Source organism: Aricia agestis, chromosome 2 (assembly GCF_905147365.1).
Source record: "Aricia agestis chromosome 2, ilAriAges1.1, whole genome shotgun sequence".
Lineage (NCBI taxonomy): Eukaryota > Metazoa > Arthropoda > Insecta > Lepidoptera > Lycaenidae > Aricia > Aricia agestis.
This window is the reverse complement of record NC_056407.1, coordinates 11,165,430-11,453,787: the sequence shown is the minus strand read 5'-3', so window position 1 is coordinate 11,453,787 and position 288,358 is coordinate 11,165,430. Positions and strand designations below refer to the sequence as shown.

Genomic DNA, 288,358 nt, shown 5'->3' with positions numbered 1-288,358 from the left:
TTATTTCAGATAACATTCGATATTTAATATTTTGGAAGCCTTACACGATATTTTTGGTATTAATATTTTGTGGCACCACAAAACCATTTAAGTATCACGAGTAACAAATAACCTTTGACAAATTCAGTGCGAGATTTTATGCGGCATAAAAATTGTGTGCCTTGGTATAAAATTAAAACCTGACGTGTCATACATTATAGAGTGTGGATTCTCAAGAAAATTATGCACAGGAACACAAGGTGCGTAAAGTTGGTAGAATTTCCTGAGCATAATCATCAACTTGAAGCGGTCACCTGGCGGAATGAGGTCAGTGGGCACCTAGTGGGTTACAGTTACAGGTTAGTAGTTAATGGTTGGCTCAACATAATGTTATCCATGAATTGTACCAGTAACTGTTTTAGTAGTTCCAAATCTAATCCAATTGTAAAGAGGAAAATTTTGTTTGTTTGAATCAAATAACACCACTGCACCGATTTTGATGATATTTGGCATTCAAGACTATAATAGGAGACCCCGAAGAAGGCCATAGGATACCACACGTTTAGCCACTGAGCCACATACGTCTTAGCTTTTTCTAAAGCTTTAAATCATATAGGATTATTTATTAGATGAGCAAAAGATCGATGATGAAAAACATTCAATTATCTCACCGATAACACGGCTGGCTTCTAATCCTAGCAATTTACGAGGTAATTACTTTTTGTGGGAGGACCCATAAAAGACCGATAGCAACGACACACGACAACATGCTCAAAGATATATTCCTCCAATCTCTACCTTCTTTAAACTACATTGGCGAAGAAATTGTGTTATTCAAAGTATTTTTACTTCGTTCAGAGATAGAAAAAAGTATTTATTACAGTGGTGAAAGTGGCCCCAAAAGATATTGTCTGCATGTTTATTTTCAAAATCTAAGAGGGAAAGGAAACGACAGGATCGGTGCTACACAAAAACCCAAACAGTAAAATAAAAAATCTATGAGTGTCTTATCAAAATATCGAACATAAAAAAATGTTCAAAGACAAAAAACCTCTCGTTTAACTTTTTATCTCAGAGGGGATGTTATTTTAGGTTTAAAAGATCCACGTATACTTTTACGGTAAATAACCCACGGAAAGTTAAATTGTTCTGTCACAGATCCGGACCGTAATAAAATATTTACGTACATTTTACACGCATTATGAGAACCGTTCATAACGTAGCTATATTTTACGGCGAAACTTAATATATTTTCGGGCCGCGATGTGATGTATGCGCACACGTGATGTCCTGACCTTAATAAATAATTGGGCAAGTTGTAAAAAGTAACACAATGTTATGAAACAAACTTTTTGATTGCTTTTACGCGACGTGTTATGAAGAAATGAACGTGCGTGCGCCGTGTAAATGATTTCCGGTGTCGTATACATTGTGGGGTTTGGAAAACGTTCAGGCTTCAGCTACTATAATGACTTATGACGTACAAACAATAATATTATGTTCTCACCTCCGGGCGGAAAATGTCAACTTTCTTCCCGCTGCGCTTACCGATGTTGCCGTTTTCCGCCTCCGTCGATGAGAAAAATAGTATACGCACCATGGGCAGTAAATAAGAAAGCCTCAGATCACATGTTTGTTGCGATGAGGCGGAAAATGGCAACATCGGCAAGCGCAGCGGGAAGAAAGTTGACGTTTTCCGCCCGGAGGTGAGAAAAAATAATTTTAACCACCGATAAACAAGAGGGGTCTTATATTAAGTTTGTCGTATCTGTCCGTTGCCTGTCTGTCAGTGTGTGGCTCCTTCCATGGCATAATAATAATATAATAGCTCCCACACCGGTTTCGGTGACGGTGGCCGGTTTCATTGAAACCAGGCTAGCTACGCAGGAGTAATTTAAAAGTGCCCAAGTGTATGCGCAGGACACAAGAGCACTCTCTATTCCTTTACTCTCATAACCCAGTGGGACGGAAGACCGACACGACCGGCGAGAGATCAGGCGCAGGACCGACTTTTTACATGCCCATCCGACGCATGGATCATCTTACTTGTCAGACAATCAGGTGATTAGCCTGCATTGTCCTAACCAAACTTGGAAATAACATTTTTCGAACGCGGGAATCAAACCCACGACCTCCGAGTCAAGAGCCGCGCTCTATACCACTAGACCACGGAGGCGTTCCGTGGCATAGTAGCCAAACGGGAGGTTGAGCTATTTTTAGGGTTCCGTGTCCAAAGGTAAAAACGGGACCCTATTACTGAGACTTCGATGTCTGTCCGTCTGTCTGTCTTTCTGTCTCCAAGCTATAACTCAAGAACCGCTATAGCAGCTAGACTTCTGAAATTTTCACAGATAATATATTTCTGGTGCCGTTATAACAACAACTGAAAACAAAATAAAATTAATATTCAAGGGGGGCTCCCATACAACATACGTTATTTATTTTGTCTTTTTGGCTCGTAATCCATAATGGCAACATAATATAGACACTTAAAATTTTCACAAACTCCTCAGTTATATGTGCATACTTTAATAATTAATTATAATATTAAAATAAAATTAAAAAATGATAGTTGGGGAGGGGAAGAGGGGATATCGGGAGTATTTCGGGAGTGGTGGGTTAATTTTTTTTTTACATTGAAATGTCATCGGATCTGTCAGATTAAGATATATTATGTTTAGTATTTCCCAAAGAAGCTTCCATATAAAGCACTGACGATTCAAAGGTTTGGTAAGCCTGTAGGTACATTTTAAAATATAAAAAAGTAAAGCTTCATATTTTCCTAACTAAGCTTCGCAGATATTTTATTTTGCACTAAACTAAATGATTTAGTCCTTACTGTTTAATATAATTATTATTATATCTTTAAACGAGCAATTCTTGTATATATATATATATATATATATATATATATATATATATATATATATATATATATATATATATATATATATATATATATATATATATATATAAGCAATTCTTGTATATATTTAACGACACAACAACAGCTAAAGCTTTTTCAGTAGATGGCATTGTTAAGTAACACGAAGTCAATGAGTGTTTGCTATACCGAGCAAAGCTCGGTCATCCAGGTACTAACTGACTTAAATAAGCAATTTTCTGAATATATCTCCTTTTTAAAACTTAAAAATGGCTGCAGTTTCTGAACCCACCACTAAAATAAAAACGCTCTTATTATTTTTTAATCATTTTTATCTAATGTACAAAACCTACTAAGTCTCCATGACGCTCGAGTGACTACAAAAATAGCTCCCTCCCCTCCTCTACTATGAGGGAGGCTCCCATACAAAAAACACAATTTGTGGCTAACTTTTGCGCTATAACGGTACGGAACCTTTCGTGCGCGAGTCCGACTAGCACTTGGCCGATTTTTACTCGTTAATTCGAACATTTTCTACGGTATAAGAGGGCTTTAAACAACATCAGATAAACCAATTATCTCGATATTAGAAAACTAAGTGCGTTTAAATGTAGCTCACGATATAAAAGGACAAAAGATAGCATTAACACAATAACGAAATACTTCTAAACTAACTCGAGAGTCGAGACTAAAGTTTTATTCCTTTGTCTTGGAATTGTTGACGATGTTAACAGCAATGCAATCGGTCGTTTCGACTTCACTATAAAGTTTGAGCCAGCGCTGTATTGTCCAACTGGAACGAGTACAGACAATAGAAATGACTAATCTTCTTATTAGCAACGGATACCATCAGAGTAAGAAGAAAAAAGATTAATGATTTTTTTTAGTCTAGACTCTAGAGAATAAAATAAGTTAAAATTAATAAATTTAAAAACGTTCCCTTAAAAGTCAAAACTCTAATATCAAGAATCATTATTATTTTTAACAAAAAATTTAAACCGACTTTCCAAGGTAAAAATAATAATATGAACTAAAAAGTATTAAATAACTCTTACTGTATAATAGTGCCTTTTTCAGAATTCGTCTAAATCTCAACTATTTCTGTACATACTACAGTCTTCATTATTTGAAGTCGGTACCAGCTAATTTTATCGGGAGTTTAGTTAATGTCAGAATATCTGAAGCTTTTGGGAAGTGGTACCGACTTCAAAGTAATGAAGACTGTAGTATGTACAGAAATAGTTGAGATTTAGACGAATTCTGAAAAAGGCACTATTATACAGTAAGAGTTATTTAATACTTTTTAGTTCATATTATTATTTTTACCTTGGAAGTCGGTTTAAATTTTTTGTTAAAAATAATAATTTCACTCTTTTTAGTTATCTACAAGATAAGGCTTTATGCGTACGAATGTTAATTATTCACATTATGTTACTGTAAGCGAACTTGTGGTAAATGCTTGCAGTTATCTAAGCGATGCTGCAATTTAAAAACGTTTATCTTTAAAGGTTCAGGAGTTCTGTTCAGTGCCTTTGGACCAAGAGACACCTTCGTATGAACTTTCTCTTATTTGTAACATATGTTTAAGTTACTAGAAACAACATTTTAACCACTATGAGTCTTTTGATAAATTTCAAGGATTTCCCTCGATTCCCTCGATTGCTCATAAATCCCATCATCAGCTCACCACTTTCGTAATTATTATACAAAATCAAGATTATATCCTATACAACAACACAAGAATTTTGAAAATTGGTCCACAAACAGCGAAATAATCATCAAAAACATCTGCTTCGATGCAAAATATGACGAAAAGCATCAATAATTGGGTCATAATGTGATGACCCATGGCACAATTATGATTTTGATGATAATGATCAATTAAATTGATGTATTGGCTTATGCTTTCAGTTTTTTAAACAACGCCGAAATTCCTGAACCTGTATGTATAAGGATTCAAAAGTTCTGTTGGGTACCTACGGATCCAGGGTATAACCTGGTGCGAAATCTTACTTTTTGGTAGCATTTACCTCGAATGCTTCAGAAAAAATTGAAATCACTATATGTTTCCATACAAATTTCAAGTAGTCCCCTCGATTTCTCCAGGATCCCATCATCAGATCACCTTTTTTCACTGACAAATTAGTCCACAAAAAATAGCCTATAATCCTTCACGTGGTCTACTTCTTATCTTTGCCAAATAACAGAAAAATTGCTCCAGTATTTCGTGAGATTTTCAAATAATTTCCCCCGTTTTTTCCACATTTTTTTTTCTATTTCTCCGCTGCTATTAGTTTTAGTGTGATAAAATATAGCCTATAGCCTTTCTCGAAAAATGGGCTATCTAACACTGAAAGAATTTTTCAAATCGGACCAGTAGTTCCTGAGGTTAGCGCGTTCAAATAAGCCCTTTCAAATAATTTCCCCCATTTTTTCCACATTTGCCACTATTTCTTCGCTCCCATTATTCTTAGCGTCATAAAATATAGCTTTTAGCCTTTCTAGATAAATGGTCTATCTAACACTGTAAGAATTTTTCAAATCGGACCAGTAGTTCCTGAGATCGGCGCGTTCAAATAAGCCATTTCAAATAATTTCTCCCGTTTTTTCCACACTTTCCTCTATTTCTTCGCTCTTATTAGTCCTAGTGCAATAAAATTTAGCCTATAGCCTTTCTCGATAAATGGGCTAGCTAACACTGAAAGAATTTTTCAAATCAGACCAGTAGTTCCTGAGATTAGCGTGTTCAAACAAACAAACAAACAAACTAACAAACTCTTCCGCTTTATAATATTAGTATAGATGTTGAAATAGTTAATATATAAAAGCAAAGCAGCACTAAACGAGCTGATGGTGTTCATCTATAATTGCTAAGAACAGACAGACAGACACGTCAAACTTTGTTAGTTTGACATGTCTGTCTTTTCAACCTCTTGTTTGCCGAGCGTTAAGTAGATATTTTTGTGGTTGATAGATTATGTCTTGTAACTTTAATTTTCAGTATTTTATAATTAAAAATAATCCTAAGCGTAAAAAATAATATTTTAAGTTAACGAAGCGAGTTTTATTTTAATAGCTAAGTTTTGCTTTTCCTCTTTCTCTACGAATATTAAAAACTAAGAACGAGTAACTGTGTCAAAAAAATTGTCCACGAGTCTAGAATATATAACCCGACTACATGCATACTTTATGCATGTATAGAGTGTTAGTGTTTCGTTGCTATTGCCATATTTTAGTGTTCAAAAAGGAACCAAATTCAAAACGGTTGAAGTATGGGAGTTACGTTTCCTTAGTTTTTAGGGTTACGTACCCAAAAGGGCAAAAACGGGACCCTATTAATGAGACTTCGATGTCTGTCCGTGTGTCTGTCTGTCTTCAGGCTGTTACTCAGTAACCACTATAGCTAGACTTCTAAAAATTTTTTACATTTTTAAAAATGAACAGTGCAACAACAACACTCAAAGCAAGTATGTTTAAGTTGGTACACATTGCCCCGGTAACGCAGGGGACTCCATTAAACCGCTCATTCTATTTGCACTAAGGAACTGCGCCAAAACAGCAGAGCACATTCAGAAACCAAAGTGTCCCAGATACTGGCTTTAAAATGGCCACTGACATAAATAAAAGATCTTATCATTATTGAGCGCGGTCGCAGCGAAGTGCCGTCTTAGCTATTTGTCATTCATTTTACTGTTGTTTAAAATAAGCTTTAATTTTAGGTTATGTTGCATTTTCGTTACTTGGAAATTATTTTATTTTAACAATGTTATGGACTTGATGTCGCTTAAGTTTATAATTTTGAAAAGTACCGTAGATATCGAGCACAAGTAATTTTTTCATGATACTGAATATACTGAATGCATGATTGTGTAAAATATTATTTTACACAATATGTGCAATATTATAAATAAAATACTTAGTAATAAGTATTTGTAAAATATTATTTTACAAATCCGTTGTATAAAACATATAAGTATTGTTACAGTACATGGTATACGGACACGTGGTGCCATCTAGCGACAAACCAGCGAAACTTACCGAGGGAGCACAGGCAACATAAATCCCCTACTCAATACTAGATGGCATGAGGTGCGCAAGTACATACTCGAACCTTCTAGGAAAGTCCAACATTTTGTTTACGTGTTTAGTTGAGTACTTTTATTGTGGTACATGCTCGAGCCTCCTAGAAAGTTCCCACGGTTGTTTACTTGTTTACGTGAATCGGGAACTTTCTGGAATTCGTCTCGCCATATAAAAAGCCGCGGGCAGGCCCGGCAGTTCAGTTCGATCTGAGCGATCTTCGAGGCGACAACAAGTGATCAATGAATCACTTGTTGTCGCCTCAATGAATGAAAAAACCTGCGACTTGGCTACGACCTAGGACAGTGTTAGTGCTTAGTGATTGGACCTAGTGATTAGTGTTTGGACTTAGTGCTAAGTGTTGTGACCTAGTGTTTAGTGCAGTGTTAATAAAGTCTCCAAGAGAGTCACCAGGTCTTTCTCTCCGAATCCTCGAACCCTAGCACGTAACAGTATTGTACATCACTTTTAATGAACAAATTTATTTTGTGAAATAAATTCCACATGAAAATATAAGTATTTTCTGTCTTATTTAATTGAATTTTAAAAGAAAAAACATGAGCAAACGGGAAATGTGTTTTATCATCGTGAAATTTAATATTCCTTGTTTAAGGTTAATTATCCACTTTTATATTCTGAAACGCAAAAAATTCAATTAATATACTTCTGAAAATACTCTACGGGCTTTAAATTAAGGCAACTGGTTTTTAATTTGTATGCGGTGTGCCGCACAAATTTGGTTTATGCATTTAACAATGCGTATGCGGGTCGTTTAAAAAGGAATTATATTTTCGAATTCCGAACGTTCCGAGTCTTGTCGAAAAAATGCGTGTACGGTCTTTTCGCTAACTCAGTGGTCTATAGGGAATACAATCTCGTTCTCGCGAGATCTCGGCCTTTTCTAGCGAGATTGATCTCGGACGAAAAAAAGGCGAGATCTCGCGAGTTTGACGAGATTTCACTTGAGCATAAAAACGTCTTATTCGAAGCGCGGACTGACACGGACGGAGTTGCGATCACGGAGTAAAAACAAAGAGGAGCTGGCCTAAGCAACTGTGCACTGTGATTTTCTTCTAGGTCCTGCATTTTGAATTCTCGTTGTTTTGTTAGTTACAAAAGAACTGTTTTATTACTAAAAGTTTTGTGTTTGATAGTGTGCGCTTTTATAATTCTGGACGTCACGACGAAAAAAACCCATAGTCGATTAAAATAATTTATGTACAGCAAAGTAGAGCATAAATAGTAGATTGAAAATATGCAATTCACTTTTTTCTAAACCTTAACTGAAACCGATAATTTGAAAAAATAAATCTGAAATACACAGTATGGTATCTACTTCGAATCAACTAGTTATTTCCTTTGTTTTTGTGATTTTTCTCGTGAAAGCGATGTTGATAGACAATAATGTACAATTAAATAGAAAAAAATCGGCCAAGTGCGAGTCGGACTCGCGCACGAAGGGTTCCGTACCGTTATAGAGCGAAAGTAGGGAAAAATTGTTTTTTGTATAGAAGCCTATTATTTATTTTATTTTAATTTTGCGAAGCTCCAAAATAATTACTTTAAATATTATGCTTATGAATTATGCATAACCCAATACAACATTTTTTTCACTTTTTTATACCTGATCTACTTTTTTCTATTTTTAATAAAAATTCTCTGTAAGCTCTCGCAGAGCTTTCGTGTACACGTGACGGCAAAAACGAATAGCTGCATGTGTTTCCTTTTGTTAATTGGTTGTGTAACCGTGTATCCTTAATTAAATATTCTCACTTTATGAGGAGTAAAAGCACATATTACTTACAAAAATATGCATTATGTTTTTCATATTATAAACAACCTTAAAATCGTTAAATTACATAATTATTAGTACTGTGAACAAAATTTGCATTTTTATGTTCGCACACACTTCATCCACAACGACTGCAGAGGTAGTAGAACAAAATACCTACACCATTTTGTTCAACTACATCTGCAATCGTTGCCGTCACTTCCATTGTGTTGATTGAAATGTTTTGATTACTTCAAGCCAAGCACGCAAACTCAGGTCGAGCAGTTGTCGATTGGCCATACAAAACGTGAATAACGTTAGGCTCTTGGCTATATATCACGAAACATACTGCGCGGTCTTCTGTTATTTTTCATAGAGACTTCGTAACCCACAAAAGTGCTGCGCTGCCTTATACAGAAAGATCAATTGCACCGCAGGCGGATGAAAAGTTTTCCTACAGTCAGTAAGTCTGATGTGGTAAGTTTTATTCTCGCTCTATTTTCCTTCCGACATATTTATTTGCGATATATTTTTATTTTGTGTCATATTTCGCCATTTTAACGAAAATGTATGATGAATCGGACCTAATGGTCAATTAACGCAACAATATTATGGGTCAGTTTTCACCGAAAGGAGAAAAGGCGATGTGTGGCTTGGCTATAAAAAAGTGAGATATCAGAACATGGTGCAATGCCGCTTGTCATTTCGATTTAGACGAGAATTATGACGTGACGAGATGGATTATTATCATCTCGTCTCGTAAGTGCGCTTTCTCACTACGTCCGATCCGAATCCGATATTCACGAATGACAGAGAGAAGTGAGAAATCCGAAGCCGAACTCGTAGACTGATCGGAGTTGGATTGAGTTATAAGAAGCCGGAGGTTGGAGTCGGCTCGGACGTAGTGTGAAAATGGTGTGAATTGACCCATTGTCTTTTCAGTACTTACTCAGTCCTCTGAGTTTGTTGATATTGTTGTGTAACTACTTGTTTGGTGTCTGTATAATATTATGTTGAAATAAACTATGTCTTGTAAAATATTCTAGTTAAAATGTATCAGTGTAATATTCTTTGGTACAACATGAAGCCCGTGTTAAGATTGTTAATGTTTGGCGATAGGAGATCCCGGCGGGATATGAGAGCGTTTTCCGAACGACAATGTTGCCGTTTACTGTAATATACTTTAACATAATATTATTTTGTGTAAAATGTTAATATTGAAAACAATATTGAAACGAAACTACCTTTAGCGGAGGCCGGAGAGGAAGCTAAGATAAAGCTTATATAATATTATGTACAGCCTACAGTTATAGAGTTTACAAAATTAAGCATTCATTATAAAGTGCTCAATTTTAATTAAGAACGTTTAATGTCTACATGAACGTTGTGCCTTTGTATGAAGATAACTTACTTCCCCTCCTTTTACTATGAAAGTACTGTCTGGCCACTGTCTCGCTACCTCTACTCGTTAGTTAGGTAACAAGGCCCTAGGCCTAAGCGATGCGTTATAATTCTGTCAAATCTTATTGGCAAATTTTTAAGGTTCCGTACCCAAAGTGTAAGAACGGGACTTTATTACTGAGACTATTCTATTTTTAATATTACTGAGATTGATTATGTATTTCTTATATTTATGGAGAGATCTGGGGTTTACTTTTTATTTCATGTATTTATGTGCAAAGATGATAATAAAAGTTAATTTATGTAATAAAACCTCTTTTATTTTATTTCAAGTAAGGAAATCAAGATAAATTCTAGGTACCCTAGATTAAAATTCTTATATTAGATTCAAATCGTTGCTCTGACAAACATGTTGAAAGAAAATGTGAAATATAGCTTATTCTAATTATAATAGTAATTGTAGCAATACATAAATATTATTAGAATCGTAGAAAATCAAGTTTTAGTTAAACCTAACGGCTCGAAACCCGCGTCTGTCGCGGTGCCGCCGGGCGGTATGACAGATATCAAGATGACGTCAGATTTTAATCGACAGAGTAGAGGCTAACGAGTAGAGGTAGCGAGACAGTGGCCAGACAGTACTTTCATAGTAAAAGGAGGGGAAGTAAGTTATCTTCATACAAAGGCACCGCGGGCGGCTTGTATGTGTGCGCCATAGTATCAATGCGTCGCTACGTACGGCACACAACAAAATCTCGGCGGTACCTGCCTCTAAAACTCGCCGAGATTTTGTTGTGTGCCGTACGTGGCGACGCATTGATACTATGGCGCACACAATATACAAGTTGCGCGCGGTGCCTTTGTATGAAGATAACTTACTTCCCCTTCTTTTACTATGGCCAAACAAAATATAGTCTGCTTGCCCTGTCTCGCTACTGCCTTGCCAGTTACCACTCTACTCGGTAGGTGTAATCGGACCATTATTGATATTTTATTAAAAATACGGACTTGCTCAGAAACGCATCATGTTTTCCGTGGCCTTTTAAAAGGCTCAGTTATTTTGTAATCTTCCTGGTTTTTTTTTTCTTTCTATATGACGGACACCGCGACAGAGATTCTGCACGGCTCGATGAACACGGATTTAAAAGTGTTTCAAAACGTTCAACAGATTAAAATATAAAAGCAAAAACTTAAGCACTGATTACGAGGTTTTTAAAGGTAAGGTTTTATTACTTACGAGTTAGAAAAAAAATATTTTTAGCCGACTTCCAAAAAGGAGCAGGTTATAATATGTTCGGCTGTGGATATTTTTTTTGTATGTTCAACGATTACTCTGCCGTTTGTGAACCGATTTTCAAAATGTTTGTTTTGTTATATTAGGTTTTACTCCAATTTAGTCCCATTTTCACAAAAGTGGTGATCTGATGATGGGATTCATGAGTAATCGAAGGAACTCCTCAAAATTTATATCGAAATATATAGCGATTTTGGTTTTATGAGAAGTATCCTAAGAATATGCTACCAAAACGCAACATTTTGCACCAAGGTATACTATGGTTCCGAAGATACTAAGAGAACTCCGGATACCTTATGGATACAAGCATAGAGGAATAAATATATTATGTATGTCTCGGATACAAGTTTGGAGGCTTAGACGCTGTTTTAAGAACTGAAAGCATATGCTACTATGCAAATTACATTCATCATCATCATCATCATCATTACTACGTCAGGGTCACCAATGTCACAACCCACATGGTTGTATAATCAGATTTGTGAGTGTGACTGTTAACAAATGTTGAGTTCCTTGGAATTAATTTTCCAAACGCATTTTCTAAGTCCAAATTAGAATTCCAACTCTATTTCAAGATTTCATTCAAAATATAGAATAATTTGATATTTCACAACAGATAAGATTTTACGGGTAGACGAGTTCATTTCTAATATAATAGCGTCGATATTAAGTGGAGAATGGCAGCAATAAAACGCTTTGTTTACGCGTCGACATCTGCCCGTGATCGGTAGAAGCAATTTCGCGGCAATCGATGAAGACAATGAAGCTACAATCCGAACAAGATAAGTAGACAATTATTTAAGTACAACTTTGTTTAAATCAAACCACAGACTATAAAAATACAAACTGTAAAATCGGTTTCACTACTACAAGGATACAATGAGCACTTTACTAGGAAGTGTGCCTATGTTTTGCACAATATGTTCTTTCACTTACATTGATTTTTTTGCACACTGTACGGACTACAGTATTACGTTTTGTAGTCGTGAAATTAAATAGACAACTTATGTCTTATACATATTGCAGTTCTATACCCTACCATAGTTAATCCGCACACATAGAGGCTCGCAAGTGGCACCCTTATGTTATGTTCCTACATAACAACATTTTTACGGCCTTCCACAAAAGATTTAAACATCTATTGAACAGTTGTTTTGAGACCATTATGTACTGATTTTTTTTCTAATCAACTGTTCAGCAGGTGTTTAAATATTTTGTAGTAAGACCGTTAATTTTTAATTTCTTTGATATTTCCTTATGCCAAAATATACCTATTTGAGAAAGTATTGTTATAGACTAACAAATAGGAACATAAACTAAACGACGGTAATAAAAGTATCCCAAATGAACGTTTGAAACATCTACATACGTCTGTGATATGAATGAAGTTAATTTATGTAACGGAAGGTTCCTTTATTAATCCTGCAGATTATCCTCGACGGGCATTGTGTGATGCTATTAAGCTCTGGAGCAAGTCTACATTGTCTTTATGAACAATCTTATCTTCATTTTCGTACTAGTTTTTGTCGGAGGAGTCTTATTAAAACAAATGTCTTACATAGTTTTTTAGGTAAAGTGTTTTATAAACATTACGAATAAATAACATACGAAGTTATGAATATCTAATGAAGTATCTAACCGATACTACATGGTGTGGAAAAATTTGCGGTACATTTAAGGCTGGAAGACTCGGCTAAGAATTCGGCTAAACCTCAACAGCTATTTCTGTATTCAATCTTCATCATTTTGAAGTCGGTACAAGATAGCTGAATCTTTAGTTCTCTGACAGAATATTTGAAACTTTTGGAACTGGCACCGACTTCAAAATTATGAAGATTGAGTACAGAAATAGTTAATGTTTAGCCGAATTCGGAAAAAGGCACTATTAGATAGGAAAAATTATTTAATACTTTTTAGTTCATATTATAAGGATGTTATTATTGTTTTTACCTTGGAAGTCGGTTTTAATTTTACTCTTTTTAGTTACCTACCAACCATCGCGTAAGAAAATACTTCAACCCCTTAATATTATCTTAATCTTGGTAAATGTTTACAAACCTACCTGAATTTATTTGACAAACTACTACAAAAGAAAGTCGACGGAGCCCCGCTACGCGGGGCTCCTATATCTGGGTGTTGTGGTCTAAGTTCCAACCTAACCTAACCTACTTTTGGACTTTCTAGATTGTGTTTGTTTTTGTTTTGGCGGGGGGCTGCGCCCCCCCTTCGGTATCCGTGGCTGAGTAGTTAAGTAAGACCCACTCATCACAGCCTTGAGATGCCTGAAAAATACTTCGTAAACATCAGAAAACAGATGATCTTATCTGAAGATAACGAAAATCTCGAATGCGAATTTCTTCTAAACGGAGAGTTTACTGGCGGTGGAAACGGTAAGTAGGAGTTTTTCTCACCCAAAACAATGCTCCTTAACCCATGTCACCAACATTTAATTGACGTAGGTTCCTAAACCTTAGCCAAATTTTTCTAAGTATTTTCGCCATACTAACAAGGGTCACATTTCGGCCTGTCTTTCGACAGGGGTCGATTTTTGAGAAAAGTTTATCTGAGCTTTTTTGCTCCCCTTGGCGCCCCCTATCGATTGCTATATTCAAAAAGGGTGGTTATAAGAGGTTAAAATTTGGACGAAAAAATTTTCTAAGTATTTTTTTCCATAGTGTCCCGTTTCCTTCAGTACAACCCAAATGTGTGCCTTACGCTCGAGTAAAGGTTGAATTTGTTACTTATGTTCAATTTTGTGGTACTTGAAATATTATGTATTTTGAAACAACATTAAGTATATTTTTTTATATTAAAATCGCTTTGAAATATACCAAATAAATAAGGATATAACGTGATGACTGATGATATTTTATGGTGATGTGTGTATACTGTATCCATATACAACCATGTGAGTTGTGGCATGACATGGTAGTGATGATGATGATGATGATGAATGTAATTTGCATAGTAGCATATGCTTTCAGTTCTTAAAACAACGCCATAACCCCCAAACTTGTATCTATAAGGAATCCGGAGTTCTCTTAGTATCTTCGGAGCCATAGTATACCTTGGTGCAAAATCTTGCGTTTTGGTAGTATATGCTTAGGATGCTTCTATATATAAAACCAAAATCATCATATGTTTCCATATAAATTTTGAGGAGTTCCCTCGATTACTCATGGATCCCATCATCAGATCACCACTTTTGTGAAAATGGGACCAAATTGGAGTGAAACCTAATACAACAAAACAAAAATTTTGAAAATCGGTTCACAAACGGCGGAGTAGTGGTCGACCATACAAAAAAAAAATTGCTGTTCTGTGTATATATTATTACTAGCTGTTGCCCGCGACTTCGTCCGCGTTAACATAGTTATACTTAATAACAAAGATGGATAGTTTTCCCCTTTTTGTGGTTCCTTATACAAAGGGTAAAAACGGGACCCTATTTAAGCAAACGTCAAACGCAAACGTCAATAAACTTTCATGTTTCTAATTTAAGAAATGACGGAATTTCACCCCCTTGGGGGTAGAATTACCAGAAACGCATAAATACGTATCCATTCATTTTTAAGCAGTAGCACAAAAATAAAGTTTCATGTTTCTAACTCAAGAAATGACGGACTTTCATTCAGACTTTCAACCCCTTTTTCACCCCCTTCGGGGTAAAATTTTAAAAATTCCTTCCTTAGTGGGTATCTACTTAATAAAACAACCCTACCTACCAAAATTCATGACTGTAACTTTAACAGTTTTTGCTCAGCGATGATGAATCAGTCAGTCAGGACTCAGGACATGTAATTTTATAAGTATATAGACTAGCTGTTGCCCGCGACTTCGTCCGCGTGGACTTTAGTTTATAGCGCGCGGTGTCAACAAAATTTGTGTCAAATTTAAAAACTTTTTAAAACCCTGGTAAGTGGTACCCCTCTTAGGACCGCGCTACACCGGATTGGCAGCGCTGAAAGTGCTCGCCTCGCCGCTGCCATTCCGGTGTAGCGCGGCCCTTAATTAATCAAAATACCCAAAAACAGCTGTGCAGTGTGCACATAATCTATACTAATATTATAAATGCGAAAGTATCTCTGTCAGTCTCGCTTTCACGCCAAACGCCAAAACTACCGAACCGATTGTAATGAAATTTTGTATACAGATAGTCTAAAGCCTGAGAAAGGACATAGGCTACTTTTTTACTGGAAAAAGGGTTGTCAGGGGGTGAAAATGCGTAAATTTGTTCAAATTCCAAAATCCAAAAATTCATAATAGATGGCGCCGTGCGTCTTCTACATCGCGCTGACGCTTGCTCAAAGGTCTTTCTATAAGAGGTGGTATCATCTTACATTTAAGTTTCGATTTTTTTCGATTGTTATATCTATTCTACGGTATTAAATAACTCAGTACTTTATCTGTGCAGTGACGTAACCTTAAACCTATCAATGATAAATAGTTTATGGGTAAAGTTGTGTAATTGGGGGGCTAAATAAGCTTTAAAATTTGGCATAAAATACAAAGTTTAATATAAAAAAATGAAATACTTATTGTGTGCACACTGCACAGCTGTATTGATTTAAGGGGTACCCCTTAAATCAATACAGATTTTTTTATAAAAGCCTTTGACACCAATTTTGTTGACATCGCGCTTTACTAATCAAACTAATAATTATGATTAGTTCTATGTTACAATGAAGTAAAAAATAAAACGCCATCTGTTGAATCGTATTAGAACTAAAATGTTCATTGCATCGATATATTTTTTTATAATATTATACATAAAATATATTTAAGTAAAAAATAAAACGCCTTTTGTTTTCATATATTAGAATTGAAATGTTGATTGCATTGACATATTTTCTGGATGGAATATAGGCCAACACGCCGGTACACTTGAACTCCTTAATTTTAGAGCGCCTTCTGTTGTCAACTTGTCACATATATTAGAAATGCAGAAGGAGTTCTATAAGATAAGATAGATTGATTATTATTATACCAAGTGATAATATTATTAAACATAATATTCTAACGTATTAAAAACTATAAACAAAAACATAATAACTAATAAGTATGATTAGTTCTATGTTACAATGAAGTAAAAAATAAAACGCCATCTGTTGAATCGTATTAGAACTAAAATGTTCATTGCATCGATATATTTCTGGATTTTTATAATATTATACATAAAATATGTTTAAGATTTTTGAAATTTTATTTTAATACACATCCAAGACCCAGGAACATTGAAAACTTTTTGTTCCGCCTGCGGGACTCGAACCCAGGACCCCCGGGATGAGCGCTGGCCACGCGCAATGTAAATTCATTTTCATCGATATTTTCATGAAATATGATATTTTCCCACATCAAAATGTAGCCTATGTCCTTTCTCAGACTCTAGAATAACTGTGTACAAAATTTCATTGCAATAGGTTCAGTAGTTTTGGCGTGAAAGCGAGACAGACAGACAGACAGAGATACTTTCGCATTTATAATATTAGTATGGATCACACCAATCGAAAATATGTTTAGTGAAATATTACATAATCCATATCCATGCGAAAGTGTGTCTGTCTATCTATCTGTCTGTCCGTCTGTCTGTCTGTCTGTTACCTACCTCTTCAGTCTTCACCCCCAAACCGCTGCGCGCTGAACCGATTTTGCTGAAATTTGGTATGAAGATTGAAGTCCCAAGAAACGATATAGGATACTTTTTATACACTTTTTAGGGTTCCGTAGCCAAATGGCAAAAAACGGAACCCTTATACATTCGTCATGTCTGTCTATCTGTCTGTCTGTTACCTACCTCTTCACCCCCAAACCGCTGCGCGCTGAACCGATTTTGCTGAAATTTGGCATGAAGATTGAGTCCCGGGAAAAGACATAGGATACTATTTATCCTGGAAAAATGTACAGTTCCCGCGCGATAAACGAATTTTGGCACAACGGAGTTGCGGGCGTCATCTAGTATTATTATGCTTCCAAAACTTTTGCCATCTCCATTATGTAATAATAAAAATGTTTACGCAGCAGAATCCTCTGTCTTCAATGCCCTGTGACGTTTTCATTTTGCCAGACTTTATGCCCGTTTTCACCAACAACACCTCAAATTTAGGTGTCCCTTAAGTCAATATAAGGGGCACCTAACGTCAGTTTTGTTTCAATAATTTAGGGGATGAATTGACTACCCCGTAACTCTTAGGTGACGTATAGCACTACATAGTATAAAACAAAGTCGCTTTTTCTGTCCATATGTCGCTTTGTTCCCTCTAATTGCGGTTTTCTTTAATAGATAGAGTGATTAAAGAGGAAGGTTTGTGATAAATATGAAGATATTTATGGGAGTTCGCTATTTTACAAGTAAAATATCATACGGCCATTCGATAACATATTCATTGTCAAGGCAACCGTCATCTAACGTCGTCGTCGTTGCCACATACGTCATCTAAGTGTTACGGGCTTGGCAATTATAATGGTTTAGGTGTTACTTAAGAGTCCGTATACGAAATTTTGCCGAAATTTTGAAGAAATAATCTATATAGATAAAATTCTATCCAATTCGAGAAAAAAGGAAAAAAAAACAAATTGTGCCAAAAAACACGATTCAAATCAACCTAAATCTCACATTATATTACTCGCCGCAAGGCTAATGTGAGATTTAGGTTTTTTTGAATCGTGTTTTTGGGGCACAATTTGTTTTTTTTTTCGTTTTTTCTCGAATTGGATAGAATTTTATCTATATAGATTATTTCTGTCGTTTTCTTTTTATGAATTACAGCTCCAAGTTGCCGAAATTAACAGCAATTCTTTGCCCATTTTCTCTAAAATTTTGCCGAGTTACATATTTTTTTACTCAACTATTTCATATTAAAGTGGTAAAAAGTAATTCCAACATTGTATAAACGACTTTCTCAACAGTACATTGTATTTTTTTCATACCGTTAAGACGTCAATACAATCCATAAACAGGTGATATTCTAAACCTTTTACAGCAAAAATCACAAAACTGTCGCGGGTTTGAGTTGGATTATTTAAAAATACTTAAAAATAAAACAAAAATCTAGCTCCAACATTAGATTAAAATTGAAATGATCTTACATGTTGTGTATTAAAACTTATAGAAATATTGTATTTTAACTGTTAAATTACGTCTGTTAATCAGCGAAATCGGCAAAATTTCGTATACGGACTCTTAAACGTCGGTGAAAACAAAACTTGCGTTAGGTGCCCTTCATATTAGCTTAAAGGACACCTAAATTTTAGGTGTCGTTGGTGAAAACGGGCATAACACTAAAAGACTATGTTAATAGTTCACTCTGTAAATATTTTTAGTATGGTAAAACTTACTCCCAGGAGCTTTAAATGGATGGTCCTCATAAATGATAGTCCTTCCAATTTACGTTTATTGAACTATTTAGTAGCAAAAATCCCACCTTTATATTCTACTTAGTTTCTTTATGTAAATATTTTCCGCATAGTCATAGAGATCCCTTGGGAAATTTATTACAATGTATAAGACCTCAAAACTTAATGACTTCGTTACAATGTTTTTTACGACTCCATTTTTACACTGACTAGCAAAAAGTTAAGTAGAACACCTTAAAACCAACTTAAAACTACATATTATAAATTAATAATTTGCGAATAAGACATTATTTTCTACAAGATTTTAGCCTTCTCTAAAGCAGTATGTATTTTACTAATTATATTTTTAAGCATCAATGCACTACGATTAAAATTTACTTATAATAATAATTTTAATCACACTATATTTCACACATGTTATTATGGTCACATACTATTATGGTCTTCGTTAACAATAATAATCTATTATATTAGGTAATATAGGTAGTAAAAGAAAACTAGAGAGCGCCCAATGGTCGAAATTTGACCTTAGTTTCAACGACATTAGGACTACTACCTTTATTTTGCAAAAAAAATTGACTTTATCATATATTTTTCAACTCTTGTCTCTGGGACTCAGCTGATCTCAGACTGGCCGTGTAAGCATTGTCTAATATCTAGGTTAGATTCTGATAAGTAGCAATTTTTGAGAGCAGATTTTAAAAAAATATCCTTGATCATTGGATGTTTGTCAACAGACTTCAACCTTAAATTTTTCCTTTTACCATCGAAACGTTGAAAGTTGTATAAATATGAGAATTTTCTTTATTTCTGCAACGAATTCACCTATTTTGAAGCGGGTTTCGACGAAATGAAAAATCATGGTCCCGTACACGTTGACAGCCTTTCATGGTTATTAATACATCCGTGGATATGCAATCATCTTACCTGGAAACATTTTATCCCGGTATTTGAACCTTTGCTACGTACCTTTACGTGATACGTCAAGTTTTTTTTTTATGTGAGGAAATTCCCTATTAACCCTTAACTGGTATTGGGGGTCAAAAGTTACCCCAGGCGTTCGAATTTTCTATGATATCTGTACTATTTAAACATGTACACTCTTCTGATTCTGTGTAATCTCGTTACGTCGGGTAGTGCGGCGGATGACGAACGTACGTGGCTCTACTGTTGCTGAAAGCGGAGTAACATACAGTGCTGGGGTCAGAAATTACCCCCGATACCAGAAGTGTATGTTTTTTTTTTTCACGGTACCTTGTAATGATTTTTAATAATTTTTTGATATATCGGGAATTTATACCAAAATTAGCTTTTATGAAATAATTACTCGAAATCTAATTCAGAAACCACCCAGAAAACTATTAAGTATAACAGTCTGCAACGTGAAATAGTTTACGATCGTAAAGAGAGAAGTCAGGTGTTCTAGCAAACTAATTACAAGGTACAGTTTCGGATTCTTAAAATTCTAGAAGCAAAGAAAAGCATCGAGTAAAGCAAGTGCTCATTATTGTAATGTAAAGAAAATTTTGCCAAAATTACATACAAAATAGTAAAATTTTGCGAGTAGTTTTTGGTTTCTAGATTTGCTCTGTCATTTTTTTTATTTTTAGTCGATATTAAAAGCAATCCTGTTGTTGGCAATGTTTATACATAATATTAATATTAAGATTGCTGCCATAGACATAATGATTGCTGCAAAGTTAAAAAAAAAAAGTGTTAAATGTCAAAGTTGTGTATCCGATGAGATTAAAATTCTTCTTCCTTCCGGTCTGTTCATAAAATGGTGGTGTGCGCTAAAACGTGGAATTGTAACAATCCTTATAAATAAAAGACTAGTGAGTTTTCTAAGTGCTGCTTTTCATTTATAATAACTTCAGGTTATGGGCCCAGACACGCATAAGTACTAGTTATAGGATTGACTGGAAAAGGGCAAAACCACAATGGAAGGAAATAACAACAGCGTCAACGTGATCAAGTTGGAAGGAGCCAAAAATTGGAATATATGGAAATTCCAAACAACAGTTCAGTTGAGGGGCCATGGATGGTTAAACATTGTGGAAGGAAAACAAGTAAAGCCCGAAGTAGCAAGTGAGATTCCCGCATGGGAAGCCAAAGATGCCAAGGCGCAAACGTTGCTGGTTACACGGATGTCGGAAGAGGCAATGCTACATATTATCACATGTACAAGTTCTGCGGAGATGTGGAGAAAACTTCACAGCGTGTACGAACAGAAAACTGAGACTAGTGTGCACATCATACAGCAAAGATTTTTCCAATACAAGTTTGAAAAGGGCATAGATATGTCTGTTTTCTTGTCTAAGATTCAAGAATTACAAAACCAGTTGAAACAGATGGGAGAAGAAATTTCCGATAGATTTGTTATTACAAAAGTTTTAATGAAATGAAATGAAATGAAATAGTTTATTAAATCAAGTTACATAGACTCATTTGTTAGTAATGTCCTTGCCCGATGAATATAAGCATTTCGTTTCAGCTTGGGAGTCTGCGCCTGACGACAAGCAAACTTTCGATAATCTGGTGGCCAGACTTCTAGTTGAAGAAGAGAGAGTAAGGGGGAAGAATGAAGAAGCTCAGCAAACATCATCTTCTGCATTTTTTGTGAAAAATAAGAAAACGATAAAATGTTTCAAGTGTGGGGAAACTGGACATTTCCAGAGCGATTGTAAAGCTGTAAACAAAAGTAACCATGAAGGAAACGCAAGTAGTAACAACAGCTGTTTTTATTGTGGAAAATTTGGACATTTCAAATCTCAGTGTCGTTTTAAAAGGTCAAAGGACAGTAAGAAAATGAGTAATGCTTTTGTGGTATGTAACTCAGTGGACCAGAAATATGAAAAATCAAAGTGGCTAGTTGATTCGGGGGCTAGCGAGCACATGTGCCGTGATCGTTCGTTGTTTACAACATTTTCGAGTGTTACGAAAAAATCTGTAATTGTGGGAAATGGCGCCGTAATTAGTGTCTTAGGATCTGGACAGGTGGCGGTGCAGGTCAAGAACGGAACGAAATGGATTGACACAACCATAGACCACGTATTATTCGTTCCTGAGCTAAAGTCAAATTTATTTTCTGTCAACCGCGCTGCTGACCGCGGATATGTCATGATGACAGATGACAATATTTGCCGCTTTTACAAGAATAATATTGTTTGTGCTACTGCAAATAGACTCGGTAACTCTTATTACATGGAGTTTCGTTTTAAAAGTGAGCATGTGAACGTAGCCAAAGCAGTGGAGAACGACTTAAATGAATGGCACAAGAGGTTGGCACATCAAAATTTCTCTTATGTGAAAGATATTTTGAGAAACAACGACATTGAGGTTAGACAAACAACTAACCCAGTTTGTGAAAGTTGTCTGGTTGGAAAAATGCATAGATTGCCATTCAATAGAAGTGAGTACAAGAGTACCAGGACATGTGAATTAATTCATGTGGATACCTGCGGCCCAATGGAAGAACCGTCGATTGGTGGATCAAGATATTTTGTATTACTAAAGGATGATTATTCAAACTTCAGGACTGTGCATTTTGTACAATCAAAAGATAAAATAAAATATGTAATTGAAGATTTTATAAATAAGGCAGAAGTAAGTACTAGAAACAAGGTAAAAATCCTTAGAAGTGATAATGGCCTAGAGTTTGTAAACAATCATGTAAAGGAAACATTGAAAAGACGTGGAATTACACATCAGACTACAGTAGCATATACTCCAGAACAAAATGGAAAGGCAGAAAGAGAAAATAGAACATTAGTGGAAGCAGCTAGGACAATGATACATGACAAAAAATTGCCGAAGAAGCTATGGGCTGAAGCGATAAATACAGCGGTCTTCGTGTTGAACAGGACGGGAAAGAGTCATGAAGATGGGCGATCTCCATTTGAGGTATGGACTGGAAAAACATACAACATTAATGGATTAAGAGCCTTTGGTACAGAAGTATATGTACACATTCCGAAGGAAAAGAGGAGAAAATGGGATCCTAAAGGAGAGAAGGGATTAATGGTGGGGTATGACGAGGATGTGAAAGGATACCGTGTTTATTATCCTGAAAAGAATATGGTAGAAACAAAACGGGACATTGTATTCATACAGCAGGAAGACGAGTTAAAACCTCAAGAGAAGACGAGTGAAAGTCAAGCTGTACTCTCATTAGACCTTGAAGACGAGACTGTGCAAGAGAATAGTCCTGAGACAGATATAGATGAGATACAAACTATTAACCCTAATGAAACTATTGACCCTAACGAAATAGAAACAACCCACACAAGTAGTTCAACTCTGGAAGATAACTCGGACAGTGACAGTGATTATTTGCCTTGCAGTGACGAAGAACGCCTCTTGAAAGATGTTATTCCACCTACAGCAGAGAGGAGTAAGCGTGAACGGAAACAAATACATTTCTACAAGTGTAATAATGTTCAGCTGGACCAAAGTGAGTGTGAACCTATTACCTATAGTGATGCGATGAGCCGAAGTGATGCCGGTAAGTGGAATGCAGCTATTGCCAGGGAACTTAAGACTCTTAATGATAATAACACATGGGAATTTTGTGAATTGCCTGTAAACGCAAAGCCTATAAGTAGCAAATGGGTTTTCAAGATAAAAATTGTAAATAATGTTAAACAATATAAAGCTCGGCTTGTTGCTAGGGGGTTTGAGCAACAAGACATAATCAACTTAAGGGATATTTATGCTCCAGTTGCTAAGTTAGCAACATTTAGGTTATTTGTAATAATTGCAACTAAATATAACTTACCCATTTATCAAATGGATGTCACAGGGGCTTTTCTTTATGGTGATATAAAAGAAAATGTGTATGTAACTTTGCCAGAAGGGGCTTATTCAGGAGAAAATAATATTGTGAAGTTAAATAAATCTCTGTATGGTTTAAAAAGTTCACCTAAGTCCTGGAATATTAAATTTAATAATGTAATAACCCGAGAAGGTTTTATAAGGTCTAAATGTGATCCATGCTTGTATGCAAAGTATAGTGGTATTGATAAAATATTTGTGTTGATATATGTAGACGATTTGTTGATTTTTGGAACTAATGAAAATGAGGTCATTAACTTAAAAGCAATATTAAAGAAAGAATTTCAAATTAAAGATTTAGGGTTAATTTCGGACTTTTTAGGAATAAGTGTGAAACAAAATTTAGAAAAGGGTATAACAACATTATCACAAAGAAATTACTTAGAAAATGTACTAAAACGATTTAATATGGAAAATTGTAAGCCCATGTTGACACCTTTGGATATCAACTTTAACACTAAGATATTTGATGAAAATGCTAAGTGTGATAAAGACATTGAAGAAATTTGTAGGCAAAATTATTGGCTGCCTAATGTATGCCGTCTCAGGCACTAGGCCTGACCTGTGTTTTGCAGTCTCTTTACTCAGTAGATATCAGAAATATGCTAATAGTGCATTACTAAGTGCTCTTAAGAGAGTACTCCGCTATGTAAAATATACTTTAGACTATAAAATAGTTTATATGTGTAATGATAGTGCATTGCAGGGTTATTGTGATGCAGACTGGGGAGGTGATTCTAGCGATAGGAAGTCCACATCTGGCTATTTGTTTACTTATGCAAATTGTTTGATTATGTGGTGTTCAAAGAAGCAATCTTCTGTAAGCTTGTCCTCTACTGAAGCAGAATATGTTTCTATTAGTATGGCCGCAAGCGAAGCATGCTGGATTATAAATTTGTTACATGATCTGGATATTCAAAATATTAGCCCAGTTAAGTTGTACTGTGACAATCAGGCAGCTATTTTAAGTGCAAGTACAGACTCAGTTAAACGTCTTAAACATGTAGATATTAGATATCACTATGTTAAAGATTTAATTAAGAATAATAAAATTGATATTCAGTACATAAGTACCAGGGAGCAACTGGCAGATATGCTTACAAAACCATTAAGTAAGGATTTATTAAATAAGTTCCTAGTACAGTGCAATGTTAAATTGTAAGCTAAAAGATAAACATGTTTTGGGTAGTAAAGGGTTTGTTAGTTATTAGATAATATAATTTGTATTAGTTTGTTTATTATGCATAAACATTGAGAAGGGGTGTTGTTGGCAATGTTTATACATAATATTAATATTAAGATTGCTGCAAAGTTAAAAAAAAAAGTGTTAAATGTCAAAGTTGTGTATCCGATGAGATTAAAATTCTTCTTCCTTCCGGTCTGTTCATAAAAATGGTGGTGTGCGCTAAAACGTGGAATTGTAACAATCCTTATAAATAAAAGACTAGTGAGTTTTCTAAGTGCTGCTTTTCATTTATAATAACTTCAAATCCATGTGTTTTATTATTTCTATTATATAAGAAAACTGTATAAAAAAAGAAATATACGATATGTTTATGTTTTGATATTATTAAGGGCTCCTAAAGTAACAGTCGTCTAAGTATCATCGAAAATTTTGATCTTTTTTTATATAAGGAAAAAAATATTATTCATTAATGTTATTGGTATTAAAAGGTAAAATTTATTTAGGTTAAAAGATTTATTTTAGTATACAAAACTAATTAATTTGAAGAAAAGCTGTTTTGATACATTTTTTACGTTTTATTGGAGTGGGGTCACTTTTTACCCCCGATACCAGATACGTTGCCTTTTTTAGCGAAACCAGCTAAGGGTTAAAGGATCAGAAAATACTTATAAGGAAAGAAGACATATTATTATTATTTTATCGTGATTATAGATTTATTTCTCAACAGCTGTTTATGAGTTAACCTAAATGTTGGAAAATTATAGATTTTGTGTATTTCGGCTCCAAATTAAGTAACATTTCTAGTATGTTATGAGTTTTGCTATACTAAAATGTAAGGCACAGACATATTTATTGTGCCTGTCGCCTGATGATACCCCAAACTTTTCTACACCGCACGCAAGCTTTGAGGAATTCAAAAATTGTAGTCAAGGGGAGTGACCTATTTGGGGGAGAAGGAACTCAATAGATAACTAGATGTTTGTAACGTAGTTCCAACCATCTTCAATAATAAATTCATGAGTAAAGGAGTGATGTAGTTTAGGTGCGTTCCCTTGATTTTTGTTGCTTGGTTTTTATGATGAAATCCCGTAATAAATGTAGGTTAAAAAATACAGAGTACACAGTAATTAATAAGCCTCACAGTCCCTCAATGACCATTAATTTACGCGGAAGACTTCTATTTGCGTAGGTGCTCTCGCAGTGGCCATTGCTAAGAAAGTAAACAGTCCTAAAACAACAAAAAGTACCTAAATAACTTTATTTACTCGTCGGAATGAAACTCACAGTTCGGCATCTGAAGTTTGAACTCAGGTGTCCTATGGGTATCGTATGCTCCCGACTTATGGTTAAAACTTTGTACGGATCGGAAAAACTTTATTTTACAACCGTAGTGTGTAATGAACAAACTATGCATAAAATTATTACCGCTGGGATTGGCTCCTATCCTATCGTGTTAGGTATAAGATAAATTTTAAGCATTAAATTATCTTCGATATAACGTTTTATTGCTTAATTAAGGGAGAGGTAGGCAAGGGCGTCGCCAGGGGGGGGCAGGGAGGGGCAGCTGCCCCCCCCTAGAGACTCTAAAAAACGTTGCCAAATATAATGCAAAAGCAACGACCATTATAATATTAAAATCTGGTAATAGATGTAAGGCTCGTAGTACAAGTGAAAAGTTTCATGTGCTGTCGACTTTACCTACAATTCATACCTACTTTTCTCATTTATAAAGAGTGAGTAAAGTATGAATTGTAGACTGTAGTAGGTAAAGTCAACTTGCCCCACCCTGCGCCATCGGCTGGCGACGCCCTTGGAGGTAGGTTCTCTCAATAAACCAACGCTAAAATGCAATCATCAATTATTTCTATGAGAATACTAACGAAAGGACTATATTATAATGGAGTGAAAAATGTCTTATTTTAGCTGGTGATGTCGTCATTTCATCTCACTTAGTTGCGTAATCGAGGAAAGTGATGGCATAGTAAAAGGAGGGGAAGTAAGTTATCTTCATACAAAGGCACCGCGCGCGGCTTGTATGTGTGCGCCATAGTATCAATGCGTCGCGCGTCGCCACGTACGGCACACAACAAAATCTCGGCCAGTTTTACGGCAGGTACCGCCGAGATTTAGTTGTGTGCCGTACGTGGCGACGCATTGATACTATGGCGCACACATACAAGCCGCGCGCGGTGTTTTTGTATGAAGATAACTTACTTCCCCTCCTTTTACTATGGCGATGGCATGGAATTTAGAAGGCACTGACTACTAAGTACCAGTTGCATCTATCACTATTCCTGCAAAAAGTCGTCATACTATGAAAGTGCTAGTAGCTGTTTGAAGGAAGCAACATATTTTCTCAACATCTTTTGCGACCCAAATCCGGGTTGTTGCTGTTAGCGTTGTAAGAATATAAGGTCGCAAACATAATAATATTCAAAATCAAGTTGCAAAGTCCTTATCACCTATCATTGACTTGTTTAGTAGGTACAAAATTTTAATTTAAAACGCATGATAGGTAAATATGTTCGCCAGATCCATAACGTATGTACTATATATTAATACTTTAGGTCAGTGTTTCCCGATCTATGGTCCGCAGACCCCTGGCGGTCCAGGAGTGTACGTATGGGGGTCCGCGGTGTCGTCTCTGGACCATATACATATTCAGATTTTTTGCTGTTTATTTTATTAAGGGCGTCCCTTAATCTGTACATGATTTCGTAGGGGTCCGTGGCAGAAAAAGGTTAGGAAACACAGCTTTAGGTCATTAGTCAAAAAGGTTAAGAACCGCTGCTAAAGAATACATCATACATCGTAATATACTGTAAGCTAGATGGTCATATTGCCTAGCAACACTATTTCCTTGTTTCCCTACACCTAGTTGATTCATAGGGTCAACAACATTGTTTTATTCTATTGCCATGTCCTCTGTGTATACAGGAAATGTAGATGAGTATGCGGTTTGTGAAGATCGGTATGTGAGAAAGGTCGGTGGGCGGTGACATACATAATATTATAGATATAAGGTAGACTGGGAGTCCTTCAAATTAATTAAGACTGTAGTATGTACAGAAATAGTTGAGATTTAGACGAATTCTGAAAAAGGCACTTTTATAGAGTAAGAGCTATTTAATACTTTTTAGTTCATATTATTATTGATTTTACCTTGGAAGTCGGTTTAAATTTTTTGTTAAAAATAATAATTTCACTCTTTTTAGTTACACGATAAGGCTTTATGCGTAAATAACCACTACGATTGTAACTATTCACATTATGTTAATGTAAGGGAAATTGTGGTAAATGCTTGCAGTTATCTAAGCGATGCTGCAATTTAAAAACTTTTATCTTTAAAGGTTCAGGAGTTCTGTTCAGTGCCTTTGAACCAAGAGACACCTTCGTATGAACTTTCTCTTATTCGTTACATATGTTTAAGTTACTAGAAACAACATTTTAACCACTATGAGTCTTTGATAAATTTCAAGAATTTCCATCGATTGCTCATAGATCCCATCATCAGCTCACCACTTTCGTAATTATTATACAAAATTAAGATTATACCCTATACAACAACACAACAATTTTTTAAATCGGTCCACAAACAGCGAAATAATCATCAAAAACATGTGCTTTGATGCAAAATATCACGAAAAGCATCAATAATTGGGTCATAATGTGAAGGCACCCATGGCATAATTATGATTTTAATGATGATGATCAAATAAATTAATGTGTTGGCTTGTTGTTTAAACAAGTTGTTTAAACAACGCCGAAATCCTCGAACTTGTATCTATAAGGATTCAAAAGTTCTGTTGCATGAAAAACCTGGTGCGAAAACTTACTTTTTGGTAGCATTTACCTCGAATGCTTCAGAAAAAATTGAAATCACTATATGTTTTCATGCAAATTTCAAGGATCCTGGAGGAATCGAGGGGACTCCCTCGATTCCTCCAGGATCCCATCATCACATCACCACTTTTGTGAACATGGTACCAAATTCGAGTTAAACCCTATACAACACAAAAAGAATTTTGAAAATCGAATCATAAACGGCTGAGTTATCGTTGAACATGCAAAAAATAAAAGATACATACAGCCGAGCGTATAACCTCCACCTTTTTGGAAGTCGGTAAAAAAGATTTGCTCTTTCAGCGCTGCTACTTTCACAGTTAACTTTCACAACTCTATGTTTAAAATCACAGGCACATACACACCCTAAAGTCTGATACACTTCGGAATGTGGAACGCTGTAAAAATCGCAGTTAAAACAGAGCGCTGGTTCTTGTAGTTTAAAATTAGTGTCATTAAAAAGCATATAAAAATGTTCGCAGAATCAAGTACATAATTATATTACCACAATTATTATATTAGTATTATCTTTCATGCGTAATATGATTTCCCAAAGGTTGACGAAACAACTAATAATTTCTATATTCTGTCTGAATCTGAATAAATTTAACATAAATTATTTAACGGCACTGCGAAATATTTATTGTAGGTATATGTTACGCTCAAATACCGAAAACGCTCAGTGAGCAAAAAATGGCTCACAACGCGTTGTGGGAATAGTGAAACGGCAACGACGCGTTCTGGTAATTACAGAAATACCACAAACCGAAATTCGTGTCGTGGCTGACGCACTCTGGTTTCAATGAAACTAGGCCAGTTACGCAGGGGTAATTTTATAGTGTCCAAGTGTGTGCGCAATACACAAGAGCACGTTACGCAGGAGTAGTTTTATAGTGCCCAAGTGTGTGCGCAATACACAAGAGCACTCTGGTTTCAATTAAACCAGGCCAGTTTCGCAGGAGTAATTTTATATAATTTTATATACGCGAAATTCGCGTCGTGGCCGTTTCACTATGACCACAACGCGTTGTGAGCCATTTTTTCGCTCACTGAGCGTTTTCGGTCTTTGAGCGTAACATAATATATTTTGATCATCAAAATAATATTCCTAAATAAGAAAACATCCAACCATGCGTCTGCTTTTTGTCCCTTGATTGCTAAATAAAAGAAATCTACCTACCTGCAGTGTTTAGTACCAACTGCAGGTAAACTGTCGGTTAGGTTATAATGACCAACATTTTTGCAGCACGCTATGGGGTAATTACATTTGATTAAGTACTAGGTCTGTTTCTAGAATTACGCAGTTTTATATTACGCAGGTACTAAAACAAAATTTATGTTATATTTATACTAATAAATTGTTTTATCTTAGTAAATACTAATTTTGGAAAAAAATCATTGACAATAATTTTAAAAAATCGGCCAAGTGCGAGTTGGACTCGCGCACGCAGGGCACCCTTTTTCCCAACCCCAACTTCACCCACACCCACCGCCCACGGCCTGCCAGCACGCAGATTATCAGAAAGGGCTGTTTAGGGAAGTAGCAAACGGATTTTTAATACAGCTGAACCTACATTTTTTTTTCTTTTTTTTCCCACCCCACTACTCCCACACCCACCGCCCACGGCCAGCATTTATGCAGATTATCAGAAAAGGTTGTTCAGGGAAGTAGCTAACGAAGTTTTAACACAGCTGAAGCTACATGACTGATTTGGTCGTCAGCTCTCCGTCGATACCACTGATAGATCTACATTACTACTCAATAGTCAATACTCTGAATAGATCTGAACTCCTCTGCCGCGAGCGCACCCCCGACCCCGCCTTGGTAGCAGCGCCCACTTCGAAACGAGCGTAAATCGCAATATTTCGCCATAACTTCTAAACCGATTCCGAGCCGATTCCGAGATTCCAATTATATATTTATATACAAGAATTGCTCGTTTAAAGATATAAGATAAGATTTTTTATTATTATTTTCCTCTATGATCGAAATACTGTTGGTCTTGGGCGTACCGAGGGGGGTCGCAGGGGGGGGGCAGCTGCCCCCCCCCCCCCCCCCCCAGGATCATGTTGACGTCCCTACTTAGTATATTATCTAGTACTTTTATCTATAAAAATCTATAATTAAGAAAACGATTTTTTGCCATTTGTTTGCAATACAATATTTTTACAACTAAAAATTATAAATTTTTAATCTTTATAAACACCTAGCTTATAAAAAATCTGATTTGCCCCTCCTTGGCCCAGAACCTGGGTAATTTGCCCCCCCTGTCCCAGAACCTGGGTATTTTGCCCCGCCCTGGCCCAGAACCTGGGTACGCCCACGCTGTTGGTTGTCATGTCATTGTCAGTTGTCGTTCTGACATGTAGACAGTGATGCCAGATTCCCAATTACCCCAAATTTGTTTTTTTAGGTATATTGTAAGTTATTTATTAAAATATATTTTTATTAGTAAGGTATGTCGTATACTACGAGTACCAGCTGTCGTATACTCGTACATTCGTCCCGCAATGACCCATTGAGATTTTCCATTAACGATCTACAATATATTCAATTAAAAACTTAATTACAATGAGATCTGACAAACATTGGACTTCATTAAAATCTGATTGTGACATAATATAAAGTATATTATTTTACAGCACTATAATATTATCCGTTATAGGGTTCTGTAATCAACAAAACTTGGTTGATTACTGAACCCTAAAAAGGAACCCTGTCAAGCTGCTTTTTTGTATATTGATAGGTTAATATTTATATAATTTAAGCGTAATATTGTCCTACAAGTAGGATAAATGGATAATCCATATTTTAGGACCATCAAGTCAAAGTATGAAATCCCTTCTATTTCTGTTAGCTACCACTTTCAAGATTTCTCGCAGATAAAAATGTTGTTCGTCTTAACAAAATGAAGCCACTTACAAAAAATTAGCTTGATAGTAATAAAAAAATTGTTCTAGGGCTCCCGTAATCTTATATCTTTAAACGAGCAATTCTTGTGTATATATATACTAGCTGTGCCCCGCGGTGTTACCCGCGGTTTAAGTGATATATCATAAAATACTATGAAAAGTACCAATAATAGGGTCAAAACGGGACGACACATGGTTCTATGACGGCTTATGGTAGTGATGATGATTAAGATAAAAGTAATCTGCATAGTAGCATATGCTTTCCGCTTCTAAAACAACGTCGAAACTCCCAAACTTGTATCTATAAAGAATCACGAGTTCTCTCAGCACCTTCCGAACCATGGTATACATTGGTGCAAAATCTTACTTGTTGGTAGCATATGCTTAGAATACTGCTCACGAAACCGAAGTCACCACATATTTCCATATAAATTTTGAGGAGTTCCATCGATTACTTATGGATCTCTTCATCAGGTCACCACTTTTATGAATATGGTACCAAATTGGAATGATATAACCTATACACCAAAAGGAAAATTTTGAAAATCGATCACAAACGGCGGAGTAATCGTTGAAGATAAAAAAATGAACATAACACCTCCCCCATTTCGAAAGTCGGTTAAAATTGTAGCCTATGTGTTATTCTGATGTATAAGCTACATTATTGCAAAGTTTCATTAAAATCCGTTCGGTAGTTTTTGCGTGAAAGAGTAACAAACATCCATACATCCAAACATCCATACATCCAAACATCCATACATCCAAACATCCATACATCCAAACAAACTTTCGCCTTTATAATATTAGTAGGAAGTAGGAAGGAAGGATATTAGTAGGATTAGTAGGAAGGATAATTGGAATTTCGGAATCGGCTCCAACGATTTTCATGAAATTTAGTAAGTATATAGGGGGTTTCGGGGGCGATAAATCGATCTAGCTAGGAATCATTTTTAGAAAATGTCATTTTATTCGTGTTTTATCGAATACCGAGCAAAGCTCGGTATTCGATAAAACACGAATTTAAACAGGAAGATTTAAACGTATTTAAAAAGTAGGCCGAATATTAGGTTAAATGATTTACAGAATTGCTTGAGGTAGATGATAAATGATAATATTTTGCAATATAAGTACATTGAGTTTTGTAAAATTTGAATTGTATTTAGTAAGGGAATCAAAAAATAACTTAAAATAATATTTATTTATAATGGAACTGTGTACCTTTTAAGAATACGTCTTACTTCCTCGTCTGTTTTAACAATGCCAAATTTTAAATTTCTTCGTAAGCACACTTTACAAAATACTGTCTTAATTTTTTGTTTACAACAAATAAAATACAACGTATATTTTGTCTACAAACAATTCAAAATTAAATTTCATACGTTACGCTATTTAAACCAGTTTAGCGTCATTATCTAAAAGGCTCTGTCCAGCCTTGAAACCGGCTTCTAAAGCGTTATTTTCCACTGTATCGATCGTCCTTCAATGGACCCTTCAATCTAAAATAAACCAGTTCAATACCATAGTGGAGCTAAACAATACTTGGTACTACTAATATATATTCTGTGACAATACTTAGAAGGCTGGGATTTTTATTGACGTCATATTCAAGGTTTTGATTCCCCACAGCTCATTCCAAGAAAGCGAAGCGACAAAAAATGCTATATTTCCGATGCTTATTTAATATTTATCCTAATGATACTTAGAATCTAATGGCACACCAGATAATGGTTATAAATGTAAATGGGATATCCTGAGAGGCCTATTGTTGAACTAAAAAATATAATTAAGACAAAAGTTGTAGTGAAAGAAACGATAGAACAATACAAAGTTATTATTAACTATATTAAGGCTTCCATCTATCCGGTTAATCATCTCCAGAGTTCAATAACATTGTATCTAGAATCTCAGTTACCATGCGAGAAGGCAAACGATAAGCAAAATAATATTGATCACAATCTACTAGCAAAAAGTACGGTAACAGTTATGTTTAACATATTACGAGTATATCCGTTATCTTTATTTTTTGTTACTATAGTTGAACTTGAGTTAAATGATCTTCATGGTCTATAATCTTGATTGATTGAAACAACAGAAGACAAAAAATTCTTCTGGTTGTTAATTGAGCTTATAATGTAGATTATTTTGACACTGCATCAGCTTAAAAATTCAGATATGAAAATATACAGACAAACATTCGCATTTATGTGAGTAACGATTCAAGTTAAATGATTAAACGTTAATTATTATAACGCGGAAACATACCGAGCTATTTTCTACTCCGAAGCATTCGAAGCTACATGTTGGCATAGTTAATCGAAATAAAAATCTTGTTTTTTGTTTTCCATATTTTATAATAATTGGCCACAGCTTGAAGTTCGCGCAAAAAAGGTTAGATGATCAAACCGCTAGTCGATGTTATTCATAGCACTAGAGATCGTCCAATAGCACAGAATATTATATTATATTAATAGTACCAACCAATAGTCGAAATTCGACCTTAAATTTAACTACATATCTTCTTTTGGCTCCCCATTTTTAAACGGGGAGCCAAATAGTCAATACTTTAGTATTGACTATTTCAGTTTGGCAAATTTTAATCTCTTTCACCATATAAACTATAACTGTGCAAAATTTCATTCACCTACGTTTCCGAATTTTTCGTCAAAAGGGATCCAAAGTTTTTCGCTCGCGTATTAATACAATATACTAGAGATCGTCCAATGGTCGAAATTCGACCTTAGTTTCAACAGGTCTTTGGTTTCAGTGACATTAGGACTATCTTATTATTTTTTTCAACTCTTGCCTCTGGGACTCAGCTGATCTCAGACTGGCCGTGTAAGCATTGTCTAATAGTATGTAAGATTTAAAAAAAACTATTATCCATTTTCAATTTGTCAACAGACTTCAACCATAAATAAAAGAGTATTTAATTCGTATGTATAGGCTTGTCACTCAAAAATCTGTCATCTTTCCTAGTGTGTGTGTTGTCGTGTGTGTAATGTTTTATATTTTGTTGCAAAAATGTATGAAGCATAATTTTAAAATTATATAAGCTCGATACACTCCTTCACTATAATATATAAACTACTAGCTGTGCCCCGCGGTGTTACCCGCGGTTTAAGTGATATATCATAAAAGACTATGAAAATTACCAATAATAAGGTCAAAACGGGACCACACATGGTTCTATAACGGTTTGTGGTAGTGATGATGATTAAGATGAAGGTAATTTGCATAGTAGCATATGCTTTCCCCTCTTAAAACAACGTCAAAACTCCCAAACTTGTATCTATAAAGAGTCAGGAGTTCTCTCAGCACCTTCCGAACCATGGTATATCTTGGTGCTAAGTCTTACTTGTTGGTAGCATATGCTTAGAATACTGCTCACGAAACCGAAGTCACCACATATTTCCATATAAATTTTGAGGAGTTCCCTCGATTACTTATGGATCTCTTCATCAGGTCACCACTTTTATGAATATGGTACCAAATTGGAATGATTACCTATACACCAAAAGAAAATTTTTGAAAATCGGTTCACAAACGGCGGAGTAATCGTTGAAGATAAAAAAACGAACATAACACCTCCTCCATTTCGAAAGTCGGTTAAAATTGTAGCCTATGTGTTATTCTGATGTATAAGCTATATTATTGTAAAGTTTCATTAAAATCCGTTCAGTAGTTTTTGCATGGAAGAGTAACAAATATCCATACATCCACACATCCATACATCCACACATCCATGCATCCACACATCCATACATCCACACATCCATACATCCAAACAAACTTTCGCCTTTATAATATTAGTAGGACTAGAAGGATAACCGTGCAAAATTTAATTCACCTACGTTTCCCCATTTTTCGTCAAAAGGGATACAAAGTTTTTGGCTCGCGTATTAGTATATACAGTGTGTAACAAAAAAAAGTGATAATACTTTAGGGTGTGTACGTGGTCCTTGTAGAGAGTTCACTGTGAAAGTAGCAGCGCTGAAAGACCAAACATTTTTTTCACTTTTGTATGGGCGTACAAAAGTGAAAAAAAATTTTGGTCTTTCAGCGCTGCTACTTTCACAGTGAACTCTCTACAAGGAACACGTACACACCCTAAAGTATTATCACTTATTTTTGTTACATCCTGTAGATATAGGTAGATACTTAGTGAAAATTATTTGACAGTCATCAAGTTGAATTATTGTAGCCTTGTAGGGATCGCACCAAGTCGCCGGAGCCAAACTTGTTCACACTCAAAAAAAAGAGAGAGAGAGAGACAGAGAGAGAAACACGCGCTACCGCACGGCTTACAACTACAGCATTTTTGCTCTAGTTGTAACTTGTAATATACCGAGATACCTACACTTTTGTGTTGTGTCGTTACAACTTTTTACGTCTAGCCTCCTTTCGCAACGCGCGATAAGGAACTTCGTTCGTTCGGCTCAAGATCAGTGCTATTGAAGTACCGCCAAGTTTTAGTGTCCACTGTCCAGTTATTTTATCTTTTCGGATACAACGAGTCTTACATAATATATCCGCTGTAGGAGTCCAGAATCCCCCGCAAAATTCGGAATACTTATAAAAAATAGAAAATCGGAATATAAAAAAAAGTAATAGAAAAATAGCATTTCACTGCGAAACAAACGGGCATCAACTGTAATCTGTAGTGTTTTGGATCCGTAATAATAATAATTGTCTCATGCACTTATGTTATGTATGACAGTGATGTTGAGGGATGTTAGGAAGGGATGTTAGGTCATGGTGGTGTGCGCTGGTGCGCCGATTCTATGCGGAATTACTCAAATCCTGGGGATTATATTGTGGCAATGAATTACTAACAGTGCATAATTTGGTGTGAACTTTCCTGTAGTCCATCTGCGTCAGGAGGAATTAAATAATATAGTCAATAAACTCGTACATAGATATAAACATTTAATACGCCTAGCCTTGGCGTCATTGGTCATTATGTTGATTTTTAGGGTTCCGTACCCCTTATCCTGTTTGTCTGTCTGTCTCCAGACTGTATCTCAAGAACCGCTACAGCTAGACTTCTGAAATTTTCACAGATTATGTGCCGCCGCTATAACAACAAAATATGCTGAAAATAAAATAAAATATATTATTACATTTAATTTATTATATTCCCACACAACAAACGAGATTTTTTGGCCTTTTTGGCTCGTAATCTAATAGAAACCTTCTAATAGATCTATACTTTAATAATTAATAATAAAACTAAAAAATATATAAATATTTAATAATTACTATAAATAATTACTTATTACTTAAATATATAAATATTTACTCCCATACCAAAGAAACAAAATTTTCGGCCTATTTTCGCTCAGCTCTGAAATGGTACGGAATCGCTTATTTCTTTATTGATGATATCACTCTTCTTAATTATTAGACTATCACGGACATTTACAAATCTAACCTTTTTAGATTTCTCTTTGAATATTTTATATTAACACTTTTCCTTATATGAATTGTTTATTTTATGTTATTAATTTTAAAATTGCCGCACTCTCGTTTCCTCGCCCGTATCCCGATTCCCGAAGCGTCCAGCGACAGTCAAATGCAGTCCACAACGGACAAACTCAGCGCTCGCGAACAATGGCTTTGATTGGAAATAGTACCGACTGGAGTGGGCCCAGTAGTACAAAAAATTTGTTCGACGGCGAAAACAAAAGAAAATTGTCGAATAGATAAAAAAATAAACCTGAGTTCATTTTTTATCTATTCGACACATTTGAATGCGTTGTCGCGTTCTGCACACAATTTTGTCGCGAAAAAATATAAATAAAATACGCAATTCCGATTTCGCCGTGCGAATAGCAATAAGAACTATGCGGATCTTTTTAGAATTCGCAGTTTAAAATTGCAACATGTAACATAAGTATTACATAAACCATAAAGTAAAAGTCTCCAATATTATAGATAATATAGCAGTCTAGAGATCAAGAATTATTGATTATTATACAAACTAGCCTTTGCTGACTTTCATCCCCTATTTGAACCCCTTGGGGTTGGAATTTATCAAAATCCTTTCTTAGCGGATGCCTACGTCATAACATCTACCTGCATACCAAATTTCAGCCCAATCCGTCCAGTGGTTTGGGCTGTACGTTGATAGATCACTATGTCAATCAGTCAGTCAGTCACCTTTGAGTAACTAGATAAGTATTTAATCTAATATTTTTTATAGTATTTTTAAAGCAAATTTTATAGTCTTAGAAAAATTAAAATGTTGACTTAAAACATATACTTATTTAAAAAAAACACAGAAATGGATCTAGTCTATATCCATTTCTGTGAAAAAAATACATTTTTGTTCTCATTTGTGTACCCGGAAAGCAAGTACGTAGGTTATTGAGGTAGGTTAGGTCGAAAAAATTTTACCGTAGCGCGTAGGTACTAGGTACTTATTTCAAATAAACACGCAGCTTGATTAAAAAAAATAACCTTGTTATTAAAATAGTTTAATAACCTTTTGAAGTGTTTTTGTATTGGAATTTTTAGCTGAGTACTTGTAATAAAAACATTTATTAATTACAGAAATTTACCAGTGGAAATATTTGTCGGCTTTTTTAATAAATATTTTTATTTTTATTATTTTGCCTATGTTGTGATTAACTAAATATTGATTAACATAATATTATTACTTTGAAATGTATAATGTAAATCCTACTTTTAATATACTTAATCGAAATATCGGTCAAATAAATATGCCTACAGGATACGAAAACAAAACATCTAATACCTTAAGGATTATGTAAAAAAAATATCGTGATCGTACTCTAATAAGTATTAAGACGTAACTATTCGGATTAAATTCTCATAATACACTACATTTTAAAAAACATTATGTGTTATTGGAGTTTTAATTTGCTGACGAAAATCATTGATCTAAAGTCTAAACAAACTAGCAAAATGTACAATACGTTATTATTAGTGTACTCGTATAGTCAATAAAATTATACATCTCATCTACTCTACCTACTGCATTTATACATTCGAGTTCGCTATTCGCCTCGTCATTCGACGTTGATTCGACGAAACATTCGTATACGAATGCTGTCGCGAACTACCGTTCACACATTCGTGGGGTGATTCATTTTGATATTCGCACACGAACATGGAGGACGTGTTCATATTATCATAGCAATGTTGAATGAAAAATATGAAATTTATTATAGCGATATTTTGGGTTCCATTAGAGCTCTTCCTTTTTGTAAAATTCTAGGAATTCTAAAATTCACCTTTCACTCCACTCCATTTTTATTACATAATAATAATAATAATACTAAAATATACTAATAATAATATTTATTAAAAACCAAAATATATCTTATATCTTTAAACGAGCAATTCTTGTGTATATATATATACATATAATTGGAATCTCGGAATCGGCTCCAACGATTTTCATGAAATTTAGTATGTAGGGGGTTTCGGGGGCGATAAATCGATCTGGCTAGGAATTCTTTTTAGAAAATGTCATTTTATTCATGTTTTTACCGAGCAAAGCTCGGTCAAATATCTAGTTTCCTTATTATATTAGCCAAACTGCATAGTAGTTTGTCGGCGGGCTACGCACTCATAAATGCGAAACTAATAAATATAATACTTATTATACCTTAACAACAAAATATAATCTTTTTGTATGTGTTATATCTTAAATTATGACTTATAAGTTTACACAATGATAACTTACTAATGCCACGTATGTGGCATTAGTAAGAAAAGAAACGAGTGTAATCACTAATAACATTGTACTAACGTTATAATAATAATAACATGATAACATAATATATAGAATATATAAATTAAGTAAGCCTATTTTTATATAGAATATAAAAATAGGCTTATTTTCAGTACAGTGTACTTAAGTCAAATATGTATGTTCAGCTATGTACACGTCCTGTAGGGTCGGACGCTAGCTGTCAACTGAATGCAGACGAATGTGTAAACAGTAAGTTCGTATTCGCTATTCGTGCCCTTTGATTCGCGCCCGAAAAACCGCTCGCAACGCGAATGCCACGAATAGCGAGGCGAAGTGCGAGGCGAATAGCGAGCGCACTGTTTACACATTCGTGTTCGCCATTCGCCTCGTGATTTGCCTCGCTATTCGTGCGAATGTATAAATGCGGTATAACTGGATATAGAATTAGCAACCCTACTTTCGAGTGTCTATGTATCTCGTATTAAAGTAATATTTATCGTTATGCCTAATATGTAAATTAATGCTTTAATGCTAGTGCATAAATACAGCAACAAAATAAATCTTAAAAATTTCCGCTACTTATATGAAACGATTAATATTAGCATAATTATTTATTAAAAAATATAATCCGCCCGGAGGTATTTTACGTAAATTAATTTTGTGCGAGTGGGTTAGTCTGCCAGTGTCGTTCGAGTGTTTCGCGCGTCACCGGCGCCCGCGCTGTGATAAATGTATAAATTTAGTTCGATTTAGTTCGAGTGTTTTAAAGTTTTTTTTATTGTAAATCATGGCCAATGTACCGCTAGTTCGCCGGGTCAACGGATTCGAAGCTACAGATTCCATTACCTCCAGCCACAAGGACAGCAATCGGTGGTCCGTGGCAGCACTGGAGAGGGCTGGATCCACCCTAAAAGCTCTGAACCGGTTGGCCATAAGACCCCCCGTGCATGTCGGCTTCGAAGACGTCGGGTTCACCGTTAACTCGGGAAAAAGTAAGTACTTAACATTATTCAAATACCGATATCAATTTTGCACAATTGTATTGCAATATGGACGAATATTTAATTCTTTCGAAATTGGACCTCTAAAATGTCAAGAACTTCTAAACAAATACACATAACAGGATATTGTTATTAGTTTCATGGTCTGAAATGTAATCTATATTTCCATTTTTAGCAATTGCGCATAAATATGAGGTAGAAAGGCTGGTATCTACCCACTTTTTAACCGACTTCCAAAAACGAGGAGGTTATACGTCCGGCTGTGGATATATATATTTTTTTATGTATGTTCAACGATTACTCCGCCGTTTGTGAACCGATTTTAAAAATTTTTGTTTTGTTGTATAGGGTATTACTTCAATTTGGTACCATGTTCAGAAAAGTGGTGATCTGATGATGGGATCCATGAGTAATCGAGGGAACTGCTCAAAATTCAAATGGAATCATATGATTTTTTTTCTAAATTGATAGTGATGTTATTATTTAATTATTTAAATATCTAATAAATTATTAAAATTTATTCTTAAAATTTTTAAGAATAAATTTTATCTTTTTATCTGAACCTTTCTATCTGAACCTATTAGATGTATGATTGTGATTTTGTCTTTCTATCTGAACCTAGATACTTTTGTTTTTTAAAATTGGCGTTAGGGTAGACGCCAATTTAAAAAAAAACAAGTATCTAGGTTCAGATAGTCGAAAAATTATTGAGATTAAAATTAAAATAACTTAAATATAAAAAAGAAAGCTTAGAAATGTTTTTAAAGTTACCTATCTACGCATTTGATTTTTTTATTTTATGTCTGTATTTTTTGTTATATTTAACCGTACATTCCTAACAAATTTATAGTAAAAAACTATCATAATATTATGTTAGCACATCAATCTTTCGAATCAGGTAGATTTTTAGTTTGCTTTTCTGAAAAATATTTTCTACTTTTAAAAAAAAAATACTTAGTATGTTTTATTGAAAAAGCAAGTTTTTCAAAGATCTTAATTTCAAAACAAAAAAGTAGATTAAGTAACTATAAAACTAGTAAAATTCATAAAAACAACGATTACCTCTCGAGTAACCTCAAACATTAGTGAAAATGTGTTATGCGAAATTAAACGCTCATTTCGTTTTTAATTACGGCAAATTATTATTCTTATAAAAAAATAAAAATGTAATTATAGTTGCATTATTAAAAAAAACAATTATGAGCCTATGTTACATTACAATATAAAAACAATTATGTTAAGCGTAAAGTGAATTTGGAAACCGCTAGTGGTCAGAAAGTTAAATAATATGGCGTACATCGCGGGGGCCAGGCTGAATGAGAAAACTTTGTTCATTAGTTTAAGGATTGCGAAGGTGCTCGTACTCATGAGAAGAGTAATTCTTCGACATAATTGTCAGTATGTATTTCAGAATAAAAGTGAAAGAAAAATAGCTAGGGTTAAAGCTGATAAAAAAAACGTTTTTAAGAGCTCACCTGACTCTAAAAATCAAACATCGTCCTTCTCTCTTCACACTCACGCCCGTCTTTCATATGCCAGGTGAAAAAGGACGGCGCGGATTCATCGCTGAGTTAGTTTTACTTGAATAAAAGACGAACTATAATGATTATGAAAAAAGTGTTTTGAGCAAATTTAGGTTTTATCAATACCTTTTTAGATATTAAAAAATATTAAAGAAAAGACAGCAAACTTCGAAGATCCAAGCAAAAATGTGTCTAAAACAAGGTTTTTTGTAAAAAAGAAACTATCGAGCATTTTTTGAGTAATCGTGTTTTCGTCTTGAGCATATTTAATCTTCATGAACTGAAGTTACTTGTGTCAAAAAAACAGTTTTCTAGACCTTACAGATTTTGAGATCTAGGTTAAAGTATGTAGTCAAGTTAGGGTCATATGGGCTCTTAATTTTAGTGGTGGGTTCAGAAACTGCAGCCATTTTAAAGTTTTGAAAAAGAAAATATATTTAGGAAATTGCTTATTTATGTCAGATATAAATATATATTTTTAGACAACAAGGACTAAAATTTTTAATGGCCCCTATCTGGGACCTCTGGGATATTTTAAAATATAAAAAAAATAAAGCTTCATATTTTTGTAACTAAAATAAAATATCTGCGAAGCTTAGTTAGAAAAATATGAAGCTTTATTTTTTTATATTTTAAAATGTTTACTTAACCTTTGAATCGTCAGTGCTTTATATGGAAGCTTCTTTGGGGTATACTAAGCATACCCTATCCTAATCAGACTGATCCGATGACATTTCAATATAAAAAAAATTAACCCACCACGTGAGAAATCTGATTTCTACACCCTGATAACTTGACACATGTTGGAAGTCAACACAAGCTTAAACTGACGCGCTCGAGCTGCTCCCGAAATCCCCTCTTCCCCTCCCCAACTAATATGAATAGCGTAGTTTTATGCTCGTATTGTAGAAGCCTTAGTTATAACTTAATTAGCTTCATGCGTGTTGCCTTATCTCGGACCTTTTTTTGGTAAGGAGTGTCCTGGATTTTTGAAAAGGCCGTATAGGTCGCGGCCTAGGGGCGGCAGCGTCCTCGGTGGGCGGCAGCGACCTGACTCCTGGGCGGGCGGCAGATTTCGTACATGGGACGGCGAAAATAAAATGACCTACACTTATAAAAATATAAATCCGGCAAGAAGAGGAAATGCATTAGTCATACCCCCACCGCCCCGGGGGAGGGCAGCAGGGGTATGTCGGACTCCCACCAGCTCGGTGCACCGGAGGTTTTCCCCCTTGCCATTCTTCTTGTCCTGGACCTGGGCACTATCAAGCTCTGGTAGCTAGCTAAGTACTGTACCGCCAAATCTCTTACCTAGCTACATTTTCAAAAATACAAGATGGTTCACCCCGGTTGTTCATTTTGGAGTCGCTTCATTCATTGAACACCTTCGGCAGTAATATTTCAGTTTTCACTAATGTTACAGATTTACAGACGAGTGGTGTCATAGTAACATGTGCTAAAATCTAAATGAAGGAGGAAAATTATCGTAAAATTTATAAATCTCTGCTATCGAATAACGATTTTTCAATAATTTTCATTACAGAATTCATTTCCGCAAATAGGGATGATGACAAGGTCAAAGATTAGCGAATTTTGTTAATAAAATAAAGAAATCACGGTAAAAAATAAGTGTTCCCTAAATTTCAGCTCGATAGCATTTGTATTTTTTTTTTGTTATGCGCCTTCAAAGTTGGATAATCAAGTCGATTTTTTTTTTCAATTATATTTCTTAATATTTGTATACCATTCGATAACTTATGCAATTAAAAGCAACTTTTGTTACAAAACCACTTTCATAAACGCAATATTTAATATACCTATCGAACAAAATTCTCTCCCAATGCATACAAACTACGAAAGAGTGACGTCATTTCGTAGCACTTTGTATGGAGCGTTTCGGGCAGGTCTATTTTATGAGATGTTTGAATTGTCATATCTTGGTGAATTTTTAAGCTATCGGAGTCATTATTTCAGCGATGTTTCTATTTTTTAAGGGTCATTCAATTACCAATAAGAAAAAAAAATAGTCATCAAGCCTATTGTTAGTTAGTGCCTCGGCCAAAGTTTGCTCAGCGGGCGATACAGGTCGTATTTTCAATTTGAAATTTAAATCCGAACATCAGTAGGTAGTGGGTACTTTTATAACAAATAAACTACGAATAACTTATAATATTTAAATCGATTATGTCTTGTCACAGTGATGACTCGTATTTTAATATTTACAATCACATACTTACTTAATATAACTTATTTTTTTATAACATGCGTATTAATAAATTATTTACTTGATACGCATGTTATAAAAATAAACTTTTCTTTAAATATTATATTAATTTATTTTTGTAACAAAATTTACATTGGAACGTAACAGTCTATTGAACACCGACCAATTGTAATACATTAGGTAGTCAAGATTACCAATTTAGATAAGATTCATTTTTAACCCCCGACGCAATAAATAATGAAATAAAATTAATCTCAAAGTACATGTTTTTATTATTCGTAGACCTTATTTAATTACTAACTTAACCTAACTAATTAAACTCGCGCCACACGCCGGAAAAGAATAAATATAATTAGTACCTGGATGACCGAGCTTTGCTCGGTTAATTAGCAAACACTCATTGACTCGTGTTACTTAATAACGCCATCTGCTGGTCGTTAAAACAATTAGTTGCTAACAAAATACTATTATTATTTGCCAATAGATGTCAGGAAGAGTCATATTTTTCAGTTAATCGATTATCGATAAAACACGAATAAAAAGACATTTTCTGAAAATGATTCCTAGCTAGATCGAGTTATCGCCCCCGAAACCCCCTATATACTAAATTTCATGAAAATCGTTGAGCCGATTCCGAGGTTACAATTATATATATTTACAAGAATTGCTCGTTTAAAGATATAAGAGAAATTAGGAGCGGTCTCCAACGCGAAGTATTTTTTAGGTTCCATGGTCAACAAGGAACCCTTATAGTTTCGGTCTGTCCGTCCATCTGTCTGTCCGCTTTTTTTCTCAGATACTATAGGGCCTACAAAGCCATGAATGCACATATTATCTAATGATGCTGACAAAATGGTATATAAAATCTTTAAAAATAATATGGTAGGTACTTACCTCCTCTACACATCAAGCGGGGGTGAATTTTTCTTTCGCGACCTTTTAGGTTATTGTTGGATTAGATAGCCCAGTGTCCCCACCTTCTACGCTGGTAGAAGGGGGGGACACTGGACACTGAGGACACTCATATTTCCATCAAAATATGAAAAAAAATGCGGGAGTAAGAAATATGCTGAATTTAAAATGAAAACTATCACGGCTAAGAAGACTTTAAATAAGTTATTGAGTAATAGTCTATTTTTATTATTATTATGCAAGAATGCCGCTAATAGACTGGATAAAGAGGATTCCTGGTCCTCTTTATATCACGAGCTTAAACCCAGTAGTAGTAATGAGCCAAACATTTTCTCAAATATTAAAATTAACAACTCTTACACTTGCAGTTTAGAGGAAACGGCGAAGGCATATCTAAACGTTCTCATCCCAGACGACGAGCCCTCCTTGGATGATGAACACCATCGCGGCATTAGGAGTAGAATGTTAGACCGAATTCATACACCGGTCGCAGATTTACTAACCCCGGAGGAGTTTATTAAAATAGTAAACCTTTTGCCTATAAAAAAATCTGCGGGCGAGGATAAAATATCGAATATTATGATAAAGCAAGCGTGTTTAGCGGCCAATTCATCGATTCTATATGTTTACAACAGATGTATCGCAGAAGGTATATTTCCAAAAATTTGGAGTTCCGGTTGCATAAAATTAATACCTAAAGCGTGACGCGGCGTTAGAAGTAAGAAAATTAGTTAATTTGTCGGAAACTAAATACGTGGTCGCCATTTCATTAGATATTTCCAGGGCCTTCGACCATGCCTGGTGGCCGATGGTGCTATTAAAACTAAAAAATCGAGGGTGTTACTGCAATATTTATTCAATAATACATTCTTACTTTTCTAACGTCTAGGACATTGTACACATGTCAAAGATTTAACGTGCGGCTGCCCTCAAGGATCGGTAATTTCGCCTAAATTATGGAACATCGGATTCGACGATTTGTTAAGTCTTCCACTTCCACCGCTTTGTATACTAGTTGGTTACGCCGATGACGGGTTTCTTATCGTTCAAGCAAACTCGCGTTCCGAAATTGAGTCTAAAGCCAACAGTAGTCTTAATTTAATATCTGACTGGGGTAAGCGTAATCGTCTGAAATTCGCCGCGCAAAAAACTTACCAAATTCTTTTAAAAGGTTCCCTTATATCTTCCCCTAGCATTAAACTTGACAATATTAACGTTAAACGCAAACAGTCACTCTGTTATCTTGGTCTTTACTTAGAAAATAAATTTACATTTTTAGAGCATATAATTCAAACCGGTGAGAAAGCGAAACGCAACTTTTACTCCTTTACCAAAATATCTACGTCGACATGGGGCCTCTCATTCAAAACCCTAAAATTAATTTACACTGCTACTTACCTTGGTAGCATTTGCTACGGGGCCCCCGTGTGGGCCGACAGAGCAACTATCGGCGTGGCTCGTCGCAAGTTGCTACAAAGCCAACGTCTTGCTCTTATATTCTTGTGCAAAGCTTACAGAACCACAAGCACCGAAGCCTTGCCCGGGTTAGCCGGGGTTTTACCCGTTGACCTTGAGATTCAGCGTCGTGCGACAATGTACTATCATAACAAAAACATTGACAACCCGTTCTTTTCAAGCGCTCGCGATAGAAATAAAATAACAAGATTGTTTGAACCTTTAGAAAACTCTTTGCAAAGCCTAATCTCCGAATGGCAGACGACTTGGGACTGTTCCACCAAAGGGCGACATCTTTATAATTTTTTCCCTAATATTAGTGAACGACTATCCAATCATTGGATGGATATTAATCACTGCGTTTCTCAATTCCTGACCGGTCATGGAAATATTAAGGCCAAACTCTACGGATTTAATCTGGTAACCCATGTGCGAGTGCTCGACCGAAGGCAACATGTTTGAACAAACAGCTCATCATGTTCTCTGGGAGTGCAGTCTCTGGCAGGACAAAAGAACTACAATGCTAAACAACCTACTCTGCACATCTGGTGTCGCATACTACCGTGATCTCGTGGACAGCGCTAGGAACTTCCGTGCCTTCAAGCGTTTTTGTCACAATTACTATTGGCAACAGTCTAACACAATAAATTAATTTAGCTCTAGCGTAGTAGTCACTATTATTATTAACGTTTATTCCCGTGGTGCTTCTCCCCTTCAGTTATTTGACTTTCGGTCACTGCAACTTTGTGCTGTCTCCCGCTTTATATTGGGGAGGGAATCTGGATTTCTTCCTACTCCTCCTATTTTCTTCTGATTAATTTCGTTGCGGGTCCTAAGACAGCTTTAGCATGTCCCTCGGGCTCCCTGAGATCATATCAAAGGGTTTTCGTGGTTGGATACCGCTGTCGATCCTGGCGACACAGGAGATACAGTGGTGGGAATGTGTGGTGGGCCAAAGCCCGATTTATTATTATTATTATAAATATTCACATTATTATGGACTACTACGGAACCCTATAATGGGTGTAGCCTGAGACGCACTTGGACGTTTTTTTTAATAATAATTACTTTTAGGTAGTTACTTTAGGAATTTATTTTATATTATTATTTTTTTACTTTTTAAAGGGAAGTTGAGATTTTTGTGTCTCTAAATTTTTGATTTAATGTATTCTTATTTTCAAATATTAAATAATTCATTGTCTTTATTCAGTTACCTTAAAGAATAACCTTAATAATTTATTCATCGTTTTACATAGCCTAGGTCATAACCTATTTGAGACCAAATAAATGAATACTAAATGTCAAGAAACTTAGAATTTGGCCGTAAAATAGTTTTAAAATCGTATCAGACACTTAAAGCCTGCAGTAGGCTTATTAATTATTTATATATTTTTACGTTATTTACACGCTTATTAATTATTTATCCCCTTCATTCTACAGAGATCCTTTTTGACCGACTTTCTTCGCTCCTATCAGTCTTAGCGTGATAAAATATAGCCATAGCCTTTCTATATAAATGGGCTATCTAACACTGAAAGATTTTTTTAAATCGGAGTTCGGACTAGTAGTTCCTGAGATTAGCGCGTTCAAATAAGCCCTTTCAAATAATTTTCCCCATTTTTTTTTCACACTTTCCTCTATTTCTTCGCTCCTCTAGTCTTAGCGTGATAAAATATAGCATATAGACTTCCTAAATAATGAGCTAACATTGAAAATTTTTCATGAAAATCGTTGGAGCCGATTCCGAGATTCCAATTATATATATATATATATATATATATATATATATATATATATATATATATATAAATATTGCTCGTTTAAAGATATAAGATTATAGACGTGGGCGTGGTCGTTAGAGTAGTTGAAGGTCCTGTCTAAGAAAAATTGCTCTATTAGAGTATAAACAGACTTTATGGGACTCGTAAAATTATTGCACTGCGATATTCTGTATTTATTGTCAGATTGCTCAGTCGTGGCAACTTTGGCCATACAATTTTCGAATGCCAGGCTATATTCATAACGTAAGGCAGCAAGTGAAGCAAGTCAAGCAACAAAAGCTGGTGATGCCTAGGTCTATACATCCACAGTTTACGTCCCGTTCACAATGTGGCAACACAATCAACCTCAAAACTTGATAGTTCTGACGTGCATTCATACAGGTTACATACCTGTTTTACATAAATTATACCTTAGTCTTGCCCGAATATAATTTATACTCCGCTTTATAAATTATAATATAAAGCCGGAGATGTCTCAGTGTAAAACTAATCATATGCATTCATAGAATACGTTAGTATAATTGCCAATTGTATACGACGTCACCCAGCAACACCGTCACAACATCCATATTATACAGCTTAGTTTATGATTTACGGTCTCTTAAGATTGTTAATAATATGTGAAATCAATGAATGCACTATGATCAATATCTTACAAAGTTTATTGCGAAAACATTTTAAACATGTCCGTACGAATGATTCGCATACTCGTAGGGCTGCGAATGAAAAACATGCTTGTGGTAGGTAACTGAGATAGCATTTAAATAAGATTTTTTTAAATAGTAGCAGCAACCATTATAATATAACTAGCGTCGTCTAGCTACTACCGATTACAGCTTTGTTACAGACAAACGATCGGACAGTCCGATAGACAGAAAAGAATTGTTACTGAGTTGTCTGGTCCCTTTCTATCCTTCGAGTACAAAACCCTAAAACTGTTTATGTTACCGTTATCCTTTTGTTACAGTTCGAAGAACTTGGTGTTATACAAAGATGTTATATTCGACTGAACGGCCGAAGGGTCATTGCTGGACTGCAACGAAACAACAGTGATTCAGATGACAGAGTGTCCTTTGTCGTACGCTTTCTTGCTAAATTCCATTGGTAATTTCCAAAGGGCACTAAGACATTGCCCGTCCTGAGGCCAAAGCCAAAGTCCCTTTCGTTAAAAACGATGACCAAATTCGTTATCAAAATGTATGGGATTTGACATTAGTATTTTGATAACGAATTTCGTTATCGTTTTTAACGAAAGATACTTTGTCTAAGGGGGCTGTGTATTGATGACAATATAACATGCAATTTTATGTATGACTTGAAATCTCCAAGTCTTCCCGAAATAAAACAGACGGACACCATAGTCTGTTGGTTTAAAGAAAATGATAATTTTTGTCGAGGGTTTTTTTCTTCTGACCCAATTATCTTCAAAATTTTTCTTCAACCCTGAAATAAAAACATTATTTCAGGCATACCTAGAACGATGTGACAACTTGATAGTTATCTGCTTACACTATGTTATGCTTAAATTATTATTATTATTACAATAGGACTTAACACTATGAGGAGTCTGTAAAAGCTAGATGATAACCAGTGTTGCAAGTCCCATTACCACATTACCCAGTTTTTCCTACTAAAGGAAACCCACATCAACTTATTGCAAAGTCCAAAACAATGACCTCCTTACTAATAAACGCAAAAAGCTTTGAATAGTTACACAGTGTTTTGTTCCTGTCACACAAGTGACATTTTTACATTACATTAGATTGAAGAAGACAAAACACTGTATAACTATTCAAAGCTTATACAGCGTTTATTAGTAAGGGGGTAAGAGTTTTAAACATCGTGTATAAACATTACTACTTATTCTCTTTCCGATCGTATCAATTTTGCAAACAATGATTTATTTACTGATACTAGAGATCGCCCAATGGTCGAAATTCGACTTTACTACTTACATTAGGACTACTACTATTTTGTAAAAAATATTGACTTCATCGTAATTTTTTTCAATTCTTGTCTCTGGGACTCAGCTGATTTCAGACTGGCCGTTTAAGCATTGTCTAATAGTATCTAAAATTAAATAAAAAAAAAACAATAATCCATTTTCAATTAGTCAACTTGTTGTCAACAGACTTCAACCATAAATAAGAGTATAATTCGTATGTATAGGCTTGTCACTCAAAAATCGGTCATTTTTCCTAGTAGTAGTGTCGTAGTGTGTGTAACGTTTTATTTGTTAAAAATATATATGATAAAAGCATAATTTTAAAATAATATTAGCTCGATGCACTCCTTCACCATATAAACTATAACTGTGCGAAATTTCATGCACCTACGTTTCCCCATTTTTCGTAAAAAGGGTTACAAACTTTTTCTCTCACGTATTAATATATAGATTGTCTTACTAAATAATATATAAATACCTACATATTCAACATTGACACAGAATGCAAACATGTTTTGCCTTACGCCAATCAAGGCGAAATGAATGGTTTAGGGCTTCAATACAACACGGAAGGAACCAAAGATGGCTGGGTCGCTGCGGCCTGCGTACCTCCGGAACTAACGCTCGTATATCATATTCTTGCCAATATCGGTTTGGCATGAAATGTATCTTATGAATGCCAAATTCAAGGATTTCTTGGCATTTTTATATTTTACGAAACCGCGTTGGCGTTGGTGAGTTCGAATATTGCTTTGTAAACAAAAGCAGCGAAAGCGTGCACCTACGACCTCCGAGGGCGCCCTCTAAAATTAAACTGGTCCACGGAACATCGGGTAACTTTCAAATAGGTACCGAAAAAAACGTTCCACCGATTTCCAGAATAAAATGATGACATTGACATTACTGTTCACGTGGTTCTATACTTATGATTTCCTTCCCGTAGCGATTAACCTCCAAAACCACTTGGCTGATTTAGTTTGGTCAGGGATTTACAGGAAGTTTGAGTTATAGTAATGATTGACGGTCGAGAAGTCTTTAGCTTTTAAAAATTAAAACTTATTTTTACATGTAATAGCTAATGAGATATCAGATACGTAAGCTATTTGAGAAAAAACACAGTTAGTAAATACATATATATATACAGGATACAGGATCTCGCCTGGCCATTCTGCATGCATATATATATATATATATATATATATATATATATATATATATATATATATATATATATATATATACAAGGTGTAACAAAAATAAGTGTTAATACTTTAGGGTGTGTACGTATTCCTTGTAGAGAGTTCACTGTGAAAGTAGCAGCGCTGAAAGACGAAAAAATTTTTTCACTTTTGTATGGGCAAGCGCCCGAGCGTCACGAGATTCCCCATACAAAGTGAAAAAAAATTTTGGTCTTTCAGCGCTGCTATTTTCACGGTGAACTCTGTACAAGAAGCACGTACACACCCTAAAGTATTATCACTTATTTTTGTTACACCCTGTATATATATATATGCATGCAGAATGGCCAGGCGAGATCCTGTATAAATTATAATCCTATCGATTCACTTTTCTACAGCGAAACTATTTCAAGGTTGGCAGCACCGTCTAAGGCTCCAAAGGCGAGTCATTATCACGAACCGGTATCAACGATCGTGTACGTTGAACCTGACCAGTATTCATTAACTTCTCATTATATTGTTCGAAAAAAAAACACGTCCTATATAAAAAGTCAAAACAAATAAGCATCGTGGCATGTTTTTGACTAATTATAATTGTTTCTCGCCTCTATTCACAAATTAATGGGGCTTATTTCCTTATCCGTGGTACACTTTACATAAGTGCCTACATTCTACATTCCAAACGTCATCAAAACAATAACATTTTTCCTCATCATAAGGATTAAGGTAGTGTGTCAATTTTCTGACTTTTTTCCGTTCCACATGTCACGTGACCGTATTATGATTCATGCTCGAATAGTTATTTTAAATCCGGAACCTAATTGGTTAGTCATTGATTAGATGTCAATAATATTAAGTATAATATTATCTAGTACACAAATCTTGTAAATAACGTACTTAATAAAAAAATCTTATTTTAATTATACATAGATTTAATAAAACCGCCCAAGAAGGGTTCCGCAGCAGCAATAATGTTTATTTTTATGTAATTAAGAGGTTTTTGATTTTTTTTCATATTTGAGTTGATTTAATGAAGGTTAACAACTCATGACGTATAAAAAAAAACTACTGGCTAGATCTCGTTCGAACCAATTTTCGTTGGTAGTTTTTGTAGTAATGTACATCATATATTTCAGTACTATCTAGTACTGAAATAAATACCTACAGTCGCGCGCGGCTTCGCCCGCGTAAATTAGGAATTTTACGGAAACCGTACATTTTCCCATATAAAAAATAGATTATGTCCCTACTCACTTCACTTGGTCTACTCTACATATGTGCCAAATATTGCCATAAAAATTGCTCTAGTAGTTCGTAATTTCTAATATTTTCCCACATTTACCTTAATTTCCTCGGTCGTATAAGTCTTAGCGTGATAATATTATATAAAGCCTATAGTCTTACTCGATAAATGAGCTATCTAACACTGAAATAAGTTTTTAAATAGTACGACCTGTAGTTCCTGAGATTAACGCGTTCAAGCAAACATACTCTTCAGGTTAATAATATTAGGGGTATAATTTTTTTTTAAATAACGCTTGATAACCATGGGACGATGCATAGTATAATATGGTAGTGGTGATGATGATGATGAATGTAATTTGCATAGTAGCATATGCTTTCCGTTCTTAAAACAACGCTGAAACTCCCAAACTTGTATCTATAAAGAATCAGGACTTCTCTCAGCACCTTCCGAACCACGGTATACCAGATAAACCAGCGTGAAACAGCGCTTGCGCTGTGTTTCGCCGAGTGAGTGAGTTTACCGGAGGCCCAATCCCCTACCCTATTCCCTTCCCTGTCCTCCCCTATTCCCTTCCCTTCCCTCTCCTATTACCCTATTCCCTCTTAAAAGGCCGGCAACGCACTTGCAGCTCTTCTGATGCTGCTAGTGTCCATGGGCGACGGAAGTTGCTTTCCATCAGGTGACCCGTTTGCTCGTTTGCCCCCCTACTTCATAAAAAAAAGGTATACCTCGGTGCAAAATCTTCCGAAGTCACCACATGTTTCCTTATAAATTTTGAGGAGTTCCATCGATTACTTATTGATCCTTCATCAGATCACCACTTTTGTGAATATTGCGAAATTGGGATGATACCCTACATACCAAAAGAAAAATTTTGAAAATCGGTTGACAAACAGCGGAGTAATCGTTGAACATAAGAAAACGAACATAACACCTCCCCCATTTTGAAAGTGGGTTAAAATTGTAGCCTATGTGTTATTCTGATGTATAAGCTATGTTATTGTAAAGTTTCATTCAAATCCGTTCAGTAGTTTTTGAGTGAAAGAGTAACAAACATCCATACATCCATACATCCAAACAAACTTTCGCCTTTATAATATTAGTTTCAGTAAGTATATAGGGCAACCGGCCAAGTTACACTACTGAATGACAGTAGGTATTAGTGTGTCAGTACTCAGTACCATGCCATGAGCCTGATACACTAATATACATATTATATTCTGTGCTGATACTAATAAAAGTCCTTACACAGTACACACTGAATGAAAGTAGGTAGATAGTAGTTTAACTGAGACTTAAATATTCACATAATTTAACTCGCGAAATATCTACAATTATTGCATCAATAAGTATTTAGCATGTTTGTGTTAATCACTTAAAACTTGTGAACTGTAAGACGTTAGATGTAAGTAAAATGTAAAAATATTATAAGTTAAATAAAAATTAAAATTAAATAAAAAAGTTAAATTACGTTGAAGAAAATAAATTTTTGCATCCCTGCAGGGATGGGTTCAATGAACAGAGGTGAAGGAAGTCCGGTGTTGCTAGATGACACAACCGGAAGACGCGGACGTCCTGACGTAGGCTGGATTGCTTATGTTTTTTGCATAAAGTAATATACCTAGCGGAATAGAGCAACAATCTCGAGCTGTCAAACGTAACCAAAATTGGTTTTCATCTGTGTGAAAAATATGTGTACGTATACACTTACACAAGCATGATTGAACATGAATTCTATGACATTAAATTGTCAGCGTGCGGCACGTGCCGACTGGACGTCAAAAAAAGAAAGCTGCTGTCATGTATCACACGTCTCTTTTTACCACGCAGTGTTACTCATAGTGACATCTCTCTGGCTCAGGCCTTTGTTTCTCTATTCCGCTAGGTATATTCACTTTATGTTTTTTTGCCCGTTAAAAAAGTAATAACCGTGTATGGTTATTCTAAATCGCGGAATCGCGTACAAGCAAGAATCTAGTAATTGGCACAATTCTATTGTAATTTGTAATATTATATAAGTATATTTTGTTTGGGTTGTAGGGTGTAGACGTTACTAAAATGCTAGTACGGGAGCCCGAGAACAATTTTTTTGTGATTACTAATTTTTTGTGAGTAGCTACATTTTTATAAGACGAACAACATTTTTATTTTTGAAAAATCTCGAGAGTGGTAGCTAATAGAGATAGAAAGGATTTCATACTTCGACTGTTTTATGGATTGTTTAAGTAGGTCAAGGTTACTCTTAAAATATATAACTATTAACCTACCAATATACAAAAAATCAGCTGGTTAGGGTTCCGTTTTAGGGTACAGTAGTCAACCAAGTTTTGTCAATAACAGAACCCTAAAACGGAACCCTAACCAGCTGATTTTAGGGTTCCGTACCCAAAGGGTAAAAACCTATTACTAAGACTTCGTTGTCTGTCCGTCTGTCTGTCTCCAGACTGTATCTCAAAAACCGCTATAGCTAGACTTCTGAAAGTTTCACAGATTGTGTATATCTGTTGCTGCTATAAAAACAAATACTGAAAACAAATAAAATTAATATTTACGGTGGGCTCACAACAAACGTGATTTTTTCGGCCTTTTTCGCTCTAGTATATTAATAATAGCAAGAGATAGGGACTTGAATTTTTCACACATTCTTTTGTTATATATGTTTACTTTTATATTAATTAATAATAATAAAATAAAATTTAAATTTAAGGGGGGCTCCCATACAAAAAACACAATTTTTAGCCTATTTTTGCTTTGTATCGGTACGGAACCCTTCGTGCGCGAATCCGACTCGCACTTGGCCGATTTTTTGTATATTGGTAGGCTAATAGTTATATAATTTAAGAGTAACCTTCTCCTACAAATAAAACAATCCATATTTTAGGACCATCAAGTCAAAGTATAAAATCCTTTCTATCTCTGTTAGCTACCACTTTCGAGATTTTTCGAAAATAAAAATGTTGTTTGTCGTATCAAAATGTAGAGCTACTCACAAAAATTTGCTTGTTAGTCACAAAAAAAATATTCTAGGGCTCCCATACTATACCAGTACATAATGTATTGTATAATTCGATGACGCAAACAAGTGACAATAGAAATTTAAATATCCTGTCATTCCTATGTTATTGAGTTGTTACTTGTTATGGAAATTAAGTGGCCACATTGCCAATGTTTTGCAACTTGCATTGGACCATCGAAGAAGGCAGTTGACGGACCTACGTCATTTGTTCAGACTTTGACAATTTAATGGTTTTGATCTGTAGGCTGGGCTTGACATAACGCGACCAACGACGACGACGGTGTTATTCCCTAGCCCCGGCTGTTTACACACACGCCGCGGCGGCGGCGGCGCCGCTTCAAGCTAATACTAATAGGAGCGCAGAAATAAAGAAAAGTGTGGAAAAAACAGGGGGAAATTATTTAAAAGGGCTTATTTGAACGCGCTAATCTCAAGTGCTACTGGTCCGATTTGAAAAATTCTTTCAGTGTTAGATAGCCCATTTGAGAATGCTATAGACTATATTTTATCACGCTTAGACTAATAAGAGCGAACAAAATAGAGGAAAGTGTGGAAAAAACGGAGGAAATTATTTATTTTTTGTTATTTGGCACACATGAAGGATAGACCACGTGAAAGGACATAGGTTTCTTTTTTTTTGCGGAAAAATGTACGGTTTCCGTAACATTCCTAACTTACGTGAGCGAAGCCGCGCGGAACATTATTATAAACCTGAAGAGTTTGTTTGTTTGAACGCACTAATCTCAGGAACTACTGGTCCGATTTTAAAAAATATTTCAGTGTTAGATAGCTCGTTTATCGAGTAAGGCTATGAACATAGACCAAAAACTTCGTCCAATCGATCTTTTGAACGTAAAATCGTTTGCGATATTGCTACACAGGTACAATTTGTCGTTCGATTTTAACATCGTTGAGATAAATCGTTACGATAATTGTCCCGTGTATGGCCTTTTCCATTATTGATTACGAGCAACACGACCAAGAAAATGGGTCGTTCCCGTTTCATACAGCGTTGCCAGACGTCCCGATTTTGGCGGGACGTCCCGATTTTTTCATCAAAATTAAATGTCCCGCGCGGGACAGGCTCAGTCCCGCTTTTCGGGGAAAGCCCGAACGTACGTGCAGCGTGCTGATAAAGAAAGGAGCGTAATGAAGATAAGAGTGTGGGAGGTAGAGGGGTGGATTTTCTTTGGCTACTTTTGTTACAATACGTAAACGTTATTTAACGCAAATAAAATGATAAAAATTCAAAAAAACTTAGTACTTACTGTTTTTGAATTGCCTGTTTCATACCGTGATGCTTGGAATGGTATGAAACGGCCAATTCTTTTTCGGTATGGGTGGATTCGTACCACGAATTCTATTAAATGTTTTTACTTTTTAGTCTAATCACTTATTTATACTGGCGTATAGAAAAGTGGTAACAAGAAGAAATAAGAAAATATTTTTACTTACCACTATTGACGCATGCACCCCACGCTTTTCTTAAATATTTTTTTTATTCACACTATTAATTTATATTTATTGAAATTTTTAACACTTCTTAATTGTTTTTATTAAAATTTATTTTAAATTTTTTAGTTTGCTTTTCTATAAAAAGCGTGTTTTTAGTTTTTTAAACAATTATTTATTTATAATAGCCTTCAAATTATGAGTTTATAAGGCTCTAAATACGACAAATTACAGAATCTCCGTAGGGGAAGGCCCTTTGGAAGCAGCTGCTAATGTATCTAACTATCATAATAATATTAAGCACCAAACACATCATTAAAATTTGTTATGAGTCAACATGTTTGATCTGTGTACCGCGCCCAGTACAGGCAATAAAGAGGTACAATAATTTTTTAATTTGGCTTTTAAACTACACACAAACTTTTCCATTGTGATACTAATTAAATTATAATTATCTATCTATCTATAAATGGACGCTGTTAAGATTTGAGTATCATCCCACAAAAAATATGTTTTGAGTTACGAATGCAGTTGTGTTCTTTACATAATTTTGGAACAAGACCGCATTCATAACTCAACAAAAAAATGTTTGTGGTTAACAGACATAATATGCTAAGCAGCGACCAAAATTTCATGATAGATGACATTAAATATTCCCAGTTAATCATGAGTCATGACTCATGGCCAATAAAGTCGCCTATATTTTTCCACTGATCACATTAGTCCCGGATAGATGAGTCCTGTGTTCGACAGATCCAGGATATCCCTACGTATACAGTTGAAGGCAAACCGCAGGTGGTTTTAATATCTAGACACGCGGTAGCGTATCAATCCAAGTTCAAGTATAACAGAACTGGCGAGCAGCACCGTGTGTCATATTACACGAACAAGGTAGGTAGGGAAGGGAAGGGAAGGGAATAGTTGAGGGTAGGGAAGGGAATAGGGTAGGGGCTAGGGGATTGGGCCTCCGGTAAACTCACTCACTCGGCGAAACACAGCGCAAGCGCTGTTTCACGCCGGTTTTCTGTGAGAACGTAGTAGTTATCCGGTCGAGCCGGCCCATTCGTGCCGAAGCACGGCTCTCCCACGTTTTAATGCTGTATTTCATATATATTTTTGGCTAGTTTTTATCAGAATTAAAATTTTCAAAAACTCTATGAAATTACTGATGTAATGAAAACTGGCCAAGTTAGATCTATCTACTTTAATATCTCACATTATTTTTTAATAACAGTAATTGTTACAGATATTAAATAAAGCAAAGAAATAGAGTCTATTATTTGTTCATAATGTTATTTGGTTCCTTTAATACATGAGCTGTGGTTATGAAATTTAGAGTATATAATTATATATGTATCTCGCAGGTCCTATTATAATATATATAATATCCATTCTTTTTACGGCGAAGGCCATACCCAAGAATAATATTTGTATTGAACTTGGCTCTTCTTTTTTACATTTATGTTTTTGGTGGGATTTTATATTCTTGGCACAAATAAAGTACATATAAACATATTATCATTTTATGTGGAACAAGAATTAGGGTACCTATGTAGTAGATTTTAATTGATCCGCGTTTGAGACCTTGGATTAATAATTATATATTTATGGGTACGATCTGAATTTTTGTTACGCAATTATGTTTTTCTTAGTTCTCAAATAAATAATTATAATATCGTTTTTGTAAACGTTTATTAGGTCTGGCCGTATTTTATTATAATTATTATGTTCCGCTGTATTACCCTAAATCTGTAGGTGTGGCGAATAACCTTAAATTTAGGTTATAAAATATTATATTATATTTGAGGATGCTTTATCTTAAGACTTTGGGTGTTCAACTTCTTAAGATGCTGCTCTTTAATCGCAAAATTAGAGAATTTTTAAAGTTTCCAATAAATTGATAGTTCTCTAAAACCTCCAGTTCTTACCCCCATAAAGAGATATATATCTGCTGATAGCTGCTTAAAGAGACATTGCTGCTGAGTGCTGACCCTATAGAGTCTGTAATTTTGAGTGGGGACTCAAACGTACTTCACTCCTGTAGACACTCAGTATTCGGACTTAACAATAATTTTGATGCGGTCACAATAATAATTATTGCATAATATTTTATAATTATCCTGACATGACAGTTAAATTTATAAAAAAATATAACATTAATTGGTATAATTAACATTTAGATTGAATACTTGGGTCGGGTCTATTTCCTTTTCCTGTTATTTTAAATATCTTAGGGTCCACTCTTGCTTGCAGACTTAAGGCACCACACATAACTAATAATAAGTACAAGATATTATAACGATACTTTTAAACATGATATCTTTGTTACTATAGGTCTACCAGGATCTGATGGCAAAAAGTAATAAAAGAACTTGAATCTAGCAATATCGTGGTAATTGGAATAAAACATTTTGATTTTTGATCATTTGTTTTCCTTATAGCGGCTAATTCTGTGTGTGAAACATGCTAATAAAAAAAAATATCCAATGATCAAGGGTATTTTTTGAAAATCCGCCATCCAAATTGGCTATCAGGTCCTGGTAGACCTATAATTGCTAACTAGATACCATCAAGGAAATTAATTCCCAGGCAGTTGACAGATCACAGATCTATGTCGTTTGGTCGGCTTAATATGTCAATTCAATGTCAGCTGTGATCGGTTGGATGCATGAAGGTATAAGGTAAGGAAGGTAAGGTAAGGCTATTGGAGGGAGCCATATATTTTGGCAGTTGATAATGTTACTCTTTCTTACTAACGATGCTGTAAGTTAAGTGAAAGAGGAAGCTCATATCGGTGTGTAAACGTCAAAAGCCTGTCAATGATATTCTATGTTACTAAGTATTTTAGAAACTCATTGAAGCCTGTAATGTTATGTCCGACCCAGTAGAACATAACAAAGGAATCGGTCTGCATATTTCATGTTTTAAAAGTGCTAATAAAAGTGCTTAGTGAACGTTAAATGCAATATCTTATTGGGTTTTGTGGTTCCGCTAAATATTAAACCATAAAAACGGCCAAGGAATGCCTCAAACACGTGGATTTAACATAACATACGTAAGTTTTCAACAACGTTTTTTGGGCTTATCAATCGGTATTTTTTGTAAGTTAAAAAGAAAATGTATAAGTTTAATAATCGCTTAATCATGCTGTTTATGCCATTAGTGATAAAAATGTCACGTCAAGTAATAATTTGGCTACAAATATAGCATAGATTTTTACGTGTCCTTTAGGGATGCACCTTGGTTGAAGTATAAATTTATATCGATAAAAATATTGTCATGGAGTAAATGTTTTTTTTTTTCAGGATTTGAAAATGCTTCAAAATAGACGACGAACAGAAATATTTAGACGCAAGTTTCATGCAAGTTTTTAATCCCTTAAGAAGGCATCACAATATTGGGATTATCATTTCAAACGTAAGTATGAAACAATGATTTTATTGAAATAAAAAAGTTCTAACGGAGAGTAAAATGATCAACAGCTCTTACACCTCCCCCCTGTAAGTAGTCAAATCGTTACTTGGATTTACTTTTTGATTTTTTTTTTTAAATAAATACCAGACACAATAGATATTCAGTTGTTATGCGGCACCTGGGTTCCGCTTGGGGTTTGATGGGTTAAGTATGGAAACCTTACATAAAGCATATTGCCCCGTATACAATATTATAATATGTATATATTTTATAGTATTAAGTACATTTAATGTCACTAAACCAACTATTTTTTTAGGTTTTTGGAATACTTCTAAAGAAAAGTTCAATATGATGGTGATGAATGACGAAGAGACCTAAAATGAAGATATTATTATTTTTAAATTTAGATTATAACCGAGTAATCTGATGGTGAGATGGAGTGAGGAGGGATGGTTTAAGTGAGGAAAATCCCCCTTATCACTACCACCCTCAGGATACCCCCCCTGTTGTCAACTGTTTTCAGTATAATTCTCGAGGCATACTAAGGTTAGCTAAAGTTTATATTTTTATAATATGGATTTAAGTATTCAATACTCGTATGTACTCGCAGTCATTAATTGTGGATCAACCCGCATTTTTTAAGTTATGGATGCAATTTTAAATGATCTAAAGAACATGACTGCATTCATATCGCAATACGTAATTTTTTGTAGCATGATACACAAATGCAGTCATTAAACAGAGTCCAATAATTATAAAGCAGACAACCTTCCCCGTAATCCATATTAAAAAAAAAATATATCCACAGCCGAATATATAACCTCCTCGTTTTTTGGAAGTCGGTTAAAAATTGCTAAAAATTTCATATTTTTTCATTTCAATTTTGACATGTCCAAATTTTGTAATGTGCAAAAAATGGAATAAATACTTTTTGAATATTGATACTAATAAACAAATTATTTTTAGTTTTAAGAAATGCTCCTAGAGAAGAGGTCAATGTGATGATGATGACAATTGGGAACCTATATGGAAGTTAATATTATATTTACTTCAAAAGCTGCGACTAAGAACATATTCAATAAAACCTTATGTTTTAATATTTTTTATTTTCATTTAATTTCTAATTTTTAATATCTGTGTACTGTGTAATATTATACAATGTGTCCTAACACCGGTGTCCGATCCTTACATGTTATGATGTATGGCATATTTTATTGACTGAAAGATCGGACACTGGTATTGGGACAGTGGACACATTATATTATTATGTGTCCCGTCACGAGTATCCAATGCTTTAACGTCGTTATTTCTTCGATAATACATAATATTTGTTATTTTACAAAATTGTTGTTTAATAGTAATTAAGTATAATATAGTATTTTTGTTCTTCTGTTGTTTTCTTATAAAAACTGTTGATTTTATTGATATTACTCTCCGGACAAGCCTTCGTGGCTTATGGAGTATACATATTATGTATATTTTAAACAATTTGTGTAATTATATACTTAAATATTTTATTTATATAAAAGTATTTTTATTTTTCATATACTTTTGAACATGCGGGTCGAATTGATAACCTCCTTTTTTTGATGTCCTAAAAAACTAAAACGTGATAATAATCTATAAAATAAAATTATGGTCGACTATTGGTCGATAGCTGTAGGCTAATTTTATATTTTTATCGATTACGCCCATCCCTACACGCACACTATGGCAATTGCACACAGGCATAAAATAACCACGCGCTGGCGAGCTAAGAATCTATCTACCTATATCCTTAATCTATGGTTGGATGAGTTTGACTCAACGCGACCAGAGTAGACAGAATTATAGAGTATGCCGACTTAGAACTGATGTTGAAATTTTTAAATTTGACGTATTATGACGAAAATCGTCGCTAGGGTTGTTAACTTGTTACCTACAATTCGTAGGTAACAAGTTAACAACCCTAGCGACGTCTATCGAATATGTCATAGTAAAACTATGACATATTCGATGGACGTGTTCCTCTTTGGTCGTATTGTTGTTTCATGTTTGTGTTTTGACTTTTGGCACATGCGATTAAAATTGTCAGAATCCAATTTTGAAAACTTTATTTTAAATATTTAAAAATAAATTATATTATATTCAGCCAGCGCGAGGCACATTCCGTTCATAATCCTAGTGAAACCCGACGAATTTGACAGATATTGAAACCTGTCCGTCTCTTTGTAGTCGAACTACTGGTCTTTATGTCTATTATGACGCGACCAAATATATAATATATAATATAGAAACGTCAAAAATCAAACCAAGGGGGAAATAGAAAAAAAATGGATGTTATTCGTTTCACCGATCCGCGGGTCCCCAATTTCCGGCGGGCCTATTTGTGATATTGACTATCTGCGGCAATTTTCTCGTATGACTTGTATGTGACTGTATCTTGTTGAATTACATTCTTCACAACACATTTGTGTGGGCGTAATACAATTTGTTACGAGAAACAAAGTTATAAATATCATTGTAAATGGTTTTCGTTTACGTTTCGGTATTTTTCGTGATAATTATTCCGTAATATATCAAGAGTGCCGGCTTTTAGAGGATTTCATGAGGTGCATAATATGTTCATATTATTTTGATGGGTGCTCCAGCCCCAGAGGAGAGTCTAGGGCTGGAGAAAAAAAATCCTTCTCAGGGAGCCGGGCGCCTCTGAAAAAAATTATAATCTACCCTTTACTATCTAATAAAGAGAAAAAGTGTGTTTGCATTGTATAGGCTGCAAATTACTGGACCATCATGACTAGTCCCTTAGTATTGACGTCTGTCAACGTCACTGTCATCTATGACTGGAGTACACATAGATAAAGTATTTTAGTATAGATGTAGTCTTAGCCCGTCATCGCGTGGCCATTTTGTGCTTATTTTCCTACAAGTAGTGTGCGTTTATTTTCTTGAATATTTCTATTTGTCGATTATTTCGAAGCACATTATGATACAGGAAAGAAAGTCAATTAGTTCATGATATCGATTAACTATAGTTCAAGTGATGAAAATCCATAAACACACGTAAAAATCTATGCAATTTTTATAGCCAAATTATTAATTGATGTGACATTTTTAGCACTATGGCCTTACATGGCACGAATAAGGGATTAATAATCTTATAAATTATCTTTTTAGCTTACAAAAATACCGATTCAAAAGCCCAAAAAACGTTGTTCAAAACTTACGTATTTAATGTTAAATCCACGTGTTTGAGGCATTCTTTGACAATTCTTATGGTTTATTATTTAGCGGAACCACAAAACTCAACAATATCTAGCATTAAATGTTCACTAAAAACCTTTATTAACACTTTTATTACATGAAATCTGCAGACCGACTCCTTTGTTATGTCCTAGTAAGTAGGACATAACATTTCACGCTTTTGTCGCTTATACACCGATATAAGGCTCTCTCCAGTCTATAGTACCTCAATGGGAGTACACGACACACGCCGCATTCCATTTGATGTTAAAAACGATCAAAACGCTCAAAATAGGAGGCATTTTGAGCGTTCCATTTGATGTTAAAAACGATCAAAAGATCGTTTTTAACATCAAATGGAACGCAGGAAATATGTATTAAGTTATTTACCACTAATTGATGCCCGCAACTCCGTCGAAACAGTACATTTTTCCGAGATAAGAACAATCTTATGTCATTACCGTGGACTCGAAAGAATCTCCATACCCAGCAAAATCGGTTTAGCGGTTTAGGTAGCGTGAAGAGGTAACATACAGGCAGACAGACACACTTTCACATTTATATTAGTAGGTATGGAGGAATCCAGTACGCTACAAAATAAAATTATAATCGCAAAAAATATATTATGATTACTATACTGCAAGAAATAATTATGTTTCTATGCAACTTCTGCGCTGACAGAGCCGCTCGCAATAAGCTGATAAACTTTGAAATACATAGCATAGCATTTATTAGCAAGGCGTTGCTTATCATAATTTTAAAAATAAACACATTGTTGCTAAACTTATGAGTATCACTAGAATTTATGAAAATTACACCTAAAATGTTAACTTCGCACTCCAACGACCTAGAACAAAGTTTATTCCGAAACTAAAATTTCCTATACAAATATAGAAATGAGTGAATGAAGTGGATATATAATATATTTCAAAACTGTCGTTTTTAGGGTTCTGTAGTCAACAAGGAACCCTTATAGTTTCGGTCTAGGTCCGTCCGTCTGTCTGTCTGCGGTTTTACTTAGAGACTATAGGGTCTACAAAGCCGTAATTCGACAACAATGCACATAATATTAATTATACTGACAAAATGGTATAAGACGACGTATAAAATCTTAAAAAAAATTATGGTACTGCCTCTACACATCAAGCGGGGATGATTTTTTTTCACGTCCACCCCACCGTGTGGTGTGTCGCTGGATTTATTTTTTTAATATTACGAGTATTCACAGATCATTTTCCGATTTAGTGTGTGTTAGTGTGCATATTATTATGGGCAACTACGGAACCATGGCCCCCGATAAGCACTTGGCGGGTTTTTTTTTTTTGCTTAAATGGAGGCTTTTGGACCGGGAAAATAATTTTAAACAAAAAAATGTAGATTTTTATTTCTATGTAGATTAGCCAGATGATCTAGTGGGTAAGTTACAAGGTGTGCTCAAATTAGAAAGGAAAAATAAGCAATTGCTCTTATGTTGTAAAACGTTAGTTACCCACTTCTTCTCTATCACTCATGTCTTCAAATATTTATTACGAATTTACGACAACGCTATCCTCAAAGCAACGGGTTATAATTAACAATGGTTTTATGGATATTGCGGTTATTTGCAATTATACTCGATTAGACCCGCGAACATAAAACGAGAGCTTGGCATGCTTAGGCATTCCGGATACCGAAAAATTTCAAGTTCATCTAACTTATACAGGATGTAACAAAAGTAAGTAATAATACTTTGAGGTGTGTACCTGTTTCTTGTAGAGAGGTAGAGAGTGCATTGTGAAAATAGCTGTGTTGAAAGACATTTTTTTTTTCACTTTTGTATGAGCAAGGGCCCGAGCGTTACAACTTTCTCCATACAAGAGTGAAAAAAAAATGGTCTTTCAGCGCTGCTACTTTCACAGTGGGCACTCTGCAAGGAACACGTACACACCCTAAGGTATCCCTTAATAGTTTTGTTATACCCTGTCAACTATATATTCTGTGACCCTGTATAGAATATAACGAATTAATTCCAACGAATTTTAAATTTAAACATAACTTTGCAGAAACACATAGGTATAATAAAATCGGTTTATTGCTTCCAAAGAAATAATAATTAATTAATCATTTATCATACCAGCATCCTACTATTGTAAATCTTCATTGTTGCCTATGATATCGATCTTTATACTGGTAGACTGTCCCATAATTCATTCGATATATAGAAGGCACCATTAAAAGGTTAAGTAGGCACTTTATTATTCTACGTAGGTATAAAATAGGTAAATTTTACCGCTAATCTGCGCGAATTTATTTAGTGATCTACGTGAAAAAATATTATTTTACTTAAGGATCTAGTTGTCCTGTAAACCCCTCATTACACGTTTGGCCGCACTTACTTCAATTTTTTTTTTATAGGTTTGACCATGTTGAGTAGAAGTCATACATTTCTCATGAATACCTGTATTTATCATACCGTACCGTACTTACCGTATATTACAGGTAAAATATAGTTTTAATGTTTATTATTAAAAATAAAATAAATTATTTTCGTATTCAATAAAGAAACCGGCTATTGAGTTAACCAAGCTTTAACCGAATGTGCTGAATTTAAAAAACGATGAGTTTTGTTTCAATAAAGGCACGCTATGAATAAAATATGAATTTATTTTATCGGCTATTTTCATTGAAACAATTGAAACAATATTTGTCCGGGAGCACACGTGAATATGTGATTTTTTAAATATTGATACAAATGATAATAAACTAAATTTCGATTTCATTCATAGAGAATTGGGCTCGTTTAGCTAGTGCAGCAGGTTTATATTCTTTTTATTTTCAGAAGGAAAAGAAGTTTATTGTAATGCACGAGTTCGGCACCTCCGGTTGGCATGCGATTCTGGCCGGAAAGTTAGCCTGTTCGTATGTGGGGACTTTCGACTTCAATGTTTATACGAGAAATGCTCTGACATCAAAATCTATACTAATATTATAAATGCGAAAGTATCTCTGTCTGTCTGTCTGTCTCGCTTTCACGCCAAAACTACCGAACCGATTGTAATTAAATTTTGTATACAGATAGTCTAAAGCCTGAGAAAGGACATAGGCTACTTTTTTACTGGGAAAAAGGGTTGTAAGGGGGTGAAAATACGAAAATTTGTTCAAATTAAGTTAGTTCCAAAAAATCATACTAGATGGCGCCGTGCGTCTCTTACATCGCGCTAACGCTTGCCCAACATCTTTCTATAAGAGGTGGTATCATCACACATTTGAGTTCCGATTTTTTCGATTGTTATTTCTTTTTTACGTTATTTAATAAGTCAATACTTTTACTTTATATTAAGTATATACAGTGACGTAACCTTAAACCTATCAATGATAAATAGTTTATGGGCAAGGTTGTGTAATTGGGGGGCTAAATAAGCTTTAATATTTGGCATAAAATATAAGTTTAATTTTTAAAAAATAAATATTATGTGCACACTGCACAGCTGTTTTGATTTAAGGGGTACCAGGGTTTTTTTTATAAAAGCTTTTGACACCAATTTTGTTGACATCGCGCGCTATAAACTGAAGTCCACGCGGACGAGGTCGCGGGCAACAGCTAGTACATAATATGTCTAATTAGAAGTAAGAAGTAACTTTGTCGTAACTACCATCTACTTTCATAGTTAACACTATATCAGCTAATAGATATTAAATACACAGAAGTATACATTTATGTTGCACATTGTATATAGTCTAAAAATCCACATTCCGTATACAATATACATAGACCAATTCTTAAATAAATCCTCCGTCTCGCCGACATAAACAAAGTGGTGGCTTCGTGAATCGAATGCCGTTGGCTGACAAATTCGTCGCTGTCAGTCGCAGCCGCCCGCCCAATCCCTTCCGCCCTAACGTATGCGGGTCCATAACAAGAAATTATTCTGCCTACCTGACCTATTAACAAAAACTACCCGCAAATTAATATGGGAGTATTTGTTTTTGTAATACTAATTAATAAAAATTATGTACAAGAATGTCGTTTGCTTAAGTAATTATCCTTGTTAATCATGTGGTCGTTGAAACCACTTACAGTTTACAGAAGCATGTTGGTTAAAAGCTAAGTTAAAAGTCAAAGCTTAATTTAACTGCAATGCTGAAAAATAACAAAGAAAACACAACAGGTACTATTTTTATGAGCAAAAATATCCATAAACACCTCCTGGATTTAAATCTGTGGAATGAACGTGATAATTTATGGTACACTAAATAACACTTTTCAGACGTCATTAAAAAGAGATTACCGAAGTGGGCCATTCACAATGAAATAGTACAAACATAATTATAAGAGAGTACAATTTATCTGTCTCTAGATTACAATTTTCAGTATCTAGTAATTTACAGTAGCAGCCCTTCGTATTTACTGCTCCGAGCACAGTTGTAACAAATTGTTATTTTAAATGGGTGTCTTCAAACTCTAACTTGCGAAGGACTTACTTGCTTTTAATTAATACGTCGTAAGGACTTTGTGTAAAACTAGTTGACGCCTGCAACTCCGTTGCCCCAAAATTCGTCTATCACGCGGGAACCGTACATTTATCCGGGATAAAAAGTATCCTATGTCATTTCCCGAGACTTAACAAATTTCAGCAAAATCAATTAGCAGTTTGAGCGTTAAGACGTAAGAGTTAACAGACAGACAGACAGACACGCTTTCGCATTTAAAATAATTTTATTATTATATAAGTATGGATTACTATGCAATGTTACATATTATTAAGTGATCTTGACTTTCCATTTCTGCACTGAAGCCATTTTCATTACACTATTGATAGCAATGTTTAAGTAGCTAAGACCCAATTTCACCAACGACTGTTAAAGTTAATGCTCGAATTAGTATCACGTTACCTCTTTCGCTTTTCATATGAATGAAAGAGAAGACATGATGTTTTAACAAGCTGTTAACACTAACAGACATTGGTGAAATTGGGCCTAAACCAATCTCTCGCGAGCCAAAATTGTGATCAAATTAGGTACACTAGAGATCGCTCAATGGTCGAAATTCGAGTTTACTTGCAACGACATTAGGACTACTAAGTACCTATTTGTAAAAAAAATATTGACTTCATCATAATTTTTTCAATTCTTGTCTCTGGGACCCAGCTGATCTCAGACTGGCCGTTTAAGCATTGTCTTATAGTATTTAAAATTAAATAAAAAAACAATAATCCATTTTCAATTTGACAACTTGTTGTCATCAGACTTCAACCATAAATAAAAGAGTGTAATTCGTAATGTATAGGCTTGTGACTCAAAAATCTGTAATCTTTTTTAGTAGTAGTGTCATAGTGTGTGTAACGTTTTATTTGTTAAAAATATATATCTATATATTAATACGTGAGAGAAAAACTTTGTAACCCTTTTTACGAAAAATTGGGAAGCGTTGGTCCATGAAGTTTCGCACAGTTATATACGACAGTATATAACTGTGCGAATCGGATAAGTTTATGGTTATAGTTTATATGGTGAAGGAGTGCATCGAGCTAATATTATTTTAAAATTATGCTTTTAGCATATATATTTTTAACAAATAAACGTTACACACACTACGACACTACTACTAGGAAAAATGACAGATTTTTGAGTGACAAGCCTATACATACGAACATAGACATAATATATAAGGTTTATGCATACGAATTATACTTTTTAATTTATGGTTGAAGTCTGTTGACAACAAGTTGACAAATTGAAAATGGGTTATTGTTTTTTTTATTTAATTTTAGATACTATTGGACAATGCTTAAACGGCCAGTCTAAGATCAGCTTAGTCCCAGAGACAAGAATTGAAAAAACTATGATGAAGTCAATATTTTTTACAAAATATAGGTAGTAGTCCTAATGTCGTTTTTTTTTTTTTTTTTTTTATAAAATAAGGGGGCAAACGAGCAAACGGGTCACCTGATGGAAAGCAACTTCCGTCGCCCATGGACACTCGCAGCATCAGAAGAGCTGCAGGTGCGTTGCCGGCCTTTTAAGTGGGAATAGGTTAATAGGTAAGGGGAGAGTAGGGATGGGAAGGGAAGGGAATAGGGGAGGGTAGGGAAGGGAATAGGGTAGGGGATTGGGCCTCCGGTAAACTCACTCACTCGGCGAAACACAGCGCAAGCGCTGTTTCACGCCGGTTTTCTGTGAGGACGTGGTATTTCTCCGGTCGAGCCGGCCCATTCGTGCCGAAGCATGGCTCTCCCACGTCAAAAATCTGTCGTTGCAAGTAAGGTCGAATTTCGACCATTGGGCGATCTCTAGTTATGATAAAAGCATAATTTTAAAATAATATTGGCTCGATGCACTCCTTCTCCACATAAACTATAACTGTTTTTCGTAAAACGGGTTACAAAGTTTTTCTCTCGCGTTTTAATATATATAATTAAATTGAATTTGTAACCTGATCTTTGCATAATATAAACGATAATTATATCAATAAAGCAAGTTTCGCGTGACCCATAGATTTTATTTGTAGTTTCTCATGATATCAACATTATTAATTATAGCTTCCTTGTTAAAACTTGTGATTCGTAAGTACTTCTTAATGTTCTAATGTGGTAAAATATTAATGAGCAAACATTTGAAATCTTAGTTTTTCGGCTTTGATTTTGCAATCTTAAAATGATTATTCTGCAAAAAATTTATTAGTTTGATGATATAAGCAAATGTATTATCCGTTTTAATAGCTCTCGTAAATCAATTAATAAAACATTATTATTTTTGAAATAAAACTATTGAAGTTGCTGATTTGAAAACAAAGTTTTTTAGTATGTAAGACATAATTTATAATTAAAAGATGGATCATAAAGTTCTGTCAGTAGTAAAAATAATTAAGTAACTACTCGTAATTAAAAAGATTTTTAATGACGGTATTCCATGAATTCTAAGCACTAATTGTTAAATAAACGGGGTATTAAGTAGGTACTTCATCTTATTTAAAATATTATAAAAAATCTGATAGTAAAAAAAAAACAAATAAAAAATTAAAATACATTTTTGGTAAACTCCGGATCCATTCATAAAGACATTGGATTAAACATTGAGAGCCCTTTTTACCACTTCCTGATAAAGTGCCGGATAGGCTATCCACAACTTCCACAACTTTTTTGTCAGATTTCCCATACTCTATCCGTTAATTTAAGTGGTGAATAACCTATCCGGCACTCATCAGAAAGTGGTGAAACAGCCCCTGAATCTCTTCCAATATTGTGCTATCACACCATAATCGTATTTTTTCCGCAAAAACTTACTATCCTTTGACCTTTCCTGGGACTCAAAGTATCTGCATACCAAATTTAATCAAAATCGGATCAGCGGTTTAAGCGTGAAGAGGTAACAGACGAACAGAGAGAGACTTACTTTTACAATTATTATTAGTAATTAAGTATGATTCTACAAACACTTCATGTAAAATGTTGCCAAGACGACCACATAAGGGTTGCCCTGTGAATAAAATATCATCTTATGTAGAGCCAAACATCTGAATCAACATTCTACACGGTCTAACTCTACTGACCCTAACTTTAACAAATTTCACAACATATCAGTTAATAATATGTATGGCTTCGCCGTTTCGCTACTGTCGTGGAGGTGATTTGAATATTTAGTTTCTGGTCTAAAATAAGTAACGAAACAGTCAAGCCATACTTATTTTACTGATATGTAGAATATTTGTTGAAGTTAGGGTCGGTAGAGTTAGGCCGTGTAGATTCAGAAACTTGGCTCTACATGAAATCTGATCTTTTTCTTAGAGCAAACCTTATGTGGTCGTCTTGGCAACATTTTACATGAAATGTTTTTGGTGGGATTTAAAAGTTATTTTTGTAAGTTGGTTCTTGTAAGTACTTATCAATTTAGGTTTTTTAGTTAATGTCTACAGTCTCGTGTAAACTTTTATTATTTTATGATTATTCACAAAATTGGTGAAAGTCTCATATAAACTTCCACCTTTTTTAGGGGATGGGGGGCGAAAGTTATAAGTTTATGATTTTTTTTTTTGTTGGTTGTATATACTAAACTTAGATTAATTACGAAATTTCAGCTTTCTAGCACTTCAGGAAGTAGCCAAACATTTTGATGGTCATCAGTGTGTCAGATATCGGTGTATTTTAGATATCAATAAAATCGAATGTATTTATTAGAGCTATTCGATTGAGACTTTGTACGTTTAATAAGACATCATATCCTGAGAATATGAAATATCTGGCATATCGAAAATCAACTCTATGAGGGTTCAAAAAAAACGACGAAACACTTCGAGGAAAGGTAGGTAGTACCCTTCGCTTGCGCTTCGCTTGGCCCGTCTTGGCGAGGACACGACCGTGCCCCCAGATATTAGGTATATAACATAATTAGAAGGGTAATAGAGCCCTCCATGCAAAGTTTTCTTTTTATTGAGATCTAAACGTATTAAAACGGAATGTAATGGTATGTGTATTGTGTAGAGTGTGTAGGTTGAGTAAACTAATTAATATTCAATGGACGAATTTACATTTGTATAATAATATTAATGTAAATATTATTTCCTTTACATATAAGCACGTGTAAATATCAGGTTTAAGAAACGCTTAGGATTTTTCTCTAATTTTCAGAGTTCCGTCGCTGATAAGAACGGCATAAGTTCACTGTCTCTACGTCTTTTTTTAATAAGTTGCAAGCAAATGATTCGTTTATGGATCTAAAAACGCGGTAGCGTCTCAAGTTAAGTTCAAGTATATTAATAATAGCTCCCACACCGGTTTCGGTGACGGTGGCCGGTTTCATTGAAACCAGGCCAGCTACGCAGGAGTAATTTTTATAGTGACCAAGTGTGTGCGCAGTACACAAGAGCACTCTCTATTCCTTTACTCTGATAATCCAGTGGGACGGACGACCGACACGACTGGCGAGAGATCAGGCGCAGGACCGACTTTTTACATGCCCATCCGACGCATGGATCATCTTACTTGTCAGACAATCAGGTGATCAGCCTGCATTGTCCTAACCAAACTTGGAAATAACATGTTTCCAACGCGGGAATCGAACCCACGACCTCCGAGTCAAGAGCCGCGCTCTATACCACTAGACCACGGAGGCGTTAATTATATTAACGCCTCCGTGGTCTAATTCAAGTATATTAATACATATATCTACCATACTAAAGCAATCGAAACTTCGTTGTCTTCAAATCGAAATAATTACGATCTTCTGATAACTTTTGAATAAAAACGTTGTGAAATTCCTCGAATAATGTACATTATTTATATTATTTAGTATTTACAAGACATTTGAACATTAGTAATGTCCACAGAGTATAAGAGTGTAAATGAGCTATCAATATCAACAGTACAGCGGTACAGTGCAGTGGTACTGTGGACAGCACAGCGGTACAGTGCAGTGGTACTGTGGTGCCAAATCTATAGTTGCTAGAAGGTGCTAATCTTAAAAACTACAGTTTGGATGTAAATGGAACGTCTGTCAACAAACTGTATCATAATAGCCAGAAACGAAAATTTTTACAGACATCTTTTATAAAATAAGTAGGGGGAAACAAAATAATATAAGTTTCTCTAATTTACATCAAAAGTTATTTAGGCCGTTTTGTGCGGAACCCTTCATGCGAGACTCACCATAGCCTGTCTTTTGTCGATAGCGTGTATTGTATGGATACGAAAATAGCAAAATAATATATGAGCATAATATAATATTCTCCATCGTTTAATATGTAGTACAGCAAACATAATATCTTAATAATTGCATTTTGAATACCACGGAGCTCCTAAAAACGTTTGTATATGCAAATTTGTTTTGTATTTCTGTCATTACCTCTAGTCTCTACAAAGGTACTATCATATTACAAACGATAACAATTAACTTGTTATTAGTTATTTAATTGCTAAATCAGTGGTACCCAACCAATTTTTCGTGCAGGCCACAAACATGTTTTGTTCTTGGTGTCTCGAGCCGCAACAAAAATTTTTAGGTTTCAAAAATTACGTTTCTTCAAAATTAATGACTTTACACTATTTAGCCGGTGGGCGTGAATTTCAAAATCGTTTGACATCACAAGGGCCTCAAATAAAGTCCCGGCGGGCCGCAGGTTGGGGATAGCTTTGCTAAATAATATAATATCATAGTAATTAACAAAAAAACCTCGCCATCATCAACAATTAATTACGGTTGGCATTGGTGGAAACAATGAGACTCTCGGCTCTATGAAGAAGGTCGTTTGAGAGCACTTTGCTATGAGAATAAAAACTATTTTGTTGTACATGAATTGTACGAAAACGTACATGTGTTTTCCTTGGGTGCTTCTAGAATTGAATTCAAATACACATTTGAGCCTCACGATGAAGAATATAGTTTCCAAGCTTGCAATTCAGGATGATTGTCTGACAAAATGATCCATGTACGTCGGATCACGGATGGTCATGTGTAAATTTATCCTGCACCTGGTCTTGCCAGTCGTTTTGATCATCCTTTCCACTGAACTAAAGTAAAAGGAAGAATACGGCTAACGACTATGTAGTATACAGAAATCGAAAAATTTTATACACACTAGAGTAATCTATACATCTTATACATCTTACATATATTATATTATAAATATAAAATTGGAGTGTCTGTTTGTAATATTGAAAGAACCGTTTTTTACTAAATGCATATTATGAATGTATATAGGGTACAGACACCAAAACAACATTTTTTACAATTTATGTCTCTATGTCTGTCTGTCTGTCTGTTTGTTCCGACTAATCTCTGAAATGGCCGGAGCGATTTTGACGGGACTTTTTTAGGCACATAGCTGATGTAGTAAGGAATAACTTAGGCTACTTTTTAACCGACTTCCCAAAAGGAGGAGAATATATTATTTCACTTTTTTTATAAATGAACCTTAAAAAGGGTTTTTTTTATCTTTTTTATTAATATCTTTGCTATCACATTTTACTGACGCGGACGAAGTCGCGGGCAACAGCTAGTAACTAATATAAATTCTTCTGTCCGAGTGTACAGTATAGCTATACACACTAGAGTACTAATAACTCTAGTGTGTATACTACTTGGGTGCACACTCGGGCACAATAGAATCGCTTCTGCTGGTTCAATGAAACCGGCCACCGTCACTGAATCTGATACGGGATATAATAAATTATTAAATATTACATTTTTCATTACAGATGAGCGTGAGATCCTGCACAAGGTGTCGGGGGAGTTCCGGTCTGGCGAGCTGGCCTGCATCATCGGCCCGTCCGGCGCCGGCAAGTCCACCCTGCTCAACATATTAAGCGGCTACATGTAGGTTTCTTTGATTCATTAACTTCCAAAAAGGTGGAGGTTCTATATTATATTTTTTTATCTAAATGCAAAGAAAGCTAGCCCAGCTATGATTATAAGCACAAAACTAAAAAAATAATATAGACACTTTAATTTAGTCGAGTTAATGTTTTTCTTACATTTAGATCAAAAGGAATTGAAATTACGAGCAAAAAAGGCCAAAAAAATCACTTTTCTTGTATGGGAGCCCCCCTTAGATATTAACTTTATTTTACTTTTTACCGACTTCCAAAAAGGAGGAGGTTATACGTTCGGCTGTATGTATTTTTTTTTTGTATGTTCAACGATAACTCAGCCATTTGTGATCTGATTTTCAAAATTCTTTTTGTGTTGTATAGGGTTTAACTCAAATTTGGTACCATGTTCACAAAAGTGGTGATCTGATGATGGGATCCTGGAGGAATCGAGGGGACTCCTTGAAATTTGTATGGAAACATATAGTGATTTCAATTTTTTCTGAAGCACTCGAGGTAAATGCTACCAAAAAGTAAGATTTCGCACCAGGTTATACCCTGGATCCGAAGGTACCCAACAGAACTTTTGAATCCTTATAGATACAGGTTCGGGGATTTCGGCGTTGTTTAAACAACTGGAAACATAAGCCTACACATAAATTTATTTGATCATCATCATCAAAATCATAATTATGACATGGGTCATCACATTATGACCCAATTATTGATGCTTTTCGTGATATTTTGCATCGAAGCAGATGTTTTTGATGATTATTTCGCTGTTTGTAGACCGATTTTCAAAATACTTGTGTTGTTGTATAGGATATAATCTTGATTTTGTATAATAATTACGAAAGTGGTGAGCTGATGATGGGATCTATGAGCAATCGAGGGAAATCCTTGAAATTTATCAAAAGACACATAGTGGTTAAAATCTTGTTTCTAGTAACTTAAACATATGTTACGAATCAGAGAAAGTTCATACGAAGGTGTCACTTGGTCTAAAGGCACTGAACCGAACTCCTGAACCTTTAAAGATAAACGTTTTTAAATTGCAGCATCGCTTAGATAACTGCAAGCATTTACCACAATTTCGCGTACAGTAACATAATGTGAATAGTTAACATTCGTACGCATAAAGCCTTATCTTGTAGATAACTAAAAAGAGTGAAATTATTATCATTTTAACAAAAAATGAAAACCGACTTCCAAGGTAAAAACAATAATAATATGAACTAAAAAGTATTATATAACTCTTACTCTATAATAGTGCCTTTTTCAGAATTCGTCTAAATCTCAACTATTTCTGTACATACATGTCTTCATTACTTTGAAGTAATAATAGTATTTGTTGTTATAGCGGCAACAGACATACACAATCTGTGAAATTTTCAGAAGTCTAGCTATAGCGGTTCTTGAGATTCAGCCTGATGACATACAGACGGACAGACGGATAGACGTCGAAGTCTTAGTAATAGGGTCCCGTTTTTACCCTTTAGGTACGGAACCCTAAAAAGATATTGAATAGATCAAGTCGATGTCACGCATAGATTGTACCTGCGACTTTAACCCGTAGCACTTCGTAGCATTCGCTACGAAGTGCATCCAAGATGTTCTTGCATCCATCATTATGTTATGACTTAAGCCCATTCCAATTTTTAAACTTAATAATAAAATGGTTTACAAACAATTTAAATCGATTAATACAAAAAATTGAACATATTGTCAATATTTTTATTACTTTAATTAGTTTTCACACTTTTAGGTAAGCACCTATACATAAAGCATCTACGTATAATTACAAGGTTCTAAATTAGTTTTATAATGATCATGAGATGATGTCTATTAATGATGAGAACACTTAAAGCTACAACAATAACAGTGATCAAAGTATAAAACCTGCTTAATTATAAACAAAAACCAGTTCGTATTAATTTGTAGGTAGGCCTACGCAGTACACAGCTAAGTTTTGTTTTCATTTCAAGATAATTGAAGTCGTTGAATATTTAAGCACAACAGTTACACAGTCTACTAAACATTTACACAAATATTGTTTAGTAATCTCGTTATAGTTAAATAACATGTGTTATTAAAGCACGTAGAAAAACTTTTAGACAAAAATGGTAGTGAAATGTAACATGATAAATACATCATATTATTATTGCTTGCTAAGCTGAAAAACGTCCTCTTTTTAGCTACTAGGTTATTTTAGTCTCGCTCTATCATTTATGAAATTTGAAATACTCTATATAATATGACATCATAGAATATCTATAATAATTAAACATAAAAATAACCTAAATTTTGACCCTAAGCCATACTATTAGGTATAATGAAAAGAAAAATCGGTCCCACATTGGTCCACCTCTATTAATAATAAAAATTATAATGGGAGATTCCAAATTGATAAAATGACTCATTTTAATCTGCATTGTAACGTCCTGCGACTTTCCAATAAAAAATGACCTAAAGCTGCGCATCCACCGGGTCGGAATCGGAGCGTACGGTGCGGACGAAGCGTCGTCATTTCTAATTTGTCAGGCGCAGATATGTAGTGCACGCAGGTCGCAGAACCATAGAAATCAATACAATACAACAAATCCGTCCGCTGCGTACGCTCCGATTCTGATCCGGTGGACGCGCACCTTAAAGGTAATTATATTATGTTTTCCAGAACACAAAACATCTGCGGCAAGATCACAATAAACGGGCAAGCCCGAAATATGAAGATATTCAAGAAGTTAAGCTGTTACATACAGCAGGACGACGTGCTGCAGCAGTGGCTGACTGTCAGCGAGTCTATGAAGGTGGCAGCCGACCTCAAACTTGGCCAGGAGCTCGGCAGTACCGAGAAGGAATTAATAGTAGGTATTATAATTGAGTTATATTATAACCCATTGCAATTTCGCGCCAAACGCTCTGTGACATTGACAGGTTAATTTTTTATGAGGATCAGAGAGTGCTAGTTGTGATCTCATAGAGCCGTACTCGGAGACATTTAATAATATCTATAATGGACGCTTCACACCACGTCAGTCTGGCCCCGTGCTAAGTACCTGAAGAACTTGTGTTACAGGTATGAGCCATGAGGTACCAGACAACGGAAATATATTTAATACTTTTATACTATACATATATTTAAGATTTTTATTATATGATATATTTAATACAAATCCATAACCCAGGAACTTTTGAAAACTATTTGTTCTGTCGGCGGGATTCGAACCCGCGACCCCCGGCTTGAGCTACCAACAACCAACTGAGCCACAGAGGTCGTCTATATAAATAAATCAATCATCATGTTGATTTATGTAAACAATCATCGGTATGTCATTCTTGTAATAACATACTAAATACACGATACGAAGTAGTAATTATTAAAGGACGAGCAATAAATAATAGAATTTAAGTGTTTCCACTGATAGCTATAATTTATAATGGTTTATAATAATAGCAGTAAAAAACCGATCGTACGATTAACCTTTCGTAGCATCCAAACGGGTGGACCGATTTTGATCTAGTTTTTTTTGTTTGAAAGCTGACATGATCGAGAGTGTTCTTAGCTATAATTCATCATCATCAGCCTCCTTAGTGCTGGACAATCAGGGTTATCTGGTTCATGAAAGGCCGTTAGCAACTTGTAGTCGTTTGATGGGTTTTATATTTCATTCTAGTTCGTGACATTTGTGAATAAACAATAAGCGTATTACGTATACACATAATAATGGAAAGTTGACCTGGTGCTACAGCATCACCTGGTAATGAATAGGATAGTTAATGGAATCAGGCGTTACTTTGCGGAAATCCATAGTTTAAATTTAGTTTGTTATTATTTTTAGCAATAGAAAAGAAGATTTTTAGAAGATAGAAAACAACTTCCACCTTTAGGTAAATGAGTGTACACATACGCGTACGAGCTGTACGCATAGGCATGCGAACAGCACCTCCCTCCTCCCACACTGCCTATGCGTACACTCGCATGCAAGAACTTGCAAACACCACCACCACACAAGCAATAATGTTGGCAAATCCGTGCAAGGCCCCTCACCACCATGCAGGTTGAGGTTTTCAACTTGCATGGTGGTAAACACGTAAACAAACATTGGACCTTTCTAGAAAGTTCGAGTATGTACTTGCGCACCTCATGCCATCTAGTATTGAGTAGGGGATTTATGTTGCCTGTGCTCCCTCGGTAAGTTTCGCTGGTTTGTCGCTAGATGGCACCACGTGTCCGTATACCATGTACCGTAACAATAGGAATTATTCTGCACTTTAACCAACACAAGTTTAAAAAGTATGAAATAAAATTAAATTAAGAAATTAAAAAAAACCCCCGCCAAACAACTTTAAAAGTAATGAAATAATGAAATAATGTTTACTGCCTTTAAGTTCAAATAATTCCTAACTTGTGTAAATTTATATTTTAGTCCATAATTGTTATCAAGGTGTGTCGGGGGACCGCTAATGTAAATGTTTAATTTCATATAACATTATAGTTTAAGGATCAATTCACAGCGAACTGAATCGAGATAATCAGCGACTTGGCGGTTGTAGGTTGCAGTTTACTTGGCGGTCCCCCGACACACCGTGACAACAATTATGGACTAAAATATTACTTTACACAAGTTAGGAATTATTTGAACTAAAAGGCAGTAAACATTATTTCATTATTTCATTACTTTTTAAAGTTGTTTGGCGGGGTTTTTTTTAAATTTCTTAATTTAATATTAAAGAAATTTTGTCTATCTTTCCGGATCAGAGACAACATAAAAATCTAGTAACTGAACATTCTATAGGCCCCGCGTTCCATTTAGCGTTAAAAACGATCAAAGCGCTCAAAATATTACAGAGGCATTTAAGCGTTTTGATCGTTTTTAACGCTAAATGGAACACGGGGAGGAAGTCAGCAAAGACTTCCTCCAATTTCAGTTTCAGTTCTGACATGATAGTTTCTTTTTTTATTTTTTATTAAGTAAACAGCGCCGAAACCCCCAAACTTGTATCTATAAGGAATCCGGAGTTCTCTTAGTATCTTCGGAACCATAGTATACCTCGTTGCGAAATCTTGCGTTTTGGTAGCATATGCTTAGGATGCTTCTCATAAAACCAAAATCACTATATGTTTCCATATAAGTTTCGAAAACCCTCGATTACTCATGGTTCCCATCATCAGGTCACCACTTTTGTCAAAATGGGACCAAATTGAAGTGAAACCTAATACAACAAAACAAAAATTTCGAAAATCGGTTCACAAACGGCGGAGCAATCGTTGAACATACAAAAAAAAATTAAAAATATATATATATATCCACAGTCGCATATATAACCTCCTCGTTTTTTGGAAGTCGGTTAAAAATGCACTGCCATGGATAAACGTAATTCCACATATTTACGCGACACGTTACGGCCAAATATTTTAAGCTAAGGCTGTTCCACACGTATCACATCAACATCACAACCACACCACGTGGTCGGGCGTAAACTTATTGAACATGAATAGGACTATTCACGTCATCTACCACATTTTGCAGTCGTTACCAACCGCGTGTGCTATATTACAGATGACCACATTTTGTCAAAACGGTGTCGTGTGTTTGTGGTACGTGTGAGTCAAGCTTTAGTCGCACTACGCTGTAGTGGAGCTACGCAACACGAAGTATCAGTACTATGGAACGTAAAATGTCGCATCGCTCCACTGCAGATAGTATCGCCTAGTGCGGTCTCACCTTAACCTAGCAAAATTGTTCTGTACCCTCAAAACATTCTTTAAAGATGATGCTAAAAGACTGTATATAAATATTATGGTGGTGAGAGTCCCGAGGCATCATCTGCTAGCCTTCGAGGAGGCAGAGTTCTGGCCGACTTGAGTCGTCTACAGGAGGTTCCGAGGACGACTTCCAAACACGTCGCGCCCCACGTCGCAGACAATACGTGTTTAGTGTTAGTTATAGTACAAATGTATCTATGTTAGTCTGTCAGGTATTTACGATATGTCTCAAGATGCCTGAATTAAGTAAATAAATTATGTTGTTCTCTTAATTCCAGGTGGAAGAGATCCTCCAGACGCTGGGTCTGTATGATCACCGGGACACCATGACGCAGAGCCTATCGGGGGGGCAGCTGAAGCGGCTGGCCATCGCGCTCGAGCTAGTCAACAACCCCCCCGTAGTCTTTCTCGATGAACCTACCACGTATGTATGACCAACTAATAGAATAACTCGCTCAAAACTTAAAGCTAGTTGAAACTTATACGTGGGAGAGCCATGCTTCGGCACGAATGGGCCGGCTCGACCGGATAAATACCACGTTCTCACAGAAAACCGGCGTGAAACAGCGCTTGCGCTGTGTTTCGCCGAGTGAGTGAGTTTACCGGAGGCCCAATCCCCTAACCCCTACCCTATTTCCTTCCCTACCCTCAACTATTCCCTTCCCTTCCCTTCCCTACCCTCCCCTATTACCCTATTCCCTCTTAAAAGGTCGGCAACGCACTTGCAGCTCTTTTGATGCTGCGAGTGTCCATGGGCGACGGAAGTTGCTTTCCATCAGGTGACCCGTTTGCTCGTATTTCATAAAAAAAAAATAAAAAAAAATGGCTAGATAATCAGTACCCAGTTTCTAATGTATGCTTTTATTAGCTCGGGCTGTATCTTCGATCAAATATATTTTGGCTGTATGTATGTAACGGAATCTTTGAGCACGATTTTCACATATCTCCAGTAGTCGAATTAATTCGAAACTTTGCAAGCCTATTAAGAGCCAATGACAATCCAATAACTTATTTTTTTAAAGTAAGTACCTACTTACTTAAGTATAAAAAAAGGCTTGATTTTTTTTTTACAATCATTATTTTACAGGAAATTACCTTTTCGACAGTGTTGCTGATTGGATAATATATTTTGACGTTAACAAATAAAAGTCAATAAAAAAAGCATGAGAAACTGGACATAAGTCAGAAAACGATACAATTACTGTCCTGAAGAAAATTATCATATTCGTAGAGCTACGGCCTACGGCTATGTAGCGGCGTGCTACGCCATCCCTTTAATTTTTTTACACCGTACATTTTTTGCGTTATATTATGCTGTGGCTGGCCATACTTATTATTATTAATATTGCTAAACTCCACTCGGGCTAACTTGTCGCTAGCGGTCATTGACTCCCTGTCAAAAACTTGTCATTTTCCATATAAACCGCGATTGACAATGAAGAGTCAGATATTGTCAATCGTGGTTTTATATGGAAAATGACAAGTTTTTGACAGGGAGTCAATGACCGCTAGCGACAAGTTAGCCCGAGTGGAGTATAGTTCTCATTATATTCACGCAAACGATTTTGTTTCTTTAATAATAATAGCACGGTCTATGGAACTTATAATAGTTTATGTTCGGTTTCTTTGAAGATTTTCTGTGATTTTAAATGTTTAAAATAAACTTGATTTGGGTCACACCTTAGGTATTTTTACTCCTACCTGTACCTATATTAAACGTTATTCAAGACCTTAAAAACAGATACCTTAGACAGAATTAGTTTGCTGCGAATTAGGGAGAGCGAGCCCACGAACTCAGTTTGCAGTCCAATTAAAATGTCAAACAGAAAATGCTCAACTGTGCTTATTTATCAAAGTAATTAATATTTCAAAGTGGAAAAAGATTTCCCAGAATTAACACTTCGCAATCAAATAAGCAATTCAATGATTCGTTCGATTGAGAGCAAATTATTTACCAAACATTAATCATGATATTGTCTTTTCTATTTTGGAACCCTTTTTACAAAAAATGCATGTAGGAGCATAATTTCGCACCACAGTTGTAGTTTATAATAAACGGGGAGCCAGAAGAAGAAGATAATTAAATTTAAGGTCGAATTTCGACCATTGGGCGATCTCTAGTACCATTAATTACACCACATTAAAATTTCTAGTAACTTTTTATCTTATTCTTTCACGCTTACAAACTTTTTTAAAGCTTGTTTCCTTTATCCCACAGCCCACTGGTGAGCAAAGGCTTCTCCTAAACTTTTGGGCATTTAAATAATCTAGACGCTATTTCAATTGTTTTTTAATTTTCTAACCTTAACCTAATTACCTAACTTATCGTTGTACACCTACGAATAATAAAAACTATTATTATTCGTAGTTGTACACCCATCTACAAAACAAATCATACAAACGTCTGTATTTGCTGAGTAAGACAATAATTTAGGCATGTAAAACCTAAATCTAGGAGCACTGTAAAAGTAAAAGCACTATGGGATTAACAAGACTTTCACAATACAAACGAATCGGCTTAATCACCGAACCCTGCGAATAACAGTAAGCAATCAAACGGTCGCTCGTAAAACCAGGTCGTGTTTGGAAAATTAAAATGGATGTACTAGTAATTGTAGGACTAGATATCCTTTGAGTCTAATAGAGGGTAGGCTCTGTCTGTACAGATATTTCACCAGCTTAAAATTTCAAAAAACTCGGGTACACGGTTTTAATTTTTCATACTCGAAAAACTGGGTTTTGATATTTGGAACATGGTTTCAATGATCTAATAGTGTCGTGTTAAGGCGAGGATAAACCCCAATTTGTTATTCCGTGACTCCCGGTTTACCTAGTTCCAATATAATAACGAAGTGTTAAAAAATATGAGATATCTTTATATCTCATATTTTTTAACACTTCGTTATAAGCACAATATTCAAAATACCTTAAACCATAAACATTTTAATAAAACGTAATACTTTGGCTGTAATTAATTTACAAACTCACCTCCGATAAAAATCTATTTCATCGAAATACAAGTATTAACTAGGATAATTATACATTTTATTTGAATAAATTGTTCGTAAATCTATATTAAAATCTCTTTAACTGAACAATTTTGTTTCTGTTTATTTCCAAAGATATTTAAAAAAAAACATGAAAAATAGACAAGATCCGCTTTATGCAAGAACAGTTTTATGCTAAGCTAAAATGAATCTTATTACGATGCGTATACGCTTGGTCTTTGGTTGTGTGCAATGTTATCGTTTTGGATTGAGATTAATCCCCGCCTTAACTGTAAGCACATGGGCGTACCCAGGTTCTGGGCCAGAAGGGGGGGGGGGGGGGGGCAAATTACCCAGGTTCTGGTGCCAGAGGGGGGCAAATCACCCAGGTTCTGGGCCAGGGGGAGCAAATCAGATTTTTCATAAGCTAGGTGTTAATAAAAAATTAATAATTTTTAGTTTCAAAAAATATTGTATTGCAAACAAATGGCAAAAATTCGTTCTTAATTTTTAATTTTTATAGATAAAATTACTAGATATTAAACTTAGTAGGGACGTCATCATGATGCAGGGGGGGGCAGCTGCCCCTGCATCATGTTGACCCCCTGCCCGCCAAATATCAAAATTTGGCAGGAAGGTTTAATTGCACCCTGTATTACTACTTTAAAAACGAATTGACACGAATAATCTTATACATAAAATTCTCGTGTCACAATGTTAGTCGCCGTACTCCTCCGAAACGGCTTTACTGATTTTAACCAAATGTTATATAATATACATATTCATTGGGTCTGAGAAGCGGCTACTGGGTACTTTTTATAATATATAATATATAAGTGCATTTGTTTAATAATAGTAAATTATTACAACTCGAGACTGACGGCGATCATTGTTTGTGCGACGGGATAGCGATGGACGTTGCCATGGTGACATACTTATTAAGTCACATCAATAAAATAATACGGGCGAAATACTTGGCTTTAGCTACCAAGCAGTGCATTTTGCTCTCCTTAAAAATAAACCACCAGTTACCTACTTTCCTAAAACAATTAATGTTTTACACATCTGTATTTTAATAGTTGTAAAGAACTGTAGCTATAATTATTAATGACTAGCTGTTGCCCGCGACTTCGTCCGCGTGGACTTTAGTTTATAGCGCGCGGTGTCAACAAAATTTGTGTCAAATTTAAAACTTTTTAAAACCCTGGTAACTGGTACCCCTCTTAGGGCCGCACTACACCGGAATGGCAGCGCTGAAAGTGCTCGCCTCGCCGCTGCCATTCCGGTGTAGCGCGGCCCTTAATTAATCAAAATACCCAAAAATAGCTGTGCAGTGTGCACATAATCTATACTAATATTATAAATGCGAAAGTATCTCTGTCTGTCTGTCTGTCTGTCAGTCTCGCTTTCACGCCAAACGCCAAAACTACCGAACCGATTGTAATGAAATTTTGTATACAGATAGTCTAAAGCCTGAGAAAGGATATAGGCTACTTTTTTACTGGAAAAAAGGGTTGTAAGGGGGTGAAAATGCGTAAATTTGTTCAAATTAAGTTAGTTCCAAAAAATCATAATAGATGGCGCCGTGCGTCTCCTACATCGTGCTGACGCTTGCTCAAACCTCTTCTATAAGAGGTGGTATTATCTTACATCCGAGTTTGGATTTTATTCGATTGTTATTTCTTTATTACGATTTATGTTATTAAATATTAAATAACTCAGTACTTTTTCTATGCAGTGACGTAACCTTAAACCTATCAATGATAAATAGTTTATGGGTAAAGTTGTGTAATTACACAACTTTTTAAAGCATTTGGCATAAAAAAAATTGGCATAAAATATAAAGTTTAATATAAAAAAATGAAATACTTATTGTGTGCACACTGCACAGCTGTATTGATTTAAGAGGATACAACAGCGGCTAGAGAAATGAAAAAAAAGTACGTGTAATATCTATAGCTGTCTCCCTTACCTCAAGCCTATACCGCAGAACGCGATAGAGACAACTGCAGAAAATCCAGAAAATCAACGATTCGTTGTCCCCTGATTCCTTCTCCAAAACTTAACCGATTTAAGTACTTTTTTCATTAAAGATTAAAAAAAGGCTTGAGCTGTGTTCCTATGTTTTGCTTTTTTTGTATAATCTAGCCAAATCTGTTTTCTGGACGTTTGAACACAGTGGAAAATCTGGCCATTTTTTTGGGTTTTTGAACGTTCATATCTTATTTAATAATTAAATTATGAAAAAAAAGAAAACATAGGGACATTGTATTAGTGGCCGTAGATATTCAGGAAAAAAATTATAACTCTACTAGCATTATCCAGGGAGGAAACAGGGGACAACGTTTGTATGGAAAAAAGGGCGGTGTGGAATCCTCTTAAGGGGTACCAGGGTTTTTTTATAAAAGCTTTTGACACCAATTTTGTTGACATCGCGCTTTATAAACTGAAGTCCACGCGGACGAAGTCGTGGGCAACAGCTAGTAACTAATAAGTATGATTAGTTCTATGTTACAATAAAGTAAAAAATAAAACGCCGTCTGTTGAATCGTATTAGAACTAAAATGTTCATTGCATCGATATATTTCTGGATTTTTTATAATATTATACATAAAATATATTTAAGTAAAAATAAAACGCCATCTGTTTTCATATATTAGACTTAAAATGTTGATTGCATTGTTATATTTTCTGGATGGAATATAGGCCAACACGGTACACTTGAACTCCTTTATTTTAGAGCGCCTTCTGTTGTCAACTTGTCACATAATATATTAGAAATGCAGTAGGAGTTCTATAAGATAGATTGATTATTATTATACCAAGTGATAATATTATTAAACATAATATTCTAACGTATTAAAAACTATAAACAAAAACATAATAACTAATAAGTATGATTAGTTATGTTAAAATCTGTTGAATCGTATTAGAACTAAAATGTTCATTGCATCGATGTATTTCTGGATTTTTATAATATTATACATAAAATATATTTAAGATTTTTGAAATTTTATTTTAATACACATCCAAGACCCAGGAACATTGAAAACTTTTTGTTCCGCCTGCGGGACTCGAACCCAGGACCCCCGGGATGAGCGCTGGCGACGCGCAATGCGAATTCATTTTCATCGATATTTTCATGGAAATAAGATATTTTCCCACATCAAAATGTAGCCTATGTCCTTTCTCAGACTCTAGAATAACTGTGTACAAAATTTCATTGCAATCGGTTCAGTAGTTTTGGCGTGAAAGCGAGACAGACAGACAGACAGAGATACTTTCGCATTTATAATATTAGTATGGATTAAGGATACCCAGTTCTTTTTAATAACTAGATGACTCCCGCAACTCGGTTGCTCTAAAATTTGTTAATTGCGTGGGAACCGTACATTTTTCTGGGATAAAAAGTATTCTATGTCCTTTCCCGGGATTCAAAATATCTCCGTACCAAATTTCAGCAAAATCGGTTTAGTGGTTAGGGCGTGAAGAGGTAACAGATAGACAGTTATATAGACACACTTTCGTATTTTTTTAAAATGAAATAAGGAAGCAAACGAGCAAACGGGTCACCTGATGGAAAGCAACTTCCGTCGCCCATGGACACTCGCAGCTTCAGGAGAGCTGCAGGTGCGTTGCCGGCCTTTTAAGAGGGAATAGGGGAGGGTAGGGATGGGAAGGGAAGGGAATAGGGGAGGGTAGGGAAGGAAATAGGGAAGGGGATTGGGCCTGCAGTAAACTCACTCACTCGGCGAAACACAGCGCAAGCGCTGTTTCACGCCGGTTTTCTGTAAGAACAAGGTATTTATCCGGTCGAGCCGGCCCATTCGTGTCGAAGCGTGGCTCTCCCACGTATAAAATGTATAATATTAAGTTTGGAAGGATTACAATTATCATTACAATTAATGATATTATTTAAATTATCCTTGGTGCGAAAAACAATACAAAGATAGCAAAAAAAGGATATGGGCGCAGAGCCCATAGACAGCCCTAAATTAAAAAAAAATATTAAGTTTGGATTATTCACTTATATTTGTTTCTTTCAGTGGTCTCGATGTAGTATCAGTGCGGCAGATGGCAGTACTTCTGCGACTACTGTCCCGGCAAGGGAGAACCATCGTGTGCACCATCCACCAGCCCTCGGCAACGCTGTTCTCACTGTTTGACCGAGTGTACATCCTCGCTCAAGGACTCTGCTGTTACCAGGTAAAGAATATGATTCTATGGTAATAGAGCTTTTATTACGATGATATAAAGACGATAATAAAATCTCCGAATTGTTTGAACACAAATGTTTTCTTATGGCAAATGCTAAGAACTTGATTTGTTGATTCGTTAAACAGGTTCAAATATTTGGGCAAAAATTAACTTTTTACACAGAAATTACATAACAATGACGGGATTATGAATTTTCGAAGAGATGTGAATCACCTGCTAAACATACATTGGTGATGAAATTAAATACGCTGGTACTAAAAGTTATTTATTATTTTCGAAAGAATTACTTACATTAACCTTTCGATAGTATTGGTAGTAGTAAGGATGAGATTAATATAATATAACAAGGTTATATTATATTAACCTCCTCCTTTTTGCAAGTCGGTTAAAAATATAAAGTACACGGACGTAGCTACACATGTGCTACGTTCAATGAAAGTAAAATCTTCGAAATACATAATGTCTTTGAAATTAACGTTCTCTTGTGAATAGAGCTATACTTACAAAACCTGTTATACATCTAATAAGTGCGTCTACAGAATAATATACAAGTTTTGATATTTTTCCCTACAGATATTCCGTTACAAGTTATATAGAGAATATGTCGACTTAACGATACTTAGCTTAAATCTATACTAATATTATAAAGCGGAAGAGTTTGATTATTTTCTTGTTTGAACGCGCTAATCTCAGGAACTACCAGTCCGATTTTAAAAATTCTTTCAGTGTTAGATAGCCCATTTAACGGGGAAGGCTATAAGCTTTTTTATCACGCTAAGACTATTGGGAGCTAAAAATAGAGGAAAATGCGAAAAAACGGGGGAAATTATTTGAAAGGGCTTATCTCACGAACTACTTGAGCATTTTTTCTGTTATGTGGCACAGATAAGAAGTAGACCACGTGAAGGATCATAGGCTACTTTTTGTGGACTAATTTGTCTGTGAAATATCTAATTTACGCGGGCGCAGCCGCGCGGAACGTCTAGTACGTAATATACAGGGAATAAAAAAACAAAGTGATAATGCTTTTGTGTGTATATGAGACCGCTGCATAGAGTTCACTGTGAAAGTAGCAGCGCTGAAAGAGTAATTTAAAAAAATAAATTATTATTGTATAGGCAAATTCATGATACTGGGGCGCAAACAATACTGGGGCCCATACAAATCACAAAAAATAATCATTCTTTCAACGCTGCTACTTTCACAGTGAACTCCATATAAAAGACATAAGTACATATCCTAATTCCTGAAGTATTAAGTACCTCTTTGTTTTGTTACAATAATGATCCTGTATGTTTTGGGTTCCGTACCCAAAGAGACCCGGGACGAGACGGGACCCTATTATTGAGACTTCGATGTCTGTCCGTCTGTTCTTGTGTCTTCTTGCCTGTGAAATAATCATTCTTTCAACGCTGCTACTTTCACAGTGAACTCCATATAAAAGACATATGTACATATCCTAATTCCTTAAGTATTAAGTGTCTCTTTGTTTTGTTACATCCTGTATAGATCACACAAAATCAAAGTACCATTTCATTATGATTTAACGGTTCCTAGCAACGGAAGGTAAAATCCAGATTGTAGGAAAATAATTGGCTACGTTTGTGAAGTGAATTTCCTTTGATTTCCCATCACGTCCAGTCCTTTGTTAATTCAAATCTATGTTGCGCGAAAGCAAAATAATCGCTTTGATCTTCCGAACCTATTTTAAGTTACATCTGCACGTTAGGCGCAAGAACAAATTATTATCGAATCAACTTCAGTTCAATTTTAATATCGATTTATTAGCTGGTAGGCTTTCTATTCCTCTCTATTTTATATATATTTCATTTCTTAATATTTTTTAAGAAATCGACTTCAAGATCAATATTATCTCCTACTACTATAATTGACTATAATAATTATTATTGATGGTTGTACAAGAATACGCATGGGCGTACCCAGGTTCTGGTGCCAGGGGGGGGCAAATCACCCAGGTTCTGGGCCAGGGGGGGGGGGGGGGGGCAAATCAGATTTTTCATAAGCTAGGTGTTTATAAGAATAAAAATTTTATAATTTTTAGTTGTAAGAATATTGTATTGCAAACAAATGGCAAAAATTCGTTCTTAATTTTTATAGATAAAAGTACTAGATAATATACTTAGTAGGAACGTCAACATGATCCAGGGGGGGGCTGCTGCTCCCCCCCTCTGCCCCCCCCCCCCCTTCCCCCCTCGGTACGATCATGAGAATACGTGATATTATTATAATCTGTAAATACAACGTTAAAAGTTAATAGTTTTTCCTTCTCTTGTAAAACAAGCACCTAGAAGGTATTGGCACTTCAACGACTACTTATATTATAATATTATGTACTATCAGAGAAGTTGATTCCTAGACAGATGGCGGACCTAAGTCATTTGGTCGCAGTCAAACCCATCTGACCGATCACAGCTAACATTGAATTGACATAAGCCGACCACATGACGTAGGTCCCTCGACACCTATAGAAACTCTACATATTATCTAAGTACAGTACGCCTAGCACGAACAATTGTAAGTTTCGTATCGCAAGCGTATCGAGTTGTCGATACGAAAACGTTAGACAACTTAAGTTGGAAGCACGAAGCACTTTCGAAATAGTATCGACACCTCGACACGATAACGTTAGTGACGTCACACCAACGTAAATATGAGTGAGCGAAATAGAACGAATGGTCGTAAAATTGAATAAACATTTCATTCATAAAACTAGATACGTATTTAATCAATTAAAAACTTTGTGATTTTAGGGCACTTAAAACATAAACGCTGTTCAAATTATGACGCAATATGACGAAACTGCAGTACAAGTTAATATTATATTCATAAAGATAAATGGTATTTATAAATACAATTTTTCTTTTAATGAAATAAGGGGTCAAACGAGCAAACGGGTGACAATATGATGGAAAGCAACTACCGTCACCGATGGACACTCGCAGCATCAGAAGAGCTGCAGGTGCGTTGCCGGCCTTTTAAGAGGGAATATGGTAATAGGGGAGGATAGGGAAGGGAATAGGGGAGGATAGGGAAGGGAATAGGGGAGGGTAGGGAAGGAAATAGGGGAAGGTAGGGAAGGGAAAAGGGCTTCCGGTAAACTCACTCACTCGGCGAAACACAGCGCAAGCGCTGTTTCACATCGGTTTTCTGTGAGCCCGTGGTATTTCTCCGGTCGAGCCAGCCCATTCGTGCCGAAGCATGGCTCTCCCACGTCACAAATTTATTACTAACACGGTGTTTGGTGAGACTGTATTCCTAAACGAAAGACGCGAAGCACTTGACATTTTTGGTAACTCGAAGCTCATTCAAGGTTAAATTTGTTTTGAAGTGAACTTGTGTTGTGAATGTGGTGTGAAAGTTTTGGAATTATATAATTAACTTCTAAAACATTCTGCTGAAATTACACATTTCAGCAGAATGTTTTAGAAGTTAATTATATAATTCCAAAACTTTCACACCACATTCACAACACAAGTTCACTTCAAAACAAATTTAACCTTTAACCAGCCACCCGCAATACACCATTATGGTAGAATTTATGGAAAATGATTTACATTTAATTTCATATTTTATTGTTTTAAGAATATTATAATATAAATTTTAATAATCTTTCAATAGGATATTTCGAACATATTTCTGTAAAGTTTTAAATTTTGGAGAGATAGTGTACCAAAATGCATCACTCACCTTGTTTCTCTTTGTACATTTCCACTTTCAACAATCAATCGCGCCGCAAGATAATAGTACAATGTACTACGTCGTGGGGTGCTCCGTCCTAATCTAAGCATTTTCTCACCAAATAAATCAACACAATCACTTAAATTACTATTTTATTCTCTAAATTTACTCTGACGAAAGTTTTCTCACTGAAATTTTTAAAGTGAATAAACATTCGTGAAACTCGCAAGCCAGCCTTCGACAATTACGATACTATACGTCATTTTATGCCTTCGTGCTAGCTATCTTCATACAAACGGCTCAAGTTACGTTGCGTATTCGATACGATGACGATACGAAACTTACGTCTAAGTGTTCGTGCTCTGGAAATTAGTTTCATTTACGCACACCAGAGCCGCTGTTCAAGTTTTCATACAAAATGCTTACGTTAACGATACGAATGTTTTTTCGATAGTAGTTCGTGCTTACCCTACAGGTATGTATGTTCAGATGTATCTGATTATTACTTCCGCACGCTTAGACCTCTTAATTCAAATTCATAATATTTAGTGGGAAAACTGTTGTATCCCAAAAAGGGTATTTTGTTATAATTATTGTAGTGTTTTAAATGTCAGGGCAACAAAATTTCGGATATCATCCATGTACCTACTAATTAGAAAGAGGAAAATTGTGTTTGTTTGCATCAAATAAGATATAACAATAATAATAATAATAATATCTTTATTTATACCCAAAAATAGAAGTTACATAAGAAGCCTCTGACCCCTGCACTAGTGTTGACTGTATTGCAGAGGCCAGTGCAAAACTACTGGGCTGATTTAAATGTGATGTAGCATAGACGTAGAGTAGACCCCGGGGATATTTTTTATGGTTCCGCAGTCAACAAGGAACCCTTACAGTTTCGGTCTGTCCGTCTGTCTGTCTGTCCGTCCATCAGTCTGTCTGTACGCCGTTTTGCTCAGAGACTTATAGGACCTACAAAGCTGTAATTCGGCATCAATGCACATATTATAATTATGCCGACAAAATGGTGGTTATAATATACCTATATTATAAGATCCTTAAAAAAAATTATCGTTAGAATCCAGTGTACCAGCTAAACGGTTGCTTCCGGAAATATAAAAATTTCAAGGGGGAGGAAATATGCTAAATTTAAAAGGAAAAGCTAAGAAGATTAACTAAAAATATGTGTTCGGAGAAGTATAAAGGAACATTTCGTTCAAATTCCATTAAACGTAACTGAGTAAAACACTTTATAAAATTTGTACATTCATTGACCATTAAAAAAATATCAAAAACTAGAGGTATAACTACGGAACCCTATATTGCGCATGGCCCGCCAGGTACTTGGCCGGTTTTATCTACATATCTCGCTTCTGATTACCTTTTACCGTAGGAAAATGTACGACTACCACGGGCAGGGCACGGGAATAAATAAAAAATTTGTATCGTTCCAGGGAACATCCTCAATGCTTCTACCGTTTCTGACAGAAGCGAGGATTACCTTTTACCGTAGGAAAATGTACGACTACCACGGGCAGGGCACGGGAATAAATAAAAAATTTGTATCGTTCCAGGGAACATCCTCAATGCTTCTACCGTTTCTGACAGAAGCGAGGTACATCTGTCCAAAGACTCACAACCCAGCTGACTTTGTGCTGGAGACTCTGAGCAGCGTGCCGGAAGCACGGAGACAACTGTCAGAATTATGCCACAACGGAAAGATACATAAGTATCAGGAACCCACAATGATGCCGTACAAAAAGTAAGTATACCTCCCCCCCCCCCCCCCCTTTAGGTGTGACATACTTTATGGATGACCCCTAACCCCTTGGTATACAACATTTTTATCATCATAATCATCAGATATCGCCCGTAATTGTATACCTCTCGCAAAAGAAGAACAGCTATCACCTGCCCTTAGCTTACGTATCCTCTACTGAAGGCTAAAATATTGGTATACTGCAACGCTCGTCACACACGGCTACGATGCTATAATATTTTATCTGAAAATTAAAATCCTTTAATAATACAATGTGTCCCGACACCGGTGTCCGATCCTTTAATGTTTTTTTCGGCAAATTGGCCCTCAAATTTTATCTCTCTCTCACGGTTGTAAAATGGAAGCCATTTTAGTTTTTCTCGGGCTTTCACACTAATCTGACCAGTACTTCTCATGTAAATTTCCTATGAAGATAAAATAGGTCTCATTTCATAGCTAAACTTGTGGACTACACTTACACAGGCAATATGATATAAATTTCGTGGAATTAAACATAGAAAAACCAAAGTTTAAGAAAAAAAAAGGGTATTTTTTAATTAATGGCTTTTTGTGAAAAATCTAGCACACTAAACTGGTTCTTTTTTATTTTAAAAAGATAGAGGAGGTTTTTATCTTAAATAAATTCTTTACTTGAATGCTCTAAGTCAGATAGTTTAGAATTTATAACGATTTTCCTATGAAGTATAGGTCAGATTAGTATTATTATTTTTAACAAAAAATTAAAACCGACTTCCAAGGTAAAAACAATAATAATGTCTGAATATTATAATATAAACTAAAAAGTATTAAATAATTTTTACTATCTTATTAGATAGTAAAAAGGCACTATTGTGCCTTTTTCCGAATTCGGCTAAACCTCAACTATTTCTGTACTCAATCTTCATCATTTTGAAGTCGGTGCCAGTTCCAAAAGTTTAAAATGTTCGTTGGTAGTTTTAATATATTAGTATTAAAATTGGTTTGAACGAAATCTAGCAAGTAGTTTTTTTTATACGTCATAAATGGTAAACCTTAAATTAACTTTCATTAAATCAATTGAAACATTAAAATAAATCAAAAACCTTTTAATTTCATAAAACATAACATAACCTTATTGTCGCTGCGGAACCCTTTATGGGCGAGTCCAACTCGCACTTGGCCGGTCTTTGAGAAAAGTTTATCTGAGCTTTTTTGCTCCCCTTGGCTATTGGTATATTCAAAAAGTTATAAGAGGTTAAAATTTTAACGAAAAATTTCTTTTTTCCATAGTGCCCCGTTTCCTTCAGTCCAACCCAAATGTGTGCCTTACGCTCTGGAGTAAAGGTTGAATTTGTTACTTATGTTCAATTTTGTGGTACTTGAACTTGGTTTTTTTGTATTAAAATCGCTTTGAAATGTACCAAATAAATAAGGACATAACGTGATGACTGATGATATTTTATGGTGTTGTGTGTATATTGTATCCATATACAACCATGTGAGTTGTGACATTGGTGACCCTGACATGGTAGTGATGATGATGATGATGATGATGATGATGATGAATGTAATTTGCATAGTAGCATATGCATTCAGTTCTTAAAACAACGCCTAAACCCCCTAACTTGTATCTATAAGGAATCCGGAGTTCTCTTAGTATCTTCGGAACCATAGTATACCTTGGTGCAAAATCTTGCGTTTTGGTAGTATATGCTTAGGATGCTTCTCATAAAACCAAAATCACCATATGTTTCCATATATATTTTGAGGAGTTCCCTCGATTACTCATGGATTCCATCATCAGATCACCACTTTTGTGAAAATGGGACCAAATTGGAGTGAAACCTAATATAACAAAACAAAAATTTTGAAAATCGGTTCACAATCGGCGGAGTAGTGGTCGAACATACAAAAATAAAAAAATATAAAAAATATCCACAGCCGAATATATAACCTCCTCGTTTTTTGGAAGTCGGTTAAAAAGAGGCAACATGATACATAACCTAGGGCTAACTTTAACCGATATCTGTGCAAGCGGCTTTTGACTTGGCTGATTGAAAGTTTCCCCAACGAAAAAATAAAACTTTACTTCAAAGGATAAAAACGGGACCCTATTACTAAGACTTCGATGTCTCAGTCTGTCCGTCTGTCCGTCTGTATGTCTCCAGGCTGTAACTCAAGAACGGTAATAGCTAGAGTGTTGAAATTTTCACAGATTGTGTATATCTGTTCTCGCTATAACAATATTACTAAAAATAAAATAAAATAAATATTTAAGGGGTTTGTTGTAGGGGGGCTCCCCTACAACAAACGTGATTTTTTTGGCCTTCTTTGCTCTAAGTATATCACAGGGCCCCCGCTACCATATGTGCAATGTGTGCAATGCACACGGGCGCCAAATCGCCATCTTTAGGGGCGCCGAAACCAAGGACCCAAAAAATTTGCCTAAAGGGGCGCCAAAATCCTTTTTTTGCACACAGGCGCCAGTAGCCCTCACGGGGGCCCTGTGTATATCAATATAAGCAACAGGTAAGTACTTGAATTTTTCACACAATTCTTAGTTTTACGTGTACTTTAATATTTAATAATAATATTAATTTTATACGTGGGAGAGCCATGCTTCGGCACGAATGGGCTGGCTCGACCGGAGAAATACCACGTTCTCACAGAAAACCGATGTGAAACAGCGCTTGCGCTGTGTTTCGCCGAGTGAGTGAGTTTACCGGAGGCCCAATCCCCTACCCTATTCCCTTCCCTGTCCTCCCCTATTCCCTTCCCTTCCCTTCTCTATTACCCTATTCCCTCTTAAAAGGCCGGCAACGCACTTGCAGCTCTTCTGATAGTGCGAGTGTCCATGGGCGACGGATGTTGCTTTCCATCAGCTGACCCGTTTGCTCGTTTGTCCCCTTATTTCATTAAAAAAAAAATTAAGAGGGGCTCCCATACAAAAAACACAAATTTTGGCCTAATTTTGCTATATAATGGTACGGAACCCTTCGTGCGCGAGTCCAACTCACACTTGACCGACTATTTACTATTCAAGGGAATAATTAATAATATAATTAATTTTAACTTTTTGTTTGTCCTATTACAGATCTTCAAAAATACACTCGGATGCCATACAAATATTCCCCGGTACAGAAAAAGATCCACTACTCAAAATGGAGTACCCCACGACTTTTCTTTTTCAGTTTTATATTTTAATCAAACGAATGGTCACACAAAGTAAAAGAGAGTCAGTAAGTATAACTATTTCTTCTGCGACAAATTACCCTGACCTGTATTTACTCTTAGACTGGGTTGCACCAGAGGCGTGGGTAAAGTTAAAGTTAAAGTTATGGTTATAGTTAAGGTAAATTTAATTTTAACTTTATCCTTAACTTTGCCCGGAGAAATTGACAGATGACAGCTGATCCAACAAGGTTATACATGCGCGTGGGCGGGGACGCTGCTGGTAAAGGAGAACTGTCAAAAATTGCGGCTTTTGTATGATGACAGCGTTAGTTCCTTTTTTCGCCACATGCATTTAAAACCTTGTCGAGCTCTATGGTTATAGTTAAATATGGCGTCTTGATAGCGTCCATTTTTAACTTTACCCAAAGATTTGACATTTTGCACAGTAGTCAAAGTTAAAGTTACAGTTAAAGTTAAAGTTAGTTGGTGCAATCCAGTCTAAGACTGGGTTGCACCAGAGGCGTGGGTAAAGTTAATGTTAAATATGGCGTCCAAACACCCCATATTGTCATACGACATCTGTCAATTTTTTCGGTTATAGTTAAGGTTAAAGTTAAAGTTAGTTGGTGCAATCCAGTCTTACTGTAGGTATTATATTTAAAAGATATGTACCTATTATAATTATAGTTCTTCCAAGGTACAGGTTTTATACCCATCTTAATAAAACAAAACATCGCCCATAAAAAAGGGATTGTAATTAAACCTCGTCGTAATGGCTTTTTTTCGTTTATCATTTGGAAGGTCTGAGAATAGGTTATATGTAAACCACAAAACATGTATATTATATCGTATACGTATGACCAATGACCTATAATAAATTATGAATTAGTAAGAACATTTGCTGAGTAAGCTAGTTATTAACGATGAATATAATTTTCAGCTGAAACTATGGCTGCAGTTGTTACACCACTCCCTGGGCGCCCTCGTGGTTGGAAGCATTTTCTTCGGCTTGGGGAATGATGCCAAGAGTCCCATGGTCAACATTAAGTTTTGTCTGTGCTGCCAAGTCTTCTTCATGTTCACATACGCTATGATTCCAATTTTATTATGTAAGCTCACAATCAATATCTACAGAGTGTAACAAAACTAAGCGATAATACTTAAGGGTGTGTATGTGCTCCTTGTATAAAGTTCACTGTGAAAGTAGCAGCGCTGAAAGTAACATTTTTTTTAAGTTTTGTATAGGCAAATCCCTGACGCTAGAGCGCTTGCCCATGCAAATCACACAAAAAAGTGAAGTGTGAACTCTATACAGGGGACACGTACGTCGTACACACCCTAAAGTATTATCACTTAGTTTTGTTACAGCCTGTATAAATGCAAGCCTTTACATCCGCTTAATTTTTCTATCCTAAATGCAATTTTTTTTTCAGTTCCAACAGAGGTAGAGGTACTGAAGCGAGAGTATTTTAACCACTGGTACAGTTTCAAAGCGTACTATGCGGCCAGAACTCTAAATACTGTACCAACTACGGTACGTAACAGTTTTATTATCTGTTTTGTATCAATATCCGAAATCCATCTTGAGTCAAGCGCCTGTCTTTTCGTCCACAAGTCCTTGCTATTGGTTGCCGCCCCGCCAGCCCCAGTCTTACCGCTTCCTACCTCTTCCACCAACGGTCTCACTTTAGAGGGGTTTCAGAATTTGTTCATCATTATAGCGTCGTTTTTCACGCCGTTTACAAGTTTAATACTTGCTATATTTAATATTTAAATTTAAATAATTAAATAAATTTTAATTTAAATTTAATTAAATAATTGCCTCTCCGTTAAAATCGTGGAAGATCAAGAATTGCATAATAGTAATGGTGAAATAGTGGATGGTGCAATTGACGTTAATAATTCTCGAAAACGTGTTCGTTCGTGTTAATTGGTAATGCAATGTTACCGTACCAAAACCTCCACGAATATGACAGAGCAAATTCAAGATATGTTAGAATTGGGGGTCCTGGAACGAGCAGATCACAGCCCCAGCTACCTTTCGACGTTCTTTTTGGTTCCGAAGCCGGACGGAACATTTCGTCCAATCTTCAACCTGAAGAGGTTGAACCAATTTGTAGAAATAAAACCGTTCCAACTTTTCAACCATTTCCGGGTCCCAACGTTCCTTCAGCACTTAGATTGGATGGTGAAATTAGACTTGAGTCAGGCCTATTTTCACGTACCTGTGCTACAAACGCACCGTTGTTTTCTAAGAATGAACTATCATCCAGATTCTCATCAAAATCAACTGTTGCAAATGACGTGCTTACCTTTCGGCCTTTCTTCGGCGCCCAGAACATTTGCCACAATTACCAACTGGGTGGCCGAATATTTAAGGACCCATGGAATACGATGTGTGACACAAAACGCAACGCAAAGCCCTTATCCGAGATGAAGTGCCTATCGCTACGCAGGGTACTTCAACGACAACTCAGAACGAAAAAATGGTCTCTCAAACAGTATCAATCGCTAATGGGGAGACTCAATTTCGCAACATTCCTTACTCGAAGGGGCCGTCTTCATTGTCGAACGATACAATACTGCAGTCGCCAGCTATCCAAAGAGCACCCTTATCGCCTGGTGAGTATTCCACAACACGTTCGCCAGGAAATGCTTTGGTGGACCGAAGCATTGGGGGGATCCATGCCAATACACATGACTGGAACAACACATCTACTGACCACGGACGCATCCGATATCGGTTGGGGAGCACAGATAGACGACACGATAATAACAGGTACGTGGACAGAGCAACAGCAATCCTGGCACGTAAATCAAAAAGAAATGTTTGCAGTTTACGGGGCAATCGTACACGAACAGCTTTATATACGAAATGCCCAGATTCTTCTGCAAACCGACAATCGGACAGTAGTCTCGTATATAAACAAGGAGGGAGGAACAAAATCGAAAAAGCTCCTGAAACAAAACCCAACAACTGTTGACGCTCCTGGACAATCTGAATGTGCATTTAGTAGCTCAGTACTTTCCCAGCAGATTCAATTGCAAAGTGGACGCTCTATCTCGACAGAAAGTTTGTCCCGAATGGCACCTGACAGCAACTGCAACCGAGCCGATATTCCAAATGTGGGGCACACGAGAGATAGATCTTTTTGCGTCCAAAACGGCGCATGTCGTAGAGAAGTATGTGTCGATTGACGTTTTGGATGAGGACGCCCACCGTCTCAATGGCAGTACAAATGGATCTTTCCTCCACCGAGTCTGATCCCCAGGGTACTGCAACACCTGAACCAGGCCCAGGGTCAGTACATACTGATTGCCCCGAGGTGGGACAAAGTGTTTTGGCAGGCCGATGTTCGCCACCGTGCTCTTCGGCCTCCATACACGATTCCGGACTTACCACACGTTCTCCTGGACACGACGACGGGAACTCACCCTCCACAAGTCAAAGACCTGCAGCTGGAGGCTTGGCTAATTTTGGGTGGCAAGAAATGTTGACCGACTGGACGGAAGAGGAACAGAAACTGCTCATGTCAAGTTGGCGAGCATCAACAATTAAAACATACAGACCAGCGTGGGACAGATGGAAAAAGTGGTGTGAGTCGAATTCTATTAACCTTAAATATCCAAATGCTGATCAAGTTGCACGTTACCTTGCCCATTTACATTGTGACATAGGTCTCTCATATAAAACTATTTTAGTCCATAAATCGGTTATCTCTACATTTACGCATTTAACGTCTCACCTTGATCTTCTGATTTCTTTATTAAACATAATATACTAAAAGCTATATCAGTAGCTCGAGAAACTCCCTCTAAACCTCCAATATGGAATCCAAGACAATTGATAGTCCATATAGGTGTATATAATTTAGATGAAAATAATTTATATCAAGTGTCACGGCATACAGCTACACTTTTACTGCTGGCTTCTGGCCGTAGAGTTCACGACCTTACTTTGCTGCGAGTGGACAATCAAAGATTGATTGACGAAGGTAATACAATGATTTTATGGCCAGTATTTGGTTCTAAAACTGATCATTATAATTATAGACAGGATGGAAAATAAAAGCTCATCCCATTAAAAGGTTAAATATTTTATTTTGGATAAAACGGTTGATTGAGTTAGGTGCAGATCGAAGGAATAATATAACCCACTTATTTATTACCGCCAGAGGTGATGTTAAACCTGCCTCGACAGTTCTAGAGAATTGGGTTAAGTCTCTGCTGTCTGAAGCTGGAATTCAGGCCACCCCTGGCTCTGTAAGGTCGGCTGTGGCTTCCCTTAATTTTGTGGAACAATTCCCTATAGATCAAATTCATAAAACTGGTAATTGGAGATGTGCTCACACTTTTAAAAATTATTACCAAAAGGAAATAATTGATTATAATAATGCAAATCAGTCAGTTTCATTATCTAATTATTTTGATCCTGTAAATTAAATTGATTAAATATAATATAATTGTTATTGTGGCGGTACCCACAATTCGCCTAACATTCCTGAATCGCGCTATCGAAGTTTCGGAGAACGGCAAGATATATACAGCTTCTGAAATGACGTCAGTGGGCTTCGGCCTGACCGAATATGCTATCTCGCTCGGTCGGAAGATCTTCCTTTTCGGCCGCCACGAACAACGTTAAATTGGTGACCACCGACAAGAACACGCATCCTTCTGGACATTAATCATCGTCAACACTCCCCGCCCCTCCGCACCACGTCAGCAGACATCAAGCATAACCGGGTCGCCTCGACCATAAGCCGCGTTAGGCTTCCGCGCCGGTCGAACCCGTGTCTGGCTTGAACGGGGCAGCCATAGGCTACAACGACCGGTCAACAAGCAGAGCACGGGGTCCCTCTCCTGGTCATTGCACGCGTAGCTTCGGCCCACACCTGACAACACAAGCGCATCGAAAGAATACCACAGGTCTTCGGGGGGGAGTGATGTGGCGGTACCCACAATTCGCCTAACATTCCTGAATCGCGCTATCGAAGTTTCGGAGAACGGCAAGATATATACAACTTCTGAAATGACGTCAGTGGGCTTCGGCCTGACCGAATATGCTATCTCGCTCGGTCGGAAGATCTTCCTTTTCGGCCGCCACGAACAACGTTAAATTATATTGTATTATTTACTTGTGTAATAGTAATAAAATTAATATTTCGTGATATTTTTGGGGTTTCTCTATAATCCTAAATTATTCATTTCTATCCTAATTCCTAACACATTATAGCGTCTGTAGCTTACAGCATACAACACCAGGTGATAACAGACAAATCACTCAAGATGGATTCCGGATATTGATACAAAACAGATAATAGAGAGTTTTACCAGAAAATAAAACTTACCTATTATCTTTTCATCAATATCCGGAATCCAGGTAATGGCTACCTGGTGCATCATGAGTTTTATAATGATGAACAAATTCTGAAACCCCTCTAAAGTGAGACCGTTGGTGGGAGAGGTAGGAAGCGGTAAGAGTGGGGCTGGTGGGGAGGCAACCAATAGCAAGGACTTGTGGACGAAAAGACAGGCGCTTGACTCAAGATGGATTCCGGATATTGATGAAAAGATAATAGGTAAGTTTTATTTTCTGGTGAAACTCTCTATTATTTGGTTCTTTCAGGACCACTCACACACACATTCATACAGAATGGTTGTACCAGATAACCGAATGGATCCACCTTTACAAGTCATAATAATATGTGATATGAGTTATGACGCAGTTAATTACGCTTTTAATAATTGGTGACAATGTAATTTTGTCGAGTAAGTGGAGTTACTACCGAGAGCCAAAAAATCTATTCTAATATTATAAATGCGAAAGTATCTCTGTCTGTCTGTCTGTCTCGCTTTCATGCCAAAACTACGGAACCGATTGTAATGAAATTTTGTATACAGATAGTCTAAAGCCTGAGAAAGGACATAGGCTACTTTTTTACTGGAAAAAAGGGTTGTAAGGGGGTGAAAATGCGTAAATTTGTTCAAATTAAGTTAGTTCCAAAAATTCATCATAGATGGCGCCGTGCGTCTCCTACATCGTGCTGACGCTTGCTCAAACCTCTTTCTATAAGATGTGGTATTATCTTACATCCGAGTTTGGATTTTATTCGATTGTTATTTCTTTATTACGTTATTAAATATTAAATAACTCAGTACTTTTTCTATGCAGTGACGTAACCTTAAACCTATCAATGATAAATAGTTTATGGGTAAAGTTGTGTAATTGGGGGCTAAATAAGCTTTATAATTTGGCATAAAATATAAAGTTTAATTTAAAAAAATAATTAAATATTGTGTGCACACTGCACAGCTGTTTTGATTTAAGGGGTTACCAGGGTTTTTTTTTATAAAAAGCTTTTGACACCAATTTTGTTGACATCGCGCGCTATAAACTGAAGTCCACGCGGACGAAGTCGCGGGCAACAACTAGTATATTATAATTATTATAGTCGGACGTCGGTAGATGTTGATTTTAGGACCAAATACGAGCAGCTCAAGACTTCTTCCAGTAACGAGTGTACCTAATTCCTTACCATGCGAATCATTTGCTTCAAGAAATGTTTGCTTCTATCTGATCGCTTGATTGTTGCCTGACTTTAGCAAAACCGAAAGAAAAGGTAATGTTTTTAGTAGTCTATGGATGCAAATATGAGCCCTCGTAAGTCGTACAGCCTAAATACTGTGACAATTTTAACAGAAAAGGTGTCCATAGATAGGAATAGGTACTGCCTGACTTAGGCTATATAGGCCCGTGTACTCGTAACACGAGACCACCTTTTTACCAAAAAAGTGGAAAAAATTGGTTGTGTTGATTGTTATTGTTCTCTATTACAGTTGTTCTTCACGACGCTGTTCACGACAGTTGCTTACTTCATGGCGGGACAGCCCACGGACTGGGTCCGCTTCGTGCTGTTCACCACATGTGGCTTCCTCACCGCCATCTGCTCTGAATCCATCGGACTGTTGATAGGAGCTCTCTGCAATGAAAGAGTAAGTCACTGAGTAGTTCAAAATGCACCATCAGAGATATTTATCAGGTAGATGGTGGATCTAAGTTATTTGGTCAAATGTCAATTACAGTCGTGGCCTGTCGCGGTCGGCTGGACTTTACACGATGCTTGACTAGCCCGGCCAACAATGTACATGAACCAATTTCTCTCGTAGTACCTATCTACCTGTTATTGAAAAACATGAGCCTACTGTAATATCAATAGCAACCTGTACCTGTAGGCAAACTTTGCAGTTTTGGAACAGTGTATAATGTCTTCTCGAGTCTTCAGTCTATAACAGCCTTTCCCAAAGTGGGCGATAACACCCCCTTTGTGGTCGCTGAAGGTCTGAAGGGGGGCGGTGTGGGACCCAGAAAAAATGGGGGCGTTGTGTAAAGGCATAGGGGGTGATTTATTACATCAGGATGCATTTTAAATTGAAACAATGAGGGCGCTAGAGTATAATTTGTTCTTAAAGTGGGCGGTAGACAAAATTAATATGGGAACCTCTGGTCCGAACCTCTGGTCTATAACGTAGTAGCGTTAATTATAACGGCAGTATTTTCTGAATTTAATGCTAACGATTACGTCTTTATTTCAGAATGGCGCCATCCTGGGTCCATCGGCTGTAGCACCCCTGCTGGCTTTGGCCTGCTACGGCTTCGGCTTCGGCGAGCACATCGAGCCCCTCATGCGATACCTCATGAACACCTCCTTCGTGCGCTACAGCCTGTCCGGCCAATGCCTGGCCTTATTCCACAACCGAGCACCGTTGTCCTGCAGTGGCGACATCTGTATTTACTCCGATCCAAAGATTTTCTTACGCGATCTAGGCATGATCGAAGACATCTACTGGCAGCAGGCTCTAGCGGTCATTCTGTTTATATTCCTGTTCAGAATCATGGGCTTCCTAGCTCTCAAATTCAAACTCTTCGCGGGCTTTAATAGCGAAACGATGGTTTATATTAGCAAGTTGGTGAAACGTCGTAATACGAAGTAAAAGTACCTGATTTGATAGAGTTAAAGATATTAAAAGATTTATTTGTGATCTTGTACTATTATATATTCTGTGGTGATAGCTAATTTCCAGTCTAAGCCCGGGCGCGCACTAGCGGCCAAGCCGCGGCGGCCAAGCCGCGGCGGCCATCGAGATAGATACCTTCGTATGAAACCGCCATAAACGACGCGCACCTGGCCGCAACGGCCAACGCGACCTGCGGCCACACCATACTTTCGATGGCCGTCGCGGCCTGGCCGCTAGTGCGCGCCCGGGGTTAAAGGCGACATTTCGATTGTAACAATCGCTTGAAAGATTATAAAGTAGCTGGGCCCGTATAGGTAAATAGTCAGTAGGTACTCAAGATGCATCTCGGTCTCAAGACACGGTTCTGGCTCTGTGATTGGTTGGCTGTCAAAATTTGGACCTATCACAGAGCCGAACCAGAGTACACAGAATGATAGCCAACCGTGTCTTGAGGTTGCATCTTAAGTACTGACTATTTATACGGGCCGTGTAGCTAAGATGAGGGTTGTCTCTCAAGAGGGAATAACGTTATCTTCAAAATCATTACAAAATTTACCAAGCACGCGACCTTGCACTCATTATATCTGTAATAATTTTATTCCCTTTTGTTCGGAAGCACGTCAAAAAAGTCAATGAATTTAGGAAATTACCTACGGGGAGTCATCAACAGACAGACCTTTATTGGTAGATACTCATTTGTTATATGAATTTACGATAGGTACCTACCCGTTTTAGCTCAAAATACAATATTTTGCTTTAAAAATAAGTTAAGAAATCGAGTAGGCAGTAAGGTCCCATTTAAGCATTGGAATAGGTGAAGTTGCTATTAGGTTCCTTTGCTACTTGGCATAATAATACTTATTATGTATAATGGCGGCTCTCGACATATGGCGGCTCTCGACATAGGCGAACGCGTTGGCCAACGCGTCTGCAGACGCGTTGGCCCAATGTGTAGAACGGGCGTTCGCGCGTTGGCCAACGTCTAAATACCTACGGCCAACGCGCGAACGCCCGTTCTACACATTGGGCCAACGCGTCTGCAGACGCGTTGGCCAACGCGTTCGCCTATGTCGAGAGCCGCCAATAGGCGAACGCGTTGGCCAACGCGTCTGCAGACGCGTTGGCCAACGCGTCTGCAGACGCGTTGGCCCAATGTGTAGAACAGGCGTTCGCGCGTTGGCCAACGTCTAAATACCTACGGCCAACGCGCGAACGCCCGTTCTACACATTGGGCCAACGCGTCTGCAGACGTGTTGGCCAACGCGTTCGCCTATGTCGAGAGCCGCCATTAGTCGAGAGCCGCCATTACATTAATACTTAGGGCCGATCTACACCGGAATGGCAGAGGCGAGGCAAGCAGTATCAGTGTCATAATATGATTTTAAACTTTATCTTCATTATTGTATTAATACGTAGTGTCGCTTGAGAAATCTACGGCCGCCCGTGGACGCTCGTGGCCTCTGGCGATACTATGTATTACAAAAATGAAGAAAAAGTTTAAAATCATATGACACTGAAACTGCTCGCCTCGCCTCTGCCATTCCGGTGTGTTTTGAGCCTTAGGTAGATCACCTGCAGAGTACGGTCTGCAGAGCGATTAAAATTTAAAACATTTTGTCTAAATTTTAAAATATCACAAACAGTAGGTACTTAAGTATACTTAGTCTATTGATTACTTAGATATTGTCGTATACCTTTGAGGACCTACATTTAACGTAACTTATAGAAAAAAAAGATGTACTTACTACTAGTAAGGTAGAGATACTTACGTGATCTAAAATGTTTTTAAATAAGTACTTACATAATACGATATTTTTTAATAAAGCAGCAGGACTGCTATTTTAATTTAGAGAGTATTAATTTGTAGTACTTACGTGGAATAATAAGAAAAGTGCAATAATTAAGTTATGGTTATGTTATCAGATAAGGTTATGGATATGTTGGAAAAGCTTTAGTCGGAAAATCTTGCCTCATGCTAGACTATACTTTTAGGCTAAGCTAAAAGAACTTATTTAATTCAATAGGTACAAGTTAATATTTTTAATGCGAGACAAGTATTTTATATTATCCTAAAAATATATTACGATTATAATTGTTATTTTTATGTTAAAATCTTGTATTAAAAAGATTTTATACAAATAAGGTTTTTTTCCTGAAGTCCAAGCATCATGTTTTTGCCTAGACCTATAGCATATTCATTTCTATAATTTTTCTATTAATATTTAAGTACTTCGCTATGAAAATATGGATGCGCGCACATTCGCTCTTCGACGGTTTCATATTTTCTTAGCAGAAAATTATACTTAAATAAATATGAGAAATTATAAATAGAACAATAAAGATGAATATGCTTTGTCGAAAAACATGAATCGCTTCTATACTGCCCCGGTGTGAGTTGAGACTAACATTAATAACACCAATAATATTATAGATCTCATGCCTATACACACAATATACACATAAGCTATACACACAATATGACACATCACACAGTAGATAAGAAATCATGAAAGATAATAAACTACCGTTGTTATCACTAATCAGTGTTACACAACATTTTTATTTAGATAATTTATCAATAAACCACACATTACTATGTTATGTAAAACTTGATTTGAAAATTGAAACTAATAATTGTACTTAGGAAAAATCTAGAACATCAGTATCCAGTAATACTGTTAAAGTAATGAAAAATAAAATAATCAATTTAAATACACAAATATAAGTTTTAATAGTGTAAATAAAAATAAAAAATAGTGCTTGAGATATAAATGCCGTTCACATGTGTTCACTAACAATTATCATAAGTTATAACATTTGTTCTAGCATACTTTCATGAGACAATAATCTTTACAACATGAAAATTTTATTGCCAATAATATCAACAAAAGTTTTCTATATTACAAATCTATACAAAAGTAGTTAGTTATAATTTAACCAGTTAATCTTTGCATACACTGATGGCATCTTGCTTTTCCTCAACCAGCTCCTTAGCTGTAATATCAAGTTTTTCACGAGCAAAATCGGTAATGGTCAAACCTTGTACAATCTTCCATTTTCCATTGCTGATCGTTACGGGGAATGAGAATACAATATCTTGAGGTGTACCATACGAGCCATCAGAAATTACTCCCATGCTAACCCAACGGTCCCCTGTTCCCAAGAACCAATCTCTCATATGATCAGAAGCGGCTTTGGCAGCAGATAGAGCAGATGACATTTTTCTGGCAGCAATAACAGCAGCTCCACGTTTTTGTACTGTGCTAACGAAGGTTGTTTTCAAAAATTCCTCATCATTAATAGCAGCAGGCACTGAGTGTTCAGCACCACCTTTCTTTACTTTAGCATTGGACGCATCTGGGAATTGGGTTGAGGAGTGATTACCCCAGATGACTACATTCTTGACATCCTGAACAGGTACACCGAGTTTAGCAGCCAATTGAGATTGAGCACGATTTTGGTCCAGACGAGTCATAGCAGTGAAGTTCTCTTTGGGAATTGATGGAGCATATTTAGAGCAGATGTAAGCATTAGTATTTGCCGGGTTTCCAACGACTAAGACCTTAACATCCTTGCGTGCAACTTTGTCGAGTGCTTCACCCTGTTCTTTGAAGATGCGTACATTAGCTGACAGCAAATCCTTCCTCTCCATACCCTCTCTCCTGGGCATGGCCCCAACCAAAAACGCCGCAGCGACATCTTTGAAAGCTTCCAGAGGACTAGCTGTTGGTAATACTCCAGCAAGTAGGGGAAGAGCGCAGTCAGCCAGTTCCATTACAACACCCTCGAGCACACCCATCATGGGGGCAATATCGAGGAGGTGAAGGTAAACCGGTTGGTCCGGACCGAAAACAGTCCCAGATGCGATTTGATACAATAAGGAGTAGGCTATTTGGCCAGCAGCTCCCGTTACGACAACTTTGATTGGAGCAGCCTAAAATGTAAAAGAAAGGTACAATTACTGTATTTGCATAATATTTTACATAAATATTCATGATCCGGTTGAGATTTTTTTAAAAAGGTCAAATCAATGTCAATGTGATGATTGCAACTCACCATTTTAGTAGGGTCTCACTGGCTTATCGTTTCGGGCTGAATACAAGTCTAAATACAAGATTGTGTGCGGTCTTAATTATTGAAGACACGCTGCTAATTTGGATAAGTTGCAATAACGTGGAATAAAGTTTAAACTTTAGAAGCCGCTGCCCGCTCGTAAAAAAAACTAAGTGACGGTTGTGACAAGTTAACTAATGACGACTGACAACTGACATCTGTGACAAGTGAGTCTTGACATATGACAATTTTTTTTTTATTATGGCACTTCGGCTATTTAACCATGGCCACTGTCGAGTATTATTATGAATATTATGGCGAGAAAGCAATATTATTCTCTAATACAATTTTGTCAGGTCTAGAGTCTAGTCAAAGTCTAAGTAAAAGTCAATACAGTCAAGAAGTCAAGTCGGTCGATTCAGTAAAGTGGTAAACGCTTTACTGAAACTTTCGATGGAGTTTTGGAGGGAACACAAAATAGCACGTTTTTAGATATTGCATCACTTTCCTACACTTGTGCACGATAACGAATATAGTAATGGTTAATATACTACCAATATTACACATTAAAAACCCAACTGTTAACACAATTTTAGGAAAATAATACAAAAACAACATCACTTTTTCACATTTCCGGCAAAACTCCAAGTGACAGACTATAAAAAAGATGTCATTTTTAATAGTCTACCTAGACTAGAGAAGAATCTTCAATCTTACAAACATTATTTAAAAAAAATACGTTGAAAAGTAATTTTATTAAATTTTCAATGTCATTTTTCTAAACTCTAAAATAAAAAATCTAGTAAAACTTAAAAGTCAAAATCAATATCTTAATATATATATTTCTTGTGTGCGTGTGTATGTGACTGAACTCCTCCTAAACGACTGGACCAATTTTGATGAAATTTTTTGTGTGTGTTCGTGGAGATTCGAGAATGGTTTAGATTTACAGTTTGGTCTACTGGAAAATGTTTTTTCAATTAATTTCTTATTTATAAGGAGTTGTTGATTTTGGAATGTTTTACATTAGATCCGGATGGACGTTGCCATGGTGACATAATTATTTAGTCACTGCAATAATAATATGGGCGAAATACTTTATATGGCAAAACAACGTTTGCCGGAACAGCTAGTAATATATAAAACTCAAAGGTGACTGACTGACTGATTGATATAGTGATCTATCAACGCACAGCCCAAACCACTGGACGGATCGGGCTGAAATTTGGCATGCAGGTAGATGTTATGGCGGATGCCTAATCCGCTAAGAAAGGATTTTGATAAATTCCAACCCCAAGGGGTTCAAATAGGGGATGAAAGTTTGTACTTATATAATAATACTTCTTAACGCGAGCGAAGCCGCGGGCAAAAGCTCGTAAATCATAAGTCCGTAATTCGTTATCCTGTGTTAATTTATTATTAACACGTTCGCTGCGTTGTGAGGCATTTATACCCCATACGCGTACTATCGCCCAATGGGGAGACAATTTGCTGCAATTTCCCTCTGGTGGGGAGCTCATATTTCATAAAGTACTAAGTGTATGAATGAAACAAATATATAGATGTGATGACCTACTTAATTAAACTGTTTACAATTTACTAATAAAAATATGATGAGGCGGAAAGACTACACACCGCACTGAAACAATAAAATTACTTTTCTGTGGGTATGCGTGGTGTATCTGCCTCATGAGGGTATGAGGTGTTCCCGCCCCTCACCGCACTATCGAATTAGGTCAGTGTTTACATATTAGGCACAGTGTTGCGCTATGCTTGCGCATGAATTAATTAATTATTGTTATACTAGCTGTTGCCCGCGACTTCGTCCGCGTGGACTTCAGTTTATAGCGCGCGATGTCAACAAAATTGGTGTCAAAAGCTTTTATAAAAAAACCCTGGTACCCCTTAAATCAATACAGCTGTGCAGTGTGCACACAATAAGTATTCATTTTTGTATATTAAACTTTATATTTTATGCCAAATTTTAAAGCTTATTTAGCCCCCCAATTACACAACTTTACCCATAAACTATTTATCATTGATAGGTTTAGCCCCAATTTCACCAACGTCTGTTAGTGTTAACTGCTTGTTAAAATGGCCTGTCTTCTCTTTCATTCATATGAAAAACGAAACAGCTAACGTGATACTAATTCGAACATTAACTTTAACAGTCGTTGGTGAAATTTGGTCTTAAGGCTACGTCACTGCCTGCACAGATAAAGTACTAAGTTATTTAATACCGTAGAATAGATATAACAATCGAAAAAAATCGAGACTTAAATGTAAAATGATACCACCTCTTATAGAAAGACTTTTGAACAAGCGTCAGCGCGATGTAGAAGACGCACGGCGCCATCTATTATGATTTTTTTAACAAATTTACGACCCTTACAACCATTTTTGCCAGTAAAAAAGTAGCCTATGTCCTTTCTCAGGCTTTAGACTATCTGTATACAAAATTTCATTACAATCGGTTCGGTAGTTTTGGCGTTTGGCGTGAAAGCGAGACTGACAGACAGACAGACAGAGATACTTTCGCATTTATAATATTAGTATAGATTATGTGCACACTGCACAGCTGTTTTTGGGTATTTTGATTAATTAAGGGCCGCGCTACACCGGAATGGCAGCGGCGAGGCGAGCACTTTCAGCGCTGCCATTCCGGTGTAGCGCGCTGCGCGGCCCTAAGAGGGGTACCACTTACCAGGGTTTTAAAAAGTTTTTAAATTTGACACAAATTTTGTTGACACCGCGCGCTATAAACTAAAGTCCACGCGGACGAAGTCGCGGGCAACAGCTAATTATGAATAAAAACAATAATATATAATAAAGTAGGTATAATTAGTTCTGTTACAATAATGAAGTAAAAAAAAATAAAGCGCCATCTGTTTTCATTTATTAGAATTAAAATGTTGATTGCATTGATATATTTTTTGGATGGAATATAGGCCAACATGGTACACTCGAACTCCTTAGAAATGCAGTAGGAGTTCTATAAGATAAAATAGATTGATTATTATTATAGCAAGTGATAATATTATTAAACATAATATTCTAACGTATTAAAAACTATAAACAAAAACATAACAACTAATAAGTATGATTAGTTCTATGTTACAATGAAGTAAAAAATAAAACGCCATCTGTTGAATCGTATTAGAACTAAAATGTTCATTGCATCGATATATTTCTGTATTTTTTATAATATTATACGTAAAATATATTTAAGATTTTTGAAATATTATTTTAATACACATCCAAGACCCAGGAACATTGAAAGCTTTTTGTTCCGCCTGCGGGACTCGAACCCAGGACCCCCGGGATGAGCGCTGGCCACGCGCAATGCGAATTCATTTTCATCGATATTTTCATGGAAATAAGATATTTTCCCACACCAAAATGTAGCCTATGTCCTTTCTCAGACTCTAGAATAACTGTGTACAAAATTTCATTGCAATCGGTTCAGTAGTTTTGGCGTGAAAGCGAGACAGACAGACAGACAGACAGAGATACTTTCGCATTTATAATATTAGTATAGATATTCCTGGATTTTTTATAATATACGTAAAATATATTTAAGATTTTTGAAATATTATTTTATTACACATCCAAGACCCAGGAACATTAAAAACTTTTTGTTCCGCCTGCGGGACTCGAACCCAGGACCCCCGGGATGAGCGCTGGCCACGCGCAATGCGAATTAATTTTCATCGATATTTTAATGGAAATAAGATATTTTCCCACATCAAAATGTAGCCTATGTCCTTTCTCAGACTCTAGAATAACTGTACAAAATTTTATTGCAATCGGTTCAGTAGTTCTGGCGTGAAAGCGAGACAGACAGACAGACAGAGATACTTTCGCATTTATAATATTAGTATAGATTAATACAGTGTGTAACAAAAATAAGTGATAATACTTCAGGGTGTGTACTTGTTCCTTGTAGAAAGTTCACTGTGAAAGTAGCAGCGCTGAAATACCGATTTTTTTTTCACTTCTGTATGGGGAAACTCGTGACGCTCGGGCCCTTGCCCATACAAAAGTGAAAAATATTTTTCGTCTTTCAGAGCTGCTACTTTCACAGTGATTTCTCTACAAGGAACACGTACACACCCTAAAGTATTATCACTTATTTTTGTTACACACTGTATCTGGCATCTCACCGGGCTTGTAGGTATCTAAAACGATAGTTCATTACGACCTCTGTGGCTCTGTGGGTGGGCTGTCTGTAGCTCAAGCCGGGGGACATGGGTTCGAATCCCGCCGACGGAACAAAAAAGTTTTCAAAGTTCCTGGGTCATGGATGTCAGGATGTGTATCACATAATAAAAATCTTCAATACAATATGTATGGTATAAAAAGTATTAAACATATTTCCGTTGTCTGGTACCCGTAACACAAGTCCTTCAGGTACTTACCGCGGGGCCAGACTGACGTGGTGTGAAGCGTCCATTGATATTATTATTATTAGTATTATTATTATGACACTATTTCTACTTAAAAAAATATTTGATTTTGCTTTGTTTTCACTGGAAAACTGATATTATGAACGGATTGTCTTTTTAATACTGGTTTTGGATAACAAAAAAGCTACAAACTGACATTTTAGATCAATCGTTGAGCCTATGTGGTCGCTGGGCCTATCTTATTTATTTTAATTATGGACGTAACTAATATTTTGCTTTTTAAATTTTACTAAGCTATTGCATAGCTTTTATCACAGGCTTTGAGCGCGGTGACTGAGTTAAGAAATTCTCAGTAATGTACGTGTACAATTTTCAAATGGACTCCGATTTGCAACGGATATATAATAATCATAATAATTAACCTTCACTTACGTGCGTTATGAGGTTTATGAGGTTTTTTCAACCCCACAAATATTTTCTTCATTTTCTCAGCTATCTGTTATCAGATCCCGGGGCGAACGTAAATTTAGATTAAGTCACTCTTTAGACTTATAATCATACGAGCTTTTGCCCGCGGCTTCGCTCGGCAAGAAGTATGATTATATACAAACTTTTATCCCCTATTTGAAACCCTTGGGGTTGGAATTTATCAAAATCCTTTCTTAGCCTGCCTGCGTCATAACATCTACCTGCATGCCAAATTTCAGCCCGATCCGTCCAGTGGTTTGGGCTGTGCGTTGATAGATCACTATGTCAATCAGTCAGTCAGTCACCTTTGAGTTTTATATACATATATAGATATCTGAGGGCACGGCAGTGCCCCCTCCAAGTCGAACAAAAAAGCGGCACGGCCGTACTATCCTTTTCTCGAACCAATTCGGGCTCTTTTTGACCCCCTATAACTTCATTGTGGATAAGCCAACAAGCCTTAATTTTCAGTTGCTAAACAAGCATTGTATAAACACGGTATATTTAAAATTTTATTCGATTTGCACCAGTAATTTAAGAACTGTAACTTGTTAAAGTTTCTTAATTTTGTCACTGACTGACTGACTGACCGATCACCAAAAGTCTAAGGCACTTCTAGCAGACATAGAACCTTCAAGTTTAGAATATAATTAGTGTTTAGTGTCTAAATCAAGGAAAAATTCAAATATTTCAAAATTTCTGTCCAGTTTTCTAGATATACTAACTTCGTAAATAACTTTGTAATCCTATATAAATGTATAGGATTACAAAGTTACATTTGCGGTTTGTCAATCATTGTACCCGTACCATCAATATCTCCGGTTTATCGTCGGTAGAGAGATAATATCTAGCTAGTGTTTAGGGTCTTAATTAAGGTAAAACCTAATAAAGATTGCATAATTACAGTCCAGTTTTCTTCTTCTTTCTCTAACTTCGTGAATAACTTTGTAATCCCATACCTATACAATATACATGTATAAGATTACAAAGTTACATTAATTGAAATTTATGAATCATTGTACCGGTACTATCGATATTTCCGGACGTATATTCGAAGGAGTAATAGTTGTAGATAGGTATATCTATATATTATAAGAAGCACTAGCTTATGCCCGCGGGTTTGCTCGCGTGGAAAAAAAATAGCGTAAAAAAACGAATATTCTTGTAAACCTCCTTTGGAAACCTGACGTTTTTCCAAGACCAACTAATTCTTCGTCAAAAATCAAGTCGATTGGTTGCTTCGCTAGGCCGTGAAGGATGGACATTCAAACAACTGTGCGGTGCCCAATGATCATAGTCGACAGTGTTGCCAGACGGCCAACTCGGTTTCTCCCCAAGTGTTCTCCGAAATCCCCCCAAAATTCGGGATTTCAAGAAAAATCCCCCCACAAATTATAAAAGAAAAATTTTGTACATTATGAATGGGAATTTCACAAATGGATACGATGAATGTACAATATTTCTGCAATAGCGTCCAATCTTAATAGAATCAGCATCTTCGCGAGCTCCTTGATCATTTTTATGGTTCCGTAAGTCGTAACTAAAGGGTAAAAACGGGCCCATAGTACTTAGATTTCGCCGTCTGTTCCCAGATTTTTTCCTCCAACAATCCCCCCAAAAAATTGTTCCCCCCAATTTTCCCCCATCACCTAAAAAAACCCCCAAATTTGGGGGGATTCCCCCCAATCTGGCATCACTGATAGTCGAGCGGGAATTCTCCCTCTACCTGCTCGATGATGGCACCAAGGTTGACAGAGCTACCAACATTCAGGAAAGAAAAGGAGGTAAAATCTGCGGAAACGGAAGTGCCTATCTCAATTAATAAGCTTCAAATAACGGTCAAGTGTTTAATACGTAAGTTATTATCATAACAATATTAAAAATCTTTTACGTTTTAAATAAATAAATCGACTTGGACATCGCATGAAAACACAATGTATCTTACAATTTAAAAACATAATTATTATATTATTAGATTGTTTAGTCTATTGCGCTCCATGCGATCCAATCCAAGTTGATCTATTTATTTAAAACGTAAAAGATTTATAATATTGATATTATAATAACTTACGTTATAACTTGAGACAGAAGGTCCTCTAGGTAGGGACTGAATAAATTAACCGACTTGGTATTGCATGGATCTCATAAACTTTTACGGTATAAAAATTGAGTTGCGAGACTTGGTTTTTTTACAGGATGTTTTTGATGGGACAAATGTTAACCGATAAAGTATATAAATTGGCTTTAGTATATTATTATATAGAGATAAGCCTCTTAACGCACCACTGAAAATATACACTCTGAGGTTTTTATGCCCCATAACGCACATTTCGTTAGGTATACCATATTTACTTTCACAGCGAACGTGTTAATAATCCGGGAGTTGACAGTATGTTTAAAATTTTAAAATAATAATTATTAAATTTTATAGATTTATTGATAAAAACTCTAAAACAATATAAATAACGAAAAAATAATTATTGATTTATTTTATTTTACATTTAAAAAAATGGATTTATTAACTGTAAATCACGTGATTGGAAACGCTAATCTGAAGCAGTGACGTCATCGTTCAGTGTCAAACAAAATAGACAGTTGTTAGGTTAAACAATTACTTACTTTTGCTCTGTTACGCTTGTTTTGTTTCATGAACGATGACGTCACACATCACGTGACCATAATGCCGCGTTTTTGTGACATATTTTGAATTCAGTATTTAAAATAATTTTTTACTCATTCTAGGGCATAATAATGAATAAAATATTATTTTACAGGTAAACAACTGAAGCGCTTAAAACTATTTTTAAAAAGTTGTCAACTCCCGGATGCAATATGCATGGCCATTGGCCCGCACAGATTACTAGTACCTATATATTGTTGGCCCGTCACCCGTCATGGGCCGTGTACAGTGCATGTTATAGGCTATAATACTTTATCTATGGGCTGTAGCGCCTATAGCCTATTTACACAATATTTACATAAAAAGATGATGAAGAAGTTCTTTGGTGACATAACAACTAACCTCAAAAAATTCTTCTGCTGAATTCTGGATTTCTTAAAGGGAACTGTGATTTAGGTTTGTGAAATAATTAGGTTAAAAAAGAGCAATTGAGTTCATGCATATTTTACATTAACAAATTTGCAAAATGTCATCGTTATTACGATCAACAAAGTTCGTTCGATACTTTACTGGTGCGGCAAGAACCCTTATTTTGAGTTCTTCCAAGACTGCTGAAGCCAATTTACTATTAAATTCAAAAGCTGTTACAGCAGCTAATAAGTAAGTCTGATTCAATTTTATACTGTGAATTCATGTATTGAGTGTTTCAATCCAATTTTGTTTTTGTTGGTTATATGAATTTACATTTATCTCTTCAGTATATTGTTATATTGTTATGTATTATGTCTAATCTTATTTTGTGTCTTTTTAAGTGTACTCTTGCGAGATTATGCAACCAATAAGAAGGAATCTCTTGAGCCTTTACTACAAAAAATAGACTCGGAAGTTAAAAGATTTGGACGGATTACAAAACGGGACATTGATGAAGTATTTGACGAAATCAGATCTAAAAATGATATTACAAGTTCCCAATCACTCCTCGTTATCAGATGCTGTGGTAATTATAATTCAGTATCATATTATAATTCAACTGTGTTATATATTATTAAAAAAATGTTGATAAAATAGGTCTGGATAAATAAAAATAGAAACTACTTACCTACTTATAGGCAAAGGTTAACAAATTGAATGGTATGTTATAGGTGAGCTTGTACCTGAAGAATTGCCTGAACAAAGAACTTTACTGGTGCAAAAGATATGGAATGTTCTTAATGAAAGGGGTGTTCCTATGGATGTATCTCATTACAATGCACTGTTGAGAGTTTATCTTGAAAATGAGCATGCCTTTTCTCCTGCACAGTTTTTAGAAGAGATGGAAAAGAAGGGTCTACAGCCTAACCGGTATGTATTTCTGCTAATTAATTTTATATACTCTAGATATTATATTTGTTGTAAGACTTATTTGTTGGTTTCTACTTATACAGGGTGTAAAAACACAAAGTGATGATACTTAAGGGTAACTTGTACATAAGCTTACTGTAAAATAGCAGCACTGAAAGAGTCACTTTTGATTTGCTAAATGTTTATTAATATTACTTGCATTTCCTGTCATAAAATATATGAAAAACAATAAAGGAAACCAGATGTTTCATGATTTCATCTACTTGTCTCTTATTCAGCACTGGTGTAATTAGATGTTAATGTGTACCTATTGCAAATTTTTGTCACAGAGTCACATACCAAAGATTAATGTGGCGCTACTGTCAAGAAGGAGATGTAGAGGGAGCCACAAAAGTCCTTGAGAAGATGAGAGAACTGAATATGCCTGTCTCCGAACCAGTGCTGAATGCTTTGGTTATGGGCCATGCTTTCCATGGTGATACGGATGGAGCTAAGGCGGTGTTGGAGACAATGGCAGGAGCTGGTTTGTCACCTTCAAACAGAACCTATGGACTGTTAGCGTGTGGCTATGCCAAGAAGGGGGACATTGATGGGGTTGAAAATGTATTGGCAATGGCAAAAGAAAAAGACATCCTGCTGACAGACAGAGTGAGTACTAAACAACCCAAAGGGAAAAAACAGGACCCTATTACTGAGACTTCAATCTCTGTCCCTCTGTCTATCTGTCTCGAGACTGTAACTTAAGAACCGCTATAGCTAAACTTCTGTCACAGATTATGTATTTCTGGTGCCGCTATATCAACAAATACTTAAAACAAAAGTTAATATTAAAATTTAGGAGGGGCTCCCATACAACAAACATTATATTTTTGGTCCTTTTGGCTCGTAAATCAGCATTGCCAAATGTCCCGATTTTGGCGGGACGTCCCAATTTTTTCAACAAAATTCCCACTTTTCGGTAAAAGCCCAAATGTATGTGCAGCGTGCTGAGAAAGAAAATTATGTTATTAACAGTAATGAATGGGTTTTCTATGTGCATGAGAAATAGGTACTTACTTCAGGAAAATTATAGCAAATTATATAATTAAAAGACCTTATTATAATCAATTGTTTTATTATTATAATAATTATTATATGTAATTTTTTCAATTCACAGGATCTATTGGACATTATTGAGCATCTGGCTTTAGGAGGCCATGAAGAAAAAATGGAAAGAATATTCCCACATTTACACAAAACCCTTGGCTACAATCAAGAAGTGTGTATTCTTGTCTACAAGCTTCTCAACAATGGTCTTGAATCAGCTGCTAGAAAAGTTGTTCAAACAATGGCAAAAGTTGGCAACACTGAAGATACAATGTTTAAAGGAGCCTTTTATGTCAAGCATCTAGTAAAATTGAATATACCGGTAGACAAAATTATACAGTCTTGCAGGGAACTACAGAGTGAAGGCATAATTCCGTCAGCGATTTACATAGCTACTGAAGCTTCTTTACAACTAGGAAAATCAGAGTTGGCTCTAAAGCTTTTCAAGGAATTCCAGAAAGATGGATATGAAATAAGACAGCACTATTATTGGCCTCTCTTAGCCCAGAAGGGTAAAGAAAGAGATGAAGAAGGACTTTTGGAAATTGTTAGGACCATGTGCTATGAAAACTTGATACCAACGGGAGAAGCTATCAGAGATTATATATTACCGCCTCTACTTAAAAAAGACACACCCCAGAATGTTCTTCTTAAACTTCAAATCACAAATGTACCTATCATACATGCTGCAAGAAATGTAGTGGTGGAATCACTGGAAAGGGGTGAAATACAAGAAGCTGCAAATATAGCCCTACAATATCGACCGAGGGGGCAGTTTTCTCTAGTTGCACGGTCACTGATAGGAGCCTTAAGTAAAACGAAGGACATAAAATCGTTTGCTCAAATTTTACATGTAACCAGTTCGAACTACCAACCAGCACAAGAAGATGTAGGAGACGACTCACAATCAGACGATACTGATAATAGCAGTGAGGTCGGCCGTATTGTGAAGATTGGTGTTAAAGCTGTTGCTAAAGATAATTTAACAGAAGAACTCCTACGTGAAGTACTCTCTAAGGGGCTCAGAATTAACACAGCATCAGCTGAAGATATACAACTATATTTAGGAAATGAACTAACAACCAAAATATCAGAATTGCTTACGCAGTTAACATCACAGGATTTGGAAATCGCTCCTCTCGAAAATAGTAACGCCAGGAGACAAGCCCCTCGCACCTCAGCTGAATTGGAGACCCTAATCGAAAAACTAAAAGGAAAAGAAAATGCTTACTTAAATAATCTGTACAAGCAGTTGCTCTCACTTTATATTCAGGAGAAGAATGTTGACAAAGTAACAAATTATCTGCAACAGTTAAAAGAAGCAAACTTTGAATTATCAAATGCTACTTTGGCACAACTGTTTGAATTTTACTGTGAGAATGGAGAAGTTGAAAAGGCCAAGGACATCCAAGCTCAGCTGGCAGCTAAGAGTCCAGACTTTAACTTAAATGGCTACAAAAAAATACTAATGGCATATGCACTGGTACGAGCCAACAAGTATGATGAAGCTATGAAGTACCTCACGGAAAACAAAAGCCAAGACCCCGCGACCAATAATTACATGGCAAATTCAAAAGCATGGCAAATGCTCAATGTTTTAGCTGAACAAAAGGAGGATAAATTGGTAGGTTTAACCCTTAACCACCTAGCACATATAATTGTCACACAACCACCTGCCATACGTCTGTGGGACCCCGGCAATAAAACATACGATAAATATATATATGTCGTAGGATGATTTGATAAATCCGTGTTTTTGCGAAATCCCTAGAATTTTCGCGAAAATTCTAGGGATTTCGCGAAAACACGGATTTATCAAATCATCCTACGACATATATAAAACATACGAAAAATAATAAAACTCATTATAGTTACTAATTCTAAAAAATTGCAGGCTCCAAACTTAGATCTTTTTATGGCCGTGAAGACAGATCTTGTCTGAGCATTCAAGGCAAATGGGAGCATAGCATTCAAAACACATGTGTTGTGTTTTATGTTTTTTAATACTTAAGAAAGTGGAACAGTTTTTACGAATTGCCAATCACTCTTCATCAGTGCTGCAGCATGGGATATCTGCTGGAGGGTCAAGTTAATAAGAAGGATTCTTCATATCACGTTACAGTTTCACATTGCTTTCACAATGTGCCCTAAGCGATCTCGTAAACTGTTTAGCCAGTTTCTCCATAAACATGTAACTTCTTTCTTTTTCTCTCAACAACATTTTGTCTATGTAGCTGCACAGATAAGTTCACTAGAATGCAATTTCAGGCAGGGCAGATGACCAACTAAAGTGATTTTTGGCTAAATAATCATTCTTCCTAGGTCTAGATCGAATTTCCGCTAATTGGTACATCATCCTCAAATGAAAACTCTTGGTCACTTTCCGAAGAAATATAGCTTTGTGATGTATAGCTTCTTTGCACTGCAGTTGGCTCTTCGCATTCCTAATCAGACGCTCCACTATGAACTATCTTCCAATACAATATTATGATTATTTTTGACCGGCTCCACATCGCTGCATTCGTCGTTCGGTATGTTTTCATCATCTGTCAGGCCTTGGTCCAACCAACGCTCAATAAGAACTTAATTAAGAGCCATTATTTCCAAAACAATAAAAAAATTACAATTGAAAAAACTTACGTAACCTCCTGACAGGGATCTCTCAGACCCCCGCAAGTCTTTATAAGATAAATGCATGCATGCCTAGCCTCGTCGAGCCGTTGGGCGATAGCTAGGGGCGCAGGAAAAAGGTACAAAAGCCAACGAGTCGATACAACACTCCGGCGCTAAAATATTAACAAAAATAATATCAGTGGGGTCTGTGAGACGTATGACAGGTGGTTAAGGGTTAAATATATATTTTTAATAATCAAAATAGTTTCTTTAATAACTCATGGCACATCCAATATGTATGGGGAAATCAATTTGTTCCATTGCTTCCAAATTCGTTTTCATACATTTGCGGAACGGAAACTGTGTCCTTCCCTGGGTACTCCAACACAGATAGAGACTTTCACATTTTTAATATCAGTAAGTAGTGTTTGTAATAGTATTTCATTTTTTTATTCGCAGATAAAGGAGATGACAAGTTTACTTATCGAAAATTCATATGTAGAACCTAATAATGTTATTCTTGGGCCGTCAATTAAAGTTCATATTGTAAAAGACGACCTCGATGCAGCACTCAAAGAGTTCGAGTACTGTTGTAATCACTATAGAAGTACACCTTGGAAAGGAGAACTCATGAAGGCTTTGATAATGAAGGAAGATGCGACTAAATTGCAGTGGCTGGCTGACCTCAGCACTCAGGTATGTATCTAGTTGATATAAGCGGTGCCGTAGGAAGGATTGGTAAAATTTTAAATTGGACGGAAATTATACATAACTAAGTAATAATTCTTTAGGGTGGGTACATGTTCTTTATAGAGAGTTCACTGTGAAATTTTTTTTCACTTTTGTATGGGCAAGTGGCTCAGCGTCACCTTAATTAGATGTGTACTTTAAAAATTAATAAATATATTTAAATAAAATAAAGAATTAAGGGGGGCTCCCATACAAAAAACACAATTTTTATTTTTTCTCTATAGCGGCACGGAACCCTATGTACGCGAGTCAGACTCGCACTTGGCCAATTATTTTAATGTTATTGGTATATAGCGCCGTAAGACTGTTGAGTTTACCGAGCTTCGTATGAAACCAAAGTGGAGGTTTCATGTTTGGGCTCATATTAACGGCCTCATTGAAAAGGACATTGATAGATGGAAATCATGAGAATATGATTCTGTTGATAGGAATTATTCTGCACTATAACCAACACAAGTTTAAAAAGTATGAAATAAAATTAAATTAAGAAATTTAAAAAACCCCCGCCAAACAACTTTAAGAAGTAATGAAATAATATTTACTGCCTTTAAGTTCAAATAATTCCTAACTTGTGTAAAGTAATATTTTAGTCCATAATTGTTTTCACGGTGTGTCGGGGAACCGCCAAGTATACTACAACCTACAACCACCAAGTCGCTGATTATTTATCTCCATTCCGTTCACTGTGAAATGTTATATGTGAAATCTCAAATCAAACATCTACATTAGCGGTCCCCCGACACACCTTGACAACAAATTATGGACTAAAATATTACTTTACACAAGTTAGGAATTATTTGAACCTAAAGGCAGTAAATATTATTTCATTACTTCTTAAAGTTGTTTGGCGGGGGTTTTTTTAAATTTCTTAATTTTATTTTATTTCATACTTTTTAAGCTTGTGTTGGTTATAGTGCAGAATAATTCCTATCAACAGAATCATATTCTCATGATTTCCATCTATCAATGTCCTTTTCAATGAGGCCGTTAATATGAGCCCAAACATGAAACCTCCACTTTGGTTTCATACGAAGCTCGGTTCCTATAGAATCCAGGTGATGTTGCATGCAAATATTTACTGTTTATCTACTTCTTACTGATTGTCGCAATTAAAATGAGCCCAAACACGAAACCTCTGCTCTAAGTTGGCGAGGAGTTGGATATCCTATTGATTACCAGGTGATGCTGCAGCACCAGGTCAATTTTCCATTATTATGTGTATATGTATATTGTATATTCACAAATGTCACGAACTTGAATGAAATATAAAACCCATCAAACGACTACAAGTTGCTAACGGCCTTTCATGAACCAGATAAACCCTTATTGTCCAGCACTGAGTAGGCTGATGATGATGAATTATAGCTAAGAACACTCTCGATCATGCCAGCTTCAAAATAAAAAAATCTACATCAAAATCGGTCCACCCGTTTGGATGCTACGATGCCACGGACAGATAAACACACAGACAAACAGACAGACAGACACGTCAAACTTATAACACCCCTCTTTTTTGTCGGGGGTTAATAAAATATTACAATTATACTTACAGATCCATGGTGAAGTCAATATACTACATGACTTAGTTTTGGCGTTTGTGGAATGTGGGCGATTAAGGCAGGCTCGACGAATTCTTGAAACTCCCGGTCTACATACGAGAAACCGACGTCTTGAAGATGCTTGCCAGAGATATGTTAACGTAAGATACACTTCATGTATTATTCTCATCTCTGCCTCAAAACTCTAATTCGATTCATAGGCAAACCTGCGTAATTTGGTCGGATTCTGTCAAACTTTGTCTATGAATAGACCTCTTTGATCGTACTAATAAATACATAATATTATGCATAATGATTACATCAACGTAAAGACCATTTTTTTTTAGTAATAGATTATATTTAATAATATCGGAACTAATTTAAATTATAAATCGTTTTACAGGAGGGTAAATCGGAGTACCTAGAAGGCCTTTTGGAAGCGACCAAAGAACTGTCGCACATCGATCGCTCGAAGATTTTCTATCATCTCCTAGTGACATATTGTAAAGCTGACGAAACAGAGAAGGCCCTGGGACTGTGGACAGTTTTACAGGAGGACGGGGAAGTCCCCAGCGACCAGTTCCTGGTATACCTGGGCAATCATCTAAAAGCAAAAAGGAGGGACGTGCCCTTCGTGATTCCTCAACAAACTCAACAGGAAAAACCAAGACAAGAGCCGGCGGTAAACAAAGAAACTGAGCAACAGAAGCAAACTTCTAGAGTTAACATAACAGAAAAGCTTCAAAACCTCCTAGATGAAGGGAAAATTGACGACGCATTTGATTGTACACTTGTAGGCATGAAAGAAGGCAACATACCTAGAGCGACTGTCATAAAGTATTTACTCAAGAAGCTAGCAGAAAATGGCAATATGGAAAAAATCCAAGAAATTGGTAACCACCTGTCGGAACCGATGCTCAAAAAAGTAGCACATGAGGACAAATTGACTCTTGCCAAATTCAACAGTGGATCTGGTACTCAACACGTTGACCGATTATTTGCATCCGCCGAATCGCCAGATGCAAACAAAAACATAGATGAAATTGTCAGACAATTCCCAAAAAGTGTTGCGTTATCCAAAGTTGTACAAAGTCCAGACATGTTGAGCAAATGTAGGTTTCACGCTTAGTTAATAGTATCATTATTTGTTTGGGTTTAATATATAATAAAAATAATGACGTAAATTATCATGCTTTCAGGTGAAAAAATTGCAGACATCGCTGCTTCGAAAGGTTTTAAATTGCCGGCGAATTTGCTGTGGATGGAGTTACTTCTGAGTGGCAAAGACACCGAGGCAAATAATATTTGGAACAAACATTTAGTAGATTCAGACTCCGTTATTTTCAGACGACTCCTTCAAGTGGCTCACGAGAGAAAACAACCGCAAATTATTGAAAAGATGATAGAAAATCTAAACTCGAGCCCAAAAATATCAAACGCATCCAAAGGGAACGCTTTCTCCAGATTAATTAATTATTACGTCGGTGAAAATGAGCTACAGAAAGCAAAGGAATGCTTAGATCGTGCATACGGTATGGGCCTAACATTGGATGACATAAACAAAACTAGTATTGATAGATTGAACAAAGCACTTGGCATTGTATAAGATTAACAATATTTATAAACATAGATTTTTATAAGTATGTAGATACCTGATAATTATGATATTATTATCGATGCGTTAGTTCTTCTTTAAATATTGAATGACATTTTTAATAATAACCGTTTTGAAAGTAAGAAATAATTTTATGAAAATCACTGTGGGATTGCCATCACCTTTTTTAGAACGATATTATTAAAACTAATTTTGGATTATTACTATTGAATTGTTTCTGTAATAAGTAACACTGCAGTATATATTGCATTTACGTTATGTCGGTAACTATAAAAAGAAAAAGTACTTATTGTGTCGTACTTTCCACCATTAAAAATAAATTATTGTAGCAATTTTGATCTTTTATTTGTAATTCTTCCAAACAGTTCTTAGCTATTCTCATGGGCCATTTACATTCAGTCCTGTCAGGCAGGGAAGTGGCCAGCGCAAGAATGTAAATAGTCCATGAAGCTAATATAGCTTCATGAAATATAGTCACTCGCGCTGCCACTGCTCATACTGCTGCCACTGCCCACTGCCCGAGTCCCGACGCGGCATGTATGGCTGAGTGTTCTGTGTTATAAACACTCGCACGTGTCGTTACTGCCGCAGAAGTATATACAGGTTGGTCAGGAAAGTGACGTCCAAAAAAAATTTTAGATAGCTTAATAGCTTAAGTATATCAAAGAGAATTTAATTGATAAAATAAAGAAATAAAAGTCATGACAGGCGGGAAAATTTATAACTGAAATAAAAAGTATGAGAACTTTATTAGTTCAAGATAAAAATGTGCAAGGTGACAATATTTAAAATGTAATAAGCGTTAAGATTATTTAAAATGTAATAAGCGTAAGAAAAAAATACACCTTTTATACGTGATTGCGTTTAGAAAAATTTCCCGCCTGTCATGACTTTCTCTCAGTACTAAAATGTTGAGAAATAGCTTCCGAAAGTTATCCTAAAAATCACTACAATTAATGGATACGACGCGTCGCCCGCGCGTGATGTGACCCCGCGCGCGCGCCTCTTCCCGCGTTACCCCCGCTAATTCCCCCGCGCCGCGAGTGACCGTTCTGCAACGATTTTAAATGGGATAAAATATGTCAATAAAAAAATATAGCACCCAATTTTTTTTGGTAAAATGGACTCTCCTAACCATAAGCATACAGTATATATTAAGTCTATGCTCCTAATCATAAACCTATAATGCTAATATATTAAGTCTATGCTCCTAATGATACGCCCTGGCAAAAATTTGGCAGCAAGGTTTAATTGCACCAGTACCTATACTTTTTTTTGTAAATATTTTTTTTGTATTTTCAAGCCAATGATATTGTACTTAAACTTTGAGTTTTTCATCATTGTTTCAAGCTCATTAATTATTATTATACTTTCATGCATAAAAAAATCTGCTTCCTAATATAAAGGCAAGTAAGTACCTAACAAAAAAAACGTCGAATGTGATAAATTTTCATTCCAGCAGGTAAGTCTTGATTTTTCAACTTTAAAATTAATAAAAATCTAAAAAGGCGGTCCTATAAATTCTTGAAAACTTCGTGGTATTCTAAACTTCCACAAAAATAATAAAAAACCGGCCAAGTGCGAGTTGGACTCGCCCATGAAGGGTTGCGCAGCAGCAATAAGGTTTATTTTTATGAAATTAAAAGAGTTTTGATTTATTTTTATGTTTCAGTTTATTTAATGAAAGTTTAATTAAGGTTTACCATTTATGACGTATAAAAAAAACTATACGATGGATTTCGTCCAAACCAATTTTCGTTGGTAGTTTCCGGCCGGCAACACCGAGTGTGAACCAATCAGTGAGGCCCATTCAATTTCAGCTGTACGTATGGGGACCCCTTAATTTTTTAATACTTTTCCATTTTTTAACCCCCGACAAAAAAGAGGTGTCTGCCTGCCTGCCTGCCTGCCTGCCTGCCTGCCTGCCTGCCTGCCTGCCTGCCTGCCTGCCTGCCTGCCTGCCTGCCTGCCTGCCTGCCTGCCTGCCTGCCTGCCTGCCTGCCTGCCTGCCTGCCTGCCTGCCTGCCTGCCTGCCTGCCTGCCTGCCTGCCTGCCTGCCTGCCTGCCTGCCTGCCTGCCTGCCTGCCTGCCTGCCTGCCTGCCTGCCTGCCTGCCTGCCTGCCTGCCTGCCTGCCTGCCTGCCTGCCTGCCTGCCTGCCTGCCTGCCTGCCTGCCTGCCTGCCTGCCTGCCTGCCTGCCTGCCTGCCTGCCTGCCTGCCTGCCTGCCTGCCTGCCTGCCTGCCTGCCTGCCTGCCTGCCTGCCTGCCTGCCTGCCTGCCTGCCTGCCTGCCTGCCTGCCTGCCTGCCTGCCTGCCTGCCTGCCTGCCTGCCTGCCTGCCTGCCTGCCTGCCTGCCTGCCTGCCTGCCTGCCTGCCTGCCTGCCTGCCTGCCTGCCTGCCTGCCTGCCTGCCTGCCTGCCTGCCTGCCTGCCTGCCTGCCTGCCTGCCTGCCTGCCTGCCTGCCTGCCTGCCTGCCTGCCTGCCTGCCTGCCTGCCTGCCTGCCTGCCTGCCTGCCTGCCTGCCTGCCTGCCTGCCTGCCTGCCTGCCTGCCTGCCTGCCTGCCTGCCCGCCCGCCTGCCTGCCCGCCTGCCTGCCCGCCTGCCTGCCCGCCCGCCCGCCCGCCCGCCCGCCCGCCCGCGCGCTATAAACTGAAGTCCACGCGGACGAAGTCGCGGGCAACAGCTAGTATAAAATATAGCCTATAGCCTTTCTAATCCTATCTAAGATAAAATATAGCCTATAGCCTTTCTCGATAAATGGACTATCTAACACTGAAAGAATTTTTCAAATCGGACCAGTAGTTCTTGAGATTAGTGCGTTCAAATAAGCCCTTTCATATAATTTCCCCCGTTTTTTCCACATTTTCCTCTATTTATTTGCTACCATTAGTCTTAGCGTAATAAAATATAGCCTATAGCCTTTCTCAATCAATGGGCTATCTAACACTGAAAGAATTTTTCAAATCGGACCAGTAGTTCTTGAGATTAGTGCGTTCAAATAAGCCCTTTCATACAATTTCCCCCGTTTTTTTCAACATTTTCCTCTATTTTATTAACCCCCGACAAAAAAGAGGGGTGTTATAAGTTTGACGTGTCTGTCTGTCGGTCTGTCTGTCTGTCTGTGGCATCGTAGCATCCAAACGGGTGGACCGATTTTGATCTAGTTCTATTTCTTTAGTAATACGGTAGGTATTTCCCTCTAAGTGGTAGCTAGCAAAAAGCGGTCCGAGCGAGAGCGTTCCCGCTGGTAGTGTGCCCTTGTCTGACTTCTTTCCAGCTCACCTAATCATTTCTTTTGATAAAAATGCTTAAAAAATGAAATACTTTTCTTTTTAATAATTTGCCAATACGAACGTTTCGTAAACTTGGAAACGTGTTTAAACGAAATTGTACAGTTTTAATAATTAATAGTATTGGATCCGACCGTAAAATCCTGCAGGAATCGTTTTTTTCGATATATTTTAAAATAATCTTTAGAATACTTTTTTTACGTCCGTGCTTTAGAACGTATAGAATGGATTAATGTTAGGTTGCCTTGTCAAAAGTAGCTCTAATTAAGTTGAATGCACGGACGTAAAAAAAGTAATGTTCATCATAATTTGCATGTATATTTTTTTTCAGTAAATTTTACATCATTTGAAAGAAAATGACGTGAGAACATTGCGTGAGAAAATAAGGTATAAATGGTTGCCAGCTCTAAGTCGGCCGCAACCTAGGGTTGCCAGCCCGTAAACAGACATAGTTCATCATCAAAATTGAAGCATCGATTTTTTTAATAATTTTGATACCAAATTAAAGTTTTATGCATCTTGTACATGAATATCCATGGTTGCCAGTTGCACGATAGCCGCAAACTGGGGTTGCCATCACTTTTGTATATGACAAATGTTCAGGCCTACAATTATTATGCCTGGCATTATTTGAGGACGTCAAGAACTCGCAAGATTGCTATTTTTATTTAACAGGCGTTTTTATTTTTATGTGTATTGTCCTGTCATTCCTCAATGTCATTCCTTCTTAATTCTATTACTTTTCTATTGAATACACGCAAGTTTGTATTACGGGCTTTCATTTTGCTTAATTAGAGGTACTTGCGGCTACTTTTAACAAGGCAACCCAACATTAATCCATTCTATACGTTCTAAGGATTATTTTAAAATATATTTGATCGAAAAAACGATTCATGCAGAATTTTACGGTCGGATCTTAGGATATAATAAATCAGTTGATTGTACTCGAAAATATAATTCAAAACTGAGCAACAGTATCTGTGGTAATTAGATATTTTGTTACTGGTAATACTGAATGTAAGATGGCGATTTGCTTTGGTTGTTTGGTTGTTTTTCGTGTTTCGATTTGCAACACAAAAAAGTCCTTTTTCGTAATAAAGTTTATTATGTTTTTATGAAAAACGGTGAATTATTGTCGCGTGAAAGGTGACAGGGTGCAATAATGAGTAGGTAGTTGCTATTCCTTCTACGGGAAAGTAAAAACAACAATCATAATCTTTAGGGTAACCATGAATTTGAATTATTGGAGATGCACCAAATGGCATGAAAAGTGTCAAGTAAGAAAAGTAATTAATGAAGCTCTGGATTTCTTTTGAGTTGGTGCTAGCCAAATAAATCCTGGCTTTAATTTTTTATGGCTGGTCTCTGCTTTTACTATCGGAAACCGCCGCCTATACCGCCTATATATTACCGCTGTAGCTAGACTCGTTATCAATAACTAGATAACGCCCGGAACTCCGTTGCGCGAAAATTCGTATATCGCGCGGGAACCGTACATTTTTCCGGGATAAAAAGTATTCTATCCTTTCCCGGGACTCAAAGTATCTCAATGCCAAATTTCATAAAAATCGGTTCGGTTTGAGCGTGAAGAGGTAACAGACAGACGGACAGACAGACAGACACATTTTAATATATATATATGTATAATAAGTATGGATGGCTAAAGGTAGGGACTTGAAGTACTCATAAAATCCATAAGTTTATTTCAATAATAATTAATAGGTAAAAAAATTGAAATTAAATAAATATTTATGGGGGGCTCCCATACAAAACACAATTTACAAACTGTGTTTTATATGGGAAACCACGGACGTAAAAAAAATACGGACGGATCGCCATTAAGAAATGAGTGAAGCACCCTTAATAAGCCCAGGCGATCATATGTACACATCTTGCACGAACACTAGCACTGTAATAAGCCGATCGTACCGCCATTACGCAATTAGACTGCATCGCGGTGACACATCTTTGTCATTCATAAATAAAAATAAATATGCCATCTTGTGTTGTAAAATGGTGCAAGAACAATACAACCTTACACAAAAAACATCAAGGAATAATATTTCATAGGTAAGATAACATATTTTTAAAGTATTTTGATAAAATAATGTAAATATTAATTCAACTTCAACAGGTCAGTAATGTCCATAACAAAGTGGGGAAATTTTCCCCAAACCGGGGAAAATTTTAAATTATTTTTAAATAATCAAATAATTAATTTTATTGTCTTTTATTAGTGTCATATAAGTATTTAGCATACTATTGACCAGTAATTAGGCAGGAATACAATAATATTGGTGTAGACAGTAAACGAAATCTAATACAAATTATTGTTTTTTTGAGAGTTTGTATTATAGAATTACCAAAAATGGACATATTTTACTTAATAACTTTATAATATTTTTTATATTTAATAAGTGATTTTTTTAAATTGAAATAAGAGTGTATTTATTTTTTATACATATTTTTAGGTGTAACAAAATACTTATGTACTATCAGAGAAGTTGATTCCTATGCAAATCGGGGACATAAGTAGTTTGGTTGCGTTACGTCAAACCCAGCCGACAGATCACAATTAACATTGAATTGACATAAGTATTCGACCAAATAACGTTGGTCTGTCAGTTGCATAGGAATCAACTTCCTTGATGGTACATCTGTAAAATAAATATATTTCCTAAAAATAGTCTACACCCCTATTAATTTCTTAATTTACAAAAGTGGATATAACTGTTGTTTGACGACCTCTGTGGCTCAGTGGGTGGGCTGTCGGTGGCTCAAGCCGGGAGTCGCGGGTTCGAATCCTGCCGACGGAACAAAAAGTTTTCAAAGTTCCTGGGTCATGGGTGTGTATTAAATATGTGTATCATATAATAAAAATCTTAAATATATGTATAGTATAACAGTATTAAATATATTTCCGTTGTCTGGTACCCGTAACACAAATCCTTCAGGTACTTAGCACGGGGTCAGACTGACGTGGTGTGAAGCGTCCATAGATAAAATTGTTGTCTTAGATTTCCTTCAGTAGTAGGGGAGGGAAGGTGCTATTGGTGTAGTCACCCGAGCGTCATTGAGACCTAGTAGGAATGAAAATATTGAATGGACCTCTAGACCAGGAATAAATTTAACACCATGTTAGGTGATTTGATTTGACGTTAGCGCATGGTAGAACTCTCGATAGCTCTAACAGGCCGTTAACTGATTTAACAAGCCATTATTTATTTAATATTACTTGATTGTTTGATGAAACGGGTTACGGGGCTTAAGTATCTTATATCTTTTCGTATACAGGTTTCTTATATAGGTTTCGGGGGCGATAAATCTGTCTAGCTAGGAATTATTTTTAGAAAATGTCATTTTATTCGTATTTTATCGAATACCGAGCAAAGCTCGGTCAAATAGCTAGTAATAATTTTATTATTGTAAATGTTTGTACATAATCATTATTACTAATAATGTTATGTAAATAATATACTTCTCTGTACGTAATATGTGTTTTTTTTTTCTATCTATAGTGTCATAAAAATAATATTTTCATTATGACATCTTTAACAACCGCTTACATTTCTAAAGCGAAAAAAACATAAAAATATGTTTAAGTATAAAAAATACATTTAACTTGTCTGAGTTTACAAAATTTAAAAGTAGGGAAATTTATGATTTATATGGCAACCCTCATATCACGCACACGTCCTACACGGGCGGCCATAACTAGGCTTCACTCGTGATTAGAGAAGGTTACGTCCGTACTTTTTTACGTCCGTGTGGGAAACAATATTTTTCAACTTTGACTTAATAACGCTACGGAATCCTTCATGCGCGAGTCCAACACGCACTTGGCTGATTATTTACTTTTAAATAAATTAGGTACATACCTGTAGTTAGGTAGGACGGATATCAGAATACCTGAATTTGAATAGTTAAGTAGTCTCATATGTTGCTGTTTGGTCATGGTCACCACATTAGAAAGAGACACACTACCACCGGGGGCCCTCTCACTCGGACCGTTTTTTTGCGCCACAGTGCACAGTCTAGTTGTAAGATGGTTGTAAGTATCATGTCTCTGTCAGAAACAGGCCGATTTACCTTCAATTTAATTCAATTTAATGGAGATTTTGACAGATGATGTATGGGGATGATTATGTCAAAATTTTGAATTAATTACATTTAATTTTCGATCGATCGTCAAGAAAATCGTCCAATCGATCTTTTGAACGTAAAATCGTTTGCGATATTGCTACACACGTACAATTTGTCGTTCGATTTTAACATCGATGAGATAAATCGTTACGATAATTGTCCCGTGTATGGCCACCTTAAAATTTTAATAGGTACTTGACAGTTGACACTTGCTTGACACTAGCAATCACTTTCTTTTTCATTTCTTATGAAAAAAAAGAAACCAAGAAGGAGGAAAAGCAAAAATGGCGCGAAAAGTGAAAACTTCAAAACTTAAATTCGTATTTCGCTATTCGTACCTACGGGCTAACAAGTTTTTCTTGAGAGAAAATAATATTTTTGCATTGTAATATTTAGAAAACTGTAAATATGTTTTTTCCAGCGGAGTCGTTACGTAGAGGAGGTAGATTTTATTTGTGCTGGGTAGCAGATTCATGGCCATTGCGATTTGCAACACTAACACACAGGCAACTATGGTCCCAAGATATTCGGCGTATTTGGTAAGATAAAACATTTACTTTGTACGATAAGTTTTTGCTAAGCGTCTTGTAATTTCTCTTCATATATTTACAGTGAAGACTTATTGGAAGTCATAAAAAATGAGTCTGGACGACCGACAAACAGATTTTCCCTCCGTCTGAGTTCTCAATTGCTGAGAGGAGTTGTGCGCCTTTACCAAAGAAAAGTTTCTGTGTTTATGGGTTTGTAGTTTGTATACCTACTTTGAATTTTTATGTTTATTTATTCAAGAAATCAGATTAGGGACCTAATTTTGTCACAATCTCAATGTTTCAGGAGAATTATGCATGATTGATGCTCGTGTTATGAAAGTAACAAATAAAAAGTAAGTGAATGTTGGATTGCTTTAATTATGTACTTACCTGCATTAAATAACTAAAAAAAAGTAAGTAGGTACATAAGTTAACTTAATTTAATTTTATTCTTTTGACCTCTTAAGATGGGCGAGTGAGGATGATGAACCAGCAACTGTACAAAGAAGACCCCAACTTGCTCCACTGGTCATTGAAGAGGTACCAGATGAAGAAAGAGTTGCAGAAAGGATAGAGGTTTGCCAGCAAGCTATTCAAGTTTTATTGAATTTTATTATTTACTACTTACAAATTTGTTGTACTCCTGATTTCAGAATAGTGGCAATGTGGTGGCAAATATTGAGGACATAACATTGAGAGAACCAACATTACCTCAAAATCAGATACTTTTAGATGTATGTAAATTGTCAAGCTATCATAATTTTTACTTTTTCAAAAACTAATTTACATTGTCAAACTTATAGTATTCTAAATATAACAAAGAATTTTCATTCATAATTTTGAAACAATCTACACAACATTATTTTTAAAAGTTATACAAATTACAAGGTGTAACAAAACTAAGTGATAATACTTCAGGGTGTGAATGGGTTCCCTATACATAGCTTGCTGTGAAAGTAGCAGTATATTATAATTTGTATTTAATAGGACGGTTTTGGAGAGATGCAAGTGCAGGAGCAAGTAATGGAGGTGATGCGAGCGGGGGACCACAGGGAACAGCTCAGTGCTCTGTCAATATCTGTAAATGAGACCGCTCGCTCCAGGCTCGAGGTGTCTACGTTTAGACCCGTTATGGAGGGAGTGTCTGAACATGATATATCAGCGTTCAAGAAGTGTAAGTAATCAAAGGATAAGTAGGACAATATGGATTGTATACCCCTGAACCTCTAGCTGTCTTATTGTCACTAAGATGCTTTGGCCTCTGAACCTTAGTCACCCAATTTTGTCTCATCTACTACCCTATTAACACCTCCATCGTGGGTATTGCAGACACAATAGATTTTCATTTGTTATGCGACAGCCAGCTGCCGCTTGGGGATTGATGGGTTAAGTTATAGCTAATTATTTAAATCTTCCCATTTTAAGAACTCATTTTTTTAAATCATATTTTTTTAAAATAATGAACACAATTTTAATATACCTCTTTTACATCTATTTCTAGCAATGGGAGAGTCACAATTACCAGCTGCAGATTTTGAGAAAGGTAGATTATTACTTAATTTTAAAAACTTTATTAAACAGGGTTTAACACATAGAAGTGATAATACTTCAGAGTTCAGGGTGTGTATGTGTAGTGTCCCTTGTGTAGAGTTCACTGAATGTAGCATTATATTACAGGGCCGTAGCTAGGGGGGGGCATAGTGGGGCAATGCCCTACCTTAAAATCACAATGCCCTACCTTAAAAATACCAATAATCGGCCAAGTGCGAGTCGGACCCGCGCACGAATGGTTATACCGCGCACGTACCGTTATAGTGCAAAAATAGTATGGGACCTACCTACCTACCTAACCCTGAATTTTTTTTTTATTATTTATTAAATTACATATATTATTAAGGCCTTTGTGAAAATTTCAAGTGCCTCATCATTGATAGTTAAGCAAAAAATGTTAGAAAAATCACGTTTGTTGTATGGGAGCCCTCCTTAAGTGGATACACCAGGGGCTAGAGAAATGAAAAAAAAGTACGTGTAATATCTATAGCTGTCTCCCTTACCTCAAGCCTATACCGCAGAACGCGATAGAGACAACTGCAGAAAATCCAGAAAATCAACGATTCGTTGTCCCCTGATTCCTTCTCCAAAACTTAACCGATTTAAGTAGTTTTTTCATTAAAGATTAAAAAAAGGATTGAGCTGTGTTCCTATGTTTTGCTTTTTTTTGTATAATCTAGCCAAATCTGTTTTCTGGACGTTTGAACACAGCGGAAAATCTGGCCATTTTTTTGGGTTTTTGAACGTTCATATCTTATTTAATAATTAAATTATGAAAAAAAAGAAAACATAGGGACATTGTATTAGTGGCCATAGATATTCAGGAAAAAAATTATAACTCTACTAGCATTATCCAGGGAGGAAACAGGGGACAACGTTTGTATGGAAAAAAGGGCGGTGTGGACTCCTCTTAAATATTTAATTTATTTTGTTTTTAGTATTTGTTGTTATAGCGGCAACAGAAATACATAATCTGTGAAAATTTCATTTCTCTAGCTATTACCGTTCTTGAGTTACAGCCTGGAAACAGACGGACAGACGGACAGACATCGAAGTCTCAGTAATAGGGTCCCGTTTTTACCCTTTGGGTACGGAACCCTAAAAAGGAAGACCTAAAGGACTTGCATTACAGGTATTAGACAACAGAAATATACTTTATTCTTATATAAACTATACATTATATTATAGTTAATATTTTTATTATACCTTTAAAAACTTTTTGTTCCGTTGGCAGGATTCGAACCGGCGTCCCCCGGATTAAGCTTCCACACGCCCAACCATTGGGCCACAGAAGTCGTTTATAATAATTCTTTGTTCTGTGTATAGATGGCATTTGAATCACGATTACATGAAGCGATGCGTCCATTTAATTTTAATCTTAATGAAAAAAAAAGATGTAGTACTGCAGTGTGCGAGTCCACGTTTTCAACTTTAACTGCAATTAATAGGCCTCAAAGACTGTCAATGGGTCACGAAAGAATGGCACGTATGGTATTTCTGGCCTTTGAAAAAAAAGAACAAAAAAAGTTGATCTGAACGAAGTTCTTCGCATTTTTAATAATATGGCGAATCGTAGAATTCAGCTGTTTTAAATATTTTATTATTAATTATTATTTTAATAAGTTTGCAGAAACAATAATAATCTAAATATATTTTTAGTCGTATCTACTGACTCGTATCACCCAACCCAACAATTAATTATTATTTCCTCACTCTCACTCACACGTGGATCGCTACATCCAGAAGTTTAACCATATTGTTCGCTTGTTCTTCGTAATTAATAATATCTATAATAATATCTATGGACGCTTCACACCACGTCAGTCTGGCCCCGTGCTAAGTACCTAAAGGACTTGTGTTACAGGTACCAGACAACGGAAATATATTTAATACTTTTATACTATACATATATTTAAGATTTTTATTATATCATAAATATATTTAATACACATCCAGACCCGGGAACATTGAAAACTTTTTGTTCCGTCGGCGGGATTCGAACCCGCGACCCCCGGCTTGAGCTACCGACGCGCTCACCACTGAGCCACAGAGGTCGTCAATTGAGGATTGAGGATTAATTGAGGATTTAATAATTTATAATATGTAGTTCTTAGATATAGTGCTCATGCTTTGTCACAGATTTTTTTTAAGTATCTAAGAATAACTATTGAATGAATTGAATACATCATTGACCTAGAGATAAATCTCTATAATAAACAACAAATACTAAAAACAAAATAAAATCAATATTTAAGGATTCGTGTTTTTTGGCCTTTTTTGCTGCATATTGATATTAATGGCAACAGTAGGCACTGGACATTTTTGCGAAATCACTTAATTAATTAATAATACAATTAAAATAACATTTATATTTAAAGGGGGCTCAATTACAAAAAACACAATTTTGGCCTATTTTTTATCTATAACGGTACGAAACCCTTCGTGCACGAATCCGACTCGCACTTGACCGATTTTTTTTGCTTCCGCCCTACCTGTAACCGACGCTGCCCTACCTCAAATTTGACTAGCTACAGCCCTGTTATATTATTATAATATTTTTTTATCTTTACTAACCATTTGTGTACTCACAGAAATTCCTGACATGCCTGAAATCCATCCCGACTTACCAGCTCCTGTGATAGATAAGTTGGTTCCAGAACATTATCCTTTTATTTTCTATTGTAATTTCCTTTCCTTTCTTCCATTTCTTCCCTTTTCTTGTCAATATAATATTATGGACGTTACTTAACAAATAGAGTGTTTAGAATGACTTTGATAATATAAATGCTGTCTTTGAATATAACAATTCTTTATCATTTTCTTAATAATGATTATTATTTAGTGGTAAGGGCCCAGACATAGAAATAGCCCAGCCACAGGAACAAGCTCAGAAAGAAGGTTCAAGTGAAAGGAGAAGAGAGGAAGAAGAATTTGTACTAGAAGTAATTATTTTAGTCTTTTAATTTTTATTATTTTTTAAATTATATTTCTTACTAAGTAATAGTGTGGTAATATGTTTCTTTATTTCAATTAAAATTTCCTTGATTTCTGATACTATCCATTCCATGTAGGGAATGGCGATTGTCCATTTTTTTTTAATTTTGCTCATTACAAAAACATTTCGAGGAATAAGGTCAGTGATCGTTTTTCTGTATATAAACGAAAAAAATACCCATTAGTTACTTATATTTTTGAACAAATATGTTTAACCTTAGTTTGACCTTCAATGGCATTAAATTAGCAATAAATTCGACCAACATTACGTTTCGAACTTTTGGTAAGCTTCCGGTATCAGCTTTCACATAATGAGAACTTGCATTTGACGAACCAGCCATTATAAATAAGATTGAAAGGAAATTTAAAACATACTACAGAGGTCGATTCGCCGCTGATGATGACGTCAGAGCGAAACTTTAAAAATTTATTGAGAAAAAACTAGCCAATGAATTTCAAAATTACATATTTAATTTATATTCTTAAAATACCCTATTTTAACGAAAAAAAATATAAAAAGTACTTACATGTGATTTTTTTTGGACAATGCCCATTGGCGGCCGATGATGACGTCAGAGCTAGTAATATTTATGTCTATGCGTCAGAGCGAAACTTAAAAAATTTATTTTAAAGTTTCGCTCTGACGTCATCTATACTTTAGTATTTTAACGAAAAAAAATATAAAAAGTACATGTGATTTTTTTTGGACAATGCCCATTTAGTTAAATTGTTTTTATTTATTTTTTATCTATGTATGATAAATTATAATTACTTAAGTAAGGGTCCCACACATAACTCCGAATTCGTGCGAATTCGCATCGCAATGTCATTTTTTGTATGAGTTTTGTCCACGTTTTGTCGCAGATATTTGCGATGCGAAGCGAATTCGCCGTTTTCGCCCTAAGTAAAAGTGGTTGTTTTGTTGTTAAATTATAATATAAACTCTACAACAGAGTACAAAAACGAAAAATGTTGGAAAAGGTGTTCAAAATAAAAAGGGAATGACGATAAAACATGAAAGTTTAAATTTTTGTAGAGGGTAGATAAAAAACAAGTGCGAGTCGGACTCGCGCACGAAGGGTACCGGTATAGAGTGAAAGTAGACAAAAAATTGTGTCTTAAAATATTTACTTTATTTAAATTTTATTATTAATTATTAAAGTACATTTAAGGATTTTGTGAAAATTTCAAGTGCCTAACTGTTACCTTTATTGATTACGAGCAAAAAAGGCCAAAAAAATCACGTTTCTTGTATAGGAGCCCTCCCTATTAATTTTTTGTAGTAGTCTAGCTATAGCGGTTCTTCAGTTATAGCCTGGAGACGGACAGACAGACATCGAAGTCTCAGTAACAGGGCCCCGTTTTTACCCTTTGGGTACGGAACGGGGAACCCTAAAAAACATAATTGTATGGTCAAGAGTAGAGATTGCAATATCTGTAAGTGCCTGTTGGTTTTAAGAGGATACACCAGGGGCTAGAGAAATGAAAAAAAGTACGTGTAATATCTATAGCTGTCTCCCTTACCTCAAGCCTATACCGCAGAACGCGATATAGACAACTGCAGAAAGTCCAGAAAATTAACTATTCATTGTCCCCTGATTCCTTCTCCAAAACTTAACCGATTTAAGTACTTTTATCAGTAAAGATTAAAAAAAGGCTTGAGCTGTGTTCCTATGTTTTGCTTTTTTTGTATAATCTAGCCAAATCTGTTTTCTGGACGTTTGAACACAGCGGAAAATCTGGCCATTTTTTTGGGTTTTTGAACGTTCATATCTAATTTAATATTTTTTTTTATGAAATAAGGGGGCAAACGAGCAAACGGGTCACCTGATGGAAAGCAACTTCCGTCGCCCATGGACACTCGCAGCATCAGAAGAGCTGCAAGTGCGTTGCCGGCCTTTTAAGAGGGAATAGGGGAGGGTAGGGAAGAGAAGGGAAGGGAATAGTTGAGGGTAGGGTAGGGGTTAGGGGATTGGGCCTCCGGTAAACTCACTCACTCGGCGAAACACAGCGCAAGCGCTGTTTCACGCCGGTTTTCTGTGAGAACGTGGTATTTATCCGGTCGAGCCGGCCCATTCGTGCCGAAGCATGGCTCTTCCACGTATGACACACCTTGAATTAAATTAAATTATGAAAAAAAAAAGAAAACATAGGGACATTGTATTAGTGGCCGTAGATATTCAGGAAAAAAATTATAACTCTACTAGCATTATCCAGGGCGGAAACAGGGGACAACGTTTGTATGGAAAAAAGGGCGGTGTGGAATCCTCTTAAGGCTCGATTCCACCGCGGAGCACGCTGTGCACGGCGGCCACGCGGTGCGCGGATTTATATTGTTTGACTAGAGCCTTAACTAATAGTCATAGTCATTGGAGATTGAATCTTAAATAAAGTGCGGTTTTAAATAAAAATAATAAAGTGGGTAGTCCTACTAGCAAGCAAACCGCTGAGTTAAAAAATTGTGAAAATTTGTGTACCTACTTACTTTTCTACTCAACTTTGCCAAGGTAGGTGTGGTATAGGTATATTTTGGCTATTGTATATTTTGCGGCGCCTCAAATATCTCCATAGATTTTATTTAAACTGATTCAACGATTTCAGCGCAAAGTGATCAGAGGTAGACGGAAACGCATTTAATATTTTAAATTAATATGGATTTACTGTGACATAGTTGATACTTGATAGTAATCACGATATTTTAAATACCCTCAAAAATTTATAAATAAGTAATCAGACTCTTTATTTTAAACACCTTAAAGTATTTCCAATTTTTTTTATTTTTAATAACGAGCCAATTTTTAATAAGCTAAATAAATATTTATCAAATAAGTACATACTTACTTCATTAGTATTTTAAAAAGTTAATTTTCAGGAATTGCAAGACGTCGCCGGCCTCGCTCCGAAAAGACGCCGCAAGAACAAACTGATTGTGGACAAAACCATCAAGCTGCCCTCACAGTTCATGGCCTCGAGAATAGAAAATATCAACGTTGAACTACGTTGTGAGGTATGAAAGATAACTTATTGATATGGATTAACCACGGAATGTACTGTGGGATTAACTATAAATTTTGAACTAAGGCCGCGAACTTATGCTAGGTGGTAAGCGATTAGCGCCACTAAGTGGGACAATGAGTAAGTTTTAAAGGCGTTTTAAAATAATTGGTGAAATCATACATTTTGCATGAGCCTTAGCACCTAGGGCTTTCAATTTAGATAGATGCTTGTGTGGTATACTTTCTCGGTGCAATTTCACGTGTCTAAACACTAGGCCAGTGTCTCCCAAACTTGTCGGGACCACGACCCATCTACAAGAAAGTTTAAACTTCGCGGCCCACCTTGTGTCCTGAAGACAAAAAAGCAGCGGTATGTTTCTGCCCTAGCATTTACACGTTAGCCTCATCGTCAGCCTTACTTACAATTACGTTTGCGTTCGAATGCCCCGCCCGGCCCCCGTCCCGCACGCACCCACGACGACGAACGAACGAGTAAAATGACAATCGAACGAGTACGACAATCGTCCTATAGTTTCAGGGCCCAGCCAAAATCTACCCGCGACACAACAGTGGGTCGCGACCCACACTTTGGGAAAAACTGCACTAGGCCGAAGTTACGCGGCGGAAATTCCGCATGATTATCCCGCAATGTATTTTAAATTACCGATGACACTATTCCGTCGCGTTCCGTCCGTACATTGTATGCGTTTGACATTGCGGGCGTAACCATGCAGAATTTCCGCCGCGTAACTTCGGCCTAGTGTGTTTAGATACTAAGGGGGGGTATTACATTATCATTTATATTGGATCATTTCCCGTACACAAATCTCCACTCGGGCTAACTTGTCGCTAGCGGTCATTGACTCCCTGTCAAAAACTTATCATTTTCCATATAAAACCACGATTGACAATATCTGACACTTCATTGTCAATCGCGGTTTATATGGAAAGTGGCAGGTTTTTGACAGAGCGTCAATGACCGCTGGCGACAAGTTGCCCGAGTGGAGTATAGTGCTATCATTTTATCTGAATCCCCATGCCTAGATTTGCGTATCTGCGTTGGTGTGATACGCTTAAGCGTAATTACATAACAGACAAACAGATAGATACACACACTTTCTCACTATATTATTTGTACTTTTTAGGGTCCCGTACCCAAAGGGTGAAAACGGGACCCTATTACTGAGACTTCGATGTCTGTCCGTCTGTCTGTCTCCAGGCTGTATCTCATGAACCGCTATAGCTAGAGTTCTGAAATTTTCACAGATTGTGTATATCTGTTGCCGCTATAACAACAAATACTGAAAACAAAATAAAATTATTATTTAAGGGGGGCTCCCATACAACAAACGTGATTTTTTTGGCCTTTTTTGCTCGATTTTAAAAATGACAACAGGTAGGCATGAAATTTTAAGGGGGGTTCCCATACAAACACACAACTTTTGGCCTATTTTTGGTCTCTAACGGTACGGAACCCTTGGTGCGCGAGTCCGACTCGCACTTGGCTGATTTTTTAAAAAATATTTATTTGTAATAAATAAAAATTTCAGAGCAGCTCAGCGGACGTAATAAGCAAGCTAGTACCGGCGGCGATACTGCTAGGGCGGCCGGCGCACGCGGGACACAAGCTGCACTCTACACTCGGCTACGCAATCACGAGAGCGTTCATCAGACGCTGCGACGCCCCTGACCATTTAGCCGACGATAGAGAAATGGAGGTTCGTGTTTTTACTTTTTGAAGTAGTTAGTAATTAGTAGATAACTGGGGAAGCGAAGTAGAGCCGCAGACAGGAGCAAAGAAGTTTTTTTTTTAATAAGGGGGCAAACGAGCAAACGGGTCACCTGATGGAAAGCAACTTCCGTCGAACATGGACACTCGCAGCATCAGAAGAGCTGCAGGTGCGTTGCCGACCTTTTAAGAGGGAATAGGGTAATAGGGGAGGGTAGGGATGGGAAGGGAATAGGAGAGGGTAGGGAAGGGAATAGGGTAGGAGATTGGGCCTCCGGTAAACTCACTCACTCGGCGAAACACACGTTTCGCCGAGTGAGTGAGTTTACCGGAGGTTTCACGCCGGTTTTCTGTGAGAACGTGGTATTTCTCCGGTCGAGCCGGCTCATTCGTGCCGAAGCATGGCTCTCCCACGTATAATTTTATTGTAACACTCTTTTTTTTGTCTTTTAAAGTGCTTGAATCTGACAAAAATGCTTAGCAAGAAGATACGCAAAACACAAATATAATTATGCACTCAATATTATGAGTCGATTTTGATGTGTCTTAATAAATTCTTCCTTTCTGAGCTACTCTCTGTCTGCCCAGGCCCATCGCATCACCACAGTGTCAAATGCTCACCATTAGGGAATGTTATTATTCGAATATTTTCGATAAGTTTTAAAGAAATATTCGAATATATTCGAATAATACATTCCCTACTCACCATATTTCTATTTTGGAAGCTAAACTAAAACTTTTGTTACAGAAAGCTCTAACTGCTCGACAAAGGCGTGCGTCTATACGAGCCTCTCAGAAACAAGCCAGAGAACCTGTCGAGGTAATGCCGGATTTGCGACCGGTACAACAGGAGCTACTTCCGGAAGTTAGCAATATACCCATGGACGTTAGCAATGTACCCGCCAACGTTAGCATTATGCCCGACGTGGATATTTCATTCCTACCCACGCAGATAGTGGTTACGTCGCCACAAAAACGACCTAGCCAACTTGAAAAGTCGGTTAGTATTCGTTGTTGTACTAGTTATGTCCATATTAATATTATAAATGTGAAAGTTTGTCTGACTGTCACCTTTTAACGCCCAAACCGCTGAACCGATTTTTAACCGACTTACAAAAAGGAGGAGGTTATACGTTCGGCTGTATATGTATATTTAATGCTGAAAACGGACAGAAATGCACACTTTCGCATTTATATTGTTAGTATGGATATGACTGATTTTATATGATGATATGATATCATATTATATTTTATGATTTGTCTCTAAAACCGCACTACGCTGCATAGGTCACGTTTCTGCAATATGAAATAGTGTTAGCTAAGTCGCACTGCGGAGCTACGCGAAGCGGCACTCTAGTAGGCAACCAAAATGTCGCATCGCGGTGCTGCAATGTAGTTATTTATACCTTAACTTATAACTAGTGCGGTTTCACCTTTATATTATACGAGCTTTTGCCCGCGGCTTCGCTCGCGTTAAGAAGTATTATTAAAAACAAACTTTCATCCCCTATTTTAATCACTTGGGGTTGGAATTTATCAAAATCCTTTCTTAGCGATGCCTACGTCATAACATCTACCTACATGCCAAATTTCAGCCCGATCCGTCCAGTGGTTTGGGCTGTGCATTGATATAGATCACCATGTCAGTCAGTCACCTTTGAGTTTTATATATAATATAGATAACTTATGATATTAAAAGGTCGGTTCATAATAAGATAAGATACAGACCGAACATAATTTTAGTACCTGTTAAGACTATTGATACAAAATTGAGTAATTTCATAAATCCCAGTGGCGTAACTATACAGGCAGGGCTGGCAAAACTCCCCTGGCCCCCGACCCAAAAGGGCCCAAGGTCGGAATTTTTTTATATATTGTTTTATTATTATCGTGTCGATTTATAATGATTGGGCCCCATCAATTAGCCACGGGCCCCGGATGCTATACGCCACTGATAAATCCCTAAACCTATGATCACCAAGCAAGTGTGCAGTGTTATTAAGCATGTAAACTTGTATTTTTCAGCCTAAAAGAAAGCGTCACAGTGGCTATATTACATTCCGGCTTAGTAAACAACTTGAAGAAATCGCACGAGGTTAGTATGAATTTTTGTAAGCAGGTACCTACTTACCTACATTGGAAATGATTATAGTATAAAAAATTATATTTTTTTTCCATACAAACAGATTTATATGATGTAACTTACATTATGTTATATATGTATTATTTAAATACTATGTTCTTATTTTTTTATTGATACTATGATGGAAAAAATGTGTGATAAATTAAACCCGTATTTAACGACTTTCAGAGGCCAACGATAAAGAAAATGTGCCTCAAAATTATCCGGCCCCAGTTGATATTATCATGGGTATGTGTTATCTTTATTTTTAGGGTTCCGTACCCAAAGGGTAAAAACGGGATTATTATTCAGTAGCGCCGAATTAAAACTTTTGCCGCCCTTGGCCACTGAAAAATGGCCGCTCCACTATTGAAATATCACTAAAAGTTACGTAGTTATGAGTCGAATTTCCTGAATTATCCAATAAATAATATATTATGAATAAAAAATATAAAAAATCCAAATTTTCAATTCCAAATTGCCGCCCTGGGTACTAGCCCCGACTGCCCCTAGTGTAAATCCACCAGTGTCAGTTATAAAATATTATTATATATTGTACATGGTGCAATTAAACCTTCCTGCCAAATTTTGATATATTGATCCTTGTTAAAAATAAAAAATACACTTATTTTTCTTTTATAGTCACTCAGTACTAAAATGTAGAGAAATAGCTTCCGAAAGTTATCCTAAAAAACACTACAATTAATGGACACGACGCGTCCGACGACACGATAATGTGCTCCCGCGCGCGCGCCTCCCCCCGCGTCACGCCCTCTCATCCCCCGCGCCGCGAGTGACCGTTCTGCAACGATTTTAAATGGGATAAAATATGTCATTTAAAAAATAATAACACCCAATTTTTTTGGTTAAATGGACTCCTAATGATACCAAAGCCATGGAAAAAATTTGGCAGGAACGTTTAAGAGGTTTAAGGCACCCTGTATAAAGATAGTATTTTGATTAAGTTTATGTTTTCCTATAATATAATGAGTAATGAGAAATTGCCAACGGCAAAGAAAATGTGTCTCAAAACCATCAAGTCATGGAAATTGTAAGAGGTAAGCTCGGCTACTTTTATTTTATATTTTTAATAAAATACTAAGAAATGGCATTATACAAACTATTTGTTAATTTCTTTTAGATGCCCACGATAAAGAAAATTTTCCTGAAAATTATCAAGCAGTAGTAGATAACATGGGTAATATGTTTATTTAGTAATAGTTTCTCTTCATTTTATTCCGTAGTAAAGTAGAGAACATTTGAACCGATTTGTCAAATTTTAGTCTTGATATATTTGTGGAAGTCCGGAAAGGTGAGAAAATGTAGAAGTTAGGTGATACGAATTTCACGGGTCTAAATATATATTTTGACCCATATAAATTTTCCAATACATTTAATGATATAATACAATTTTGCAGGCTTAAATAAAGAGAATGTGCCAGACAATCAGCAAAATGCGAACCAACTCACACAAATGTTATACGCGGAGGGCCTCGCTGATGACAAAAGAACTGCGGAGGGAGAAAGGCGCAGACTAAGCGAAAGCTCAGAAACGCCTTTAGGAAGTTTAGATAGAACCAAAGTATCCCTCGGTGACTCTGAGAAAACTACCGACTCGAAAAGATTTATACGGTACGTAATATTACAGTAATTGAATATCAGTATATACCTGTGTAACATTCTATTTTTCGAAAAGGCCGTGCACATTTTAAAGATAGCTCGAAAGAATTGGAACACAAATATAAAGAGAAAATATGTATATGTTATTATAAAGCGTTAAATGTTTGTACGTGAGCCGATATCGCCAGCTTCTCGCACAACTCACACATGAATCTTACGAGCCTCTGGCTAAAACACCACTTTGCCGTGTAGTAATTTTGCACAACTACACTTTCAAACAATAGGTTTTAGCGACGCGTGCCTTGCCACTTAACATATCTTTTATTTCTAAAATCTGCGAGTAGATCCAGTGGTCCAGTGATGTTATCGGTAGCTATTGTACGTATAGTACACTCCTAACCCAACTAGATTTGCCGCTATTTTAAGTTCAAGCATAGGTAACGTGCGCAACGAAGGTGCTGCGAAGCGGTGTCACCAATCGCCATGCCGAAACTTGTTCACATTATATTTCGTTGACATGTGGCGCCACCTTTAATAGCTGCACGTTCCCTATACCAGTAAATGTATGTAATTTTTGCTTAATATAATATTTCTAATTGTAACCCTGTTTTAATGTACTGTATTATAATTGTGGTGGGTAATAAATTATTATTATTTATATTTTTAAGTTTTTACTTCTCCATTAGGGGTATTTCACTAAAGCTGCGGGCTTGTGACCAAGCAGCTTCAGCTTGAGTTGAAAATCAAGCAATCGACAGGAATTTTCTGACGATTCGGCATGTATTAAGAATTACAGCCTTTTGAAGGGTGATATAAGTGAGTGGGTGAATGTTGAGTGCTTTAAGACTACTGTGTAATGTATTTGGGATGATTCCGGTACTCGATATAACTATTGGTATGATTTTAACTATATTAACTTTCCACTGTGATTTTAATTCAATTGTTAGGTCTATATATTTTGGGATTTTTGTTGTATGTGTGGTAGTGAGATTGTGTGTATTCGGTATGGCGATGTCTATTAGGTATACAGTTCTATTTCGTTTGTCATGTAGTGTTATGTCAGGTCTATTGTGGTGCACGGTCTTGTCTGTCAGTATTGTCCTGTCCCAGTACAATTTGTAGTCCGGTGAGTCTAGTATGATTTGTGGTGTGTACTTGTAGTATGGTGTTTCGTCTGTGATGAGTTTGTGCTTGAGTGCGAGTGTCTGGTGTATAATTGTGGCTACTTGGTCGTGTCTATGTTTGTAATCTGTTTGTGTGATTGATGAGCAAGCGCCTGTTATATGTTGTATTGTTTCAGGATGTTTGTGGCAGTGTCGGCAATGGTCACTTCTATAGTTACTGTCTTTTATTATGTGTTTTCTATAATTCTTGGTATCTATTACTTGATCCTGTATAGTCAGCATAAAACCTTCTGTTTCAGGAAAGAGCTCGCCTTGCTTCAACCACGCGTTTGACGCTATTTTGTCAACGGCATTATTGGTAAGATCAAGGCGGTGTCGTCCATGTAATGATTTTTGGGTCCATGCGTCAATTTTTTGTTGGTTTGTGTAGGTATTTATTTTTTTAGTGTTATCAGCGAGTGTGAGTGGTGTGTACGTGTCGGAGTTGCAGATAGCTTGGTGAAGAGTTTTGGTTTGTGCGTGATTGTAAAAGAATGTTCTGAGAAGTGTTATTTGTCTATTGTGTAGATTTAGGATATCAATCAGTCCTCTACCTCCTTCATTTCTAGCTAAAGTTAAACGTTGGACACAGGCCTTTGGGTGGTGTTTCCTATGTTTCGTCATTGTTGTATTAATAATTCGTTGTAAATTTTTTAGTTCAGTTTGGTTCCAACGTATTATACCAAAGGAGTAGGTAAGTATGGGTATGGCGTATGCGTTAATTGCTTTTATTGTATTTTTTGCGTTTAAGTGTGTGTGTAGTATTCTATGTAATCTTTCTTTAAATTTTTGTCTGAGTATATTTTTCGTTTCCGTGTAGTGTATTTGTTGTGATTGGTAGTATCCTAGATATTTGTATCCTTCGATCGGGTCTACCACCTCAATTATTTCATCATTGCTAAGTTTATATTCTGTGTGTTCTATTGTACCATTCTTTACTGCCTGTATTTTACATTTGTCTATTCCGAAATCCATGTGTATGTCGTTTGAAAACGTTAGTGTGAGATCTGCTAAAGTGTGTATGTTGTTCTGTGTGTTTTCAAAAATTTTGATATCATCCATGAACATGAGGTGTGAAAGTGAAGTATGGTGCGAGTTATATTTTATCTTAAATCCACAGTTGCTTTGATTCAGAATGTGTGAAAGAGGATTGAGTGCAAGGCAGAACCAAAGCGGGCTTAAAGAGTCTCCTTGAAATATGCCTCTTCTTATACAGTGTGTAACAAAAATAAGTGATAATACTTTAGGGTGTCTACGTGTTCCTTGTAGAGAGTTTACTGTGAAAGTAGCAGCGCCTTTTTGGCCTTCCAGCGCTGCTACTTACACGGTGAACTCTCTACAAGAAACACGTACACACCCTTAAGTATTATCACTTGTTTTTGTAACACCCTGTACAGATTATGTCGGTTTCAGCAGCTTTAGAGGAATCAAAAAATTATATCTTAGTTTGCCAGTTTGGCATCGTTTTCTCAAGGCGGTTTGTAATGATTGGGCTAATTTTATAATGTTTCAGAATGTAGATGAGCCACGAGTGGGGAACTGAGTCAAACGCTTTCTTATAGTCTATATACATGGTATATATGCTACGTTTCTGTTTTAAGGCCTGTTGTGATATTACGGAGTCTATGATAAGTTGCTCTTCGCATCCTTGACTAAACTTACGGCAACCTTTTTGCTCTTCGGCTAGGATGCTATGTCTGCTTATGTGTGTGTATATTAAGTCAGTTATGCATGCTGTAATAATCTTATAAATATTTTGCAGACAGGTTATGGGCCTATACTTTGCTGGATTTGTAGTGTCTGAATTATCTTTTGGCAGCATGTATGTTATACCCTGCGTGATGAAGGATGGGATTGTGTCTGGTGATTGTATGAATGAATTTATGTGCTTGTGTAATAGTGTATGTATTGATGTGAACTTTTTGAACCAGAAAATGTGTATGTTGTCAGATCCAGTCGCTTTCCAATTGTGTGTTCTCCCTATAACAGCTTTCATCTGTTCTAATTTAATCTCTTCAAATTCCATTTCAGGTAGGTCTTTTAATCTATATTTATCTTCTTCGATCCATTTACTGTTTTCATGTTGAGTGGGGTGGGACCATATATTTGACCAGTATGTGTGCATGGATTCAGGACTAGGTGTAGGGCTATGTTTGTTATTTTCTTTTTGGGTAAGCTTTCTATAGAATATTTTTTCGTTATTGTTAAATTCTTTATTTTGTGTTTTTCTGGTGGTGCATTCATTGTATCTTTTTAATATATTTGATAATATGTTTAGTTTTTGTTTTAGGGTATCTAAGAAGTGGGATATGTCAGAGTTTTCTGTCTCATGCTGTGAATGGATTTTATATTGTTCCTTAATTTTGGTAATCTCTTTTTCTAGGTGTGGTGATCGAGCACCCTTTGCATATGCGGTAAGCTTGCCTATATTGCTCTAAGTTTGTTTATTCTGTCTTCAAGACGCTTATGCCACCAGGGCGTTGTCCGCATCCTGTGTGCACAATCTGTATTAGTATTTATTCTGACTCCATAGAATTTTGTTGATATGTATGCTGCGGTATAGACTGGTAAGTATGAAGTGTGTTAAAGTCAGTGTCATCTTCAAGGAAATTAGGGAGTATGTCAGTATTGATATGAGTCACTATCTGATATAATTTTTTTGAAGGCTTCAGTTTAGGCAAGGGCGAACGTGATGTTGGATCTGTATCTTTAAACACCGTAAATGTTTCTGTGAACATTTCCTTCAGTTGTGTCTCTAATTCTTTTGGTAATTTTATAGATAAAAGATTTTGTGTTGAGACTATGATATCATTAAGGTTTTGAATGCAGTCTTCAGTTAGCGTGGGAACGCTATTATTTAACGGACTTTGCGGTTGTTTACATGTTCTAGGCTATTTTCCGTTGCTAAAATATCTATTTCTTTTTGTACATCTTCACGTATTGCTTAAAGCTGATCGTTTGATAAGAGGTTATTACTGACAATAGATCTCCGTTGCTCTTCTTCTTCTTCTTCTTTTAAAAATGGTGCTATCCTTTGTATTGAGAGGTGAGCTATGGAAGGGCATGTGGCTGTAATTTTTTGATGTAATAACGGTCTGTAAGTAGTAAGGTCAGTCTCTAGTCTGGTAATCCTGTAGTAAGCTCTCATTATTTTTTCTTTAATCTCGGTCGTCCATCTCATTCTCTGCGTGTGACCAGTACTATCTAATTGTGTCATGTCTTGTCCGTTTGTTAAGAGTAGATTTTGGTTGTGTAGAAAAAGATTTGCATCGTTTTTTATCTGTAAAATTTCTTCGTGACTAAGGAGATGTCTTTGGATTATTGCTCGTCGTTGGTTACCTACTCTCTCTTTGGTTGCTACTATTTCCGGAAATTGTGATGAAAATAGTGTATGCAGCTGTGTCAAGTATGATTTAGTATCCGTTTCTAATTTTGTGAGGACGAAATATTGGTGCATTATGAAAATGTTCATTTCTTTAGACCATTTTTGACGCTTGCACTTTAAACTACAGGAGGGTGCAGTAACTCTGGCTATACAAGCCTCCTGCACAACATCCATAGTAGATTCGATTGATGGAGATGAATTTGATGAACTGGATTTATATGTCATGAGATATTAAGCTGGAGACGATGGCGGCGATGAAATTATTATTATTATAAGCGATTACAATTCCAGCGACGAGTGGGGCACACAGGGGACGATGCACAAGATTTACGCGGCGGTGAAGGCGCGTCGCGCGCACTTGTCTGACGCCGCGGTCCGCGTGGAGTCGCTCGTCGCGAGCGGCCCTGTGCTCGCCGGACATCAACGTGTTATCGCCGCTCGCTGCTTCACCTCCATACTCAGTAAGTTTCGCATCCTTACTAATATTATTTAATGGTCTGTCTGTCTGTCAAGATGCTACAATCTTTGCTCTTTAAATGTCTGAACCGATTGAGATGGATATAGGATAGTTTTTTTTTTTTTGCAGAAAAATGTTATGCACTTCGTAATAATATCAAATTTGAATCCTCAATGATCTTTACACATGATAAATGCGAAAGTGTGTTTTTCTGCTACCCCTTTACGGTTAAACATCTGCCATTTAATTTGGTATATAAATACATTCGAGATGGGAAAGGACATTGTTGTGGAAAATGTACGATTCCAGCGCGATAAACGAATTTCGGTGCAAAGGAGTTGCGGCTGTCATCTAGTTCATAATTATACCATATATATGTCACCGTAAGATTATAAACACCGCGAGATTGTAATATGACGAAGTGATGGATTGTAAACAAACAGTTTTCCGGTGATTTTAAATTAATTATTTCGTATTTAAAATAACTTCAATGCCAAATAGTATGAGATGATGTAACATAAAATAAAATTTAGATATATTTAAAGTGCTGTTTGAATGTTCGGTTATTAAAATTAACCTAATTTATAATTCAAACTGCACTTTATATTTATCTAAATTTTATTCAATGTTATACATCAAATATTCAGGCATTTGAAGTTATTTTAAATAGGAAATAATTAATTTAAAATCACAGGAAAACTGTTTACAATCCATCACTTCGTCATATTACAATCTCGCGGCGTTTACAATCTTACGGTGACATATACAGCTTGACAAGGCTTTAGGGCGTTCGCTGCGTTGAGCGTGTGCCCGTCGCGGGCGCCCTTGCCGTGCGCTCGCCATAGTAATCGTGCGACGGCTGTCACGATTAGGTACTATGGCGAGCGCACGCCGCGGGCGCCCGCGACGTGCAGCCGCGACGGCACAGAATATCAGCCCCGGATCTTCAATTTTTTTCAGGCGGGGCAAAAACTGAAAAATGCCACCCCCCACGGGGGGGGGGGGTTCCTAACGTAAAAAAGCGGCCAAGTGCGAGTTGACGAGTTCAACTCGCACTTGGCCGCTTTTTGACCGCCCATGAAGGGTTCTGCAGCAGCCTAAATACCTACTCTGCCTACGGACACGCTCCACAGTATAATTTTTTTATTATATTGTAAATAGAAAAAAAATACAATATGTATCTCGCCGATGACAATAATATTATATTGTCGATTGGACAAGTAAGATGGATAGTAAAGTGGGACCCCCCCCCCCCTTATATACGCCCATGCCGCCCCCCTACCTACTTATGTTTATTTGCACCTTTATCATGCATATAATTTCAGCTATCAATATTATGTAGGATATATAATATAATTAACAGGGTAGGGTTTAAAAGCGTGCGAGAGCCGGGCGCGTATTTTGAACTATGCCTACGCGCCTCGCGAATAATAAATGTTCGTGCAGCACGTCTCACTCCGCAGTCCGCGCTCAGGGTATCGGTCAAGTTGATATGGCCATGAAATTGCTGTACTTGTGCTATTACATATTTTATTACGTGGTCAATGATGAGTTGTCCATTGGTCCGTGAAGTATGAATTTGGCCGCCCCCTGAATTTGCCGCCCGGGGCACAGACCCCGGCTTGTCCCCCCCTAGATCCGGGGCTGCAGAATATATATTAGTAGGACCAAGCGACGAGCACACGCTCAACGCAGCGAACGCCCTTAAATGAACGTGGCGAAAAAGGAACTAACGCTGCCATCAATAACATCATACAAAAACGTCATTTTTGACAGTTCTCCTTTACCAGCAGCGCTCCCGCGAACTTTACAACATTATTTATATTTATTTATATCTCATATATAAATAAATAAATAAAATGTAAAATAATTATACTTACCTCATGTGACCACACAAAAACCTGCCAGAGGCAAATCGGTGATCACAACTTTGCATCTTGTAGTGTTGCTGTAAGCCAAGTAAGCGCACTCAGTATTTTTATTACAACAGGCAACAGCCACATTTTAACTTTGAATTTCATTTTACTATAACAATATTTACTTTTTTAATATTTTTTTTAATTTATGCCTTCAGTCATGTTTATGAATGGTCATTGGTCAAATTTTAATAAAGGCGTTTTATCCACCTGATTTACGCCTCCAGTCTAACGCTGCGAACTGCGAAATAGCGGCAAACAGATTTACTGCCTCATCCGCCACACGACAATGCGTTATAACTTATATTGCATCTCGTTCTATTCCTGTTTCGCATTGGTTTCGCAGATATTTCGCAGTTCGCAGCATCGGTGGAATAGAGGCGTTACATAATCAGATATTAATAATAATTACAAACACCATACTTGCACCGACAGATGTCACTATTGTTGAATGTAATATTGTTAAATTATATTTCAGAACTCAAACAGCATGGATTTATAAGAGTTCATAAAGACCCAGAAACAAATGAAATACTCGATATAGAGCTTGGTAGCAAAATTATTGAACGCAAGTAACAAAACAGTTTTAGTCATTAACAATAATTAGTCGTTATGATGTACTGTTTAGTTTATAATTAATTTGTTTTGTTTTTTTTAGTATCCCGCGTGTTTTTGTTATTACCGTTATTGTTATTTTATTTGTTGTCTATGGCGTCTTAATTGGTTTTTCATTATAATTCCAATTTTTTTTAACATTTTTGTTACACATTGTTTTTTGGTAAAATAAAAAGAGTCATCGATATGAACAATTTATTTGAGTAATTTATCTATACATACATATTACATAATGATATGATTTCTGTACAATTTACACAAAGCCACTAATTAGTTGACGTCAGTTGACAGTTTTAGTTGAAACTTTGTGAGGGAGATGACTTAACAATTTACACTAGAACGAATGGAAACTGTACATAAAATAGTTGACTTACTCATTTAAAAATACTTAATTTATACATTAAATACAGTCATACAATGGAATTTTAATAATATACTTATTACACAATTCAGTAGGCAATTATTTTACACGATGATAGAACGTAAATTGGATCTAAATCGAGCCTAAGCATGTAAGCATATCACCTATGTCTTTATACAAAATCAGTCTCCTACTATTTGTAAACCACATGTGTAGACTGTAGACTAAGAAGCTGATAGCTACAAAAAAGCCGGGCCGAATTTTTTATTTATTTCTATACATAAGATAATGATTGTGTATACTCTATACAGCGTTGCCAGATTTTTTTTTGTGTCAAGTCGGGACTTTGGAAAATTTTATTAAAAATAGCGGGATTCTTCCGTCAAAAGCGGGACATAGTAAAAAAATGTATAAAATCAAAAGTTTTCGATTTTTTATTTGACTTAAAATTACGTTTACGTGACAATAGGCAAAAGTAGCCATAAAAAATCTACCCCTCAGCACGCTGCACGTACTATTTATTATATTCGAGTTATCCCCGAAAAGCGGAACTGAGCCTGTCCCGCGCGGGACACTTAATTTTGATTTTAGATGATAAATTCGGGACGTCCCGAAACAATCGGGAAGTCTGGCAACGCAGCTCTATAGCTTCTTAGTCTACAACCACACATGTAAACCGAAACCGGCTATCAGCTATCGGAGGCGATCGACTCAAAATCGACGCTGGACGATTGGACGCACTTTAACAGATATAAATATCTAACACACACCCGCAGGCCACCAACAGAGTAACAGATATACTTTAGGGGCCGATTTAACCGAACGGGAATATTCTTAGCTTTGATAATATAATTTGACAGCTGCTATGTGTAGAAAAAGAGACCTTATTTAACTCCTAGAAAGCTATTCCCGTTTAATTAAACGCACCCGCAGTCGATCGGCGTTGTGAATGCTAGCCTTTGGCTCTATACACTGACTTGTTTGCATGACGTTAGAGTTAAGACGTAATCACTAAATGGTAGCGAAATTCTAATTTAATGTTTAAAATATTAACTGCATACAATTAGTAGTTATGTTGTCGAAACGAATGGTGGCTCGTTATAAAGGAACTGGGGGCCCAAATTATGTTACAAGGTTACGAATTAAAAATACATAACAGTCTTTGGTTTACACTTCACTAGAGCTCGACCATACATTTTAACTCAAACTATAGCGCTAATTTCTATTAGTATTTTAAGCTCTGCAGTTGTAGTAATTTAAAACAATATTAAAACAGAAACAATAATCAAGATATCTTCGTCGCACTGTAATCGTATATTCTATGACAACTCAGCAATCCACGGCGCCGATGACATTCGTCTCATTTCACAGCCTTGCTACAGTCGGTTTATTCTCACTCACACCTGCCCACCGGGCTTAGGAATGCAAAAATTTATTTAAATAGCTACCATTACGCACAATTTTTTAAAACATTGTAAGGTTACAGTAATTTAAGAGTTATTTTTAACTTACATAATATAGACGCTGAAATATTTTGCCTAGATTACATTACAACCAGAAAGTAAGGTTATTTTTGAATAATTCATGTAATTACATACGAACTAGTTACATCATTATAAATTCATTAAATTAATAAATATTTTAATCATCAAATCATCGTAAACGATTCCACTCAATTAGAATAGATAAAGAGTCGTAAACAAATCCAAAGTGTGAAATTATCACAGATATACTATTCGGAGACGAGTGTAACGGAGATTAAGATCTGCACGATATAACTTCAAAACGTTCAAAGGTCTAACACAGTCTATTTTACTTGCGAAACGGCGTGTGACCGGTGCCACGTGACTACTCCGGGCGAGTGGGCCAGTGCTCGCGTCAAGCCAGCGAATCATCCTCGAACTCCCTCTCGTCCTCGCCCGATCCGTACTTCATGCTCTCGAAGTACTGCTGCGGTTTGCCGTTCCACAGCGATTCGCTTTGGGAGTTGAGAGATTTTAGGGTTTTCAAATCTATGGAGTCGATGTTCTCGTAGAGTATCGATTTGGTGAGTTCGAGGGCCAGGTTGGGAGGGCTCTGGTACGCGAGGGGCAGAGGGCGCGCGCGCGGTAGCCTCGGGAAGAGCGGCGCGAGGCGCTCCGTGCGCGCCAGGTACTCCGCCACCAGCGCCGCGCGCTCGCCCGCCAGCGTACACCCATCACCGTTCTGTCGACATCCCGACAATTAAAACGAGTCTCGCACGACATCGTCCACGCCTTCCAGTTGACTTATAAAAACGATCAAAACGCTCACAATAGGAGGCATTTTGATCGTTTTTAACGTCAAGTGGAACGCGGGGCGTGTGTAACATCTTTCGTCTCGCCATGTTATTTGTTGTTATAGTAGCACGCCCTGTTTTCCTGAACCACGCTTTCTTCGCGTACTTCAGAATCACTTTCACAGATTCTATTAAGCGCGAGGGAAGATGTTACACATCAAACGTTAAGTTGGATCAGTAGAAATATTACATATCGCAAGTAGAAATACCGAGAAGGGAGCCCGTATAAAAGTAGCCTTATAGACTATAGTAGACTTAAAATAAAGTGAATCTCAATGCAGATAATTATAAGAAATTATTTTTAAAACAATATCAACAAGGATACTTTTACACTAGCGCGACCGTAAGTCGTGACACGTGAGGTAGTTGACTGGTTATAAAAGTATATGCGTATCTTTAACATGAAATGATGATGAATCCATTAAACTCGATAAAAACTTAATGCAGAACAGTAGTTTACCACATAATTTAGGTGTAAACACTATAGTAAATAGTAAAAAGATTTTATTCATAATTTATCATAGAGCTAAAGACAAGTATAATAGTACATGTAAAAGGACATTACAAGAGGAAAAAAGCAGAGTAGATAGAACTAAGGAGTACCTCAAGTTCAAACAAACGGGCGAATATACGCGAGTTGGGTGCGGCGCATTAGTATGGCGCGCGCCGGCCGATCTGACATACAACGTGAAGCGTATCTAGATTTCTTCGTTCGTTCTGTTTACTCTGACAAAATATCTTAAACGTTACACTTTTAGTATTGAAACCTAAATATAACATAGAAAAATAATAGAGCACTATTTATGTGGAATATAGACATTAATAACATTTCCGGTTATTTATATAAAATCATATACCTCGCGTTCCACTTGACGTTAAAAACGATCAAAAAACTTAAAATAGGAGGCATTTTGAGCGTTTTGATCGTTTTTAACATCAAGTGGAACGCGGGCATAATATTATGTAGTAGAGTAGTAGACTGTCGAAATGGGTAATATTAACGTCCCTGTTCTGCATTAAGATTTGGGTCATGATATTTTAATGTGCGAAATCGGTTAAACGATGTCAGTAACATTACACTCACAAAGTATAAAATCTTATTTTAGGTTAACAGTAATAATGTTAAGGAGAGGTATATGAGGTGAGACAGAAATAATATAACATAGTTTTCAGAAATATCATTACCATTCATTGAAAACTCCTATTAAATCTGTCATCAAACAACACAGATTGCAGTGGTTCAGTTAGCGTGTTTTCTTTTAATTATTGTGAGCGTAAGCTTGATAGTTAGGTTTATTGTACGTTTTGTGCCAAATAGGACCTACATGTGAATATAACAGTGCTTATTAGCCCAGCGCATCTGTTTCGTTTACTGTGACTAGCCAATTAGTTTATTTTATGCCACTATGTCAATAAAATACTAAATAAAAATTAAGTATCGCAAATTAACAATTCTACAAGTAAAAAAAGTGATGGTGTGTGCTGCATGATTATTGTGCTTTTGCAGAAAATAGTGTATAAAATTCTTTACAGACGTAAATCAAGCGGGAGTACTAATTTTATGACATTGCATTACGCAATGCAGATTGTTGAATCACACTACTCAGTAAATATTATTAATTTATAAATTATGGAGCAAATTAAAACCAATACCAAAGGTACTATTTAAGTAACCGTTATTAATCTTACGACATATCTATTGCGCGCGGTAACCGCGTCGCATAACCTTTGCAAGTAAATGTTGCAATTTCCACCAAGTGATATGACAAAAATTATATTGAAACTGCCAACGTTTAATGATATATTCATCAATATCATATTTCCTAAATTATTTTATAATTTTGGCAACAAAAAACTAATCTATGCTAACATGCTACGCATAAAGCTATGTTTTTAAACTAAAATTAGGATGAATCTACAGCATGTATCGGGGTGATAGCAAACTAAACGAACACAGCATGTTCAAAAGCAAACTATAAAAATATTACCAAACCATAAACCAATATTCTCACTGGCACCCATACCGTATAACTTGTAGCGCGAGGGAACCAACTGAAAAAAAATATTTTTCTTATCCCCCTGACCAGAGACGTGTTCATATAATCACTTCGAACACAGTTTAACACTGATAAGTGATAACAGAAAATATTTACAAATTACAATTAAATACTGTAATAATTGTTTGCTAAAACTTATCGGAAAAAATAAAAACCGTTCTACATATTCACGAAAAGATGAATGTAATCAATAGGTAGTAGCAAACATTTTCGGGAATATTTAAAGCGGTTTTACCATGACAATATCAGTGTTAAGAAGCATGGGATATGGCGATTAGTAGCGAATAGCATGCCCGTAAACGAGAACCGAACGTTAAAACTGAATCGAACGAAAACTTACGATCGACATAATGGCATGAGCGGCATTAAAACGGGGGGTGGTAATGAGCACGGAACAGTTATTAGTCACTGGTCGGGTGCACTGTCACACGGCGGCGGTCCCGCTACGAGTCCTTGGGCAGGAACCACGTCCAGATGGACCGGGAGCGCACCTTGTCGGGCGGCGCGGGCGCGGGCGAGCGGCGCACGGGCACGGCGGAGCGCGCCGGCCGCGTCGCCGCGCGCGAGCCGGAGCGGGACGAGTGGGCGGACGCGGGCCGAGACGGCGGCCGCGGGGCTGTGCCCTTGTGCGCCGTGTGCAGCGGGATGCGGCTGGGCTTGGGCCGCGGCGTGTCTACGCTGCGGTCCGCGACGCTGCGGTCCGCGACGCTGCGGTCCGCCACGCTGCGGTCCATACTGCCCGCCATGCTCGGGCGCGGCGTCTCGGTGATGCGCGGCTCGTCGGGTAGGCGCAGCGGCTGCATCTCGCGCATGCTGCTGTGCGGGTCGTCGCCCTCGCTTCGCTGTCTGCTTTCCAGCTGTCTCACTCTCGCCTTCGCCCCTTCCAATTCTATACTCTTCTCCTCGAGCTGAAATCACATACAAAATATTTTCAATGCTATTTTAATTTTATTATAGTTTGTAGTATTACCATAAGACTATAAGTAGCACTAGAAACCATGGACAGGAATAATACCCAGTTGCTAAGGTTTTTCGGCAAAAATTATTTATTCAAAAGTGTCGTTGATTTATTTTCTTACCCTGAATTTAAGGTCTTCATTTTGATCTTGCGCTCGTTCTAATTTTTCCAGCAGAGCAGATCTCTGGGCAGCAGCGCGTCTGAGCTGTTCACAAATCACCTGAAAATATTTACGACGGTGTTTTAAGAAATCAAGTCAACATAACGGCTTATAAATTAGTCATTGTTGTATGAATGCATGCTGGCACGAACGGATGTATTAAAAAAATTCAATTCATTAATCCAAATGACCTCCCTTATGAATCAGTCATAAAATATGCGAAACATATTACACATTCAAAGGGCATCATCAGAAAGGAAGCGTCGGTATTATGAAATTCGTTTCAAAACATGCAGCCGTTTAACAAAAGAGCTGAGCACATTTTAAGGCGGCGGTGATGCTTGAATAATCTCCTCCACAGTCCATTACGCATCGTAACGTTCCGCGTGGTTTTGCCGAAATCTGCAGTTACATCACGCGGCTCCTAATGCAACAACCTACTTAAAATCTGATGCGTCGTGTATTTTGGTTTGCTTCAAGTGTTGTGCAAAAACAATTGCGCAATTCCAAAAAAAAAATATAAAATTGTTTGTGATTGTAATCTGCAACTCAAACAATTTTGCCAAGTTGTTTACGTGGAAGAAACAAAATATGATTTACTACATACCTACACGAGAAGATTAGAAATAAGGCAAGGCAGACGTGAAAACAATAACTTTGTCGCCTATTGCTGTTTCGAGATGCCTATGTTTCGCATCGTAACTATTTCTCTAACCTGATTCTGAACGGTGGAAACGAGGAGTTGCCGTTGTAGTTCGACTGGATTGCTCTCGAGGAGAATCGCAGCGAACTTTTTGGAATCCGGGGTTGGTACGCGGGGCGGTCGGGCCGGCGTGTGGAGCGCGGTGTCGAGGCGGCCGAGCGGCGTGCTGGCGGCCGGGGGGCTGACCGCCGCCGCCGCCTCCAGCTGAGCCGCGTGCGCGAGTAGGGCATCCCTCTCGTTGCGAAGTCGCACGAGGTCCGTGCATTCTCCGAAACCCGCCGAAAGCGCCCGAGCGAACGACTCCTCGGCCGTGTTGGAGTGCCGCTCGTCGATCTCGCTCCGGAGTAGCTCCGCCTCGTCGCGCAGTTTGATGCCCTTCCGCTGGATGACGTCAAGGAGCGCCCACAGCTCGTCCTCGAGCGGCCTCGTGCGGGGGGCGGAGGCGGAGGAGTGGGCGTCCTTCCCGCAGGAGGTCTCGGTACTAAAGCCCGAGTCCTGCACGGAGGGCTGCGGCTTGGCTCTAGTGGCGTCCCCCGTCCCGCCGGCGAGCTTGCGGCGCACGCGCACGCCCGGCTCCCAGTCGCGCCGGGTGCCGCTCGCCGGTGTCGACGGAGCCATCTTCGACCGCAGGTTCGGGAATGTCTCGATAACGAGGTCGCGAAACTCGAGCAAAGCGCCGACCTCATTCTGAAGTTCCTGTAACATTGAACAGGTCTATAAAGTTCAACAGATTAATTTTATAGTAGCATTTCTAATAATTCAATCAAAACTTTCTTCATCATGCTCTGCAGTATAGAATGAATGTTAAGTATAAATTAATTATTAAGTTTTTTTTGTCATGGCATGAGTTGACAATATATTACACCAGACATCAACTTTCTTCATACCAATAATACATAATATTATAGTCATAATATGTTAACATTTAAGACGCTTGGCGCCCAACGTGGGGCAAGCTTTACTAGCAACTTGTAATAATTGAATGTTATATTTACCTGTAGCGCGACGAGTGACTTAGCCTGCTCCGAGATAAGGTAGTGGAAGGGTCCGGGCGGCGAGCGCAGCTGCAGGCACTCCATGCCCGAGCCGCCGGACCCGCCGCTCGCGCTGTCCCCACCGCCTGTCTGGAAAACAATAATTGTACTGATTAATAAAAAAGTGGAGCAAGTTGGCGGAGCGGGCTACACCTTTGTCATAATAAGAAGAGATTTGAGCTCAGCAGCAATTTTTTAGGACAGATGATGATAGTGGATAGAAAAGATCGTTAGAATGAGCCATAATAGGTATACCTTACTTAGCTAATTTATGTCATTTAAGGAGCATTTTCAAAACATTAATATTTTGGTAACATAAAGTTAATATACCTAGCGGAATAGAGCAACAATCTCGAGCTTTCAAACGAAACCAAAATTGGTTTCATCTGTGTGTAAAAATATGAGTACGTATACACTTACATAAGCATGATTGAACATGATTTCTATAAGATTAAATTGTCACCGTGCGGCACGTGCCGACTGGACGTCAAAATAAGAGTGCTACTGTCATGTATCACACGTCTCTTTTTACCACGCAGTGTTACTGATAGTGACATCTCTCTTGCTCAAGTCTTTGTTTCTCTATTCCGCTAGGTATATTTAACCCTTAATAGGGCCATGGTATCAGAATGTACCACATTGCATTATGGGGTTTTGAACAAACTTCCTACAGACTTCCAAGGTAAAAACAATAGTAATTTTCTTAACTGAACTAAAAAGTTTAAATTTAGTTTATATATGCTTATGCTTTTTGGTAGCATAATATGATCAAAACACATCCCATAAAACCAAAATAACCATTTGTTCCCATTTGATTTTCAAGAAGTCCCCTGGATTCCTCATGGTTCCCATCATCACATCACCACTTTTGTGAACATGGTACCAACTCGGAACCGGATCAATCGGAACAAATACCCCATACAACAAAAGAAAAATTTTGAAAATCGGTTAACAAACGGCGGAGTAATCGTTGAACACACTTCCTCTTTTTGAGAAGTCGGTTAAAAAAACTTAACAACGAACTTCGTTAAATTTATCTACGAACGTTTACTTTGGAAACCCAGATCTATTTAATATAGGTAGGTACTCATTTTTCTAACTTTGAAACCTACAAAAGGTTTGCAACATCTGAATAAAAAAATCGCTTACCTGCCATTTTCAGGTTTACACTTAGTAAAACTAATCGAAATCAACTCAAAACAATGTAGCCTTCCGTCAACAAAAATCGATGAACTAAAAAGTTTAAATTTAGTTTGTTATTATTTTTAGCAATATTCCGCGAAAACAACTTCCACCTTTAAGTCGCATAGGCATGCGTACATATATATATATATATATATATATATATATATAGTGTAATTTGAGGGAGATACAATCGTTTTTCAAATGACACAGCTCCCGTGTCATCCGCACTGAATCGGTTAACTTTATGGGTAACATAATATATCTAGTTTTTATTTTGCACCTGCTCCTAGACTACATAATTTTATATAATTTAATTACGCAACGTACAACAAACTACTATTACTTCAATTCTCTCGCATGTCATGATGAAAGTGCGGCGTACACGACCGACGATAAAACACGAAGAGATTGTGACCATTGATTAACAATCAGTTACGCTAACTATGTTAAATGGATGTTAAGGGTTCCTCACACGTACACACGTTCGTGAACTGAGACACACTGAGAGCCGCCGGCGAATTGTGATGAGCATTGTAATGGGATAAATAAGTTGTGTGTGTGGTAACAACTTTAACCTTAAATCTATGCGAAAACTTTAATAACTTGAAAACTACATTTATTAAGTAGGTACAATCAAGAAAAACTTTTTCTTGATCTTTACACGATGGCAAGTTTTCTACAATCAAAATTTTTTTCAAATGAAATATTAAAAAAAAGCCTTGAAAGTTTATATATATATTAAGTAGTACTGTTTACGCAGTAACTATTTAGTGCTACCGCCAACATTAATATTTTAGCACCAAAAATTGTGAGACTGTTTAGAAAAAACCTCAGCTCATTAGGCATTGTATTGTGTAACGTCTTATTACCATCGATTTAGCCGAAGTCTTACAATTTCCGTCGCCATTGTCCCTCAAATGCTGTTTTGAAATGTTTGTAACCGATTTTTTTTTATGAAATAAGGGGGCAAACGAGCAAACGGGTCACCTGATGGAAAGCAGCTACTACCGTCGCCCATGGACACTCGCAGCATCAGAAGAGCTGCAGGTGCGTTGCCGGCTTTTTAAGAGGGAATAGGATAATAGGGGAGGGTAGGGATAGGAAGGGGGGGGGGGGGGGGGCAATAGGGTAGGGGAGTGGGCCTCCGGTAAACTAACTCGGCGTGTTTCACGCCGAGTTGGTTTTCTGTGAGAACGTGGTATTTCTCCGGTCGAGCCGGCCCATTCGTGCCGAAGCATGGCTCTCCCACGTATAAAATTGTGGCGCGAGCAGATTATTTTATTGAGGTTCAGGAATTACAATAGTTCATTGTTTTTGAAACATAGGGCATATTTTCCCATAATATAATTCTTTAGATTACTGACCTTACGAATGATAAAAGTTTTTATTATTCGTAGGCATAATCTTAACAAAATTTTAAGTCCAAACTCAAACAGGCATCCGTCTTACATTAATCGTATTTGTATCTAACATTTTTCCACCACATTAACTAAGAAGGTTAAATCAATTTGGGCGTTTGTGTTTCCAAATAATATATTTTTGGCTTCTTTATGAAAAAAGGTCACCTATAGACGTGCTTCATGTTAAATTTTTAAACATTTATATCTGAGACCCAATGAAAAGGTTTTCACTTTGACCAGTCAGCATTGAGCATCCAAAAATTTTAAATCACAACCTCTGTAAGTTTTTTATTGTCTATTCAATTGCTTTTTCAATAAATGTATAGTGATGAAATTTAAATATTCTAGAGTGTAGATGTGTCGTTCTAATAAATAAACAGGTAGACAAGTATGCATTTAAATATTTAAGATCAAAGAATTCTTAACCTACACAAGTCACAACTACCATTAAGGGTTCATAACCGCTGACAATATCCTATTTAACCGGACGTCATTCATTTTATTCAATTCAACAAAAATGACTTACCTACTTAACCTCTAAATTATACTTTTTCTACCGGATGTGTTATTTAAAGTTATAGTATTGCATTGTAGGGAGTAAAAAGTTAAATTTTATTAAGTATGAGCTATGACTATAGATGTGAAGCCGGTTGCTAACATTACTAGCCAAGCGGCGAATAACAGCTTTTTTGGCTTATTATCATTACTAGCGATAAATAGCGGCTGGTAACGGCTTGTTACATTTCATTGATATAGATTACATGCGTTCGTATGTAAATCAGAAGAAAAAACATGAAAATAATTTCATGAAAATAATTTCATGGTTTTTCTTCTGATTTACATACAGTAGGATAGACATAAACGGTGACATATTCTGAATCTGTGTTAAAGTGTTAATAGTACTATTTAAAATAATATATATTTAAATAAATAGTAAGTAAGCATATTTATTTTTATTATTATTAATATTTTAATTATTTTAATTTTTAAATTATTTTTTAATGAAGTATTTAATTATTTTTAAATTTTAATTACTTTTTTATTTTTAATTTTTAAATTTTATTTATTTTTATTAATTTTTATTTTTAATTTTTTAATTATTTTAATTAATTTTACATAAAAAGTATTTTAATTATTATCAATATTAATTAAATAATATATTTAAATAAATAGTGTATTTTAAATAATAATTTAACAATAAAAAGCATTGAAAATAGTTTTATTCTTCGATGCTCAAGTCAGGTAACAAGCGGCTGTTTACCCGGTAACAAGCTGCTGTTTATTCGTTTCTAGCGGCTGCTATCGGTTACTACCCGCTTACAAGCCGCTGGTTTACAACTATAGCTATGACTTATGCTATTATCTTCTTAAACTACGGGCCCACGGAATGAGGCTATGTTACTTAAGAGGATACACCAGGGGCGAGAGAAATTGAAAATAGGTATTTGAAAATGTATTGCTGTCTCACCAATCTCAAGTCTCTCACCGCAGAGCGTTTATTTTTTTGTATATTTTAGCCAGTTTTGTTTTCTGGGTGTTTGAACACAGAGGAAAATCTAGCAATTTTTTGGGTTTTTGGACGTTCTTATCTTTTATAATAATAAAATTATGAAAAAAAAGAAAACATAGGGACATGCTAATAGTGGCCATAGATATTCAGGAAAAAATCATAACTCTACCGGCATTATCCAGGGAGGAAACAGGGGACAGCGTTTGTATGGAAAAATGGCTGTGTGGACTCCTCTTAACTTCTTATATTATACAGTGTGTAACAAAAATAAGTGATAATACTTTAGGGTGTGTACGTGTTCCTTGTAGAGTTCACTGTAAAAGTAATAGCGCTGAAAGACGATTTTTTTTTACTTTTGTATGGGCAAGGGCCCGAGCGTCACGAGTTTCCCCATACAAAAGTGAAAAAAAAAATTGGTCTTTCAGTGCTGCTACTTTCACAGTGAACTCTCTACAAGGAACACGTACACACCCTAAAGTATTATCACTTATTTTTGTAACATCCTGTATACTCAGCCTACCTAGTACCTACCCGAGTAAATAGTTATAACTTCGCACTCTCAATTCTCAGTAAATATTGCCGCAATATTGTCACAATATTGTCACATCACGACTGTTGCAGTGGAATCAATTACCATATCCTTGCGTAAAACAACCCATTAGTTGTGTTTCCGGTAGTTTAAATATACTTTAGACTTATTATCTCCGACATTCAAAGCATAAAAAGCGAGGTTATAATCAAAAAACTTATTTTTGTAATTTTCTCTGTACAAGTACCAAATTAAGTTTCACTAGTTTTAGAAGGTCACATTTTAGTTATTAATCATGTAACGCATTAACAATTAGTCTTTAATTAACTTTTATTATAGCGATAGCTATATTTTGGTCATGATTCATTCGATCTAGTGTAAATCTTAAATCTGTTAAAAATTCTGAATAAATACTCATTAATTAATGAAGAACAATCGAACCATTCAAGTTAGTGTATGTCGGTATTCTGGCAGGCTAGATTTTTTGTTATGAGTCCTCGGATGCAATATAATGACGACCTCTGTGGCTCAGTGGTGAGCGCGTTGGTAGCTCAAGCCGGAGGTCGCGGGTTCGAATCCCGCCGACGGAACAAAAAGTTTTCAATGTTCCCGGGTCTGGATGTGTATTAAATATGTGTATGATATAATAAAAATCTTAAATATATGTATAGTATAAAAGTATTAAATTTAATATATTTCCGTTGTCTGGTACCTGTAACACAAGTCCTTTAGGTACTTAGCACGGGGCCAGACTGACGTGGTGTGAAGCGTCCATAGACATTATTAGATATTATATTATAATGTAGAATTACTTTAATAACTATACTTATATCAATATTTTAAAAATACCCAGCATAATATCAATTACGCTGCGGTCGCAAGCTGAGAAGTTTAACATCAAGGCTTACTCGTATAAGAGTATCAAGTACAAACAGTCGCTGTAGTTAAATATTGCAACAGAGTTGAAGCAAGCGTTAATCACGCAATTATAAAAATATTAGGATCTTGTAGATCAGTTATAAAACCCATTCTTTATTAGACTTTTCGATAGTTTAAACTTGAACCAACACTTCATTTTGCGCAGAGCAGGTTTTTAATTCCCACTTGCCAGGAAAATAGACGTTTATTTTATCTTCTAGGGCATGACAATATGTATCATGTTTTCTATGATTTTCGCCACTAGGTAACTTAAACAAAAACATGATTAAACTACTGACTAGATTCGAGACGATTGCAAACTAGTGTAATATGCAGAGTGCTGCTTACCTCACACGGTATATTCTTGCACATAACCAAAGCACAGTCTTAATAATTTCAATACAATAAGAGGATGATGGAAGACTATTGTTCTTCGAAAAAAATATTTACAGTTCTAAACGTAGGCACTTCGATAACAACGATGATAAGGGAGCCACAAATATCGGTGCCGCGTAAGTGCTGATAAAATTGAACAATCTTTTTGTCTCGATAACGGCTGGCCTTACATTTTGATGTTTTGAAGCATGTAGGCAGCCTGTGTGATTCATTGTTTGTTCTATCGACGCTCCCAAGTATCCGTCAATCATCTTTTGCAATAATTTTCTACTACTGATATCATGTACCTACCGATGTACCTATAAGATAATACAACTAAGCCATTAGACTTCATAAACATGAGATTATTGTAAAACCCGAATCTGAACAACAAACTCTATACAATGATATTATGAATTATGATGGTTAAAAAACTGAAATATGGAAGTGACCTTCGCAAACAACGAAGTACGAACACAGCCGATAAGTAGGTGTTACAAAAGCACAGATACAATAAAATTGTGCGCACGCGCACGCGAAATTGACCAAAGAATCGTTCGCCAGCGCGAAAGGCACGTACGACTCAAGGCTCAGAGACGTCGGCCACAACAAAAGAACGATATCGTATAAACAAAAAACTGGAAACCGATAGCCTCTCAATATAAACAAAAACAAAAGTCGATTTCTCATTTCACTTTCTTTACAAATGTACGCGCCGCCCACTGTTATTACAATTTTCTAACGCGATACGACATCAAATGCATATTACACACTTAAATGAAACTACCGGATTCAATTCTACGTAGCACCACGTAACCGCATGTAAATTGCTGTGCTCCCATAAAAAAAAAAGCAAAAGAATGGGTAGGTAAAAAGTATTATATTTTTATTGTTGTGTCTGATATTTCATATTATGGGCTGCCTAATGCCTATTAGGTGGGCAAGTACTTACTGGTTAAGTCACAGTTAAGTATTACTTATGTTTATTTCATGTTGTACTAGTAGGTAGAGTAACGCTCTGTTTTTTGCGACTGTTGGGGAAAAAATAATATCATACTACATCCAGTTTGTTGTACGTAACATTAGTTATTTACGCGAAATTTGTGCCACTCGGATTAAACGTAACAATAGCGGCTACGCTATGTGACTTTAGTTGAAAAATTCATACAGTTATCCAGTCTTTGCCTTGTATGACTTTAGCGACCTTTTTAAATCTCGGTTCTGAGTAACTCATTTTAAGGTGGGATTTCACCAAACGCACATAAAACTTAAGTTTTATAAAACATAGTTCCCATTGAACGCGTTCATGCGGCGATTTCACATATTTCTTTTGATCGCGATTATTAATCTAAGTTTACGTGACGCCACGCGATTATTTTATATGTTTTCATCATTTTAAAGCCTTTTCACGTTAATTTAACTACAAAATAGCAAGAAACAATACATAAACTAACAAACGCATGTGTCAAAACTGTCATTTTGACATTTATTTTGTCTATGTTTTTCGTTCCGCCATGACAGGGCTTGAACGGGTTCTATGACGTTAAACTTCGGACTTTGGGCGTTCAGAAGATAAAACTCGGATTTGCTGTGAACGCGTTCAGTTTATACTGGTGAAATGCATTTCGATGTTATAATCGCGTTTATACGTTTTGAACCGGTTCAGAGTGCTTTGAACGCGTTCCATTTCTTTGGTGAAATCGCCCCTAATACTGACCCGCGCGGTTTCGCAACCGTGAACATTAATATAATATTGTCACGAACATCCGACACATAGTGCCATCTAGAGTCAAACCAGTGAAACTTATCGGGGGAACACAGACAACATAAATCGATTACATGTTCGTATTTTCTAGAAACGTTCAACCCATGTTTACGCGAGTCAAACACGTTCTAGAAACGAATTCTCTGGAATATTCTGGTACTCGCCTCGGCCCATATAAATAGCCGCAGTCACGCGGGCCAGTCAATCAGTTCAGTTTGAGCGATCTTCAAGGCGACTTCGGAGTGAAAACAAGTGATCAATAGTGATACCTACGACTTGGCTACGACCTAGGACAGTGGTAGTGCTTAGTGTTTTGGACCTAGTGCTTTGTGTTAGACCTAGTGTTAGTGATTAAAGTCTTCATAAGAGTCAGAAGGTTCTCTTCTCTCCTGATCCTTTTTGAAGGCGCTAATCTCAGGAACTACTTATCCGATTTGAAAAATTCGTTCAATGTTAGATAGCCCATTCATCCAGGTAGGTTGTAGGCTATATTTTATCACGCTAAGACTAATAAGAGCGAAGAAATAGAGGAAAATATGGAAAAAACGGGGGAAATTATATGAGAGGGCTTATTTGAACGCGCTAATCTCAGGAACTACTTATCCGATTTGAAAAATTCTTTAAATGTTAGATAGCCCATTCATCGAGGTAGGCTATAAGCTATATAGCTATACTTTATCACGCTCAGACTAATAGGAACTAAGAAATAGAGAAAAATGTGGAAAAAACGGGGGAAATTATATGAAAGGGCTTATCTCAGGAACTACTGGTCCGAATTTAAAAAAATCTTTCAGTGTTAGATAGCCCACTTATCGAGAAAGGCTATAGGCTATATTTTATCACGCTAAGACTAATAAGATCGAAGAAATAGATGAAAATGTGGAAAAAAAATATGGAATTGCTTAATGCTTATTATCTTATGAATTACTGGAGCAATTTTTGTTATTTGGCAAACATGAAGAATAGACCACGTGAAGGGACATAGGCTATTTTTTGCTGCAAAATGTACGGTTGCGTGAAATTCCTAAATTACGCAAGCGAAGCCGCGCGGAACATCTATACTATAATAAAATCGTAGGAAAGTCAATTCTGTATATTGAATATTTTTGTACAATAAATAATACTTGGGATGCGATCTACTATGCTAACGCGGACGAAGTCGCGGGCAACAGCTAGTTAATTTATAAAATAAAAATAATGCCTTTGAAAAAAAATAGCAATAAAGTTATTTTTAAAACGTCTGGCAATAGTTTTGGTCATTGAAAAGTGTCTTACACTACATGATACTAGTTCAGAACAATAATCTACAAATTATATATAAATATTATCCATTTGAAAATAAGTAATTAAAGTAAGACTCATTTTTAGTCCACTTTGGTTCCTGGTACCTGACCAGGTGTCACACATAGAGCTATACAAATTCGCAGGTATTCTAAGTACACGAGGCACTACTAATAACCTATGGTTTCATCCATCAGAGAGTAAGTTATGTCTTATCCTTCTGGGATCCAGGTCTATGTAATCAAATGAAGATTTTGACGTATCACGTAAGCCCCATATCTGTCAAACTCTTTATTTAATTACAAATAGGAATTGAATATTCATCTCTGAGTGCGGCAGCAGAAGTAACTACATTTATTGCGTTGTACAGATTGTAAATATAGCTTGTATTATCTGATATGTATACCGGGGTATCGAGATGTGACACTCGAGATTATCCGATCATGTTCACCTTAACACGTCGAGAAAAGGAAATGTGATTATTGAGGTCGAGGCGGCAGAATATAGGATAGACGAACGCAAGTTTTACTGTTACACGTCGATACTCGAGATAGTATTGTGAAAATCGCACTACCTGTCGTTGAAGCAATGAGATAAATTTGGGATAGAAGTATAGAGCATCTAACTTTACTAAGTAATACGCACATCGGTGTTTTTATCTTATATATCTTATCAGAAAATATTTTAACACAGTAGGAAAGATACAAACAATTTAATTTTATAGTCAGAAATCCTATCCTACCTATCACGTCACGTTGTCTATTACTCCATCTAATAATAACTATAATATTACAGTTCAATAAGGCTTTATATGAACGTGGCGAGAAAAGGAACTAAACCCTTCTATCATACAAAAACGTCATTTTTGACATGTGTTTGACAGTTCTCCTTTACCAGCAGCGCTCCCGTCAATGTCACACACATCTATATATTAATACGTGAGCCAAAAACTTTGTATCCCTTTTGACGAAAAATGGGGAAACGTACTACGTAGGTGAATGAAATTTTGCACAGTTATAGTTTACATGGTGAAGGAGTGCATCGAGCTAATATTATTTTGAAATTATGCTTTGATCATACATTTTTTTAACAAATAAAACATTACACACACTACAACACACACACTAGGAAAAATGACAGATTTTTGAGTGACAAGTCTATACATACGAATTATACTCTTTTATTTATGGTTGAAGTCCGTTGACAACAACGTGACAAATTGAAAATGAATTATAGTTTTTTTATTGAATCTTAGATACTATTAGACAATGCTTACACGGCCAGTCTGAGATCAGGCTAAGTCCCAGAGACAAGAGTTGAAAAAAATATGATAAAGTCAATATTTTATTGAAATAATATATCGTTGAAACTAAGGTCGAATTTCGACCATTGGGCGATCTCTAGTTCATATAAAGCCTTGTCGAACTATATGGCAGTAGCACACCGTGTTGTCAATTGTTTTTTTTTACAAGAAAGACATTAGAGAGATCTTCATCATTATTTGCAGCTTTCGATGGCTGATTCACTTAAGCCCCCGCCTACGGCTTATTTATTGTTAGATGTGCTTTATTCGCCTACGTTTCGTATTAATTATATTCAAAAGTAAGGCCGTTATGACCTTCTTTAAAAACAGTCGTTGAAAGCTCTTTTAATGACTCATTTAGATTTTAGAACGTTAACACGAACTTGAGTCTTGACATCATCTAGACTGTAATTTATATTTAAACGTTTTCCATTTTAGACACAATTTTTTATACTTTTTATGCAAATTACAATCCAGCAAATTTTGAGCTAGAAATAGATAAATTTTGTGTAAATAATTCCAAAATTATGATAAAAGCTTCTTTAAAACACGTATCCACAGTACAGATCATTTAGGTCGAAATTGGATCAATAATTGTTCTCTATCTATCAGTAAGTTATGGTATGGTTTTGTGATATAAGTGATAACATGTAATTTACACAAAATATTGTCCGAGTCATTGCGTCGCGTTGTTAGAAACTAGAAGCCTACTAGTTATAGGAGTTCAGAAAATCGGCCAAGTGCGAGTTGGACTCGCGCACGAAGGGTTCCGACTTCCGTACCACAATAGAGCAAAAAAAAAAACAAAATAAATTAAATATATAATTTATTTTGTTTTTGTATTTGTTATAACGGCAACAGATATGTAATAATAATGAAAACTTCAGAAGTCTAGCTATAGCGGTACTCAGACAGAACAGACATCGAAGTCTTAGTAATATAGGGTCCCGTTATGTTACCCTTTGTGTACGGAACCCTAAAATCGAACTTTGTTCATACTCCAAGTTCCAACTAATAACTTATAAATGAAACAGACAAAAAAAATCTAGACACCTTTAGGGCCTGTTTCACCACTTTCTGATAAAGTGCCGAATAGGCTATTCATAACTTTTTTGACAGATTCTCCATACTAATTGAGCTGTCAAGTTAAGTGGTGGATAGCCTATTCGGCACTTATCAGGAAGTGGTCAAACAGGCCCTTAATCTAGCATTTTTATCAATCGTAATTCTCAGAATAAAATATACCTACATTATACTAGGAACTTGTTACCTACAATTTTACACTTCCCATATGTCATATTCAGATCAAAGCAATCCAATGACCTGATATAACTCTGACGACTATAAATAGCTGACTCGGTGTTGTAATAAGTCATAATATCAATTATATTAGTTAATATCATTTCAATATTAATAGAATATGATAGGCGGTTTCGTTTTAAAACTAGCTCTCATCGTGCACAGTTATAAGACGCACACTCAATCATTCTCCAAATTACTATGTGTGATGAACTGATGAATAAGAGAACTCAAAGGCATATCATCGAAATACAATACATTGTAATTACTTTACTTAACTGCGATATAAATGCGATAGTGTGTCTGTCTCTTCGCGCTCGAGCCGCTGAACCGATTTTGCTGAAATTTGGTTTGGAGATACTTTCAGTCCCGGGAAAGGACAATAGGATACTTTTGACGCAGCGGAGTTGCGGGTGTTATTTAGTAACTAGATACTAGTACAGTATAAAACGTCAATTTTCATACATTGCATTGGACCGTTTAAAAAATAGGGCTCCAGTTACTGTCGTACCTACCTATGGCACGAATATTGTAGCACCGACCCGAATATGGAAACCAACTAAAAATACGCCGTAGTGCGCATTTTGGAACATTTTTTTGACGCTACTCTTCCATAGCATGGTATTTCGATGGTGTAATGTTTTTATATGATGTGCGCTGGGTCCAATCGGCCTTCGCCAGTTAGGAGGCATCACCTGCCAATCAAACTTCACCGTTATTCATTATTACGTCGTGTATGTTAAGAGAGCGATATAAATATACAATCGTTACGCTAATAGACTTATGGCCGGCTCACTTCACACACGTTTTATCAAACAGCTAACATAAAACAATTAACTGAAACCTTAAGTATGCCATTTAAGAAGTCGTTTTTTCGTTTAATTTTTTCAAAGATAGGAGACACACTTCCTCACAATCATAGTTTAAACTATTATTTATTAATTATTATTATTAGATAATTGAAGGTCTTGATTTTGTTAGGAAAACTAGTTTGTAAACCGTTTTTGACGTGGGAGAGCCATGCTTCGACACGAATGAGCCGGCTCGACCGGAGAGATACCACGTCCTCACAGAAAACCGGCGTGAAACATCGCTTCCGCTGTGTTTCGCCGAGTAAGTGAGTTTACCGGAGGCCCAATCCCCTACCCTTTTCCTTTCCCTATCCTCCCCTATTTCCTTCCGTACCCTCCCCTACCCTCCCCTATTACCCCTTAGAAGGCCGGCAACGCACCTGCAGCTCTTCTGATGCTGCGAGTGTCCATGGGCGACGGAAGTTGCTTTCCATCAGGTGACCCGTTTGCTCGTTTGTCCCCTTATTTCATAAAAAAAAAAAAAACCTTGACAAAACCCATAAAATAACATAAATTCATGCACGTATAGCTACCTACTGCACCTCTACATAAGTTACTGAATAAACTTCTACGAACGTCTAATCAAGTGTTTGGTATTCACGTACGTAGAAGTCAATGTACGACATAATGAGTCATCAAGATTACTTTATGTTTATGGAACGAGTAGATAGGCACTTGGAAGAAAATTACAATATTTTGCGGAAACATCATGCTTCTTAGCGACAGCCGGTGTAAGTAATATAACCCAAGTTAGCCTTTGTCATACCCAATTTAATTTAGTTTGTCCCCATGACTCATCTGCTGCAAAGGAGGTTGGCAAATCCCCATACATTTACTGCCTCGCTACATTCATACATGCTAAATGATACAATTCTTTTGACGACTTAAAGGACACGATTCGCCAACCTCATTAAATAAATTGAAAAAAAATTGCCCCTGTAGGTCATTGAAATGAGGCCAATTGAGTAAAGTCAACATATTAAGCTAGTATGCACTTGGTAGACATTAAAATTCAATACACAATAATTTACAAGGGCGTAGACCGCAGTATCGTAAGGACGACCGCATACCTTTGAAAATTTGTCAATACTCTGCACGCCAACTCGTTCTGGTTAAGTAAACAAGTCTATTAATTCTGTAATCGACGATTTTATTGGCCAAATATAATCTACGTTCATAGTTAAAGATTGTAGTATACAGACTACGTGGACTCTAAGTACTGCTAAGTAGCAAGGTTCCTGAATTAATTCTTGTCAATCAAAGAATTTGTAGGCCAACAAAATATGCAAAGGTGCTAAAAATTCATCAACGTCAGTATAAATAAATACTTAGTTACATTATGTGGCTAGTGTAAATTAACGCCTCCGTGGTCTAGTGGTTAGAGCGTCGCTCTCGACTCCGGAGGTCGTGGGTTCGAATCCCGCGTTGGAAACATGTTATTTCCAAGTTTGGTTAGGACAATGCAGGCTGATCACCTGATTGTCTGACAAGTAAGATGATCCATGCGTCGGATGGGCATGTAAAAAGTCGGTCCTGCGCCTGATCTCTCGCCAGTCGTGTCGGTCTTCCGTCCCACTGGGTTATGAGAGTAAAGGAATAGAGAGTGCTCTTGTGTACTGCGCACACACTTGGGCACTATAAAATTACTCCTGCGTACCTGGTCTGGTTTCAATGAAACCGGCCACCGTCACCGAAACCGGTGTGGGAGCTATTATTACTAGTGTAAATTCCAATCAACAATCCCTCCCTCGATCACTGTGGCCTTCTATCATCACGAATTATGACTCAGATAATGTAAGGTGCGAGATAAAAAATACGTCTATTATATTTCATGCAAAAACTTCCCGAATAGGTATGGCGGCAAAAAATTTAGTTAACACAATCTAGACTATTAAACCGCGGCCTATATTTAAGTCGCTAGTCACGTCACGTTTGTTAAGTCTAAAAATACATGGAAGCCATTCTAGCCCCTCTTGGGTGGAGATCTCCGCGACCACCTGTCCAAATTTGAGTGAACAGGTTTGTATGTTGTAACTTGTAACACTTGGAGATATAAGCAAATGTTAGTTGCGTGTGGAGAGATAATAACACTCGATATATTTTTTGTCTACGTAACGTTGGTAGGTAACTACTAACTAGGTGTCTTTAATGTCGCTCACACAGAACGGTTAATTTTGATACATCATGAAGATACCAAGGAGTCGTTTGAATGCCAAAATAACGTAAAGAATTAAAAGCAATTAATCAATTTAGATGACTGGCCCAAATCCTAATAGAATTTTATAAGAGGTAGTGTATGGAGGGTCTACCCTCCATAAGGTAGTGGTAGAAATAAAAATAAGCATGTATTTTTCTTAAAGTAAACGAAAATTTGTGTCCTACTTTTCTATTACAGAACTGGCTACAGTTACTTTGGGATAGAGTTTTGTTAAAACTATCAGCTGTGATTTGACAAGGCAGCGGACTTAACAAGCGTGACGAATGCAAAATTAGTTGTTAGCAAACACTTGACAAACGAAAAATAGAGAAATGACGCAGCAAACCGTTCCGTGCTTTCACTTTCCGGATCGTCTCGTCATTTACGAAATGTGACACTCAATTTGTGGTCATTTTACGTCATTTTCCATTGTCTTTAAATATACATTTGTGTTATTGGGAAGGTAATAGAGAAGAAGGGGCTTTGAAATTACACACAAAACTATAAATATTAGGAATTATTTAGTATATATCACATAATTAACTACATATTCATTTTGTACATCAACATGATACGAATAGAAACAAATTTATCTTATGCAAAGAATCTTAAACCTTGTTGTGGAGGAGAACCCAAAATAAAACCAATTAACGTTACTCTAATAGGTTGTAAACGTACACCTCTCGAGCGCGGCGGCCGACGTGTGCTCTACCACCGTTGATCATTAAGAAATGTATAAATTAACAATTAACAAAACTAAAAAGCGTAAAGAAGCCATTTCTCTTGAAGTTTTAAGGTTATCCAAAATTAATCATAATTTTAACGTCATCTCGAAATGAAGAAGTAATTACATAAAATATTACGCTAATTAAAAGTAATATAATAAAAGACTCATGGTCAAGTTTCTAACATAAAAACAAAGAAAGAGCCGGACCTCTCGGCAATGAAAGAAAACAAAACAAAGCGGTGGCTATTGAAAGAAAGTTATTTTATGTAAACTCATAGTGTAATCATTAATCAACCATAGTCCATAACCAACCAACAATAATTCCACCCTTTTAAACATTCAATAAAAATATATTACTTAGCTTATGTAATACTTTTTCTGTAATTGGTTCGAAAGGAACTGAACATTAAGAGATGTTTTTTAATATAACTAGTTTTACAGGCATTTTCTCGTTGCAACTGCGGGCTATAAATAGAACCGTGACATCGTTCTCTTATTAAATTAATAAGATTTGTCGGGCAAGAAACTGGACCAGCGTTCGTCGTAATTGCTGCTTTACATTAAATCAAGTTTTTTTTGTGTTAATAAACCATATTACTTCACCGGCGGCGCTGGTTATGTAAAACCACGTAAGTGTCATCTAGTTCCTTCACGTGCATAACACAAACATTACGCTTGTCAACGTTCATAATTCATATTGGTCAATCCTCGCTATTGCAGTAGAAAATATTATTTGTCTAATCGATTATATGAGTAATGTGATTCATAAATGTATAATTATTATCAATCATAATGAGTGAACACTATGCAGAAAAATTGTCTTTTTAGTTTGTCTGCAAAAAATAAAGACAACTAAGACTGTTTAATATTTTGTTCATAGGGAATGATGACTAAGCAGGAAAATCGTAGCGTTGCATATTTACTGAAGGTCCTTAAACCCTTAACATAGAATGCTCCGCAAGCTGCACTGGCTGGAAACTTTAAAGATGGTAGAGCTACATATTATAGGTTATAACAAGGAAAACACCTTGGGAGTTCTGCTTTACCTAAATGTGTCCTCGTAGGTCCTCACTGCTAAGTATGAATATTTATCCTTAAAGCCATAAATATATTATGGTATTACTTAATATTATTATTTATTATGGTACTATAATAAAGACTAGACATTTTTGGAATCATTATGAATGGTCCATACTCCATTCTAGCAATAGATCTTAGATAGAATTTGATCACGTATATACGTAACTAGTTTTACGGGTACGCCGCGAACAGTTTTCATTAACGGTGAAGAGCTTTGTGTAATTGTTTAAGGCGGGGATTAATCTCAATCAAAAACGATAACCTTGCAGACAACCAAAGACCAAGCGTATACGCATCGCAATAAGATTCATTTTAGCTTAGCATAAAACTGTAACTACTCGGGCGGATCTTCTCTATTTTTCATGTTTTTTTTTTTAATATCTTTGGAAATAAATATTAAGAAACAAAATTGTTCGGTTAAAGAGATTTTAATATAGATTTACTAACAATTTATTCAAATAAAATGTATAATTATCCTAGTTACCTAACACTTATATTTCTATGAAATAAGAGTTTTTTCGGAGGTGAGTTTGTAAATTAATTACAGCCAAAGTTTTATTAAAATGTTTATGGTTTAAGGTATTTTAAATATTGTGCTTTATATCTCATATTTTTAACACTTCGTTATTATATTGGAACTTGGTAAACCGGGAGTCACGGAATAACAAATTGGGGTTTATCCTCGCCTTAAGGCAATAAAAAAAATTGATTCTAAACGAGAGATTATAGTAGATAGATAATAACACCGGCAAACATCGCTTATTTTCGAATCGTTAACCGTGAAACAAAACCGATATGCATAGCAGAATGTACATTTGAATAAATTTTAAGCAAAAAACTTTTTGAAAAAAAGCTTTTATTTAAATGCTTACTTTAAAAAGAAGAAAATAAATTTCCCCTTAAAAATTCTAACTATTAAGTTGTAACCTCAATATATTATACAATTTGCATTATAATAAAAGCTTGTCGCTTTATTTGTTAATAATAAACTATAGTAAGTGCCAATTTAACTGAGTAAACTGATATTATATTTTTTATTTTATTAAAGTAATTAAATATTGACAGATTGTTAAGTCTCACGACAAACTTTTATTATAATGCAAATTGTATAATATATTGAGGTTACAACTTAATAGTTAGAATTTTTAAGGGGAAATTTATTTTCTTCTTTTTAAAGTAAGCATTTGAATAAAAGCTTTTTTTCAAAAAGTTTTTTTGCTTAAAATTTATTTTTTGTTTTTTAGTTAAATCTCTGACTAGATTTCTTAAGTCTGCTTGATTGTACTTTGTTTTGTTTCAAGAATTTGTTAAATTTGATTGACTTAATTTAAGTCTTTAAGAAATCGTACTTAATTTTACGACTAAAAAATTAAATATCACTTAACAAAAAAGACCGGATTCAACCAGGCATTTTCTAACGACACGACACGACACGTCACGTCATGTTACGATACGACACGACACGGCACGGCAGAACGCGACACAACACGTCAAGTCACGTCATGTTACGATACGACACGATGCGACACGACACGGCACGGCAGGACACGACATGACTTTTCAATTTACTCTCAATGAGCCTTTTTGTTTGATACCCATGATATACCATATGATACCCACTTTCATTTAATATCCATATTGTAGAACTGCATAGAAAATAACTATTTCGCAATCTTGGATGGTCGGCCATATTGGATTTAGAGTGATGTCACATACAATATCATGTATTGTCATCCAAACTAAACGTGCCTGCAAAATTTCAGCTCGATCGGTTAAATATATCTACTTCAAAATTGAGTTCCAAAATTTCACCCGAACATACATACTTACATACATACAGAGCAAGTTAAATAAAAGCTTTTAAAAATATGCGTTTGCGCGTGTCTAATTATGTTCCGTTAGCGTAGGACGTGGCGTTTAGTGGTTTGTGTGTAATTGCACACTCGCAATACGTAATTTATCAAAAGAAATGCATACACAACTATTAAAACAGTAATAACCTTTTATAGGTCATTTTTAATCATAATAATACGTTCCTACCATTATAGGCTACGATGTAAATATTTCCATAATTTAAGTACCACCGTATGTGTTCAATTTACATAAAATAATAGAAATAAAAATAACGTTCCGTCGGTACACAGTACACTGTACAGTACGGTTTCAACATCTAAAGTTTCTTGAATTTAAATGTGATGCTTTCTAAGTTTCTTATAATTTGGTTAATTATGAGGCAGATAAGCATATAAAAATTACAGCTTTAAATTATCTAAATTTAAGGTAGCTGTGAGAGAGCGTATTGCAAGCCGCGAACAAAAACTTAAGTTACATATACAATAGGTAATGATTACAAGATTCGAGTTATCTACGTCCGCTATTGCATTAATTGTCCGACCCACGAAGCATCCACGATAAATTCTCGCCACTGTAGAAACGTATTGGTTTCGTAACTGTGCACGAACAAATTCCAAACATAATACAAATACACATAACAGGCGTAAAATTTAAATTAACATAAGTATGTCATTAAATAAAATATTTCAATATTGGCGAATAACGTTTCATAAGTAACAGCATAAATCAAAACATAAGATTCCTATTTTAACGATAAATGTGCATACGTGCTGTATGAAAGTAAGCAATAAAAGGCAATTTGCTAATAACACCTCCATCGTGGGTATCGCAAACGCAATAGATTTTCAATTGTTATGCAGCAACAATATACCTAACAACTAATCAAGACTCCCTTTATAATTGTTTGATCTTTAAACTTTACTAAGTCAAATACACTTTATCCAGATTCCAGACTCTACACAAAATTAAAAACAATATTAACTGACAAAGAAGAAAGAAAAGGCAGCAAAAGAAAATAATCTGAAGAAGTTCCCCAGAAGACTAAATTAAAAAAAATGAAAAATTTTAAATTATTTAAAAAGAAATTAGTACATTTAGAAGTAAATAAACAGCTTGTTGAAACTATTGTTACAGGATAGAGAATAAATAAAACTAATTAAGAGAAGCGAGTCACAGCCACGTGAGAGTGGCGTGATTAGTCACGTTCCCTGATCCCAGCACCAGTGTCGAATAATGTGACACACCTGTACCAGAGTAGACAGTAGTTATGTCTATTGTGCCTGTACTTCTTGATAATCAAATACAATTAACTCCAAACTATTTACTTAAAAAAACGAATTATATAGCTAGCAGTGTAATAATGTTATGTTTTCTAATGTCTAAACTTAAATAAGGCGAAAGAGTCGAATTGAATAATGGTGAAATAAAGAAGGATGATTTACCGAACATTGAAGATTAAAATTATTCACATTTAAATAATTTTAATCTTCACTTTATTTACGAGTTGTTCAGAGAATAGCTTAGTAAAGTAGTGAATTAAAAAATGTGTAGCAATTTGTAAAAACCTGGTAAGCGACAGCAAAGCGTGCGTGCAGTGTGACAGTGTCACATTAAGTCGAAAGTAGTACAAAACTAGTACGCATTAAATGATTACATTGTGCCGGGTCCCAACTGTATGAGCAACTGCAGACACAAAACGCTAATCATTCAACCAACGTAATTACGCTTTTACTTCCTAGTTATAAATGACTCCTTGCTTTTACCCGGCCGCTTGCGCAATCAGGCTCCTTTGATATACATTTAATTATATGCAAATTACACGCATTAAACATTATCATTTTGCTTGCTTGCGTTATAATTAACCGTTTATAGTCACCACTACCTGATTAGATAAACTTTTTAATTATTATTAATGCGAATTGTAACGGCAATACCACGATTAAGATCCTTATAAAGGATGGATTTAATTAAACTAGTAGGTGTGGGATATGTTTTCAGTATGTCATGAAATAAGCATGTAGGAAATATTTGACACCTAAAGTGAGTCTTAGGAGGTTAAAATAGTACCTTGATGTAGACACAAAGACTCAAAGTCAGAATAATTTGTACTCATCAAATAAAGTTGAAGGCCAGCTTGTAGGATGTGCCTACAGGGTGTTTAACTCAATCAATGGTATTGTTTCTAGTGGCGTAGGTGCGGTTGCACCCACCGTTGTTTCAAAACCAGACGAATTAGTCACAATAATTGAACTTCGAGTGAAACTTCTCGGAATAACGACAGAACACGTTTCTTTAGGAAATTCAACAATTGATTTAATTAGTTCTTGTAGTTTTTAGGTCGTATCGACGTCGACGAGACGTTTCATCTTTAAGCCTAATTAATTATTATGAACTTAGGTACTTCTGATTTGTCTTCTCTACCTTCTAGAATCTAGATTTATAATGTGGAACTTAGTGTGATTCGCTTAGGGAGCAACATTATTTTAAATTTCTTTTAAAAATATAATATAATTTCGAACAAAACAATAACTATCCGCGTATTAATCGCTAAGAGAAAGGACATAGCCGAAATTTTGCAAGTAAATAATATTATGAAGCCGTATTGAATGTTGCATAAATAAATAAAATTTAACAACAAATTTCTAGTTCTATATTTACATAAAAGAACAAAACAATGAAAAAAATACTTTCAAATTATATCATCCAGATGCGCTTCATATGGTTGGTATTACTATACCAGTATTTTGTTTTACTCTACAGCTAGCTAGCTCTACACAATTAATTAACTCATACACTTTATTCAATAATTCAAATACCCTTTCACTGTTTATTCTATATTTTGTTGAATACGGACAGTTAATTAATATGTATCCATTAGTCGAAGCGTGCTCAGCGTGACTGGAATGACCCTTGACAATTTATTATTTTACCTCCCAACGGTACTGTGTTGTATGAGCTCTATACATTATTATAGTTATTAGAAAAGCTGCTTATTAGTATATTAACACGTTGAGTAACAAAGGAGAAGGTGTGGATACGGGCAAATTATTCAAATTGATTGGTCCGTTAAAATAGATTAGGTAGATTATATCTATCAGACTAATTTTATGGGATCTGCCAAGTTGAATGGCAATTTATGCACACGCCACTTTGAAGGGTTTTCTTTAAATTCATACTATAAAAATACCTCTATCGCAATTGATGGGTAGCAAAATACATGTAAGGAACGATGTACAGGTAAAGTTCCTAACTCTACGTTCAATCTGCCTCAATATATTAAAATGTAAATTGCGTTTTTACGAGTGATAATAATTATTAATGTTTGTAATGACGACGTACGGATACGTTTTCAAGGAATTTTTTATTGAGTTCCGTATACGTGAGCGTTCGTTAGCGTTTGGTATTGTTCATACATTTTTATAACGTTTCAAAATTAGATGAAGTAATAATTCAAATGTTTCTTACACTCCGTGTCATACGGATGGTCGGCCAAAGTTGCCTAATTCACCCGACTCCTCGTTAAAATCAATCGCTTCTGATGAAAGAGGACCGAAAAACATTGGCATTAAGTGATGCGAAGAAATAGATGAAACCGAAAAGTCAATTATACAATAGGAAGTGAAGGCCATCGATCAATCAAATGTTTCCGCAATCTGTCTGGTCATCGCGTCCGCAGATCGTAGAACAATAACCCGATGTAAAGATAATATGCATCATTATGTTATTGTCGTAGCGTCTTAGAAGAATTATAACCTAGCAACAGATTTGAATCAATCAATAAATTTGTGAGAAGAAGATGAATAGACGAAAACAGAAGTGATATCAAATTTTCCTAATGTTCTTTGTACTGCCGTGTGTGACATGGATCAGAAGGTAATTATGACGAAGCGAGCAGTCAGTTTCTACTGGATGACGGTTTAAGTGCTCTTTCAATTAAAAATACTGCTCCACTTGCCTGATGATGCTCAACTAGGCCAAAGGAGGTATTACGTAAACTCAAAGTAATCTGAGCATTATTAACATTTGAAGGGAAAAATAGATAACGACAGAATGATGTAAAGTGTTACAACACACACAGAGAACAAAGCGACTTATAGTGCGAAACGTGGATACATTACACGAACTAAATTGATCGAAGCTGGCAAATACGACAAATGTTTCACACGACTTCGAGAGATCGTTCTAACCCTATTTCTTTCAGCGGTTACGACAAACTAACGTAACCTGTGTTCTAGGATAATGGAATAATTAGGTATTCAAATGAACAATAGCGGTTGTAAAGTTACTGTCGAACAGCCATAACTTAGAATCTGATCAACATTCGGGTCGGTATCTCTGAAGGAAGTCGTAAGTTTTATGAAAACAATTTTGACGATAATCTTGCTTCCTTCAATTTTGTTTTTCGTGGGTGAATTGACTTATGTAGAACTTTTATTAGCATTTTATTTCCTTATCCACTCGAATATTTACATTTTACTATCAAAACACGTAAACGAAAACTCTTCCTTTTCGCTTTTCTGATGTTAAATTAATATTGCTTGTAAATATTATTTAATTTTCAATGTCTGATTTTATTGGTATAAGCTTTAATTTTATTTATCGCTATCCTGCATGTATTAAACAAGAAACCGAGGAGATTTCAGAATGACGAAAATGGCGTCAACAGCTGCACTCGACCGATCCAAGAGCAATTGAAGTAATGGCCGTTATACAAGACGCACTACACACAAGTGCCATTAATAACAGTTCCTTTACATTCCCTATTTAAGTAGCTGCATTTTAATACCATTTATAGAAAAAATACAAAGACACACAACACAACAAAGAAAACCTAAAATGTAAATAATTAACTATAGAGAATTATTAACTATAGAGAATTATTAACTATAGAGAATTAAGCAAATGGTAAGCTTTTGGATTTGCTAGCTTTTACTGTTAACCATGAATAATCGGTAACCATACGAGACAGTAAACACGTTCTAGGAAAATGTGTAATGTGTACGGACTTTTATGTACGTCATTAATAAACCAGTTGCATGATTCACCAATCGCAGTTCCACTTTGTAGTGGCGTCTGGACTGTGGCTGGAGGTCTGGTGTATTGACGACTGACGTATTCAAATGGTCGCATTATGTTCTCATACATTTATCACGTAGAGTAGCAATTAGCCAATCTCTCTTTAGGTCCAATTTCACCAACGACTGTTAAATTTAATGCTTCTATTAGTATTACCTCTTTCGTTTTTCATAATATGAATGAAAGAGAAGACATGACATTTTAACAAGCTGTTGACACTAACAGACGTTGGTGATTTAGTACAAATAGGAGAGAGATGTCAGACAATCAGCAATCATAAAATATCATTTAAACAACGATCGGTTGTTAGTAATGTAATTAACGACTGTGACGTCAAAAGAGTAACTACGCAATGTAAAGCAATAAACTCCGCTGATTTTTAACTGTTTACGAAACTAAAAAAAAAATTATGTCACAGCCAAAAGAGTTATATGTCTTTGGAGCTGATAGTATAACTTATGTAGACGGTATACAATTCCACCATAAGTCAAACATTATGACATCATAAATTTAAAGTAACAAATTCTGCTAAAGTAATTTCCGTTTGAACATAAACTTTAAAGAAAGAAGTACTAAAACCAATTTAAGTCTTTCTTTAAGACATAAACAGCCCACCAGATGTTCTTATCTCCTCGTCCCTTGCATTATTACTGTCACCAAACTATTGCGTATACATTTGGGCGACTAGCAACGAGAGGTAATTTGGTCGAATATCGAATCCAACGTTTTCAACAAAAACGCCTCGATAGAAAGTATGTCATTTTTTACGAATGGCCTGCTCCGCATACAAATAACGTCCGATATCATTTATACGAGGCTAGTCAATCATTTTTGCTCCACAATCTGAATAATAGGAACTAAATTAAGACTTTCTAGGCAACATCTAGATTCTAGCGCTTCAATTTAATTTAATAAAATCAGAAAAGAAGACGAACATCACGGTCGGACCAAGAAAAGATTTAAGAAGAATTTCGATTGTATAAAATGTGAGATAGACATAATATTTTGTAAAAGTCTCTTTTACAGTTTACACACACACACTTGAAAATACATAAAGTAATTAGTGGTCGCTGGTTGTGCACTTGGTCTACTTACTACCGAGAATGTACGCGTGAACGTTTGAGTAACTTGTAATCATCAACGCATGTTCTCCTAGCGTAAACATGACGATGGATGGGGGACGGGGGTACATAATTAGCTTACAAGGTCAGCGATCCGAAGTCTAAAATAGAAGCAGAGCCGTCAAATAAATGGACATTTACCATTTTAATGTAATTTAATGATGACATATAATCAAATGCAAAAGCTTTTACCTACACTGCCTACACCACGCCTCCATAATATCCGTGGCATAAAAACAACGGTTGACGCCAAAATGATGCATAAATTATTCATAATTTCATTTCTTTTACTTCCTATGGATAAAAAAATAATCCAGGAACAGCCTAAATTATACCGCCTACGAATGAAGAAAATGGGACAAACGAAACATTAAATAAGTTTAAAAGATTAACTATCGCGTTAATGCATTCTTTAAACGTAAACATGGACCCGCCTGGCGCCGGAGATTTCTAGGTCGACATTAAGAGGATACCACAGCGGCTAGAGAAATGAAAAAAAAGTACGTGTAATATCTATAGCTGTCTCCCTTACCTCAAGCCTATACCGCAGAACGCGATAGAGACAACTGCAGAAAATCCAGAAAATTAACGATTCGTTGTCCCCTGATTCCTTCTCCAAAACTTAACCGATTTAAGTACTTTTTTCATTAAAGATTAAAAAAAGGCTTGAGCTGTGTTCCTATGTTTTGCTTTTTTTGTATAGTCTATCCAAATCTGTTTTCTGGACGTTTGAACACAGTGGAAAATCTGGCCATTTTTTTGGGTTTTTGAACGTTCATATCTTATTTAATAATTAAATTATGAAAAAAAAGAAAACATAGGGACATTGTATTAGTGGCCGTAGATATTCAGGAAAAAAATTATAACTCTACTAGCATTATCCAGGGAGGAAACAGGGGACAGCGTTTGTATGGAAAAAATGGCGGTGTGGAATCCTCTTAAACATTTTAACACATTTCTTCATCCACGTACCGCTAGCTTGTAATTTCCTCGAAGAGAAATTAATCTAATCCATTTAAGGTAAACGGTTCTGATATTTTTAGTATCGGTAGCTCGTTGCTTTTACGTTTCCGTCCAAATGTTTCGTTTTACTGTAATTCTTACCTGGAATATAAGAACAAACTAACACTATAAGAGTAGTGATGATTTGTTACGTGACCAGAAAATATACTAGAAATAACATAACAAGGAAATCCGTTGGATATTAAAATTTAAGAAGTTTAGGAAGGTACTAATTAATATATATTCTGTGGTTTGGGGCTAAATAATGTCACTGACACAGGAGCTCTGCGAGCACGTCCTTGCGAAACCCAAATTTGATATTCTGAGTTGCGACCTATTTTACCCTTTACATTTTTAAAGATTCATAATACGAGCCTGTTATATTTTCCCATTTCATCGTGTCTTGTAGATTCTTGGGGTTATGCATAGGAGAATTGCGTAGTTTCAAACAGATGGCTAGGTTTGAACCTTTTTTTTTTTTTGAGGAGGAGAAATGCATTACCATCCCCCGCCCCCTCGGGGGAAGGGGCAGGGGTATGTCGGACTCCCTCCGGCTCAATGCGCCGGAGGCTTACGGACTAAAACCCCCCATGCCCTCGTCAACGCTACATGCGTAGGAGCGGGATCGCTACGCATTCAACCGCGTCAGGCTAGGTTTGAAGTTTGAACATATGAAATTCCAGAATCGAAAGTCGAACTCGAAACCAGCCTAGTCGTTAAAATATGATATTTACGATACAATCTAATATTGGCAGGAAAGTTGGCCATTTATCACACGCGTCAAAAGCTCGGCGACACTCGGTTGAGCCGCAATCGATTGTTCTCTGGCACACTTTCACGGCTCTAAAGCTCAGATCCAGTTTATTATCAGTCGCCAAGGATTAGAGTACACCCAGATCCGTGTGCATTCACGCCACGTCTCATAATCGGTGCGCAGACACTGGGTATTGTTAGGCAACACTTTCTATTCTACGGTACACTTAACGAGTAACCACTCATTTACATGAACCGCGAACATAATCGCGGATCGGGCCTCGCTCTGATAACGGGTCGCTTGGAAATTGTCAATGCTTGCCAATATTTCAACTGGGTCGATGTCATAAAATAACAACTTTTGCTTGTTCATTATTCATGCAAGTAAGCAAGTTACTTAATGCTAAAATCCAATAATGCTTACAGTGAATAATGATTTCGAATTCTTGTGCATAAGAAACTAACGATTCGTTTGATTGTAACAACACAATCGTTATTTTAAACGAATTGTGACCTAAAACTTCCAAGAATAAAATCCTTTTCTATATTCATTTTCTACAAGTACCTATGTAACGTATTTTCTGGGACTTTCCGGTTTGTTAGCTATATGCAAATTGAAAGCAGTCTTTATCATAGCATATGGTACCCCTGGGCCCTGACCATCATTTTAAATAAGCTTTCCACTGTTGAACACGTATAATTTTATTTTTTACAATGTCGAGATTTAAGTTTAGATAAAATAAAATACGCATGTAGGTATGTAATACAGTATCAGTACAATATAAGCAATTCGAGCATTTCTCTACGGTCCAGTTAAGAACGTACATGAACTTAACGATCATAGAGAACTCAGCTTAGAGCGATTGAGAATAAAGCTAGTATTACCGTAGCGGCCGTTTTACCTTGGGGATAGAGTGCGAAATATAATAAGGTGGTATCACATAGCAATAAGTCACACAAGACGTGTCACGACACATGGCGATCCGTGTCCGCGGCTCAATGGCCGGTTTATGGTTCAGCGATTTGTAGGCGGTACGAGCTTTCTTATAAATAAAACGTTTCTAATAGCAAGCAGTAGACGTGAAGGGTTAAGAATCAATGCACAGCAAATATACTGGGCACTGGCGTTTCGGACAACGGACTGATTCCGAATTCCGATGAATTGGACGCACAATTTAAGGCAGAGAACTTGAAAACTATTAAACTACTGAAACACCATCGAATCAAAGGACTTATCCTCAGGACACAAAAACACCTTATTTGAGTATGTTAAGTAAGGACAAAAATAATTTAAATACACACTACAAAAAGGACTCACTGATTACACGTCACGTTCAGAATTGAGATGATAATACAATAATTGATATATGAAACAAAGAGCCTTTTGACACTAATTTCTCATTGTGAAGGATCATGTGATGTTACACACAGGTAACTTTTGTTTGATAATATTTATTACGTACCTATACATTTTTCTATTTACATACATTGTCCATTCTGCTATTTTTAGGCACGTCATTATCATAAATTATGAAATTAGTTGAGCACGTGTTCAATAATGATTAAATAATAATATTCTTTTCGATAATTTATTAAATTGGTTCTTCCTAAAATTGTTGCTACCAACTAAGATTACGTAAACGTATAATAAAAATAATATTATGATATCATTACAAACCTATTATAGACCATGTAACTACAATCTTAAGAACCATCACAAAAAGCTAATTGTTGGAAGTCCGCAATCAACAACACTGCGTAGATCCTACAAAGACCTTTCCTAAAACAATAAATATATCAAATATTTTTATAATGGACCTGGAATCAAAAGTTGATAAAACTTGATATTAAAAGTTAGAGATACCGGAGATGGAGGTATCCAATAACGAATTCTGTCAACGAGCGCCTCAAAGGCGAACGCTGGGCCAACATTAATGGGGAAATCACGAGAATTTAAGGCATGGCTTGATAGACGAGTCCGTATAATGGTGTTTTATTGTTTGGTGGGGGCGAAGGCGGGGGTCGGGGGGCCGGAAGTTACGACGGAAGCGGCGTCACGGTCCGCGGAGTGTGCACCACGATGTGACACAACGTCGGGCTCCGGACGATTGCCAACACAAAGGTACACTTGTTATCAATCCATTCTTTGAAATGGTCCCTTATTCCTTATTTCTATACTTAAGCAATCAGTAAGATGTAGTGATACTGCGATTTCTATTGATTTGATACTTTGTCTTTCTTTGCAATCATATCTTAAATTTTGTTTATTTCAGAAACTTAATCAATAATTTGTGAATTGTAAACTGCCAATAAAACAGAAAAATTTTGCTCTACCATCTATAATTTATTTATTACCGAATGCTGATTACGTAATTTATGGATTCAAGACGCAAAATGAGAGTTGAATAATAAAATTATTATAATGAACTCAAAAATTAAAACTCTTGATAAAGGTAAAGTTTGCCTTTATCATAATATTGCAACAATGAGTCATTGAATTGAGAACCAACATTAAAATTTATAATGGCGTTGCCTTCAAAATACACAACGGCAGATGACGGCAGTGTTGAATTAAAGTATCGCATATTCCAAGATGTAAATGATAAGATAACATGAACTTGAGCTAACACTACAGTTTATCTAAATAATGTTCAAGTTTAAATAACAAACACGGAAAAGACGTTCATTCATCTCCATAATATAATATGCCGTTAATCCTACTAATCCTACTAATATTATAAAGGCGAAAGTTTGTTTGGATGAATAGATGTATGGATGTGTGGATGTATGGATGTTTGTTACTCTTTCACGCAAAAACTACTGAACGGATTTTAATGAAACTTTACAATAATGTAGCTTATACATCAGAATAACACATAGGCTACAATTTTAACCGACTTTCAAAATGGGGGAGGTGTTATGTTCGTTTTCTTATATTCAACGATTACTCCGCCGTTTGTTAACCGATTTTCAAAATTTTTCTTTTGGTATATAGGGTATCATCCCAATTTGGTATTATATTCACAAAAGTGGTGATCTGATGAAGGATCCATAAGTAATCGAGGGAACTCCTCAAAATTTATAGGGAAACATGTGGTGACTTCGGTTTCGTGAAAAGTATTCTAAGCATATGCTACCAACAAGTAAGATTTTGCACCGAGGTATACCTGGTATACCGTGGTTCGGAAGGTGCTGAGAGAACTCCTGATTCTTTATAGACACAAGTTTGGGAGTTTCGGGGTTGTTTTAAGAATGGAAAGCATATGCTACTATGCAAATTACTACATCATCATCATCACTACCATATTATACCATGCATCGTCCCATGATTATGAGCCTGTTATTGGTACTTTTCATAGTCTTTTAGATCGAGACTCGAGTTTGTCAAGCGTTAATAAAAAAATAATCTATACTTTTAATATTATAAACCTGAAGAGTATATTTGCTTGAACGCGCTTATCTCAGAAACTACAGATCCGATTTAAAAACTTATTTCTAATTTCAGTGTTACATAGCTCATTTATCGAGTAAGGCTATAGGCTATATTATTATCACGCCACGATTAATACGACCGAAGAAACTCAGAAAAATGTGGGAAAAACGGGGGAAATATTAGAAAGGGTTTATCTCACGAACTACTGGAGCAATTTTTATGGCAATATTTGGCACATAATATGTACATATATAGAGTAGACCACGTGAAGAGAGTATAGCTATTTTTCATGGGAAATTCCTAATTTACGCGGGCGAAGCCGCGCGGGACATCTAGTACACAATAATATTGTACGAATGTCATTTACATTGGGCTAAGTTACATTATCAATGTCATTCAATTTTTCCCTGAGTTTGCGAACAATAAAGGTAACAAACTCCAACGTCCATTTATAATTTTATATTAAATTTGGATAACTTATAATACCAATCTTACAAAGTGAACGATAATGTTATTACAGTAGTTACTTCTGATTACTGGCCAACTAAAGTACCTAGATAAGCAGTAATCAAAGTAACTAGAGATACACATCTACATCATTTGTTGAAAACGGGTTTTTCAAAATTCATCCCCCCAATTGGGACGAAATGAGAACAAAACAGATTTGTAGCATGTGATATTGCGGAAACATCTAGTTATGTTTTACTATGATGAAAAGGGTTGTATTCAATCCTAACATAGCTGATGCTTTCAGATGATCAAAGTGTGCAATGTGCAGGGAGCTAGGATAAACGCTTCTCACAGAACGTTGCCTTATTGACATGTTAAATTAGATTATAGTATGTGTCTTCGTAAGAGGAGTCAAGGCACAGAGTTACGTGCCAAACAACGCATACAATACAAGTTTACGAATGAATCCTCCGCGTCAGAGGATCGTAATTCAATTACCGCCCACAGCTCATAAATGGGTTAGTAGCCCGGCTTCCCCGGCGTCTTCAAGACAAAACGCTACTGCTCTATTACAACACCAATAAGGCTTAATTTAGCACCTACGTGGATAAATGTCAAGCAGTTCAAATGCTAATACGATGTAAATATTATTATCATAATACTGCTGCTTATTGTTTTTATATGCCGTAAACGAAGCAAGAATTTTAAGTGCGTTCTTATCTATTTGTAGCGGTACATGTTGTGGGTACGACTAATGACGGCTAAGTATTAATGATGATTTACGACAATGGCCTGAATTTGAAAAATAATAATCGTCCGTACAAATCTTCCTACTCCTCCTATTTTTTTTTGATTAATTTCCTTGTAGATTCCAAGACAGCTTTGGCATGCCCCTCGAGCTCCCTGAGATCATATCAAAGGGTTTTCGTGGTAGGATACCTCTGTCGATTCTGGCGACACAGTGGTGTGAATACGTGGTGGGCCAAAGCCCGTTGAAAAATTCCAAACAAATCTCTTTAAATCTTTTAAAAATATTCGCTTACATAGAGTAACATATTTTTAAACTTGTGGCATTTCAAAGGTGACGTAGAGCCGCCTCGTGTCGTAGAACCAGGAACTTACCTGCAAAAAGGAAAAATGATGTTTAAATTCTCGTCATACAAACTTTTGATAAACAAAATAGACAATCATAATATCATTGTTTCAGACAAGTTGGTATGCCTTTTGGCTAGTTTTGGTAAAACATGAGGTTTAGTTCTAGTACCTACATTCAATATAGGCGGTATAGCCAAAAGTAAAAGAGGGCAAATAAAGATTACTTTCAGTTAGAGTATCACAAAGTCAGTATCTAAATTATGAAATAAGTGATTCATACGTGAGAATCAATGTAGAGTGTGGACGCACATAATTTTTACGTCAGGAAGTACGACCTCCATAATAATGGGCATTTATTTTCATCAAATCCAATATTAAGTAGTAAGTGCTATTACAGAGTTACATCATATTATATTTCGACAAGCGTAATAATACGCCATTCGACGTAACGGAAGATATTATTATTAAATTTTTAACAAATTACAACCAAATACCAGTTCGATTCGAAGGTGTAAAAGTTTTTGTTTTAGGCGTTTTATAACAGTCTCATCTCCATCAAATTAGAAGACGACGTTTTACAAATAAAAGAAAACCTACATTTGAACAACCAGTATCTTGGCCAATTTTCTAATTACTTCAATCTTCCTACATAGCCATTATTGGGGGCAGACTTTTTACAGTATAATTGCTGACATAAATTTTATGTAATACCAATTAATTTGGGTAAAATTTTCGGTCCGCTGCCACCGGTCTGGGCTAGTCACCATGTTGTGCGTTCCGCATGGGCGGCCATTGTCGCGCAATGAAACGTGACCCATTCGCGAACGATCCCTCTGTCTCCCTTCACAACGGAAACAATTTTGTCTCAAACCAATACCGGCTCACTGCAAGGACAGTTATTACTTATTAGTCTTGAGGCTGTGGATAACGTGAGTGAAATAGAGTACAAAAATCAGTCTTCAATCTGATATTCATCTGTTCTAGTCAGATATGAAATTCGCTGTAAATGTAGAGCTGCTGACTTTATGTCTGTGTGTGCTCGTCAAATTATAGATTGGCAAACAAGAGTTGTGCATCAGGTTTTGTTGACGTACAAAACTTTAATTTCACAACCGAATGCAAATGTGACTTATGCTCTTTAATTTCGTCACATATAATAATGGACACGTTAATTTGACCTTAATTAGGTATGCGCAGAAACATCCATCATGTAGCTAAACTAGGAACTATCTATCAACCGGCATTGTCTAGCTCTAGCGCAACTATTCAAAGCGGTGCGACAATGCGAAGCATTTAACACTTTCTATTTTTGTCACAGTAACACCACCACACCTCCCCTTCAAGCTTCCAAAGTAGCTTGTTTCACTAAAACATTTTCAATAAATACAGACCAGCTATCATAATGCTTTTTGAATTTTTTTCTTAGTCTTTTGTCGTAGGCGCGACTATGTTTTCGTAGGCTGTGTATGTTTACAATAATTGGACAGTTATTTCTTATTCCTTTTATGGAAAAATATTTACTTTAGCAATTTAACCAATAGAATAAATAAGCAATTTGCAAATTATGCAAGTGACTGGGGGCTAGAAACTGTTGGGTCAATACTCGTTCGAGACGACTGCATCCTATCCAGCAAACCGCAGCCTTTCCCATGCGGTCGGTTCATAGCGTTCGATCGTGAAAATATTTTGCTAAGGTTTTATTATAACTTATATATTATGAGCCCTTTAGCTTACGCCTTACGACTACCGAAGTACCAACCAATCTCGTTCTCGCTTTCTTCTTAGAACTGCTTGTAAGAACTGACGCGAGCTCTTTTGTTAGCACATCTAATGTTAATTGCAATTAGTGAGATAAAGCGTTAAATTACTATTTCATATACCTTCCTTGTTCCTACGTTTACTTCATTTTACCTAACTTCTTTGTTCTTTAATTAATAAATCTCACGTATATTTTTATCACAAATTACAATTAGACGAAGCCTGATTTCAACATATTCCTTTAAATACGCATCTATCAGTCATTTGATCGTAGAAACAAGCATATTATCACTGAATTAATTCGCAATATCTCGAGCAGCAGTTATAGCGTTTGTAATCTACAATTTATGTTCTATTTTCAGAGCTTGTCACGCTTACCTAAAATCAATTGTGCTGCTAGTAAGCTGCACGTGAGCGGTTAATCGGATCACGGGCAGTTATATCAACAGGCCTTTAATCGTATCCGTATCAGCCAGTATCGGCTACCGAGACGAAAGTGCTCGTGCCGATATCGAGATAACAGATAGAAAGCGCCGTTAAAACACTACTGCGTTACGCGCTCCGAACCAACGCAAACGGAACCCGTGTCACGAATAAGGCATGGACCATTCGGTCTCCTTTATCGGATCACATTCGATTACTGTAAATGCATTTTTGCTGCTCATCACCGAAGAAGAAATACGATTATGGATTTGTCCAGCTCTCACTCAAGAATAGGTACGCAAACAAGCAACTTATTTTTTTTTTTTTTTTTTTTATGAAAGAAGGGGGCAAACGAGCAAACGGGTCACCTGATGGAAAGCAACTTCCGTCGCCCATGGACACTCGCAGCATCAGAAGAGCTGCAGGTGCGTTGCCGGCCTTTTAAGAGGGAATAGGGTAATAGGGGAGGGTAGGGATGGGAAGGGAAGGGAATAGGGGTGGATAGGGAAGGGAATTGGGCCTCCGGTAAACTCACTCACTCGGCGAAACACAGCGCAAGCGCTGTTTCACGCCGGTTTTCTGTGAGAACGTGGTATTTCTCCGGTCGAGCCGGCCCATTCGTGCCGAAGCATGGCTCTCCCACGTATAATTAGATGAGATAGACGTAATATTATGTTATTTTTGATACTTACATGAAACATATTTTTTGTAATTGCAAAGAGTGGGAATATTTAGGTATAATAAGGTAGATTTAGCAGTAACTGACATCATGAAACTAAATATAAAACAAATAAATCAGATGAGTCCAGCAAAATTTTATAGCATTCATGTGGAATGGCTACTTATGATATATTATTTCTTACAAGTGACACGTAATAAAACTAGAATTTTATGTAAAACAAGAAATCGTTTGCACTCAGCTCAAAGGCTCTGTTAATATAAGAAAACGAAATGAATAAAACACTTATATCAAACAAAATCTTCCTCCAATGTCAGACAAGCAAGGTCGCCTTTCAAGTTAATCGTGTGATTGGCTTGTATTACTTATTTGGTTTGACTTGATTTGATGTCTTAAAAGCACAATTTGTAAAACAACAAGTCATGAGTGACTTTCTTCAGATGTGGCCAATTTTATAGTTAGCATGGTTTTTAGGTCACTGATTGCATTTCCTCTTTTTTCATGACAATGAGATTATAATAATGTGATTATTTCAGTTTTTCACTTTGGAAAAACCACCTATTTATTAATAAACCGATTCGCATTCATAATAAAATAAGAGTCCCTCATTTTAAGGGATTTAGGTTTTTTGTAAGTATTATAAAAAAATAAGAGATTATATTGAGAACTTCAATTTTAATCATTGGGAATAGCTTCATTTAACTTTTCAACAGAATTATCATCACAAAAGTGGTATAGTAGGTTCAAACTTTTTTTACGAGACCACCTGCCACATTTCTACAGTGCTGTTATAATATCAAAATTGCTGGTCGAATGTGTTCTATCTATAAATAACACAATAATAGCTACAGATGTTAAAACTACCGTTACATCATGTTTTGTTTAAAATTTTTAATTACATATGTTAATAATACCATTAGAAGTAATCACTTTTGATGAGGTATTTTCATAATACACATCACACAATATACAAATATTATTTTCTATTTACCATCATTAACATCCAATGATCAGTTAGCTTAAATATACAAAAACAACCCAAAACATACGTAAAGATTAGTATCAAAATAAAAATTCAGCTGGCAACACTCTGTCATGCATTTGTACAATAACCTTCGCAGAGTTGAGCTAGCAACATATTTCGCAAAACCACGCCCTCAGCTGCAACTAAAAACTTGTCTGCGCCCACACCTTGACACTGTCAATTACGGATATATTTATCGCTATCGGAGACAGGCGTTCATTACATCTGCTCGTTGCTTCAATGTTCCTTCGGGAAGTTGCGGTATCATTGAATGACTCACTTCGAGCATTTCGTTGCTATTCAGAACAATACGGCGGCCCTCGAAACTGAAATTCATTATCACTGATTCAAAAAATATTTCGAGCTTGAATTGGCCGATGTTATCGAATTTTCAAATCTTTGAAGAGTAATTTATCGATTACTCTTAACTTATCAGTTACTAAGTTTCAGGATAGATTCAAGTCCCTACAACTTAACTTACTCATGAATCATTAATCCTAAAGTCTGTTTTGGATTAAACTTTTATGTCGTTTGTTGTTGTTTAGCAAATGTTTTATCTAATCTAGCCCGCATTGTTTTCCTAACAATACACGCTTATGTTTCTATTTAGTTATTGTGCTGTGAAACGGTGGAATTGAGTTCGTGTGTGCTGTGTGGTGATACATTATTTCCTTGTTTCTAGGTTGTTTTACATACAGTCATTGAAAACTCTTTTATTTTCCTTTTAGTTTTTGTAATTTTAGGTGCATATGTTTTGAGTACTTTTGAATAATGTCGTGTTTCTTTTATCATTCCTTCTGTTATGTGTGCGCCTACAGCTGGTTTGAACCATGATAATATTTTCTTAAACTTACCATAGGACTTACGTAATATTTATTTAAACGTTAAACGTCTACTTATAAACAATATCCAATCGTGAGTGTCTAGAAAGTGTGTGAAGTGTAAGTGAAATTATAAATGCTCGTACAGAACTGGATCCTTTTCAAGACAAAATTTAAATATAAATTGATTTCTAAATTGTTTTCGCTTGTCAGTTAGTAGGTCATTCATTTGTTCAAATTAAAGTAGCGCTATGAATTTTATTCCAACTAAATTTTTATTGTCCTTGTTGTTTTCTAATTGCTATGAATCAGCAAATTGTTTTATGCATTAACCGACCATTTCATTAGTTTTACTACAATTAGGAAAACCCAATTATTAACTTTTTTGTTTGGTTTGTAACTATTGTATTTTAACTGTTATTCAGAGTGGATTGGCTAGTTTCCAGAGGCTTTAGAAGAAATTCAATTTTAAATCTTTGTATTTTTGACCCCTGAAACTCTTATTTATTGAATAATATTCTCTGCTTCTGAATCATCTCATAGCGACATACTATAAACGACAAGTCAATGTCTCAGGCTGTATAAGCAGTCACTACGGTAGGTGATCTGTTTAGGATTCGCACTAGAAAAATTTTTAAGGGTATGAAAAAAAACAGTAAGAAAATATGTCTTAAATCTTTAGGGAATGTATAAATGTTGGATGTATAATGTATATTTGATCGGTAGTAATTAATGGATCAGCCTTAACAAATTTCAAAAATCCTTTGGAGACTATTAAAAGAATCCATGTACCTATCTGTATAGTTTACCTGTGGTGCAAGGACCGTTGTAGTAACTGTGGGCGCCGTTTTGCCGGTGTCTGATGACTCTACTCGTAACCACTCGGGCCCGCATGACGCCCTCCTCGTGTCACCCCAACCACAAAATCTCCCATCAGTCACTGTACTCACGGGTGCAATGGTGCTTGCAATACAACACTGGGCACACTGACAACCGAATCACTGGACCGAGAACCGCGTATTACCGCTCCCTGTACGTTTTGTACCAGTACAGTCTATACACGAGTTCCTCAATTGACATTATGATAAACGTATCATTTATGATACAATGCTCTAATGCTAGTTCAATAGCGTCAAATTGATCTAAAATGATTCTTTCGGATCTAAAAGTAACGCTGTTTAAAAATCACTTAGCCAAAGGCCGGAACTAAAATGTTACACCGTAGAATTGTAGTTCGGAAAAAAGCCGATAACGCACAGTGCGCGACGCGACGGGACCGTGTATAATCCTCAATAGTCTTTGACGTACTGACTCGTGGAGCGGTTACTACTGAACGGAGGCAGTTGTGCGAGACGAAAAAGAGAAAGAACTACTATGACGTATTGTGACCACGGCTGTGTTCGAGTGCAGGTACAAAACTGCACCTCGTTCGGCAATAAATAAAGTGCATTTTAGGTGCGTCCCTGTCGAAAGAGACACGGCTGAGTCAGATACTTTGGTCGCGTGAGGAAATACGAGAACGACAGAGTACGACATAGAGTGCGAAAGAGACAAACTGAGTGTAAGGTGCGAATCTACGATTGCGAATATCAAGGCCTGAATACGTTTTTTGCACAGTAACTAATGTCTAAGACCAATACAAATACATACTTATTTTTATAAGACTAACGATTGTTAGAAAATTAAAAAAAGTATTAAAGTTTAATTAATTATTATTGTTAAGAAATAAGAATAATGTAATGTAAGTAAACGAACAGGATCAAAACAAACCTTTGCATAGAGAAAGTGGATAATAGCTGGTATCATGGCAGTTATCTGTTAATAATGGCATAACCAATGCCTTAATAGACAGTATGCTTTCCCATAACAATCAAATTTGTTATATCACCAATAAAGCATTTCAAGATAGGTACCTCTAAACTTTAATCTCTAGGGTCTAAACTCTAAAGTATAAATCTTCTGAGTCACTCTCTCTATTAAAGCTGAACTTTTCTAAAATTCAAAGTCATTAATTAAAGCAACCCACACCTCATCCCACATTAGAGTTCAGGATGTATTTAGAAACATCAATAAAACATCCTTATTCTCATATGCCCCTAGTGATAAACCTTTTCTATTATATAACTTCGCTTAATGTAGTATCTCCGTAAAAGTTTTATTTTAATTAATTACGCAATAGTTTGCCAAACTCCAGTTCCAAAATATTCAGTGACAAAAATAATATAATTATTATATAAGGTTTATTCAAGTAACACCTACTTATCATGCAAAATGGGCAGATGAGAATATTTAAACTTTTCTACTTTGCAAACCAAAAGTTCCGCTAATCTATTCAGGTAAAAAACAATTTTTACCGAATCGTCGTACCGAATCTAATCTATACTAATATTATAAATGCGAAAGTATCTCTGTCTGTCTGTCTGTCTGTCTGTCTGTCTGTCTGTCTGTCTCGCTTTCACGCCAAAACTACTGAACCGATTGCAATGAAATTTTGTACACAGTTATTCTAGAGTCTGAGAAAGGACATAGGCTACATTTTGATGTGGGTAAATATCTTATTTCCATGAAAATATCGATGAAAATTTATTCGCATTGCGCAGGCCAGCGCTCATCCCGGGGGTCCTGGGTTCGAGTCCCGCAGGCGGAACAAGTTTTCAATGTTCCTGGGTCTTGGATGTGTATTAAAATAATATTTCAAAAATCTTAAATATATTTTATGTATAATATTATAAAAAATCCAGAAATATATCGATGCAATTTAGTTCTAATACGATTCAACAGATGGCGTTTTATTTTATTTTAGTTCTAATACGATTCAACAGATGGCGTTTTATTTTTTACTTAAATATATTTTATGTATCTATACTTCTATACTAATCCATACTAATATTATAAATGCGAAAGTATCTCTGTCTGTCTGTCTGTCTGTATGTCTCACTTTCACGCCAAAAACTAATATTATAAATGCGAAAGTATCTCTGTCTGTCTGTCTGTCTGTCTCGCTTTCACGCCAAAACTACTGAACCGATTGCAATGAAATTTTGTACACAGTTATTCTAGAGTCTGAGAAAGGACATAGGCTACATTTTGATGTGGGAAAATATCTTATTTCCATGAAAATATCGATGAAAATGAATTCGCATTGCGCGTGGCCAGCGCTCATCCCGGGGGTCCTGGGTTCGAGTCCCGCAGGCGGAACAAAAAGTTTTCAATGTTCCTGGGTCTTGGATGTGTATTAAAATAATATTTCAAAAATCTTAAATATATTTTATGTATAATATTATAAAAAATCCAGAAATATATCGACGCGATGCAATGAACATTTTAGTTCTAATACGATTCAACAGATGGCGCTTTTTTTTACTTCGTTGGAACATAAAACTAATCATACTTATTAGTTATTATGTTTTTGTTTATAGTTTTTAATACGTTAGAATATTATGTTTAATAATATTATCACTTGCTATAATAATAATCAATCTATCTTATCTTATAGAACTCCTACTGCATTTCTAAGGAGTTCGAGTGTGTTGTGTTGGCCTATATTCCATCCAGAAAATATATCAATGCAATCAACATTTTAATTCTAATATATGAAAACAGATGGCGCTTTATTTTTTACTTCATTATTATAACAGAACTAATCATACGGTACCTACTTTATTATATATTATTGTTTTTATTCATAACTAGCTGTTGCCCGCGACTTCGTCCGCGTGGACTTTAGTTTATAGCGCGCGGTGTCAACAAAATTTGTGTCAAATTTAAAAACTTTTTAAAACCCTGGTAAGTGGTACCCCTCTTAGGGCCGCGCTACACCGGAATGGCAGCGCTGAGAGTGCTCGCCTCGCCGCTGCCATTCCGGTGTAGCGCGGCCCTTAATTAATCAAAATACCCAAAAACAGCTGTGCAGTGTGCACATAATCTGTACTAATATTATGAATGCGAAAGTATCTCTGTCTGTCTGTCTGTCTGTCAGTCTCGCTTTCACGCCAAACGCCAAAACTACCGAACCGATTGTAATGAAATTTTGTATACTGATAGTCTAAAGCCTGAGAAAGGACATAGGCTACTTTTTTACTGGAAAAAAGGGTTGTAAGGGTCGTAAATTTGTTCAAAAAATTCATAATAGATGGCGCCGTGCGTCTTCTACATCGCGCTAGCAAAAGTCTTTCTATAAGAGGTGGTATCATCCTACATTTAAGTCTCGATTTTTTTCGATTGTTATATCTATTCTACGGTATTAAATAACTCAGTACTTTATCTGTGCAGGCAGTGACGTAACCTTAAGACCAAATTTCACCAACGACTGTTAAAGTTAATGCTCGAATTAGTATCACGTTAGCTGTTTTGTTTTTCATATGAATGAAAGAGAAGACAGGATATTTTAACAAGCTGTTAACACTAACAGACGTTGGTGAAATTGGGGCTAAACCTATCAATGATAAATAGTTTATGGGTAAAGTTGTGTAATTGGGGGGCTAAATAAGCTTTAAAATTTGGCATAATATATAAAGTTTAACATACAAAAATGAAGTACTTATTGTTTGCACACTGCACAGCTGTATTGATTTAAGGGGTACCAGGGTTTTTTTTATAAAAGCTTTTGACACCAATTTTGTTGACATCGCGCGCTATAAACTGAAGTCCACGCGGACGAAGTCGCGGGCAACAGCTAGTGAATGATATAAATACATAATGAATCCAAATATGTTTTTCAACTACAAAGAGAATCAAATTATACTCGCAAAATTATAGCCAAATATTATTTTAAACAACAGTTTCAATAGCTCAGTGGCGCCATCTATCCGCACATTTGGGATTGTTTATGTGTATGAGTGTGTGTGTGTGTGTGTGTTGCGCTACACATTCAAAACTCGCTGCGAATGTGTTGCATGCGCCATGCAGACATAAAATTGTTTGTTTTCTCTCTCGGCATCCGCTTACCGCCTATTGAAGCTTGACGATACAAATAACTGGAATTAATTATTGAAAACAAATCTATTTACAAGATTTGTCGTACGATTTTCTAATGATTTCGGTATGAAAGTCGATGATGATACAATTCGACGTGAAGATTTCACGAGAGACATTCAAAAGCTAGTTTAGCAAGGTGAACGTCTGCTCGGTACATGCATAATTTTAGGATAACTCGAACGAGAAGATTCAAGAATAATAAATCATTTTTTAAACAGCAACTGAAACTATAATGTGAATTACACAATTCCTGCTTACGGAGCCAGTTTGCCTTGATTTTAATCGCTGTTAAAACGGTACGGTACAAAAAGTTACATCAAATGGTAAGGTTTATGACTAAGCATTAATTTGTTAATTCGTATTGAGCATCTATAACAATAGTAATGTTATAATTAAATGAGTAATCAATGATTAGTAAAACAATGTCACTAACGGCTCATAAGTGATGCTGCTTCACCTTGTAAGAGTCATTGAGGACAATAAGTGGCTGGCTATTAGGAAGCCTAATAGTCTCGTGTAGACTCGATTTCTGCTTGCTTGTAGCAATTGATATTCAATGGCAATGGTAAACAACGGCTTACTACTATCTATTCTGTGGCTTTAGTCTGATTCCGTCTACCTCAAAATTTACTGTATGACGCAAGAAGCCGTACACATATCAAGTTCAGAGTTTAGTGTCAAGTTGCAATATACAATCGATATGACTTAGCAAACGTGGTGAATATCAGGTTTCTGCGACTGGCTTGTTTTTATCGCGGTCGGTGTTCATGCACATGTTGAGACTTGAGAGATGTTTTGACTCTGGACTCTGGAGCTCAATACGATGACAGGCAAAATTTGTGCAAGCGTTGTATCTACAGTCTGAGCATCTGCTCTGACTACACTTTATCAGCCTAGGATTATTCATCGTTCAGTACAGGGTTGTTCTTAATCTAATGCACAGGGCCCTATATACATGTTTCTAATTTAAATGTAACAGATATTACATATTTTAGCATATTTTGTATTGTTATATTTACTGCTTAGTGTCCACAGACATGAATGAGCAAAAAAACTTTCTTTTCAGTCTACGGAGGTGTGTCCAGCTCGCTAATGTAAATGTCAACAAATGCCGTCGAACCGGTCGGCATGAAAAGCGTTTTTAATCACCTATCGACATTGCCTTCGGCAATTTCAAAGCTGCGGTATATTTTTAGACCGGGCCGTTTTCACCCATGCAGGAAACTGCAATGGCTTCTGGCCATGTTCCGGCGCATTTCTCTATCTGATCTTAGTCATAACACCTACTTTATTGCTCGAGCTTTATACTTATTGGAGTAGGTCTAGTTAATTCATCACCAGGAAGTGATTGCTCCGAAACGCAACTTGGAGTATCTGTAGAATTGCGCACACACATTTTTGCGTGCCAAAAATGAGACTGACGCATCTTTATCGATGCGAACCAAAGATTTCGACGCTTACGCAGCCCTTGAAGATATACTTCTAAGAATAGTGAATGGATTTAGATTTAAATTAGATTGAGTAAGACAGAACAGATAAGCGAACAATTATAAACTTATAATAATAATAATAAAACTCTTTATTGCACACCACAATACAGATACAATATGAAATATACTTTAACAAATATTATACTTATTGATGTACAAAAGGTGAACTTATTGCTAATAAGCAATCTCTACGAGTCAACCTTTTGTAGATAAGATTGAAAATAGAGATACAAGAAAATCGTGTGCACAAACTAATCTATTATATTTTAAAGGGGGTGGATAATATTCCTAAAGCGTTCCCATCTATGAAAGAAAAGCTGTTAATTTACAGCTACGCAATTAATTGTATATAAGAGGAGCGTCCCATATATGGAGTGTGCCTCGTAACGCGACCTGTGTTTGTGTAAATTCATCAGTTTCCACATAAGAACAATTAACATGGCGCTCGTTGATTCTCATTTGTAATGCAAACGGCAGACGCGGTACGGTCACGGTGGCTATAGTATAACCGTGAGAGTGTTACAATGACTCTTTTGCAATACCATCAGATACGTGCACCAGCTACGAATGTAACTATTTTTATTCACCTGTTTCTTCGTCTTAAGAAGCCAGACGAAGTTACATCTACTATTCTCAAAAACTTGTCATTAGTCAATGTGGAACACAGGATCAAAAATTCTTGTCTCCTTAATTTCTAGGATTTTTTAAATCTTACTTATGTTACTGACCTTTTAGCGAGCGAAAGGCTAATTTATTGTTTATTAGTTATTACAATATTCACGTTCGTAACAATTCTTTTACTTTTTCGTCTTTAGTCTTTACTCTTTACATAAGACATAAGTAGGAAGTTATAGAAAACGTAATGGACCATTAAACATTGCTTTAACGACAGGCGTATCTGGAATACTGTTGCTAAGAAATATTAAAAGTAAAAGAACCTTGCTTTAACATTTTTCTATGAAGCAAAATTATAAGCCAGGAAGATCATAATTACAATAATTAGCTACGGAATTGTCAGAGTCATAATTTATATTATATTCCTTAAGGTAAGGAAAATATTCGCTCTGATTTCAGAGGTTCAGACATTGCATACTATGTTTTTAAAATATTTCTTGAATTTAAATTGAAAAGTTAAATCTGCTATACAGGGTTTTACCAAAATAAGTGATAATACTTTAGGGTGTGTACGTGTTCCTTGTAGAGAGTTCACTGTGAAAGTGGCAGCGCTGAAAGACCAAAATTTTTTTTCACTTTTGTATGGGGAAACTCGTGACGCACGGGCCCTTGCCCATACAAAAGTGAAAAAAAATGTTCGTCTTTCAGAGCTACTACTTTCACAGTGAACTCTCTACAAGGAACATGTACACACCCTAAAGTATTATCACTAGTTTTTGTTACACACTGTATACGAAGCAATATTAACTGGCATTAAGGACTACAACATTCCCAGGAATAACTACATTGAAGCATCAAATTATTCATAGTCTAATGAGGAACAAAATTGCTTTTGCATAACGTTTACAGAGCTAAATAATTTCTTATCGTTAGTTTAGTTTTTAGTTGTTATGAGAAAAAATAACCAAATTGTAACAACCTTGGACGAACAATTTCACCAACATCGAATATCAGCCATTAAAATACATGAACCCGTGTCTGGCGCCGGCATCACCGAAGGTTTTATGGCACTGTAACCTAAAAAATGTAATAAATCTGTGGTTCTTTCTTATATGAAACTATAGTCAAGGCCTCGAATTAGGAATAAAATCAATAGTTTGGTGCTAATGCAAACTAAAAATTATAGTAGGTACTAAAAGTGCACAATGATGCATGATTGATCAATGTTATAGGTACTAGTTGGTTGGCTAAATCTAATGGGTAATACTTACTTTAAATATATTTACTAAGTAGGCACTTGCTACGCCTAGTTAATTGTACTTAGATTGCTAAGTGACAGTATCAATTATCATGCAAAAATTAGTAATTTTCAGCCGCCACTCATTCCAAGGTAGTTTTCCAGCCGTGAAGGTTTTGTGTGCTTACAGAGTGTGACCAGTAAAAAACGCCCTTACAATGTTTATGCCTACTGCCTGCTCCTGCCAGCAAAAACTGTGATGATCTTCGTCAAAATATCATAAAAATAAAGCAGAAGATCATCAATCACTGCATACGAATGCTGCAACTTGAAACATTAAGGTTTATAATTTAGCTCCAGCTTTTTCATTACTTTAGGTATCACGACTCAAGGCTCAAATTAACAAGTACCTGATATTAAATAAACAAAATTTCATAAAATTCTCATATTAAATCTAGAAAAAGAACCACGTATCCGCTAAATCTAGGACTGTTGGAGGAGACCATATCTACCGCGGAAATGAATCTGCGAACTTAGTAATTAATCCGGATGATGTTTATTTGGCTGAAAAGAGCAACAATGTACATTTTATGCTTTGTGTGAAAACAGATGTTTCGACAGATGGAAAGCGGCGCTCGTAAAGATTGCGAAATAGGAACACTACCTTAAGCCCATACAGGATGCTATGCTTGCATTCAACTCTTGTCGTATTTTTGGTCGTGTACATCGTGTGTGGCTTGAAAACTTAATCTGATCATGACACTTAAACAATAGTGGTGATTCTAACCTAGCGGTTTGACAACTTTTGTTGTGTCTTTTTACAGCTTTTGTTAAATTACACAAGGCGACAACTTTCGAAAAAGTTTAATTGACTCGTATCTGTCAACTCAGGACTAGTGACTTTTCAACTTAATTTTTGTTTACTCATCTGAATCGTCGATTTCACTTTCTTCCGTAGCAGCGAGTATGAGATGGGCGTAACGAAGACCGAAGCCTCGAGGCGGCCTTGTCGATCGTCCATCAATTACATACTTTCCCTGTTTTTATGGGATCTTTATGGGAATATGTTACGTAAGCGTATTGTGAAAGCGATAAAGCGTTTATGAATTCATTGGCCCTTGCGCCTCGCCACGAAAATCACCATAGTCCGTGAAGACATCCGGCATTGCGCATGCTCGCCAAACCATAACCTAACTCGGTGTAAGCCGTGTATTACCGAAAGTTTATATTTTTGCAAAGAATTACATACTTAGTACCTAGTCACAGTACCAATTAACTTAAAATTTCTAAACAAATTATGTAGGTACCTACTTAATTTTCAAGCTCGTTTACGATAATAATTGGTGGTGGTGGTCGATTTTATCTATTTTGTGTCTACCTGTCTACTTTAGCATCGCTGCTAAAGTCGCCGGCTTGCGTTTGCTGTAATATTTGAAAGTTCTAGTCCATAAACCCCAGATCCTAATTTAAACTTGATACTTGGTGTGGTCAAACATAAAGTTTGACCTCAGCGGACGGCCAGTATTAGCATTGACATACATATGCGTGGTAATAACGACTCAGCTCTGGGAAGTTTGACGTTATATTATCCACTTCAGTGCAAAATATGTGTGAGCATATAGAATATTACAAAGGAATTCTTGGATTTGAATATTATATTCAGATCTAATTGACAAACATGATCTTTCATGGGTCATCTTCTATTGAGATTTGTAGTAGTTACTATGTAGTTAATACTCTTGACGTCTTTATTTAAAAACCAAATTATAACAAGAAAAAGAGTTAGGTATACCAACACCTTGTACGCCTATTCCTTATATAATAAACTCTGTTATATGACTTACACATATGTAACGATATCGCCCGCGTAGTACGACCGCGAAAGGCCTTGCATTTTAGTGTTTATTTAGAACTTTTATGTAGATAATTTATAAAATATGCATCGGACCATAACATTTTAAAATATTAAAAGCAATTAACAAATTTTATTATATAATGTGTAACATTTACATAATAATCATGATTTTGATGATTATGATGATGATATTTTTTACATAGTTAATATCACAGTACAATTTTTATTCATAGATTATAGACGTATAAACAACCATGTAAATACAAAATATATCAAGCTAAAAAGATTTTCGTCTTTCAAAACGTTGTTGCGACGGGTCACCGCACGACTCACGGGGGTTAAAAATCTTGGGATTGAACATAAAACTAACCTCTTAAAAAGTTAATCCATCCAAGAGGATTCTGCAGATAGTGTGAGAAAATATGCTACTTGAATGATAAAGTGAAATTGAATAAATACATTTACATAGAAAGCTCATCTTGACAGATGAATATCATGATTAAGTGTTCGCGAAACCAGTTTCTTAATTTGTTTGCTTTGAGTCGGAACACTGCAACTGAAAAGTAGGCTAATACCTACTGTATTAATACAGTGCGATCCTCATCGGCACTCCAATCGTAGAAATTTTGATTGATTGATTGAAGAAAGTAGAAACAGTGGAGTAAGCGGGAAAATTACAGCTGCGTTATGCGTAATGGAAATGTCAAATGTTCGGGAGCAAAATTTTACGATGACGTGACTGTCATGTTTTTCTATTTATCCCTCGTTAACGTTTTGCTATCAAGCATTACCTTTACCATGATTGGCATCACGATTCACGATTGAACGGCTATCGTTTGACACAACCACACGTGATCGCCTGTATTTGTAAATGACGGGCCAACGTAGGTATAGAGGCAGCATGCTTTACCTTTTCTGATATATGGGGAAATGCTTTACGCATCCCCGGCGGATTGGGGATGTCGGCCGGGACAGTGGGAGTGGGACATAATTATGTGGGGAGTGGGACATAATATGTGGGTAGTGGTACTCCCCTGGCATCGGTCTACCCACTCAAACCATGGTGCTCCGCTCCCCGCTTGAGGTAGAGTTACGGGTACGATAGAGAATACCGCTATACTACCAGCGATCGTCCACATCGTGCAGACTGCAGACCCGTCGCAACTCACAATGAGTTGTGACGGGTCGACGGGTCGACGGGACGGGGACGGGTATGTCTTGAGAGACATACCATATTCTCTCTACTGTCTGGTCTACTGAATTACCGATTAATCCAAAATCCAAATTGCTAATTTAAAATGCAATGAAATTAAATGAGGAGAAATTCAATATTGACAATTTCGAAACTGCAAGTCACTAGTGATAAAATAAAGATACAGATACTTCACTTCATGTAAATAAATACGACAATCAAGTCCACATTGAAGATAATTTGTATTCTGCGAGTACATCGAAATCTCCGAAACTCCATATTTACATTAAACTTTCTTTAAGCAACTAATTGAAAGGGGACGCAATACTCATAATAATGCAAGAGAGAGAGTAGGTACAAGACTTAAAGAAAATTTTATTCTGATTTACAAAAACTATAGCAGTATCTCCAAGGTATAATGACAAAAGCAAATAGGATCCTTTTGAAATAAGAGAACCTTTCAGAAATTTATAGTCTCAAAAGGATATTAATATCCTTATCATACCAGTTCTAATCAATGTTCGTCGGTATTCGGTAATGAAGACGTATTGGGTACTTCATTACCTTATCTTGAATCTGAGTGCTTAGTCAAATTGCATTCGCTGGTTTCGAAAATGAAGTAAGATGTTAAAAATGTATGGGATTTTACCATAAAGTTAATATACCTACCTAGCGGAATAGAGAAACAAAGGCCTGAGCAAGCGAGATGTCACTATCAGTAACACTGCGTAGTGCGTGGGAAAAAGAGACGTATGATACGTCATGACAGCAGAACCTATTTTTTTCATCTTTTTGACGTCCAGTCGGCACTTATCGGCACGTTGACAATTTAATCTCTTAGAAAGATGCTTGTGTAAGTGTATAAGTACGTTAAAAAAATTTTTACACACAGACGTAAATCAATGTCGGTTTCGTTCGACAGCTCGAGATTGTTGCTCTATTCCGCTAGGTATACTTATTAACTTTATGGATTTTACATAACACATCGCTAGAAGTGTCATGACTCATGAGTCATGACGCTTGCGACGCTTTATGTCAAATCCCATACATAATACATTTATGTCTTCTAACTTTACTATCGAATCTACCGAATGTAATTTGACTAAGCGGATTAGTGATTTTCCATGATGGTATTAAATTGCTAAAACAACTGCAGCTACACTTACCTAACGTTAAAGCACCTGTAATTTAATTTCTTATTGTTACAGATTTTTATCTTCTGCGACTATTAATCTTAATTACATTTCCATTACCCCGGTTTTTGGACATAAAGTGCATGGTACCTTTCTGAGATACGAATTAAGATGTGGGCCACACACATTCAGGTCACACTGAATAGCATGTCGAAAAGTTATTCTATACCACGAATTAACTTTTGCAATTGATAACTTACAATTTGATTGTGCAACGTAGTAATGACAGCCGCGGAGCAATCTGTGATTTAAAACGTTATGCCAATCTCCTGTCCCATTGAGATGTTTGTAAATCGAAAATAAAAACATTTGCATTGCAGCTATTATTGTTACTAAACTTACTATGTAGGTGTAGGTTAAGAGTAAGTAGCAACCAATCTATATATTAATACGTGAGCCAAAAACTTTGTATCCCTTTTGACGAAAAATGGGGAAACGTAGGTGAATGAAATTTTGCACAGTTATAGTTTATATGATGAAGGAGTGCTCGAGCTAATATTATTTTGAAATCATGGTTTAATCTTACATTTTTTTAACAAATAAAACATTACACACACTACAATGACAGATTTTTGAGTGACAATCCTATACATACGAATTATACTCTTTTATTTATTGTTGTTGTGTGAAGTTTGTTGACAACAAGGTGACAAATTGAAAATGGATTATAGTTTTTTTTTGTCGTATCTGAGATACTATTAGACAATGCTTAAACACGGCCAGTCTGAGATCAGCTGAGTCCCAGAGACAAAAATTGAAAAAATATGATAGTCAATATTTTTTACAAAATATAGGTAATAGTCCTAATGTCGTTGAAATTAAGGTCTAATTTCGACCATCGGGCGATCTCTAGTATAACTAATTACGTAAGGGAAAACTATAAATAATAGTAACTCCCTACTAGTGGCGAGAGGGATTCATTACTCCATTTCCACCCCTTTAAGTACTCTCTATCTCTTAGGACAAAGCTTTCCTCTGAAGAAACAGCTTAACTGATATTCATTGACAGTTAATTTCCTAGGCAAATGGAAGAAGCAGAATACTGAACTGACAAAAGCTATTAACAAGCAAGTTCAGCATCAGGAGGATATCAATCGATTTTTGTTATGTTTGAGCAAGCTCTTGAATTGTCATTTAAGGTCTTGCCTCAACGAGCCAATAGGCAATCACTTAAAAATCCATTACACGCCTCCAGGGAACGTGCTGTTCGAAATTCAAACGTGCGTTTGGCGTAAGCTGCTTACTTTCGCTGATTAAAAAAGCAATGCAGTCTGTGAGAGATGTTTCCGATCGTGTGACAGACAAGTTAACATGTAAGTGTTGCTAACACTAACGGTTAGCGCACACGCGGCGTGCTGTACGTCCATTTGTAAATTTGTTCCACTTTTAATGAAAGACGTTTTGTAAGATCGATCACTTTCGATATTATATTGGCTAATATTACGTATGATATTCTCAATTTTGTATGACGAACCTCTTTCAATGATAAATGTCAGGTCCATCTGGCCTCGTCTAAAAGTATGTCCCCAAAATTTAGAATAACAGCTACAGATATTAATTTAATAGGATCTCTAGGTCAGCTATGTCGTCAATTTAGTCTGTTTTCTAATTGTCACAAAACATCCATTACAAATGCTAGCAGTCGGCACAGCAAATTGTTCCTCACGATTCAATCGTTGACCTTGAAATGTAGAAGTTCTATATTTTATTCGGTTCATTATACAAATTGTAATGGCGATATTAGTCGAAATCATCTCACGGTTGGTAAAGACGGTCGAAATATTTTAGAGAAATTTGAAATCTCTTTTGAGGAGCTGGCGAACCAAAACGGTCAAGTCCACCAGAGTGCGAAAGTATTGAAACGAAGTTCCTTTTTTTCGAATCGTCTTCGCTTGACCCATCTGCGTCAATCCCTGTTAGTATTTTCAATCAAAACCGGTTAAAAAGGCTTTAAAAAGTCCATTTTCAAACAAAACCGGATAAGTTCAGTCGTGGTAGTAGTAGTTGATATATACTAGTTTTTAGCCACTGTGTAAATTTTTAGGGTTCCGTACCCAAAGGCTGAAATTCATGAGACTTCGTTGTCTGTTTGTCTGTCTGTCCGTCTGTCTGTCTCCAGGCTGTATCTCAAGAACCGCTATAGCTAGAGTTCTAAAATTTTCACAGATTGTGTATATCTGTTGCCGCTATAACAACAAATACTAAAAACAAAATAAAATTAATATTTAAAGGGGGCTCCCATACAACAAATGTAATTTTTTTTGGCCTTTTTTGCTCGATATCAATAATAGCAACAGATAGGCACTTCGTATTTTCACAAAGGCCTTAATTATATGTCTAAGTACTTAAATATTGAAAAATAATAATAAAATAAAATAAAAATTTAAGGGGGGCTCCCATACAAAAAAAAACACAATTTTTCGCCTATTTTTGCTCTATAACGGTACGGAACCCTTCGTGCGCGAGTCCGACTCGCACTTGGCCGATTTTTTTCTCGCGGACTAATCCGGCTGTTCACCAGCTCCTCTTTTCATTTCACTGTATTAAAAGTTTCTGAAGGTTAATTCATGTTGTCGCAGTCCACTGGTTAAAATAGCCGTTCAATCAAACAGCTAGTGATTAAATGGCGTTGTTCAGTCAAAGGGCTAGCTGTTTGATTGAACGGCTATTTAAACCAGTTGGCTGCGACATTAAAATTAATGAATTCATCGAAAAGAAATTATTGAGAAAATAATATGACAAAGCACTTTAATCCATAAGGTGTGATTTCTACCCGAGACATAAAAGTGGTCAACCTTTTTAGTTTTATTATTACGTATTAGTTTTATTCTGCTGAATTTAAAGGGAAAACTATCACGGCTAAGAAGACTTCACAAGTTATTGAGTAATAGTCGAGCAACAAATGTATTCGGCGAAATACTTTTTCGTTCAAATTCCTTTGAAAGTAACTGAGATGATGTTGTTAGTATTACTTTAGGAATTGATCTATATTCTAAAGCAATAAATATGTACTATTACATAGTCCATAGATAAGTAAAACAATAAATTTTAGAATGCTTGTTGCTTCCGACAGATATTACATTGCAATTTACCTCCTCCTCATTGGTTATAATTTGCACGCGAGTTGCTTCGTAATTCGCACTGGATCGAAAGCAAACTAACAAAAAAATATCGGCCAAGTGCGAGTAGGACTTAGGCACAAGGGTTACATTGCCATTATAGAGCAAAATAGGCCAAAAATTGTGTTTTTTGTATATGGGATAAAATTTAAATATTTATTTTATTTTATCTTACATTATTAATTATTAAAGTAAACATATTATAATTGAAGATTTTGTGAAATTTTCGAGTGCCTACATGTTACCATTATTGATATTTGGGCATTTCTCCAGATTTGGATTATTTAGTTGATTCCCTGGTACATTTTTATTTCTGCATATTTTTTAAAATCAATAATCGCATATTATTCTTAAGTGAATTATAAAAATAATTATCTATTTGGGCCCTTTTTCACTTCACAATTTTAGAAGATATTTTGATTTAAATTTTTCTAACCTAGGGAATCAACAAAGCTAATAGAAAAAAGCTTTTTCAGCTAAATAAACATGTTCAATTGAAATATAAACATGTATAAAATTGTCTACAAACTAAACTTGTTCGTTAAAACCAAATACAATGAATGGAAAATGAATTTATTTAAAATATTTGGACTTTAAGAATTTTTTTTAATATATTTTACTTATTGGTGTCATTTATTTGTATCAGTATATGAAGATAATGTAATTTATTTTAATAAAAATAACAGATATGTACCAATCAGATAAATAAATGTAAAATATTTTGATTCCCTACTTAAAATACCCAGGGAATCATTGAAATGTATGTAGAGGGAATCAATAAAAAGTTAGTTTTTCCTGAGGTGTACAAAAACTGTGCATGTAGGTTAAACAATAAATAGTCTAACTAAAAACCATACTCATAATCGTCGTTTACATCGTGTCTAAGCAAACTTAACTTTGGAAATGACATAGCGAATCAATTGTGTAAGGAACCAAGGTTGAGGGAATCAGATATTTTCCTTTGTAACTCGGAAACGGAGCAACAAATTGTGTGACCTCCTTCCATAATGTTTAGAGGGCTACCGAACCTCCCGCCCTGCGCACCTGCAACCACGTGCTTCTTATAACTAGGGAGGTACGAGCCTCCAAGTGAAGCGTATAGGGAATCACTATGTGAGCCAGGACAAATCTTAAAATGGCTTTTTCTATTTATATAACGTTATATAAGTTTATATACAATTGTTTTATAAATATTTTGTTTATACTCTTACGATTTATTTACTTTGAAATTAGAATTTCATCGTATTTGTGGGATTTTTTTGGGAATTTATAGTGAATTCTGGGGACAGGACACGTCCAGGGAATCAATTTTTCGACCTTTAAATTAATTTTAATTATATTTACAATTAAGTTTTTCTACAGAACCTAAGTGTCCCAGTTAGATCACACCTTATATTACTATAAAAAAAATACAAAGGTCTACATATGTAACTCTGCGGGTAGTTTATACGTCCGGACAACTAAATTTTGCGGCTTGGAGAATCAGCCATTTGATATTGAGCAAAAAAGGCTAAAAAATCATGTTTGTTGTATGGAAGACCCCTTAAATATTTATTTTATTTTAAGTATTAACTGTTTGTATAGCGGCAACAGAAATACACAATCTGTGAAAATTTTAGAAGTCTAGCTATAGCGGTTATTGAGATACAGACTGGAGACAGACAGACAGACGGACAGACAGACAGCGAAGTCTTAGTAATAGGGTCCCGTTTTTACCCTTTGGGTACGGACTACGGAACCCTAAAAATAACAAATATACCGTCGAATAGAGAAACCTCCTCCTTTCTGGAAGTCGGCAAAAAGCCATTCACAATGTAATTTAATTGAATGGCTATTTTATTAGTATTAAGATTGATTCATATGTTAAGACTAATAATTCTTATTATATTGCATAATATTATATTAATTAATCATAGTATTCATAGGTGTCATGTCATGGAGCAGGCGCTGAGGCGGGCGCGATAGTATCGACGCGCGCGGCGCGACGGATCACGGAGGCGGACGCCGGACGGGTGAACTAAGATCACACTTTCTCCGATATGTCGAAGGTGAAAAAACTCGAATCAATTACCACTAAACGGCAAATCAAGGCCGGATTGAAACTTCTTCCAACAACAAAAAACAGGCTTCCAACGAGAAGCATTTTTCAACATCCCGTGACTCCCAATTCGAGAAACGTTTAGACAAAAGTTTTTAATATTCTCACATTTTGAGACTATAATATTATTAGGTAAGTACGCGATATGTACATACTGATATACCCACAAGCGCGATTTAGAGATTTTGCTGTACCAACATTAGTAGTCTGGCTGTATGCCTCCTGACATAGATAATCCATACTAATATTATAAATGCGAAAGTATCTCTGTCTGTCTGTCTGTCTGTCTGTCTGTCTTGCTTTCACGCCAAAACTACTGAACCGATTGCAATGAAATTTTGTACACAGTTATTCTAGAGTCTGAGAAAGGACATAGGCTACATTTTGATGTGGGAAAATATCTTATTTCCATGAAAATATCGATGAAAATGAATTCGCATTGCGCGTGGCCAGCGCTCATCCCGGGGGTCCTGGGTTCGAGTCCCGCAGGCGGAACAAAAAGTTTTCAATGTTCCTGGGTCTTGGATGTGTATTAAAATAAAATTTCAAAAATCTTAAACATATTTTATGTATAATATTATAAAAAATCCAGAAATATATCGACGCAATGAACATTTTAGTTCTAATACGATTCAACAGATGGCGTTTTATTTTTTACTTTATTGTACCATAGAACTAATCATACTTATTAGTTGTTAGTATGTTTTTGTTTATAGTTTTTAATACGTTAGAATATTATGTTTAATAATATAATCACTTGGTATAATAATAATCAATCTATCTTATCTTATAGAACTCCTACTGCATTTCTAATCCATACTATCCATACTAATATTATAAATGCGAAAGTATCTCTGTCTGTCTGTCTGTCTGTCTGTCTTGCTTTCACGCCAAAACTACTGAACCGATTGCAATGAAATTTTGTACACAGTTATTCTAGAGTCTGAGAAAGGACATAGGCTACATTTTGATGTGGGAAAATATCTTATTTCCATGAAAATATCGATGAAAATTAATTCGCATTGCGCGTGGCCAGCGCTCATCCCGGGGGTCCTGGGTTCGAGTCCCGCAGGCGGAACAAAAAGTTTTCAATGTTCCTGGGTCTTGGATGTGTATTAAAATAAAATTTCAAAAATCTTAAACATATTTTATGTATAATACTAGCTGTTACCCGCGACTTCGTCCGCGTGGACTTTAGTTTATAGCGCGCGGTGTCAACAAAATTTGTGTAAAATTTAAAAACTTTTTAAAACCCTGGTAAGTGGTACCCCTCTTAGGGCCGTGTTACACCGGAATGGCAGCGCTGAAAGTGCTAGCCTCGCCGCTGCCATTCCGGTGTAGCGCGGCCCTTAATTAATCAAAATACCCAAAAACAGCTGTGCAGTGTGCACATAATCTATACTAATATTATAAATGCGAAAGTATCTTTGTCTGTCTGTCTGTCTGTCAGTCTCGCTTTCACGCCAAACGCCAAAAGTATGTCTGTCTGTCTGTCTGTCAGTCTCGCTTTCACGCCAAACGCCAAAACTACCGAACCGATGGTAATGAAATTTTGTATACAGATAGTCTAAAGCCTGAGAAAGGACATAGGTGACATATACTTGTCTATGCCACCTTTGGTCGTTGCCATAGTACCGAGCTTATTTACTTCACTTCATTACTAATCTTTACAAATAAAGCACTACGATACAAAAAGCTATTTTAACTACACAACAGAGTTGGCGACGAGGATGACTACGAACTTGCAGAATTGGAAGAGGATTCGCGCCTCCATACGAGCACAATTTACGAGGTGGGAATCATACTTAAAGAAACATGAAAATCTTGATTACGCGGAGACTCATGTCAGGCTGCAGCACCTACACGAAGATATTCAAATAATTCGAGAACTGCAACAATTTATAATATCTGAAGTACCAGATGAGGAACTGGATAATGAGATTGAGACTAGTTACAATATTGAAGAGGAATTTATATCCATCAAAGTTAAACTTCTTACCATGCAACAACGAGCTGAAAGTAATTCTACAACTACACGAATACCACAATTAGCTACAGAGAACAGATGTACACTCTGTGATACATTGGAGAAATATTTAAACAAAGAAAACCTACAATCTACAACATTTTTTGAAGATTCAGCTAACGCCATGGACATAACTGAAGACGCCATACACGACTCATTAAAATCTATAATATTTACGGATGAGAGTATACAAAACAAAGTACAGAACAAACTCTCATCAAGAGAAGGAAATATGAATACACAATATGAATACAATTCCGTTGACAAAATATACAACACATTTAAGGATGAAAAGGACACGAACGACACTCAAAAAGGGAAATATTATACAGAACAGAACGAGAACAAAAGGCAGAATATTATTATTCAAAGAAAATTGAAAAATACTATCAACAGATTCAAATACTATACAAATGCGACATTCGAGTTAAAAATACATATTAAGCACAAATGGAAAGAAAAGGAAGAATGCGAACAGAATTATACGACTGAAAGAAATGATTTATGTACAAAATTTTGGAGACATACAAGATACGCATACGAGAAAAGAGCTACTGTAATATACAATATACATGGAATAAGGGAGGAGGAGGCGGCAGCTACAATTTTGAGCCGTACCTACGACACTACAAGTCCTTACTGATGCTGTAACGATTTGGCGCCGGCACACACTGGAGCTTTTGCTTCCTGCGCAAGCATTCAGGAATAGCGGGGGAGAGCTGACATATACTTGTCTATGCCACCTTTGGTCGTTGCCATAGTACCGAGCTTATTTACTTCACTTCATTACTAATCTTTACAAATAAAGCACTACGATACAAAAAGCTATTTTAACTACACAACAATAGGCTACTTTTTTTACTGGCAAAAGGGTTGTAAGGGGGTGAAAATGCGTAAATTTGTTCAAATTAAGTTAGTTCCAACAATTCATAATAGATGGCGCCGTGCGTCTTTTACATCGCGCTGACGCTTGCTCAAAAGTCTTCCTATAAGACGTGGTATCATCTTACATTTAAGTTTCGATTTTTTTCGATTGTTATATCTATTCTACGGTATTAAATAACTCAGTACTTTATCTGTGCAGTGACGTAACCTTAAATCTATCAATGATAAATAGTTTATGGGTAAAGTTGTGTAATCGGAGGGCTTAATAAGCTTTAAAATTTGGCATAAAATATAAAGTTTAATATAAAAAAATGAAATACTTATTGTGTGCACACTGCACAGCTGTATTGATTTAAGGGGTACCAGGGTTTTTTTATAAAAGCTTTTGACACCAATTTTGTTGACATCGCGCGCTATAAAGTACTATAAACTGAAGTCCACGCGGACGAAGTCGCGGGCAACAGCTAGTAATTTATAAAATTATAAAATTGATGCTGGCCTTAATATAAAAGACCTTTTCTGCGATTGATTGCGATACTCGATATTATGAAGATGAGGAAACTCATACGATTCATGGTATTTAAAGATTCTTCATGCACATAATTGTGCGTTTAGGGCACACGTTATTACTTATTACATAAAAATGTTGAAACAGTAATTATTTAATTAAGTATATCATTATCACGATAATTAATTTAATATAACTTCTATTTTAGGGTTCGTATTCACTTGTGTTATCTAACATCAGACTGCCTATAGATTACGATAACTATAAATTGAGCAACCATTAAGTTTCCGATCATCTAAAAAATGTCCGATAAGTCGATTTCATTACGAACGAACTGGTGGGCGAATATGATCGTTCGTGTGTAAAACGATCGAGTTTCCCTTTCCGTTGCGCAATAAGTATAATATTGTGCGAAATTGCGGCGGTTTAGCCTAATTTTTTAAATATTTTAATGTTATATTTATGGTGGTCTATTAGCATATGAGGTTGCTGTGAGTGTGACATTTCGCTTGGCGACGAATTATAATTTATCTTTCTAATAGTAGCTATTTTTGTTCTTCGTCAAACAACATAATAATTAATATTATTATTTAATAATAAGAAAATCGTGTTTTTTCAATCTAGTCTTCATCAGGAATATTCTCACTTTAGATATTAATAAGTATATTTTTTAAAATACTGTGTGTGTTTACCTAGCCTAGTCTGTCGTCGCGTTCGTCAAGAAAAGTAGATCACATTAGTACGTGTTGATATTTATTTGTGTTCCCAAAAAGATGGCCGATGGGCAGTAAACAGTAAACACGTCCAAGCCACCGCCTCACTTTCACAGTTACAACACTGTGGCCGTAGTGAGGTTTACAAAAACTGTGTTTTGTAGCCAAAAGTTGTTTCGGTGCAAAACAATCTGCATGATGGGATGGTGTTGTAAACTTGAAAGTGACGGCCGTGTCAACAGTCTCTAAAGGCGAGACCGCACTAGCCGACTACCCTGCAGCGAAGCGACACGAAACTTTAACTGCCGCACTCAGAGTGGAACATTAATTACTGACATAAGCCCCATACATTATCTGTCAAACTCTTCATTAAATTGAAGGTAATTAAGTGTCTCTGAGTACGGCGGTAAGTCACTTAGAACTAGAGTGTCGTGTCGCGTAGTTCCGCTGACGCGTAGTACAGTTTGGCTCAAAAAAAAAATTGGCCGTAAAGAGTCGGGCTGCAGTGTACTTTAAATGCTTAAACCCGCTGCACACATTGGGCCAAGGCAATGAGCCAACGCACGAGGCATATAATCTATACTAATATTATAAATGCGAAAGTATCTCTGTCTGTCTGTCTGTCTCGCTTTCACGCCAAAACTACTGAACCGATTGTAATGAAATTTTGTACACAGATAGTCTAAAGCCTGAGAAAGGATATAGGCTACTTTGTAACTGGAAAAGGGGGTTGTAAGGGGGTGAAAATGCGTAAATTTGGTCAAATTAAGTTAGTTCCAAAAACTCAAAATAGATGGCGCCAAGAGTCCCCTAGATCGCGCTATTGCTTGCTCATGCGTATTTCTATAAGAGGTGGTACCATGTAAAGCTGGGCTTTTCGATTCTTTCGATTGTTTTACACGTTATTAACTAAGAAATCACCTACCAACTTAGATTAGATATCAAATTCAAAAACAACAGCGCCAAAACTACTGAACCGATTGTAATGAAATTTTGTACACAGATAGTCTAAAGTCTGAGAAAGAACATAGGCTACTTCTTACTGGAAAAAGGGGTTGTAAGGGGGTGTTTATGCGTAAATTTGTTCAAATTAAGTTAGTTCCAAAAACTGGAACAGATGGCGCCAAGAGTCGCCTAGATCGCGCTATCGCTTGCTCATATGTATTTCTATAAGAGGTGGTACCATGTTGATTTAAGATTTCGATTCTTTCGATTGTTATACATGTTATTACATAACTCACGTACCAACATAGAAATCAGAAACAACAGTCTACCAATAATAAATACTAAATAGTTGAATGGCCTATGGGTATTGGCTATTGGGCAAAGCTAAAGTTGTGTAATGCATTATGCAGCTAAGTTGTGTAAAGCTAAATAAGCTTTAAAAGGTATAAAAAAGTTTAATTTAAAAAAAATCATATTATGTGCACACTACACGGCTGTTTTGGGTATTTGGATTTAAGGGGTACCAGGGTTTTAAAAAGCTTTTGACACCAATTTTATTGACACCGCGCGCTATAAACTGAAGTCCACGCGGACGAAGTCGCGGGCAACAGCTAGTATTATATAAGTATACAGGGTTACAGGAAAAGTCGATGTAGATCCATTAAGGGTGTGTAGTTTGCATCGTTTCTAACTGATTTGGCTATGAAACACCCTATCCTAAACCTAACCGTTTTCGAGATATTCGACTTTAATTTTTTTTCATAAATTTGCCGAATTTTTAGATATTTGATTGTATACTATGAAATTTAGAAGTCAAAATCGCATAACTTTTTGCTTTTTACAACTGGGACAAGACGCTTTATGACTTCAATAACCAAAATTGTAAGTAAATTAACTTAACGGATCGTACTAAGACATTGAAAGTTAAAAAAAGAAATATTTATTTTTTAAGTTTATTTTTCTTTGGAGGATATCCAAAAAAAATATTATGGAAGATGTTCTGCAGGTCTACTTTAAAATATCTACGTTTCATCAGCTATCCAACAAGGTATAACAATCAAAGATTTTATTGGAATTGGTGCAAAAAACTTGGCTTCGACGGCAACTAAGGAGGTAAAAATTACATTTGTTGATTACGTTCGCGTTCAATGTAACCCTTGACCCCAGAAAACAAAATAAGACAATAAATAAGTACACAATAACATTTATTACTTAACAAGACATGTTTAAATTTCATGTTCAATATGACCACCCCTGTTTTGTACACATTTTTCGCAGTCTTTTTCTTAGTCCACTTTTCACTACGCCAGTTGTTAAATTGCCTCTTATTTCATTCGCCGCGTTAATTATTCTAGCTCTAAATTCTTGTACAGATGCAGATGAGATCTGGTTGGGCTCACTGTGCACCGGACTCTTCATGTGCCCCATACATAAAAATCCATGGGGGTTAGGTCCGGACTTCCCGGTGGCCAGGGTATAGGCCAGAGTCAAGCAAAATCAGAGTCCAGTAAATAACCACAATAGTCACAAATCGGAAGAAACAGTCCAAAAACAAAGCCAAGTCGAACAGAAAACAGAAATCAAAACGATAATCATCCATGGTAGATGCGCTACCATGGACGAATCACATAAGCAGACTAACAACCAAACAAACAATAGGGCATGTTGTATTCCCATTCCCAACCTCCTTCGGCATCGGCACATTATCTTTCTCACTCATATCAGCATAAATCGTCAGTTGTCTGGCTTGCACGCCCCGAACCAACTCAAAGGACCTATTGACCATTATTTGTTAGAAATGCTACCTGGGTGCTTTTAACTAAGTGTTTTTCCTATGATTTTTGACAAAACCCTTGATTGTGATACCTTGTTGGATAGCTGATGAAACGTAGATATTTTAAAGTAGATCTGCAGAACATCTTCCATAAAATTTTTTTTAGATATCCTTTAAAGAAAAATAAACTTTATAAATAAATATTTCTTTTTTTAACTTTCAATGTCTTAGTACGACCTGTTAAGTTAATTTACTTACAATTTTGGTTATTGAAGTCATAAGGCATCTTGTCCTAGTTAAAAAAAGCAAAAAGTTATACAATTTTGACTTCTAAATTTCATAGTATACAATCAAATATCTAAAAATTCGGCAAATTTATGAAAAAAAATTAAAGTCGAATATCTCGAAAACGGTTAGGTTTAGGATAGGGTGTTTCATAGTCAAATCAGTTAGAAACGATGCAAACTACACGCCCTTAACGGATCTACATCGACTTTTCCTGTAACCCTGTATAAGTTGGAAGCGACATTCCGTACTGTTATACAGTGTACACGTTTGCGTTGGCCGGTGGCGTTGGCCCAATGCGCCTCATTGCCTTGGCCCAATGTGAACAGCGGGCTTTAGTGCGGTCTCACCTTTATTGTGACAACTTGCCACAGTCGTCACTCGTCACACTTTTTTTTATAGCCTCATAAAAAATTAAATAAATTACAAATAAACAAACTAATTGGAAAGTAAAAGTTTATCGAGACGCTTAACATTTTCTTTAACGACATAAAATGCACTTTTGGATCAATGAAAATGGAATTATTGTTTTTGCTCAGATGCCACGTAATAAACTTTACTTGTTTACTTTAACTATAAAATAAATAATTCAATACTAATCAGTCACCAACTATCAACTATATATAATTTAAATTGATTTCTTGAAACTCTACATTGATAGTTTTACGATTTTTTTTAACAAGACACAAACAGAACTTGAATATACAATTAATCACTTCTTGAACTCTCTCTTTATAGCTTTGTCCACACTGTGCCTTTTTTTGTTCATCAAGGGCATGCGTTATAGCGCAGTCAACATCGCATGTGAGGCATGCCCGCGAGGCCGCGACGCTATGACACTTTTCTTTCCAAAGCGGGTAGTTATATCCACACTGTGCACTTTCATCTTCAATTTTGTCATCAACTTTCATATTTGCGCATTCAACAATTGAATGCGTCAAAGAACGCAACGCCAATATTGTCATTTTTGAAGTTTTGGATATGATGACGAAAATTGAAGATGAAATTGCATAGTGTGGACATAGCTATTAGCAGTCTACCTGGTAACTTTTTCAGTAGCCTAGTCCTACCTACATAGGGCCTTTCGACGGCTATGTACATATCTAAACCACCCATCAAGTTGATATAATGTCAAATGGCTTTTATATTCAAGATCAGTGACATGACAGGACAATCGCGTGCTGAAAAGGCGAGGTAAGTAGGTCGGCAGGGTGCGCCTCAGCAACATAAACGATGTTTCAGAGGCCATTACCATATTACGAGGACATAATGGTGCCATAACTCATCAACCGGGCATTTTAAAGGCTATGCTACGCTACTGGAGACCTACTACGAAACCGTTTTGAGACTCAAACAATCGAATAAGAATGCCGCATCCTACCTAACAACGTCATTTCACGTTTGTCAGAGTAGGACGCGGCATTCTCATTCGATTGTTTGAAATTTGAATCGTGTTTGAATCTCAAAACGGTTTCGTTGTACGGGCCGGGGCCCGGGGGCCCTGACAACCATCATGTAAGAACTATAATAGCATAGAGCTAGACAGTGCTGAAAGACAGTTTTGTCTTAAGATTTATCTATATATTAATACGTGAGAGAAAAACTTTGTAACAATTTTTACGACAAATGGGGAAACGTAGGTGCATGAAATTTCTCACAGTTATAGTGTATATGGTGAAGGAGTGCATCGAGCTAATATTATTTTAAAATTATGCTTTTACCATACTCGTATATATTTTTAACAAATAAAACGTTACATACACTACGACACTACTACTAGGAAAAATGACAGATTTTTGAGTGACAAGCCTATACATACGAATTATACTCTTTTATTTATGGTTGAAGCTGTTGACAACAAGTTGACAAATTGAAAATGGATTATTGTTTTTTTATTTAATTTTAGACACTATTAGACAATGACTAAACAGCCAGACTGAGATCAGCTGAGTCCCAGAGACAAGAATATAGGTAGTAGTCCTAATGGCGTTGCAAGTAAGGTCGAATTTCGACCATTGGGCGATTAATTACTATTGCCAGTTTGAAAGTTGACTTGTCTATTTAAATACAATAAAGGGGTTATTCCTTTAAATTATGTAAATTGAGAGAATATGGGAAAAGGATAATTTTCAGGAATAACCCGTTTATTGTATTTTTTGCAGTAATATTTCTGCGAGAACAGAAAAAATCGGCCAAGTGCGAGTCGGACTCGCACATGAAGTGTTCTGTACCGTTAAATAGAGCAATAATCAGCCAAGTGCGAGTCGGACTCGCCCACGAAGGGTTCCGTACCGTTAAATAGAGCAAAAATAGGCCAAAAATTGTGTTTTGCGTATGGGCCTCCCTTAAATTTTTATTTTATTTAAATATTATTATTGATTTACACATATAAATAAGGCCTTTCAAGTGCCTACCTGTTGCCATTATTGATATCGAGCAAAAAAGGCTAAAAAATCACGTTTGTTGTATGGGAGCCCCCTTAAATATTAATATTATTTTATTTTTAGTATATGTTCACAGATTGTGTACTTATATCTGTTGCCGCTGCAACAGATATAAGTACACAATCTGTGAAAGCTTCAGAAGTCTAGCTGTAGCAGTTCTTGAGATACAACCTGGCGACAGACAGACAGACGGACAGGCGGACAGACAACGAAGTCTTAGTAATAGGGTCCCGTTTTTACCCTTTGGGTACGGAACTAAAAAGATTTTGTTTACACAACATTAAGATGCAATACCTAAGTGTAAGCAATAAAATACAAGTGATATTGAAATAGAATCAATATATTTGAGTATAAAGGACAGGAAATCCGGTTTTCTACACAACAGTCGAACACCCGTTTAAATTTTCACAAGAGCCAGAAAATAAATTTACACGGACGTAGAAAGAGAAAGGAAATGTTAAAGGCCAATTGATATTTATTATCGACGCCCCCACCGAATAATCAGACAATGTGCTATTGTGGGGTTTTTGCTGTTATGCGATTTTTGGCATCTAGAAGTCAAAATACATCATGTGAATTTTTTTCAGAATTTTTCTGTGGATATTTACAAAGATATAAAAAATTATGTGTTTATTCCATAACAATACTTAAAATTGTATTTTACACCAAAAACTGGGCAATAGGCTATTGCGAAAAAATATGTCAAAATGATTTGACGATAAACGGCTATTGCATGATTATTCGGGTAATTACATTGCTGCCTACTGCACACTTCCACTCCTGCACATCTCACTTTCACACTCCTTCCACTCAGGTAGCCGCTGATCACCCGCCTCAGGTTCCCCAGACACCTAATTTCAGCTAACCGAACCTTTACAGCTGGCCACCAAGCATTGTCGAAGGCCCCCTCTGTGTCCAGCGATACCACAACAGAAATTTTCTCCTTCTCTCTCTTCTTTCTGATGTGGTTCACTCACCTTCTTCGGTTCACCTTTGGGGCATAAAGGCATATTGGTTGGGTTTTATTTTGTACAACTTGTAGAATCTGAGTCGGACGACCATCATATCGCGGTAATCATCTCAGTCCACTCACCTCCAGCCTCCAGTCTCAAACTAGCATCAGATCAGTCATCGCAGAGGTTTACACAGGACCAAAGAGTCAGGAATAGTCAGACTTTCTTCTGTCCCTGGCTAGCTGTTTTGGATGTCTTAAGTCGTCATAGACGTAAGAACGACCAGCGGACGTTTTGTAAGACATCAAGTGGTAAACTCCTTTTCCTTCCAAACATTCGTTAAATTATGTACATTGCTCATATTATTATTTTATACTTTACGGTTATTGTAGGAATCAGTCTTTTTCAGTTTTCAGGATATAAAATCATATTCTGTTTCGATTTTTGTAATCCACATGCGGGTTTTCTCACAAACAAGGATGTATGGGCATTGGGAAATACTTGCTACAAAATAAACTAATCGTGACCGATAAGCAGCGAGATCTGTTACAAATAAACGAGAACGTATTTAGATATTTTCTTCTCTCGCAAAGACTCCTAAGAAGTGCTTAAAATTGTCACGACAGCACTTGTTACAGTTTCACGCCTGCAAAAAGCTGTCAGACAGTCAAACATTATTCGTGGAAGTTGTCCTGCAGGTCCTAATGGGACCCAATTCAGTATTTAATTAGGAATGCGATTGCTAGCTACTAAAAGATGTGCTGTTATAGTGTGTTGTGTGAATATTGTATTGTATTGTAACGAAGTTTTTAACATAGTTTTGAGAATTTTTTAACATAGTTTTGATCCTGATTACATTGAACTGTATTACGATGTAGATAGAAGTCGACGATTAAAGCACCGTCATATAAGAAAGGCCTATGATGCTCTCGGAAGACTGTCTAAAGCAATTTCCTGCCATTATCATTCATTTTATTAGAACACAATATGATATTGATTATTGTGACACCAACTTTGGTGTCGATGAGGGTTATGATTAACATAATTAACTGCAATGATTATAAGTACTAATAAAATGATAGAGCCAGTCTCCAGAGTGTATTTTTTTGAACCTAGAGCTGTTTTGATTGCAAGAATGTCATTTATATCATCAAATAATGAATGTATTAAAACAAAAATACATATTATTTTTATTTTACCTATAGTAGATAATCATTGGAATACACGACAATGACTATAATTATAAAGTGTACAATATTTTTTAATCACCGAATAGTAAAGTAATAGGTGTTTACCAATATTCTTATCCCAAACAAATTCCCCGAATAATATTGCAATGAGATATTATATGTGCATTTCATTGCAGTCGAAACACAAAATTACCCGAATAATCATGCAATAGACAGAGCTTGGCCTACTCCAGAACGATAAGTTGCGTTTTGCTTTATTTAAAAAAAACCTTCAGTGGTAATTAAATATTGTTAAGATAGCAAGATAGGCAAAAAAATTAGCTTTCATTTGAGATATAAAAAGTCTTTGATGCTTTTTTTTACGGAGTTATTAACAAAAGTCAGTTTTTTGGCTCTCCTGAACATTTTCATTTTTACGATTGTCCGATTATTCGGTGGGGGCGTCGATGTTTAAATACGCTTTGTATATTTATTATTTATGCTATACCTACTGTAAAACAGAAATTAGATTTAGTGAGAGTTTTTGAGATTTTAAATGGTAATTAAAATATAAATCCAAATAAATACGAAGTTTTATTAAATTGACTCTTAACAAAATTTTACATTAAGACCATCCCCCGAGCAAACGACCTTGACCATACATTTGAAGCGTTGCTGAGATCGCACCAAAATCCTATTTTTTTTTACTTATCTTAGTTCAAAATTGACAAAAAAATTCAAACGGAGAATATGCAGTACCAAATGAAATCGTCTATCAATAATTATGTGCCTGAAGTTCCGAACGTTCAAGTGAACGAATTAGCTACAAAACAAAAACAAATTATCTTGTGTATCAAAATATAATATGCATCATAGTGAGATAAGGGGACACTTTTAGAGGGTGCAAATGTTATTTCTTATTCAAAAATAGTATATTAAAAATAGTCACCCCTAAAACCCACCCTTATAATTCCAAGTCGATTTTCTTCCACCCACAGTGTGGGGTGGAAGAAAATCGACTTGGAGTTATAAGGGTGGGTTTAAATAATCCTACATACGATGGTAATATTTTCAACTTGCGGACTCACCCCTAAAACTTACACTTAAAATTCAAAGTCGATTTTCTCCCACACCACAGTGATTGAAAATTCTAAAAAAATTCATGCTAGTATACGTCTTGTAGATTCTACATAGGATGGTAACATGTGCAATGCAATAATGAATTAGCTGCAGACAAAGTCGTGGGTAACAGCTATCTGTAATTTTATACGTGGGAGAGCCATGCTTCGGCACGGATGGGCCGGCTCGACCGGAGAAATACCACGTTCTCACAGAAAACCGGCGTGAAACAGCGCTTGTGCTGTGTTTCGCCGAGTGAGTGAGTTTACCGGAGGCCCAATCCCCTACCCTATTCCCTTCCCTACCCTCCCCTATTCCCTTCCCTCCCTTAAAAAGCCGGTAACGCACTTGCAGCTCTTCTGATGCTGCGAGTGTCCATGGGCGACGGAAGTTGCTTTCCATCAGGTGACCCGTTTGCTCGTTTCCCCCTTATTTAAAAAAAATATATACTTTTTGTTATTATATATATATAAATGCGAAATTTACTTTGTCTGTCTATCTGTCTGTTTGTCTCGCTTTCACGTCAAAACTTATGAACCGATTGTTGGATGGAAACAATTCAACTTGCAGTAACAAATAGGTAATGACTGAATGAATTAATAAGTGTAAAATTTTACAAGAGAAACCGTTTCATAGCAATTATGCCAATGCCACTGAAAGAAAAGGTTCGGCTAGAAACTTCTTGGCTCTACTTTCTCCCAACTTGAAAATCGCTTAGAAAAACGTAGGAAAAACTATATTAAATACTGGCATCAATAATACACGACTTTCGAGTTTGATATCTATAAAAAGAAAACCTTGCCACCGACAACATTTATAATAAGGTAAAATTGTTATGCCCCGACCAGTTAGACTATAAATATATATATATATACAGGCGATAATTAAATAATAGTGAAAAACAAGTCAACTAAGTGGTGTAGTTGTATTAGATACCTGATACCTGTATATGTACAACAATGACAGTATTCGTGCTCTACCGGTCCAAAGAAAACAACTTTACTTACACAAAAATCCCAAAAAAATACTTACACAGCGAATAACATAATAATTAAAAAATTGAATAACCTTATTATGTTATTTGTTGTGTGTTTCTAATAATGAATAAGAAATATAAAGTCCTCGTATCCTTGTCCGGCCCATTACAAAAGTCTTATGACAAAGTGAGAGATAATGGGTGTAACTCCAAAAACTTCACACATACCTAATAACTATTATGTAGAGTATTGTAGAGAGTATGTTTCTAGGTTTGTGTGTACACGATTCAACGGCGCTATAAAGTGATATTTTCCGAGTCGAGTTTTAACTTATTCGATCGTAGCGTAGTGCAACACGAAACCGCGGCCGGACAAGTCGATATCACATTAGAAACCGCTATGGGACCACACCTCGATGCATATTGGTTACACGTCAAGTTCAAGTAACAGACTCCTTATCTGTACGCGTTATAAAAATGGAACGGAGACATCTGGACGTTTTAGAGCGTAATGCTAAACGCAAAATTACCTACTTGAGCAGTATAACAAGTACAGATAGAAAACGGTGAGAAAGTGCAGGTTTCAAATACATAGGTAGTTACTATTATACTGCGTATATTTAGAAGTTTTAACGTTGTTAGTGGGATAGCATGCTCGGCCAGGCCGAAGCCCACTGACGTCATTTCAGACGTTGTATATATCTTGCCGTTCTCCGAAACTTCGATAGCGCGATGCAGGAATGTTAGGCGAATTGTGGGTACCGCCACAAAGTTAGTAACATTCTATACCTTAAGGCTTCAGGAATCAGGACACAATCATATTTTATTTAAGTCTACTAAGCTAAGCTCTCTAACGTCTATTAGCTGAGTCACTGAATTTCTTCTTTGTTCCTTTGTATTTGACCAAATTTTCTGGAACTAAGTAATAATTTACATAATATTAAATCGTGAGCAAAAAACTTTGGACCCCTTTTGACGAAAAATGCGGAAAATGTACCTAACATAAAATTTCGCACTGTTAGTTTATATGGAGAAGGAGTGCATCGAGCCAATATTATATTGTTTTAAATTTATGCTTTTATCAATGTACCATATTTTAATAAATAAAACATTACTCACACTACAATGTGCACACTACGATATTTTGAATGACAAGACTATTCGTTGTCTGTCCGTCTGTCTGTCTCCAGGCTGTATCTCAAGAACTGCTATAGCTAGAGTTCTGAAATTTACACAGATTGTGTATATTGGTTGCCGCTATAACAACAAATAGGTACTAAAAACAAAATAAAATTAATATTTACCCATACAACGAACGTGATTTTTTGGCCTTTTTTGCTCGATATCAATAATAGCAACAGGTAGGCACTTGATATTTTCACAAAGGCCTTAATTATATGTCTACTTCAATATTTAAGAATAATAATAAAATAAAATAAAAATTCAAGGGCTCCCATACAAAAAACACAATTTTTGGCCTATTTTTGCTGAGCTATAACTGTACGGAAACCTTCGTGCGCGAGTCCGACTCGCACTTGGCCGATTTATTTATTACATCTGAAATATGTAGTCAATATTTTAAACGGGGAGCCAAAAGAAGAAGAAGAAGGTCGATATTTTTGTAATAGAATATTAATAGCATTGAAACTTATATAATAATTAAAATGTCGAATTTGGACCAATGGGTGATCTCTAGTAATATTTCTTGTTTGTTGCAAATATTATTGCAGTTTATCTCCAACAATGGCTATTCAAATCTTATACCAATCAAAATAGAAACACCGTATCTGCTGAAAAGAATCATCGCCTCCACGATAAATTTTAAACGTGTAGGTGGCCGTAGCTAGTCCACGAGGACACCAAATACCAATAAACATTTTAAACCTCAATACAAAACAATATAAACGAGACTTTCTCCCAGCGGACGTATAATATGCAATTGACTGCGAGAACAGGACGTTATCTACGATCTCATTAATAAAATATCAAGTCGTCGATTAAACAATCTCACGACTTAGCCCGTAGCCCTCCAGCTCGGTAGCTCATCGGTAGATTATATCGTATTGTTACCACGTCTTTATATAATTTGAAGTCGATAATTTTATCTCGAAATCGAGATATTATGCAACTGAGGTCACAAAAATATCAGTTACTTTTATAGTCTGCCGAATAGGCTATTCACAACTTTTTGACAGATTCTTCATACTTGATCTATCAAGTTAATTGGTGTATAGCTTATTCGTCACTTATTAGGAAGAAGAAGAAGGTGAAACAGGCCCTAAGACGAGCAAGAACCGTTTGCGAAGGATGCTCCCTTGGACAAGGTAAGTAACTAAGTACTAATGAGAGCTGTTGTCTTTAGATAAAACAGACGTAGAGACCAAATTCACAATGACAGTTTTTATTTTATTACACTTTTCAATTTGTAGCAATAAAATTTTTGGACTCCAAAGCTTGGGACAAGAGGCAAAGGTAATCTTTCTTTTTTACTATCATCGTTTTGAATAGAATTTTGATATTTTGTGTAACAAAAGCTGCATAATAATTAATAATAGTTATACTAGTCGTAGTAGTTATACTAAATTAGTAATACTAATTTAGTATAACTCTTATTTTTATTCTTCTTATATGGCTGGATGATCACAAAGACATGAAAATTAACACCAATTACCATTCTATTCACAATTCGCCTTTATTCTACGGGTGGCAATTCTTTCAGTCATCAGGTTACGGCATTCTAAAATTAGTGTCTGTATGAAATTATTTTGCGTGTTCTGCATTCGCATAATATTTCCTTGCCTGAAGCTGCAATCACTGTAGTTAGTCATTTCACTGATTTATAATTATGGTTTATAATAATTCCGCGGCTACAAATGCCTATCATTAGCCACTTTCTCCAGTAACTGAGCTAATATAAAACGGTGTTATATCATTTAAGTCGTAACGTTAGAAATTACCTTCTGCAGAATTGGATCTAGGTAGTAAGATAATAATAGTCCAGTTTACGTCGATCGACGCTTGCAATTCATCATCCAAGAAACCAATTCAGTAGGCCTACTACGAAACCGTTTTGAGACTCAAACAATCGGAAGAGAATGCCGCGTCCTGCTCTAACAACGTCATTTCACGTTTGTAAGAGTAGGACGCAATATTCTCGTACGATTGTTTGAGTCTCAAAACCGTTTCGTAGTATGGGCTGAGACGTAAATTATATTAGGGAGTAGGGACCTATCGGACAGAGAGCAGTCACGTATTCTGCGTTCGCTTTCTGCGTTCAAGCGGTCTTTTGCATGGGAGGAATTCTGACGCGGTCTGAAAGCCAACTGTGTGAGTAGCTCTATGTCTCTAACCGCGTCAGGGCTTGTACCACGAAACCGTTTTGAGACTCAAACAATAGAACGAGAATTCTGCATCCTCCTCTGACAAACGTGAAATGACGTTGTTAGAGCAGGACGCGGCATTCTCGTCCGATTAATTGAGTCTCAAAACGGTTTCGTAGTAGGCCTACAGAATTGTATCGTATATGACTGACCGCTAGAACGTAGAATGTGGACGTAAGCTCAAATTCATTTTCAATGTCATCCTTAATAAAAATAAAGTTTTAAGTAAGTCTGAGTGCGAACGCTAAACTCCGTTTAGGAACGACATCTATTTACGACAAAATGGACAAAAGATCAATTATGCATGGATCAAAATTGGCGATTATTGTTCTTTTCTGTTGCAGCTGTTCTAATAAGACTCTATTACGTATTAGGATTAAAGGATATCATGCATTGACCTCTCAAGTTTAATGCCATCCATTTCAGTCGTTTCGTTTATTACTTTTTTTAATTAAAGCTATGACCAAATTCGTGCAGCCTCCAAAGTGATGCAGGCGTTATAAGGACTTTTATCTGCAACCAACGCCATTTGCATTGCAAATAAGAAATTTATGAGTCATCGTAGCCATCGACAGCGCCTATTCATCGCAGTCGCAGATTATATAAGGCTTTAATTAAATACAGTCAAATAAAATATATTTTAATACCTTATTGATTCTTAGGTCTTAATAGAACTCATTAAAATCTCTTTTCTTTTATTCTAAAACTTTGGTCACGTCCGGTTTCTATCCAAGTTTTTCATTTTAAATGCCAAAAACCTAAGAAGGATGTCGAAAATTTTTAATTTTTATTCAACATAAAAATTAAAACTTTTGTTGTTTTCAAAATTGTGTCACTCAGATCAAGTGACCAATCTCTACAGTCTACATGGATCTTAGACTACCTTGTGCTTTAATAACAATACCTATAGCCTATCTTAATATATATATTTCTTGTGTGCGTGTGTATGTGACTGAACTCCTCCTAAACGACTGGACCAATTTTGATGAAATTTTTTGTGTGTGTTCGTGGAGATTCGAGAATGGTTTAGATTTATAGTTTGGTCTACTGGAAAATGTTTTTTCAATTAATTTCTTATTTATAAGGAGTTGTTGATTTTGGAATGTTTTACATTAGATCCGGCGGACGGCGCTATCATCGCATTCAATATTATTCTATTTCAATTTTAGTTTGTCCTGACAGATGGTGCTACGATTAATTTGAAAAAAAATTTGTAATTCAATTCATGTGCTGATTAAAATATTAAATAAATAACACATAGGCTACAATTTTAACCGACTTTCAAAATGGGGGAGGTGTTATGTTCGTTTTCTTATATTCAACGATTACTCCGCCGTTTGTTAACCGATTTTCAAAATTTTTCTTTTGGTATATAGGGTATCATCCCAATTTGGTATTATGTTCAGAAAAGTGGTGATCTGATGAAGGATCCATAAGTAATCGAGGGAACTCCTCAAAACTTATAGGGAAACATATGGTGACTTCGGTTTCGTGAGAAGTATTCTAAGCATATGCTACCAACAAGTAAGATTTTGCACCGAGATATACCTGGTATACCGTGGTTTGGAAGGTGCTGAGAGAATTCCTGATTCTTTATAGATACAAGTTTGGGAGTTTCGGCGTTGTTTTAAGAACGGAAAGCATATGCTACTATGCAAATTACATTCTTCATCATCATCATCATCATCATCACTACCATATTATACCATTTCATAGTCTTTTAGATCGAGACTCGAGTTTGTCAAGCGATAATTAAAAAAAATCTATATCTACCTAATATATAATATAAACCTGAAGAGTATGTTTGCTTGAACGCGTCAATCTCAGAAACTACAGGTCCGATTTAAAAACTTATCTCAGTGTTAGATAGATCATTTATCGAGTAAGACTCATCATTTATCGAGAAGGTCATATTATATTATTACTCTAAGACTAATACGACAGAAGAAACTCAGGAAAATGTGGGAAAAACGGGGGAAATATTTTTTATGGGAAAATGTACCTACGGATTCTGTAAAATTTCTAATTTACGCGGGCGAAGCCGCGCGGGACATCTAGTAATTAATTAAATTGTGATGTTAAGAGCCCATATGACCCTAACTTGACTTTAACCTAGATCTCAAAATCTGTAAGGTCTAGAAAACTGTTTTTTTGACACAAGTAACTTCAGTTCATAAAGATTAAATGCTCAAGACGAAAACAAGATTACTCAAAAAATGCTCGATAGTTTCTTTTTTACAAAAAACCTTGTTTTAGACACATTTTTGCTTGGATCTTCGAAGTTTGCTGTCTTTTCTTTAATATTTTTTAATATCTAAAAAGGTATTGATAAAACCTAAATTTGCCCAAAACACTTTTTTCATAATCATTATAGTTCGTCTTTTATTCAAGTAAAACTAACTCGGCGATGATTCCGCGCCGTCCTTTTTCACCTGGCATATGAAAGACGGGCGTGAGTGTGAAGAGAGAAGGACGATGTTTGACTTTTAGAGTCAGGTGAGCTCTTAATACCTAATATTTAAATAATGTCATTTTAAACAATGAGAATAAACAATAAAACCTTCAAATCTCTACAAATGGAACAATTCAAATGACGTTGGCACACTCGCAGAGAAATTAATAATTAATATTATTTTAATAACACTAAACAATAGTTGAGAGAAGTCACGCTATTGTCTTATTAATAATAGTCCAAGATCTATAATCAAAACGTTTGCTAAGAATAAGAACCTAGTTGCAAGAGCGATTATTAAAACGTAATAATTATTGTTATGGCAACTTTGTTTAGTAACACTAGTTTGAGTAGGACCAGTTTGATAGTACCTATTGTTGAATAATAATTAGTAAGGACCATTATTTGATAGTAATTTTTAATAATAATTTTACATGATATACTAGATGTCCCGCGCGGCTTCGCCCGCGTAAATTAGAAATTTTACAGAATCCGTAGGTACATTTTCCCATAAAAAATATTTCCCCCGTTTTTCCCACATTTTCCTGAGTTTCTTCTGTCGTATTAGTCTTAGAGTAATAATATAATATAACCTTCTCGATAAATGATGAGTCTTACTCGATAAATGATCTATCTAACACTGAGATAAGTTTTTAAATCGGACCTGTAGTTTCTGAGATTGACGCGTTCAAGCAAACATACTCTTCAGGTTTATAATATTAGGTAGATATAGATTTTTTTTAATTATCGCTTGACAAACTCGAGTCTCGATCTAAAAGACTATGAAATGGTATAATATGGTAGTGATGATGATGATGATGATGATGATGATGAAGAATGTAATTTGCATAGTATCATATGCTTTCTGTTCTTAAAACAACGCCGAAACTCCCAAACTTGTATCTATAAAGAATCAGGAATTCTCTCAGCACCTTCCGAACCACGGTATATCAGGTATATCTCGGTGCAAAATCTTACTTGTTGGTAGCATATGCTTAGAATACTTCTCACGAAACCGAAGTCACCATATGTTTCCCTATAAGTTTTGAGAAGTTCCCTCGATTACTTATGGATCCTTCATCAGATCACCACTTTTCTGAATATAATACCAAATTGGGATGATACCCTATATACCAAAAGAAAAATTTTGAAAATCGGTTAACAAACGGCGGAGTAATCGTTGAATATAAGAAAACGAACATAACACCTCCCCCATTTTGAAAGTCGGTTAAAATTGTAGCCTATTGTGTTATTTATTTAATATTTTAATCAGCACATGAATTGAATAACAAAATTTTTTTCAAATTAATCGTAGCACCATCTGTCAGGACAAACTAAAATTGAAATAGAATAATATTGAATGCGATGATAGCGCCGTCCGCCGGATCTAATGTAAAACATTCCAAAATCAACAACTCCTTATAAATAAGAAATTAATTGAAAAAACATTTTCCAGTAGACCAAACTGTAAATCTAAACCATTCTCGAATCTCCACGAACACACACAAAAAATTTCATCAAAATTGGTCCAGTCGTTTAGGAGGAGTTCAGTCACATACACACGCACACAAGAAATATATATATTAAGATATATTCTGATTAACTTATAAAAATATGGAACACTCAAAAAATGAAAACACAATAATTTATAATATAATCTAGAATTAAAATCACACAACAATAAGAAGAGTATGAGAATGTAAAGTTTAGGACTTAATTCTACTGCAATCTTATTGACCATTAAATATTATATGTACTTATTCCATATTGGTATAATTATTTATGGACTTCTATTAAAAATTTCCTTAATGTTATTGTTTGATTTTTGATTAGTCTCAAATCTTCCAGTCTTTTCTTGATCAAGGCTCTAAAATATATTTTAGGTGTTGAAACGTAATAATAATTTATTTTGCATATTTTCAAACAAATCGGTAGAGAAGCACTTAAAGAAAATTCAGTGATGATGATCAAAATGCGGTGCTGATGATGAATAACTTACGTCAAATCAACATTTGCTAACATTTCATATACAAAATCGATTAACTTCGTCAACACCATACAGATAACGAGCCCGATAAAACTAGAAAGATACAACGCACGCACCGTTTTCGTCACTTTCTTTTTCGCTCTCCATATCTTTTTCATCATCAGCATTTTATGCGAGGGACGACTTAGCTTTGCAAGTATTTCATCAGACTAAAACGACAGAAGGCACTGAAGTCTGAACTCCGAACGTTATAACGGGTCTCTATCGCAGCAATCACGCGATTGGATTGTTCTTTACTGTTGGAATACGTGCCAAATAAAAAATAGGACTTCAGTTTTACAGGTTCTTAAAATTACTGTCCTAACTCCTAACTCCTAGCCCAATAAAAAAACAAAACTCTTTTTAAAACCAATTCAGTAGGATAAGTCCGAATCAAAATAGTATTAAAGTGTAACGTCGTGTGAGTTGCATAATGAATCATATAATAACAAACCTTCGGTCATCTCACGCACAGCCATTTCACCAGTCGGGGTTCCATAGGAATATCAGGACTTTGTAATATTATATTGTATGGGATTATTAAACGTTCAAACGGAATGAGCGACACAAATGAGATACACGCGAGCGCCAGGCTTCACCTGGCACAGCGCCGCAGTAGCATGCAACCGCCCTGAAAATTATTCACGAACATGTCACGAGCACAGCACTAGCAATATACACGTGAAAATTTACTAAAAATATGTAAACTGTCTACGCCACCCGCTTACTCTTACTAATATTATAAATGTGAAAGTGTGTCCTGTTTGTATGTGTTCCCTATTCACAATTATGAATCGATTTAGATGAAATTTGGTATGCATCTACTTTGATAGCCGGGAAACGACATAGCATAGTTTTTGTTGTGGAAAAATGTGCGGTTTCCGCGCGACGAATGAAATTCGGTGCAACGAAGTTGTAGAAGTCATCTTGTATTAGTTAATTAACTTTAAGGTTGGGTTGCACCAGAGGCATGGTTAAAGTTAAAGTTATTTTTATAGTTAAATATGGCGTCCTTTAGCTTTAACTTTAACCGGAGAAATTCACGTATGAGCGGACGCCATACTTAACTTTAACCAAAGATTTGACATTTTGCACTGTAGTTAAAGTTAAAGTTAGTTGGTAATTCACGTATGAGCGGAGGTAAGGACGCCATACTTAACTTTAACCAAAGATTTGACATTTTGCACTGTAGTTAAAGTTAAAGTTAGTTGGTAATTCACGTATGAGCGGAGGTAAGGACGCCATACTTAACTTTAACCAAAGATTTGACATTTTGCACTGTAGTTAAAGTTAAAGTTAGTCGGTGCAACCCAGTCTAAATGTAAGGTCAGTCGGTAAAAATGGAAATTGAACTGTTCAATTTAAGAGACCTTAAAGTCATAATACCACAGGCGTATCTTTGAGATGTGTGAGGTATGATGACAAAGCTAAAGTCTTCTCGTACAATATAGTGAGACGTAATTTGACTGAAGACAATAAAATTATCTAACCGATTATAACATTTTATCCCAGTTCACAATAGCTTGGAGGTAACATCTTTCATCATCAAGTTAATCTTCATTTATAAACCTCAGGATTTAGATGTACTGTAACAGAAACATTTGAATGTACCTACTATATTATGAGTAGCAATTTCTCCATAGATCTAAGAAATACTCTAAAGCTTAAGAAAAATATTTCTTCTAGGTTTTTTCACTACAAAATCATATTTTAGACCAAAAACATCGTTTTCCATGTCAACAATTTTCTGGCTTGTCAGTAGAATTGTGAGAGCAGGTATTCTAGTGAACAATTAATAAATTACCTATACAATTTCGCGCAAACTGAATTGTGTCAGCCGTACGTCCCAACTCCCACATCGTATTGTTCTATCGTGAGATCGAGACGACGCCTTTATTGTTAAAAGTGGCGAAAAAATATGCGCAAACACTGATTTTTAAAAGATAGCGTCCTGCTACAAGGCCGAGATATATCTTAAAGGTGGGATTTAGCCTTTAGCCTATATTTCCTTCCAATGCAAAATTAGTAATTTTTTTTCTCTTAATCCAAGTGGCGTTGGAACGAGACAGATGGAAGACCTTGGGGGAGGCCTTTGCCCAGCAGTGGGATAGTATAGGCTCATAAAAAAAATATCCAAGTTGATTCAAGCTAATTGAAATTTGGTTGAATCAACTTGGATTTTTAATTAATTAAATATTAAATTTCAATTAGCTTAAGGACTTCCTGGGACAGGACATAGAATAGTTTTTATTTTTTAACCTGTAGAAGTGTACAGTTCCAACGAATTATACAGCAACTAGGGCTCGTATAAATAGTCAGTACTTAAGGCTGGTATTAAATAGTCAGTACTCAAGATGCATCTCGGTCTCAAGACACGGTTCAGGCTCTGTGATTGGTTGGCTGTCAAAATTTGGACCAATCACAGAGCCGAACCGCGTCTTGAGACCAGGTCGCATCTTAAGTACTGACTATTTATACCAGCCTAAGAGTTAAGATGCAACCCGGTCTCAAGACGCGGTTCGGCTATGTGATTGGTCCAAATTTTAATAGCCAACCAATCACAGAGCCTGAACCGTGTCTTGAGACCGAGATGCATCTTGAGTACTGGCTATTTAAACGGGCCTAGGTGGCAGACAACGCATTATTAACCCATCAAGCCCCATAAGATCACCGGTGAGCGAGACACAATAGAATAACAATAGATTTCCAAGAATCCACGATCGAAGGATTAAATAAAAGTTACAAGAAGTAATTACTAATTACTATAACAATATTTACTATCAGAGAAGTTGATTCCTAGGCAGATGGGGGACCTACGTAGTTTGTTTGCGTTACGTCAAACCCAGCCGACAGGTCACAATTAACATTGACTTGTATGATCCGACCAAATAACGTTGATCTGTCAACTGCCTAGGAATCAATTTCCATGATGGTACTTATCTATCCCATTTTTGTTCTGATAATATTATTAGAAAACATATTTTAACCATGCACATTGCAATTTACAATTCTTCTTCTTTACAGAGGTACAATTCCTTTTTAAAACTCCCAGAAAAAAAGGAAGAAGTTTTTATTATCTAATATGTAAAGATAGAGAATTTAGATTTATTATTTTTGAAATAGAAATCTAAATTCCCTATCTTTTTCTTAAAAAAATATTTTAGGAAAATTTATTTTGAAATATAATATAAATATTTTTACAAAACAATAATATCACAAATCATAATATCATAATGAATATGTGGATTTGTTGTCACTGCTGGCAGCTGCTTTTACCTGGCTGATTTTCACAAAGCACTTATTCTAATTACCTGTGAATACACTATAACAATACGACACAGAAAGTACTTTCTTTGTGAACTAAACTTGCCTAATTATTATTTCATAATGGATAAATAAACTTACTGAGAGATTGTGTTCATTATAGGAAGACTGTCTTAATTAAAGTCTAATCATTATTTTTATTCTTACACTTAAAATATTTAATTTCTGAAAATATGGAGAGTAAAAGTGCTTTTGAATTACATTCGATCCGAACTCCAGTTCATACGACAAAAAAAAAGGCAATGTACCAAAACTGAATTTAGTAATTTTGTGAACTGTAAGCTTTCATATAAATAGTTCTAAGTCTATTTCAGACTGTCTTTTTGCAGGTTCAGATGTGACATATTATTGCAAAAACAATTTAAGATTTTGTTAAGAAATAAGGTGTACACAGTACAATACTCTATCTGTCCTAATGTTGTGTATCTAAGTCAGGAGCGTAACTACCGCTGTATCAATTATATGAGGCCTCTGGGTCAAAGAGAATGTGAATTTTTTTTAATATTTTTTAATATTTGCCCTTCCTAGGGGGCTTCCAAGCAAATTTGTATATGGGGCCCCTCCGAGACACATTACACTTCTAAGTATTAACCCTTAACCACCTGTCATATGTGTCACAGACCCCACTGATATTATTTTTGTTAATATTTTGCGCCGGAGTGTTGTATCGACTCGTTGGCTTTTGTACCTTTTTCTTGCGCCCCTAGCTATCGCCCAATGGCTCGACGAGGTTAGGCATGTATGCATTTATCTTATAAAGACTTGCGGGGGTCTGAGAGACCCATGTTAGGTGGTTACGTAAGTTTTTTCGATTGTAATTTTTTTATTGTTTTGGAAATAATGGCTCCTAATTAAGTTCTTATTGAGCGTTGGTTGGACCAAGGCCTGACAAATGATGAAAACATACCGAACGATGAATGCAGCGATGTGGAGCCGGTCAAAATTAATCATATTCTATTGGAAGATAGTTCATAGTGGAGCGTCTGATTCCGAATGCGAAGAGCCAACTGCAGTGCAAAGAAGCTATACATCACAAAGTTATATTCCTTTGGAAAGTGACCAAGAGTTTTCAATTGAGGATGATGTACCAATTAGCGAAAATTCGATCTAGACCTAGGAAGAATAATTATTTAGCCAAAGATCACTTTAATTGGCCATCTGCCCTGCCTGAAATTGCATTCTAGTGAACTTATCTGTGCAGCTCTATAGACAAAAGGTTGAAAGCAGTTACATGTTTATGGAGAAACTGGCTAAACAGTTTACGAGATCGCTTAGGGCACATTGTGAAAGCAATGTGAAACTGTAACGTGAAATGAAGAATCCTTCAGATTATCTTGACCCTCCAGCAGATATCCCATGCTGCAGCACTGATGAAGAGTGATTGGCAATTCGTAAAAACTGTTCCACTTAAGAGTTAAGAGTAATAAAAAAACATAAAACACAACATGTGTTTTGAATGCTAAGCTCCTATTTGCCTCGAATGCTCAGACAAGATCTGTCTTCACGGCCATAAAAAGCTCTAAGTTTGGAGCCTGCAATTTTTTAGAATTAGAAACTATAATGAGTTTTTTTTTTTTTAAAGTTACTTGTTAATTTAATTATATAAAAAAACGTAAGAATAATTTCCTATCAATTTAATAATTTTTTTTAGAAATTATTTTCTGAAAGTGTTAGTGAGTAAGCCAAAAACACGAGATTGTACCAAATATGCTGTATTATTTGAAAAATGTTGTTGATATTGAAGTTTTTATTTTTTAAACAAAGAGTTAAATAGTGCCTAAATATAATTTTTTTTTATTAATATTTGCCTCCCCCTTTTAATTTATAGTTATCGTATGTTTTATAGCCGGGGTCCCACAGACGTATGGCAGGTGGTTGTGTGACAATTATATGTGCTAGGTGGTTAAGGGATAAGTATTATTCTAAGTGTTATCACTTAGATCAAGACAGATATGTAAGTTGCTTTAATACCTCGATCATGTGGAAAAAGCAGACACAATGCTATTCAATTTAATTATTGTGGTTGCCGGTGACCACTTGAGAGTTGGGGCTTGAGGCATTAATAATATAATATTTTTAATTTTAGGCTCTAGTAGCACTTTATTGTTACTTAGCCTGTCACAGATGAAGCAATTTTTTTACCATTCTCAATTTCCTATCGTTAAAAAGTTGCTCTAATCTTATCTTATATCTTTAAACGAGCAATTCTTGTATATTATATATAATTGGAATCTCGGAATCAACTCCAACGGTTTTCATGAAATTTAGTTTTATAGGGGGTTTCGGGGGCGATAAATCGATCAAGCTAAAAATAATTTTTAGTAAATATAATTTTATCTGTGTTTTATCGAATACTAAGCAAAGCTTGGTCAAATAGCTAGTATAATATTAAAAGAGTATCAGTATCATACATTGCTGTAGTCACCACAATCATAATAATATAAAAATATTATAATAGTGGACAAAGGCGGAATTCAGAGTGGCTGTCACTGTGAATTCGGCTCCATATCCATGGTTTGTTGTACATAAAACTATCATACATGGTTTGTTGTACATAAAACTGCATCCTGACTTACCACCATTTTGAGGAAGGAAGTAGTTTTTTTAGTTTTAAATTTTTAAAATTTTGTTTCTATTTTGTTAACTAGGTCAATATATTTGACTAACAAAAAAAAAAAACAAAAAATATCTGCATGAGATTTTGTTAAAATGATTTTCTTAAGCTAACTGTTATAATGTTTAATAAATAATATCCAATGGCCATAAAATCCAGAGAACAAGTCAATAGAATAATTGATTTATTGCTATAAATCTGTTAACATTTTCATGTTTAAGTTTCTTCTGTACATATTCGTGTCTGTGAAAGTTAAACAGCAAGTGAACTCACCACATTGTTATAATTGAAGGCTGCTGCCCCTGGAGCGTAGTATTCTCTATTCAATTTGTCACCCATTACGATGATTTTCTAATCACAGACATCCGTATGAAAAAACCACACAAAAACGTCATTTTACAAACACAATAACAATTTAAAAGCCAATTTAGTGCTTTATCGTAAGATGCACAAAAAATTCATTAGCTACAGCAACCGTTGATATTGGGAGCGTCCGATTTACATTAGCCCAATACCCACACCAACAGAACACACTTGTTTGAAAGTTCATGATAAAAATTAATAAACTAAGTAAAAAGGCAAACAATTTATTAAAACAGAACGGGTAAGTATGATTTATTTCACCATAAAACTAAAAGTTTTCTCTGGGACACTAATTTCACGAAAAGAATTACTGAGAACACAGCATCTGTCGACTGTCAAATGCATTTCAATTTTCACCTTGACAGTCAGTCAGTGTTGCCAACTTTTTTTTTACTAACCCACCAAATTCAGCAGCGTAAACCACCAGAAACCGCTAAAACCTAAATGGCATGGGCGTAGCGAGGGGGGGGGGGCAGCTGCCCCCCCCTGGATCATGTTGATGTCCCTACTAAGTATATTTTCTAGTACTTTTATCTATAAAAATTTAAAATTAAGAACGAAATTTTGCCATTTGTTTGCAATACAATATTTTTACAACTAAAAATTTTTTATTCTTTATAAACACCTAGCTTATGAAAAATCTGATTCCCTGGCCCAGAACTGAACCTGGGTGATTTGCCCCCCCCCTGGCACCAGAACTTGGGTAATTTGCCCCCCCCCCCCCCCCTGGCCCAGAACCTGGGTACGCCCATGCTAAATGGCCTCTCAAACCACCAGAATTCCACTTAATAACGTAAAGACAACAACAACCTATCTGAATATAATTTGAAAATAATATAACAATAACGTCATTATTATTATGAAATAATTATTTTTGTTACTACAAAAAGGAAAACTTTAGTTACCTATGTACTATCAGAGAAGTTGATTCCTATGCAAATCGGGGACCTAAGTGTTTGGTTGCGTTACGTCAAACCATCGTCAAACCCAGCTGACAAATCACAATTAACATTGAATTGACATATTCGACCAAATAACGTTGGTCTGTCGACTACGAACTCATACGAATCAACTTCCACAATGGTACCTATGTTTAAGTAGGTACTTAACTAAAGAGTAAAGATGAACGTTTATAGAGGAATCATTGTCATTTACTTGTTCAGTTTGTGAAGAATACATTTCTTTAATTCTAATTTTTGTAATTCGGTATTTGGTATTATGTTGTTATTACAGCATTTGCCTTCGCGTCCTAAGTGCTAACCTTGCACGAAAGAAAGGCGATCAAACTTCATCCGGTTTCTCTGTTAAGTCTTGACAACATTCATCATGCTAAATAATCGCTCCATATCAGCGTTAGAATGGGGCAAAACGAATAAAGATAATAATAATATAATTAAGTTTCCAGTGTGCGTCTTCAAGGGTTAGAAACATAATTAAAAAAACTAGTGGTTTAACGTCGAAGCTACCACTAACTTAAAAAATCGAATCCACTAAGAAATCCAGTAGCCACTAAAACCAAATTTTTCCCGCCGAAAGGTACGTCTAAACCACCAGATCTAGTGGAAATTCCACTAAGTTGGCAACACTGCAGTCAGTGTTGCCAACCCAATCATAGAGCTAAGCTAGAAAAAAACTGTAAATATCAAATTGAAAAACAGTAAATCTACAGTTTTACATTTAATGAATTTTTATTATTTAATTATGGTAATAAATTTATTATATTTCAGGAAGCCGGGAATAAAAAACCAGAAAAATCATGAAATACCGACTTTATGTTGGTAAAACAGACATCGATCGAACGAGCGATCGATGTCGGTGGGGCTTATTCTATTTTACTTTTAGACGTCCTAATTAGGATCCTAAAAAAGACAAATTAGAAGCTTCTGATTCTGATTGCACCAATCAAAAGCCTGTATTCTTCTGATTTAGTACGCTAATAATTAGGATCCTAACTGTTTCATTTATATTAATAAGTTTAATACAATAAAATAGATAACTCTGGCTAGCTCATAAAAACTGTAGATTTGGAGGCCTAAACTGAAAACGGAGAGGATTTCCGAAAAACTGTAGATCTACAGCTAAAACTGAGGGGTTGGCTATGGGTTGGCTACACTGTTGACATTTAACACAATTCACACAATCTTCAATCAACGAAGCGTTCATAACTAGTCCCAGTATAATGACCAAAGCGATCTGACGTCTTTGTAGCCAATCAAATCTCGGAAAATCAACAATCATGTATACTGGTTCAATAAAGGAACACATCCCATTTTTTTATCGTTCGGATACTCGTAGGCAGTCTTTCTATACCTATATGATTAATTTCCTCCTTGATCATAGATTTTTGCTGAGAGATTGGATCCAAATCCAATAGAATTCTACGGTCATAGAAATAGTGTTGCCAGTTATTGAATTTAAAAAAAAGAGAGGGGGACAGGGGGGGGCAGCTAGCCCCCCCTGGATCATGTTGACGTCCCTACTAAGTATAATAACTAGTACTTTTATCTATAAAAATCAAAAATTAAGAAAACGAATTTTTGCCATTTGTTTGCATGATACAATATTTTTACAACTACAAATTTAACATTTTTTATTCTTTATAAACACCTAGCTTATAAAAAAAGTCTGATTTGCTTTAGCCCTCTCCATTGGCTATTGAAACCACATAGTCTCTCGTCTGCGATCTCGCTAATGATCATAAAAAAGGCCCAGTAACAGATCTTTGTTCAATAAATAACAAAGTTTATAAACCATTTGAAAATATATATATTTTAATATTACAATACTAATAGTACAAAGTAATGGAATGTAATACAAAACATTTTATGTTAGCTCTGGTGTAGAATAAATATTCAAATATTGGCCTATGCCTTCATCACCCATTCTCTCCTTGATCATACGAAGTGATATAGCAAAAACTTCCTGTGCTATGTCTGTATCCCGTGCTAGGGCTGATTCTTCACAATAAAAGCAGTTATTGAAGTACAAGCCCGTCACATCCTCTAGCTCTGAGGCGGTTGCTACATAAACTGTTGTTGCTGCTGCTTGTTGCTGAAAAGGAAAAATATTATAAAATTAATTGCAAAGTAAAGCCACGGAGAACCAATTGTTAGTCCTCGAACCCTCAGTTTGATCGGTCAACCGATGAAGAACTACGATATTCAAGCCCCAAGAGGGGGGGACTGGGGTTTGGGTCTATGTGTATGTGTAATGTGTCGAGCTAGCGACCGGTCGTGCTCCGCGTTACACACGCAGCAAAAGTAATTAATATTTTTGCTAATCGCGCGGCACATTACCGCTGCACGTGACCATGGCGCTCGTGGCCAACGAGTTGCTGGCGTTTATCCAGCACGCCATAGATACTATGGACGAGGTCAGCATCATGCAGATCTGCAAGTCAAGGAGTTGAAGGAGTTCAACAGTGAGGAGATTTGCAAGGGGAAGCAGCTGCTGTATGAGACGCTCGGCCAGAGCGCGAACATGCCGTCGCGACGAAGAGACGGAACGGAAAGGAGTGTGCAGGATATCATCTGCCTGCTGAAGCAGACGGATCCTGATGAGGTGCCGGCTTTTGTGGCTAAACAGCTGCACAAGCTGCCACCCGTCACGCTGGACCACGTCGACGTCGTCAGCCTGCTGAAGGACATCAGGTTCCTGAAGGAGGAGCTGGCCGGAGTTCGGGGTAGATTGCAGGTATCAGTCTAAGATCAGTGATTTACGTATTGAATTATCGCAGTTAAAAGCGGTAATTCAATATGTAGGTCACTTGATGCCGCATACGTCACCCGTCGTAGAGGCGGGCAGGCGAGCACGTTTAGCCCGTCAGCATTATGCTGCCGCCCCCGCCCGCGTTCCCCTCCCGGTTGCGCCGACGCCGAGTCCCCAGGTGACTCAGCAAAACTACGCGACTGTTGCTGGTCGCCCCGCACTTCCCCCGCGGGCGAAAACAAATGGGGAGAATGTGATTCGTAAGGCTCCGGAGAGTCGCAAGACTAAGGAGAGCCGCTGCAAGGCTACGAAGAGCCGCAAGGTCTTCTCGACCTGGCAAGGACGAGAGTAGGGGGTACGATGAGGAGGGCTTCACACTGGTGGAGAGAAGGAAGAAGAAGCCCGCCACCCGCAACCATCGCGGCACCGCGCCCTATGCTGCGCTGCGTCTGCGGAGCGAGGTCCCCGCGACGCCCCTGTACATATCCCGCCCGCACTGGTCCATGGATGTCGAAGACGTCGTAGACTACATCCAGAAGAAGACGACACTGCACCTGAGGGTCGAGCGCCTGCAGTCTCGCCACAAAATTAACTTTAGTTCCTTTGTGGTGAGAGAACCGACGAATCTTCTTTCGATCTTTGAGGCGCCGGAGTTCTGGCCGATGTGGCCTACTGGAAGTTCCGCAGTAGATTTCAGAACGAAGCGCGTCATGTAGCCGTCAACACGTGACAAAGTGTAGTTTTTAAGTATAAAATAATAATATGAATGTTAGTCCTTAAGGTATTTATTATAATATGAAATTGTATGTTAGTCTGTAAGGTATTTGTAATATGGGCCTAGATGCCTGAAATAAAATATGGTAAAATAAAAATAAAATAAATAAAAATAAAATAAGTAGAGGACTTCATAATATTTTTAAGGCTATTAATTTTTTTCGAGGTCTTTTGAAATACTATAAAAGACCATTTCAGTAAATTCATACCAGAAATATTAACTCAGGAAACTGTCCTACTATCACAATGGAAACTATAATTATATTTTAGCCTGATTCTTACCAGTGATTTTGTAAATGGACGTACTAAAAGGAAGGCAAGGTGGTATAGCCACCAGTTTTTCATAAGATTACTATAGACCATGTTCCCTGGATGTAAGGAGTTAACTGCAATACCCTTGTGCCGCCATTTGTCACTTAGAATCTGGAATAATTATACATATATAATATTATTTAGGTATAGGTTATAGATTTAGTTAATTTTCATATTTATGAAATTTATTTTTTATAAATATGAAAATCAAGCGCTACTGCTAGTAGAAATGGTTTTGATTTACTTTTCATTATAATGAATTAATTGATAGTCAAAAGTTCATACAAACCTTTGCAGTTATAACATTATATAACTTAGAATTATTGTATGACATCATGGAACTGTACTGTTCTTTCGAGTACATTAGGTTCTGCTTTACAAATACATTTTTCAGGCTAGCCATCCTGGAAAAAAACAAGTATCCTATTAGAAAACTGTGTATTACTATTTGTTCTATTTCAAAAACTTATGTTAATTAAAGTTTGTGTTAAATTTTATGCAAATAAGTCCAAACTGTAACACTTCACCTGTGGGATTCAGATGACACAAATATTACTCGTGAACCCCTTTTTAATAACGGTTCCAGAAGTAAGGCAAGGTACATGTGTGACAGATGATTGACCTGAAAAGTTCTGTCTAGATTATCCACTGTCTCTTCATAAGGTAGTCCAAACACACCAGCATTTAATATCAACATATCCAAGTGACTGAAATATGTTAAATAAAATCAAAATAATTGCTGCTAAACTGCCAAAATAACATCAAGAATTATATTTGTTACAGTAATATACATACTCAGAAAAAACCGTTCTAACAGCTAGGGCACACTTTTTTACACTTTGCAGGGATGATAGGTCTAAATGAATTGATTTTAAGCTCTCTTCTGAAGCATTTGTCTCTATAATAATTTGTTCTATTGCTTGTTGAGTTGCTTCTAAGTTGCGATTAGCAAATAATACATTACAGCCATGTCTGGCTAGAGACTTTGCAGTTTCAAAACCAATTCCCGCATTGCTGCCAGTTATCAATGCATATTTCCCTGACAAATCTACTCCATGTAAAACCTGAAATAATAATGGAAAAGTATCAGTTAATTAAGTTACTTGGTACTGATAAGTTTTATATTATTCATAAGTTTTATACCAATGCTTTAAGAAACCTATGCATTACATTACAATATGAAAATATAATGAAGCCTTTACATAATACATTTATGCAGGAGGCCTAAAAGTCACTGCTAGTTGATATAATACCTGATAAGCTGTAGTGGATCCATCAAATCTTTGGCGAAAATCATTTGCATGTTTCTTTTCTTCTTTTGAAAACGCTAATCTTGGGTCTATGTATGTTTTATTCCCGGTTTCATTGTGTACATAAAGAGTTTTTCCGTTTTCATCCACAGATTTTGACCAGCCAAACGGCAAATCTTTGGGTATAACTTTTTTACGTCCTGTTTGAGGATGAGTCCATTGAATTTTATTATTACATGTACTGAAAGTTAATAGAAGTGAATCATAATTTAAATAATATACTTATAATGTTTGGTTTAAGGTAAAAAAGTATACCAGAATACATACTTAACAAAATATACGTTCCCATCTTCGGTAGATTTCTCTGCCCATCCTGAGGGAAGCTCGTCTTCACTGTCAGAATCTATGTTATGCATGTTAAAAGGCTTTGGTTAAAAGGATATAAAAGCTTCAATATTATTACACTAAACTCATTATTTAGACATTATTTTTTAAAGATTTGATTTAAATACACATTATTTTTTCCATTTTTCTTGTAGCTAATCTTGAAACATCGAATACTACTTCTTCTTCTTCTTTTATTTATGGCAAACAATCGCTTTTTAGCAACATTCTGCCAGTGTCAAGTATGGATCGAATACTACACAACGAATACTATACTCACAAGGAGATACTACAGCACAGATTACTAGTACCTATATTATATTGTACTCACAGATTAGGTACTAGTTTAAATTTGGTTCGACAAGACAATAGACAAGGCTTTAAATTTTAATTTGTCATTTGTCAATGTCAGTCAATGTGCGCTGCTGGCAGGCTGGTAAAGGAGAACTGTCAAAAATGACGTTTTTGTATGATAGAAGCGTTAGTTTCTTTTTCCGCCACGTTCATAAACATTTAAAAACAGCCTTGTCGAACTTCTACGTCTACCCGTAGTGATGGTTTATGGTAGTGATTATAATATTCTCCTTTTTTTTAATGTTTGACAGTTCTCCTTTATCAGCTCCCGTCAATGTCACCCACGTTCATCAAGGTGGTTTTTTCGCTTTGGATTTCCACAGAGAACTGAATAAAATAAACACAACACAATTTATGAAAAATAATAATTTAATAGTTCATCTATTCAATGGTAGATGGCGCTAATCATAAATTACTAGGTTAAATTACTTATCAACAAATGGCGCCGCAAGGTACGGCACAACTTTGTTTTAGCTTCGTGGTGGGCACAACGGCTGCAATGACGGACTGTAAAATTGACTTATCCCTAACTTCCAACCTATCCATTATCCAGCCAACAAGTGAATTTTACCTTCAAACTTAGTTCAGGTTGGATAGTGGAAATATTTAAGTACTTGAGTCTCTCAACAAAACTATCGACTTATCTATCTATCTATCTATATATTATCTAATATGTGTAATAAAGGGTGGTAAAAATGATCTTTGCAGAGACAGAGATACTTCCACATGATTCATAATATTGGTAAGGATTTAAGGTCCGGGAAAGGACATCACGGTAGTAGATAAGTAGTAGGTACAATTTACTTTATAAAAAAAGCTTCATACTCATATAAATCGGTTGATTTTATAGTAGGTATGTATAGTGCTGTAGGCAGTGCAGGTTTTAGAACTACCACCCACCCTGGACGAGTTTATTATCATCAGCATCTAGGGTGCTGGACTGCTGGTAGTGTTATAAAGGGCACCCCTTTTCTCTGCCTTCGGCGCCCCTTTTTATCGGGCGCCCTGGGCGGTCGCCAACAGGCTACAGCTGTCGCCGTTTCGTCGTTCGTTCGTCGTTTGAACGAGATTTAGCAAGTAGTTTTTTCTATACGTCATAAATGGTAAACCTTAAACCAACAAAAAAATATATTCATCTAACCTATGCGTGTGGGGTGGGGTATCTATGGATAGGTCTTCAAAAATCATATTGAAGCTTCTAATATAATTTTTTTCTAATCTGAATAGTTTGCGAGAGAGACTCTTGCAAAGTGGTAAAATGTGTGTCGCCCCCCTCTAACTTCTAAAGTAGGGGGGTCTAAGTTCTAAAAAAAATATATGATGTACATTACCTACTACGAGTATAAAAACTACCAACGAAAATTGGTTTGAACGAGATCTAGCAAGTAGTTTTTTTACGTTATAAATGGTATATTTACATTAAATAAACTTTCATTAAATCAACTGAAATATAAAAAAACCGGCCAAGTGCGAGTTGGACCCGCCCATGAAGGGTTCCGCAGCAGCAATTAGGTTTATTTTTATGAAATTAAAAAGTTTTTGATTTATTTTTATATTTCAGTTGATTTAATGAAAGTTTAGTAATGACGTAAAAAAAACTACTTGCTAGATCTTTTAACGTTGTTAGTGGCGTGGCGTTAGTGAGTCCCAGTGAGTCGGAACTGTGAAGCTGCTGCACGGGATCCAGTGAGTCGGTTAGCTGCCGACTGCCGTGCGGGGCCGATGCTACGTGCTGACCAGGAGAGATGTGCTCTGCTTGCTGACCGGTCGGTGTAGTGAGAAAGCCCGATGATGCCGATGCGGAGTCGCCCAGGCCGCGGTACATTGCGGCTAGTGGACGATGTACCCGATGAGGCGATGCTGGCTGGCGCGGTGCGGAGGGGCGGGGAGTGATGATGATGAAGGAGGCGTGTACAGTCGGGGGTCACCAATGTGGGATTAAGATGTGGTGGCTACAAAGGAAGATCTTCCGACCGACCGAGGTGTTATGCTCGGTCAGGCCGAAGCCCACATGAATCATGATACATTTCAGCTGTCGTACCTATACAGGGTGTAACTAAAATAAGTGATAATACATTAGGGTGTGAACATGTTCCTTGTAGAGAGTTTTTTGTTACACACTGTATATACCGACACACTTAGAAAACTTCGACTAGCGCGATGCAGGAATGTTAGGCGAATTGTGGGTATCGCCACAATCTCATTCAAACTAATTTGTGTGTGTGTAAAAATGTGTGCACCAATTACCAAGTTCGAGTTTTTGATTTATTAATGATCGATACAAGATCAAAACATGAATAAATTTAAAAATTTGATAAAAAAGTTGATTACCAAGTCGATAGTCTTCTCTTCATTAGGTATGGCTCGGTACGTTTGTGACGTCGGTTTTATCAATTTGTTTCGTAATGGAAACAGGTGGAAATATAAGAAAAACAAAGGAGTATTCAATGACATAATATAATTATCTAACTGTACCAAGTAGGTAATTATAATTAAAACTAGTAAATTTGATACACTAATCTAATATAGTTAGGAATTCCAGAAAATTTCGGATTTAGACGTATCTGACCTGATAGATAATACATTTGGAACAAGTAATACACATCTTGTAAGTATGCCGTTGTTAATCATTATACTTATTCTTTCTTTGGTTTTATTAGAAAAAGTCGACATTAGGTATTTAAAGGAAGCAAATTGTTTAGACTCAACTGGATACCAGGGACAAAAGGTTTTTAGGTCGTACGTAAAAGTACCGTACCGACTCCTTCATGGGATGATCTACTATTTAATCGCGGATTCTTGGAAATGCTATTGTATTCTATTACTAGCTGTTGCCCGCAACTTCGTCCGCGTTAAGGTATGTTATTAAAATCGAGATTTAGAAAATTGAACACCTCTACTTACCATACCATACCATACCATACCATACCATACCATACTACAATCTACTTTTTTTTAAATCTATATTTAAAAACACATGAAATTTTTAATTTACATCAAAGACCCAGGAAACTTGAACCTCAGATACAGTACTTATCGTTTTGAAAAATCCTTTCTTCGAAGACCGCTTGGCGTGCATGGACAGGGGATGGGGGCCACAGGACAGGGGAAAGGAACATGTGACGGAGATAAAGGATACACTTCAGAAGACGGGATTTAATGTACGCATCTATCTCTCTTTAACCTACCTCTTATTCTCAGATTCATAATTTACAATTAAACCAGAACAAAATAATGCCTGAAGTTGTTTACTTACTTACCCACAATGTAATTTCTTTATGGGCATTTGCCCACCGTCCACCACACTTTGCCACCACTCTATCTCATTTGGTTGTCGTTGTAAATTTCGAGAAGTTTCTTCAATTCCATTACTTATCAAGTCACCGTTTTTAGGGTTCCGTACCCAAAGGGTAAAAACGGGATCCTATTACTAAAACTTCTTTGTCTGTCCGTCTGTCTGTCACCAGGCTGTATCTCAAGAACCATTATAGCTAGAGTTCTGAAATTTTTACAAATTGTGTATATCTATTGCCGCTATAACAACAAACACTGAAAACAAAATAAAATCAATATTTAAGGAGGGCTCCTATACAACAAACATGATTTTTTGGCCTTTTTTGCTCGATATCAATAATGACAACAGGCGGGCAGTTGAAATTTTCACAGAATTAATAAAATTAGAATTTAATTAAAATTTAATATAATCCCATACAAAAACACAACTTTTGGCCTATTTTCTCTATAACGGTACGGAACCCTTTGTGCGTGAGTCCGACTCGCACTTGGCCGATTTTATTGTAAACGTGGTATCAAATTCAGGCAATCTATACAACAAAAAAAGAATTTTGAAAATCTGACCACAAACAGCAAAGTAAACATTAACTCCTCCTTTTTTGAAAGCTGGTTAAAAAAAAGTATCTAAGATGTTGACCAGGGATGTAAGGTATCATCATGCCAAATTTCATTGAAATCGGTCTGGCGGATTCAGAGATTAGCCTGTACAAACAGACAAAACGACATACAGACAAACAGACAGAGAAACAAAAATTTCAAAAACAGTTAAATTGTGTTCTATTACTCTTCTAACATGCCCCAGACTCGTTTTTTCAAGTTTATTTTCAATGTACAAAAATTTAACCTCTACGATTTTATTATAAGTATAGATAGATATATATTGTCGCGATCACCGGTGCTCTTATGGGGCTTGAAGGATTAATATACTTCAGGTACTATTATTGGTAAGTATTATAGTAGGTGCAACATAAAAGTATGTTATCAGTAGGTAATGTTTAAGTCAACCTATAAAATATAGCAAAGTTAAACTGAGCGCTCTTAGTTTGAGGCAGCTAGACTTCTAGTGCAAGGGAAGAGTTCTAAAACGGGTTGAGCTAGATTCTAGAATATTGTTGTTACATAATAATTATGATTTATGCCTAATGTTTAAAACTACGTTACGATAGCATTTTATTATTATCTTCGACGTTTATATTTCATTTCCAATTCATTTGCGTATAGGAATGAATCCGGGTTATTATTTTCCCAACAAGCTATAATAACTATGTAGCATTGTTCCGTTGCACTATGACCTATAGCTTGGTAGAGTCAGCAGGCGATTCGTCTTTCTTCTTTGTCTTGGGTTGTAAACACGATAAAAGAGCGCACACTGTAACAAAAGCAATGGTGATTTCAGGAAGAAACACATAGGTAATTTATAAAGTAAAAAAACTTGAGAGGTGTCAAGGGACACCCGAATGGAACGAAGTTCCTTTTTATTATTTCTTATGTACAAAAAACTTGTATACACTAAAAAAATGCGAGAGAGAAGGAGAGAGAGAGAGAAACACGCGCTACCGCACGGCCTAGGTACAACTATAGAATTTTTGCTATAGTTGTAAGCCGTGCGGTTGTGTCGTTACAATTTTTCGTCTTATTTTTTTTGTCCAGCCACCTTTCGCAAAGCGAGATAAGGAACTTCGTTCCAAAAAAATTTGTGCACAGACAAGGACGTGTGACGCATTCGCCTCGCCCTACCTCATACTTTACTGGCGGCATAAGGAAAATTTCCGCATTATATTTTTTCTGGTTTTTAACCCCTGACAAAAAAGAGGGGTGTTATAAGTTTGACGTGTCTGTCTGTCGGTCTGTCTGTCGGTCTGTCTGTCGGTCTGTCTGTCTGTCTGTCTGTCTGTCTGTCTGTGGCATCGTAGCAGCCAAACGGGTGGACCGATTTTGATCACGTGGTTTTTTTTGTTTGAAAGCTGACTTAATCGAGAGTGTTCTTAGCTATACTTCATCATCATCAGCCTGCTCCGTGCTGAAATATCGCGGTTCATCTGGTTCATGACGGGCCGACAGCAACTTGTAGTCGTTTGGTGGGCTTTATATTTTTTTGCATTCTAGTTCGTGACATTTATGAATATTTATACATTAATGGAATGTTGACCTGGTGCTGCAGCATCACCTGGTAATCAATAGGATACCAAACTCCTCACCAACTTAGAGCAATGGTTTCGTGTTTGGGCTCATTTGAATTGCGAGAACTAGTAAGACGTAAATAATAATCAATAAATTTTTGCATGCTGCTGCAGCAGCATCACCTGGATTACATAAAAGCCGAGCTCAATATGAACCCAAAGTGGAGGTTTCAAACAAAAAAAAACTAGATCAAAATCGGTCCACCCGTTTGGATGCTACGATGCCACAGACAGACAGACAGACAGACAGACAGACAGACAGACAGACAGACAGACAGACAGACAGACAGACAGATCGACAGACAGACAGACAGATCGACAGACAGACACGTCAAACTTATAACACCCCTCTTTTTTGTCGGGGGTTAAAAAGGACATTCCTAGATGGTATTCATTGGGATATAATATGATCCTGTTGATAGGAATTATTCTGCACAATAACGAACACTAATTTAAAAAGCATGAAATAAAATTAAATTAAGAAATTAAAAAAAAACCCCGCCAAACAACTTTAAAAAGTAATAAAATAATATATTTTACTGACTTTAAGTTTAAATAATTCCTAAGTGTAAAGTGATATTTTAGTCCATAATTGTTGTCAAGGTGTGTCGGGGGACCGCTAACGTAGATGTTTGATTTCACATAACATTATAGTTTAAGTTAAGGGTCAGTTCACAGCGAACCGAATTGAGACAAAATGCAAAAGACACTGTTGGCGGTCCCCCGACACACCGTGACACCAATTATGGACCAAAATATCACTTTACACTTAGGAATTATTTAAACTCAAAGTCAGTAAAATATATTATTTTATTACTTTTTAAAGTTGTTTGGCGGGGGTTTTTTAAATTTGTTAATTACATGAAATCTTTCCGACGCGCTTAAAAAGTTTGCCTCAAAAGCTTTGAACTTACACAGTAGAGATCCCCCAAATCCATAAAACGTTATTTCACAGGCAGAGTTCAAGAGCAGACCAGCTATATTGGCACCGAAAACTGAGCCCATGCGTCCAATCATCATAGTCAGCCCAATCGCCATTCCTCTGTAAAAAAATTGAAAATGGAAATTAGTTACATTGAAATTTGGTTCTATGGGTAATTACTAATGGGACTTTGAGTTAGATTCTATCATTAAAGTTCATAGAAGAGTTAAGCTCAGCCATTAAGCCACTAACATTGATTTGATATAACCCGACCAAACGACGTACGTTTGCAATCTGCCTATGAATCAAATTCTTCGATGGTACGTAATTCAGCATGAGGTCTTATTATCTAAATTATTAAATTAATCTAAATAACTGTATGAATGGTTTATTATTAGTTCAAAGTTCAAAAACGACATTTTGCTGATAGTGGAATGACTTTGTTATTTCTGTTTGATTAGGATTTATCATTATGCACAAACACAGCACAACACATGATAAGTCGGGATGACAATTCTAAATACAAACTGCAGCATTATTATCGTGATTATTTTTCCGACCCAAATATCGACCAATAGAATTGCACCATTCGACGTCACGTGGTACAACCTACATGGTATTATACTGATAATTTTTTGAAAATTTTCTCTGGTAGTTGCTATATATAAAAAACAAATTCTAATTCTATTGGCCGACATTTGGGACGGAAAAATAATCCCCCGAATACCACACGAGCTTCAAAATTATCTGGCAGCTCTTGTGGTATTATAAGTGAAAGTATATTTTCCTCTATGCTATAGGCCTCTTGGATATCTCTAGTGGCGCGGCGAGTGGCAGATTCAGGCAACACGTGGGTGTCAGAGTGCGATCAGCTGTAAAATACGGTTTACTAGTTTCAATGAAAACACGTTGAAAACGTTAAAAAATGCTCTGAAATAGGAAAATATGGACGATACGAGGTACTGTTGTGTTGTAGGGTGCAAAAATTCCCAATCTTCGAATCGTGAATTAACGTTTTATTCGTTTCTGAGACGGAATTGGGAAACGTATCGAAATCAACATGCCGATTATTAATCATACTTAAATCTAAATCTCGCATGAATATTTCTAAAATATCACGTGCAAGTTATTTTTAATATAATCATTGTTTTATGTATAATAATATATTGTAATTGAAAAAATGATATACTTACATAAATAAAATTATTGTCGGTTCAATATTTATTACTAATTTCTTCAATATTCACTTTCGCATTTATATTATCATACTGATATATACTAATTACTGATATTACTAATTTACTAATAATATTATAAGTGCGAAAGTGTGTCTGTCTTACCTCTTAACGCCTAAACTGCTGAACAGATTTTGCTGAAATTTGGCATGGATAACTCCATAATAGGTATATTCTTAAAAGTCCCGAAAAAGGACATAGACAGTGACGTAACTATAAGATCCGGGTCCCGTGGCAAATTGATGGGGCTATATCAGTAAAAATCGTCACGTTTATAATAAACAATATTATGTACTTAAAATTTTTGCCCATTTGTGTCGGGGGCCCGTGGCATTTTGCCAGCCCTATATTTACGCCACTGGACATAGGATACTTTTTGTCTCGGGAAAATGTACGGTTCCCGAATCCCGCGCGGTTACTCCGTTGTGTAAGAGTTATGGCACAACGGAGTTGCGGGCGTCATCTAGTAAATTCATTATATTACATATTAATCATAAAAATCAAACAAAAAATTCTTTGATAATGAAATACATCTGCATTTTCCATTTTTATTTTGCATCTATGGTTGAAAAGTTGCTGAAAATATATTTGTTTAGATTATTTAATACATAGCTCCACTTTCACGTCGTACAGTCGATTACCTACTCTGGTCTGTGGTATTACTTTTACACGGATGATTCGTTCTCCATCTTCATGGATTTCAAAGACTCCATGAACATGATTGCTTGGTAAACAACCTGTTTTTTTAGTAATAAGTAATAACTAAGAAGATGATCTTACAAATAAATAAATACAAAGTAATATATAAATATTCATATTCAATGAATTTGAAAGAATATTTCATGATCGTGTATATTTAAGTAAATATAGCTTTCGATAAGTACTGATTTTCCGCGGAAAAAGTCTACGGAAATATTATGAAGTCCACAATCAATAATAATTACTTTTTATTGTGCTAAAAATATAAACAATTACGAAAAAAGTGCAGTGACTTGTATTAGAATCATATGAGAAAAGCGCCCGTGAGTTTCCGCCGTCAACCGACCCGCGGCGTTGCCGTAGCTTAGCAACGATATCCAAGGACCAAGAGGCCTAGAGAGGAATCGGCTCCAACGATTTTCATGAAATTTAGTATATAGAGGGTTTCGGGGGCGATAAATCGATCTAGCTAGGAATCATTTTCAAAAAATGTTTTTGTATTCGTGTTTTATCGATAATCGATAAACTGAAAAATATGACTATTCCTGACATCTATTGGCGAATAATAATACTATTTTGTTAGCAACTAATTCTTTTAACGACCAGCAGATGGCGTTATCAAGTAACACGAAGTCAATGAGTGTTTGCCATACCGAGTAAAGCTCGGTCATCCAGGTACTATATAGAAATGCGAGCACAATATTATATTCGTGAGCGGATCAATGAAACAAGTAGGTAGCGATTGGTTAATATATAAATTTCCACGAGTTCAGCCCCAGCCCACGGTTTTGATAATAATTAATAATATAATACCTCCATCTGGGGGCACGGCAGTGCTCTAGCCAAGTCTTGAGCATAATTTTTATAAAAAAAATTGTTTAGGGACGGGCCAGAGCTAAGTAAAACTGGACTTTTTTTAATTACCTCAAATTCGTCGGAAATATATCCACGGCAAACGCGTTAATAGGCCCAAGTACAACGGCCGTCAGCTGTATCGACGACAACAGAATGGCGAACAGCACCTGCTGCGTCACGAAGTTTATGAGGATCACGAATACGCCTATCGCCGAGAACATGCCTATCAACAGGACTTTTTTGCCTAGGAATCTGACGGCGCTGCTGAGGAGCACGGCGACGACGGCGCAGGTCATGTTGGCCGACGCGTTGATGATGTACGTCATTCTGTCGATTTGATCCACGCACACTTCGTCTATGTGGGTCTGAAAAGTTTATGTGTGTATTTACTTACTCATATTACTTTCACAGTGAACTCTCTACAAGGAACACGTACACACCCTAAAGTATTATCACTTATTTTTTGTTACACATTGTATATACCTACATAACTCTGTGGTAACTTAACAAATGCTTGTTGTTAATTTTGCAGATTTGTGTAGTTGGTTTGTAAAATCCTTCGACTTTCTAGCATGAACCATAATTTATGAGACAAATTAGTAGACATACTTACCTCATTTAATCTTTGTCGTATAACTTGACAAACAGTCATGGTTTCTCCGCTTCCTGTCAGCACTCTGTTCAGGACATCGGGCAACCAAATGTATAAGCCGTTGAGTCTAAAAAATAATTGAAGTTAATTGAAATATTCCGACATAGTTAAAAACTATTAAGTAAATTAAGAACACTTATCGCCGTACTCAGAGACATTTAATTACGATTAACCTTCAATTTAATGGAGAGTTTGACAGATAATGTATGGGGCTTATGTCAAAGTTTTGAATTCATTACATTTAAGTAATTAATGTTCCACTCTGAGTGCGGCAGTTAACTACTTACATTCTAAAGGCAACACCTAGAAGTTGAAGAAAGCAACCGTTTTTAGAAAAGGTTTTTTTTTTTAATTTTTCTAGCCTATGCGTTCCTATTGCAGTTATTCATAACAATCCCAAAATTGAGAGTACTTAAAGAATTTTAATGTTTTAAATGAGGAATTTACCTACTTACGTGGCAAAAGTTCCAATTAACAAAATTCCATTCAGAGCCATGTATTTTAGATAAGGCGGCTTCAGAAGCGGAACCGATTGTGACTTAAGAGACTTGACGAATGATACTTTCTCTTTTTTACTTTCAGGCATTGTCAAGCGTTTTACCTAAAAATGATAAAAAAGTTAAAGATAATATGTAGTTCTTTCTATACTGAAGTACTAGACTGAGGCACAGGTATAAAATAGACCACGGGCAAAGATATTGGCTATTTTTTTGCGGGAAAATGTACGGTTCCTCAAAAATTCATTATTTACGCGGGCGGAGCTGCGCAGGAACCCTCTAATGTAATAATGCATCGAAAACTTACTGGATATTCACTGGCAGGCTTATTTTTATTGCCTGCGTAAATCTTCCTTAGTGCTTGCAATGATTCCTCGTGCCTCCCTTGTTGTAGGAGGTATTTTGGACTCTCAGGTCCGCACAGCATTAGCAACGCCGATATTAAGAAGGAACAGGAGTACAAAACTGACAGCATCCTCCAGGATCGAAAGTAATATGTTCCGAAGTCTAACCGGAAGTCCAACGGAAGTATGGCCCATGCGAATACTGAAAGACCGATTAGAAACTATGTACATAAATAATGATGTCGTTAAGGTCCATTAGCACTTATGTGGGTTAAAACTAACTACGTAGGAAATTATAAAGAAAAAGATACTGACGTGGGAGAGCCATGCTTTGGCACGAATGGGCCGGCTCGACCGGAGAAATACCACGGGCTCACAGAAAACCGGCGTGAAACAGCGCTTGCGCTGTGTTTCGCCGAGTGAGTGAGTTTACCGGAGGCCCGATCCCCTATCCTGTTCTCTTCCCTACCCTCCCCTATTCCCTTTCCTACCCTCCCCTATTACCCTATTCCCTCTTATAGGCCAGCAACGCACTTGCAGCTCTTCTGATGCTGCGAGTGTCGCATGGGTGACGGAAGTATGCTTTCAATCAGGTGACCCGTTTGCTCGTTTTCATTAAAAAAAAGATAAGAAAGTTAATATGGTACAACGGGAACCTAGTATAAAGTAAGTATATACTTACATGGAACTAAAGCTGATCCAGTTATCTGTAAGGCGTTGGACACTGAGAGTATGACGTCTCTGTATTTAGCTGGTAATATTTCACCTATGAATGTGTACGGCACTGACGCAGGGCATGCGATGCTGAAAAATAAAATCCTTTCAATCAAGGTAAATCGCAACGACTAACATTAAAGGTCTAAAATGGACAACATTAAGTGTTGTTGATTTTCTTGCCGAGTCGAGCCGAGTGTTTTTGAGAGGCAAATCTCAAAATTGATCAATGATTATTATTTTTAACCCCCGACAAAAAAGAGGGGTGTTATAAGTTTGACGTGTCTGTCTGTCGGTCTGTCTGTCTGTCTGTCTGTCTGTCTGTCTGTCTGTCTGTCTGTCTGTCTGTCTGTCTGTCTGTCTGTCTGTCTGTCTGTGGCATCGTAGCACGTCGTAGGGTGGACCGATTTTGATCTAGTTGTTTTGTTTGAAAGCTGACTTAATTGAGAGTGTTCTTAGCTATAGTTCATCATCATCAGCCTGCTACGTGCTGAAAAATCGCGGTTCATCTGGTTCGTGAAGGGCCGATTAGCAACTTGCAGTCGTTTGGTGGGCTTTATTGCATTCTAGTTCATAAATGTCACGCCGTTATGAATATTTGCACATTAATGGAAAGTTGATCTGGTGCTGCAGCATCACCTGGTAATCAATAGGATACCCAGCTCCTCTCCAACTAAGAGCAATGGTTTCGTGTTTGGGCTCATTTTAAATGCAACAGCTAGTAAGACGTAGATAAACTGTAAATCTTTGCATGCTGCTGCTGGATTCTATAGGAACCGAGCTCCATATGAACTCAAAGTGGAGGTTTCATGTTTGGACTCATATTGACGGCCTCATCCAAAAGGACATTCCTAGATGGTATTCATTGGGATATAATATTATGATCCTGTTCTATCAACAGAACATAATTATTCTGCACTATAACCAACACAAGTTTAAAAAGCATAAAATAAAATTAAATTAAGAAATTTAAAAAAAACCCCGCCAAACAACTTTAAAAAGTAATGAAATAATATATTTTACTGACTTTAAGTTTAAATAATTCCTAAGTGTAAAGTGATATTTTAGTCCATAATTGTTGTCAAGGTGTGTCGAGGGATCGCTAATGTAGATAGTTTAAGGGTCAGTTCACAGCGAACCAAATCGAGACAATCAATGACGTGGCGATACAAAATCATAAAGTTAATATACCTATTAGGTATATTAACTTTATGTACAAAATGCAAAAGACACTGTTGGCGGTCCCCCGACACACCGTGACAACAATTATGGACTAAAATTTCACTTTACACTTAGGAATTATTTAAACTTAAAGTCAGTAAAATATATTATTTCATTACTTTTTAAAGTTGTTTGGCGGGGGTTTTTTTAAATTTCTTAATTTAATTTTATTAATCAATGATGATTTCATTGAACAAAAAGACATTTGCGTGCGCATAGTCAGTAGTAGGTACTATGACGTTACTGCAAACAGGTCCAATGAAGTGCCTTAAACTAATATTTATTTTAATTAAACTCACAAAAGAGACGTCAAAAATTTCAATATTGTGAAACTCAACAGGTTCGGCATAAAAGCAGATGCCACGCCTAAAATTCCCGCAGCCATGGAGCTTAAAATTATCATTTTCTTTCTTCCTCGTATGTCCACTAGGTATCCCCACGGGAACGAAGTTAATATTACACCTGAAAAATAACAAAAACTCTTCATGGTTAAGCCGCTGGGTTGACTTTGATGTTTGGTATAGAGATACTTGGAGCCCGGAATGCCTTTTTCCGGATTTAGTAGGGTTTTGATCACGGAAAGTAGATATTATACGCTTACTGAGGATAAAAGAATATCCATAAGAACGGTCCGATTTAAAAAATTATTTCAGTGTTATCGCTATAAAGGCTATAGGCTTTATTTTATCACGCTAAGACTATTAGGAGCGAAGAAATAGAGGAAAATGTTGAAAAAACGGGGGAAATTATTTGAAAGGGCTTATTTGAACGCGCTTATCTCAGGAACTATTGGTTCAATTTAAAAAAATATTTCAGTTTTAGATAGCCCAGTTATCGAGGAAGGCTATAGGCTTCATTCTATCACGCTAAAACTAATAGGAGCGAAGAAATAGAGGAAAATGTGGAAAAAATGGGTGAAATTATTAGAAAGGGCTTATTTCACGAATAAATAGAGCATTTTTTCTGTTAATTGAAAGAAGTAGACCACGTGAAGGATCATAGGCTTTTTTTGTAATTTGTGGACTAATTTTTATATGAAATATCTAATTTACGCGGGTGAAGCCGCATAATAACAACTAACGAGGAACTCATCAAAGGCATTTACTTAATAAAAAAAAGGTTAAAATAAAAGTCTGCAAATACATAAATTGTGCTTCTATTTATCACAATAATGACCTAGGCATTTACGTAGAACGTGTTGTTATTACAAGTTAAATGAACGATTAAAAATCCATAATAAGCCATAATTATGAATAAATAATATTCGCAATTAAAGTTAACTTTACAGTAGTTTTTAAAATTATTGTAAACGAATGAATTAGATATTATATTCTGTTTGGAAGTAAAAAGAGCATGAGTTTATACTTAATATTGTTACGGTACATGGTATACGGACACGTAGTGCCATCTAGCGACAAACCAGCGAAACTTACCGAGGGAACACAGGCAACATAAATCCCCTACTCAATACTAGATGGCATGAGGTGCGCAAGTACATACTCGAATTTTCTAGAAAAGTCCAACATTTATTACGTGTTTACTGGTTTATTTTGTTTATGTTTATTGTGGTACATGCTCGAGCCTCCTAGAAAGTTCCACTTGTTTACGTGAATCGGGAACTTTCTGGAATTCGTCTCGCCATATAAAAAGCCGCAGGTAGACGGCCCGGAGTTCAGTTCGAGCGATCTTCGAGGCGACAACAAGTGATCAATAGTGAGTGAAACAGTGAAACCTGCGACTTGGCTACGACCTAGGACAGTGATAGTGCTTAGTGATTGGACCTAGTGATTTGTGTTTGGACTTAGTGCTAAGTGTTGTGACCTAGTGTTTAGTGCAGTGTTAATGAAGTCTTCAAGAGAAAGACCTGGTGACTACCAGGTCTTTCTCTCCAAATCCTCGAACCCTAGCACGTAACAATATGATTAAATGTTAAAGTATGCATAGGCCACAGCGCACACTGTTTCAGTAACGACAAAAAATTAAAGTTACTGAACCTACATTTTTTTCCCCACCCCACAACACCCACACCCACCGCCCACGGCATGCCAGCACGGAGATTATCAGAAAGAGTCGTTCAGAGAAGTAGCTAACGGAGTTTTAATACAGTTGAACCTACATGACCTATTTGGTCGTCAGCTCTTAGTCGATATTTTACTGACGACTTTAAGAAATAAGAATTTACCTATATAAGGCATCGATCCTAGGAAGCCTCTGTGGGAATCAGACATCTGTAGATCACATTTTGCAGCTGGTAGCACATAGGAGTATCCAACTGGCTCCAACACGATCGAGATCAGGAAAAGAGTCAACACCGCGCAGTACTTTAAATTGTACCAGCCGAGACCTGAAATATAATCACAATAAATTTTAGTTAATAAATAGAAATATAATTTTTTATTTATTTTTACAAACACTCTCGCTCTCGCCACAAAGTTGACTTTGGTTCCTTTGTACTTGTGTAATGGCTAAGTTGATATGACTTAGCATGGGATTTTGTGCTATTGTGTATGAGTATAATAAAGAATTTGAATTTGTATTTATTTTATTTATTGGAACAAAAAACAGTTACATACGGTTAAAATCTTAAAGTAAGTACCGTAAACCGGGGTGAATAGAATTGAAGGGGGCAATAGGAAAAAAACTTAGGATAAGTTTCAATGTTTTTTATGGCAAACTCGGTATCCCCAGTAAAAAACCCGCAACTTTATAAATTTGTTGATATCATTCTCCTTAGTCTGGCAAATTTTTATGTGTGGCTACATCGCTAAAACTGCCAAAATTTAATTTCAAAGTTGACAACAAAACAAGTCGTTTTAGACGAGCGAGTTTGAACCTCCGTATTTCGGTGAATTTTGGTCATAATAGTTTATAGTTTTCTTCAAATTGCGGTCAGTGCTGTTATAATATATTTTGATAAAGTTATTAAGGTAAAAATATGCAGTAAGTATACAAAATTGTTCTTTATCCGTAAGCCTTATTTTCTTTAAATTTTTGGGGTGATTAGATACACGAAAGGGGTGAATAAACACGCCTGAGAGGTTAATAAGCACGCAAATATGGTTAATAGACACGGCCAAGGGGTTATTAGTTGCGAAAGAGGGGTGATTAGCCATGATTATGTCAGGGCTGCCACAAAGTTTGTTGTGGTTATCTGCAGTTTAAATTAATCTTTTAGTTACTTAAAGCGTTTTTAATTTTCTTGATTATTTTTTAATCCATTCAATATTATTTAATTTTATTCATTCTTAACAGAATAATATAAATTAGTAAGGTATTTCATTTATTTTTGTAAATATTTACATTATTTTATTTCTCAGATACAATAATGCCTCGAAAATATATTAATATAATTTTACTTTTAATTTATACAAATAATTAAAGAAACTTTCCCAAGTTTGCTTGCCTTTATCCAATAAAGAATATATAGGGAAACTGTAACGAGGCAGCCCTACGAAAATTTTCCAATCACCCCTCAGGTGTGTCTTTTGTCCCCTGATAAGTAGTAATTAGAAATTACGTATATTTTGTGTCTTTTTTTAATAACTACAAACATATCCGAAGAGAAACAAATTTATATCAATAGTTTGGCCTAAGACTATATATACACGACTAAAAAAGTGGGTATCCGTTCTGCAACCTTACGAAAATAATTACCAAACTTCGAAGACCTATCTATTCACCCCAAATTACGGTACAATTAGATAAACAATATAGACAAACACAAACCCATACGGCGGGCGGCGTAACAAAAATAAAACAAATTAAGTATTATTATTTAATACAATTATACTTACTCGTAATCGTTTCAAAAATGTTTTAACAGTTACCTTTTATTTAATTTAACTATACGTCATAAAATAATAATTAACACATGAAAACAATCAAGAATATGATATTATATTAATCCACGACCACACGTATGTAAAGACAATAAAAGTGATAATGATGATAGGATTATGGTGATAAATAAAGCAGGGAGTTTGCTCAGGTAGATATTAAAATTATGAGAATTTAGATAATGTTACATATCGTCGTTGCAAAGATAAAATCTCTCATGAGATATTTTTAAGTTTCCGAGAAAAACGATAAAAACTGTCTACTGAAAAAAAAATGTCAAGATTTGTAATCTTTTTAATGCAGTCTATACATTTAGCGTTTCCAAATGGATATTTATGGATATAATTATCAGTAATAAATGTTTAGAAAAGCCTGAAAAGTATTTTTTAACGATTCCGCTGCACATATAAGTGATTTTAGCTGCAAATGTTGTTACGTATGAGATATTCTGCATTATTTTTTGTGTTTTCTTCTTGCAACTAAGATATTTTAACCTTTCATAGAACAAACTAAATTAATACGGAAATAATCGGCCAAGTGTGACTCACGCGCGAAGGGTTCCGTACCGCTATAGACAGGTGCTTCTCATTACATTAAGTACCTGGCAAGACCACATGGCCTTCCCAACTGCCAGCCGCCGAACTGTGAAAGCGATCTAGTCGATACTACAACAGGGGATCACACATTCGATGGACGCCCTTACCTTTGGTCATTACCTGCACCGAGGAACGGGCAGGAGGAAACCATCGCCTAGGTGCCACTACAGTGAGGAAGAGGATGTTAAATTTTAACATCGAACGGGTATTTTGGTCGAGCTTGCTGCATTCGATACACGTAATCACTAGGCGCGTAAATAGGAGGTTTGATGTAGGTACTTTTCGATAGTTGAATAGACACTATCCACTTCCATCGTCGTATCACCTTTTTCTAATTTCTGCTCAATTACAATGAAAGAAATAACGGTAGATAGTTTCACGCGGGCAAGAATTAAAATATGTCGAGTATAATATCTACTTGGGCCAGTTAGTCTCCTTTAACAAAATACTAGGAAAGGAAGTCAATCGTCGAATTTAAAACGCCTGGAAGAGCTACTGGTCCTTGAAGACGTTAATGAAGGGAGATTTGCCAATCTCCATGAGACGCAGACTCGTCGACATGACGTGTATTCTGCCCATCCTAACCTACGGTGCTACCTGGTCATTGACCGAGTCGCAAAGGTTCCAGCTCGGGGTTTGTCAAAGAGCAACGGAGCATGTTAGTTGTAAGACTAGCTGACCGAATAAAAAACAGCACGCTGCGCTCAAAAACAGGTGTTAAAGACGTCGCATCGGCATGAAAGCTGCAAAATTCAAGTGGGACTAAAATGGTTAAATGGTTCCAGAGGACGGAAATGGCGAGATGAACTGGATGCCTACAAACCAGGCTGGCCTGCGGTGGCGTTTGAGCGAGACAGATGGCAGACCTTGGGGGAGGCCTTTGCCTAGCAGTGGGATAGCACAGGCTCATAAAAAAATCCACGCGACAGTTTAAAACTGCACTGAAGGTGGCCTCGAACTAGTAGTGGCTTGATGCATTTGTTTTCGTCTTCCGATGCGTCGATTAATTATTTCGCAGCTCTGTCTAAATAAGGTTTCCGTTTTTTGCCATTTGGCTACGGAACCCTAAAAAGGCGCGAAATCTATGTGTAATAAGATCACATAACTTCACATAGTAACTTGCAAAAATTTGAATAAAAATGATGAGTGAACCTCAGTGTCATCTGAAGCACGTAAGAGATTTTGTTTTGAAAATTACTTTCAACAATTTGAACAATCTGTGTGTGTGTTATGCCATGCCGCTTGACATTCCCTATTAGGTTTTCACTGTAATAGATGGGTGAATTTCCCAAACGGCTTTTTTTTGTCTTCGTTGAAATTACTATTAATTATTATTTTTTAACAAAAAATTAAAACTGACTTTCAAGGTAAATACAAAAGTAATATTCTTAAAAATAATCTAAAAAGAATAAAATAATTCCTATTCCTTATTATAGTGCCGTCTCCAGACTTCGCCTAAACCTCAACTATTTCTGTACTCAATCTTAGTACTTTTGAAGTCGCTACCAGCCCGGAAAAGTTCTGAGATCCTTGACATAGAACTTACGCTAAGTTAAGCTGGTACCGACTTCAAAAGCATGAAGATTGAGTACGGAAATAGTTGAGGTTTAGGCGAAGTCTGAAGACGGCACTATAATAACGAATAAGAATTATTTGATTCTTTTTAGATTATTTTTAAGAATATTACTTTTGTTTTTACCTTGGAAGTCGGTTTTAATTTTTTGTTAAAAAATAATAATTTTACCCTTTTTAGTACCACAAGGCTATATTACTTATAGCTTGTTGTCTTAGAGTTGTACATATTATTACTAGCGGTCGCCCGCAGCTCCGCCCGCGTGGATGTCGGTTACGGCTGCAAAAAGCGTACCCAGGAAAGAGTCGGTCAGCAAACTGATTCTCAGGTCAATTCACAGACTGCAACAATGACTTTTTTGTAGATATTTATAAGATCTACAATTACTCAGAACATTTTATGGTTCTATCTTATATAGTTTCGGCAGCGTACGCAAAATAAGTAACTTTTCTGGTTGATTTTACACCTAGCGTCCGAAAAACTCAAATATCTTACGAAACCCAATTTTTTCCAAAATAAAATTGAGCCTACGTTCAGCAGAAATAATGTAAAATACATTGGCTTTTGCTTGGAGTAGTATAAATAAAGCCAAAATCCTCGAACTTGTATCTATAAGGATTCAAAAGTTCTGTTGGGTACCTTCGGAACCACGGTACATCCTGGTGCCTGAAACACTTCAGAAAAAATCAAAATCACTATATGTTTCCATACAAATTTCAAAGATTCCCCTCGATTCCTCAAGGATTTCATTATCAGATCACCATTGTTTTGAACATTTTAGACTCCTCACAGAAAACCGGCGTGAAACAGCGCTTCCGCTGTGTTTCGCCGAGTGAGTGAGTTTACCGGAGGCCCAATCCCCTACCCTTTTCCTTTCCCTACCCTCCCCTATTTCCTTCCGTACCCTCCCCTATCCCCTTCCGTACCCTCCCCTATTCCCTTCCCTACCCTCCCCTATTACCCCTAAAAAGGCCGGCAACGCACCTGCAGCTCTTCTGATGCTGCGAGTGTCCATGGGCAACGGAAGTTGTTTTCCATCAGGTGACCCGTTTGCTCGTTTGCCCCCTTATTTCATTTAAAAAAAAAAAAACATGGTACCAACCTCGATTTCAACCCTGTACAACAACAAAATAATCATGAAGATCGGTCCACGAACGGCGAAGTTATGGTTGAACATACAAAAAAAAAAATATAAACAGACGAACGAACGTATAACCTCCTCCTTTTTGGAAGTCGGTTAAAAATAAACCTTATTCATGCTGCGGAACCCTTCATGAGCGAGTCCAACTCGCACTTGACCGTTTTTTAAATGCGGTTGTAGTTGAATTAAATGAAAGAGCTTACCAAGGCTACAAAACTCGAAAGTTTGTCTTTCTTAGCCGTAGAATGCTTGCTTGATGGAAAGCTGAAGTCTTCTCAAGACGTTATTTGATTGCGTTTATAACACAGACTTAACAAGATAAAAAGGGTCATTTTCAAAATAACGCAGTTAATATTATTAAACAAACATGATTATCAATATTATTTAAATTGTTTAATAAAAAATTCTTTTCATTATCGCGTTATCTCAATGACAAAATTTGTTACGTCGTTTGTTTGTATGGACGATTAGGTATCTAGTATCTGCGTAAGATTGTTTTTATTCTTTTTAACCGACTTAATAAAAAGGAGGTTATCAATTCGACAATCGACGCGTATGTATGTAATATTTCCAGAACTGCCCAATTTTCGTATATGTTAGTCTATATCAGCGTCTGAACAAATGTGCCAAATTTCAAAAATGTATGTATGTATGTATGTATGTATGTATGTATGTATGTCTGTATGTATGTATGTATGTATGTATGTATGTATTATGTATGTAAGTACTAAGTATACATGTATGTATATATGTTTTTATGTTTGTGTTCGAATAAATCTGGAAGTACCATTCCGATTTCAGAACTTAATTCTTTTTTTGTTGTACTAGGTATTATTCGACTTAGGGAATAGTGCAAGTTTGAATAAAATGGGTTCAGTAGTTTTGGAGATTTAATTTTCAATTACGTACAATTTTGAAGTCGGTTTTATCTTTATAAAATACAGTTATGATTCCTAGATTTAAATCTGCGCCGACCATTGTTTTAGGGATAGAATTTAGCCATCACGAGTGCGCCCACTATATTTTATCAAGTTTAGGCTTCGTGTCGCAAATCAATTAAAATTATTTTTATATTAAAAAAAAAACAAACGTAAAAGTAAACGTGGGAGAGCCATGCTTCGGCACGAATGGGCCGGCTCGACCGGAAGAATACCACGTTCTCACAGAAAACCGGCGTGAAGCAGCGCTTGCGCTGTGTTTCGCCGAGTGATTGAGTTTACCGGAGGCCCAATCCCCTAACCTATTCCCTTCCCCTCCCTACCTTCCCCTGTTCCCTTCCCTTCCCTCCCCTATTACCCCATTTCCCTCTTAAAAGGCCGGCAACGCACTTGCAGCTCTTCTGATGCTGCGAGTGTCCATGGGCGACGGATGTTGCTTTCCATCAGGTGACCCGTTTGCTCGTTTGCCCCCCTTATTTAATAAAAAAAAAAAACATTAGACTTTAGTTGCTAATATTCAATACAAAATATGAAAGAAACCACAGCTAAAATGCAAATATTCTTGGAGTAGCTCCTAGTTCTATATTATATAGAACTTATATTAGTTTATATTAGTCTTAGATATTATGTATAAAAAAACACAACATACAATATATAAAATGACCACTGGGCACTGGGTACCGATTATCCTATTGAGATTTCAAAAGGCATATCAGAATGGATCTGCTTACTGCTTAGTCAGCTAGACTTTCTTATAATAATCTGATGTTACATTACAAATACAAATATACTTTATTGTGCACAAAAGTTACAATTAAACTTAAAGATAAACAACAATATTCATAAATCAGACATGTACACAAAGGCGCCTTATTACTTTGAAGCAATTTCTTCCAGGCAACCTTTTAACATTCTTAACAGTGTTAAATCCAGGAACACGGTGATGTGCAAAATAAGTAAAATTGGAGTGTCTGTTTGTAATATTTAAATAACCGTTTTTTACAACATGCATATGAATATTTAGACCATACTTACACCAAAATAACAATTTTTAGAATTTTTGCCTGTCTGTATGTCTGTCTGTTTGTTCCGGCTAATCTCTGAAATGGTTGGACCGATTTTGATGGGACTTTATTGGCAGATAGCTGATGTAATAAGGAGTAACTTAGGCTTTTAACCGACTTCCAAAAAGGGGGAGGATTAAGAATTATAGAGATCATAAAGAGGCAAAATACGATATTAATTACTTTAATTATTTTAGCAAATGTATATTTGCTAGTCTTTACTAGAAAATATACATATTTTGCTAAAATACTTGTATGAACAAAGTTTTACATGTAAGTATGCTTAAATTTTTAATCAATATGCATATTATGTAATACTATTTTGTTCGTAGGTCACTCGATTGTCTAACCCCATATTATAAGGTTATTGATAACATTATGATGTGTGCTTGCTGCTTACACATCATAACCAACATACCAATACTAATTTAAAAATAGTAAAGAACAAATTTCATTCCTAGGTTAGTAGTTTTTTTTTTGTAAAAAAAATAGTAAAATGACTATTATACAAATATCACAATGTGTGTACCTGCTATTGAAAGAGCTTCATCCAAATCCACTTCCTTACTTTGCACATCATCAACACTTTCAAATATAGTTTTGATAGATTTATTCACCATTTTTTAGTTTTTAATACCTTAAATAATTTTATATATAAGTTAAATAATTTTATAACACACTTAAAACTTAAAAGATATGGCAAAAAATCTGCTATCGCTCAGACATGTTACTTCGTCGCGATCACTTTGCGTATTAAACGTTGTTTTTGAGACAATTTCTTTTAAGGAAATTACCTTTAGATTATATTAATGCCTACGGGCTTGTATTATTATTTTTTTAGTACAAGGTTGCAGAGAAAGAAGGAAAGGTTGGTTGAATTTAATAATGAAACGTAACTTGAAGTCCCTACACTACATTTTGAGGTACACTCTTCTGTCGTGTCATATCGTACCAGGTTGAACCTATGTTCCATTGACACGGTCATGGCCAACAGGCAACAATCAAAGTTTTCATTTTAACCTGTTTTGGAAATGAGTTAATAATTATACGGATGGAAGCCTAATTTAGTATTTTTCGCTAATAAAAACCATTTGATTTATTTAAATGATGTAAAGTCGAAGCAGGGAGAAAAGGGGTTAATTTTAAGTGGCAATAATTATTATGCATTCATTCGAAAAGCTAGGTATAAGCCATACTGTAATGGAAATATAGTAAATACCTTAAGAGTTAGCTAAATATTACAGTGCTTTTGTAGAGATACACATACTCGTACCTGACTGGATTTCCCAAACCGCTTTTTTGCGCGGCAAGCCTGAAAACTATCCTATTTTTTTAAGATAAGGTTTTCATTTTTAATTTTAAAAGTAAAACATAATGGTTATAATATGGCCCCGTCGTTATCTTATCTTATATCTTTAAACGAGCAATATAATTGAAATCTCGGAATCGGCTCCAACGACTTTCATGAAATTTAGTGTATAGGGGGTTTCGGGGGTGATAAATCGATCTAGCTAGGAATCATTTTTAGAAAACGTCATTTTATTCGTGTTTTATCGAATACCGAGCAAAGCTCGGTCAAATAGCTAGTTTTTTTAAAATAATTATGTTTTCCAAGATAATAAACATAAATACTGATTTCCAATTTTGATGGCTTGTCGTCGACCTAGTAGTCGTTTAATATAGTTGACTCTTGATAATATATGAATTTTATTGTACTAAGTTCTGTAGTTGAGTTTTTATGAGTTATGATTGGGTTATGACAAAGTTTAGGTCTGTCGCGGAGATACCAATGTTGGTGTTAGCTATGAAACGTTGTTTCTACAAAATACCATTGATCCCTTAAGCATAAAAAATATGCCATTTTCTACATTCAGCCACACGCTAACCCGTTTAGGAGGTGGCTGTGGGCTGGGTCGTACCAGTTTCCAGCCAGAAATGAAAGCCGTTTTATCACAAAACCCCCGATTGTATGCAATTTTGGTGTACTTAAATTATCCTACTTGTGGCAATAATATCATGTTGTCATTTTGAATATCGGTAGAGTTTTGGTTTGTTTATAATTAAGTTAATGTGTTATAATTTTAGTGCACGTAGTTTTTTTGTAAAGATTATTTTACTCGCAAATTCCAATTTTGGTGGGTAAATTTTGGTGGGCAAGAGAGTTTGTAAAACATTATTTTTTACAAAATACTTACCATTGATTCTTAAAGCATAAAAAATACGCCATTCACTTCATTCTGTCACAAGCTAACTCGTCTAGGTGGTGGTTGTCATTTGGCGGAAACAAAAATTTCCATCAAAATTATATAAAAAATGCAAGTTGTTGAAATCCACTCACCTTTTGCTATTGTTGTGATGTTTTATTCGATACATTTTTCAATTCTTCTTTTGTAACATTTACAGCACTTAAGTGAACGTCTTTTGTGGTTCAGAGATTTAATACTTGATTTAATTTTTATCTTTCGTTGAAGGTTATTATAGTTAATAAATTGGATGTCTTTTGTTAGTTGTTCAATAATATTTTTAACTTGAACCAAATTGTGGTCATGCAAGGTGTGTATCAAATGTTGTATATTACATTTCTCGGTAGGTAACGTTTTTTGTACATCTTCGTCATCTTTTATTTTCAGTTGATAATGATTACGTTTCTCGGTAGGTAACGTTTTTTGTACATCTTCGTCATCTTTTATTTTCAGTTTTTCTGAAAACAAATTATCAAATTAATTATTGTATTGATTTGACACTATAAGAAATAATAAATGTTACTTACTTTTGGACTTTATTGCAATATTAATTTCTACATCCGAGTCTAGAGGTATTGTGAGAATGTCATTTATTCTTGCTGTTTTTCTAATAACATTAACTAATTGTTTGTTATTGTTGTTTGGTTTCAAAAAGGGATCCAAAGTATTTATAATTTTTTCATCATTATTATTAACATAGCTTTCGAAACCTAAATTCAGTAGAATATAACTTTTGCTTTTAATTTTGTCAGTTACTTCTAGTGTTTTTACTAAATCAAATATATGTGAGCTTTTATTATCAACAATATCTTTATTTTCCAAACTTGAAACGTATTCATTAACATCAAGTCTGATGTCTTTTGCAATTTTTAGAAAAGTATCGGATCTTTGTGAGGAAATCGATGGACAATTGTTACTAACTGCTGTTAATCTGAAATGTTCGTCTTCAGTATCTTCAAGTTTTACTAAACTTATATCTACACTTTGTTCTTGTGTTATGCTTTCGTATTTCTCTTGTAGTATTTTATCGTCACTGACAAGGGAGTTCTGGTCAATTTCTTGTTTAACGTTTTCTAAAAAGTTATCGTACATCAATGTCGCAACCAGTGGCATATTTTCTTTAGATATTGTCTTTCTCTCAAAGACCTCTTTTATAATACTTAGGTGCCCTTCTTCATGGTCAAGCGTACGTGGTTTCTTTTTAAGTGACCGTCTTATGTTTTTGTTTATTTTTTCGTGATTGGTAATTTGACTTTCTGTTGGCGTTACAGCTAAATCATTTAGTGAATGATGAGTTTGTGGTAAAGCTGCTAATAAGTTAGTTGGTGTCCTTACTCGTAGGAACGACTCACTGTTTTTCTCTTTGATATCTGTAACCGATTCATTGAACATGCTCTTTGTAAAGGTCGATTCCGTGTTACTTAAGTTCAAAGATTCGTTATTAATCTCATCATCTTCGTTTACATTTTTAATTTTCATATCTTTTTCTTGGTGATCATCTGACAAATTTTCTTTATTATGTGTCGAAAATACAATGGGAGTTGTTATGTTGGATAAGTTTTCTGTTATAGTGTTTTCCAACAAATCAACATACCTTATGTTAATATCCTTTTTTTCGAATAAATGCTCATTTTTCAACGTATTTTCTTGGTTTTCATTTGTAGAATATTCTGAATCGTATATCAATTGCGTTGTAGGGACCGCAGACGTAATCGTTATGTAGGGTGACTTTTGTATCGACGTGGATTTGCTATCAGTACTTTTATTTCTTTCTTCGGTTTTTTGATTAATATATTCCAAACCTTCCATTGAAATTCCAGGAGATTTCTTTTCATCATCTTTTCTATTATTACTATTATTAATATCGTTTGTAAGGATATCATGCAAATCGTTTGAAGATTTTTCTTTTAAATTATGAGGAGCTGGAGCACTTTCTGTAATTTCAGATTTTTCAAAATTGGTTTTCTCGAATACCTGTGAACTCTGTCTTGTATTATTTATTTCTACATGTGCACTTGTATAATTTAAAAGGTCCTTATCGCTTAGTAGATTTTCTTGAACAATATTGTATTTTGGTACGGAATTCCTAAAAATATTTTGTTCTGTTGCTCTGCTATTTTTTGAATGGTCGATAATATCCAACTTGCTATCAATGGATAAACAATTTTTATTTTCAACTTCGTTGTTATAGTCACGTTCATCAGATGCATTTTGCTTTGGCATACAAATTATTGTATTCGATGGACTTAATGATTTTGTAAGATGCTTAGTTACATTAATTCTGTCGATTGTTTTTTTCGAACTGAATAGATCTTTTTCAGAATCTTTGCTTCCAATTATATTTTTTTCGATGTTGTCTAGACTTAATCGTGACTTTTGTTTTTCATCATCCATGTTAGTTTCAGACATCGATTTCATATTATGATCCGTTGCAAAATTAATACTTTCTAAAATATCATTCTGGATTATAGATTGAAGTATAAAATTCTGTTTAAAAGAAGCATTACTTAAGATTTTACCTTGTATCATATTCGTTTTTCTATCCTCGTTTTTCAAAATATTATGACTTTCATCTCTATTTACACTGGGTTCCAACTTTTTAAAGTCATCTCTTGATTTATTTTTACTTGCCACAATATATTTACTTATATTCATTTGAGCCACGTCGAGACTAAGTATTTCAGGAAGGCTATGTCGAGTATAATGACTAGAAATAGGCAGTTCCATTCTTTCCAACTTCGGAGTTTCTAAATATTGGCTATTATCGTAACTAGTCGATGTTACACTCAAAGATTCCACTTCATTAGTTTTATCTTTTAAGTTACTTTGTGACAATTTCAAGTTATCCTCATATAGAAACTTCGTATCATTTTTCATGTCTTTGTTTGGAAGATTTTTAGAGTCGTAAATAAAATCATTATTTTTATCATCATGGGTCGGAAAAGTTATTTTGCTTAAGCTCTTCAAGGAAACATTTTCTTTTTCCTAAAATAATTTATACAGTGATTAAAATTCATTCACAATATTATATACTCTACAATAATTTAAAGTTTTTTTATAAAGAAAAATATGTTTTTGGTATACTTACTGCAATACTTTCTAGGTTTTCTGATATAATATGTGTAACACTTAATGTGTTTGTCGATTCATTGCCATCTTGGTTCTTATTATCACTTGAAATATTACTTTGATCGTCACTTGCAGTTAAATTATTTAAAACGTCGTCTATATCTCTTCCAGTTCTTAAAATACTTAGATATTGAACGTTTTCTTTCAGAGACGTCTCCCTTGATCTTCCTTCTATCTTACTTGGCCGGAAGAATACTTCTGTTAATTCGTTTTGATAATTTTTAAGAGTTTTATCGTCTTTATTTTTAAATTCCGGTGATTTCTCATTTGATTTTTTCGTTGTTGTTATTTTACCAGATAACGGTGCAATCGGATAAGTGATTATGGCCTCAGAACTTATGTTGTTGGTTCTGAGAGGAGATTCTTTCTGATTTACAGTAATTTCAGCATCAGCTATTGTTTCCTTTTTGTCTTGAGATGTTTTGGCATCTCTGGTTAAATTTTCGGATATTTTTAATGTTGTCTTAGTTGTAGGTGTATAGCTTAATTTATCTTCAGAAAAAACAGGATCTAAACATCCACCTATAAGATGAAAAAGTGATATTTAATATAAGTAAAACAATTTTAATATGTTAATAGTTCATTAATTATTTTAGCCCTTCTTACCTGGTTTGCATTTCCCCAAAATAATAATAGGTGGAAGATCATCTTCTCTATCTAGATTCGTTTTGTTATCTTTGCTCAAGTTGCCTATACATTTATTTTTATTTATTTCAAAGTCACTAGGGACGTATGAATAATCATCATCTTTAGTTTTAGAACTAAGACACTTTCCTAAAAAGCAAAATGTATGTGATTTTTAGGTTTTATGAATTGTATTTGAGAGAACACAATAAGAATTTCGTTAGGTTTTATGATAGTTTAATTTTTTTCCTCGAGATTTAAGGTTTTTACCTGGCATCAAAAGCTTTACAAATTTGCTTCCATGTTTTCTAGTTGATGCTAGTAAACTGTTCTCCCTTACTAAATCAAAAGACATGATTGTTTGGTCGCTATTCAAACTTCGCAATTTCTTAGACCCACATCGCGCGGCCACAATACCATTTTGACCATCTTTCCTTTGGGTGTTTTGAATTTTTATTTTTATATTAATAGGTTTTTGTCTTTGGTCTACGCCATTGCTGTTGGTTGCCTCACTTGCCTCAATTGGACTTTCTCGTTCAATTGCTTGTATATTGAATGGATAGCTTCCAACTTCGACAGTCTTTTGGTCAATAATATTATTAATGTTGGTTACCGTCTGTAAAATGAAAACAGGATTAGACAGTAACGGCAGACCGTTAAATCTTTTTTCGGTAAAATTAAGTTTTCGTATTAGGTAATTCAATTTAAAACGAACACCTACAATTCGAATAAAAATTTAATTACTACTTAGCTATTTTAAATACTTGCTACTTCAGAAGTTATGTTAAAAATAATGTTAATTACCATTTTCGCTTTTTATCCAAGTTGGATTACTAGTTGTTATAGAAGGTTAGTTATTGTATAGTTGCGTTTTTAGTGACACATAATAAGTGAAGAGGTAGAAGCTGCAACAATTAATCATTATGTTTCGATTATTTTCTTTACAAAATTTACTTTAATACTAAAAAGATACTTATTTTCTATCTACCTCTATGAGGGAATCTTCTAACGAACAAGATTCACAGATAACACTGCCCATTATTATGTTATATTTAATATAATAAATTATTTTTATCATTCGACCATGAGACAATAAATTGACATGTTTGTGGGGAAATCATCCTACTAATATTATAAAGGCGAAAGTTTGTGAGGATATTGTATGGATGTATGTATGGATGTCTGTTCACGCAAAAATTACTGAATGGATTTTAATAAAACTTTACAATTATAATGCATCAGAATAACACATAGGCTACAATTTTAACTGATTTAAAAAAAGTAGGAGGTGTTGTGTTCGTTTTTTTATGCTCAAAGATTACTCCGCCGTTTATGAACCGATTTTTTTTTAAATATTGGTGTATACTGTATAGTCTTAATGGTAATCATTACAATTTAGTATCATGTTCACAAAAGTGGTGAACTTATGACAGAATCCACGAATAATCGAGGGAACTCCTCAAAATTTTTATGGAAAAATGTGCTGACTTCGATTTCGTGAGAAGTATTCCGAGCATAATATTATGCTTACAACAAGTAAGATTTTGGACCCACCCATGGTTCGGAAGCTGCTGGGAGAACTCCTGACTCTTTATAGATACAAGTTTTAGAGTTTCAGCGTTGATTTAAGAACGGAAAGCATAAATGCTACTATGCAAATTACATTCACCTATTTCATCATCATCATCACTACCATAAACCATTATACCATGCATCGTCCTCTTATGACCCTTTTATTGGTACTTTTCAATTTTCATAGTCTTTTAGATGGAGACTCAAGTTTGTCAAGGGATTTTAAAAAATCTGTATAGTTTTTTCAGGTTTATAAAGTACTAGCTGTTGCCCGCGACTTCGTCCGCGTGGACTTCAGTTTATAGCGCGCGATGTCAACAAAATTGGTGTCAAAAGCTTTTATAAAAAAACCCTGGTACACCTTAAATCAATACAGCTGTGCAGTGTGCACACAATAAGTACTTAATTTTTTTTATATTAAACTTTATATTTTATGCCAAATTTTAAAGCTTATTTAGCCCCCAAATTACACAACTTTACCCATAAACTATTTATCATTGATAGGTTTAGCCCCAATTTCACCAACGTCTGTTAGTGTTAACAGCTTGTTAAAATGTCCTGTCTTCTCTTTCATTCATATGAAAAACGAAACAGCTAACGTGATACTAATTCGAGCATTAACTTTAACAGTCGTTGGTGAAATTTGGTCTTAAGGTTACGTCACTGCCTGCACAGATGAAGTACTGAGTTATTTAATACCGTAGAATAGATATAACAATCGAAAAAAATCGAAACTTGATTGTATAATGATACCACCTCTTATAGAAAGATGTTGGGCAAGCGTTAGCGCGATGTAAGAGACGCACGGCGCCATCGAGTATGAATTTTTGGAACTAACTTAATTTGAACAAATTTTCGTATTTTCACCCCCTTACAACCCTTTTTCCAGTAAAAAAGTAGCCTATGTCCTTTCTCAGGCTTTAGACTATCTGTATACAAAATTTCATTACAATCGGTTCGGTAGTTTTGGCGTGAAAGCGAGACAGACAGACAGACAGACAGACAGAGATACTTTCGCATTTATAATATTAGTATAGATTTTATAAACCTGAAGAGTTTGTTCGTTTGTTTGCTTGAACGCGTCAATCACAGTAACTACTGGTCCCATTAAAAAAATTAAGTACGTCATGTTTAAAAATCATAATGATAATAATATTATCCAGTAATAACTAATAAAGTAGTATTACCATAATCTAGCTACAATAATTACTGATAACACGCGCTTTTAGCGTCATAGCGATGACAAAGAGTTATATTAATCTTATATCTTTGAATGGGTAATTCCTGTGTATATATATATATATATATATCTATATATATATATATATATATATATATATATATATATATATATATATATATATATATATATATATATATATATATATATATAACGATTTTCTAGAAAATATCTTTTTATTCGTGTTTTATCGATAATGGATAAACTGAAAAATATTACTCTTCCTGACATCTACGCCCCGATCGCGTATAGGCGTCCGCACTATGATACGCATACTCAATACGGCGCGATGATCGCGACGGAGAACTGATCGCACAAATGATACAAAATAATGATGTGGACGCACCTTAAATCTATTCCAGCAGATGGCGTTGTTAAGTAACACGAAGTCAATGAGTGTTTGCTAATTGCTATACCGAGCGAAGCTCGGTCATCCAGGTACTATAATTTTATGCACTGAAAGTACCTATAGATTGGCTATAATCTATATTATAATATGGTCAATGTCTTTTTAATTAAAATGTTTTTATATCAACATTATTATTGTAATTATTATTTACGTGTACCCCTCGTAAACTAAGAAACCAAAAGCACACAAGAGCCACAACAAGTCACAAAAGTGTAATCAGTAGTCATGTTAATTGACTAGCTTTAAATTAATTATAGTGTTCTAACTTCTAACTTAGATGACAATGCACGTTATTGTATGCGACATCACACTAAATCCAATAGGGCCGACCATCCAAGATGGCGAAATAGTGATTTTCTATGAAGTCTTACGATATGGATATTAAATAAAAGGGCTTTTTAAGAGTAACTCGAAACCTAATGTAATGCCATTCTACATCCAATATGGCGGCTCATCCAAGATAGGGGAGTAGTTATTTTTAATGCACTTCTGCAATATGGGTATCAAATGAAAGGGCTCATTGAGAGCAACTCGGAAACGAATTTAATGTCATTCTACGTCCAATATGGCGGCTCGTCCAAGATAGGGGAATAGTTATTTTTAATGCATTTCTGCAATATGGGTATCAAATGAAAGGGCTTAATAATATGGCGACTCATCCATCGTCGTGTCCATGTTGTGTCGCGACGTGTCGTGTCGTGTCGCGTCGTGTCGTGTCGCGTCGTGTCGTGTCGTGTCGTGTCGTGTTGTATTGTGTCGTATCGTAACATGACGTGACGTGACGTAACGTGACGTGACGTGACGTGACGTGACGTGACGTGACGTGTCGTGTCGTGTCGTGTCGTGTCGTGTCGTGTCGTGTCGTGTCGTATCGTGTCGTGTCGTGTCTTGTTATGTTAAATCAAAACCAGCCGGGCATTAGAAAATGCCTGGTTGAATCCGGTCATTTCTAATAAGTACCTATTTAATTTTTAGTCGTAAAATTAAGTACGATTCATTAAAGACTTAAATTATGTTAATCAGATCTTCACAAATTATTGAAACAGAACTAACTAAGTATAATCAAGCAGACTTAAGAAATCTAGTCAGAGATTTAACTAAAAAACAAAAAATAAATTATAAGCAAAAAACTTTTTGAAAAAAAGCTTTTATTTAAATACTCTAAAAAGAAGAAAATAAACCCCTTAAAAATTCTAACTATTAAGTTATAACCTCAATATATTATACAATTTGCATTACTTATAATAAAAGCTTGTCGCGAGACTTAACAATCTGTTAATATTTAATCACTTTAATAAAATAAAAAATATAATATCAGTTTACTCAGTTATTTTTGGCATTTACTAGTTTATTATTTACAGATCACGCGACAAGCTTTTATTATCATGCAAATTGTATAATATATTGAGATTATAACTTAATAGTTAGAATTTTTAAGGGGTTTATTTTCTTCTTTTTAGAGTATTTAAATAAAAGCATTTTTTCAAAAAGTTTTTTGCTTATAATTTATAACTTCTTAGTACTTAACTAACTATTGCGACAAAATATAAATATCTACAGAATTTAAACCTTACTGAGGCGTCTATTTGTTTTCACAATTTTCTTATCGTGTTGGTTTTTACTTAAAATTTGACTACGTAATTTCTTTTGATTGCACAAAATATGTTTGAACAATGTCACTAGGTTTCTGGTAGGGTTTTCCCTTCATACGTCAGCAACATTTAAGGTTTTATGCATTATCATTGACCGAAGGCCTACTTGATTTCTTTTATGGAGGTTTTTGGTTCGGTATGTCAGTGTTCAATGTTGCGACTCACGGAAGGTGTTTTCGATGGTCGACTCCTCCGTGGTCCAGTGGTTGAGAGCGTGGCTCTTGACTCGGAGGTCGTGCGTTCGATTCCCGCATATCATTTCCAAGTTTGGTTAAGACAATGCAGGCTGATCACTTGATTGCGTCGGATGGACATGGAAAAAGTCGGCCCTGCGTCTGATCTCTCGCCAGTCGGGTCGGTCCTCCGCCCACTGGGTTATGAGAGTTAGCCCAATAGCGCACTAGCGGCCAGGTCGCGGCGGCCATCGAAAGTATCGTGTGCGGCCAGGTGCGCGTGGTCTACCGTCCATGGCGGTTTCACACTAAGGTATCTTTCTCGATGGCCGTCGTGACCTGGCCGCTGCGGCTTGGCCGCTAGTGCGCGCCCGGGCTAAAGGAATAGAGAGCACACACTTGGGTACTAAAATTACTCCTGCGTAAATGGCCTGGTTTCAATGAAACTGGCCACCGTCACCGAAGCCGGTGTGGGGGTTATTATTTCGATGGTCACGCGATATCACTTTTTATTCCTTATATCCATTTCATAACAATTTCACTTTTATAAACTGCAGTAATACACCCTATAATTTGAAAGTTAATAAATGGACGGAATTTGAAAGGTGTTTAATCTGTAGGTCAGTTAGCATTCCCTTTTTAAAATTATAATTTTTGTGATGCAGGAAACGTGAAGTCGTCTGACGTCACTACTGCATACAGAATATAATAATTATATTGAGTTGTGACTCATTCATTAATTCTATAAGCTCAATGCTGCTCATGAAATGAACGATGTGTTTGGGGTTGATTACCATCAATGCTACCGCCTCTGAATACTCTACCAGTTACCAGCTACTTTACCACTACGTACTAAGTACCTAAATCCTAAGAATTTTCTCAGTGGTAGCTGGTAGCTCTGGGAGAGTATTCGTAGTACTAGTTAAATCTGTTTCTGTTCTATAACTGCAGAAAATAAAAGTAATTCTATAACAATCTCCAGGGTAATAAAACAGGAAAATACTATGGACTTTTTATTCACATCTCATTTGCTCATTATATCTACGACTATACATTGAATATTAACATATTTTACAATTTGCGATATGTCGATATGTGACATACAATTATTATTGCTCCTATGACCTATCCTTAACAATTAAATGGTCAATTTCGAAATTTACTATCAAACGAGGAGTGCAGATAAAACAGAAGAATGAAGCTGTTACAGTAAAGCAAAGTTTTGGAGTAAAAATAGATCTGATAAATAACTGATTAATGAGTGTAATACCGCACATTTCAACGGGAGTCGGGACACTACGAAGATGCAACCAGTCGCCGCAAAATGTATAAGGTTACGTTACATACGTTCCCCCGAACGCGCGGTTCAGCGGCTACAAAGTGTGAATTAATACAAGCAAATGTATGATCTCAGTGTTACCGGCGGTACCGCCGCTATTTAAACAATTCGTTACTCATTATGTTTTGCTTGTGACCATGGCCTGTAGACAAGTGGCAAAGCGCTAACGCTAACGCTACAAAATGTATGCGATTTGACATAAGTCATCGCTTCGCTAGCGAATACTAATGTCAAATCTATACATTTTGTAGCGCTAGCGTTTTGCCACTTGTCTACGGGGGCATGTGAAGCGGCGGCTGAACCGCGCGTTCGCTTCCGTTTACAAAGTTGTCCGTTTGGTTGCGCTTTACATCCATAAATTCATTGGTAGAGGCGGCTGCTGGTATCGCGGTGCCATGCCCCGATTAAATATATAGTGTAACCACTTTTATAACATCTCTCCATATGGTTTTTCTATAGTATTTGAACAATAATGTTATTATTAGTAATTATTAGTAATTGAACAAAAAATTTAAACCGACTAGCAAGGTAAAAACACTAATAATATGAACTAAAAAGTATTAAATAACTCTTACTCTATAATAGTGCCTTTTTTAGAATTCGTCTAAATCTCAACTATTTCTGTACATACTACAGTCTTCATTACTTTGAAGTCGGTACCAGCTAATTTTATCGTGAGTTTAGTCAATGTCAGAATATCTGAATCTTTTGGGACTGGTACCGACTTCAAAGTAATGAAGACTGTAGTATGTACAGAAATAGTTGGGATTTAGACGAATTCTAAAAAAGGCACTATTATAGAGTAAGAGATATTTAATACTTTTTAGTTCATATTATTATTGTTTTTACCTTGGAAGTCGGTTTTAATTTTTTGTTAAAAATAATAATTTCACTCTTTTTAGTTATCTACAAGATAAGGCTTTATGCGTAAATTAACCACTACGAATGTTAACTATTCACATTATGTTACTGTAAGCGAAATTGTGGTAAATGCTTGCAGTTATCCAAGCGATGCTGCAATTTAAAAACTTTTATCTTTAAAGGTTTAACTTTCGAGTTCTGTTCAGTGCCTTTGGACCAAGAGACATCTTCGTATAAACTTTCTCTTATTCGTAACATATGTTTAAGTTAGGTACTAGAAACAACATTTTAACCACTATGAGTCTTTTGATAAATTTCAAGGATTTCCCTCGATTGCTCATAGATCCCATCATCAGCTCACCACTTTCGTAATTATTATACAAAATCAAGATTATATCCTATACAACAACACAATAATTTTGAAAATCGGTCTACAAACAGCGAAATAATCACCAAAAACATCTGCTTGGATGGAAAATATCACGAAAAGCATCAATATTTGGGTCATAATGTGATTATGATGATGATGATCAAATAAATTGATGTGTTGGCTTATGCTTTCAGTTCTTTAAACAACGCCGAAATCCCCGAACCCGTATCTATAAGGATTTAAAAGTTCTGTAGGGTACCTTCGGATGATGCGAAATCTTACTTTTTGGTAGCATTTACCTCGAATGCTTCAGGAAAAATTGAAATCACAATATGTTTCCATACAAATTTTAAGGAGTCCCCTCGATTCCTCCAGGATCCCATCATCAGATGACCACTTTTGTGAACATGGTACCAAATTTGAGTTAAACCCTATACAACACAAAAAGAATTTTGAAAATCGGATCACAAACGGCTGAGTTATCGTTGAACATACAAAAAAAAAAGATACATCCAGCCGAACGTATAACCTCCTTTTTGGAAGTCGGTAAAAAACAACAGCAATTATCGAGACGTATATTTTGCAACTCACTTTTTTTTCAATGTTATGCTGTAATAAGTATTTTTTTATTTTTGTGTTGAAATAATTTATTAGGTTAAAGTACCGTTGAAAAAACAACCAGGTTGAAACAATCTGAATATTTATTTTAAGTTCGCACGTTGAAACTCTTATGACCTTACTGCAAAATTATATCTCTATATTTTTACTTATTTTAATGATAATTACCTACCAATATAATATAATTTACAGTTAGATACATAATATTATGCTTTATTAATATACTATATCTAATATTTTCAATGTTGGCAGTATGTCGATAATAATAATTATTTTTTAAATACCTAATTTAGTTTTGGCCTTATTAATACAAGGGTAGAAAATTGCCATAGAATTTACTTTTTGTTTCACTTTCGTAAACTTATTATAGCCGTATACTTAAGGTTTATTCTCTTGTTTATTATGTTTAGAAGCCTCTAAAGAACAAAATAATGTGACGGAAAAATACCATGCCACTTAATATAATTATTATATTATATAATAATAAATTCTTAAAACACTGACTGGACAGCAGCTGCCAAACATAACTGTGAATTCACATTGCGTCGCAAAAATTTAAGACGAATCCATTGAGTTATAAGTACTACGTACGTAGTACCATAAGTACATACTTATAACTCAATAGCTTTGTCCACACTGTGCCTTTTTCTGTTCGTCAAGGGCATGCGTTATAGCGCAGTCAACAGCGAACGTGAGGCATGCCCGCGACGCATACCCTCTGACTATATCCAAAACTTCAAAAATGACAATATTGGCGTTGCGTTCCTTGACGCATTCAATTATTGAATGCGCCAATATGAAAATTGATGACGAAAATTGAAGATGAAAGTGCACTGTGGGGACATAGCTACTGGACGAAACTCATAATAAAAATGACATTGCGATACGATGTGATGGGAATTCGCAGTTTTGTGTGGGACGCAGTATAAACTATCGAGTGTATAGTTGTATAAAATTATGTATAGATATTGTAGGAATGTTTGTCATAGTCTGATACGTTTTAAAATTCCCTTGATAGACATGGACGTAACATTGTTATTTGTAGAGTTGTATACTGTAAGCCGATGATATTGTACTTAAACAGGTATGTTACGTCCATACTATTTTCCGGCTTAAATCTCTTCCGAACAATTTTCAAATTCAAAATTGCAGACATTGACAAATTCGACAGATGAGTGAAACAAAACATACGAAAAACCATTTACGTAAAAGAGACAGTTCTATTTTTAAACGTCGAATTGTATCGCTGTCTCTTTCTTCGCCTGAGCTATGACGAAAATTCGATTTTTTCCAGATTGTTCGAAAAAATAATTGAAAATGTAAATAATCGAGGTATTTATTGCAATCAAGACATGTGGTAAGAGATTCCATGTGTTTTGTTTACTTTCGAGTCATAATTGGTACATTTTCGATACACGCACGACGTCATTTTCAATTTATTGAGGTAAGACAAGACGCGGCACATTCGTGACTGCGCTCGATGCAGACTAAACAACAGACGGCCCAATTGGGCCGTATTTGAAGCTTCACAACGCGCGCGGTAGTAACATATCTGGTTTGAGTATTTCATCATTGCTGTAAGCTATATTCATTGTGTAGGTAGGTACCTAAATTTAAGTTTAAGTTCATAAGATGAATTTAATTTAATTACAATATTATTAAGTCTATAAATCTGTATATCTAATCATATTTTGATGACTCTGCATTTCCTATTATTTAATTACTGTTGCGTTGTGTAAATTAGACTTATCCTTATTAACGCATTATTGGTGGAAATTCATGTTTCACAGTACTAATAATATAAGTACACTTTTTTAGGAATTACTGTGAATTTTTTATAACTTCAAAAGAATCGAACCTTTGACTTAACAAGACATTTCACAATTGGTGTCATTGGGTAACTTATTATAGGTCTTGTATCTGAAATGCTAAAAGTTTGGTTCTTAATTTGATACATTGTACAAATGTGTATAGAATGTGCATAATCAATAATGTATATGGTATATTACGATCTCATCTTGGCAAATGGCAACATTATACAAAACCTTTTGGCGTGATATACACTAATAAGGTCAGCTAAACATCTATATATATATATATATATATATATATATATATATATATATATATATATATATATATATATATATATATATATATAAAACTCGAAGGTGCCTGACTGACTGATTGACATAGTGATCTATCAACGCACAGCCCAAACCACTGGACGGATCGGGCTGAAATTTGGCATGCAGGTAGATGTTATGACGTAGGCATCCGCTAAGAAAGGATTTTGATAAATTCTAACCCCAAGGGGTTCAAATAGGGGATGAAAGTTTGTATATAATAATACTTCTTAACGCGAGCGAAGCCGCGGGCAAAAGCTCGTTTTGTATAAACTCTCACACTAGGTGAAGATAATGTTAAAATTAATAAAATATTTTCTTCATTTTAAGGTAATTAGGACCGCATACGTCCAATACCTAATTGGTGACAAATTGTATTAGAAAAATATAAAAAAACTGTTTGCAAAAGTGCATTTGCATACCTTATACAAGAAGTCGGTTAAAATAATATGAAATTCAATAACGCACGATTGTACTATCAGTCCCACGAAAAGTGGGATGTGATATTATGATAACATTGTATCTTAGGATAAGGATACCCTAAGGTATCCTAAGATACAATGTTATTGTAATATTATATATCTAGTTGTGTGTGATGCGATTTAAAGTATTTACGCCATGTAGTTGTTAAACAATTTCATACACTATTATAATTAGTTGAAGCACTCAACACATACAAAACTAACTCTATATTATATTAAACAACATGACTAGTTA

At 36.0% G+C, this 288,358-nt stretch overlaps 8 protein-coding genes and 1 long non-coding RNA gene across 19 annotated transcripts; 4 read left to right on the top strand and 5 right to left on the bottom strand.

Moving 5' to 3' along the window:
• The first annotated feature begins 39,946 nt into the window (after positions 1-39,946).
• On the top strand, positions 39,947-104,576 carry LOC121738823 (ATP-binding cassette sub-family G member 1-like). Of its 2 annotated transcripts, none has more exons than XM_042131075.1 (11): positions 39,947-40,249; positions 74,798-74,915; positions 77,583-77,772; positions 80,954-81,099; positions 87,709-87,868; positions 93,157-93,344; positions 96,415-96,559; positions 97,435-97,603; positions 97,928-98,028; positions 103,332-103,487; positions 104,088-104,576. In XM_042131075.1, exons 1-11 carry the CDS (start codon positions 40,045-40,047, stop codon positions 104,484-104,486), a joined length of 1,977 nt encoding a protein of 658 aa, XP_041987009.1. In that variant the 5' UTR covers positions 39,947-40,044; the 3' UTR covers positions 104,487-104,576. The 2 variants fall into 2 exon arrangements, with proteins under 2 accessions (XP_041987009.1, XP_041987013.1); XM_042131079.1 differs by lacking the exon at positions 39,947-40,249 and adding an exon at positions 67,732-67,777.
• Positions 104,577-107,359: 2,783 nt separating this feature from the next.
• On the bottom strand, positions 107,360-108,740 carry LOC121738840 (malate dehydrogenase, cytoplasmic). Its single transcript, XM_042131090.1, has 2 exons — positions 108,567-108,740; positions 107,360-108,444 (listed from the first exon to the last, which is right to left on the bottom strand). Exons 1-2 carry the CDS (start codon positions 108,567-108,569, stop codon positions 107,452-107,454), a joined length of 996 nt encoding a protein of 331 aa, XP_041987024.1. The 5' UTR covers positions 108,570-108,740; the 3' UTR covers positions 107,360-107,451.
• A 7,706-nt stretch (positions 108,741-116,446) lies between these two features.
• On the top strand, positions 116,447-125,314 carry LOC121738802 (leucine-rich PPR motif-containing protein, mitochondrial). Its single transcript, XM_042131055.1, has 9 exons — positions 116,447-116,717; positions 116,870-117,054; positions 117,200-117,398; positions 117,728-118,046; positions 118,555-120,108; positions 121,557-121,793; positions 123,400-123,546; positions 123,789-124,497; positions 124,585-125,314. The coding sequence occupies exons 1-9, from the start codon at positions 116,584-116,586 to the stop codon at positions 124,989-124,991; spliced, it is 3,891 nt and encodes a 1,296-aa protein (XP_041986989.1). The 5' UTR covers positions 116,447-116,583; the 3' UTR covers positions 124,992-125,314.
• A 7,449-nt stretch (positions 125,315-132,763) lies between these two features.
• LOC121739951 lies at positions 132,764-153,550 on the top strand. Of its 2 annotated transcripts, XM_042132587.1 has the most exons (19): positions 132,764-132,971; positions 133,045-133,172; positions 133,267-133,315; positions 133,430-133,538; positions 133,616-133,696; positions 133,950-134,136; positions 134,464-134,505; positions 137,105-137,159; positions 137,356-137,455; positions 140,380-140,514; positions 142,054-142,221; positions 142,981-143,232; positions 144,258-144,327; positions 144,544-144,605; positions 145,358-145,412; positions 145,496-145,552; positions 145,773-145,986; positions 150,814-150,983; positions 153,374-153,550. In XM_042132587.1, the coding sequence occupies exons 1-19, from the start codon at positions 132,841-132,843 to the stop codon at positions 153,469-153,471; spliced, it is 2,163 nt and encodes a 720-aa protein (XP_041988521.1). In that variant the 5' UTR covers positions 132,764-132,840; the 3' UTR covers positions 153,472-153,550. The 2 variants fall into 2 exon arrangements, with proteins under 2 accessions (XP_041988521.1, XP_041988523.1); XM_042132589.1 differs by lacking the exon at positions 145,358-145,412 and having other exon boundaries at positions 144,544-144,603.
• An 890-nt stretch (positions 153,551-154,440) lies between these two features.
• LOC121739955 lies at positions 154,441-158,703 on the bottom strand. Of its 5 annotated transcripts, none has more exons than XM_042132594.1 (3): positions 158,586-158,671; positions 158,177-158,240; positions 154,441-156,076 (listed from the first exon to the last, which is right to left on the bottom strand). In XM_042132594.1, exons 1-3 carry the CDS (start codon positions 158,609-158,611, stop codon positions 155,750-155,752), a joined length of 417 nt encoding a protein of 138 aa, XP_041988528.1. In that variant the 5' UTR covers positions 158,612-158,671; the 3' UTR covers positions 154,441-155,749. The 5 variants fall into 5 exon arrangements, with proteins under 5 accessions (XP_041988528.1, XP_041988526.1, XP_041988529.1 ...); XM_042132596.1 differs by having other exon boundaries at positions 154,442-156,076; positions 158,213-158,240; XM_042132592.1 differs by lacking the exon at positions 158,586-158,671 and having other exon boundaries at positions 158,177-158,350.
• LOC121739953 (actin cytoskeleton-regulatory complex protein pan1) lies at positions 158,689-243,065 on the bottom strand. The gene is made up of 5 exons (XM_042132590.1): positions 242,652-243,065; positions 161,062-161,190; positions 160,079-160,762; positions 159,325-159,423; positions 158,689-159,153 (listed from the first exon to the last, which is right to left on the bottom strand). The coding sequence occupies exons 1-5, from the start codon at positions 242,715-242,717 to the stop codon at positions 158,689-158,691; spliced, it is 1,443 nt and encodes a 480-aa protein (XP_041988524.1). The 5' UTR covers positions 242,718-243,065.
• A 2,418-nt stretch (positions 243,066-245,483) lies between these two features.
• On the bottom strand, positions 245,484-249,343 carry LOC121739954 (WW domain-containing oxidoreductase-like). The gene is made up of 7 exons (XM_042132591.1): positions 249,113-249,343; positions 248,789-249,026; positions 248,331-248,599; positions 248,063-248,242; positions 247,825-247,939; positions 247,506-247,646; positions 245,484-245,792 (listed from the first exon to the last, which is right to left on the bottom strand). Exons 1-7 carry the CDS (start codon positions 249,199-249,201, stop codon positions 245,565-245,567), a joined length of 1,260 nt encoding a protein of 419 aa, XP_041988525.1. The 5' UTR covers positions 249,202-249,343; the 3' UTR covers positions 245,484-245,564.
• A 2,798-nt stretch (positions 249,344-252,141) lies between these two features.
• LOC121739956 lies at positions 252,142-259,704 on the top strand. Its single transcript, XR_006037511.1, has 3 exons — positions 252,142-252,251; positions 254,889-254,890; positions 259,694-259,704. It is a non-coding gene; the product is annotated as an uncharacterized LOC121739956 (long non-coding RNA).
• LOC121739950 (synaptic vesicle glycoprotein 2B-like) lies at positions 253,703-278,190 on the bottom strand. Of its 5 annotated transcripts, XM_042132586.1 has the most exons (11): positions 273,624-273,671; positions 271,815-271,922; positions 264,319-264,480; positions 262,436-262,598; positions 260,884-261,005; positions 260,165-260,403; positions 259,816-259,961; positions 259,322-259,427; positions 258,778-259,073; positions 255,912-256,039; positions 253,703-254,186 (listed from the first exon to the last, which is right to left on the bottom strand). In XM_042132586.1, exons 2-11 carry the CDS (start codon positions 271,903-271,905, stop codon positions 254,110-254,112), a joined length of 1,530 nt encoding a protein of 509 aa, XP_041988520.1. In that variant the 5' UTR covers positions 271,906-271,922; positions 273,624-273,671; the 3' UTR covers positions 253,703-254,109. The 5 variants fall into 5 exon arrangements, with proteins under 5 accessions (XP_041988520.1, XP_041988518.1, XP_041988516.1 ...); XM_042132584.1 differs by lacking the exons at positions 253,703-254,186; positions 255,912-256,039; positions 258,778-259,073; ... (4 more) ...; positions 262,436-262,598; positions 264,319-264,480 and adding exons at positions 274,056-275,975; positions 276,048-276,513; positions 276,617-277,179; ... (1 more) ...; positions 277,552-277,897; positions 278,086-278,190 and having other exon boundaries at positions 271,863-271,922; positions 273,624-273,986; XM_042132582.1 differs by lacking the exons at positions 253,703-254,186; positions 255,912-256,039; positions 258,778-259,073; ... (4 more) ...; positions 262,436-262,598; positions 264,319-264,480 and adding exons at positions 274,056-276,513; positions 276,617-277,179; positions 277,264-277,431; positions 277,552-277,897; positions 278,086-278,190 and having other exon boundaries at positions 271,863-271,922; positions 273,624-273,986.
• Positions 278,191-288,358: the final 10,168 nt, after the last annotated feature.

Coding starts and splice junctions, on each gene's coding strand:
- LOC121738823 (XM_042131075.1), top strand. CDS start 40,045: ATGGCCAATGTACCGCTAGTTCGCCGGGTCAACGGATTCGAAGCTACA. Junction 74,916..77,582: donor AACATATTAAGCGGCTACAT/GTAGGTTTCTTT, acceptor TATGTTTTCCAG/AACACAAAACATCTGCGGCA. Junction 77,773..80,953: donor GTACCGAGAAGGAATTAATA/GTAGGTATTATA, acceptor TCTTAATTCCAG/GTGGAAGAGATCCTCCAGAC.
- LOC121738802 (XM_042131055.1), top strand. CDS start 116,584: ATGTCATCGTTATTACGATCAACAAAGTTCGTTCGATACTTTACTGGT. Junction 118,047..118,554: donor ACATCCTGCTGACAGACAGA/GTGAGTACTAAA, acceptor TTCAATTCACAG/GATCTATTGGACATTATTGA. Junction 120,109..121,556: donor AACAAAAGGAGGATAAATTG/GTAGGTTTAACC, acceptor TTTTATTCGCAG/ATAAAGGAGATGACAAGTTT.
- LOC121739951 (XM_042132587.1), top strand. CDS start 132,841: ATGTTTTTTCCAGCGGAGTCGTTACGTAGAGGAGGTAGATTTTATTTG. Junction 144,328..144,543: donor ACTTGAAGAAATCGCACGAG/GTTAGTATGAAT, acceptor AACGACTTTCAG/AGGCCAACGATAAAGAAAAT. Junction 145,413..145,495: donor AGTCATGGAAATTGTAAGAG/GTAAGCTCGGCT, acceptor AATTTCTTTTAG/ATGCCCACGATAAAGAAAAT.
- LOC121739955 (XM_042132592.1), bottom strand. CDS start 158,287: ATGAACACGTCTCTGGTCAGGGGGATAAGAAAAATATTTTTTTTCAGT. Junction 156,077..158,176: donor GAATATTGGTTTATGGTTTG/GTAATATTTTTA, acceptor GGATGTCGACAG/AACGGTGATGGGTGTACGCT.
- LOC121739953 (XM_042132590.1), bottom strand. CDS start 242,717: ATGGGTGACAAATTGAATAGAGAATACTACGCTCCAGGGGCAGCAGCC. Junction 159,424..160,078: donor TTTCCACCGTTCAGAATCAG/GTTAGAGAAATA, acceptor AAATATTTTCAG/GTGATTTGTGAACAGCTCAG. Junction 159,154..159,324: donor ATGAAGACCTTAAATTCAGG/GTAAGAAAATAA, acceptor ATGTGATTTCAG/CTCGAGGAGAAGAGTATAGA.
- LOC121739954 (XM_042132591.1), bottom strand. CDS start 249,201: ATGCATAACATAGATTCTGACAGTGAAGACGAGCTTCCCTCAGGATGG. Junction 249,027..249,112: donor GGGAACGTATATTTTGTTAA/GTATGTATTCTG, acceptor ATTAACTTTCAG/TACATGTAATAATAAAATTC. Junction 247,647..247,824: donor ATAATGTTATAACTGCAAAG/GTTTGTATGAAC, acceptor TAATTATTCCAG/ATTCTAAGTGACAAATGGCG.
- LOC121739950 (XM_042132582.1), bottom strand. Junction 277,432..277,551: donor TGTAAAGCTTTTGATGCCAG/GTAAAAACCTTA, acceptor TTTGCTTTTTAG/GAAAGTGTCTTAGTTCTAAA. Junction 273,987..274,055: donor TATTGCAATAAAGTCCAAAA/GTAAGTAACATT, acceptor ATTTGTTTTCAG/AAAAACTGAAAATAAAAGAT.